This window comes from Ricinus communis, chromosome 1 (assembly GCF_019578655.1).
Source record: "Ricinus communis isolate WT05 ecotype wild-type chromosome 1, ASM1957865v1, whole genome shotgun sequence".
Taxonomy (NCBI): Eukaryota; Viridiplantae; Streptophyta; class Magnoliopsida; order Malpighiales; family Euphorbiaceae; genus Ricinus; species Ricinus communis.
In genome coordinates, this window is record NC_063256.1 from 7,527,769 (window position 1) to 7,802,770 (window position 275,002).

Sequence of the window (275,002 nt, forward strand, 5' to 3'; positions counted from 1 at the left end):
AAAAGCTTTCAGATCTCTAAAATCTAATAATAGATCAGCTAAGATGCCCACTACCTACATCATGATCATGAGGAATCTCAACGAAAGTTGTAATATGACATCCTTAAACAACAAGAACAACAACAGAAAAGAAAAAGTTTTAAGGACGTCTTGGGTCGAACCCACTTTCTATTTCAGTTTATTACTTATTAAATATTATGCCTAATTTGTGCCAACGTCATGGCCGGTTCAGTTTCTCATTCCATGCCCCAAAAATCAATTCCTTTATATATAAAAAGGTAATCTTTTCGTAACACTGTATTTAGTTGAAATGAATATCAGTATATTTAGAATTTTACATGATTAAATTTATCAACTAAACAAAATTCTAAATAAATATATAAAATTTTTAATTAATAAATTTGTATATTTCATAAAATAAAACTTTTTATTATAATTTATTTCCGTTTAAAATAAATATTATAGTTAATGTTTAACACACCAAATATAAAAATTTACTCGTAAATGAATTCTATTTAAAATTTATTTGTAAATAAAATAAATATTTTTAATGAATTTAAATAAATATATTGAAGTTTAAAATGATCATAAATTAAATATTATAAATTTCCACTAAGATGTCTTAACTGTATATATATCTTACATAAAAGCAACTTTAAGTAAAAAAAATAAAATAAAAAAGGAATTTAAAGTAATTGCCTTTTTTCTAATATGCTTTTCTTCAACTGTAATGACCCAACCTAAAACTTTGAAATTGTTTATAAGATAAGGACCACAAATCATGTTCTCTGAACAGTGAATTCACGCAGGAAAGTACAGTTTAGATGCACAAGTTTTCAGTAGCTAAGCAATGGATTGGAATATATATATATATATATAATAAACAATTAACTCTAGAATTGGTAATGGGATATATTCCTTATGAAATATCAAAATCTACTTGGAAATTTTTCAGAATATTATGAGTCCACATATTCTTTTGGTTCTTTCATTACCGTCCAATTTCTTTTCCCCTCTTTTATTTATATCCTTATTCCCTTATTAAATATGTAAATTGAAATTCATCACCTCCTCCTTCATCTCATCTTAAAATAATTGGCAGGACCTCAGTTTTAATTAATTGAGCATATTACAATAAAACAGAGTTCAATTGCACAACTTTCTAGACTTTTAACCTTTGCGGTAACATTTCTTTCTAAGGATTTTGTTGTCGTTTACTGCACGTGTAGTGTAATTCATAGGTCTTCAATTATTAAATTATACACACCGATGGTTGTCATGAAACTATTAGGGTTTTACCCATATGCTAATTAGCCTAATTCTATATCACATAATTTAAATTTGTTGTTCATAGACTTAAAAAAGAACAACTTTAATGTTGTAGATTAATAGAAAAAAAGAACAATCGAATCGGGTTTTATAATTATAAATAATACCGAATAACATCTATCACATTTAATTTTTTTTATTGACAGAATCATTTGAACTGTAAGATAATAATATATTTTAATTTGAAACATATAAGCATCTATTTACAACTGGATACCTTAGCAATTCAATTAATCAATAATAAATTACACCATATCATACTAGCATTTTACTTTATTATTTTGAACTAAATTTAAATCCATTCATTTTCATATTATATATATATATATATATATAAATTATGTGTGGAGTGTGGGGATGGTTTGATAAGTATATAATGACCTGTGAATGAACTTGCACCAAATAAACCACAAGTTTGCCTCACCCACTGATCTTGGGTCGATATATACCAGTAATTGCCACGTATCGTTGTTAAGAACTGTAATATATTCCCCAAGCTTTTGAAACATGGGGTTCCCTTGGACATAATGAATCATCGTGACCTCACAAAATTATAATTAAGATATACAGATTAAGTAAGATGATTTGCTAGTCGTGTGGAATGACATAATCAAATGTTGGAAGCTCTCTCTATATATGTATATATGTGGGTAACCCAACACTAGCTAGGGTTTACTAATTTATTATTAATTCATCCTTTTTAGGTCTTAATTTTGGTTGTATGTGCACATTAAGAAACAAACGTGCACAAATAGTAACCACAAATTCATACAAAAGTATTAAGTAAACATTCTTATTTCAAACTTATTGAGAGCATTATACACTAAAACACTAGATTTTGGGGGAGAAGGGGGGGACCATTTTTTTAATAATTTGATATGTTTTTGTCCTTGGCATTTTTGGGTTTTTTTTTTTTTTTTTTTAATTATAAAAGTAAAAGCATTTTTAGGGTTTTTAGATGTTGCCATTGCACATTGAAATTAATTTAAACTAAAAGGATGGACCTAACTCATACCAACTTTAGAAACTTGCCCGCCATTTTGTCCCCTGTCACAGTTGACCAGGTCTATGTCGCGACAGCCACATCATGCGACAGTCTCCCGAATCATGATTGAGATACATATACATTTAAATTTGTTTAGTTTAAGAAAAACTCATTTTATTGCCTAAGATTACTCATTTTATGGTTTGCATAACTTGATAACTTTCTAGATGCATTTCAGACAACTTTTAGAGAGAAGTTTTGTTTTGCAAAGTCCGTCCCTTGTGACAGAGAAGACATTAGCTCTATACAATTGGAGATGGAAGCAATAAGGACGATTTGTGTGGATGATTTTAGTTGTCCTTAATAGAATTAGAAATGATTTTTAATAGTTTAAAAACTGGATTTTATCATATTTTATTTATTTTATCTTTTTATAGTATATTTGTCCCTAAACTTATTATGTTTTAATCCTTTATGTTTTGTTATATTTTAAATAGCTTTTAATAGGGTTTAATTGCATGTTTGAGGCAAAAAAAGTCCTTAATACTTGAGAAAATAGAGGGCCATTTAAAACACAGTAAAACATAAAGGATTTAATATTAAGAATATGAAAAGATTAGGGATGATGCAATAAATATTTTTTTCATAATTTAATGTATTATTTTAGAGTAATATATTTATAATATTAATCAATTATTAGTATCTTTATTGATTGCCTCATTATATATATAAATTTGTTACATATTAAGGTATTAGTTATAATAGAACGATCTGTCTGCGTTTTAACGGGATATCGATCTTCTCTTTAATTGAGATATGATTGATAATATAGGCAATAATTCAGGAGGATATGAGAAGTACAACTTTGCAGGAGCTACTAGTGCTTCAAATGAGGAAGGTATTGTTAAGGAGCAAGATAGATTGCTTCCCATAGCTAATGTGGGGAGGATCATGAAGCAAATTCTTCCTCCAAATGCAAAAATCTCGAAAGAAGCTAAAGAAACAATGCAAGAATGTGTATCTGAATTCATAAGCTTTGTGACAGGTGAAGCATCAGATAAATGTCATAAAGAGAAGCGAAAGACTGTTAATGGAGATGACATTTGTTGGGCTCTTGCTACTCTAGGGTTTGACGACTATGCTGAGCCATTGAAAAGGTATTTATATAGATATAGAGAGCAAGAAGGAGAGAGAGCTGGCCATAAGTCAAGCAACAGTGAAGAAAAGCAAGATTCAATGGTGGATTATAATGGCGAGCAGTCAAGGAAATTTACTGCTCCTATTCAATTGAAGTTTCCAGAAGTGTTTGACAGAAGTGAAAACAGTTCTGTCTGCAGGCGATTTTGAAGGTATTCCATGATCATCAAGTATATATGGTAACATGTTCTCTAGCCTCTTCATCAAGTTTCTATATTGATCTTTTAGTGTGACTTATGATGAAGTTTTTTGGATGTGGGCTTAAAATATCTGCTGGGTTGTTCTTTTTTCTTTCTTTCTGATAATCATATCTGGTTTGTTCTTAATTGACTGCTAGCAGATTAGTTGTGTAATAGGCAGTTAAATCCATGAAATGCATTATAAATGTTCATTGCTTGATTGTTCTGTTTCATCTAAAGCTGGCCTTTTAACTGATTATAACTTCTTCCTATTTTCTCAATCATTTTGATTTTCTTTTAAGTGACCTGAAAGCATAATTTTCTCCATTCTTTTTCTTAAAAAAATAAAAATTGGGTTGATTAACTTACTGTCTTAGAAAAATAGGATGGATTTCTGTCTAATTTGCTTTTGTTTATAATTAAGTTCTTTTGTGTTGAAGTTTAGTATGGTAAAGATTGTATTAAAATTTTTATTATTTGGCTAATACTTATAACATCTCTTCATATTCAATTGATAATTTTTAATTAATACATAATTTTTTTATTAGATTTGTTGAATGCTCAAATCTATTGTCTAATTAATTTTAATTATCTAAACAAGGGTAGGATCCCACGGTTGCAAATCTATCTAACAATAATATCTTTAAAAACTTCTAAATAAACATAAAATATATTAAATACTTTATAAGTGTAGTAGTAAAAATTATTATTGGGATATCTATTATTTTTGCTACCCTAATTCAAGTAATAAGCATATACTTGAGCACCGATATATGAAATACAATATTTTTGATCTAGCATTCCACAATACTTATGAAGAATAGCTAGATGATACTGCATAATGTTTTTGAGTTCAGTCTTTATAATTCGGATTGTCATCTTCACAAATACTTGTTGTTTCTGTTTCTGTGGAGTCTGTCAAACATGCCAATAATGATTAATCCTCAGTTCTATGAGTACTTGAGAGTTAAATTACAGGTCTGTCCACATTGTGAGGTCAGGATTTTCTTTGAAAGCTCTAAAGGTGATCCGGCGGCCACATGGAGTTAATTTCAGTGGATAGCTCTACTTGTCGTTCAAAACAGCATTCAGAGATCTCGATCTTGTTTGCCATTATTTTAAAGCTTGTGTAGATGGGTTTTGGATTATTTTTTTCAGTTCCCAGAAGTCAGGATCATTCAATATGAGGTTAACAATTTTCATATGCAGTGGGTTCTTTAACAAATACATCGACAAGAGCTTGGCCTTGTCTAGGGTTATCTCGTTTTTAGTTATTCCTTGGATTATTGATTGTCTGTGTTATATATAGCAGAAGAGAATTTAGATCTATACAGTCTTTTTCTTTTAAAAATTTCTGAAATAGAAAAAGAAAACGAAAATCACTCATATTCTTATATATATATATATATATATATATATATATATTTTTTTTTTTCTTTTATAGTAGTTCTCAGACCTTTTTTTTTATTTTTTTGTCTGGATAACAGAAGAAGAAAACTTAATTTTAATCCTTGATGAATTTGACCAATATTTTATAATATTGGATAGTAAATATATGTATGTAAGCATTTCTTTTTTTTATTCTTTACAAGGTGAAACATTAAATCTGTATTTTTAAATTTCTTGAACATTAAATTTCTTCATTACCATTCCCCATTATTTTAGTTGTAGCAACTATATATCTTTACTTTGAAATGCTTTCAGGTTGATCTGACCTTCATAATTTCTTAATGTTCTAACAAAAAGTTCACAAGTCACACACCCACTTTGAGCTTGCGCTTTTTAAGAAATATAAAAACTTTTTTTTTAATATTTAATCTCAAGTTTCTCTTTCAAAAAATGCTTAATCTGTCAATATCCTCTTCCCTGTATTTGTTATTTTGCCTGCAATCACCACTTTCTCGCCAATATTCAAGTGAACAACGCCAGCGCACCCTTACCGACAATTGCCCGACTGCTTCAATTTTTTTATCAATATTCTCTCAAAGATCTCTTGCTCGAACATCCGTGAATCTATATCGGGCTAGCCACATTGAGCTCCTTCGGTAACTTCCCTGTCAGGAGAAACCTTGTTATCAAGCTCATAACAGACATTATTCCAAACATGCATTCTAGTCGTCAGAGCTGCAGCACATGCTAGTGGTAGTTCTCCTCCTTGATCGAATTTGTAGAGGACTGAACCCAAGTAGATGAGCTCCACAACGCACCAATGGTTAGCACATAGGCAATTAAGTAAAGAATGTTGTTTTTTCATAACATAAGCATGATTAATACAGAAATATGCTGATGTGGGTGTGATAACAGACACCATTGTGATCCTGTATGCAGTCATCAATTAGTTTCACGCCATTATAATTTAACTTGGAAGAAGCTTGAATTAGCCAGATGCGCTTGTCAAATATTAATTTGTTGTAGACTTGCCCTTAAAAGTCAATTGATTTCAGAGATGTAGACTTGCTTGCCCTTCATATTTAGCTGATGCATGCACGATTTTCAATCAGAGGTAAGCATCCAAGAGAAAAGGGACTGCTGGATTGACTTGCAACGAGTCACGCCACCATAAACATCGCGGCGAGTACATGCAGTGGTTCTGCAACAAGTAGATGGCTTGATTGAAATGCAGAAAATGAATGAAATTCGTAACAAATACAAAGTAAAATTTAGTATATAAGCACTTGGTATAGATTTAAAGCTGTCCCAGAGACAAGATCATTGTGCTTTTTAGGAAAAGCTGCTTGTCCAGTGTATGTGGCAGATAAAGAGCTGGAAAGGTTACAGCGCACATGCTTTATTCGTATGGATGGAACGTGAAGTGTCCAATTTCTGCAAATAGCGTTTCAGTTCCTGCAGTAAATAATTGTCAAAACTTTCAGGTTCTTGAACTGCAAAAGCCAGAAACAAAAGACCACAAGGTGGAATGGTAGGTGGATTTGCTCTCTCCACTTCATCATCGGCCAAAATTTGACTGCTGTGGCTGGTATTCTAGGTAATTTCTAATGCATAGGTGATATTCAGTGTCTTACAGACTCTATCAGAGATGAATTAGTTGAGATGTATGTAAACTGAACTGACAGCTTAACTTAATAATAATCTTTGTTGTTGTTGAATGCTAACCTGTTATGGTAGGAACAATGCCACCAAGGGAAACCCAATAATCCACTACCTACTTGGCATCTATAGCTTTGATAGCAGTTGGGATCATTGAAGAAATTAAGAAGGCCGACACCACCAATAATTGCGAGCCAAACATAAACTATATATTGGAGTAAAGTAAATGGAGGAAAGGAGTAAGGAGGGGAAATAAATATTTTGTTTTATTTTGTTTGAAAAGAATGGATGATAAATAAAGATTTTAAAAGATAATATCAATTTACAATTCAGTTGTTGAATTATAGAGCAGAAGTAAATCAAAAGCGAAAGTATTAATTATTTCGCAAGTAAAGCAAAAATAGAGATCTAAATATATAAATTTAGCGATGACGAGAATCAAGAATCTCGTATAAGATGTTTCACTTACTTTTTGGTTTATTTGAAAATATTTGCTATAGGAGGTTCTATTTGGAGATTTTTATTTAAATTTGGTGTATATATTACAATTAATAAGAAAATGATACATATTTATGATATTTCGATATTGAATGATTGACACATATTTCATTATTTAATATTAATAAATATAATTTGATTTATAAGCGGGGACATATACCAAATCTAGACAAGAATCTTTTCGAGTCATTATATAATCATACAGATTTAATGTATATCCTATAAATCCATTATACTGGTAATAATTAATATATATTTATTAATTTCAAATAATAAAATATATATCAATAATCAAATATTAAAATATAATACACTTATATATTCATGACACTTTTTTATACGTCAATCACCACTTATTTAATATGATATAGTCTGATTTATTTTTATATTTTTTTTTAAAAAAAAAAACTTTTTTTAGCCAAATACTAAAATATTATTGTAAATCTTATGATGCATGATATTCGAAGTTAAAGGGAAGTTTAATATTTGTATTTTTTTTTCCTTTTTTTTTCTTAACCAAAGATAAGTTATATAGCCAAAACTACAAATGTACAAAATGAATTGACCTAAGAGATTGTCCAGTACGACATGATCATCTGCAATTCTAGACGAATGAAATAGGGCATCTTCAGCAATAAAATGTGCCACCCACTTACAGTTCCCATTGGTATATAAAAAAGAGCAACTCACAAAATGTTTCCTTAATTTGCTAATTAATGTCCCGAGCAATAATGTCATATTCCTTGCACGAGCTGCTATTGGTTTGTAAGGCTTGAAGGAAGGAAACTCCCACAGAGAAGCATCAACACTTTAGATTAAGGTTTCCAGCACATGGCTTTGGTGACTTAAGGATAAAACTTATTTAAGTAGTGAATTCTTCTAATAAATTAAATATTTCATGAAACGAACAACAACTAATTCCAATTAAGAGTTCAGTTGACATTCTACCAAATTAGGTTTAAATCTTTTTCAAGTGATTAAACCCCTAATTCCTAAGAAAAGAGAAAGTAATCTCTTTTCAAACCCACTCATTTAAGTCATGCAATAAGATTAAAGAACAATAAAACCAAATGACCTTATAGATCTATTTCTAGTATTCCAATAGCAATTAAAAGGATACAACAACTCATAAAAGAAATTAATTGCATTAATTTTGAATCGATCTATATAAAATAAATTAGGGTTTATCAAAACCCAAATAGTAAGAAAATTAGTTCCTAAACATTATGATAAAAAACAAAAATTAGGAAAAAAAGATATCAAAATATTGATGGAAGAGCAGAGATGAAAATCTTCAATATTGAATCTTCAATCTTGGAAAATACTAGAGGAATTGATGTTCTTTCTTGAGAAATGACAAATCAAAACTCTAAAAATAAAAAGAAAATAAAGTTTCTAAGTGTCTTTCTCTCTAGAAATGAATAAACTATCGAACTCTCTCAAAAAATTCCTAAAAGTTTCTTTAAATAGTAAATTTTTATGATTGACACGGGACTACATGGCCGTGTGACGTCCTTAGCTTTTGGTAGTTTGAATATGTGTCTCTTTCCATTCTTTACTTTGCAAGCTATTTTATGGCACTGTAAAAATCGAATTGAAGCTTATGTTCTTCATCAAAATTGTAGCTCTTGAAGAGTAGTTTGTTTTAGAATTTTAAATCACCTTAATAAAATCTCTGTAAATCTAAATAAGATCCAAACACTGAGACTGATCCAAACAGAAACGGACTGTATAACATCTGATTTTGATCCAAATTTTCTTATCCTTAGCAACCTAATATGGAGTTGAATCATATATAAGAATTATAGCTTAGGAAGTCCTTTACAAAATTGATGAAGATCACTTTTCAATTTTGAATCTATAAGATCATGAAAAACTATATTATAACTAATGCAATCAAATATGCATAATACTGAAATTCACCTGTTTCTTCCACACGAGAAGCATACGGCCGTGTGGACCCTTCGTGCAATCTGCCATTTTTTACAACTCACACGAGAAGGCTATACGACCGTGTGTTTTCCCGTGCTAGACTGAACTTTAAATAAAAATGCCTTTTTTTGGACCGATTCTTATACTTTTCTATTTCATTGACTCTTGACATGGATTATCCTTAAAATGCTTAAAAGAACTAAAAGTCATATTTGAACAAATAAATCAAACATAATTGAAAGTAAAATTAATGTAAAATAAAATTCAAAAATAAGTGCCATTAGCACTTATCAACCCATTTTTGACTTTTAAAAAAATTAGAGCATTCCTTACTTTCCAAATTCTCCATAGAATGATCGACTGCCATTTGAATGAGTTCCTTGTGCTGCTGCTCTCTTTTTTAAGGAGTTGAAAATATTCAACAATCAATAACAGCTGCTGATCTGAAAACATCTCAGGGCTCAGAGGTGGGATTATAGCTTTGGCTCTCAAAACTACAACCAACACAAGATGATTTACTCCTGTACATTCCATTGCTTTTATTCTAAACTATTGACACCGTTAACTTAGGATTATAAGAAGTTTTTTATTGAAATTGCGTGATTTAAGTCTGTAATACAGGATATTTAATAGTCCTCTTTTAACTTTACAACACCTGCACATTGCTGTGGGACAAAACTTGGTGCATGTACTGAAGAGGGAAAATTGTGTTACAAAATTGGCCATTCATTATCTCGCCACTGATCTCTTAGTTAGACAGATGATCATCAGTAGAGGCCACATATACAAAAACTCCAGTCTCACAAATCCAACGAAGATTTGCTAGTCTCTGAGATTTCTTTGAACCTTTTCAAATATTGGATTTTCTACCACTTCTTTTGCAGAAGGCCGGTTCAATGGATCTGGATCTACCATGATCTGATCAAATTACCAAACCATCAGATCACATAAAACATGAAGTTGAAAGCTTATCCTATGATCTAAACAATAACAATGGATCACTGGTGTAGTTATACATCGAATATACTTTCATCTATTAATGAAGGCATGGAAACTACCTCAGCTTCTGTTTAAGCAGTTACATAAAACTTGCCGCTTCAAGGCATAAAGAAGTTTAATGACCACTTCAAGGTAAATTAAGAAAATGAGGAAACAGAAAAAAGAGAACATGGTCGTTGAAAACCCTTGTTCTTTTTCTCTAGGCAATTTGCCACACATGCAGCTCAATTTAAAAAGATATACTCCCTCCATCCCAAAAAGATATTCACTTTTCAATTTATAAGTGGATTAAGAAATGAAGGTTTTCTTTTAGTTGATGTCATTAATTTTTAACACTATTAATCTAAACTACCCTAATTAAACTTTTCATAGAACTACAATTTTAAAGTATAAAGTATGAAAGTAATTGCATGTGATATATATTGATTAATGAAGGGTATTTGACAATTACTTAACTAATAATTAAAAAAGGAACATGGACTATAATTTGGAAAGAACCAAAAATGAAAGAGAACCATCTTTTTGAGATAGATGGAATAATAGTTTCTGAAAAATACTGCCTCCAGTGCATATAAAGATGCCCAAAAGCAATGCTTCCTTAATTTCAACGAAATGTACTAGTGCAAAAGAAAACTGAATAGTACCTTGAGTAAGTTCTGAAATTGCAATGAATGGCCAGGAAGAAGAAGCAGTTTTCCCTCCCTAAGGTTAAAAAATTGAGATCCTGATTGGGGCAAAGGTGATCCTTTTATAAGCTCATAAATAGCAGCTCCCAAGGAAAAGATATCTACTTTGTCTAAATGACTGTAATTCTCATTTAAGATCTCTTGAGGCATATAACGTGCATCACCCTCTTCAATTGGCAAGCTCTGATTAAGAAGAGTTGCACATCCAAAGTCTCCAAGCTTATAAACTCCATTCTTGACATAAATATTTTCAGGTTTAACATCTAGGTGAGCAATTCCCCGTTCATGGATAAACTGCAATGCTTTTGCAATCTGTAAAAGCTCCAATATCACAAATATTAATCAATTAGATAGGAAAATTATGGAGATAGTATTTCTAAATTATTTCACGAAATACAGAAGCTAATTAATTTTCTTTAAAGTTCCTGTACAAAATAAATTTCTATGTCAAAGCTGGGGAAAGTATTAAATGAGATCAAGAGAAGAATGTTGGATTGCTTCATAGATATGCGCCTACAAGCTATTGAAGTGCCCACATTCAAATAGAAATTGAAACATCTGGATATGGCATGCAAGTTCTGAGTACTTGGCATTTTGAAAGCAGTCTAAACATCATATTGGAAGGACAAGGCAATTAATTTGGGATCGTCTATAAATATCTATACATTGCATAGAGGAGAAGATATTGACAAATAAAAAATATTTATCATAGTCTTTCTACTTCAAATTTATTTTCATAAGAAATGCCTTTTTGCTCCTATATGTGTGAATAAATGAGTTTGAACAGTTCATGATTAAACATTTGAATTTTATAAAAGAGGCTCCAGAAAAGTTAACCTGATGTAAAACTTCCAACACTTTTGCCTCAGTGAATGGTTTGGAAAATTTATTGATGGATAAGCTGCAATCACAGAGCTCCATCTGAATGTATAGCTGCTCATTTTCAAACCAAGAAGAGTAATATCCAACAATATTTTTATGACATCCTACAGAGAAAGGTTAAGAAACCAATTAAGAAAAGTCCCTTTTGTGTCAAGTACATCAAAAAGAATGTCACAAACTTCTACAAATATTACAAACCTAAAGCAGCCAAAGCTTGAACCTCCATCAAAGCTTTCCTCCTGAAAAGTGCAAACAGTATTGCCTAAGCTAGTTGACAAAATGACAGAAGTATCTTAAAGAGCATAAAGAAACTACCTCTCTGCATCTTGATGCAACTTTCTTGTGCTAAGTTTCACAGCATACAAGCAACCATCAATTCTCTTCAAAACTTTGAAGACGCGGCTGAAGTTTCCAGTACCAATTTGCTACATGTGGAAGAAAAGTACAAAAATTTATGCAACCGCCAGAGCTTGATGATTCTGAAAGTGTTGAAAATCCTTCATTTTTGGATGTGTACCTGGATTTCATGAAAGTCGGTGTGATAACGTGAAAGGCCATCACCACCAACAATAGCAGAGAAAAAACCTGTACAGAGCATTATGCTATTGAAGGAAAACTCTAGAACCTTTCGCAATTGCAAAAAAACTTTACCACTCAGAACAAAATGTAATGAAATTCTAATAACATTGCAACAAAACTTTGCTTCGATGACTTAATAGTATCATACCAGCGCATTTTGATCTTTGATTGCCAAAAGGGTCTACTTCCACTTCTGAAGCTTCCACTAAATATGGATTCTTAATGCAAGGAGGGGGCATAACCCGGCAGCGCAAAGCAACAGCAGATTGTGATACATAATTTTGGCTTCTCTGAGTTCCAGGTACTGTTGTTTTCTCAATTATCACTTCATCCATACCAACAAAATCTTTCACAATCTCCAAATTGTGTTGCTGGTTAGACAAGGTAGGACTGAGGGGATTGGAAGAGATACCATCTGAGAACAACATAGATAACAAAATGAAACAGGGGGAGAGACAATTAGTACCTGATCATAGATGTGACCAGACTGAGATAAGTTTTCCATATTATGAGCAGATGAAGACAGTGTGCTTCAAAATTTGTAAGCAAAAAGCATTCCAGCACTTATCAGACGGATTAAAGCTAAAGCTCAAGGCAGCAACTAATCTTACCTCGTCGAAGTTTTTTAGTTTTAATAGTGTTTAGTTTCTCAGGTGATTCAGGGCATGATATATTTTCCTGTAACATTATAACATTCAAAAGGGAGACGTTCAGCTTGATATATAGCAAAAATCAAACAGTACATAATGATAAAATTTCATTAGTATCACCTTATTGCAATCAAAGCTGTTCAATAAATTTTGATCCACTGGAGTTATGTAATCTGGAGTGCTGCATTCACAATAAGGAAATAAACGAAGTAATCAGACTACAATACAAATATCTGCAGATCACATATTCAATTTCAGTGACATCGCGCTGGTATATAATTTGAAAATTGATTCGTCTGCCCACAGCACAAGGAGAAAGCATGGTTAATCCTTTTTTCTCATGAGCAAAATAATTCTAATTTCAAGTCTATTCAAGCATATTACTAGTAATCAAATTGCAGTACTGATAGCAAAGGAATTATCTTTGATTTGAGAAACCATGATAAGTAGCATCATAAAACAAAGTAATTACTTTTAATCACATCAAGTTTCCCAACCCAAATTCATAATATTATAAAACTGAACAATTCTACGAAGTTCCCAATATAATCCCAATACCCATTACTAAAACTAGATAAAGCATATATAATTATACAAAACCACATGAATGCATAATCAAAATCTAGCACAAAATGAAATTACAAACCAGAAAAAGTCCTGACTAAGAATGAAATCTTTGTCATCAACATTAATATCAAAATCACCAATGCTAGGGTTTCCAAAAGAGGGTTGGAGCTGCGGATCAGTAGCTTCAGAATCAAGAAGATTCTGGAGAACAGTGGAAGGTTTTGAATCTAAAGAAGAAGGTTGCTGTTGATACTGATGAACAGAAACTTGTCCTAGTTGAACCTGTAAATGTCTTGCTAATGTACCTTTCATTTTATCACTCTCTTTCCTTTTTCGATTGCTTCTCTTTAGGGTTTTCCTCTTCATCAATAAGCACCACTTAAAACACACTCTCCCTCCCCCCTCTCTCTCTCTCTCTCTCTCTCTCTCTCTCTCTTTCTAAGGACTCTCTGTCTTCTCTGTATAAAAAGTAAGTTTTTATTTTTTAAGATTCTTTTAACAATTTAAACTTACGCGCGTTGCGCCAACTTTCTTTGGAAAGAATCAGAGGAGAGAACGACTACTGTGCACTCACGTCAACATCGAACCCCATCCGTACAACTCGACTAATCTACTGCTCTCTGTGTCGAATTGACGGCTTGATGGACTGATTTATATAGGCTTATTGATGTTGCGTAGTATGTAAGATTTTCTCATCCTCCAAAAGTGGTCGACAAAAAGGCGCGCTTTCTTAGAATCTTTTCTAGCTTGCGGTGACAGTATTATAATTTTTTTGATGACATAAATGCCAAAGTTGGGCCCTGATCCAACATTATAAGACCCAATATAAAATTGGAATAAGGTCCAATATCATCCTTGAACTTACCACTAAAATTCAAATCACCCCTTTTGATCTTTTTAGGTCAATTTAGCACATAACTTATCACTTCTGGTCAAATAACTTTTATATATTAGTTTTGAGAGAGAGAGTGACATACACTATTTTTTAATGAATAGAAAATAATTTTAAGAGAATTTACTAATATTTTGTTAATTATTCATTGTTTATCTCACTCCTAATTATAGAAAACTATAATTATGTTATAAAAATAAAATGCAGTCTAAACAAAAAATCTCATCTTATTTTTCTTGTTTCACGCTTCCATTATCAAATTTAACCACCAATATATCCTTTCCTATACAAACATTATCAACATCTCCTGCTATCCACTCTTAAATTTTACTACCAACGCCACCACCACCACCACTCACTCGCTTTAATCATCTCTCACTCAAGTGCTTTGGCAATTTCGAATCGGAGTAGAGGATTGGACAATATCAAAATGATAAGTTTTGTGTTTCCAATAATAAGATTAGTTTGATAGAATGAGAGAAAGGGTTGATTTGATCCTAAAATGATAAGTTTTGCGTTAAATTGACCCAAAAGGTCAAAAAGAGGTAAATTAAACTTTTATAATAAACTTATGGGCCAAATTGAATATTATTCCTATAAAATTTCAGTCCTCGTGCATGAATATACGGATTCGGGTTTTTAGAGTTGCTGCAAGGAGATCAAATGTGGCGGCAAAATGCTTTTCCGGTGAAATTGAACTATAACTCGTCATTTCATTATGCTCTTTATGTATAATACGTGCTAACGGAAATTTTTTTTTCTTTTAAATTTTTGGTTTCTGTTGTATTCTTAGGGCAATGATGATTCTGATCAGAGCATTTCTGGTAGGTTCTTTTAGCTATATCATGTGAATTTGCTTAATTTGGTTAGGGTTTGTTGATCGTTGTTTATTACTTGATAGATGAGGACGAGTTAAATGGCGATTTGCGAGAGAATTCTTTTTCTTTGACTACGCGAACAGAAAAAGAGGTTAGTGCTACTGCTCCTTATTGATGCTAATAACGCGTTGCCTTTGTTTTTTTTTTTTTTCCTTTAGAAGGAAAAAGAAAAAATTTGTTATGCTACGTATGCTTGTGCTTACTGTTGTTTTGTGTAATTATAGCAAGGGTTGCTACTTCAATCACGGCTGGAGATACTTAGAGGTATCCAGTTAAACTTGTTATGGTGGTTGTTCGTATTTTATTATCTAAATTGAGGTGCTTTTGTTTCATTTTAATATCTACATCAGTAAGACATCTGACAGATATCTTTTTGCCTCAGGCAAGGATGATGTAAGTTTATAGAGGAAAGCTGGTATGTTCATTAGCATTTCAGTTGTAGTATCATTTTCTTATTGCTCTCTGTATCCATGTTGCTCTGCTCAGAATCAGTCAAATTTCTTTGTTGAGGATGACGTTGAAATGCCTGATTTCCCCTACGAGGGTGGTTCAATCTTGTCCCGAGGGAAGGAATCTACATGTCATCCTGATCAGGAAATCATCTCTGATTCTGAGGTAAATAGACAATTTTTGTGTTAGGCCTAAAGTTTTTAACCTGGACCTATTAATGTTAACTAGTCCTGTTTATTTTACTTAATTACTACTTTATCAAGGTTATCTATTATAAAGTTTGACATGGAGTTGTTTTGATTTATATTTTAACAGGATGACTGTGGTTTTTCAAAACATGCCACTAGCTCTGGTGCTAGAAAACTCCAGAAAGATAGCAGTCTCAATACTTATAGAAATGAAATACAAGATGGAGCATGCACATGGTCCATGATAAATAAAGAAGCTGAGGCGCTAATCCACTTGAATGACGGTTGCTTCTCTTCAGCTTCCACGTTCTCCAAAGCCAACAAATCTTATAAAGGTAGTTTCTGAGTTGATAACATAAGTGCTGCTTGATATTGAAGTTCTTTTTACCTCTTTGGGTCACAGGTGTCACAGGCAAAGTCAAGCCCAAATTTTCTCTCCATTTTAAGCTGCATAAAGACGGCCTTCCTCAGCATTTTAATTTTATGGATGAAAATATTTCGTCATCCAGTGCTCATGGTGTGCCTGAACAATTTGAACCAACTGATGATGGAACCGCAGATAATTCAGATCTTGAGTTTCTTAAAGATTATCATGGAGAAAATGATAAACAGTTGAAATTTTTGCCTACTGAAATGGAAGCTTTTGCGAATAGGCTCAATAAACATACCATGTCAGAGCTCTTAGATGGCCTTCAGGATAGGAATGTTGTGCCAAGAAGAAATTCTAAAATGGTTTGCTTTAATCTCTTAGTAGTACCTCTTTCTTTAAAGGTTTTTTAGAACTTGTTTGATCCAGTATTTGCTGCAGTCTGGAAGAACAAAAGATAAGAGGACACAGCTCATTGTGAAGAAAAGTTTGTTACAATTGGGAAAGAGAATCATTAACAACGAAGAGCAGCCTGAGCTGGTAGTTTCTGGATCATCTGATGATGAGGTATTTCTTGTCTTTAATTGCCTTATAACTTTTATCACCTGGCTTCAATTGCATTGTAACTGCTTAATCATTTTAGAATTATTTATTGCTTTTACACATTTGTGTTTCCCAGGCCAGTGTTAGAGCCACATTAAAATGTTGGTGCTTTATTTTCTTCTTTTCAATCTGTCTCTGTTGATAGTTAAAAATTGAAGCTACTCATTTCTCCTTGTAAATTATGAAAATCCATTAAAATATTTTAAAATGAAAAATAATATGAAAAATTTTATTTTATATGCATAAGAATTGTATATTAAAATTATAATCATATTTGATTTAATTATATGTTTACTTTTATTATATAATGACTTTGATTTTTTACCCCATTGACTTGAATTCCTTGCTCCGTCACTGTCTCAGGCCAGTATTCAACACATAAATCTTGCAAACCTGGCAATGAAGAAGCAGACTATGGCAGATCAATTTCAAGAAGCTTTAGCTGCTGCTTCTTTAAGCAATGAAGGGGTCCATGTCACAGCTGCTAAATTGTCAGGGTAAGTGATGGACTTAGATTTTTCCCGTCATTGAGCATGCTGCTGATGATTTTTCAGGTGAAGTTGAAAAAAAATAGTCTCTTATTGAAATATGTTCCGTAGCTGTCCAATTCTGCATTGTTGGATTGTCCAGAAAGTTGCAGCAGGTCATGCAGAGTGAAAAGGAAATGGATGCTGATTTTCTGAGAAGGATACAATTGGGACCGAGCACTAGTGGTAAAGCTTTCTGCTTATGTTTTACTCTTATTCTTCAAGCATTTCTTCAAAATGACTTGTTTAGACACTTGATAATAACAGCTAAACTAAATTAATTGGCTTATTGCATCTGCTACTTTGATCTGCTGTTCATGCATAGCGCATGTTTGCTACAGATGAGTCACATTCTATTGTTGTAAAGATCCTTTCAAGATACTTGGATGCAAAGCTGATAGTTTGTCGCTGCTCCTTTGGCAAGAATAGAGAGGTTGTGCTCAAAACTTGGAACAGGTTTAACACATTATTTGGAAAATATTGCTCTCACAGCCAGTGTGTTTTACTACCATTCAGGCCTAGAAATTAGTAAATCAAACAACAAGACATATGTGTGCTTAAGTAATTATTAAGTTATCAGATCATTTTAAATGATACAATAAAATCATATTATAAATGAAAGTTTCAGCATCTTTTGTGCAGTCGATGAAGAAGTTAGGTTTTGGTTATTATCATGTCAAGTTATTTTCCATGTAATATGATGTTAAGTGGATCTTTTAAATTGGAGCCCAGCATTTTGACTGACAACTGTAGCAATCAAGCTGCAGTTTGTTTTTGGGGGCTCACTCTCTACTTCTCATTGAAGAATATTACTTATGGTTATTGTTGCAGGTCCTGGATGATAATTAGCTAAATGTGCTTCTAGCTGCAGATCCCTGATCAAGTGCAATTTTGGCATTTCTGTGTTTTTCTCTAAGTTACTAAAAGTTTATGTCTGCAGGGATTCCAGTTAGCAGATAGCTCCCAAACATTTGTTGATGGAAGGGAAGGAACAATTATATTTAGTCCCAAAGTTTGCAGCGATGTTGATCTTGAAGTTGGGAACTTAATTTGTATTCATCCACCATGGTAAGTATGTATCTTAAAGCATATTTTTCTTCCAAATAAAATTAGAATATAACTATTACTCCATATGTAGCTTTGCTGCTTTATTCTTGGTATGGAAGTTTGAATTTCACACTAACAAATAAATCTTCTAGAAGTTCTACTGCACGGTTGCATTGTTGAATTTGTAATGAAGCAGTTGAAATAATTTGATTTTTGGTGATCTGTTTGTTTATATTATTCACTTAGATGATGTATAACGTTCCAAACCAATGAAGTTTGATGGTTAAATTCTGTCAACAGGAAGGAGGTTCAACTGATGCACAATGATGAGAAAATTATCTTATCTACATACTTCTCTCATATTTAATATGAACAGCTCAGGCTAGTCCATCAAGAGATCAATATTCGCTACAGTCCTTGGATCGAATCATGTGTACGGTGGACATTTGTAAAGAATCATCCTCATGCTTCCATCTTAATCTCTTTCATCTAATGGATGACGAGAGATACGGCTACATGGTATTACTAACAACCCTTCTGAATTTTTGATATTATTTATTAGGCAAAGCAAGTTGGAACCATAATGATTAACAAAGAGGGGACCTGTTTTAAAAGCCTCTTATAAGTCTGTTGTTCTCTAGGTACCATGTGGTAGAGAATTTTGAAGATCTAATTCTGGTTCAGGAAAAAGTTCATGGCTGTGTTTCATCCTGTTCAGGCGGAACACAAATGCACGACTTGCCACCCTTATAATTATGTATAATATTTTATCAAGAGAATTATTACTATGAACTCTGATTATTAGTTTATTGCTAAGCTGCTATTTAAAATATTTCGTGAGAGAGACGGAACATCACCGTATATGTCATATAATGGATCATGATTGAAAGGGAAAATAAGATATTGATTTGAGAAAGGAAGTCATTTGCTGATTAACAAAATAAAAATGTCTCTGTTGTCGGTATCCATGGAAAAAGGTGCCGAATGTGAAAGAGAATCTGCATAAAAGACAATAAGGTAATCAATTACACAGGGGAGAGCATCTTCGACTAAATTACGAAATTATAAGATTTTGAAAGGAAATTATCTCATAGTCTCCACAGTCTATATTTTGCAAAATGATAATGATGCTATTGCTGATTTAATTACTACTGAGCTTCTATTTGAAATATTATTTTAGAACTTATACATCATGCCACGTGATATAATTTAATTTAAGTTAGAACTAGTCTTTCAATATTACGACATTTATCTGTAATAATGTTGTCAACTGCATAATGAAGAATGCTATCTGTCCTTGGGAGTTTGGACCGATCATAATTCCAATAGAAATGCAAATTTGATTGCAAATGCTGCAAGGAATCATGTTTGTCCCTCGAACTGGATGTTTGATCCTCCAAGTTCTATTTCTATCCTTATATCTGATGATTGTAACTCTTCTTGGTGGTTTAATGAAAATTCATTCTTTCTTTCAAATCAATACCTGATGCCTATCTCACGTAGTGGTGCTCTGGTTCAATCCTTGTGTTTCTTTTTTTCTGTACAACAGCAAGTTATTATTTCTTGAGGTGGGAACTAATAATGACAAGTTGCTCATTAGCAGCTAATAACAAAAGGCCAGGCAGATCAGAACTTGCCTAAATCAACTAGAAACAAGGTAAAAATTACGTATTACACAGAATCTCGATTCACCACCTAAATTAAGGTGAAGGGGGATGTGCCACAACCCAAAGGGGTGTTTTTTTGAAGATAACAAATGTATATACTTCGCTCATGTCCAGGTTCTCTCCACTTTGTCCATCAGGCAATTCCCAATCAAACCAATAGAGCAAGCTAGCCAATGCATATTCAACTTCTGCATATGCATATGACATTCCAGGGCAAACCCTTCTCCCAGTTCCAAAAGAAAACAGTATCTGTTTATGTTCATCATTACCGGAATCATCATCTGGACTGTTAAGAAATCTCTCCGGTAGAAATTCCTCTGGTCTATCCCACAAATTGTGGTCTCTCTGGATTGCCCATGTATTGATCAACACCCTTGTTTTTGCTGGTATGTCATAGCCTTGAAGCTTAACACTTGCTGATGTTTGTCTAGGCATCATTGCAGATGCATGAAATCTCACAATCTCTTTCATAATACATCTTAAGTATCTCATTTGGTTTATATCAGCCTGAGTTATCTGTGATTTCTTTCCAACCACTCTTCTTGTCTCTTCTTGTGCTTTCTTTCTTATTCTTGGATTCTTCATTAGCTCTGCCATCATCCACTCCATTGTCGCTGCTGTAGTATCCGTTCCCCCAACAAACATGTCCTATACTCAACAACACACTTAATTTAGCACAAACAGGTTCATATACAAAGAGAATGAAATGAAAGGAAAAGAAAAAGGGAGGATAGACCATCAGAATTGCTTTAAGGTTGTCTCGAGAGAGATCAAGCTCGAGCCCTTCCTTTTGAAGCTGCAGAAGAATATCCACCAGATACTTCTTATTTTCGGCTTTCTCATTATCATTCATTAAAGCCTGACGATCTTGGATCACTCGATCAAAAAAATCACTTAGTTCTGTGGAAGTCATTTTCAAGTTTCTGATTAAGCCTGTTAAATGATCAACCCATCCCAAGAATGGAAACAAATCTTTAAAGCAGAAAGCTGATAGAATGTCCATAGTCCTCCTTGCCAGTTCTCCAATACTCTTATACCTGCCATTTTCGCCTTCGTAGATGGGACCAAAGGCCGATCTTGATAATATATTGTGTGCTAGACTCATAAACATGTCACTGATATTTATCGCATCTCCATTAATGCTCGAAGAGCGTATCTTCTCAACAATCTTTGCTACTTCTTCTTCTCTTATGAAATGAAATTCTTGCACTCTTCTTTGACTCAGTAGTTGAAGAACACAAAGCTTCTTTGCTTCCCTAGAGTGGTCACAGTAAGGGCCAAATGCCATATCAGGGCATCCCTTGAATACGATGCCCACGCCTGTCAAAGAAGGTCTGTCTGCAAAAGTAACATCATGATTTTTGGTGATTTCTTTAGCCATCTCCATGGATGAAACCACAAGAGTTGGTACCTGACCAAGATGCAAGAGCATTAAAGGTCCATATTTCTTAGAAAGAGTCCTGAAAGACCTGTAAGGAAGTGCACTTAGCTGGTGAAGGTTTCCAATGATGGGCAGCTTTGGTGGGGATGGAGGTGGATTGAGTTTGCTGCTGCTTTTTTTGGGTTTTGATAGAATCAGAATAGAGATTAGGATAAGAGAACAGAAAAAGAAGGGATTAGACAGAGCTGTTTTTCCTTGCTGTTGCCAACGTTCTTGGAGAAAGGTTATTGGGTTCATTTCCACTTTGAGGATTGATTTCAGATACTGAGTTTTTAAAGAAGTGATCTGCTCATCAATAAAGAAGAATAAAACAAAACAAAACAATACAAAATGTTAAGCAAATTGGTATAGCTGGCTCCTTTTTTAATTTCTTTTTTTTTTTTTTTGTTTTGTCCTTTTACTTTCAATAATATGATATTACCAATTGTTCAAATGATATTCCACATTCCTTTCTCACAAGGTGACACTCTGTCTTCTTACAATCTTTTGTTTCATGTGATTTCTTCTTTTCTAATATCCGCAGGATGCGATTTCTTTTCTAACAGAGCTAAGTAATGAGAACTCGAGTAGTGGGAGGTAGTTACGGCGAAGATCAAGCAGAATAGAAGGTTTTACCCTGTACATAAAATTGGCAACAAAACCAACATCAAGCAAGAAAAGATGAATATCAAGGATGTCCCACAACCCAAACAGGATTTTTCTTAATTATAGCAAAGGTATATGCCTGGCTCATGTCCATGTCCATGTCCTCTCTATTTGCACCATCAGGCAACTCCCAATCAAAACCAGTAGAGCAGGTTAGCCATTACATATTCCACTTTTGCCATTATGGAAATGACATTCGAGGGAAAACCTTTTCTCCAATGCTAAAAGAAAATGATATTTGTTTGTGTTCTGTTCTCCTCCATTAGTAGATTCATCATCTGAAGAATTACTAAGGAATCTTCCTGGAAGAACCTCCTCAGGCCTGTCCATAAACTGGGATCCCATTGAATTGGCCATGTATATATTGTCCAACACCCTTAATCTTCTTCCAGAAAAATCAATATAATTAAGCTTTCGCTTCCTCAAATTTAAATTGGAATTAAATATCAAATTTGTTTATTTATTAATACTCTTTTGAGGGATAAGTTCCTGCAATATTGTGATAGTCATGACTCATAAGGATGTCACTGATATTAACTGCATCTCCATTAACACTTGAAAGGCGCAGCTTGTCAAGAATATTTGTAAGGATGAAACTACAAATCTGAACATTATTAGGCCAGGAAAATTTATAAAAGAATTCCTCGTAAGTTGCTGAATAACAAAAACATAAATCCTATAAATAATTTATTTAATGTTAGCAATACATAAATACTATATTTGCTTTAATTCATAAAATATACTATATTTATTTTATCAAATAAAACAACCATATATTTTTTTTCTTTTACTATTCTTCTAATATTTTTTTTTATTGTTTATTGTGTTTTCTCTTTATTCAACATGTTTCATGACTTGAAATAATGTTTTCAGAATTCGTAATTCACTTGATAAGTTAACATGTTTTGATTAAAATTTACTTTAGTTGATAAACTTATTGACTTTGTAGTAAAGGCTAATTTCTAAAGTTATTTTGACTTATAAAGATAAAAAGAGAAAGAAGGTTACCAAATAAGAACTCTAAAAATAATAACTAATGAGGTAAAAGAGATTTAATATTATAATAGATACAAAAATAAATTTGATACATTTTTAGCATGGCGGTGCTTTCTATTATTTTTATTGACTTTATTCACTTGACTTTTATAAAAGGATAAAATGTTATTTCAAAATTTAATCTGATCTTGAAAAAAAGTGCGAAAAAAATACATCAATATTGTAATGTCACACTTATTTTTTCTCTTTCAACTTTTCTTTTCTTTCAAGTACTTAAGGTTTATGTTTAAAATTGGCTTTTGCCACCAGCAACCAACCCTATAGTTTCAATTATGTTTGTTTTTTATTTATTTATTGTTTTCTCTGTTCAAGTAAAGTCTTTGTTTATAGATTTTATCTTAATGTTGTTTTGTATTGGATTTATTGATGGCCTGTTGTTCTTTTAATGCAAGATTTTATGATTGTGGCCTCTAAATGGCCAGATGGCGCCTCTCTAGCTCTTAGTGTCTTATGGGTGTCTGTTATCTAGCGGATGTAGGTGAGGAAGAGAAAGAATTGCTGCTTTCTTAATTGCGATGAGTGTAAAGAAAAAATCCAATCTTGGTCTGGCTTTTTTGTCGATCCCCTATCATTCATACTAAAAAGCAACGAATTTCTTGTGTTATTAGGAGCCTATTTGTGTTGCTGTAAGTTACCAGTGGATATGCGTTCAAGCAAGTAACCTTATTCTTTTGAGCTTTTGGCTAAAGGTCTAGTGGCTCCTCATGGCTCGGGTGATTAGGTTCTTGTTGGCCTTGATGGTAGTATCTGAGTTGAAGAATACGGGTTTGTTTGGTAAAAGAGAGGTTATGCATAAACCTTTTAGCATTGTCTCATGCATTATAGGCCTCAGAGCCGATTTTATTGTGGGTTTTAAGCCCATTCTTTTGAGTTTAATGGCTTTATGCGCAGAAAGCCTAAGTTCGTAACACAGGGATCTCTTTTAATTTTTCTTTTTTTAAAATGGGTAAAATTGCATTTATGTACCAATTAATTCATTAAGGGTTGCACCCATCAAATTTTATTGGGCTTTAAAGCTCGAGATGGGCTCTGCTTTTTTATCAATTTCAACTATGTTTACTGCCTTCTTCGAGCGAAATTTGCGTGACGACGAAGCGAAAGTCACCGCCAAATACGTGTCTTTCGACTAACGAATAAACGCAGCTTCCTGCCTTTATTGTCGCAAGGACAAAGCTGTCCCTGCCCACCCACCTTTTAATTCTGCATACGCTCTCTCAACAACAGGGACAGAATTGTAATTCAACAACAGTTTGAAGCTCCCTCAATCTCTTGCTTATCATCATCAAACGCCTATCTCTATCTGAAACAATCCTCAAATTCTCTGTTTTGTTTAGATCGTTTGATTTGATCAAGTCATCAATGGCGACTCTCTCCGCTTACTCTTCTCCTCCATGGCCAAATCCAAACCCAAACCCTAACCTTCTATCTCCACAAAACGAAGTCGTTGAAGGACTTGACTCACCGCCACCCCCACCCCCACCGCCACCAGAGTCGCAATCCCAATCATACGAGACTCTTTCTTCAATTATGCCCCAAGATCACTGCATCCCCGATCACTCGGACCCTAATCCTAATTATCATCACCACGCTCGACCAGCGGCTGACTCATCAACTACCTCTCCGCCTTCTTCGCCGCCCATTTCATTACTACACCTCTCATTTAACCAAGATTTCGGCTGTTTCGCAGCGGGCACGGACCATGGGTTTCGAATCTACAACTGCGACCCGTTTAGAGAGATCTTCCGGCGTGATTTCGATCGCGGCGGCGGCGGCGGAATCGGTGTCGTAGAGATGCTATTTCGTTGTAATATATTAGCTCTTGTTGGCGGTGGCTCAGAGCCTCAGTATCCTCCTAATAAGGTGATGATTTGGGATGATCATCAAAGCAGATGCATCGGCGAGCTGTCATTTAGGTCAGAGGTCAGATCGGTGAAGCTAAGAAGGGACAGGATTATCGTGGTTCTTGAACAGAAGATTTTTGTGTATAATTTCGCGGATTTAAAGCTTTTGCACCAGATTGAGACAATTGCAAACCCTAAAGGGCTCTGTGCAGTGTCGCATGGTGCGGGTTCTTTGGTTTTGGTGTGTCCTGGATTACAAAAGGGTCAAGTTAGGGTTGAGCATTATGCCTCGAAACGGACTAAGTTTATTATGGCTCATGATTCCAGGATTGCTTGTTTTGCTCTTACTCAGGATGGCCAGTTGTTGGCTACGGCTAGCACCAAAGGTACTCTTGTTAGGGTTTTTAACACTGCTGATGGTTCCTTGCTGCAGGAGGTAATTCTTTTTGTTTACTCCTTTTCATTGGCATGTATTAGATTGCCATTAATTGATGTTTGCTAAAACTTACCATAATTGAAGTGTTATGTGATGTTTATATTTTGGTAAGTTTTGAGCGAGTGTCGAAGCAAAAGTACATAGAATTAAGAATGAATGCTGCGTTTTGAAAATACATGTAGTCTCTATGCTGGGGATAAGTGACAATTTAATGTGTTTGAGAGAAGTTTTAAGTTATTGTTTTTGAGAGTTTTTTGAACTAAACAATTAAAATGCTCTTTTCCCTGGAAGTTCTTGCAACTATAAATTTTGAATTTGAATTGAGGAGATGCTATTATTTTGTCAGCCTCCGAGCACAAGATTGAAGCTTAAGCTTAAGCTAAGTTTAGGAAGATTAACATTTTTATTGGCTTTTAAGTACTCAAGCTCTCTCTTTTCCTCTGTTCCTCTTCTTTCTTTCTAGTGTACAATGTTATGGATTTGAATCATAGTATCTCCTGTGAATAAGGCATCTGTCACGAATTCATGATATTATGTGAAGATTATTTTGATATTCAAGTTGTAATTGTGAGAATACTTGTACTTCTGTAATTCCTTTTGTCATCTAGCTTGATATATTGGCAATGCTATTTGAGAGAAAGGGTTACTTGCTTCGGCTTTCTTTGCTCATTAAAATGAAAGCTCTTTCTCTGGGTAGAACCTGAAATAGTTACTGGTTCATGAATTTCTATTTTAAAACAAAATGGATCCTCAACTGCAGGTAAGGAGGGGTGCAGATAGAGCAGAAATATATAGTGTGGCATTCTCTTCAACTGCCCAGTGGTTAGCAGTCTCAAGTGACAAGGGCACTGTTCATGTTTTCAGCCTTAAGACTACTCCTGGATCCCTAGGGACTGATAGGTCACGTAACACAACCGATCCTAATGTTGGTGTTTCGTCTCCCACCTCATCTTTATCCTTCTTTAAAGGTAAGGTTGCTATTTGTAACTAAGGATGTTGTTACATCAAGCATTATTGGCAAGTAAGGTATGCGCAGAATTTTCTATCACATGTCATCCTCACGCTCTGTCATGGCACACGCATGCGCATACACACAACTGAAGGACCTGAATTCCCAAACATATGTTGGTGTCTATATAAATTGTGGACACAAAAGTGCAAAAACTTAATTTTCCAAATTCACTATGATCATGCATTTAGGATAATTAAACTTTTCAAATGCCAATATCCAAGTGTGGGTAGGCAAGCTTTTCCATTTTTTTAGATAAAGAAATAGGCTGTTTGCAAGTTACTACAAAATAGTTTTTCTTGTCTGGTAAAGTTTGGATGAAGTTTCACCTGGTAATACTCAGGTTGGTTATTCCAATATACGAGGGATTGAAGGGAGAATGAATTTTATATTTAATGCTATGCGGTGTTCAGTAGCACCCTTGATAGATAGCTTTCTTTGTGTCTTTTGTATATGTGGCTTAACTTGTTTTACCTTGCAGGGGTTTTACCAAAGTATTTCAGCTCAGAGTGGTCAGTAGCTCAGTTTCGTTTGGTTGAGGGCTCTCATTACATTGTTGCTTTTGGTCACCAAAAGAATACAGTGGTAATTCTTGGATTGGATGGAAGGTAAGGAAACAATGGTTTAGGGACCGTAGTGAAGGAGGTGGTTCAAATGCTAAATAAGAGTAACTTCAATTGCTCAGCTTTTGCACTTGTTTAATCTTACTTATGTCTGGTAACTGGTAGATTAACCAAAACTAGTTTACGAAAATCGACTATCCTGCTTGTTGGATTATTTTCTCCAGGAGAAAGTTTTTGGAGGTGATTGTTGATATGAGATTGGTTTGTAATTGCAGCTTCTATAGATGTCAGTTTGACCCGGTGAATGGTGGAGAGATGTCTCAACTCGAATTCCACAACTTCTTGAAACCTGAAGCAGCCTTCTGAAACGACATTTTTATGTTTCAATGCCTTGCAGAGAGATAATATACTATATTTTTCAACTCTTTGTTGGTGTTTCCGCAAATTAACTTCATCTAGAAAATGCTGCATTATGCTGTAAATATGTAACTATGCATCTGTAAAGTGTTCTAAAAAAAAAAAAAAAAAAAAAAAGGAAAAAAAGAAAAGAAAAAAGAAGAGAATGAGATCATTATCTCTGTTTATGTTGTAACTATATCTTTATCTGAAAACAAGACTATTCAGTCATTTATGAAATCTATAAGTTGAGATAGATTGTGTTGGAGGCATAGATTCGGATTTGAGAATTTTCAAAAGCTACATCCATTCAGCTTATGATGCTTTAGAGGATGTGAGCAAATTTAAGAACAGGTCCGCGAGGTTTGAATTTCTGTGGGCTTTCTAGAAACTATTAGTACCATTAATTCAATATTTGCAATTGTTTTTTGAGTAAATATCTCTGTGGGCTTTATGGAAACTATTACCTGAAAGTACAGCACGATGAAGTTTTACCATCTATCGCCTAAAATTATGTACGCTAGAACAGAGAAAGGGTTAATTTGCCCTTTTAAATCTTTTCAGTAGATAATTATATAAATTTATGTTTAAAATTAAATACGTAAAATTTAAATTTTTTGACACTTTTGAATTTATTGTAAATATTAAATACGTTTAATTCAAATTATTTAAGAGATAAAATAATATTTTTAAATTTAAATATTTAAATCATTAATTTATTGATATCTACATAATACCATATTTAGTAAAATCTTAAATTTTAAATTTAATTAATATGAAAATGGTAAATTATGGGCCTATTTATTAAAAAAAATTAAATTTGACTTTTTTATCCTTAAAAATTGAAATTTTAAATTTTTTTCAAATATATTTGCATCACTAGATATTGTATTTATAATAATATTGTTTAATTTTTATAATTTAATTAAAATTTAAGGATCTAATGTTATTTTTAAAAAAAATATTGAAATTGGTGTATTTGATATCTTTAGATATAAATTTAAAAAATTATTTACTGAAATAGTATAAATTGAATATATTTAATCCTTGAATATAAATTGAGGATATAAATTGACTCTTAGTCTAAGCTGGAACTACTACAATCTCATAAATCATACTTCAAAATGCTGTTTAATTTCCTATGATGGAGTTTCAGATTTCAGTTTCTCTTTTGTTAGGTGTGGTGTCTTTTTGAGACTTTCGAATGCTTGGGAGAGTTATTATGAGTCATTTTATATATTGATCGGGAGAATTATTATGAGTTATTTTATATATTTCAAGCTCACAAATAAGGTTTGAAGAGTTGCATTTCTGCCTTTTTGGGTGGCGCACAACGAAGGCAATGGTGATAGCTTTTCGATTTTACCATTGGCGTAAAATTGTTGGGCTTCTTTTTTTTTTTTTTTTTTTATCTATAATAATAATAATAATAATTTCTTTTTTGAGAAGTTTGGGCTTCTTGTATGTTTAGAGCTCTTATAGTAATAATTTTTAAATTCATTAGCAAGAAAGAAAAAAAAAAAAAAACAAAACAAAAGCTCATATATGGGTTTCGGATGAAATCAGGGGATAGTATTGCTCCTGCGAATTATGTGCTATTGCACTGGACGTGTGCGATGGGCACATGAATTGTAAACATCTCTACTCTCGGACAGCTCCTGAAATTTCTTGACAGTGTTTGGAACTTCAGACGAGGTTTCTGATTTCCATTCTTGCTTCTTTGGCTTTTGGGCATTTTAGGTTTAAGACAAAATGAAATGACATTTCCATTTTTGTCTCTAGCTAGCTGACTGTACTTGCAGTGGTTTGGCTTGGAGCTTCCATTTCTTTACTAGAACACTGATTATGAGTGTGTATGTTCTCTCGGAATCCATATTCTTTTTTACTATGATAATTATATAAATTGAGGTGAATAGGTGATGGTTACAGTTAGAAAATACAATTACATAGGGTTGATCATTATATAAATTGAGGCACAACTTATAGATTTGACTCTCATTAATATCACAGCTAATATTCTTGACTGAAAAACTAAAAAGGAATAAGAGGCAACAACTCAAATCTTTCTTTGTTTACTAGAAATTCTGTGAAATGATACAAATCTCAAGGTGATACCTAACAATTTTATTATGAGTGCACTTGGGAATTGTGGTTTGACTGAATCATAAACCTTGAAGAACCACCCTTTTCTCTGTAATTAACCTTTTCTTTTTCCTTGTTTGGCAGTTTTTTGGTTTCATCACCATGTGGTTTAGAAGACAATGGTCAATGATGCGCCTGAATGATCATGTGGGTGACATCATGGCATATCATCTTACCTCTTGCAAATTAAGAATCTCATTACCATGCAAGTGGTAAGAAAATAGAACCTAACTGTATATATATATATTCAGACAAGTGTGAGAGGTTTGTTCATTCAGCCGAAAGTGAATACCAATTATTGTATACTGTAAGCCACCGTACTTGTAACTAATAATAATGAAAAGCTAAATAGGAACAGAGTGAATGCAAATAGCTTTTAGGTACAAGTTGTGCTGGGGTAAGATTACTGTAATGGAAGTCATTTACAGATTGGAAGATTGACTTACATGAGCTTAATAACTGGAGCAAATTTACTATAAGGTTATGGGAGAGTACGTTTGGATTTTTTATCTTCTGTACGCATTGGTATTGTTGTAAATGAATAAATTATAGAATTGTTAATTTAAAGACCATGTGCACTACTGATGAAATTTGAGTAAGAAAATGACTGAGAAGAACGAAATCTTACACTCTGCACTTTCAGGGATTTACCAGTAATGAAATAGGACCATGTGAACACCTGATGAAATTTTAGTTCTGCTATGAGATTCTCTCTTTATTATATAATTTTTCCAGAAACCTAAATTTATATATCCACAACTATAAAAGGAGCAAAGGGTATCATCAGTTTCGCCTACACACAGTAAAACACAGATATAGACAGAGAGAAAAAAGAGAAAAATGGCTCTGAAGCTGCATGGAGTAGCCATGTCGACTTGCACTTCGCTTGTGATAACATGTCTTCGCGAGAAAGGAGTAGATTTTGAGCTGGTTCCTATTGATCTTTTCGCTGGCGAACATAAGCAGCCTCCTTTTATTGCCAAGAATGTACATATATATGCCCTGAAATAGCAGAGAAGTCGTCTATTCTGCAGTTTTAAGTCTATCCTAATTACAAGAATAAGTGTGCATATGATTTAACTATACTGCTGTGTATTTTGCATGCAGCCCTTTGGTCAAGTTCCAGTGCTTGAAGATGGCGATCTGACTTTATTTGGTAACCTCTCTATCATTTCTTCCCTCCTATATTTTCTATATTTCACTATCATATGTGAGATTGAGATTTGCCTAATTATTTTGCTGGCTCTAATTTCTTGTTTTATTATTCTATTCTTTGAAGTTTTATGCAATAAGTAAATCTAACTTTTGGTTCTTGACCCCCCCAGAAAAAGAGAAAATCTTATTAAGGATCAAATTAACCGAAAAGATCTCATTGTAATCACTTGACTGGAACAATAAAAATTGTTGTTTCTTTTTTAATCAGAATCTAGAGCAATCGCAGCATACATAGCAGAGAAATTCAAGGAAAGTGGGTACGATCTAATAAGGCATCAGAACCTAAAAGAAGCAGCAACAGTGAGGGTATGGACAGAGGTAGAATCTCAGCAATACCATCCAGCGATAGCTCCAATTGTGTACCAACTTTACGTTAACCCTCTTAAAGGAGTTTCACCAGATCAAGAAATCATCGAGACCAACTTAGAGAAGCTAGGAAAGGTTCTTGACATATACGAAGCCAGGCTTAGCACCAGCAAGTATTTGGCAGGAGATTTCTACAGCTTGGCGGATCTTCATCACCTCCCTTACACTTACTATCTAATGAAGACCCATGCAGCTTCAGTTATCAATGAACGTCCTCATGTTAAGGCTTGGTGGGAAGATATCTCTTCCAGACCAGCTTTCAAGAAAGCTTCTGAGGGTATGACCTTTGGTGAGAAATGATCAATTGAATTAGAGTTTCAACATTTTTCATTTAATCATACTCTGCGATCCATGAGTTTTTTTTTTTTTTTTAAATTAATACGTCAGATCTTGCTTTTGATGAATATTATGGATAGCAAATGTTGATTCTGAAACTTAATATTGTCTTTGAATATTGAAACTATTAAATAAAATTAAGTTTCATGATTTACTTCTGTTCTTTCCATTCTTTTTAATTATCATGGGAAGAAGATTGTTCTTGGTAAGGTGCCTCATGTCATTCCTGAAATTCTGCTTGTTTCCGGCATATATGTGTTTGATCCAATTTTGGTTTGAATCGTGATTTATTCTGAAAAATCAATCCCAAAATCTTGGGAATTTGATGGAAACAGAAAATGATGCATGGTTTGAAACTGTATTATTGTATATAGATCAATTTGTAACATTTATTTGGCCATATAAACTAGTAAAATATTTATAGTCTTTTGTATCAAATAAAATTTATGACGACGGAGAGTTTATAACTTAATGAATGTTTGAGTATAAAAATTTTTCTTTTGATTTAATTAATTTTATTGACGAAATGATATTTTATAGAATTTTAAATTTTTTATTAAATATAACTAGTCGTTTATTCGGGCGTTATATGACTGTTATTATTATTTTAATTATAAAATCAAGTTAATAGATATAATTTAATAATTTTTTTAATATTTAATGTTAATTTATAAAAATTTTAAAATAATAACAAACGGACTATTTTTAAATATTCTTAATTTGCTAAAATTTTAAACTATTATTTATACAATAATATAAAATTATTTATTAATTAATTCTAATATTATATAAAAATATATTAATATAATTGATATTACTATTTTCTAGAATTAAAACTTTATTATGTTATTGAAAAATTAATTTATTATTAAATATAATATTAAAAATATAATTTAAGATATTATTTTCTAAAATTAGAGTTATTATCTAATTATAAAATTAATTTATTAGTTAATGTAATATTAAAATATAATTAATATGCTATGTTTTAAAATAGAATTAGTATTATTATTTGATTATGAAGCTATTTATTAGTTAATTAAAATATAATTTATGTGTTATTTCTTAGGATTAGAGTCGATATTTAATTAGGAATATAAATTATGAATCAATAAATTAATAAAAAAACTCTATAATTATACATAACTTTGAATCCCATGTGTTAAAAGAAAATACATGTCAAAATAAAAATCTTATATGTCAAAAATTAAACATATATATCAAAAAAATTTAGGACTCATAAATTAATATTTATTAGTCGTATATACGTGTATTATACGGCTGTTATTATTATTTCGATTATAAAATTAAGTTGATAAATACAAAATAATAAATTTTTTAATATTTGATGTTAATATATAATAGTTTAAAAAATAATAGTAAATTAACTATATCTAATGCCCTTCTTAATTTTTAAGATTAGAGTCAGTGCTTAATTAGAAATGTAACTTATTAATCAATAAATTAATATAAAAAAACTATAAAATTATATATAAACTTGAATTTTATGTATCAAAAATAATACACATGTCAAAATAAAAAATTTATGTGTCAAAAATTAACCACACGTGTCAAAAAAATTAAATCTCACCAATTAATATATATATAGATAGATATGATGGTAGACTTTTATAATAAATGTTCATCTCTTTTTGTTTATATAATTAATTATATTAAATACAATAAAATAAAGAAATAAATAGCATAACAGTATCAATTTAGATATTTTTAATATAGCATAATATAAATTTTAAAAAATTGTATATATATATATATATTATTATATTATTATATAAGAGAATATTTTTTTAAATATAATTTTAAAAAATATAATTTATTACAATAGAAAATTTATTTCTATCTATAACTAGCCTAAATTAGAAAACAAAATATTTTATAACTATATAAAATATTAGTATAGAGAGATTTTATTTTGTATGACTAATATATACTAGTAAGTAGCATATTAAGTAAGAAATAAATAAAAAAATTGAAATATAAAATAATTAAATTTGATTAAGAAAAAAAGAAGAAAATCTACTTTTTATTATCGTATTTTATTTGATAAGAAAATATAATAAAAATATTATTTTTCCGAAATAGAAATAGAAATAGGAATAGGAATAAGACCAAAAATTCAGAATGAAAAATCTTATATGGAAAAAAAGCACAATTAACCAAACCAAAAGCATACGTATTTGTATGTATGAAAGATATATTATTTGAATAGCACGCAAAAGGAAACCAAACTTTCATAAGCATTGATAAAAATATATAAGAAAAATTATTTATTTTAAAAAAATAAAGAATTTTCAAATGAAGAGTTATATATAATCAACTATGTAAGTGTTTTTTTTTTTAATCGATATTAGAATATTTAATTATAAAACAAATAGAATTTGGCTTTATTATAAGCAATTTTCAAAAAAGTTGGTTTGGATGTTTCAATTAAAGTGGTTATTAGGTGGGATAGACGCATCCTTTTAGATTAAATATTTTTGGTTAATCTTATTGATCATATCTTTGGTAATCCATTACTTTCCCGCGTAAATGTTTTAATATTTATTTCATAGTCTATTCCTCCTGTCGTGTTCTAAAAGATGATTATGTTTAAGGTTGATGAAAGGGTATTTCTTCTAAACATTTATATATCGATTTTATAAATGTCTTTTAACGAATTTAAATGTTTGAATATTAGATTTGATATTATTTTTTTTACTATTTTCATAGAAGGAAAACTCAATACTTCATAATAGAGAACTATAAAACTCATTTAAAAGAAAAAAATTCTCATGATCCATAACTATAAAACTCCTCAAATACTAATATCTATTTATTAAAAGTAATTAATAACAAAAGAAGAGACTATTATCAATCTAAAAGAGATACGTGATAAATAAAAAAATGAAATTTTAATAAGAAAATAAAAAAAAGAGAGAGAAAAAACTGTTAAAATTTTTCTTTTTTTTCTTGAAACTATTGATTAATAATGGTAAAAGAAAAAAGAAAATTAATTGGAAAGAAAGAGTATATGAGCTAGCTAATATTTTCTTAATTACAAAATTATGGCCTTAATTGCGTTCAAATAATATATTACACAATACAAATGTGGATTTAAAAGTTTGATTGTGATGTCAGTGCACAGGAACATCGAAAAATTAAATAAATCAATGAATTTAAAAAATGTGTTGGTCATTTCCATTTTCATTTTTATTTTTATTTTTATTTTTATTTTTATTTTTATTTTTATTTTTATTCGGGTAGTCTTTTAATAATATTCAGACTCTGAAATAAGGGCAGGAATCCATCTTTGAAAGATTAGTCTCACCTACCCACTCCAACGGATGAATATTTAAATAATAATAAAAAAAGTCAAAAGAGCAAAAGGAAATTAAATATTTATAACCATCTAATTATTTGCAATCATTTTTCATAATACTTTTTTCTTAACATGGCACATGTAATTTGTTATAACCGTAACTTTAATTAGATATCACATTAAATAAAGAAATTAAAGATTCTATTTTATTTTATTATCTACTAAAAAATATCATTAACTAACTTATTAATATAATACTTATCATATTCCTTTGATTAGTTGTCCATCGGTATTCCATAAAAAAATTCAATTTGTATAATTGGGATTAATCTAATAATAAGTATATATTTTAATTTCAATAAAGTTGTAAATTTAAAATTTTTATTCTTAATTTATAATTAGTAAAAAAAAAAAAAAAAAGAGAAGAGATTGAATTTTATTTAATTGTCAGCCACCTGCTATATGGATGTACCAGTACCACCTGCCTATGTATTTTATTTAGTATTATTGGGTGTACTGGCATTTGACCACTGAGGTTGAATTTGGTAGGTTTAGGTTTGTATTTAGAATCCACAAATGGCGGAAAAGAGGTTTTGGCTACCCACCGGCGACGTATGTTAAAATTAAATTAATTGCATCGGCATCACCTTACCATGAAAATCTAACCAAATTTTGTATCTCTAATTCCTTAAATTTAGATGATTCACTCTTAAATTTGTGACCTTTATTCTAATTTATTAATATCGTAACATCTTGTTTTTAACCAACCGTGATATTAATTGTATAAAATTTGTAACTTATTTTAGCTTAGATGTACAATTCCATCTAATGAAATTTAAAAAAAAAAAAATCTTTTAAATATTTTAATGGGAACAAACCTCTATTTTCCTTGACTTTTTAGCCTCGCCTGCTTTTTTATATGAGAAGAAGAATAAAGAATTATGAAGATAAGATTATTATATCTTTATCTTGATTGGGCCATTTGTAGGAGAGGAAAGGGTCTTCTTTCCTCCTCCTACTAATAGGCATTATATTCCTCAGTTCTCACACTTCACAGCAACGTCTCTCGTTTTTTCTTCATCACATCACAGTTGAAGGCACATCAATATGGCAGCCGTGAAAGTCCATGGAAGTCCTCTCTCAACGGCTACACAGCGAGTTCTAGCTTGCCTTTACGAGAAAGAAACTGAGTTTGAGTTTGTTAATATCAATATGGCAGCAGGAGAGCACAAGCAGGAGCCTTTTATTTCCCTCAATGTAAGTGCATCAACTTCCTCAAATATCGATCATACGAGCTTTCTTTTCCTCTATAACATGAATTCTTTGTGGTGGTTTGTGCAGCCATTTGGTCAAGTTCCAGTTCTTGAACATGGAGATCTTAAGCTCTTTGGTACAGTATGCCTCTTGTCGCTAAGACGAAATATGAAGATCGATTTTCTGTATTTTTATGTCTAATTAGAACCTTTTGGTATGCAGAATCTAGGGCCATTACCCAATACCTCGCCCATGAATATTCTGACAAGGGAACGCAGCTCTTATGCCCAGGCATGAAGACGGCGATATTATCAGTCTGGATGGAGGCAGAGGCTCATCAATTTGAGCAACCAGCTTCAAAGTTGAACTGGGAAATAGTTTATAAGCCGTTCTTTAAGTTGACCACGGATCCAGCAGCAGTACAAGAAAACGAAGCTACGCTAACTAAGGTTCTTGATGTCTACGAGTCTCGGTTGGCTCAATCTAAGTACCTGGCATGTGGCTGCTTCACCTTGGCAGATCTACACCACCTGCCTAACTTACAGTTGCTAATGGGTACAGAATGCAAGAAATTGATTGATGCACGCCCCCATGTCAGCGCATGGGCGACTGATATCACCGCTAGGCCAGCTTGGGCTAAGGTTCTTGCTATGCAACAGAAATGAGAATCGGCGGCTGCTAATCTACCTACAGGAGTACGGTCATTTCTCTTCAATAATTGATTATGTTGCGTCCTGTTTCCTTTTTTGTCTTATAATGTGCTTTGCGAAGATTGAGTTTCTCAAAATCCTCTCTTTTACAGAAATAAAAGCTGTACTGTTTGTTTACTGTGTTGTTTGTGGCACTTAATTCAATAGAAAACTTGGAAGAACTTTAGTCAAGACTTGGACTCACACCTGCCCAGGTTCCTTTCTCATTCTGAACAGTTTACAACGAGACAATGTCATCAAATATGCTTTGTTGGGATTGCACCTATTGAGGACTGATATCACCAATAGATCTTGATTCCAACTCTTGAACCCACTAGATGACGTTGTTCTAGTGCAGCCAAAAGCTAAGAAAATTGTGAAGGAATTACAAGGTATACTACTTCTGGCATATTCCTTCTGCAGAGTAGTTTTACCTATTCCAACAAAAAAAAACAGATAGTGCTCACACTTGCCGGTCAAAATACAATCGAAATGACAAAGTCAATAACAGAATCCACACAACACATTTATACACATCCGGATGTTAGTGCAAGGGTAGCTGATATGCCATGAAAAACAAACAGTGTGAATCTTTGGTTCCCAACTGTGCAATATATGCTCTAGAAATCCAATTCCATCACCATAATCCCAGGCAGCAAACTTATTGTTTACTCTAATTATCAAGGATTAACAAATAGGGTTTACTCAGCGATAAACATCAAAAGAAACTAAACTAAGATATGCATTGAAACGTTCAAGAATCGTAGAGGCAATTAGTTTTGAAGCACGCGTCAATAGAATCTTCAAAGCAGTTGCAGGCCAATGATACTTTGTTAGATAATTAGATCAGTTACCTCGGTTACAAGTTTCACAAGTGGTCAATTACCCATTAACCACAGGACGCAAAAATGATGGATTCCGATGGATTCCACCAGTTGTACTTGTTAGAGCCATCAATATCACAATACTTGATATTTCTTTATCCAGCAATACAAATATCTGAATCCAACAAAAGAATACACTCTTTCCTTGAACGCATATAGAATGGCGTGGCACTCAGCAAGTTAATAATTCAATATCATGTTCTTGGGATGAAGATTCCACAGAACTACAGCCCAAGTCCTTCTTAAGTCCCTTATCCTTCATTAATTCCCTCACTTCTGCAGCATCAGTCCATCTTCCCATCTCTGAATACAAGTTAGACAGAACAACATAGTAAGCACTATTCCCCGGTTCCAATTCAATAAGTTTCTTAGCCACATATTCACTCAACTCCAAGTTTTTATTAGCTCTACACCCAGTGAGCAATGATCCCCACATAGCCTTTGTAGGCGAGAAAGGCATTTCTCTAATGAGTTTGAAAGCCTCATCAAGACACCCAGATCGTGCATAGAGGTCGACCATACACGCATAATGCTTTGCATTAGGTGAAAATCCATATTTCCCATTAATCAACAAACCAAATAGCTGTTTGCCCAAATCAACAAATCCAGAGTGGCTGCAGGTACTAAGAACATTAACAAAAGTGACTTCATCTGGCTTGAACCCTTCTTGCTCCATAGTAAAAAACCACCTAACAGCCTCCTGCCCACATTTAGCAAAAGCTAGCCCTTTAATAACTGCATTCCAAGCAAAAATGTTCTTTTCTTTCATGCTTCTGAACACACTCAAACTCTCATTAATCTTCCCGCACTTGGCATACATATCAATCAAAGAAGTCCCCAAAATCACATCTATCTCCCACCCACTCCTCCTTATAAAATCATGAATCCAAATACCCATTTCAATTGCCCCAAAACGCGCACAAGCACCCAACACATTCACCATAGTAACATGATTAGGCACTATACCCGCATATTGCATTTGCTCAAAAGCAATCAACGCATCGCCATAGTTCTCAGCATTCCTATACCCCATAATCAAAACAGTCCATGACACTACATCTCTTTCAGGCATTTCATCAAACACACTCCGACAATGACCCATATGGCCACATGAAGCATAGAGGTTCAACAGAGAGTTCTGGACATAAATATCATATGAATGACCTAACTTTATTACTTGGGCTTGGACACATTGACCCTGTGTAAGATCCTTAAAGTCAGACAATGACTTGAGAAGAAAAGGAAACGTGTAGTTATTAGGAAGAATGGAGTTAGTGTGCATGCGGGCGTATATTGAAAAAGAAATATGAGGGATTTGAGAATGGGAAAAGGACTGTATAAGAGTATTACAAGTGAAAACATGGGGATTGGAGAGGTGGGTAAAGAAGAGAGGGAGAGATGACTGCAGAAAGGACAGGTTTTGGCAGGCAGTGATAAAATGGTGAGCAACAGTGGTGTTAGAATGGAGTTTATGGAGTATGAGTTGGGTTTGGATTTGGTGAATGTGAGTATGAGAAATGCAATTGTCAAGCAAATGAATGATTCTGACTGCAATGGCGTTGAGCTGGGGGTTAGCTATCAGTAGCATTACTGGTTCGAGTAATTTGTGCGTGTGGTGGAGTGGTGCGATTTGCGAGTTCAACGACAGCGCCCATACAATTGCTTTGCGTGCTGTTAAATGGAGCTCTGGTTGCCAAAAATAAAATTAAAGATGAAAAGGAAAATCAAAAAGAAAAAAGAATGCCAAAAATAAAATTAAAGATGAAAAGGAAAATCAAAAAGAAAAAAGAATGCCAAAAATAAAATTAAAGATGAAAAAGAAAATCAAAAAGAAAAAAGAAGGGTTAATGCGCACCCCGGTCAGTACCGTGGGAGGGTACTATGATACCACTATACCAGATGCGCTGCCCAGCCTCACCCGCTATATCTTGTTTCTACCTAAATAATGTCTAAACAAATGTTAACTAAATTATGATTTATAACATGGCATCGCATTTTAAATATATTATTTAAAAATTATTTCTTAAATTTGATTTAAATAAAAAATAAATATTTTAATAATTTAGTATGACCATACAATATTTAATTAATTATTAAATTATTTAAAATATTTATTTTTATAAAAAAATTAATGTCTCTATTAATTTTATAATTTAGAAAATAAAAAAATATTGAATGTAGTTAAAATTATCAAAAAATAAATACATACTCATTTGATATAAAAAAAATACATTTGTTTCTCAAATGTAAAAGCGTTATATCCCTAGTAGTCTTTTTGAATTTTTCCCTTTAATACATGTGTGTCTATTAAAAATTTAAATTAGAATAATCCTAATTTTATATTAATTTTAAACTTTAAAATTATTTTCAGTAAAATATAAATTATTATTTCTTTAAAAACTACTTGAATAAAAATAATTTATAATAAATATACATAAAATAAAAAAATTATAAATTTACTTTTTTAAACTACTTATTAAACGCATCGTTAGTGGTTAGCAATAAAGATGACTTTAGATATAGAAGTAATGAAAATTTAATCGTATATCAAAATAAATGAAAAAAGTGTTTTAGTAATTAAGCTTGTATGGAGCTACATGCCGGAGTGATGAAAGAAAAGATGGGTAAATAGCGTTATTGGTAGTAAAATTTTAGTTTTTCTTTTCAATTGGTATATTGATATTTTAATATTTTTTAGTATTAAATTTTTAATTTCTGTTACATGTGACGATACCTATTAAAAATCTTTTAAATTTTTATGGTGCGGAGGAGAACGGAGCTGCACATCAGCATTGTATTCACCGTATATATCGCACTTAACTTTAAGTAAATTGCTCTGCTGGTATTAAAACTTTGCTATTTATCTCTAAATGGTACGAATTCTTTAATTTATTTTTTTTTAGTACTGTAACCATTAATTCAATTTCAATTGATGGTGGCTAATGAGATTCCCGTGATTTTTTATTAATATGTTAATTAATGTCATATGCTCAAATAAACTTTCAGCTATCACGTCATTGAAAAGGTATCGAAATCCTAATGAATACTGATGTCACCAAAAGCGTAAGATAACAACAACATGCTTTGTTTTAAGTAAGGGTTTAAAGAATAATGTTTAAGGGTTATAAGCAGTAGTGTTTCATTGGTATTTTAGGTGGGTGTTTACAGGAGATGTGCTAGTTATTTTCATGCTTGGGTGGTCATAAAGATCTAGAATTTCAAATTTCTAGGAGCAGGTTTATGCATTGAGTATATTTATGGTTTCGGTGAACTGTCAAGTATTGGAGAGTGCTTAACTAACATGGAAATTTGCTTTTATAAGTGTCTCCATCAACTACCATCAATTGAAACAAAAATAATGAGTTTGGTATCAAAAAGAAACAAATTAAAAATTTAATACTATTTAAACATAAGTGACAAAACTTTGGTACCAACAGAAAAATTTATCAAAATCAAGTGTGACATGAACATACGCAAAAGAAAGAATGAGATAGTAGAATTGATCGGCGGCATAACTTCAGGGAATAGTACGGTATCTAATCTTTTCAAATTCCCACGACGATGTTGTCGCTCATGTAAGCTCTTATTTATTTATTCTATTTTATATTCTTCATTTTTGTGATTATTAGTCGCATGATATGCATACTGCATCAATTCAATTCCTTAAAATAGTTCTAGTCCCTTTTGCCTATTGATTCATACTTGTACTGTTTGCAGGATGTGTAGAACAATTAGCTCATAAGGACCGCCATTGTATAACCATTCATCAACAGACGCCGCTTCCCATATTGGGTAAAAATGCAAACCTATAGCTGCAGAAGTAGCTAAAGAAAGATAGCGGTAGTTACAACAAGGTTGTAGCAGCGTTTGGAGAGGGCATCTTACAAGCTAATATAGAATTGATAGGGCAAAACTTGGTCAAATTGTAAAGCCCTTCAAAATAAATTACTGATTTTCCTAAACTAACTTGTAGAAATAGTGAAACCAGGTCAAATCCCAAGGGAACCAATGTGGATAGCTTCTCAAAGTAAAATAAAAACGGGGGGATTTTGAATGTTTAAATCAAAATTATAAATAAATAGAAAATAATGAAGCCTGAATATTAAAGTAAATAAACATCAATTTTAACAAATTTCCAATTCAAGAGTGCTAATTCCATCCAATTGTAATCATGATCATAGACTTAAATCTTAATTTTTCTATTCAAGTACTTAGTCTACTTATTCGGAAAAGCCCCAACAAGTGTAAATTCTCCTAATATAATTGACTCAAACCCAGCATCCAAATCAAAACTTACCATTAGTCAACTGGGCACGATAGCGTTCTATATCAACTCAATAATAGCATTAAGAATAATGAGAATAACTAAACCAACAATAATTAATTGAGATAGCTGCAATTGAATTAACCTTGTTCCTTTATTTCCCTAGGGCCTATCATGTAAGCTATGTAATTAGAAAAGGCTGCAATCACACATACATGAGCCAGCTCCTTGCTACTTGTGTCAATCGTTCATGACAATTACGGATCACAAACTCAAAGTTTAGCAATAGAAAAATCAATATCAAAGTTGAGTCGTCAGTTCAATCAATATCAAAATTTCATAAATAATAAAAAAAATAAAGAATATTTGAATTAAAAAAAAATTCTATTAAGCACAAAGCATCACATAATCACAATTGGAATTTATTCACTCTTGAATCAAAAACTAAGAACTTAGCCACACATGGTGGAATAAAAATTCACAAGAAAAGAATAGAAGAAAAATAATAATAATCTCAAAGTACTCAGTCCCTCTCTACTTGGTAAAACTAGCCTCCTTATATAGGAAGTCAAACATAAACCCTAATAGGATAATCCTTATAAAAAAGAAATAAACTTTCTATATGATCTTATCTCTATAAGGAAGGATAAGATAAAGAGTAGTCTAAACAAATTAAAATCCTAAATAAATGGGAGTAAGTTCTCTTTATCCAGCACTTCAAAAATAAAAGAAATTATATAAAAGTGGGTCCACCGCGAATTTATCTTGAAAATTCAAAATTCTCTTCTGCAAATTCCAGCAGCTCACAGATTCTACGGTGTGGTCACGCCTTATTGAAAGATCTTTTATCTAAATTTTTTCTCTTTCTCCAAAAGACTTGGTTTCTGATAAGTGATGCGTTAAAACATGTCTTTAGGCTGAATTTCACTCAATCCTTGATATTTCATCATCTAGATCAGAAAAAACACAATTTCTATAAATAAACACATTATCCAATCAAACTTTAAGGGAATTAAACACAATAAGTATAACTATTTATAATCTATCACAAAACTTTGATACCAACAGGAAAATTTATCAAAATCAAGCGTGACGTGAACATAAGTAGAATACTGAGGTGGAGTTCTGCCCTCCATGTCATCAGAAATTGACAGATTTCCATTGAGTACTATCGTCTACAATAAAAATTAAAATTTTAGTTAAAAAAAATTAAAACATTAATACCAATTGAAAATATAGATCAAAATTTTAGTACCAATAAGAATATTACCTGCAAAAGAAAGAATAAGATAGTAAGATTGACCGGCGGCCGGCGGCATAACTTCAGGAAATAGTACGGTACCTAATCTTTTCAAATTCTCACGACGATGTTGTCGGTCGTGTAAGCTCTTATTTATTTATTCTATTTTACATTATTCATTTCTGTGATTATTACTCGCATGATATGCATACCGCATCAATTCAATTCCTTAAAATAGTTCCAATCCCTTTAGCCTATGGTAGGCTTGGGCCATTAAGTAACTTGACCTGGCTCCTTTTTGGTAATGCCAGTGCATAATGATGTTGCTGCGGCCTGCGTTCATAGAATTTGCCTATTGATTCATACTTGTACTGTTTGCAGGATGTTCTAAAGAAAGATATCGGTGGTTACAACAAGGTTGTAGCAACGTTTGGAGAGGGCATCTTACAAGCTAATAGAGAATTAATAGGGCAAAACTTGGTCAATTTGTGTTTTCTGATCCTGCAAAACGCCAAATTTAATTAACCGGTATTGTTGTTTGATCAGAAACAACTATTTTATGCAGATAGCATTTTCGCTGTAAGGAATGCAAAATAAATTTGTTAAACTCCGCGAGTGAGTAATACTATATAACTTCGAATCATGCTTTTAAAGGCTATTCAAAAAGAGCGATGTTCTTTTCTGGAGTATGGTTAATGGCTGAAATTGCAATTGCATGGCTTCACGGAAGCATGTGAGTTAATTCTTTGATGCTTACTAGATTTGGAGAAATAAACTTAATTTTATGGCTGAACTTCAAATTTTGATATTCTATACTTGCAGGCTATTGGCTCCTTATATTTCCTCCGGTATCTCTTATGAAATATTGAAGTTGTGGTTGGGAGGATGTAAGGTAAAGGTTCTCGGTACCCCTTTGCTATTCGAGGACAAGATGGATAATTGGACAAAGCCCATTATTGTTGTATGGGTTGATACTGAAACACAGTTTTTCGGCGACTCATGGCTAGAGACAACAGCTGTGAGGAGGATGCCAGAAATAGGATACATTCTCAGATGGTTTTGGATTAAAAACGATCTACAGCAGACATTGTTATTAATAACACTAGCTCGTTGGAGGAGCTGGAAGTACAATTTCGGAAGGTATTATTCCAGGTTACTAGGCCCTTGACATGGAATGAAATTCTGGCTTTCAAGATAGGGCCTTCACGGCTCTGAATTTCATCATAATTGGAGTTATTGTAGGCAAAACAGTTAATGGGACATGATAATATTTTCTTTTCAAACTGTCAGTGCTTGATATTTTTCAGTGTATTTAAGCTCAAGCATTTGTACGTCGAGCCAATATCTCTATTTCTTGAGTTATTTTTAGAACGTGCACACAGATTCAATGAATATATATATATATTTTTCAGAGAGCATATTGGGAAAGACTTTCTTTCTGTTTGAAAACCAAAGTGAAAGGTATTGATGGATTAAATGTTGAAATTAAATGTTAGAAATTGAAGCAAGTGTCTTACGTGTGAAAGAAGTTTAATTTTTCATATATTTTCCTAATCAAATGACCCATAAAAACATAAAATTGCTGTATTATGAGGATGGACCTGTTTAGTTGTGTTAACTGAAGCTGATTCTTCTAAGAAAACTGAAAAATAGAGTCTCATGTTTAGTTACCATAATTTTCCAAACTAATACATATCTTTTCTTAGTAGCTCCTATCTTAAATTTTGATTTTCTTAGATGGTAAATAAAAAGTTGGGAAAACATAGAAATGTAAAAGAAAACTGAAAATTGAAAATGAAAAATATTCTCCACAGCTAAACAACCCTAATTTCTCGAGGTTCAAAGTAAAGAATTCTTCCCTATCAGAACTCTGAATAAATGTTCATCAACCTGATCTTGCAAGATGTTGCAGTTTAGACTGATCTTGCAGATTCTGTGCAGTTCAGTGAATATATGCAAATCTAATGTCTCTTGGTGTGAGATAGCTGACAAAGCTCTGGCATATAAAGCTAACAGGATCTCTAAGGTATTCGCTGAACGTTTTCTGTTTTATCCTTTTTACTTTTGATTCCTCATGTCTGCTTCTGCTCTTACTTTATGAGGAAGAATACATTTTGTTAATTTCAATGGAAAACAATGTGTTAAGACTGTTCCATAATCCAATCTTGCAATATTTAGCATTATTAATTACGACAGTAGGATATACTTTATCTTTAAACATCTAGTACATTCTGTTGGCTATAACATAAGATAATTTATATGCTGTCACGTTTCAGTAAATTTCCTGTGGTTTATGCTGTTGAAATATACAGCCACATCAGCAGGTGGTGTTTCAATTGGCCAAGCTCCACTTCAGTTTTCAACTCAAGTTGCATAGCATGGCATCCAGGTGCGGTGTAGTCCAAAGTAAGCCAAATCCATTTCAATGAGGTTGCGTATTGCATTTATTGGTTTCTCCGGATAGACATTGATATGATTAGTGGTATTAAACATTTTTATGCTGGCCATCGTACAAAGAAGATAAAGCAAGAGCTGTTGTGAGTGCCAGGTGTAGCCACAAGTCACATTAGCTCCACCTCGTAAACCATTGGCTCATGCAAAGTGGGAGATAAGTAGGACTTGGCTTTATTATTATATGCTGCTTTAAATAAATTTTAAAGAATTCAGGGTGTTCTTGTCGTAATTTCTTAGAATTTTATTTCGAAAGCTGAAATAATTGGAATACCTGGAGTGTCAGCAGAGCTAAGTGACGAAATTTTTCTGGAAAGTATAGCCAGTTATAAACCAGATATTGCACGTTAAAAGTCTGTTTGTCCTGCTCAAGGCTAAAGTTGGCAACTGTGTGATGGCTATTATTTCTTATTGTACATATGAGTGCTCATCATTCTTTAATCTGTTTAATATTACAAGTGTTCCTTCTTTCTTTTTGCTTTTCCTTTTTTACTTACTTTTCTAAATTTCTGTGCTCAGATTCTGAAAGAGAACAAGTTACAGAGTCTGCTTTCATTGTGGTTTCTTGACAGTTTTTTTTTTTTTTTTTTTTTGCCTTTTAACCATTAATAATATCAGGGAAGATTCTTTGATAGTATAAGTGTACCTTATTATTTATATAAATATGGATAGACTATTAATATATATTTATTAATTTAAATATATCTCAATAATTCAACTTTAAAATATAAAATATTTGTATATGAATGTCATTCGTGATATAATTGCAGCCCAAAGTAAAAAAATCAAAAAGAGAAATAGAAAAAAAGAAGAAGATAAACTAAGAAGAATTCTTTAAAAAAAAAAAAAGAACAGATAAAATATGGAACAGATACTTCTTGATTCTCGTTAAACTGTTAGGGTTCATTTTGCTTGCTTTGGAACAAGCTGCAGTAGGATCAGCCCCTCCCCAAATTTGAGGATTGAAAATAGATGAAATCTAGGTTACCTTGAATGAAACCAGTTATTCACTAAAACATGTGTTGCTTCAGCATCTGATATTAGATATTGCTGCTGAAACTTGAACTGCAGTTGCTCTAAGCTTTATTATCTTCAGCAAAAATCTTTAAAATGTTATTCGTTAAAATGCACATGCGTCTATTATTACAAACTGAAAAGGACAACACATGTAGAAGTGTTACAGTAATTAGTAATTAGAGATGATGTAATAGAAATCATAGCAGTGCTCAGAGTCGGGAGGCATCATAATGTTGGTAATTGAAGAGAATTCCAAAGTCCTCATCTATTTCTGCTGAAAACAATATATTGGACCCGATTATTCACAATACAAATTTCCATTCCGTAGGGATTCGGAAGTGAAATGACAACCCGATCATAATTATACGAAGAATGTGTTCCATTTTGGTTTCACATCAAAAACATTTTGCATCAACAAGAATCTGTCAGATGTAATGTTGTTACATGGAACATTATTTCATGCTTTCTAAGCTGAAAGATTATAAATGAAAAGAGTGTGAATTAGTCATTAAATCAATTTTAATTTGGGTTTAACTAATAATATGACTTTTATATTCTCTTGCACACCTAGCGCGGGATAATTTGCATATTTATTGACAGACTTTAATAAGGATAACCTTAGCTTTCTCTCTCAGTCATTACGGTATTACTGTTAAACACTGCTTAGTAGAATCTTTTTGGCAAATACGATTGAAAGTGCAATGATGATGTTTCAACAGAAAAGAAAAGAAGGAAGCTTTGCTTCAAGTGGGAGGTAAAAATGGGTCTAGTGCGATGTCATCTTCATTCTTGTCAAATGTCCTTAACTTTTAACTTTTAACTTTCATGTACTGATTTTGGTTTTTTCTAATCATTATATGCCTTTGAGCAGTCATCATATCGTTGATTTTCTTTTTTCTTTTTTTCCTTTAATTTTATCTGTTAAAAACATATAATTAAGGGTTTACTCTTTCCTAACCACCTAACAACTTTCTGTCTAATTGAATACAATTATTGGTAAGGTTGGCTATTAGGGCACGAGTTGAAATGAAACACATTATATTCGCTACTTTAGTTTCTACAGAATAATAAATAACCTCAAAAAGGGCAAAAGCGCTGCTGTATAGGGTCTTCCAGTTTATAGTTTGCTACCAGTTCCATCACGAAGACGAAGGGGGCGACTAAAGCAATCATTTGGGTGGTAGCAAGCATAGAACCCATTGATGGTCAGAATAAAAAGAAAAAGAAAGAAGAAGAGAAGAGCAGTTTGGAATACAGATTATCTTCGTTTGGAACATAATTCTGATTCCTGTTCTCTGTCATTTGATTTGCAAAAAGACTCGATGGTTAAAGAAGTCCACATTTGTGCAATTTTTGGGAATTTTAGCCAGTCTTGGTAAAAATAGATGTAATATAAAATTAATTATAATTTTGGCCAATTCTCGAACCTAGTCAAAATTAGGTAAGTTAAATGATATTATGACTTATTTATAGTATTCCAGCTTAATTATATGCTAGGTCATCCAATTTTGACTAAAATTGTCAATAATTTTATAATTCTGTTCATTTTTGCCAAAATTAAAAATATCAGTTAAAAATTCTCAAAAATCACATAGATTTGGGTCTCTTTTTACTATTCCACCTTGCAAAAACTTCTAACTTGAAAAGAATGTCAATATGTATCTCTAGTCTTTGCAAAAGAAATGCCTGCAGATCAATTTTCTTGATGGGATGGCAAAAGAAACTTTCGAGGATTAGTTTGATGAACACCTTCTTCCTTAACTTTTAGGATCAGCGAAATTACATTTAAAATAGAAAGAAAAAAGGATTAGTTACATTAGCTTTTGTTTCTTGACAATCACAGCGGTGGAGGTTTTAACACCCCTGTCAGTAGTAGTAAAGTTTCACATTCTTTAAATAGTTGAGATGTTGGGGAAGGAGGAGTGGTGCTAGGAAAATGACTGGGGAGTGTCCGGTAAATAGGCCAGTAAAGTAAACTTTCCTTCAATGATTTTCTTTTAATCACGTAAATGAAGTATATACTTGATATTTCACATCAATTACCTAACTTAATTCATCAATTATTTGGTGGAAGGGACTGAAGGAAACAGTGTGATTCTTGTCCTACTGCAACCAAAAAAAAGTGAAGTTAGTACTTGCTGTGACAAAATCAGTTCCACTATACAGGGCTAAGGGAAAAAAACACACACAAATTTTATAACTGCTTTCCTTTTATTTGCATATATTTAGAATTAATTTAGAGGGTATCGGACTATGATTACTCCTTTAAAATTGTGCAAGAAAGCAAAGCAATTAAAGACCACAGCCAACATGCCATCCATGCAAAATGCATCTGCATATACAGTAAAAGGGCAGCAGACTTGGCTCTGTGGTGATTATCACAAACCTGTATTGATGTGCTTTATATATAGATCCTTATTTGGTTATTTATTTAAAAGAATGTTGGTGTGAAGGGTAATTAGATATTGATATTGAATTCGTTTCGAGGGTATCAATTTTGGAATTTGAATTATAGTTGGTCGGACTCAATTAATTTAAAGTGGATGAATAACAGAACACATAGCTCATAAAGATAGGGAATTATTATTATTAGCAGGCAATGACAGAGGAGCTAGTAAGATATTGTTGTTATTGTATGATCTGATTAAGGAAGTTGAGAAAAGAAATATATTACTCTTGTTTATATAAATTTATTTTCCTCATACACCAGGAAAAGAAAAAGGGGGAGAAAAAGAAAAGCCAGTTGTATTTTATTGGGCGTAATATTGCATTGTTGACATGGAATCCTCACCCAATGAGCTCATTCTTTCTCTTTATTGCTTTTATTCGACCCCTTTCACTTCCACCTTACTCCAATCCTCCTCCTAATTCTTCTTAAACCTCTCTGCCTACACATTCAAACCTCCCCTTTCCTTCCCCCTCTACATCTCTCTCTTTCTCTGATATGGCAACGAAGCTAAATGAAGCTGCACCAGAACAGCTGAAATACCAGGTAATTTTATAGAGTTTCATTATGTTCACCCACTTCTTTTTCTTCTCTTATAATACTGTCACTTAATTTTCTTTACTGTTTCGCAGACATGGGCCTTCAGAGTCTCAATCCATTGTGAAGGCTGCAAGAAGAAAGTCAAGAAAGTTCTTCAAGGAATTGAGGGTACTGTATATATCTTTTTAATATTTGTATTATGTGTGTTCATCATCATTGAGTTATATCCTGTGAATCTTCTCCCTTACATATATATATGACATATATATATTCTTTGTTATCCTTTGAGCAGGTGTTTTTATGACGGAGATTGATTCTCAGCAGCATAAGGTGACAGTGACTGGTAACGTGAGTGCCGAGACTCTCATCAAGAAACTTGGAAAATCAGGAAAACATGCAGAGCTTTGGCCTGAAAAGCCTGAAATAATCGACCATAAGAAGTCGGGAAAATCAAAGAACAGTGGAAAACAGAAGCCCTCTGAAGATGTTCCAGAAGTTGGTGCCGGTAAAGGTGACAATGATGAGCAAAAGAATCCAGCAGAAAAGCCAGAGACAGTTCAAAAAGCTAGTCTTGATAATGGTGGTGGTGGTGACCATCTACCTGAGGTAAAAAGCGAGGAAGCGGTTGGAGAAGACACTGCTGCTAATGATGGGAGTGGAAGTGGAAGTAAAAAGAAGAAAAAGAAGAAGAAAGGGCAAAATGATAACAATTCTAATACCGGTGGAAACGGAACCAGTGGCAGCGGCGATCCTGCCAGTGGCCCACCAGCAGAACCCGCCGTGTCTGCTCCAGCGGCTGTTCCAGATCCAGCTCCACCTATGACGTCATTGAACCATAGTCCTCCACATCATCGTCATCTTCATGCATACCCATATGTACCAATGTATTATGCATCTCCTCCAGTAGCAGGAACTTACGGAGTAAGCTACAACACGGCATATCCGAGTGCTACTACATCTTACTACGCACCTTCAATGGCCATGCATGCTCATCTCTATTCTCAATCTGCTGAAAGGCGCCAGCCACCAGCTCCACCATCTGAGCCAATCAATAAGATTACTTACTATAACGATCGTGATTATTACGATTACGATCATCAGGGTGGATGCTCAATCATGTGAAATAAATTGTCATGTAATTACGTACTATCTAGCTTAAGTCCATGGGAAGGGAGAAAGTTGGTGATTATAATTAATATTGTTATGCCAGGTTAAGGTTAAGTGGAAATCTAGGGATAAATAAAGGAAAAACAAAAAACAGAAAAGAAAAAAAGGATGTTTTTAATTTGCGTTTTTTTGGGTTCTATAATATAGTTTCTTTCTATTTTATTTATGAGTAGTTTTAGGCTTATTTGATTTGCTGCTTTGGGTTAAGCTTAATTACGAATTTCTACATGGCTTTTGTAATAGAGAAATGTTTGGTTACTTTTTCAGGTCTTGAAAATCTTCCTTTCCTTCCGTTTATGTGTAAAGGAGATTTTTGTTCATCATATTCTTTTTCTATATATCTCTCTCACATATGCAAAAGATGATTAGATAAAACAAAACAATTTCTTGCCATACTTTAACAGATCAAAACATTTTGAAATGGTGAATGTGAAATTCCAAATTAATTGTCTTTTTGTTTGTATTCTTCCAGTTGCATTGAAAGGGTAACATAATAAAGTATCTGGGAAAGAATACGAAAACCTGAAAATAGTACCGCTATATATCCCTGCATTATTGGCAATAACACCTTATTATCAACTCAAGAAAACTGACGAAGATGGGCAAATTCTTTTCAGAAATGCTTAAAGTTATCTTTTGAGAAAGCAATACTTTGCTTTGGTTAAAACATCTTTATACATAATAGCTTTTGCTTTCAATGCGAGGGGGATATCAATAGGATCAAACTTTCATAGGAGAAAAGCAATAACTTGTGTGGTAGGTTTTCGCTTTTCTTTCTTTCCTTCCCCTCTCTTTTTGGTCCCCATACTGTCAATTGGCCGGGACCAATATGTACAAGTGACTGAAAAAAAATAGCTTAGTCCAACAATTATATATACTTCGGATTCGTATTGAGATGCTTCAATAATATATAATTTACCGTCAATATTTCAGTTCGGATAGTATTTTAAAGTTGAATCTCTTTACCAATTGGAATTGGATTTAGTTGAACTGATGTTTGAGTATTTTTTAGGCTATGAACTCTGGAATTCAAATCTTATTTAAATTCTTTTCTTTTTATTTTTAAAAAAGCAAAAAAAAAAAAAAGAAAAACCTTCAATTCCAATCACCATTTTAAAAGGATCTTCATATCCTATAGCTGCCATCTTTTGTCTTTACTCCTATATCCATTCCATAGTAGAATATTCATATGGGATTATTCTTCCCGGAAAATCTTGCACAATTCATTATTACCAAATTTTGTTTCCAATATTTTCTTTTTCAGATTCTAGAAAGCTATATTATTTTGATTCCACGATGACTCTATTGGGCCAGTACTCCTCAAAGAGAAGGCCATTAATACTCTTGGAATGATTAACTTGGTGCTGCTAATTAACTAATTAAATAAAATACAACTAACTGATTTGGATTAATTATTATTCTCCATTGTCTTTCATTTGCAAAAGATAGAATGATATTGACTTCTGGAGGGCCCTCTTGCTGGGAAATGATTTAAAGAATCTAGAAAGACTCTCACTAATAACAAAAGGTAAAATGATTTGTCTCTACCAAATTATGGTCTCCCTTTCACTATAATTAACAAAATAATTGGACCATCTCTTATGGCGATTATAGTTGCTCAAAACTATAACCCATAACCCTTCATTTCAGTAGATCGATCATATGCTTCCAGAATTCCCATGCATTTCGTATACTATTTCAATGCATTAACCCCATGTTGGTTTAGATTTTCTTTTTTCTTTCTGTTTTTCACTTTATTTAAGAACGTGAACTAATATACTTCTCAATATAAGACTTAATGGAGTATACGTATTATATGCATAGAGAAAATAAAAGAGCAAAAGTAAAATCTATATATCTTCAGTGAAAAATAAAGATTTTCTTTTGCCTGAAATTGAAAAGGAAAAATACATATATATTGATATAGCAGGATTATGTGGGAGGGAGAAAATAAAAGATAGTGCAAGATTTTTGATGTGAAAGTGAAGAGATGAACTAGGACGATAAGTGCTGGAGTATTCATGATAAAGAAAAAGATGACCTTTTCTTTACATTGTCCAAAAAGCAAATTGCATCTCGTAATTTGTTCAGTCCTGTGACCTGCAAAGATGACCTTTTCTTTTCATGATTTTGTACTGCATAAATCAAATCTTAGTATTGCATGTAATTCCCATCTAAGTTGAGCCACTGTTTAGTTTCTTTTATGTTTTAGAGCATTGTCTACGTTTCAAATTCAAGATTGCACAGTTGCATTGGTGTTTGAATCAGCCAATATTCGACAATAAAATACTAATGTGCCTGGGCGACTCCTACTCCTGATAATTAACTTCTTATAATTTCTCTTTCAATTATGGTAGCTATGAAATTTTATTGAAGAAACCCACTGTCCAGATCTCATTAATAATATCAAAGAATTACACATAGAGAACATATATATGTCTTAACAGAAATGATAACAATGGTTGGTGAACATTAATTTCTCAGAAGTGATGATAATGATCATTCAACAAAACTGCTATGACACTGTCAATTAATTAATACCCAATGTGGAACCCATAGATTTGATTTTGATCTACTCATAGTTGAGCATTGAGCTTGCTGATGATCACTAAACCAATTGCTTCATTAATTCGCTACCCAACTCTTATGTTTACATTTAAGGGTTTTCTTCTTTTTCTTTTTCTTTTTCTTTTTTCTTTGGAGATAAAGAAGGGTTTTATCATATTTATAATGATAGAAATCAATCAAAAGAAAATTATTATTTTCAAAGTAAATCTCAAATTTTTTTCCCTATATATTGTCGATTTTCAAATAAATTTTACAATTCTAAAGTTATTCGAATATTATAAACATTTTAAATAAAAGAGAAGGGCACAATAGCTATTGAGGTTGCTAGTGGTGGAAATAGCTATAGATGCATACGAAAAAGAAAAAGAAAAAGAAAGAGAGTGCTGTTGATATATTCTAATAATATATTATGGTTATTTTTTTGTATATCAATTTTAGTGGGTTTATTTCTCAATAAAATTCAATAGTAAGAGATTGATGTAAATTTTTGAATATATCTGATAACATTATTTTTTATATTTTAATTAATTTGTAATTCTTACAAATGAATTTAAAAGTACATTTAAATATTTGAATTGTTATCTTCTTGGTGATGACGGTCAATGGTGATTTATCTTTTAGGCTACTTGTGCACTAATTTTTTGGATTATAATATTCTTTTTTTCTTTTTAACCAAAGGGATTATAAATTATAATCCAAACACTCTGCATATATGTCCTTCTCAATAACAATAATAATAATAATAATAATATCATGAAACTATATAAAATAAGATTTAATTTAACTTTTTTAAAGAGAATGAGTTGCAGTACTATAATAAAAGAATAAAATTAAATTATATCTAGCTCGACCGATAAATTATAAAATTAATTGAATTAGAACTATAAATTTGAGATTAAATTTATTAATTAAATCAATTTTAAAATATTAATTTGTTAAAATCACCGCCGGTTAGTTAAACTCTTCAAAAAGCTATCTTGCCCTGCCCTTGCCGCGAGGACCTCCTTACCATTTATCTATACGATCAAACCAAATAATCACTATATTACCATAAGAGAAAACAGATAATTGGGTGGCCAAAACTTCATATGCGTACTCTTAGAAAAGGGGTCAAAATTGATGTTATTCAAAAAATTCAGAGAATAAATTAGCAATGTAAATACGCAGTCGTATTTGCATTGGGCAGAGAGGACATTCACGCATCATTGGGCTTGGCCTGTGAATAGGATGAAAAGGGTCTGAGACTCTCTTCACAAAGAGCCTCTAAGATCAGATTCAGTGGGTGGTTTTATTTATATTTTCTTTTGTTTTATTAAGGCCATAGAAATGAAAAAGAAACATGGGGTTTACTTTTCCTGAAACTTCGACTCTCACATTTGACATCTGTATTCAGAAAACGACTACTGGAATTGTAAAATTACTGAAACATGGCTACAGCACACAATTCAACAGACAGAAAAAGGGGCAAAATGAAAATGTTTGACCATTCAAAGCACACAAGAGTCATTTTAAGTCTTTAGGGCTGCAAACGACTCTTGTTTTGTGTCTGGTTTGGTCAAGTTGGATTAGGGGAAGTGGGTACACAAGAATGGCGTCATATTGGTTTCATTTCATGGCACAGCAAAGAAAGAAGCAAAAGGTATAAGGTTCTCTTATTGCTGCTGCTTTCAACTCCATATATTCCTCAAGCTTTGCTGCAAACATTTGGAATCCAAATCCCCTCTGCATAACAAATTCGGATCCTACAAGTTTTTAACAATAAATGTAAAAAGAATAAAGGATGTCGTATTTTTCATATTCCTATCCGTGTAAAGATAATATTGCTTTTATCAATTCAGCATATTCTTAGAATAATAAATACAGTGGACTTTCTTATATTTAATACTTCATAAATTAATAAGATTTTTGAGAAATTAATTTCATTTCTCTTTAAATAATTAAATTTAATAAGTTAATAATTGATAAATTTTTAATTTACTAAATATATTAATTATTAAAAGGTCAATTGTGTCATATAATTTTTTTTTAATTTATAATTTCAAAAATCTGTTTTAATTTAGGTAAACTGCTGAATAAGATATGAATGATAGATTCTGTTTTCCATTAAAAAGGCACTTTTATTTTCCTCCTTCTCATTATTGCATGTTACCCATCTAGTTAAAATTGGTGCATTAGTATATATCATGATGTAATATCAACCCCTCGAAATTACTTCTTCTATTTCGATTATAAAAAGAATATAAGATTATTTCAAAAGAAAGAATATAAGATAAAATAAAAAGATCTTATCTTCCAATCTATGTTGTCGAGCAAATAGCCAACTGAAAAAGAAACCCAAGTTATCAAGGAAAAGAGAGGAAACCAATAATGAGTAAAGAGAAACATAAATGTTAAATAGTTAAAAGCTAATAAGTTAGGTCATAAAATCAACTATTCAGCTGATCTGTATTCCACAACCAAAATTTGGAATCTTTATATCCCTATGAAAACAAGAAGACATGTATGATAAGACATCACTCCACACCACACCACACCACTAATACTTATGCCTTTTCTTTCTCTCTATATATACCTATACAAACTCTTCTTCAATTCTAATATGGTGGCTTAATATATAATAATATACACCCAGCAAGAGAAGAAGAAAAAAGAAAGAAAGAAATATTTTATTGAGAGGAGAGACCTAATGAAGCCTCATAGCCATGGCTGCCTCTCCACCGATGGTTCTCTAACTCATCACGAATCCAAGAGAACTTTTGGAGAGAAGCTGAAGCAGGCTTATGAATCGGCAAGAAATGGTGTCGGTAAGGGCAATACTACTACTGCATCTACTGCTTCTACTGCTAACAGTCTATGGTTTTCCAAAGAAAACGAAAGACGAAACTGGACTACTTACTGTGCAGAAGATCCCATTAGAACAATGATGTTCTTGGGTTCTTGGGGACATACTTAAAAAACTTCTTTAATTAACTTGCTTAAGCTTGTTGAAATTCTTGAGTCGGATCTGAGTCTGGATATCAGAAAGTGTCCACGATTCAATATAATATGCATGAAATTGGGTGGCTGATCGATGCTTTTCTCGGAAAGCAAACATATATGTACATGTATCAGCTGAAAGAATTGGTAATCATCAGATAACTGGACCGGGAGAAAGCTTTGAAATGTAAAAATCAAGAAAGATAATGATGTGGCTTGCCTTTCTGAGTTCTTGGTGTAATTACTCAAAATATTGTTACTGTAACTGCAACTGCTGAATATATATGTAATACGATCGAGCTTGGTTTGTTCTATTTATCTGTTATTTTCTGGGGTAAAATATAATACTATCTGGATTTAAGCATGTATTTTGGAATTAAGAGTTAAGAAGGATCCTAATCAAATTTCCAAACACTAACTGGCTTTTTTTTTTAAGTATCTATTCTAAATAATACTTATGTTCTTTTTGAGAAAAATATTAATTTCATTCAATAAATAAACTAAATAATACTTATATTTTATTAAAACAAACCGTAGTATATAGATATTTTATCAAATATAAAAATTATAAAATTAAGACAAAAAAATCTAATTACTTTTCCCTTAAAAAGGAGTACTTCTCTGTAAAATTGGCATGTTTTTATTTAAATGATTGTATCTCTAGTTGATATGCATTTTTGCTACAAATTTTAGAAAAAACTTGGATCAGATTTATTAGAAAAATTAAATTAAATTAGTCCAACTTTGTTAATGATTGACTTTTTTTTACCATTTCAAAAGAATAAAAAATAATTAAAAAAACCAAATAATACCAGTCTTGCAATAACTGCAAATAAAAATATAAATGAACTGAATTAAATAATTTTGAGATGTTGAATGACTCTAATAGACAAGTTTAAGTGAATTTTAAAAAATTTAAATTCAAATACGGGTTTCAACTTATTCAAGTAGAAATTGAAACTTATTTAAACTATTTAATTATTAAATCTATATTAACTACATAATTAATATTCATATAAAATAATATTTTTCAATTTTTTATTTATATAATAACAAAAATAAATAATATATTAGAATATAAATATTTTATTTATAAAAGTAGTTGTTAGTGTTAAAAATAAATATTAAAATTAGAAAATTCACTATATATAACATATAAAATCATATTTAATCTAAAAAAATTTATAGCCATTTAAATGATATCACAAATTCAAATTTTACTGTCTAAATTATAGGTTATATAATTGTATTTTTGTTCTAAGCTCAACTAACGTCGTGAGTCAATACATGACTCGAGTCAAGCTCTTCCTCTCTCCTTTCATAGATAGTGTTAATTTCAGACCTCAAAAACTCGAATTAAAATTAGAATAAAACATAATTTGGAAAAAAGAAAAAAAGAAATAGAGCGTTTCCAATTGAGCGGGGGGGTGATGTATCTTGTACCACAACCTAATACGAAAAGTCCACGTGCGCAACTCTTATAAATTTAACTGAAGTCGGTCAGTCACCAAGTGATTTCGTGTCCTTGATTTGGGAGTTGGTGAGCTTACTACTCTTAGTGTGAGCTGCAGTTGGTGCTCATCTCAACTAGCTGCCGCAATTATCCAAAATGGCGGCACCGTCGGATCACAAGGCTACCATAATCGATGGTAAGGCTATCGCGCAGACAATCCGATCTGAAATCGCCGACGAAGTTCGTCAACTCTCCGAGAAATACGGCAAGGTCTTTACTATTCTCTCTCTCTCTCTCTCTCTCTCATTGTATTAGCTTCCCCTTCTCACAACCGCATCTAACTGTGCACTTCTTTATTTTTATCTTTATTTTAATTTTTCTTTCAGAAGTGAATAAATTCTTAGAAGAAGGTACCTTTAGCTGAATGAACTGTGGATTTTAACAGAACTAGGCCACGTTGAAGAGACTCCAATTATCTGATTTTTATGTTCTTATAATGAACTGACTTGAATGAATGTTGAAATAAGAGCTATTTTAAAATAGAATTATCACTAGAATTTGTTCAATTTATTTCAAATGAAAACTTGGAATAGTATTCTTGAGATCTAGATATCCATAACGAAAGGTACCGTTAATTCTTTGATATGGTTAGGTTCCAGGACTGGCTGTTGTGATTGTAGGCAACAGAAAGGATTCTCAAAGCTATGTAAGTATGAAAAGAAAGGCATGTGCTGAAGTTGGGATAAAGTCTTTCGACATTAACCTCCCAGAACAAGTTTCTGAAGCCGAGCTGATCAGCAAGGTCCACGAGTTAAATGCAAATACCGATGTTCATGGTTGGTCTACTTATAATTCTTAATTTAATTTGGTTACTGATAGCTAGTATCTTTTTTGCTTACCGATTGTCTTATTCTTATAATATGACATCGAGCCATACACTTTTAGGCGCACAAACTGTAGGAAAAAGCTTCTCATTTTCAACATTGTATGCAGCTGCATACATCTAAGAAACAAAGTTTGAAGCTTTAAGCAGTGTCCAGTGCAAAAGGTCCTTTTGGACAGTATCAGAAATAAAGTTTCTGGTATGTGATGGCTTTGCTTCTCTGTGCACAAAATGATGCAGTTTTTTTTTTTTTTGTTTTGTTGCCAGGAATTTTGGTTCAGCTTCCGTTGCCAAAGCACATTAATGAAGAGAAAGTCTTGAGTGAAATCAGTATTGAGAAGGACGTGGATGGTTTTCATCCTCTAAACATTGGCAAGCTTGCTATGAAAGGCAGAGAACCTCTTTTCCTTCCCTGTACCCCTAAGGCAATCTAGTGTTCTTTAAATGCGTTCAGTTTTAATTTTACTTAAAAAGCTTATTTTATCCTCTTCACTGTGTGAATATGATTACTTCTTTTAACTGCAAAGGTAGTTTATTGTTTAAAGAGCAGTTTTCTTTTCTTGACAGGGCTGTTTAGAACTTCTATCAAGAAGTGGTATAAGTATAAAGGGAAAGAAGGCAGTTGTTGTAGGCCGTAGCAACATAGTTGGATTGCCAGTGTCACTGCTGCTTCTGAAAGCAGATGCCACTGTTAGCATAGTCCATTCTCGTACTGAAGATCCAGAAAGGATCATTTGCGAAGCCGATATCATTATTGCAGCAGCAGGGCAACCGATGATGGTAATTGTAGACAATTAACTCTTACTTTGTTACAATGGTATTATTGAGTTTAAATTTTTCTTTGTGAACACCTCCATTGCATACAATCTCTAATAGATTGCAATTGTTTCTTTCAAGTAATAGATTGATATTTGTTACAGGTGAACAAATAATTTCTGTTCTGCTCCATTTACGCTGGAGTACTTTGTGTTCCTTCATTTTCATCTATTATTTAAAAATGCAGTTTGTTTTCTTAATTTTCAGATCAAGGGCAGCTGGATCAAACCAGGTGCTGCAGTTATTGATGTTGGGACAAATGCTGTTGATGACCCAAGTAAGAAGTCTGGTTACAGGCTAGTGGGAGATGTAGATTACAAGGAAGCATGTAATGTAGCTGGATGGATTACTCCTGTTCCAGGTGGTGTAGGTCCCATGACTGTTGCAATGCTACTTAAGAACACTTTGGATGGTGCGAAGCGTGAATTTATGCAGTAATCCCCCATATATTTTTACCCTTTTCCTCATAAAGAAGCCATGTCTCCTGTTATCACTTCCTAATTGGGTCTTTGCACAATCTGACCCTTCATATTTGGTGTTTTAAGACAACATACGAGTTAAAATTTGTTAGATAATCTTGCTATAATAATATTTACTTCTAATTTTGTTGTCAGTACAGTTTCACATGTGCCTAAACTTTTCAATTCAACTTAATGTGTCAAACTGAATTGTCAAAGGATGACATAGATTTGAGGTGTCACCCGAACACTGCTTGAAATGCGGAGATTTTAGAAGGCCTCGAGTCGAGTCTGAACTTGATGATTCAAACTGAATTTCAAGGATAATATCCGGAGTTTGATGTGATAGATATATTTTGTCCATCAATGTATTTTTGTTTATTGATCATAGCTGCTGATAAGCACTTGCATGAATGAAATAGAGAATATCCAACAGCAGAAAGATTATTAAACAAACACATTCATGGGCTGCTCAACTAATTCACTTTTGCAGCAGCAAATCCCCGCAAGAATATCTGTATCATTATCTTAGATTATGTTGTAATTATAATATCTGTATCAAGGTAAGAAGCAAGGTTTGTGAAATGATAAACTTGTTGACCGCAAAGTGTTGGTTATTTTATAGAAAAGACTGACAGAAACAACTTGGAAGGGAGAGAGCAAAGCTTTGATTACAAATGCTCGTGTCCTTGCAGCAATATGAACGCATTCAACTGAAAGAAAAAGAATAGAAGGCTGATATAATAGTTCTTTGATACAAAGGGCGATAAATTATGGAGATTATCTTTCGATACACGAGAAAAACAAAAAGACAACAACCAATAAGCAAAAATTATAAAACTGAAAGAAATCTCCACATTTTTTAATTTAGGAATTATTTGCTTAAGGGCTTAAAAGGTATTGTTTGTTAGCCTTATTTATAAAGTCCTAATAAACAATAAAGAAAAACAACTTCCACTGTTATAAAGTAAAACAAATCAATATAATTGCAATATCCTTTTCCAAAAGATGGAACTAATTCAACAAAAAATTAGTTTAAAAAGATTATCAACTTCTCTTTTCCATTTGCCTGTTTTGACTATTGGCAAAAAGGGTGTTGGTGGTAGCAAATTAAGAACTTTTTCCTTTGAAAATGTGCGAGGCATATCTTAACCTCTCTCTCTCTCTCTCAGAGTATATACATGTATGGTATTACTTGCTCCACAAAAGGTACACCAACCTTACATGAAATTGTCTCTTTGGATTCCCCTCCCTTTCCTTTAGGATCGAACAATCTACCGAAAGTTAGCATATTAGTTTAGTTATAGATTGACTTTCAGAAGCTTAATTTCATATAAATATAGTTTGAAATAGTACTACTTTTTCTATTTTGGTAAATACTTCCAAATCATACACATATTATTGATGAACTTTAAACCTAACGTTAGCTATGTGTACCTATCGAGTGATATATATAAACGATGCGTAAACAGGGTGGATAACTATTTAATTTATCAAAGCGGGCAAAATTCGAAATCATCAACAGTTAGGTTTGCTACTTAACTATGGATGCAGGCGGAAGTGGTTGCTTCAAGAACATCCTTAATTAGCTTACTTCCTCCCACTTGTGATATATTTCCATCCACGTCCTAGTTTTCTCCCATATGTCTCTCTTTTTCGGAAAGAATATTATTCATTTGATCACTTGTACTTAAATATAAATCAGCTATATATATATAGAGAGAGATCTCCCCATGCACGTACCCATTTGTATAGCAAAATGGATGAAAGATACTTCTGCTACTTTGGCCTTGTTTATCTTGTTGTTTTGGCTTCTACCACCCTCGTAGGTTCTGCTTACAGCTGTGGTCCGATAGAGGCTGACGACAAGGATCGACTTCAGTTTGCTCTCAACTTAGAATACTCTGAAGCAGAATTCTTCTGCTACGGTTCACGTGGTCACGGGCTTGATTCTATTGAACCGGCTTTAGCCAATGGTGGTCCTCCTCCGATTGGAGCCCAAAAGGCCAATCTTGATCCTGTTACGTGTCAAATTGTCGAAGAATTTTGTTATCAAGAAGTTGGACATATCAGGTAATTAAGAAAGATTTTTTTTTTTTATTACTAAACTGCTAATCCGATGATAATAATCAAGAAAGATCAAGAAAAGAAAAGAAAACAAAAGAGACCAATGTTCATTATTTAGTTTTATTTGGTGAATTTGTATTTTTAATAAATTTTCAGAGCTATTATAACAACGGTTGGTGGATTCCCAAGGCCTCTGTATGATCTCAGTGCTGAGAATTTTGCAAGAGTGATTGATGATGCACTGGACTGCAAATTGGACCCTCCCTTTAATCCTTACTTGAACACAATCAACTATGTCCTAGCATCCTACGTGTTACCCTATGTAGGACTGGTAGGATATGTTGGCACCATCCCAGAACTGGCCAACTACACTACTAAAAGAGTAAGATTTTTACTTAATTATATATGCTATAGCCATTGAACTTATTTTCCTATATCTGGGTTTCCTTTTTCTTTCTTTTGATAATGGGCTTTTCTTGTATTTATCTTAGCTCGCTGCATCATTACTGGGCGTGGAGGCAGGACAAGATGCAGTGATAAGAACACTACTATATGAGAAATCTCATGAGAAAGTAGAGCCTTATAATATGACAGTTGCGGAGTTTACTAGCAAAATATCATGGCTGAGGAATGAGCTGGCGATGTGCGGAATCAAAGATGAAGGTATAATTGTACCCAAAGAACTTGGAGCTGAGAAGAGAACTGAAAGTAATGTATTATCAGCAGACAAGAATTCACTCTCATATGCCCGTACACCACCTGAGATTTTAAGGATAGTATATGGAACTGGCAAGGAAAGTGAACCTGGCGGTTTTCTGCCTGAAGGTGGAAATGGTAGGATTGCGAAGAGTTTTCTTCTTAAATATTAGGATAATAGTTAATCTCTTACTATATACTACTCCTTAATTTTCTGTTATATACATATATCATATGCTTTATTGGTAATTCTTGAATCTGAAACGATTTGTATCTGAGTGCAATCATAATAGTAAATTTTGAGAATCTTTATGTGTTTCAGCACCGGTGGTGGAGTCTCTTTGTTTCCTTTTCTTTTATATAGAAGAATTACGACGACTTGTAATCGTGTGTAGATAGAGAGATGAAAGACTCCATTTTTGCCCTCCAAGAAACTGATACAGATTCCATCCCTTATTTATATATATTATATTTTTCATTAAAAGGCGATCTTTAAAGATACTTTTATTTTAGGATAGTTTTTGGTTTTACAAAATTAAAATAAAATAAAATAGAATAAAATAAAAAGCAACTGCTAATTAGTGTGAGACATTTTCAGAGACTAGTCTTGATAATCAGAAGCAATAGATCCGAGTGTGCTGCGAATTTTGCAGTAACGGGATGTAATAAATTAATGCTACAATAAAATATATTGTGGATGGAGCAAGTGGTCAGCTTAATCTCCTTCCCTATTGGAGTTGACACTACAGTGGATGATGCCTGCCAACTAGTTCAAAATTTTTGTTTTCTTTTTGGTTCCTAGGATTTGTACCAGGGCTGCCAATGAATTGGCACAATAAGGCCCCGTGGATGAGCAATTTTGCTCAAATCTGCAAGTCCAAGTTTGGTGGCTTGATCATTCATGTGTAACTCCCTGTCCTTTCTTCAACGAACTCTTTGCCACTCAGCTACCTGGCTATTATTATGGAGGCAGAGAAGTCTATTTCTGAATCGGACTGACTTTTTCTCTTGTGAAAGCCGATCTGCTTGGTGGAAATAGAAGCCATAGTTCATAGCATTATTGAATGTATGGGATAAATTGTCGAGACGGTATCAATTTTTTTAATCATATTTCAAATTGATTCAAATACTTTAATTTGAATCTAATTGGTATCCAAACTATACGAAAGTATCAATTTAAAGCAGCTCTCTAATTTTCGGCCAATTAATGCTGATTTAGTAATTTGAGGAATTATATTCCATTTGATTCTCTATCTCAGCATGTGCCATGTCATAAAAATCACCCCAATTAATTTAATTTATTGTATCCTTAATTGTTAGGAAGATTTTGGAGGATAGCAAGGAGTGCTGAGTACATCATTGATTAAAGAAAAAGAAAAAGAAAAAGAAAAAGTAAGAAACAAGGAGTTAGTTGAATTTATATGTGGGCTTGTGAGCCCCAAGTCCTTTTTCTTTTAAATTTTTATTAGTATGTTTAATTCACGAATTTTAGTTATTTTACATTATAATTTTTAGGTAAGATGTATAGTTGTAAAAGGCAGTTGTAATTTTTATTTTTTTTAATAATTATAAACAATATAATTAGTTTTCATAAAAGAAAAAGGGTATAACAGATTATGAACTTTCTGTTTATTAGAATTCATTATAAAAAGACTACTTTCAAATTTCAGTCAAAAATCAGTAATAAAATTCATCACTTGCATGCAAAACGTCTAGACAGTGAAAATTTAAATTGAATAGCTTTCACTAATTAAAAGTCTAACCTCATTCCCTTTAACCTAACTTACCACATTGTGTGAATTGGAATATGCGCCCTGCCGAGGAATATGTTTGCATAATTTGATAATTCAATTGATGCAATGATTGCAATAGTTGAGCCTCTAGTTCCGACAGGGCATCAGAAAATAGCTTAAAAATTGCCATCACATACAGTTTCCAAGCCGACCCAGGTTTGCCTAAAGCATAAGAGAAGCAGCTCATCTTGGCTTCTTCTTTTTTCTTTTTTCTCAAGACACTCATAGGAAAGCATCAGAAGGTGACTGAGAATGAAGGATCAGGAGCTTCAATCCAATATGCAATCCTGATGATAATAAGACCAAAGAGTTTGTTCATGTCCAGTAGTAAATCGTTGAAGAAATGAAGATGATATTATTTCTTTCCCGCCATAACGATCAAATAACTGAAAAGAAGATAGAATACCAATTAAACACCAAATTTTGTTATGAAATTGGTTCCATCACCTAATAGCTTACCCCTTTTTTCTCTTTTTTTTTTTTTTCTTTAAGAAAAAAACAAATGGATTTTAAATATAAGATTTCAAGTTTTATACTATTCAAATGAAGAAATTTTAAGTTGATGGATTTCGAATTATGGTCTTGAGATATTGAATTTGAGAAGTAAATCTTGGATCCAAAGGCACAATAAAACCCTTTTGCATATAAATTGGCATTCATGCATTACTCTTGAAATGACTCGAGTTTGGATTTTGTAATAGTTAATAACTTCATTAAAACTATTTAATCACTACCAAACTAGCTATTGTCAACTCATAGCTATAGCTTATGGCGTATAGGAGTGGGCAAAATCCAACTAAAACTTAACCCTGGTTCAATTGAAATCAATTCAGTTTAGTAAAGAATAAATTTTTGGTCGGTTTGGCACGGTTTTGCTTAAGATATTTATACTTATAACCGGATCGATTGAAATATTTATTAAACAACTGAAATATTTTTATACTACGTAAGTATTTTTATCATTGATATTGAACAAATAATTTTTATATATTTATATAAATATTTATAATTTTAATTATAAATAAAATTTAAAATATTTAAATCAATCAGTGGAACCGAACTAAACTATACTAAACTAAATTGAATTTTTTTATTAATGTGATCTGGTGAATAAAATTCAAAAGATTTAATTATTTGGTTTTTAGTCAAAAGAGAATTAAAAAGTTACTCACCCTAACATTCATGTAGGATCTATGATTTACAAGTTATGATCAATTTATAAATTTAAATATAAAACTGCTATATATATATATCCCATGCACGTACCGGCTATTAAGTCGACTTTTACGACCTAATAGCAAAATGGATAAAAGATGTTTCTTCTCCTTTAGCCTGGTTTATCCTTTTGTTTTGGCTTCCACCATTGCAGCAGCTTCTGCTCAAAGGTGCGGACCGATTAAGGCTACCGACCAGGATCGGCTTCAGTTTGCTCTGAACTTGGAATTTCTTGAAGCAGAATTCTTCTGCTATGGCTCACTTGGTCGCGGGCTTCATTCTATTGATCCAGCTCTAGCCGATGGTGGTCCTCCTCCAATTGGAGCCCAAAAGGCCAATCTTGATCCTGTTACCCGTCAAATTATCGAGGAATTTTGTTATCAAGAAGTTGGGCATCTCAGGTAATTAAGAAAGATTAAATCTCTCATCAGAGATTCATTGGGTTTGTCAAGGATTGAATCTTTCATCTTCTGTTCACTGAGCCAAGCATTGTATCACTAAACTGATAAATCAATGACAATAATGAAGAAAGATAAAAGGAGATAGAAAAAGAACATTCTTTTTTCCAATATTCTTGTGTAATTTCATAAATATGAACTCTTTTTATTTCTTGTATGGGTGCTTACTTTTTTTCTTTTTTTACTAAAAAACTTTTTCAGGGCTATTAAAACAACGGTTGGCGGATTAAGAATGCCTCTATATGATTTCAGACGAACAAGTTTTGCAAAAACGTTTGATGTAGCAGTGGGCAGGAAATTGGACCCTCCGTTTAACCCTTACATGAACACAGTCAACTATCTAATAGCATCTTACGTTATACCTTATGTAGGACTGGTAGGATACGTTGGCACCATTCCAGAACTGGCCAACTACACTACTAAGGCAGTAAGAGTTTATAACATCTAGCAACAGACCAAATTAAAGCTCACTCTACTCTTCAATACCTTTTGTTTTGTTTTCTTTTTATTCATTTTTTGTGATGGGCTCTTCGTTTGCTTATATCTTAGCTTGCTGCATCATTGTTGGGCGTGGAGGCAGGACAGGATGCAGTCATAAGAGCACTACTATACGAGAAAGCCGATGAGAAAGTGAAGCCTTATAATATAACAGTTGCGGAGTTTACTAGTCGAATATCAAACTTTAGGAATGAGCTGGGGATGTGTGGAATCAAAGATGAAGGTATAATTGTACCCAGAGAACTTGGAGCTGAGAAGAGAACTCAAAGTAATGTATTATCAGCAGATGCAAACTCACTCTCATATGCCCGTACACCACCTGAGATTTTAAGGATATTATATGGAACTGGCGATGAAAGTAAGCCTGGTGGTTTTCTGCCTCAGGGTGGAAACGGTAGGATTGCAAAGAGTTTTCTGCCTTGAATTTAGTATTATGGGTTAGATAATTTATATATATTACTCATTAATGTAAGATTTATATAAATATACTTTATGGGTAATTTGTATCCATGTAGCCGAGCTTAAACAAATAATAAGAATAATAATGCTCGAGTTTAATGCATTCAGGATCAGTGCTAAATAAAGTATTATTCTCTTTCCTTCTTTCTTCATTTTCTAATGTTTTGTTTATGCATATCTATTTAGATTTAATTTAAAACGATATAATTAATAAAATATTATTTTAAAATTTTTAATATTGTTATATATCTAAAATTTTTAACATTAAAATTTTAATTAAATTAAAAGAGATTTTTACCAGTATTTCGATTTTCCATTTTGTTTTAATTACAAAGAATTATACCAACAGATGAATAAAAAAATCTATTTTTGGTGCTCTATGAAGATTTTCTAATCGTATCCATTTGAGTATTTTAGACTAAGTTGAATCTATTTAGCTTGAATTTGAGCACCTCCAACTCAATTTTTTTTATTTTTTCTTAACCTCTCCAAAAAGCTTAAGCTTATTCATGAAGTTTAGTAACTAGTAAAATATAATTAATTTGAATTTATTTATGTTAATATTTTTACAATTATTTGAATAATAATATAACTTCAAACAAAAAAGTATAATATGTTTTCACTTTTTGGGTGCTATGAGTAAGTAGTATACCATGCCTATTGTTTTCTCAATATTTTAGAAAAATTTCAATTTGTGTTTCTTTGCTATTCAATCTCTTATTTATATTACATCAAAACACATATTAACACATTATTATGGTCAATTTATGGTGAGATGACGTTTATAGAGCCACATCAGATGTCATCTCAGAATTCAAGCTATTGATTCTAGTCACAACGGACGTTCAATCTATTCCGTTTACTATCAAAGCTTTAATTGAATCTAGTTGACAATTGAAAATAAGAAAACAAATGAGTTTTTCTGTGTGAGATGAAGTCTAAGGAGGCGTCTCATTCATCTATTTTTTCATTGAATTTTTTGCTTTTTATTTTATGGGGAGTTTAAGACTAATTAAGATAGAGCAATGATATGATAATTGATGTTTTTGTGTAATTATTCATTTTTCTTTAAATTTAAAATTTTATGCTTTAAATAAAGTGAAAATTAATTTAAAATTCTATATATTCAAATTTGTATAAAGTTAGTTATAATTAAACTAAATTCTATTAAAATAGATAGCATTTAAAAATACATTTCATATGTTTGTCAATATATTTTATAATATTAAAATATCTCTTTCAACTTTATCGTTTCAATTTTACTTTCTATCTCATTTTTTTTTTCAAATAAAATAAATTTTTTAATAGATTTTAACTAAAATTAATATAGGAGACATTTGAAAATTTGATAGGATTAATTTCAACATCCTAATCAAGGTGACAAGATTAGACCCCATGTCTTTGGAGATTTCTTTTGAAGTTTTCTCCCCGTTTATTAATTTAATACTTAAGATTTTATTTCTACGTTATAATGTTTTGTTTATCCAAAATTAATCGCACTTCATAAACAATTTGTGTTAGGACATTTACATATGCCTTATCCCAAATCTAAAATGTGATAGTTTCTTTTATCTTTTTAGTTAGACATCTATTTAAAAACTTTAATTTTAATCATTTGAGCACTTTATTACTATAATTTTTAATATAAATTGATATAGTAGGATATTTTAGTTGCTCGGTAAGTAAAATAAAATTGTGTTTGGAATTAACAAGGTTTAAAAAGGGAGGAAGATGTCCATAAAAATGCATGCGGATGTTGGGCACGCGTGAACATGGTGCCCGTCAAAACTGGCGATGACGACTGCAATCAATTATCAAAATGAGTGGGGACACTTCAAAAAGCTAATGGATACTAACCCTAACTTGCAGAAGACCTCTTTTAAGTAAACAAAAACACTGCCATTTCTTTGTTTTTACATAAACACTGCCATTTCTTGATTGGGTTTGTCTCAAAGAAAGTGGCACATTTATCCTAAAATCCTTTTAAGAAAAGAAAAGAGAAAATATATATATATATAATGATGAAGAGCATATCATATCAAATCATATAATGGTACGTACCACCTCCTTTTCGTTTGATTCTTTTTGGTACAAATCGTATGGTTATTCCCCATCACAATTTTCTTGCTTCTTTATATCTCAGTATAGGTGGAGAATTTTTAGCCAAATCAGGACTGCGATCAACCTGCATATTTTCTTGTAGCCCTCATTGATGGCATATAACTTATCATAGATTCCTTTTTCTTTTCTTTTCTTTTGTCGAATGAGAGTTTCTTAACTAGGGAATGTATGAATTCCATATAAGAAGAACATAAATCTCATGTTTTCTTTTCTTTGGGAGCAGATTCTTTTTTCTCTTTATAAGAGAATCAATAAACTTGAGTTATAAGAATTTAAAAAAAAAAATAATTATTATTTTTTACATTATGATAACGAAAACTTATTTATCATTTAAAATAGACGTTGAAGTGTAATTTCTTTTTAATGTTTTGATCATTGAGAAATGGAACCTTTTCGCAGTGTGATTATATCTTGACTAATCAATAATCATGTGACATTTATTTCGAGTATTTATCCACTCATATAAGTGATTATCATGCATGGTTTGTACTTCATGTTGTGTACTCTTGTTCCTAGCTGATTCAGACATCCCTTTAGTCCGGATTAGAACGTACAAACAAGTAGAGCTTGATGGTTGGAATAATGATGCCAGACTGTATGTATGGATAGGTTAAATTTGGCAGACAACAGTCAATATCATAATACTTGCAGCATGGAAATAGTTAAACTTCCGTCACTGTGAAGATGAGATGACAACCGATCCTGCCAAAATAATTGAACCAATTGCGAGAGCAAAATGTGCAGACCATTTTTGAGATTCTTTTTTCTTTCGTCTAGTACTGCACTTCAATATATGTGGTCATCTTTCTCTCTGGTTACTAATAATCGTTACCTTTTTTATTTATTTATTTAATTCGAGTCAAAAACCCCTTTTCCGTAATTGTTATTTTAGACCATCACACATCGATCATACATTAATACGAAAAAGATTCTAGATTTTTTTCCCTTAATATTAGAAATGATGACTTGGTTCACAAGCAGCAAAGCAAATATTAGAAAACCCTACATCATAGAGCGCAGTGGCACTAGCATAAGCCGGAGATTAACTAAGGATAAGATCCATGACAGAATTAAGGGATCCAGACAGGATCTCTAGCACTAAAAAATGACGCTTTCACGTGAGAATTAAGCAGCATAAGTGCAGCATTAGACTTGATGCACCTTGGCGTTTTATACTGATTGATTGATCCGCCTTGGCCAATGAACAAATCCATCAGTGCCTCAAATGTGCCAGGCTCCACCACTCGTATCTCCAGCGGTCCTATAGACTTGTCATGGGTGCGGCATCGCCTATATATATAATCAAGCTCCTCTTCCACAGCTATGCAACATTCTTGGAATACCTCAGCATCAAGTGGGGTCTGGTTGTGGTTGACCACTGATGAGTGATGCAAGATTTCCCAATACAATACATAGTGCCCCGGTACGACTAGTGTTTCTGCATAGCTAGTGTATTCCACGAGTATCGCATTGTAAGGCTCGAGTAATTTCTTTGCTGTTGAAATGCTCTTGTGAAGATCTTCCTCGTTGGTTTTGTCATTGTCAATGCTGAGAACCACATTTCTCCTGCAAATGAATCGGAATTGTGGAGCCTGATTGTGGAATCCTGTCACTTGAAGCACATCACCGATGCGATAACGATATAGCCCTGCATCATGTATCGAAAGGTTTAGCAATTAGGAATAGTTTTAGCGGTAACATTTCCAAGAAATAAATAGATAGAAAAGGCAGGATGACATAATACATCAGAGAATATCTATAGACGCAACTGTGTTTTTTCAGGAATATTTTTTTTTTTTTTTTATGATGTAAAAAAGGATCCACGCCCTTAAAAGATTAAAAAGGTAAACCAAATTCAAGGAAACATCTTTACCAGCAAAGGTGGTGACCACCAACTCATAATAACAGCCACGTCTAACATGCACCAAATCAACAAGCTTATGGATGGGGACCTTTTCTTCCTCGTCAACATCCATCAACAATGTTCCGTTCTCTCCCAGAGGTATAAACTCGAAATAACACATATTAGGCATGAGGGTAAATGACACTTCCGCAGGATCACTCAAGGGTTTCAAGTTGACACCAAAGTAACACTCAGAAGAGGCATACATGGTGCACACCAAAGGTAACTTCCTCTCACTGTAGTACTTAAGGGATGGTACATATTGTGCCATAGACCCTGTCACCACTGCTTCAATATATTTAGTCCTGGGCCAAAGGAGACACAAAATACCCTTCCATGATGGGCGGCTGCAAATCTCCTCAATTTCATCTGCAAGACTCGGATTAGGTGATGACAGAATCATCGACATACATGAGCGGCACTCAGGATCTGTGATCATAGGATCCAGTTCACCATTGCGTATATCATTGCACAGGTGAACCCAATTGCGTTCTAGGAACGAAATGGCTCGGAGCAAAGCTGATGCAAACACAGCTCCTATCCTCAGGACTTGGTGACGATAAACTAGACCAGATAACAACTGGCAATACATGCTCTGATCACTGTCTTTACACAAGATGGCTTGGTCCGGGCTAGTAAAATCATTGAATGAATCGCGTGCTCGGCACTTGAAGTGCTTACTTTTGTAGTAACTAGTTAGCACAGTTCGAGCTGGTAAGCCACAAGGAGTGGACATTTCTTCCTTGACAAAGTACAGGTACATGGCCTTACCTTCATCCAAACCAGAGATGTACCTGAAATCACAATGTTAAGTTCAAAATAACCGCTAAATAGATCTTTAAAGTACATTTTTGTTCATAAGGGAATAAAATGATGACGGTGCCTAACCAAGTGAAATTCAAAATCCCTCATCAACTTTCTATATATGCTACCAGCACTTGCATGATTTCTAAAAGATGCCAGAGTCCTGTGCTGGGAAAATGTAAAAGTAATGCATCTTATCCGCACAGTCCGTGCCCATGCACCAAAACAAAATATTCGACTCTAATAGTAATTACTTTGTTCTACTTTTGCATTAGAGGAGTGAGTTTCTAGCACATTCTAACAACTAATGCGTGGTATTGGATCCTTTCCGATCCAAGTCAGTACGCACTTAAGTTGGTAATAATGTACTGGCAGACAAAAAGTAAGTATCCTAAACAATATGAATGAAACAACTGCAGAGATTAGGAGGTATGATAGAATAGCGCAACTAATGTACATAGTTGTTAGAGCACCAGAAATAAATAAAATTCCACCTATACAAGTGCATGCAAAATATTACTGTAGAATAAATAGAAGATGCAACTAACTGGTTCATGATCGGCATGACGAGATTATATATGAACGTGCGGCGGTCTAGATCTTCATTTATGGATGGCATTAACTTAGGCTCTCCGGCTGAAGTCCCTGAACTGCAAACGCAGAAAGACAAGTCACAAGCATAAAAGAAAGTAGAAGTCTATATAACAGAATAGAAGCACAAGTAGCAAGGATTTCTTATAAGAAAGAGAGAGACCTGCATAACATCTCAGTTATAGGACGACCAGTAATAAGAGAGGAGTCTTCTCCATTAGCAATTCTTTGGATATATGGATACATATCCTTGTAAGTAATGACAGGTACACAATACTTAAATTCCTTTACATCCTTTGATCCCTTGATATACTTGCTTAAATACTCAGTTTGCCCATTTTGAATTAAAATCTCTCTCAATATGCTTTCTTGAACTTCGTCAGCTTTCTCTGTAAGCTTCTCAATCTCCTCCAACGCAGCCTCACCTTTGTACTCCAACTTCTTTCCGTCCATGTTAACAAGGCATTAATGTGCAGGAGGTGGAACAAGATACGTCCATATATATAACAAGATATGTGGGTGCTTCTTGCATATGTTCTTCTCTTTGTCAACATCATTTCAAGCCGATTGCGGAAAATAAAGCAGTAAATATTCCATCTATGATGTGGTCCCTCTCTAGCTTTACATGAAAATAGAAACATGACTTCACTGTACGACGTACTGTGACAGTGATTTTTGTGTACAGGAAAATTATAGATGAGATACTATTTAACTCTCTTGATCACGCATTATAAGAATTAAGAGAAGACAAGTCAAGGGTTATGCACATTTGTGATGCAGAATCAAATACCATGTTTTCCATTTCCTGATTTATCATGAAAATGACCACAACCACCAAATTCCTCATTTGTTCTGTTAAAATCATGCATATTTTGAAGTACAATATTTTATTGATATTAAAACTTCAGTTTCTGTGAAATCTCCTTAATGATAAACTGCTGTTTAAGCACATTGAGTTCACAACAAGATGATAATCAACAAAACTCTATGCCGTTAAGTTTTCAAATGCTACAGTCAGACAACTGTACTACCATGCATAAGCATATATCCATATTTCCCACCTAAGCACATAGAATTTGAGATTATGGGAACCTATTAGAAGTAGGACTCCACTTTCTAGCATTTAGTTGTGTTTCAATTGGTGTGATATTGATTCTAGGAAAAGTGCAACCTAGTTTCTGTTTTTCTAAATTTTCTATTCCAGACAAGACACAATTTCAGCATCTGGTTCTATTTATTGTCCACACATAGCAACTCATTTACATCTCATCTCAACAAAAGCATGAGAAAGCTGAAGAAATCAAATATTTCCTTAAAGTAAATGTTCGCTCAGTAAGAATATGATGCATAAAACATAAAAAGGAAAACCTATTTGAGTCATTTTAATAGAGCTTCTGGTGGTTAAAAGGTACAGTAGGAAGACATTCAACAATTTCAGTTAGGAAAATGACTGGCCAAATGAGTCAATATAACCACTAATTATAAATGTTATAAAATAGAAGTAGAAGGGACTTGAAGTGATAGTATAATCTATATAAGAATAATTATTAATTTAATTATTACATAACCATTCATGTAATGAGTCACTATATCTATCATTATTCTTAAGTTATATATATATATTTAAGGACATTCAACAGTAATAAAAAGTTATTCCTGAGCAACAGTTTAAGAAAATTTCGTGAATCTAAGGTGATAATAAAGACATATCCAACAACTTAAGTTATATGTGCAATCTGAGGTCATTCAACAGCCTCCACTAACATAAAGTTATATTTTCCTAAGCAATATTTTAAGAAAATATATTGGACTAGGGCAAATTGCGGCATCCTTTTTGAGGACAGAATTTTGTTAAAAGCCATTCAGTGGAAATGGATGAACAATCTCAGCCTTTCAAAAAGTTTAAGATGCTCGATCAAAGGGGTCTTTGAGTCAGTAAAAATCCTTATCCATATGGAGGTGAGGCAGTGTCATCATCAACATCTTTGGCATATGTACAAGCGAACAAGGTTGATGCTCGCCGCATCTGCTGTGATCTTTCCCTTATTTTCTTTTCTTTTTTCCTGTTTTCTCAAAAGCGTGAAAGACAGAGTGGATTGCTGCTGACACTCTTTCTTCTCCACCACTGCTATTTTAGTAGGACAGCAGTGCAAATGCAAAGGAAATCTTTTTCCATACCTGGAAAACTTGCGCCAATGCAAGGGAAAGTGAACCTTACTTAGCCTTGTTTTTCCATGACTAGATAGAGCACACCGCGTGCTAGCACCCAAATAATGATGTCCTCCAATACCGCCCATCGAAAGTATTCTCCGTACTAATAGTGTTTCTGCACTCATCAAATAGAATCATATCTCAATTCCGTATGTACTGCAAAAAGTCATTTGCTCATATCAATATTAGTCTGCAAAAAATCATTTGTCCATATCAACATCCCCAATATTAGTCTGCATACATGACATCAGAAAAATAGAAAAATATAAGGCATGCTCGGAAATAAGAGGTCACAACAGCATATAGGAAGCCTTCCATTCCATGACCAACTATTTTCTTTAAAACACTCATGACCAATTAGTTGAACGTTCTAATACATATGAACAAGAGTAAATCAAGGAAAATTGCAATTGCATTTTCTAGAAGTTGAACTAAACCCAAAATAGAAGTGGAGGTTACATGTAAAACTTAATCTTACAAGCTAAAATTTCTCAACAAAGTACAACGGTCCAATATATCCAACTACTCCATTAAAGCTTCTATGCGGATAGGGTTTTACATGGGTCCATTTGGTTAAACTGACCCTACTAGTAGCTCTGATGTAAGCCACGCAAAAAGATTTAGTTGAATCCAGCACTTGGGACAAAAAAGAAAAAGAAAAAAAGAGCAAAGGCAAATGCTTCATATACAGATTACCTGGTTGAACATTCTTCTAGCAAGTAGCAACCAGCATAATGGAGGCAGCCTTTTGGACACAATGAGGTGAAAAAAATGTGCCAAATAAGATGTATAACCACCTTTCACAAAAAAAGTAGGTTGCTTTTCTTTTGGAATTGTGATTTGATAAGATATAATATCTGTCACTCAAGTTATTCACTGGACATGATTTGGCCATGTAAGAGATCACTCATTTACAGTCACTTCCCTCAACCAAGAAAAGGGGTAATGCGACAGACATACAGGCGTTGTCTTTGTACAAATGAATGGCTTTAACTTCACTTTCTGACACTTTTTGGTGGTAATGGATTCCATGATTTATGTCTTTCTTACATTATCTACCTTTGAATGGATTTATCTGAATAGGGTCAATAATTCCAGTGTAGAGGTAACTTTCTTTACTAAACTATAGGGAAACTATATGACATAGACTTTGTTGGGTAACTTTCTAAAGTGTTACTTTTTTCCTTTACTTTGTGTTGCACAATATCAAAAAGCAAAAGCAATTTTAATAAGCTAACCAAACCAGGATTCAAATGTTCTTTGTTAAAAATCAATTGCATTTTAGTTAACATTTGCAGCTAAGGCTACACTCTAGGTTTTGGAGTGGCCCCACTGCATGTGTTCAATGGTGAATATATAGCAGGTCTTAAAGGCAACACTCTATGTGCCTGTTGCGGCTCACATGAATGATTGAAACCTGGCTCACAATTCAAAGAGCAAGAAAAGCAATTGAAACGAACAGTAAACAAGACCTACAGTTTTTTGATGCAACAGGCCTTTGAATTTCTCTTCTCCATGGACATTAATTAAGGTCGACATCAGCATGCACATCCCTTAGCACCAAAAGTATTGATGTTGGAGTAAGTGACTCTAGCTGCAAATGTTTGAAGTGGCCAAGCTTTAGTTAGAATAAGAACTATTTTTTATGCAGATTTTTTAGGAAGTAGTTTATGCTTTGTTGTAGTAGATTTTTCTGCAAATTTAGTTATATTTTGATGTATAAATAGTTTGTTTGATATCAATAAATATATCCTAGATTTTCTTTTCATATCTACTGATTTTTGTTTTTTGCTCAAAACTAACAAAGTGGTATCAGAGCATATTTTTTCAAGGGATATGTGACAACACAAAAACTCATAAACACAAAAACAAAAACCCATAAAGCAAACACTAAATAAATACATAAACACAAAAATCTATAAACACATACAAACACCAAATATCTTACAATCAAATTCAATGGAGTCATAAACTTCTTTCACTGCCATTTTACCACCTGTATTTGATGGAATTAATTATCAAATGTGGGCTGTCAAAATGGAAGCATATCTTGACGCCAATGATTTATAGGAAGCTGTTGAAGATGACTATGAAGTTACCTATTTGCCAAACAATCCTACTGTTGCATAAATGAAGAACCACAAAGAAATGAGGCTTCAAAAATCTAAAGCAAGATCTATTTTGTTCACAGCTGTATCTTCTATTATATTCAATAGAATAATGACAATGAAAACAGCATATGAAATTTGGAACTTCTTAAAGCAAGAGTATGAAGGAAGTGAGAGGATTAAAGGAATGCAAACACTGAATCTAGTTCGAGAATTTGAGATGCAGATGATGAAAGATTCAGAAACGATCAAAGATTATGCAGACAAGCTCCTCATCATTGCAAATAAAATAAGGCTTCTTGGTACTGATCTCTCCAATTCTAGAATTATTCAAAAAATTCTTGTAACAATTCCTGAAAAATATGAGGCCACAATCACTTCCCTTGAAAACTCAAGAGATTTATCAAGCATCACCTTGGCAGAATTGTTGAGTGCACTTCAGGCTCAAGAACAAAGAAGACTTATTATGAGACAAGAAGGTTCTATTGAAGGAGTTTTGCTAGTCAAATCTCAAAGTAATAATGATGGTAGCAAGAACAAAAAGAACAAGCCAGGGAGTTTCAACAATAACAATGACAACAAAACTTCTCCAAAATTTTCGCCATGTCCTTATTGTAAGAAAAGTAAGCATCCACAGGCGAAGTGTTGTTGGAGGCTAGATGTGAAATGCAATAAGTATAGACAATTAGGACATGTGGAGAAGATCTGTAAGTCTTCACAACAAGGAAAAGCAAAGGCCGAAGTTGAAGAAGTTGATGAAGAGGAGCTATTTGTAGTATCTTGCTTTACTACTGCAAGTTCAACTGAGAGTTGGTTGATTGATAGTGGTTGCACAAACCACATGACCTTTGATCAAAATTATTCAGAAATCTTGATACAACCTACAACACCAAAGTCAGAATTGGAAATGGAGCAAAGATAGCTATAGAAGGCAAATGAACTATTGCAATTGAAGGGAGTGCAGGTCTAAAACTGATTCATAATATTCTTTGTCTCTGAAATTTATCAAAGCTTGTTGAGTGTTGGTCAGTTATTGGAGACAGGCTACAAAGTTCTCTTTTAAGATAATAGTTACATGATAAAAGATTCAGATGGCAAAGATTTGATCAGGGTTCAAATGGAAGGCAAAAGCTTTACCTTGAATTTGATTGAAAAAGAGCAAATTGCTATACACAAGGTTAAAGACAACACAATGCTTTGGCATAAAAGGGTGAGGCATTTTTATCATGCTGCTTTACTCTATTTAAAGAAAAATGATCTTGTGAAAGGACTACCAGAATTAGAAGAAGAATTACCTGAATGTGCTGCTTGTCAATATGGAAAACAAACAAGGTTGCCTTTTCTAATAGGCAAATCTTGAAGAGCAACAAATAAGCTACAATTGGTACATGTAGATGTTGGAGGATCTCTGAAAACACCATCTTTGAATGGCAATAAGTACTATATTGCTTTCATTGATGATTATACAAGAATGTGCTGGATTTATTTCATGAAGAAAAAAGCTGAGGTTGTTGACATTTTCTACGAGTTCAAAACTTAGGTGGAAACTCAAAGTGGCAGAAATTTACAGATGTTAAGGTCAGATAATGAAACTGAATATACATCATAAAAATTCAGCAAATTTTGTGAAGATGCAGGCATTGAACACCAATTTACAGCACCCTACACCCCACAACAAAATGGAGTTGTTGAGCACAAAAATAGGACAACTATGTAGATGACTAGATGTCTGCTTCATGACAAAGATCTTCCAAAAAAATTTTGGACAGAAGCAACAAATACAATAGTATTTTTGTTGAATAGATTGCCATTAAAAGCTCTTTGAAAGACTCCTTTTGAAGCTTAATATGGTTTTAAGTCAAAATTGTTGAACTTGAAAATCTTTAGTTGCTTGTGTTTCTCATATGTTCCACAAGTTAAGAGAGATAAACTTGATAAAAAGGCAGAACCATGCATCTTTGTAGGCTACAGTTCAACATCAAAAGCCTACAGAATTTTCTTGTCACAAAGTAACAAAGTCATTGTTAGTAGGGATGTGCAATTCTTTGAGGCAGAAAATTAGAGCAAAGAAAGTGAAAATCAACCTGAGATTCAGGAGGAGAATGAAGATGTGGATGACCGACCAATCAGAGGAACCAGACCACTCTCTTAAATTTATGAAAGATGCAATGTTGCAGTTATGGAACCTGCAAACCACAATGAAGCTGCAACTTATCCAAAATGGATTGTAGCAATGAAGGAGGAGCTCAATATGATTGAGAAAAATCAGACATGGGAGTTGGTGGATAGACCTGAAGATAAGAAAGCCATAGGAGTCAAATGGATTTACAGAACCAAGTTGAATTCTAATGGTTCAGTAAACAAATATAAGGCGAGGCTTGTGGTGAAGGGATATGCTCAGATGTTTGGGGTAGATTTTTTAAAAACTTTCGCTCTTGTTGCTAGATTGGATACTATAAGGATGCTATTAGCTCTTGCTGCATAAAAGGACTAGGTTATACACCAAATGTATGTCAAATCAGCTTTTCTAAATGGATATTTGGAAGAAGAAATTTTTGTAGAGCAACCTGAAGGATTCATAGTTCAAGGAGAAGAAAAAAAGTTTATCGACTAAAGAAAGCCTTGTACGACTTAAAACAATCCCCGAGGTCTTGGTACAGTAGAATTGATGCACACTTGATGAGCCTAGGCTTTAAAAAGAGTCTAAATGAATATACTTTGTATGTTAAGAAGGTTGATGATGAAATACTGGTTGTCTCTTTGTATATTAATGATTTACTTGTGACAAGAGGTTCAAAGAGTTGATTGAAGAGTTCAAAGAAAGAATGAAAGATGTGTTTGAAATGACTGATCTTGGAAAAATGTCATTTTTTCTTGGAATGCAAGTGCAGCAAAATGATAGTGAAATCTTAATGAATCAAGAAAAATATGCAAAGAAAATTCTTAGAAAATTCAAGATGGAGGAGTGCAAGTCAACTGCAACTCCAATGAATCAAAAGGAGAAATTCAGCAAAGAAGATGGAGCTGAAAAAGTTGATGAAAAGTTGTACAGAAGCTTGATAGGATGCTTGATGTATTTGACTACAACTAGGTCAGACATTGCACATGCAGTAAGTTTATTGTCAAGATACTTGCATTGTGCTAGTGAGATTCATTTTCAAGTGGCCAAAAGAATTCTCAGATATGTTAAGGGCACCGTTAACTATGGAGTGAAGTTCCTGCAGGTTGAAAATTTCAATCTTTGTGGCTACTCAGACAGTGATTGGGCTGGAAGTGTTGATGACATGAGAACTACTTTAGGTTATTGCTTTACTTTTGGTTCTGGAGTCTTTTCATGGTGTTCAAAGAAGCAAGAAGTCATAGCACAATTTACACCAGAAGTAAAATACATAGCCGCTGTATCAGCTGCAAATCAAGCACTTTGACTTAGAAAACTTATGGCCGATTCACACATGGAGCAGAAAGAAAGTATACAGGTTCTTGTTGATAACCAAACTGCAATTTCAATTGCTAATAATCCTGTGTTTCATGAAAAAATAAAACATTTCAAGATAAAGTTTTATTTTCTAAGAGAGATACAAAAGCAAGGTGAGATACAACTGGTTTATTGTAAGACAGAAAATCAGCTTGCTGATTTCCTCACAAAATCACTGCCTAAAGCAAGATTTGAATATCTTAGACAGAAACTTGGTATGTACAGTCTTTGAGTTAAGGAGGAGATTATTGGAGTAAGTGACTCCAACTGCAAATGCTTAAAATGGTCAAGCTTTAGTTAGAATAAGAACTATTCTTTATGCAGATTTTTAGGAAATAGTTTATGCTTTCTTGTAGTAGATTTTTCTGCAAATTTAGTTATATTTTGATGTATAAATAGTCTGTTTGAAATTAATAAATATATCTCAGATTTTCTTTTCATATCTACTGATCTTTTTCTTTGCTCAAAACCAACAATTGATTTGAACGTCATCACAAGGTTTAATATGTAAAGTTCAATTATACTTGGATTATTTTGTATGCACATGAATTGGCAGCGGAGGAAATAAATCCAGCTCATGTCCATGTCCATGTCCCACATTATTGCTAACTTGCTTCTAATTGATAGAGCCATAATTGAATTGAATTTGAAGTTCTCATATAACATAAGTTCCCCTATTTACACTAAAATTAGCTATATATATGTATATGAGGTAATCAATGATTTTAATTTAGTGCTGTCAATGAGCAGAATAAGAAAGTGAAAATAAGAAAGACCTATTAAACACTATCAAATAACAAAAATAAATCGAAAAATGATAACAATAAAAGCATGAGAAATTTGCCCAATTTCTATATGTTGCTGAGCTGCAGTTTCTAGTTCTAGCAAATTGGCTTATTAAAATCCTAAATGAGAACAGAAAAATTAAGAAGCAAAACAAAGAAAAGAAAATCTCTGATAAATTAATATTAGACAAATGGTATAAAAATATCCTTGAACTTATTAGAAAAGTCCAATTAAGTTTTCATCTTTCTTTTGGCTCAATTAAGTCTATTGATTTTTATAAAATATCCAATTAAGTTCCCATCTTATTTTTTGACTCAATTAAACCTATTAGCTTTTATGAAAGGTCCAATTAATCCATAATGCTAACTCCGTCCAAAATGTCTTTAAGTGTAAGGGTCCTATTATTTTAAGAGCGCGAATAATAATTGCTCTAAATATTTTAAAATCACGCCTATATCACGTGAGGAAGAGAAAGTCACTTATTTTTTTTTATTTTTGCACAATTAGTATCTATAAATCCTAATTTACAAAGAAGAGTAATGATTTCTTTCCTCATATAAAATGGTTGCAAGATTTTTATCTTCTTTATCACATCATTTGCAAGTAGAGGGTGAGTGCAAGTTGTTGAGTTAGATTACATCTCACCACCTCCAATATATTTTTACAATAAAACCACAAAGATGTACATTTTATGGAAGGAAACCAATCCTAGAAGGAGGTTCTATGGTTGTAGGAGCCATGATGTAAGTTAAATAAAGAAGAAAGAAGTGGTTTTTTCTTCCTCACGTGATATAGACGTGATTATACAATATTCAGAGCAGTTATTATTCACGCTCTCAAGATAATTGAATCATTACATTTAACGCATTTTGGACGCTGTTAGCATTAAGAGTTAATTGGACCTTTTATAAAAGCTAATGGGTTTAATTGGCCAAAAAAAGATAGAAATTTAATTGGACTTTTTATAAAAATTAATAGGTTTAATTGAACCAAAAAAATAATATAAATTTAATTGGACTTTTCTAATAAGTTCAAGGACATTTTTATATCTTTTGCCTTAATATTATGGACTCTCCAAAACACCATCTATCACATTGCTTTGCACTACAGCTGAGTAAGTCAAGTTATCCTATACAAGTCTACTTTGATTTTGAGCCCAAATATTAAAATGATGTCGTTTAAGAGTTAAAAAATACATTTCTTATAGAGATAAATAAACCCTAACTGATACACGATATATTCACGTATATGTGTATGTATATATGTGGCTATTACATATACGTACATATTCAAATATATATTTATATATTTATATATTTATATGTCTATATAAATGAAGGGAACATATGGAGAAGATTATCTGTAAGAATGAAATATCCAGAATTGCTTTTGATTCGATAACCGGCAAGATAAAGATGATCGGTTCATCGATCTATGCAGCGGTAATACGACGACGTTTTTTAAATACTTAATTTTATAAATACTTGTATCGAGCGAGTAGAAAATTGGAAATTATTGGAGGAGGGTGGCTAATTGTCATTCATCTCTCGGAATTTAGGTGAGTTTTGCATCAATGTCCCTAAACTTCCATCTATTACTTCAAAATTCATTGTTTCTAAATTTTTGGAATTTAAAAGTCCTTTTTACATAACTAAGATTTCACCCAAAGAAAATATGGCAGACATATGATTGATTTAATTGAATCATCCTAATAAACCATCTAATGGTTCCAAAAAAAATGACCATATAAAAAATTCTAAAATATTAGAATTAAAATTTCGCAAATTTATAAGAATAAAATTAAAATTTAAGATAATTAATTAAAAATATACTTAAATGTTCGTTAGTGCGAGTTAAATTATAGAGGTATTATCCAGAGGCTGAGTGGAGCGACGGGTCCAAGGCTAATGGCTGTAGCTGCTGTGGCGCTAAACAAGCATCCAATGTGCTTCTCAAATTCAAGAACAGGAACAAGAACAAGAACAAGAACAACATCAACGCCATCATGTTCATGGTTACTTGACAAGACAAACTTATTGAGTCTTCAAAGAAAGTCTCATTTCTCTTTAACTTGTTGCTGTTCTTCTTCTTCTTCTTCCCAATCACTTGAAGCCAATACACAGACTGCGGAGTCTTGTGTCAATTTGGGCCTTTCCCTCTTCTCCAAAGGACGGGTATTGCTTATCCTCCCACTCTTTTCTTGCTCTTGATTTCTTCATTTTGTGATTCTTTACCCAATTTATGCCACATGTGTTTCTCTTTATTCTTTTTTTATAGATATTGTTGCTTTGCTTTCTGCTATTGTAATTATTAAGATTATAGCAGCGGGGCATACTTGTTCCTTCTTTTGTGCATAATTGATCGATGTAAAATATAAGAAGTCAAGCTACTGAGCATTGTTTGTAGCAATGAATTTTTCAGGTTAAAGATGCTTTAGTCCAGTTTGAAACAGCACTTACTTTGGATCCTACACCTATAGAGGCCCAAGCTGCGCTCTATAACAAAGCTTGCTGCCATGCCTACCGGTAGGACATCTTTTTCTTTACTTCAATTTCTGATTACTCGCTGCAATTGATTTGTTTATTTAGTTACGTGTGATACTTTTAAGCTGCGTTGAATTGGTTAATATAGTGAAACAATTAACTGAGTCTTCTAATTTTCTTTCAGTTTTCTTCTCTTTTTTCTTTTTATAATTCACAGCAATTAGATTGCTTATTGATTTCGATATCTTACTATTCAATTGCATCTGAATTGATTATTATGAGAAAAAATTGAGTGAATGTGCTAGTCACAACTCAAATTTAGGATGCCAGTTCTCAGTTGATGCCACAATTGCACGCATTAGTTTTACCCTTTCTTTCTTTTTGTTTTTGCACATCAAACCAGGTAAAATATCTCCACTAACCTGTATCCTTCCCATGCGAATTACAACAAAAACAACAAGCTGCTAAAAGACTTCGGTTTGCATATTCCTTGAAGATATTTTTCTGCAAACATTAAGTGCAGCTGTATCTCTAGCATTTCTTTGTTGAGCTGATTGACCTTGTATTTCACTCTTATTTTGAGGAAGTGGTGAAGGAAAGAAGGCTGCTGATTGCCTACGAGCTGCTTTAAGGGAGTATAATCTTAAATTTGGCACCATTTTGAATGATCCTGACTTGGCTTCCTTCAGAGCTTTGCCTGAGTTCAAGGAATTGCAAGAAGAGGTTTCATGCTATCTTGCTCTTTTTGATATGCTTAGCTGCTATTTTTACCTTCTACCTGCCAGATTATGAAATTATATCTATGTGCACTTTTTGTTATCCCACTCCTACATTATCCTTTCGCCACTTGATCTGAATCTCAAGCGTTCTGGATTATGAAAACTGACTAGCATGCCTCATAATAATGTTATGCTTACAGGCTAAGCTGGGAGGGGAAGATATAGGCTACAGCTTCCGTAGAGATCTCAAACTTATTAGTGAGGTCCAAGCACCATTTCGAGGGATTAGGAGATTTTTTTATGTGGCATTCTCAGCAGCTGCTGGAATTTCATTGTTATTTACAGTTCCAAGGCTCTTTCGTGCAATTAAAGGTGGGGATGGTGCTCCAGATCTCTGGAATACTGCTGGAAATGCTGCCATAAATATCGGAGGTAAAAACTGGAGCCGGTCTCTGTCATTAATGTATATGGCCGTTGGCAAGCTAGAATTTTCAATTTTTATTTTTTTTACTTTTTACTTTTTTTGCTTTGACTTTGCATTACAACACTAAATATGATCATTGGCAATAGGTGTTTTTAGCTTGCTTCTTAAAATGACTAAGGTTTTGAATCAGCAATCTACAGGCATCGTTGTTCTTGTGGCCCTACTTTTTTGGGACAATAAGAAAGAGGAAGAACAAATTGCACAGATTACCAGAGATGAAACTCTATCAAGGTTGCCTTTACGCCTTTCCACAAATCGGGTTGTTGAGCTAGTACAGCTTCGGGACACTGTTAGGCCAGTCAGTATCAAAGAAACTTCATTGCTCCCTCAAATGACTTGCGTATTGCAAATGCATTCATTAAATTTAACATTGATATTGCTTTGCCTGCATTTCTGAATTAGAGTATCATCTTGAATATACAAATTTAGATTTAAGAATCAAAAATTGTCTCCTTATCAACTTTGAGTGAGGAAAAGAAAACTTTCTATCCAATCGTAAATATCAGCTTTTCTGCATGAACTTACAGCAAACTTTCTGTTGTGATTTACTTATCGAGCATAAATCAAGGAATTACAAGCATTAAAATGGACAATTTTACCGGTCAACTCAATCAACTCACTTCCATAATATTATGAAGAATCTCATCATCTTGGAGTACTCAATTTATTATCTATTAAGTGCTTTAATTATGGCTTGGAATTAGGTAATATTAGCAGGGAAAAAGGAGACTGTTTCCTTGGCTATGCAGAAGGCTGAGAGGTTCAGAACTGAGCTCCTGAGACGAGGTGTACTTTTAGTTCCTGTTATCTGGGGTGAGGGTACAGAACCAGAAGTGCAGAAGAAAGGCTTTGGTGTTCCTGGAAAGGCAGCTACTGCTCTTCCTTCAATTGGGGTAAGACACAAAGAGTTCCCTGCTTTAGGTTTCCTTGGAATCCTCAGCCTGTGTGCGAAGTATTACAAGCGTTTCACAATATTATCATGATCACTTGTAAATAAGATTTCTGGAGGTTTTCTGTCTGGTCTTAACATAAGATCTGATGCTGCCATGATAGGAAGACTTTGAGAAACGAACTCAGTCTGTAATCGTAAAATCAAAGTTAAAAGCTGAAATTCGCTTTAAAGCAGAGGTTATATCGCCAGCAGAATGGGAAAGGTCAGTTGCTACTCTACTTTTTGGTTGTTTTTTCCTGGTAAGTTTCAGATTTACTATGGGGAGGGGTGATCAGTGGTGCATTTCTGAGAGTACATACTAGCATGCGTCTTGTCTGTATCTCCCTTTCAGGTTTCTAGCATTTGTTGATGCTGTCATGCTAATGACTTGCTTCAGTTCTTAAATCCTAAGCTGTTAATTTTTTTTATAATCATAAAGTTGTCAGTGGCTAATAATAGTTCGTCTTCATTGTGAGACTTGTAGTTTCATTAGTTAATAAATTTTCCAAACTCATATAGGTGGATAAGAGACCAGCAAAAGTCTGAAGGAGTCACTCCGGGAGCGGATGTCTACATAATACTGCGCCTTGATGGCCGAGTTCGAATATCAGGCAAAGTAAGTGTATGTATAGTATATTGATTTGATTACCGCAAGAGGAGATTTAAATTCTAAGATTCATCAACAATATTGAAACCTAAGGTTGATTCAGGATCCATTTCCTCTGTCTGTTTTATCAGCAACAGAGCAGCAGTATGATCTTCATATAGAAGCTGGCAAAAACTGGTTACTAAATCTATAAATATACCCTTGTGTCGCTAGATGCCTAGAATGCTGTGGAACAGTGAAAAATCTGTTACACTACAATCCCTTGACAAGGTCTATGGCATTTTGTGAAACAAATCATGTGAAAGGGTTCGATTGAATTAAATCCTTGTAAAATCATATCACTTTTGGCATGATTTCAGTTCTTTCAAAATCCCTGGTCTCTTTTTAAGTTAAAAGAGCAGAAGTCGGGCAATTATGTGCATTCCAAACATAAGAATTGACTAAATAGAATTCTATTTAATTGAATTTTTCTTTTTTCATTTTCGAACTTCCCAAACAGACTCATAAGGTTTTAAAAGCTAGAATTCTTGTAAGACTGCAGAAATATTCCTCATATGCTCACTGACTTCAACGTTACTGCAGGGCATGCCCGACTGGCAACAAATTGTGAAAGAGCTGCCACCAATGGAAGCATTGTTAAGTAAGCTGGAAAGATAGACCTTCCTGGTTCTGCCAGATCGTCTTGATAGAGTTTCTTTTTTCTTTCTTCGTTCTTTCTGTTGTTTTCTTTTTGGGGTCATGATCCTTTCAATTTGTGTGTAGTTGTTATCATCATATTTGTAAAATTTACTTAGCAAATATCAAAGAGAGAAGGAAATGGATATAATATTAGTAAATGGAAAAGAGCTGGGACACTCCATATATGCTGTTGTAAGAGTTCTATTTATTTATTTCAGTTTAAAACATGATGTCCCCAAAACGCTACGTTATTTCCTTTCCTTTTTGACCTCTTTTTGGTATTCTTGGAAACAATATATGCTACTCTAGGAATTCAATCCCCTTACTTTTGCAAGATCTGAAAGCACAATCTACTCATAAAGAAAGGTATACGATCTCGTTTTTCTAAACACCTCCCTCGTAAGATTTCATATGCCGATTTTAACCCCAAAAAGAAATAGAAGAGAGTAACATTTTCTTTCTAATTTAAAGCACTTGGTTTTTCTTATATGATTATGGGTAAGTAAGATTAAAATTCAACCCACCAAGTGTTATGGTTGTCCATGAGTGAGAGAGTAGACCTGTTTATAAAGACGTTCTTTTGTGAGAGACAGGGCAAAAGCATTGCACAAATGACATCTTATAATACGTTAAATTGTAATGGGTAGAACGTAAAAAAGATCAAACCATGGACTAGGAGGACTACCATGTGAAACACAGAATAGAATAGCAAATAATAAGCGAGGACTGCGCCATATATTTTTGTATCAGAAAAAGAGCTTTTATCCTCTCTACCTGAATCAAAATATCAGGGTGCGGTTTAATTAAGATTTGGTCACTTATGATATGAAAGAAACTGCCCCAGTTTGAGAGGTCCAAGAAAGAAGGTGCAATTGCCAATGAGGATGGGATCTTGGGGAACTTACTCTTACAAGAATACATATATATACATACGCCTCTGTCCAAAGCATGACTTGGCCATTTTCTTAAGCATAGGTAGAGGCACCTTTCCAATGAGCATGCACATCGACTTTTGAAGCAGATGTGAACAAATTCACAGCTCTAAACCAAATACTGAAAATTATTCTAGAAACAATAATCAAAGTCTGTGGAGATATGATAAGGGGTCTTGACTTCTTTCCAAGGGATTTTAGATTTGTCAATTACTATATGTCATTTCAAGCTTTCATTTCCATTCAACTAGGCTAATCAGCCCGTAATTTATTACTATTATTATTGTCCTTGTTGTTTCTCTTTATTAATCGCATATCATTTGTCTTTTGGTAGGTTTTGAATAGGTCCATCAAATTATCCAACTTTTTATTCTTTTACAAGCAATTGGCATGAGTTGAAATTTGATTAAAGTAAAAAGTCCAGACGCCCAAGTTATTAAAATATTAATTCCCCTGCTTCCTTTGTTGGGTTAGATTGCATTTATTTAAATGCTATTCTGATTTTTGAAACCTTTCTTATCATAAGCCTCTGAATAACACAACCAAACTGCATGTTGGGAGGTTGTTGGACGAACCCTAGAATAATCTAATTTCCTTGTATGCTTCCTTTGATAATCCATTGAATTAGTCTTAAGCCTGCTCGGAAATAAATTAACCCTACACTATCCTTCTAATTACACAACTGTGCCATCAATCTTTTTTCTTTTTTGAATATCCATCTAATTAATCCAATCTCAAACCATAGCTTTTGTATTAGGGAATGAGGATTCCTAGCAACATAAGTTATACCGTAAAATGCCAATCCTGCGAAGTAAATTCTTCTTGTTAGCAAGTCAATACAAAATATACATTCAATAATTTGATTATTGATTTCTTATCGCAGAGATATCCTATATCACTCATTATAAATATAATAAATTTTGTTTAATATTAATAAAAAAGACTCGAATTTTATACGTATAAAATATACTAATGTCGGTTGAACATATTTCTTAGTTAATTAATTAATTCATTATTAAATATAAGGCCGCATTTTTATTTTATAGAATTTACTTGTTGAGTGTTGCCTCTCCAACCAAGGAGCCATATTGCTTGTGCGAAATTTAAAAAGGAAAAAAGAAAGTGTAAGATTTAAGAGTGTTGTTGGCTTTGCATTTTGAAAGTGTCAAAGTGTGAACTGTGGAGTGTCATCTATGTAAATACTGACAAGATGAGTGCCCACCATTGTCCTTTTCCACTAATTTTTTACGACTAATCTAAAACAAATTGTCGACCCGCTCTTGCATAATTGTTATATAGAAAGAAAGAAAGAAAGAAAGGAAAGAGAGTCGGTCAAGAGAAGAGGAGAAGCAAAAACAAAGCAAACAAACAACAATGGCTAAACATTCCTCCATATTTCTCTTCACCTTCTATTTGCTGCTGTCATCTCTTATCATCTCCACATCCACCGTGGAAGCAACCATAGATCACAAACTCAACTGGGTCCCCAAGACATCTCGTTGCCAAGGCACACTGGCAGACTGCATGCAGGAAGATGAGTTTGACATGGACTCTGAGATCAACCGCCGGATACTGGCCACTACGAACTACATAAGCTACGGAGCGCTGCAGAGGAACACCATTCCATGTTCGCAAAGAGGTGCCTCCTACTATAACTGCCAACCTGGTGCTGAGGCTAACCCCTATTCTCGCGGTTGCAGTGCCATTACTCGCTGCCGGAGCTGATCAGAGAGGTTCTTCTTTAAAGCCTCTTGTTTGTAAGGATTGGGTCTTTTGTAAGATATGTATGTCGATGCAATAATCATTTAATAACTATTCTTATTTGTAATACAAGGATTCAGGAATTTGCTCCTCTTGCTTTATTGTATAATCATTTTCCTTTTTTTTTTTTTCTCTTCTTTCCTCTGCTACCAATCTTCTTGTTGAATTTTGACTTTTATCTTTTTGCACCGACAAATTTGATACGCTAGCTATTTGTTCCTGTTCTTTGAGAAGGATTATTGAAATCCTTGAATAATTACCTGGTTTTATCATTTTAGCATAAAACAGTTGAAAAAAAAAAAAGAAAAAACCTTCGATAAATAGAAGATATTGAGAAATCAGTGGAGTTTTTGGCTGCCTGGAAAACTATGGCTTGCAGAGATTGGGCCTATCATGAGTTGCATAAAAGAATTTGTTTGTTTGATCGTCCACAAGATTTGGTTTCTTACCAACCATACTTCCTACGAAGGCTATTGGCTGAAAACGCAGTCTGGAAAGAAGTGTGATATTTTTCTGTATCCTCTTGATGTTTACAGTAAACGTCGTTCAGAGCCATTCCACTACCAAAGTATAATTGGTACATTGCGGTTGAACCGTTGCCAAAGAAAAAAAAGTGAAAAGCTTGGAGATCTCTCGACTCCAATCCTTTTGGAAGATAAGAACAAGCACATCCGGCAAAAGTGAGTAATCTAAAGATAGAAGACGCCATAGTTCATAAAAAGCAGGAACTCAGATTGGAAATAACATAAAAACAACCTTGAAACTTGACCATTTGCGGTGTTAAAGCTAAGAAAAATGAAACTATATCAACCACCTTTTCTTTTCCGATGGTGAGCAGCAATAGATCAGTCATGAAACTATATCAAGAAGCGAACATAACAATCATTTTCTTGGACAAAACCACATTGAGAGATTGAACTACAAAGCATCAATGACTGTATATCACCACTGATTAGTGAGTATCCGCTACAACAGCAGCAGAGGCTAAGCAACAGCAGAATAGCACACAGAGTAAAGATTAAAAATTTGATTTTTCAAGACAAACATTGGCATGAACTTAGACTAGTCTGCCACATAATAAATTTACTTTTACTAATTCTAAGCCGAAGCATCATCTTGGTTCTCTTCACCTGATTTCTGCTTAGATTGGCACAAAGGGGATGGAGAGCCCTCCACTCCCATCTCTGATCTTAGGTCATTTATGCTCTGCTCCAAATCATTTATGCGAGTTCCCATCTCATCAAGTGAATAGATGTTAAGGAAACAAGAAATTGCACAGTTTAAATTAATTATACTGCTAAACCAAGCAAATACAACTCAACTCAACTAACCCTTATTTGCTAAACCAAACAAATAATGTTGTTGAATACTTACATCCTTAGTTATAACAGGTGCCAAACATCACCTAAACAACATAATCCAAATGTAGAGTCAGACTACCCCATAAATTTACTAATAAAATAATATGTCTAAAATGTAGGTTGATTTAAGTATTAAAAACAGTAGAAAGCTATAGCAACCGTATCAAGAGAGATGCATAAATTTCAAATGGACAGCTATTTGTAGACAAGTTATAACAAATGGAAAGGATATTCTTTGTAACAATGGAGTCAGACATTGTCTGGAACCTGGATTGCTGCGGGTAAAACACTTATTATCAGCAACAGTAGCATAAACAAAGAACAAAAGGGTCCAAATAATAATAACTCACCATCTGCTGAAGAAGATTTTGCACCTGAAAAATTTGATGCAAATAAGTCATTATTAGTACAGCATTTACAAGAAAAGCACAAATGTACTCTAGCGGTCTAGCGCGCATTATGTTGGTACGAAATGCAACAAAATGGATTTGAAAATAATATTGAGTTTTTGACTAAGTTCAATTAATTTACTGAGATTTTATTTTACTTCGATAATCAACCTTTGGTCTAAATGCTTAGGTTATAAGAATGTAAAGGAACTCACAAAAACAGTCATGTCAGCGGTGCTTTGCTTGGGATCTTCTGAATCATGTCCGTCCTGCAACATAAGCAAAAAAAGAAATTAAACAGATTTTGAACCTGATTTTTCTGATGGAGAATACCATAAAAAGAAAGGTTAAATTTTGCACCGAACATCAAAATCTCCAATCTCAAAATTATAATAAACGAATCATTTCCGAGATAGCAATTATCAAGGAAATCTTCAGGATGTGCATTTTGAAATTGAATTGCTACTCGAATAGTTGAGACCTAGACCATCTTGAATATGCGAAAAGAAATGATTTATCTCAAGACAAATTGCATAGTGTAGGATAATGGAAACTTGCTAGGTCTTTAGAAGTGCAAGTAGCGGGGGAAAGAAAGGCTTACCATTATTGCTAGCTGATCTTCGATTTCCACTCGGCTGGTTCTATGCGGTGCTTATAATACGGAGCGTTTGATGATGGTGAAGTAGGAAATGAAAAGGATCTCAAATACACAGGCGAGTTATGTTACCTTGCAATTACCAATATGCCATGTCTTAATTCAAAATTCAAAATTCAAAATTCAAATCGTGTTATTTATTTATTTATTCTAAATTCCAAATTATATCAGCATCCTTTTTTTCTTTTCTTAATTTAGTCTACTAATTACTTTAGTTTGGGATTAGATGAAGATTGATGGCATGAAAATGTAATCTGAGAATATTATATTCTCTAGGTAATAAAATAATATAATTTTCTTCTTATGAAAAAGGTGATCTTATAGAGTAAGTAAATAACAATAAGACCAACAAATCTAATAATGCTTGCAATACTGCAATAGTATTTTGGAAGACTAATTAATAAGATTTAAAAGCTGGACCAAATAAATTTATGTCTTGAAGCTGCAACAGCTCCTTTTCTTTGGTCTCTTATTAGGAACTAGAAATAGAAACCTTCTTTCTTTCGGGAGTGATGGAATAAAGCAGGCCCCTGAAAAGGATAGGAAGGGTAAATCTGTCCTTTCGATAGGTTGATCCAAAATGGCATTTAATAAATGGAATGGGAGCGCCAATTCTCATTCAAAATTTGAAGTGAAAAAGACAATACAATCAAGAACAGCACCAGCTTCCAGCTGCTATCCTTTTCTCTCTGTTTTCTATTCAGAAGTAATATTTTGTACTAATTTAGACTTCAATAAAAGACACCTTAATAAAATCTCGAAGAAAAGGAAAGAAAAAAGGGTCTTCATCTGTTCTTCTGTCTGGTCGAAAATTTGTCCTCCACGTAAGGGTATTCAGATGGAGCTGACCACAGACCCCAGAGGATAACTAAATGGAGACATAGAAGCAATGCAGATGAAAAAATGTTGGAAGGATAAACGTTCCAGCAAAACTCCACACCTGCAAACAGAACCAAACTGCACAAGAATACACCAGATCAGAAATATTAATCACAGTTGTACAAGAAAGCATTATGCAATGACTATTATGAGAGCAGTAGCAAAGCTGGAAAAGATACCGTAGCAATGTAGGGAAACGCGTTCTCCACAATAGATAAGGCAAGCTATAGAAGTACCTGCAGTAGCAGATGTTGTGAGATTAAATGGAACTTCAAGTCGCAAATGTTGAAGGCACTCTCACAAGCATTAATGCAGCAGGCAAAAGTTGAGCATGAGAGAGAAGAAAGAAATACACAGAAGGGTTTTGTTTGCAGATCTCACCATGAGTAGAATTGATAATGCAGCGAGCGGGCACATAAAATGCCAATGAAGTTCCCCGAAAACATAGTTGTCATAATATCTGAATCAATCCGACCAAGATTCAATATACAAGCAGATAAACAAGAAAGAAGCAAAAAACAAAAAACAGAGAGAGAGGGAGAGAAGTAAATAGAACAAGCAATGAAGAATAGGGTTCTGGTCACCCTCAAAAACCAAGATCATCATACTCACGTTCTTCCTTGAGAATCTTAATGGGGGAACTACTAATACTTGTAAGAGCAGATGATCGCCAAATTCTTGAATGCAAAAAGTTAAAAAGCCCTCCTTCAAGCCTGCAAGTAAACAAAAAACAGTAAGTGAAAAGCTTTCAAGCAAAATCAGATATTTGTTGCATGAGGGTTCTTGAAGCAAGTTGCTGCAGTAGTGCCGATGACCATACCAGCACAAACGGAACTATAAATTTTGACATATCATCTATGAATGGTATATCAAATAGTCTTGGATCAGGCAGAGACAACCAATTCGGCAGACAAGGACCTAATATAAACCTTTAGTTGGAATAGATCTCCTGCAAGCAGTAACTAGGCAAAAGCCTAATATAGGGATTGGAGTTCATAACATAGTGTACACCATTCATATAATAATTGGTAAGCATTCCTAAAGTAAAACAAATTGCAGAAAATTAGCACCAAACTTTACATCCTCTTGCAATCTCAAAATGCAATAAACCCTATATAGTCATAGTTATAAACTCAAATGCTTCACTTACTTGCACCATTTATAATGGGCAAAAGCTGCAAGCAATCCAAGGTGAGCAATCAGCAAGGAGACAGCAAATTGCTTTGATACAAAAACATGTTCCGGAACGAACTTGAAGTTAACAGACCTGACAGAAAACAATGAAATTTACATTTTGAACAAAAGCCAGTTACATCAATCATAAAAGGATATTGTACAAAACCTTAACAAATAAGAACTTTAAATCACCAGTACATGTTCAAACAACAGCCATAACTGCAAAATTCAGCTACAATGTATCCTAACGACATAATATGAGATGATTAGAAACACATTAATCAAAATAATTATGACTTTTTTCCCCATGAAGAGGACTCCAAAGGACAGACTAATTCGAAATCTTTCCACAACCCTTTTTGTACCCCACAGCTTCAGCAATCAGGTACTTTTGCTACGCTACAAAGCTAGAGTTCTTTTTTATTGATCATTAACCGCCAGAGGAAGTTCTAATGCCTGAATTTCTGAAATACTACAGTAGGATGAATATCGCTGACTCCATCCTTCTTTCTTCCTCTCTAGATTTTGTGATAACAAAAACAATAACATATGCACCAGATAAGCTCTTGACTGTCTAAAAAATGACGAGCAAAAGAACATGCATCTTCGTATGACTAACTTAAGATCCAAATTTAGCCTCTCTAGAGGAAGAAACTGGATCTTGGAAATTGCAATAAATTGCAAGAGCTGTAATACAAAAACAAAGCAGAATTTTACCCAGATAAGAATTTCCTACATTCATATCCACAGATTCCCACAAATTTCCTATAATCATGTTCACAGATTCCCACCCATCCTTCTTAGTTGGATTACAAGTTTATAAATAACTAAACTCCTTATAAGTAGGAATTCAAGAAGCCAAGATCCTTGAGAACATATTTAGAAACAACTTCAAGGAAAGACAACCTTTATAGCCACCTCTTTGATGTGAAGCATGACATATGAAGCACATGCACTCAAATCTCGCAATGTCTCAAGGAAAAAGAGAATGTCTAGTATTTTCAGTTTATTAAAAAGCTAAGTTACTCTGTTAACTTGCAGAACCAATTGATCAGATTAATCCAAGTGAACATAAAAAGGTATTCAGATGTTTGCACCAGAGTGTCATATAAGAAGTACCAAAAGTGGATGAAGACACGCCCAAGGTTGAATGCTCTTGAAATATATGCAATCGGATAGGAGACTAAAAAGGGAAACCCCAATAGAATCTGCAGAACCATTCGCTAAGCATGCGGATATAAATGAACAATTGAGCATATGATGCCACTGCAGTACTTAGGCCAACTCACCTAACAACATAGGAAAGAAATTAGAAGATATGGCTATTTTGCTATACTCAAAATGCTCCGTAAGTATCTTTTATGAGAAAAAACACAATTTTGTGGACAAGAATTTAGGATTCATTCTATCCCTACATAGAGAAATAGTCTGAGGAGGAAAAGCAATAAGCACCTGCACTAGCGCTGCACCAGCTAAAGCCAATATCACCCCAGTAATATCCATAGCCTGTGAAACAAATGTTTACAAGAAAAGCAACACTGACTTGAGTGCTATAAAAACAGCTAAGGAGCAAACTCTAAGAAATTCAAGTAATTGGATGTTTATGTACCTTCAACATAAGAAGCAATAAAGAGGGAGCATAAAGAAGCACATTCATCTTTATTGAAACAGCCCCACTATGCAAATAAAGAAGAGAGTTATACCAAGTTCATTTTATACCAAAACCTCGCAGTAAGAATTAAGAATGTAACTGTTACCTGAAAAAAATCAGCCCAATATACCACCGTTGGTAAATAAGTAAGGCCAATGCAGCATGGAGAAGTGTCATTGCAAAACAGTCATTAAAGAGACGCAGTACAAAGATTGAGTGCACTCTTTTGGAGAGACAAAGCAAGATAAGAGCCCACCATGGAAGCTGCAAGATATTTAACGCAAAGCAAGATCCTATGAATATGAAGGCAAAAAATCCCACAACATACAGCATGCTGAGTGAGCACCAAGGCCATTCTGATACACAAAGCTACTAGTTTTCACTTCCCTGTCTACCTCTCCCCCTCCTGTCTCCCAGTTCCTAGTTCATTACTAAAACTTGTCCTTATCTCAACTCTATTGCTATTAATGACCCATCTTTCAACATATCAGTATTCTTCAGCACTTAGTTCTATAAGATAGCTCTACTGCCAGACATCCTCACTAGATCAACAACAGGCATGAAGACTGGGGCAGATCAAAACACCATATGCAGCTGCACGAACTAGATTAAGACGAAATAAATCATGAATCCTTCCTTTAATATCTTTTCCTGTTTTTGATATTACTGAAAAGTGGCATTACTAGCTAGTCTTCCTGCATTGTACTAAGTCCAGCCGAAGGTAAGCCCTCCAGGAATCAAACGCTAGTCAAACAAAACCTACTTACTAACCAAATCAACAGAATTAAGAATTTGACTATCTAGTGATAATCATGGATAGATCAAACAAGAGAGAATTATCATACCACACCAGTCTTCACATAGATGAATAAGACGATACCCAAATTAATGATGTATAACAAGCCAAAGAATATCTGCAACCATGGAGCAAAAAGATTTCACTAGTTCATAATTTAATGCAAAAGAAATCATAAAAATACTTCAAAAATTAAAAGAAATACTAAGAAAGAAAACCATAAGAAACAATGTTAAGTATGCAAGCATTACAAAAAGAAAGTGACTGATACAGGAGAGAGAAATCCTAATCCAACCCAAATTGATACTATGGAGTGTGGAGTATATCAACACTTAGTCAAAGATGTATTCAGCAAAGTGAAGACTATGAACCACTTCATAAATTTAATTTTACACAATAAAAATCATTAATATAACACCAGAGAATACCATCCAATGCACAACCTTCTATAGAATGTACTCAAACACCAAACTCTAAGAAAAAGAAATAAAAAGAGAGCAACTTTAGATAACCTGAGCAGGATAGACCTCCCCTCCTGTAATATATTGAATGGCAGAGTAAATATAAAGAAAGCCAGCTGGGTAGACCAACGGCCCTGTATCACCTTTCAAGTTACTGTAGTCCCTTTCTCCTTGAAGAAATCCAGTTACCTGTTAATTTATCAGCCAATTCACATTATCCTTTCTTTTTAAACTAAAACAAGCTAAAATTAAAATTAGTTTTTCCACTTCAAAATTAGTATAAAACCAGAAAGTGAAGGTCTTTATAAAAATGCACCTGTGACATGTAAGCGTCCCAGTCAATCTTTGTATCTGAAAATCAATAAAAGTTGACATTTACCTCAAAATGCTTTTTTCTTCGAAGAGGTACAACAAATTGAACGGTGGAAAGAAGTAGAATTGTTCATCTTACAGGGAACGTAGGCGATGATAAGAGCAACTAGGAGAGCATCCAAGACAATTAATGCCAAGGAAAAGGCTATTTTCGGATTTTTCAAGAGTTTGAGGGCAGAAGCTTTGGAACTTGGGGACGGTTTCACCTTCCTCCCTGATTTAAGTGCCATGTCCCCGGTACGATTTTACAGATGCGTAAGTACGATTGCTGTTGGCTAACAACAATTTTCAAGATATCTAAAGCACCATCTCGTATCTATTTCACTTTCATTATGATTTGTTAGCCGTTGGATCTGATTTTTCTTTACTTTTTCAGCCGAAGTCGTGGAGTCGGGACTTCTGTTTTAACCGGAAGCTCTTTTGATCCCCTGTACTCGAAAACATTAAAAAAAAAAATTAAACAGTTTAATAATCTTTTAGAATAATTATAAAGACCTCTTTGAGTCTTGCTATTAAAGCAGTTTCATCCCTGTACTTTTATAAATAAGTTATTTCAGTCTTTTCTTAAACTATTATATCAAGTGTGGCCCATTAATTATATCTATCTATTGAGGAATTGTGTGTTAATAAATTAAAATAAAGATTAAATTGCAACCTTATATTACATCAACTAAATTTGTTTTGTAAATAAAATTTTCGCATTTAATTTATTTAAATTAACTTATCAGTAAAGGATATATAGTAAAAAAATACGTTCTACAATTTCTTGTATTTTATATTTTATGTATCTATCATATTATGTAACAAAAAGGTATGATATTTTTTAATTTGCTACTAATTTTTATTGTAATGGTAAAACAGCTCTTAATATTTCATACTACAATACCCTTTGATTCATAATTAAAATGATATTTGAACCATTAATTTTGGATCCAATTCGGGATAGACTTATACTAATCCATTAATTCTGGATCCAATTTGGAAATTTGAAAAGTGCTACTTTTGAAAACACAAAAACAAAACCACATAACACGAGAAACTTCAAATAAGTATTTATAGTATTTATCTTTCAAAAAAAAAAAAACTAAATTCAATTCATGTTTTATTTAAATAGAATTGATATATACCAATCTAAGGCCAGCCACAGCTAATTCTCCAAGAAAGCTTCAAAACAATAAGTGATCAAACTCGCGACATTTGAGAAGATTGGGGAACATATTTTACTTCACTCAAATCAGAAATTTCTCTCTATAACTGACTTTACTTTCAAACCAGATCTATAAACACTCTCTCAAATCTCATTTGTCAGCAAATGCAATTTTAACTCTTTATCTAAGTCATTACTTGAGCATAAAATAAATCTTCACCTGAACACTCTTCTAACTTATTTTTATTGCAGCTATTTAAAAGAACCTCCAAGTTAATCATACAGTTACAGTATAATCCAGAATGTTATCGGAAACTAAAACCGGAGATGTTTGCTTCCTCAACCACACTGCATGGGGATTGAACTGTATGCAAACTAGGGGGGAAGGCCGTTTTGATTCGCTGGAGAAGGTTGTCTAGAAGGAGAAATTTCAGGCCGCTTGATGTTATGTTTATGGTGCTGTCCGCATTGAGGTGAGTGACACTAACAGTTTGAATTTACTCAAATTAAGACAAGAGTGAGAGCTTATCCAGTTTCTTCATGATAACAACAATCTTCAAACTACAATATTTTATTTTATTTGCAAGTAGAAGATTCGGGATTACAGCTTCTACTTCTCCTTTGCTAGCAGTTTAAGCCACCCACGTGTTACTTTTCCATGTACGTTGTACATTTTCCTTTCCGTCTTCTCCGCGCACGTGTCGCTCATATCCCCCACCATCAAAACACACCACCGAAGAGTAAAACTCGCTCTCTCTTTCTCTTTTATAAACACATATTTTCTGCTCCCCTGAAATTCCTCCCGCAACGCACAGTTCTGCTTCCTCTGTTTCTCAAATATCATCCTCCTCTTCAATTATGGATTCCCAAAGCATCAAACACCGTACCAAAGACCCTCACCAATCCGACACCCCCAAGGAAACTGACATGAGGACTTATAGTAGGCGAGACAAGAGGATGGCTATGGCCAAACGAGGCATCAGATCATTAGCTATAGCTGTTGCTTTTCCTCTTTCTCTAACCCTCTTCAACATCTATTTTTTCGGCTCTAGGAATGGCTACGGTCCCATTTCTACCAAACCTTTCTGGTTCCCGCCTATGTGGGCTCTCCATTTTACGTGCTTGGCTTCGAGTTTCTTAATGGGTCTCTCTGCGTGGCTTGTTTGGGCTGAAGGAGGATTTCATAAGAAGCCTGCGGCTCTTTCTTTTTACTTGGCTCAGCTTGGTTTGGGTTTAATATGGGATCCTATCGTTTTTCGTATGGATGCTACTTGGGTTGGTTTGGTCGTCTGCTTGGCTATGTTTGGATCTCTTGTTGGCTGCTCTCGTCAGTTTAAAGAGGTGAATCCCATTGCTGGAGATTTGGTTAAGCCTTCTTTGACTTGGGCTGCATTTTTAGCCATTGTAAATCTTAAGCTCGTTTTTCTTTGAATTATACAGAAGATGAGGATAGTTAATAGTGCTTCGTTAAGACTCGTTACATTTTGGTTTTATTTCGCTTAGTGTTGGATACTTGATCAGGTACATGAATGCAGGAGATCATTGATCTTGTAAAAGGTTTCTTTTCTTTTCTTTTCTTCTTTTCTCTTTTGAAAGATCTTTTCCTCTTTTCTTCTCGGTTTCTACTTGTTATGTCCGTCCGTGTACATGGTATATATTGGTACTGTGGATTTGTCACGTCTTATTGTAAAAAGGTCTTAGAAATGTTTATAAGGTTTGAATCTTATCTTAGAAACGTTATAAAAGCTTGGAAAGACATTATTCATTTTGTAATTTGTGTTTCTTCCCTCTTGCAATAGCATTTGCATTCCAGAATCAGAAATGTTTATTCAGAATTCAGTTACATGTCCGATGTACTTTTTTTATGCATGTAAAATTTATAGACAGATTCCTGATTTTCTGAATTATTAAAAAAAAAAAAATTAATCAACCCTATAAACTTTGATCATTGGGATCTACTATTAGGATGAAGGATAAGCTTCAATATTCATGTTACCCAGGATTACTGCATCACCAGTTTCAATATCCATGCATCCAGGTCCGGGATAACATTACATAAAAGAAACACAACTTGAACACAGGGAACTAACAATTCATGATTTGGATACTTTATACATGAAAGGCAAAAGAAAAGGAAAAAAGAAAAAAGAAAAAAAGAAACAAAACCCAGACTCGCTTTTTGAATACAAACTACCTAAGCAACCCCAGATGGAAGTTGCTCGGATGGAAAATCTATTGAAGAATCAAATCATACCACAATGGCAAAGCTCAGCAGGCAAAGACCATCCGTAAGGACTGACGGTCTTTGACTGATGGTCACTGGTCTCAGACTTCTAGATCATCACAGGCCTAGCTAGGAAAGAAGGAGCAACACCTCTCCCCTAAGGGAAAAGGCTGCTTCTATCTCTCCCTAACAGGAAATTAACGTTGGAATTGAACAAATTAACAATAGGATCGTTACACTCTAACATAATGCATATTCATCTTGTAACTTAGAATACAGAAACAATACAATTACACATAATTGATCAATAAACATCTCAAGTCTTCATATTCAAATCTTTTCATATGGTATCAGAGCAGGATTAATCATGTCATCATCTACCCAGTAAGATCAGAAAAACTTCATCATGTCTCACAGCAACCTCACAAAACTCACAAACATTGAGTTAAGAGGCAATCAGAACTACTTTGAATGGTCAAGGGCTGTGTACATCGGCCTTAGTGGCCGGAAGAAGCTAGGGTTCATAACAGGAACCCTAAGCAGGCCAGAAGTAAAGAATCTAAACCAACCAACGAAGGAAAAACTGGAGGCCATCGAAGAATGGCAAGCCACTGACCATTTGGTCATGTCCTTGCTAACAAACACGATAGAGCCTCAGATTGCCAGATTGTGTATGCTTCTGGCATCATCACAGGCAGTATGGGCAAAAATGAAAAATCTATACGGCCAAAAATAGAATTTCGCACACATTTTTAATCTGAAACAAGAACTAGCCCATATCAAACAAGGGACCAAGTCCAGCTCTGTCTACGCGACTAAGGTATTGACTCGGTGGGAGGAACTCCTGAGTTACCTCCCACCTACTGCCGACCCCGAAGAAGCGAGGAAGAGGGCAGAGCAAGACTTAGTTTACACGTACCTGGGTGGTCTCGACTCCACCTATGAAGCTCTTCGGTCCCAGATTTTGCTGTCTCACAACCTCCCTCCGCTCGACACTGTCATCGCCCTCATACAACAAGAGGAAAAAAGACGGATCACCATGGGAACGACGACATAGGGCCAGGACACAGAAGGGAGAGCTTTCGCTTCGCACTCACGCGAAACGGCTCGAGGCAGGGGGATGCCTACTCACGTCGAGCGGTGTGACCACTGCAAAAAGCCGGGTCACACGTTCGAACGGTGTTGGCATCTCCATCCTCACCTCAGGCCGAATCACAGCAGAGGCGAGCGAGGGAGACAAGGCAACATGCGGGATAGAGAAGAAAGGAAGGGAGAAAGGTTTAGCGGCATAGGAGTAAACATGTCGAAACCTAAAAATTTCGACATGTTTACTGGATCAGATGTAGCTAGCAGATCGGACCTTCCAACCCGACCCGACACAGCTGCATTCGATCGACCCACATAGGTCATGGGCTCACCCTACCATGGCCAAACAATGGGCCAACCCACCCCACAGCTCGGGCCAACCCGGATCCGACCGTGACCCACCAACCCGCCCAGAAATTAATCAAACCGAAAATTCTCAAATTTTCCAAATAATTTCTCAGCTCCAGTCTCTTCTACAGCCTCAGAATTCCAAGGGGTCAGGTTTGGTATCGCAACATGCTACAAATAAATACTCTACTTGGATTATTGATTCCGGTGCAACGGATCACATAACCTGGGATCCGACCAAATTACATAATTTTGTCCCGACAAATTCCCAACATGTGATCGTTGCTAATCGAAATCGAGCTGAAATCTCTGGTTTTGGCTCATCTAAATTGTTTAATAAACTAGTACCAAATATTCTTCTTCTGCCTACTTTTAAATCTAATTTATTATCTGTTTGTCAAATCACCAAAACTTTAAATTGCAATGTTATTTTCTCACCATCTACTGTAATCTTTCAAGACCGACTCACCGGGAAGACGATTGGTGAAGGATACCTTCAAAATGGCCTATACTATCTCACCACTCCTAGTCAGTGTATGACCACCACCAATTCCTCTAACCAAGGCTTATTGATGCATAGGCGGTTTGGGCATCCGTCCGACAAAATTTTGAAACAAATTTTTCAACTTCAAATAGATTCAAGCTGTTGTGATGTTTGCAAATTTTCAAAGCATACTAGATTACCTTTTCCATCATCGTCTACCAAATCAGAAAAATTATTTGATTTAATCCACTCTGATGTTTGGGGACCTACTCCCATTACCTCCCATAATCATTTCCGCTATTTTGTCACTTTTATTGACGATTACTCACGACTTACTTGGATTTATTTACTAAAAGGCAAAAATGAGGTTTTTACATGTTTCCTTAACTTTTTTATCTTTATTAAAAATCAGTACAACGCCAAAATTAAAAAATTTCGCTCAAATAATGGCACTGAATATGTCAATAAGAACTTTTCTGAATTTTTTTCTCAAAACGGTATTTTGTACTAAACTACTTGCATTTATACCCCCTGAACAAAATGGGGTTTCAGAAAGGAAAAATAGACATCTTCTTGAAGTTACTCGTACTCTCCTTTTTCAAAACAATGTTCCTCACATATTTTGGTCGGATGCCCTCCTTACCGCCGCTTATCTCATCAACCGGCTCCCCAGCTCTGTTCTTAACAATCTCAGCCCTCTGGAGCTTCTTAAACAAAGCAAAATTGACCTCGGTCATATTCGAATATTTGGTTGCACTGCCTTTGTTCACATCAGACGTCATCATAAGTTGGACAAAAGTTGTGTCAAAACCATCTTCCTAGGATATTCCTCAGAAAAGAAAGGCTACAAATGTTATGATCCTACCACTTACAAATCCTACATTTCCCGAGATGTGACCTTTCACGAAACCACCCCTTTCTTTCCTTGTGATCCCATTCCTCCCACAGTTCCCTCAGCAGATCTATTTCCCTCTAACTCTTCCTTTTTTGACAGCATTCTTTAGGGTACTTCTTCCGCTCAGGAGCACCCTTGTGTGCCCATCGCTGGCCCTAGCCCTAACCCTTCAGGGGGAATGCCTTCCATTCCTGTGGCAATTTCTTCAGGGGGAGATCTTGAGTTACCAACAGAAGAACTTGCCCTACGGAATGAGTCACCAACAGAAGAACTCGCCCTGCGAAGATCTACTAGACCAACCAGACCTCCTGCTCGGCTAAAGGACTATGTGTCCAATTCAGTATCGTAAAGTTATTCATCACTTTATTAGTTATAACTTTGTATCATCCTCATACAGGACCTATTTAAATACTCTCACATCACACACTGAGCCTACCTCTTTCTATGATGCCAACACCGATCCTAATTGGTGTAAGGCTATGAAAGAAGAGCTCCAGGCCCTTGAAAAAAATGAAACTTGGGATCTTGTTACCCTACCATCAAATAAAAAACCAGTTGGCTGTAAATGGGTATATAAGATCAAATACAAACATTATGGTACCATTGAAAGGTACAAAGCCAGGCTAGTAGCAAAGGGTTTTACCCAAACTTATGGTGTAGATTACCAAGAGACCTTTGCCCCAGTAGCTAAAATGAGCACAGTCCTTATTTTATTGTCTGTTGCTACTAACTCAGGGTGGAGCTTATTTCAGATGGATGTCAAGAATGCATTTCTTCAAGGGTCCCTAGCCGAAGAGGTATACATGAAACTTCCACCAGGACATACATTAGCCTCTGAGCCTTCCCTGGTATGTAAATTAAAAAAGGCAATCTACGGGCTGAAACAATCACCGAGAGCATGGTATGCCAAGCTTAGTCAGTTTCTCTTAAAAATTAATTTCAGCAAGTGTACCTCTGACTCGTCTATGTTTGTTAAACACACGCACACTCACACCATAATTATTTTAGTATATGTGGATGATATTATTATTACAGGAAATAGTAATAAGGAGATTGAGGAAGTAAAACAAGCTCTAAAGAAAGAATTTGATATCAAGGATCTCGGTCAACTAACTTACTTTCTCGAAATAGAAATAGCCAAATCTCATAAAGGAGTATTCCTATCTCAAAGAAAGTATGTCCTAGATCTTCTGCAAGAAACAGGAAAAATAGGAGCCAAGCCTGTAGATACTCCAATGGAAACGAAAAACCGTCTCAATCTAGAGGATGGCGACCCTTTAAGTGACATAAGTCACTACCAGCGGTTGGTAGGAAAATGGATCTATCTAACCGTCACCAGGCCTGATATTAGCTATGTCGTAAGCATGATTAGCCAATTTATGCATGCTCCCCGTACTGCCCACCTGGATGTGGTCGACAGAATCCTAAGATATCTCAAGGGTACTCCAGGCCAAGGTATTTTGATGAAGAATAATAATAATGCTAACATCGTTACTTTGGTTTCTCCGATGCGATTAGGCGCAATCGCGATGAAAATCAACCTCCGGGTTCAGATCTTTGTAGGAGGAAATCTGGTAACGTGGAAAAGCAAAAAGCAATCAGTAACAGCAAGATCTAGTGTTGAAGCTGAGTACCGAGCCATGGCATCAACAGCTAGCGAGCTTGTTTGGATTAAGCAAGTGCTCACTGACATAGGAGTAAAGTGCAAAGATCCAATGGAGATGTACTGTGACAACCAAGCAACCAGACACATAACATCAAACCCAGTCTTTCACGAAAGGACTAAACATATTGAAGTTGACTGCCACTTCATAAGAGAAAAAGTCCAATCAGGAGAAATTACAACCCCGTTTGTCAGAAGCCACGAACAACTGGCAGACGTCTTCACCAAGGCCCTAGACAAAGCAAGCCACCAAAGACTTCTAAGCAAGATGGGTTTTATCAATTTATTCGCACCCACCTTGAGGGGGAATGTTGAAGAACCAAATCATACCACAATGACAAAGCTCAGCAGGCAAAGACCACCCGTAAGGACTGACGGTCTTTGACTGATGGTCACTGGCCTCAGACTTCTAGATCATCACAGGCCTAGCTAGGAAAGAAGGAGCAACACCTCTCCCCTAAGGGAAAAGGCTGCTTCTACCTCTCCCTAACAGGAAATTAACGTTGGAATTGAACAAATTAGCAATAGGACCGTTACACTCATGTTGTATATAACATAATGCATATTCATCTTGTAACTCAGAATACAAAAACAATACAATTACACATCATTGATCAATAAACATCTCAAGCCTTCATATTCAAATCTTTTCACAAAATCTATTGGATAACTTTAGGAAACAATTCAAGATAAGTTAAGTTCTTGTGGATTCTTAACTTGAAGTACTCTGCGTCCGCTACTCTAACCAGTAATTGTTAGGGCGGGTGCTTGAACTAGATTACCTGAAATTCAGAGTCTTGGGTTTTTTGACAGGTGTCTGTTAAGGCAAGGCATCCTCCCTTGTAATTGTTCTTCTGCCAATGCTCAACACCTATGGCTTGGACTCTGCCGTGTCTTCCAAAATGTAAATGAATCATAGAAGAGTAGGAGACCCACCGACTCTCAGAAACTTTGGCTAGAATTGTGTCCTTCATTACACAGACATGCACTGGTTTCGGAAAATTTTCGCCAAGAGGAATATACTGAAGAGCGAAGAAAATCTCAACAAATTTGCCAATGTGATAATAAACCTTTTCTATTCTACCAAGAAATAGAAGAATCTTGCACCTTGCTACACAGAAGGGCAAAGCATTCTCAGTGTTATAGATGTTCTCCTCTTCTGACTTAATTCCTGCCCTTCCCACATTTGAAATCCCGGCTTGCGATTAATCTCATGCTTCCAGAGGTAGCGAGCGTCTCCCCATAATAAAACAAGGGATCCAGGGGTTAAGTAAACAGGAATACTTGTCATGTCCTGGTCCTTTTCTCCCTTCTCATTGGCATCCACTGCCCTAACTTGTGTGAAATGCATCACACAAGATGACTCCAGGGAGACGATTGCGATTCCATCTTCAAAGCGCATGAGGTCAACATGCGCACAGATCCCCTGCGCATTATGCAAGCAGCAAATTATTGAATTCAAACATTGTAGTAAAAGGAGACCATATGACTTATCAGTTATCACTATTCAGTTCTAAAAGCTAATCTCCAGGCCTATGTAAGACATAGTAATTGATGACCTGACTCAGAAAATTGCGTCGCACCTCACCTGGTTGGTAAACATTGACGATTAATTGATCAAACAGTGGCTCTCTCCACAACAAATTTGATGGCAGCAGAGTGCTGCCATTTTCCTCATCACAGCTACCCAAGTTTGGAGATTGAGAGATCTGATCACCAAAGAGCACCACTTCACGAATAGAATGAGAAAGTTGAATGGCCCAGGATGGGAGATCTCCAAATCTCATAGCCTGTTGAAAGAATCAACATTTCATTAGACCCCAAAGTCAGCTGCTTTCCACCATGTCTATGTCTAGCTCATTGTGTAACTAAAGAATCATGTGAACAGGAAAACTAATTATCTAAAAGAATAAAACTTAATCTCAAATTTCAAAGTTTACGCACCTGATTGTTTGAGGACTCCGTGAACCATCCCTCTGCAACCCCGAATCACGAAGCACGGATCAAAGTTAAAATGGATCGTTTCTAGTAATAGAAAAGCTGAAAAGAAAGAAACCGAACAGAAGCAGAAGGTAGCGGAATGAAACCCACCGTTTTGAATATGGGAAAGCAGGGTGGACTGTTGGTGAGAAGAAAGGAAGTTTCTGCACAACCATAGGCCGTTGATTTGATGAATCAGTTCCCAGGTAGGGTTTTGATCAGTAGTTGAGTGAGATCCATCGTCGTGCAATGAAGAAAAAACGATTGATTCTTCGGCTTCGCTTTCTGATGACTCGCCGAACACTTCTTTCAGAATCGTCTTTTCGTCCTCCATTCGCTCTCTATAAAATGTTCAAAGCAAAACTCTAGTTATTGTGCCTCGCCCGCCAGTATACTGGTACTTCCTAAACGACACACCGTGTGCTTCCACGGTTCTTGTGTAATTCATTGTAAACGACACTCTAAGCGTGACAGTAAAAAAAGCTGGTGGAGAAGATTTTGCTATATCCTGATAGAACAACAAACCACTGATTCTTTGTTGAAAATAGACGACATGTCATTTTGGGTTCCTGTAATTTGTAAGAGCCCAAATGTCCGTTTTTGGATAAACGACATAAATTCACAAAATGACAAAAATAGAAAAATAAAAGTTCTAAGAATTGGTGCTCGCGGATCATGTCTATTAGCTTGAAATATTATTAGCCCAGCCCAACCTCAGTGCAGAGAAGTTGCAGAAAGAGAGTACTTGCTACTGCCTCCTCCGTGCCACTTGTTTTAAGTAGATATTTTTCCCATAAGTAGGTGGAACTGGAACTTGCCTCTAGAAGAGCAAGGCCAATTTGGAAAGAAATTCAATTCCATAGAATTGGTATTTAGTTTACTTTCTTTATTCCTTTGTAAATGGACCAATACTTAAAGCAATTAGGTAAATAATGATTTAATGACGGCTTGATCAGGTGAAGCAGAGGCGGAAAAGAATAGGTAAACTCAGTTAGGCTGTCAAAAAAGGGAAACCAGCTGAAAGAAATTGGGCCGAACAAATTGGCACTAAAAAAGAATAAAATATCAACACCATGATTAATCTCTGTTTCCTCAAAAAATTACATCACTTTTCGTTTACCTTTCTTCTGCCTTGCCTTTCAAATGCTCCATCCTCTCTTCTTCTTTTCACTTTTTAGATGTTTCAAAATCCATTATCTAATATGAAGCATTTAAAGAAACAAAGTGAATCTAAGTAGATAAAAGAATCTACTTCATCAGTTGCACAGCAATATAGAAAACCATATCTATTTCCCCTCCAATTCTCAATTTCTTTAACAACACTTTTCCCAAACCTCGTCCTTTGTTTTTTTCCAGATACAGAAATAATTAATAAGATCCCTCCGTGTCATTGATTACAACATTGACAATATCAATAATATATGCCTTTTCTTTGTTTTATCTTTAAGAAGACATCGTGTTTGTTTTCCTGGAGAAGTGGTAAAGAACTAGCAAGGAATAAAGAGGAAGAAGAAAGAGAGAATTTAGATGGCTACATACAGATGCATTTAGCCAAGAAATTTTCTCTCAATTTTAATGTTGGGCCAGGATCAGGACAGTCGAGGCTATCCATTGCGTAACCTAGAAATGGTTACTTTTGCTGGCTTTTCTTGTAACTGATCCACGTCCCAAGAAGAGAATAGCCCACGACATTCACGACACGACGACGTAACTAATGGTGACCATCTCGTTTCTTGTGCCGAATAGGTAAGTGTATAGCAATCTGTGCCATTCCCCCCCCCCCCCCCCATCTCATCCACTCTGTAGCGCCATTAGATAATGCCACGTATGCTCTAGCCGCCGCATTCCTTCCACGTGTCAGATGATTTGATACATCGACGGCGGGACTGGACTAGACTTGTCATTGGATTAAATTTGCTTACCGTTTGACTTTATCGACGACTCAGATTTTACCACGTAGCCAATGTATCATTAAACCGGCACCAGGATTGCTATAAAGCGGGAAGTAATAAGCTCAACAGCTTTCCATCGCCTCCTTCGTTTTAATTCTCAATTTGTCAGTTTGCAGAAACTAAATAGACACAAATGGCGGAATCTGAAGTGGAAGAACTGACACTACTGGTAGGATCATATACAAACCCAAATTTTCTTTTTACTTTTTTCCCTTTCCGATGACCAATTTTTATTGATTCTTTTGTGTGATTTTGTTGAAGGTTCCAGATGACGATAAAAAGCTAAAGTATTTAGATTTCGTTCAAGCAGCGGCAGTTTACGTTTTAGCTTGTTTCTCAAGCATATACGAATATGCCAAAGAAAACTCCGGCCCACTAAAACCGGGTGTCAAGACCGTCGAAGCCACAGTCAAGACCGTTATCGGTCCAGTTTACGACAAGTTTCGCGATATTCCTTTTGAACTTTTCAAATTCGTCGATCGGAAGGTCCTTTTTCATTTCCCATTAGTTATATGGGTGTTAGTATTACAATTAACTGTTAATGATTACATGCAGATTGAAAACTTTTTGGGAGAGTTAGGCAGGCTTGTGCCATCATTAGTGAAACATGCATCAAACCAAGCTCGATCCGTGGCTTGTGAAGTTCAGCGCGCGGGAGTGGTGGATGCAGCAAAGAATATAGCGAAGAGGGTGTATGAAATGTATGAGCCGATGGCTTGGGAGTTGTACTGTATGTATGAGCCGGTTGCTGAGCATTATGCAGTGTCGGTTTGGCGGTGTTTGAATAGGCTTCCATTGTTTCCTCAAGCGGCTCAGATTGCAGTCCCCACTGCTGCTTACTGGTCTGAGAAATATAATGAGATCGTCTGTTATACGGCTGACAGAGGTTATCCTGCGGCGGCGTATTTGCCTTTGATTCCTATTGAGTGGATTGCTAAGGTGTTTGATGGAGGGGTAAATGGGCCTACTATTTCTTCCAACGGTGAAGCAGTGACGGAGCTATGAGACTTGCTCAATTTTGATTTTAGTTTTATTTAATGCCGACGCTGGGTTGAGTTCAGTTTCAGATTACATTTAATGGAGGGTCTCTTTGTGACCTGCATCTTTTATGGGAGTAGTTGTTTTTGGCATTTGATAACTAAGCCAAGGGCAAGTGAATAATCTTCAAACTAGAAGAGAAATGAATGATTGTATAGCAAATTAATTTTGAAAAACTAATTCAAGCTTTCGTGAAATCATGCAAACATGTCCAAATAATATAATTTGGTTTATATGCCGATGACGTTATGTATGGGTACGTCTAGTTCAGTGGGCAACCTTGTAATTTCAATTTCAAAGTCAATTGAAAAGCTACATGCATAATATGTCTCAACACTCATTACTAAGATGTCTCAATACTCAACAGGACGACTGTCGGAAATGAACTGAAGACAAACAGATGGCATTTATTAGAAAGAGAGTTAGTGGTGAACTTGTCTCTCCAACATATATAGACGAGGACTGAAATGCATTGCAATAGCAGTAGCGCCACTTAACCTAACAAATCTGCTAAAGCACAATGGAATCATTAAATGATCATCCAATGAATCCATCTCATATTTAATACATTTCATCACGCAATATAACATGAAAATCTCATAATAGCAATAAGTTCTACATAGAAAGAAAATTCAGCATTATTGGAAAGCTAATCAAAGCTCAACATATCATCTAAATCTATCATGCTGATGGCATTAAAACAAAAATGAAAAGGGATCTAGTACATATAGCTCTCACTAACCCCTGGCCGAAGGCTTTTATAGATTGACATTGCAATCGGAAGAAGACCCACAAGTGCAATCTGAAGCTGATCAGAGCTGCTTGTTCGAACTGTAAGTTGTCCGCTCATCTTGTTGTTCAATCCTGCACGAACAGCTATCTTAGAATTTCGTCCAATCGAAAACTGAGACTGAAGGTTGGCCCCCAGTGCCAAGTCTCCTCTCCACTTCACTAAAGACAGGCCCAGAGAAGACTGATCCTGTCCAATTGGATAATCTGCTTCCCTTAGCCTCACTTCCAAATTGGCTCCATATGCTGAATCACCCTGAGAAAGGACTGTCCCAGTGCTACCAACCAGCATCAGGCGCTTTCCAAGTGCAATCTGATCCTCAAGTTTGAAACCACTGGCCACATTTTGCCCCAAAAATGTAACGGACACCCCAGCTGCTGTCTTGTTCATCTTGAAGTTTTTGAATTTTGTCTCACCTCTGAAGATGTAGGCAAGTTGCTTCCCAACATTTTGAATATCAAAGCCAGCCATACTCGATCCCTTGTCCCCATGCTTGGCAGATACGGAAGAGTCCAAATGTACGCTGAACTCTTTCTTATCCTTTGTTACTTGAACAGCAACTGTTGCTGGGAATCTATTAACAATAGCTAGACTATGTTCAACATTGACACCATCATACCCACAATCATGGTCCCAACCATGGGTGTCGAGAACTGGCCTTGCAAGAAACTGTGAAGTTGGTTCCAGAAACCGGTACCTGTAAGCAGGATTATCACCATCAAATGAAGGTGGCAAGACCATATCAGGTAACGGAACAGGCACAGCAGCTGGAGCTCCATTTTCAGGATCAACATCTTCTTCATTGTAACCATATTCATCCACAGGTGCCTTTCCTTTCTTCCTGATTTCTCTCATTCTCCTCAGCTCTTCTCTCCATTGCTTTTTCTGGAGGAGCTTCACACGGTAATCATACTCCTCAAAATATGCTTTCTTCTGCTCCTTGCTAAGCTTAGCAAGCTGATTTTTCCTAAGAGGCTTAAATGGTGGGAGCTGGTCATACTCATCCTCTTCTTCTTCATCATCAGAATCAGACAAGTCAGCCAAGTCAACATCTGAATCAACATTATCAACCCCTTGGTCACTGGAGAGTTTAGGATGTGAACGGGACTGCAACAACCAAGACAACAAATATGGGAGGGGAGGTGATCGAGAGCGGAAACCAAAAAGCTTCCTGTGGTCAAATGGATCTTGAGGCTTTGAGAGAGAACTTGCTTCAGATAAGATCTTCATAGAGTAGCACAACATCAGTAACTGAGGTCTCCAGGTTTGACCATTAGGGAGCACCTTTTGTCCATCTCTATTTTTACGACAAGAGGAATGATTCTCTACAAGAGATACAGGATTCATTAAACTTGGATTCATCAAACGTAAATCACCAACTGCTTGACCAATAGACTGCTGAACAACATGGGAGCGTTGAGCAACAAACACTTCATAGCTCAAAGGGGAACCAGAAGGTCCATCCGGAGGCGCTGAAGCAGCATGGGTCAAAGTAACTACAGCATTTCGCCAGATCGATGAACCAAGAGAACTAGTGATAGATCTCAACAGTGGAAGATCATTAAGATCCCTAGTTTGGGTGTCAAGTCGGTCAACATAGAGGACAATATCTGGGGGACATTTTTTCATGAACTTCTTTACGGAAGACAAGAGCTTGCGGTTTAATCCTTGTTCTGACCCAGATGACTTCAGACCTGGACAATCAATTACTCTGATCTTAATTCCATCAACCAGACCCGTTATTTCTTTAACAGAATTAGTGGCAGGTTCAAATGCATGGATTGGGGACTTCTCTTCGCCAAAAATAGAATTTATTGTAGCACTTTTGCCCACCCCTGCTTTCCCAAGAACCAGTATGTTCAGAGAAAACTCCAAATCTTCCTTCCCCTCCGCTTCAAGCTGCAAAGCTGTCCTCTTTGCAGCATCAAGACTAAACACTTGATTGGTTTGCCTCCCTGCAACAAGGGCCAAACGGTATAGAACCTGTGCTGCAATTGATTCTTCCGGGGAATGGCCAAGTCGGTGAACAAGCCTCAAAAATTTCACCCTTATTTGCTGCAACTTTTCCAGTTTATTTTTGTCTTCTTCACTCAAGCTGCTATCTGAGTCGCCTCCAGGTGTGAGACTGGAAGAAGTAAAAAGATTAGGACGATTTGACCGTGTGGCCGGCTTCACAGGTCGGAGAGAGGATCCCAAACCTGCAGGTCGCTCTACAGAGAAGAGCCTTGACCCATCTTGAGAGGTCACAGTGACAGTGCCACCTTCTGAGCCAGCACTAGTTGCTGCTTTCAGGAGAGCTGCCAAGGCAGCAGAATCAAACAACTCCTTCCCCTCACCTTCCTCATCAGTATCTACTTCTTCATCCGAGTCTGTCACAATTTGACCATCAATTCTCTCTGAATGATCATGAGAACTCTCTGCACCATCATGAGCACCAATACCTGATCCTCTCTCCAACTCCTCCAAGAACTGTCTGGCAGCTTCAGAGCTTCCAAAAATCATACCTTCATTCTCTCCATCTGTAACTGATCCTTTGTTCTCGTCGTCTCCACCTCCGAGATTCTCTTCTTCATTTTCAGCCTCTAATTCAACTTCCCTACTTGTAACAGCACCTAATTCTGCAGATTCAGGTACATCATGCCCGCAAAAGACTTCATCTTCCAATTCTTTTATTGCATTGCTTGTACCATCAGCAACATGTGTTTGTGGGATTTCTGAATTAGAATTAATTGCCATAGTTTCATCTCCATTCCCTCCATCTACTTGATAATTAGCCATAGCATCTGATACATCAATAGCTGTCTCAACTGCAGGCTCAATCTGTTTGATTCCTTTATCCGTCTCTAACTCCAATTCTTTGTCAATTGTCTCATTAGGTTCATTCTTTTCAACACTAACTTCCATCATATCCAAACTCTCTTTTGTGACAGCACCATTAATGGCTGGAGTTACACCCTCTACAACGCCAGAAACATCAATTTCCTTTCCATTACACTCCATTTCTGCAGGTTCAGTACTAAAATCAGTTACAGCTTCAACATTCTTTTCAGATTTGATATCCACGTCACCTGGTCCTTCAACGTCCCTGCTAATCTTATCAAAACCATTATTCAGGGGTACACTACCATCAGCTAAAACCTCGTCTTCTTTAGTTTCAGAATCCTTACTTTCCTCCACACCTCCAACAAAAACCACTCCTGACTCTGACGTATCAACATGTACAGCCTCCACAACTGAGTCCCCTCCACTAGTAGTAAACTTCTCACCATTATCAGCTTCAAAATTTGGTTCTGAAGTCCCAGTGTCAAGTTTTTCATTTTCACTGCCCAGAGTGTCACTCCTCTCAACCTCCTCGCCACCAGAAACCTCACTTTTCTCGTTCTCGGCGGAGTAGTTATCCGCTGTCTCACCCGTTCCTACCAAAACCTCCTTTCCTTTATTAATCACAATCTCAGCCCAACTCATCTTTAAACCCTTACTATTATTATCCTCACCCTTTCCCAATTCAGTCTCCTCCAAAGCTCCAACCTTTAATTTCTCTGCAACATTTTCATCGTCATCGTCATCATTAGGCGATACTTTCAATGCCGGAAATTCCACAGGGTCAACAAAAGACGAACCAGAAACACGAGGTTTATGGAGGGTTTCCTCGCCTACAAATGCCCTCTGCGTCTCGGTGTCAAAATCCTCTTCGCCGCTCACAAAACCCCCATCGCTACTCCCACCACCACCACCGTTATTTATATCATTAATAAAAATATTATCAACTTCTAAGTCACGATTCTTAACTGAATTCTCAATAATTGAATCATCTGATGAAGAAGAAGAAGAAGAAGAAAAGGAAGAAGAAGAAGAAGACGGAGAACCTGGTGAATTAACGACAAGCGACGCCGTTTCTGGTGCAGAAGCCTTGGAATCCATATGGAGATTTTTAGGGTTTTTGGATTGGTTTTTGAGAAGGGGGTAACTGGATGGGGTTTTGAATACAGAGGTGGGTGGGTGTGTGAGAGTAGAGAGCAACAGAGAAAAAAGGAGGAAGATAAGGTAAGTGTTTGTGTATTTTTTCAGGACTCTTTTAGCAGCCGTGCGGAATGGGTTTTTGTCAAGCTGGGCTTTTCGGTTTTCTTCTTTTGGGCCTCTTGAAAATCGCTGATATTTCTTTTCTCTCAGTTATCAGATTCTTTTCTTTTTTTCTGTGATGCTGAAGATTAGTGAAAGGTTGATTGTGTTTAATTGGAATTTAGAGGAATATCCCGTCGCAATCGCCGAGCCCAAGAGATCGGAAAATTTCATAGCAACGTCATGAAATTACTTAATTTATATTCTTATAGATAGATATTATCCGATTAACATCTTAAATTTTCCGATAAAGAAAAAGAATAACTAACGATATTTTGAATACAATCTATATATGTTGATGTATTACCGTAAACATTTCTGGTTATGCATTTCTAATGAATAAACAAACAAGCCTATATCCAACGGCTGAGAGTGTTGATGCTATCAATTAGGGTTTCGTGAGCATCCAGGAATATCTTCTGCTTGTGAAATTCTACAAAGTGTTTTTGAGTACTGACCTGCGGATTTGGCTCTTATTTGGCTGGATTTTAAGGATAGACTTAGCGATTGGGTTAAGTTTTGTTTGGATGTATACCTTTTGTTGCCTCTTGGCCAGTACGTGGTTCCATTTACTCCCTCTACCTTGTCATCTAAAATGGTTGGCCACAATTTGCTGCTTCTCATCTCAAATTATCTTTCTGTATGTATCCAAACATATTTGAAGTACTTTTCAGTTCAGTGATGGCCAACTGTTAACTTTTTCTTCAACTTGTTCAATTATTTTATTTTACACACTCCCCCAGTACTATTACTTCAATTCAATTGCCCTAATAATACTTCCATTCACACACTTTGTCCAGTATGAATACTTGTTGAGAGGTTGAATTTATAAAAAAAATATTTTTTAAAATTGAAAATTAAAATTATTTGGTAATATAATTTAAATTTTTAACTTTATTACTTTGTTTTATATTTTAAAAGCTAGTAATATCTGTAACAAAATAAATATTAATTTTTTTAGATATTTAAGTGAAGAGATAAGTTAATCGGTTTGTATATTTAACTAAGAAAATTATACTTACATAGTTTGTACAAGTATTTTTAATTCACTGTTTATAAATGTCAAATTCTTTATTTTAAATAATTATATAATAAAATAACACTCTAAGAGCATTTTCAATGCACTCTTTACGCATGTGACACTCTTTATTTTAAAGAGTCATAATCTAAAATAACACTCTAATTCACTCTTTATTTCTTAAAATATAATACAGAGAGTCTATTTAGTTCTCTATATATGGAGAACCAAACTTCACTATCTGCTTTATATTTAATAAATACATTACAATTTTTTATGCACATGATTAACTGATATTTATAATTTTTATTTTTTTATAGATAAAAATTTTAAAAATAAAATAAAGATTAAAGTCATTAATGTTTGTGAAAATAAAAGCAAGATAAATAATAAAATGTAAAAAATTATTGGACTTCGATAAATATTTTATTTTTTATATTTAAATATTTTTTAAGATATTATTTATTATAAAATTAAGCTATTTAAAATAAAAAACACTATTAGAGTGCTCTAATGCATCATTTATTCATTAGATATTAAGTAGAAAGTTGATTTTGCTTTTCAAATATAAAGAATCTAACTTTACTTTAAATAATAAAATATAAAAAAATTATTGGACTTCGATAAATATTTTATTTTTTGTATATAAATATTTCTTAAGATATTTTTTATTATAAAATTTAAACTATTTAAAATAAAGAGCACAATTGGAATACTCTAATGCACTATTTATTACTTAAATATAAAATAGAAAATTAATTTTGCCTTTAAAATATGGAGGGTTAAGCCTTATTTTTTATTTTTTTATTTAATAAATGCACTTGGTTAATTGATATCTGTAATTTCTATTTTTTATTAGTAAAAATTAAAAAATATATATTATTAATGCTTATATAAATAAAAAAATATAAAATATATAAAATGATTAGATTTAAATAAAATATTATAAATATTTTTAAAATGTTATTTATTATATAAATTATATTTTTTAAAAAATAAAAAGAATTATTAAAAGTACTCTAAGTAAAACACTGCCTCCGTATTTGGAAAATTGAATTCTACTTACCTAGCACTTAAGTAACATAATCTCTCTCCATATTCCCGGAAAAATTCAAATGTCAAAAGTAATCACGCTGAAGACAATTTCAAGTGACTGTATACAGAAGTGGTGTGGATGGCCTTAATAATCACACGTGCCGATTTTATTTTATTTTTTTTAAAGTAAAAAGCAGCGCAGCTTTTTAGGATATCCCACGAGCCGAGTTTCACAGCAGGTTCGTAGATTGAATACAGAAGAACAGAGTTACAACTGGGCTGATATAATAGGCCGGACCTATTAAACTTTAGCTGTTGACCTTTGGGGGCCCATTGCCTTTGCAAATTGATTGCATAATGGGTGTCGGCTAATAAATATTTAGGCAGCCTTAGCTTTTCTCTATTTTTTTCTCAAATTCATAGAGCCGAATGAGACGCGAGCAAAATATAATAAGGGGGAAATATATTTTCTCAGCTTTAAATTCCATAAGACATTTAATTAAAATAATAAACTAATTAAAAGGTAACGTACTCTAACCAATTAGAAAAAGAAAAGCTGCTAAAAACATTATTTATATTTATATTTATACATCGAGAGAGCATATGTGTAAAATTAAAAACTACTTAATATATGTGAAATTAAAAAAAATGTACTTACTCATCGTATAATTTTTTAAATATTCTTAATCTAATATAACATTAATAAAATTAAAATTTGTATTAAATTATTGAATTCACTATATAATTTCTCAAATAAGAGTGGTATTGCCAATTGTAATTTATCTTGCCATTTAAGTAGCATTCTTAAACATTTTGGTAGACTTTATTGAGAGATAAGAATAACAAAACAACTAATATAATCATTAGATTTTGTAACTATCATATATGAGTTATGTACTTTATAAAATCAAAAGAAAATATTATTTTCACAAAAAAAAAAACCACTTTAATTTCTAAATTTTTATACGATTAATATATAAAATAAATATTTTTATTTAATTTTTAAAAGAATTAGTTTAATTTATAAGTTGAACATTATTTCAACTTTCTAGTATTGTTAGAGTTTTATATTGCCATCATATAAAAGAGTAAGATATTTGATAATAAATTACATCTATCTAATTTATGTTCGGTTGAAATCTATAAAATTGATTGAAATTATTTTCAAATTAATGTGCTTTTAAATTAAAATTTTATATAATTAAATTTATATAAAATTAATTATATATCTAAATTAAATTATAATAAAATAAATAAAATTTTTAAATAAATTTCACTTTAAATTGTCAATATATTTCATAATACTAAAATATTTTTTTCAATTTTATTATTTTTTATTTCATATTTTTTAAAATAAAATAAATTTATTAATAAATTTCAATTAAGCATAGCATAGAATTTTTGTATGCTATAATGTATTAAATTATTCATTTTAGAAAGACTAATCCTTAGCCATTTTTCAGTCCTCGAAATTTTCTTTTTTTCCTTACTGAGAAAAGAAAAAAGAAAAAGAATTTTAAATGGCGAGAATCTCACACAAACATTATCAAACCGAATGAAGTTTCAATAAGGAAAATACGATAAAAACGAGGATGGGAGGTGCAAAAGCAATAGATCCAACGGCCTATATGCAGTCAACTCAACTCCAATCAAAATCCTTTTTTCTGAACGACATGTTCTCTTCAGCCATTCCTTCATGAGACTTTTTCATAATTGGTTTGGTCAACCCGCTTTTAATTTCTCTAATCGCATAGTTTTGGTTGCCACCTCATAATTAAATAGATTAGACCCACGTAAACATGCCAATGATTAACAACTTTATTATAAAAAGAAATTAAAAAGTGATTCACAAAGTTGCATGTGATTGACCTTTACACACAGCCAAAACAAAAGCTTAATTATGCTTTACTAAATATTAATACCATTATTGAAGAAGAAATCAAGCGGTAATGTAAAAAAATAAACTTGTAATAATTTGTAACGTTACAAGAGTATAATTTAATTTAAATGTTTTTTTTTTATAGTGAAAATGAGACTTTACTAAAACAAACTACAGTCATTTGATAAGTATCATTCTTCAAATCTGAATGACCTATTTTAGTTAGTTCCTTCGTTCCATGCATGAAAACTTGAAGAAAATTATATTAGCATGAAATCAAACCAATTAAAGATAATTGTCAAAACAACTAGGTAAAAAGAAAATAAATAAGTAAATTTGATGCATTGCATTCTTAATTTCTAAATTTCTTATGAATTGACCGAAAAAAATTACTATTCAAACGATATGCTAATTAATGACTATAAAAGTGCATGTCTTTTACTAATATAAGACGATAATTTTTACTATGTAAATTATCGAGATTTTCAGATTTTAGCCTTTTCTATTTTTAACGAAAATGAAACAAATATAAAAATACTAACTAAAAAAATCCATAAAATTTATAATAAAAAATAATATGTGATTTTAATGTGATTATATAATAATTTATTATGACATTGAATATTAATAAAATAAAATAATAATACTAAATACTATCGAATAAAATGATATAATTAAATATTTATTAGAATAAATTGATAGCTAAATATAATAAAAAATTAAAATTTATATAATATCATTAATTTATTTGATAGTTATTACATTATTATTATTTATTATTTTTATGACTATTATATTTTGAAATTATTAAAATAAAATATAAATATTAAATACTTGTACAGTTATTTTTTTATAATATATATAATAAAAATAGGATACTTTAAATAAAAATTTTAAAATCATAAAATTATCAATATTGTCTATCAGTATAAATAAATTACTACTATATATATAATTATATATATAGAAAGAATAAATTCTTGGATTTGTCCATTGGGCCAAATATAAACAATTCAACTTTATTAATAAATTGGTTCACAATTTTTATTATAGACCAAATAGATTTAACCTCTTCCAAAACGAGGAGACAACCAGATTTTATTTTTAGATTTAATAAAATAAATTGGACTTCAAAACTGTTATTTTTAAATATTAAAAAGATAAAACTTTTATTTGAGCACCCAATTAAGCAAGTCCACAAATACAAGTTTGAATAGATGGATGAAGAGAAATATAAAAATCATAGCAATTGACGAACTCAATATAGTCTATGACTTATTTAGATTGTAAGTTTAGCTGAATAAACTCATCGTTATAGTTCTTTTGAGATTTATTTTTAATATTAGAGATCAAATAGTTATTTTTAGTACTAAAAGGAGAAAGTATCGTTTGTCTCATTTTTTAAATTCTTCTTAAAAATTTCTAAAATATTGAACTATTTCTTTTAAAATAAAATAAAATAAAATTATACAGGAAAAATAAATAAATAAAATAAAATAACATACATATCTAACACTTAACTCAAATGGTAAATGGTAAAGGCGTTTGCTCTTGAGAGTGAAAAGTTTCGGGTCTAAATTCTCTTATTTACATTTTCACGATAAATATAAAAAACTTCACTTCTTATTTATTTTATTCTTTTTGGATTTCCTCTCCTTAGTACCTAAATTGCAATCCGCATACACAACAAATGGAGTTTTATTAGTTGCACATGCCTTTTTGTTGGGCATTATTTGGTGGCAATTATATACCTTTGTCTCTCTATCCGTTATACAAATTGCAAAGTTTTGACTTCAATTAATATTTTAGTTGGTCCAAAAAGATCAAAGCAAGCTACCCAACAGATATCATAAATTCCCTATTGATTATTTGATCAGCTATATTAAATGAATTTTCCGTAATATTTTATTTTATTGACTAAAAGTATCAAAATTTATTTATTTTATTTTAATTATGTCTCAAGAACTCTAAAAGAAAAAAAGAACTCTGAAAAAAAAAAAAACAACCAAACAAGCTACCCAATAATTTCATTTATTCATACTAAACACATATGTATACTTTTTGTATTTAATATAGCCTTAAAATTAAGACTTTCTTCAACTACAAACATCATTTCTTTCTTGAACTGCAAATAAATAATAAGACGTATGGTTTTATATAATATCGGCATTTAGATATTTATGAAATTTGAAAGTATTTAATAATTAAATTTATTATTTAAAATCAAATATTCAATATTTTTTATATTTATTATTCTTAAAATAGTTTTGACAACATTATTTGAATCCAACTTAAAAGTTAAAAACTATCTAAAATCTTAAGTCAAAATAGCTAACTTAAAAATTTTATTTAAATTGATAAGCTTTTTTATTTAATATTTTTAGTGAAATAAATTTTATATCTTTAATGTATTCTTAAATTATTTATTTTAATTTTATACCTTTAATATATCCCTAAGTTCTTATTGACTTTTATATAATATTTTTATTTTTTTCTTTCTACATTTATGAGAAAATCTACTTTTATCCTATGTTTTTGTTCTTTAATTTGTTAATTTCTTAACTAATTTGAAGTATATACTAATCATTTATCCGTACGTTATATAACTGTTATTATTATTTCAATTATAAAATCAAGTTGATAGATACAATTTAATAAAAAAATTTAATATTCAATATTAATTAATAATATTTTAAAAATAATAGCAACCTAACTACTTTTCCACGTATGAAAAATAAATATACATATCAAGTACACGTGTCAAAATAAAAATTGTATATGTACAACATGTAAAGAGAATTTAGATTTTAAAAATGAATATATATTATTTATAGATTTGATATTATATAATTACATATATCCAATCAATAATTTTAACGAAATCCATTAGTTAAGTTATTTAAATAAAATTGATTCAGATTTAGTATACAGCCGTTGAGTTTGAGAGAGGTGGAAAAATTGAGAGCGGATTATTTAAGCTTTTCCTGAAAAACAATAAAATAAATTCAGCAGTTTATTTTTTTAGCGGTTAAATAATAATTGTAGGAAGCACAGTTTGACCATTTTATTTCACATTCCCACCCATAAAACCCAATAAGAATTATCCATTAAGTATTTGGATGCTAAAAAGAAAAAAGAAAAGAGTTTGGAAAGTGGTCAAAGCGGGTGCATATATTACTGTTTCTGTAGGGTAACACTGCACCGCTCTGACCTGACATCAACCTATTATGTCTCCCATTTTGCTTAGCCTTTTCAGATTATAAAAAACCATTCACCACGTCGACCACTTAGCCACTCCGGTGCCCTGCGACTGCCCGACTCAACCAACCGTCCGTTCTTTTCTCCCACGTGCACGCCACACTCCACAACTAGTCTCCCTGTCGGCGTTCGTATATTACTTAAAAGTTAAGTTACTTTAGAGGCCGCAGTTTTCCTCTCCTTTTATTTAATTATTAGTTTTAATCACTCGATGCAATTTGGCTCTATTGGGCAAATAATTCTATGGAATGTCTGGTTTTATAAGTTTTATTAAATCGTAGATTTAGATTTAATGTATTGTTTGATGGATAATATCTATTTATTATTTAACTTTATTAAAATTCATTAAAATAATAAATCTTAAGGACCCACTTAGGAACAAATCTCTCATTTTACTGAATGAGAAATTCTATCCTATTCCTTTTTTTTTTTTTTAATTCTAAAATTATCCTCAAATTCTATTGACTATATGACAAATAAGTTACTGTTAAAATTATAATAGATTTTCTTTATTTTATTTAGTATAATTAATTTGTGAATTTTAAGTTTTTAAATATGCTTCAAAATATAATAATTTATAATTTTTTTCTCTTGAAATTTAAAGATTTTGACATTAAATTTTATTTGTTAATCAGTTTAAAATTGATTTATTTTTCTACTTTCTTATTGTACATTATACGATTGTTAGATTTTTCATATATTTAAAAAAAAAATCATATGCACATAAATTACGTCTTTCACTATGTTGAGTATTATTTTATTAAAAATAAGTTACCATTTAAATATTATCTTAAAAGTAGATTCTCAAAATTAATCAATTTTAACTTTAAACGTATTAATAATTATAGTTTTAATAAGTTAAATTATTTTCATTCATCTATGAATCCAATAATAAACTAATTATCTATTAGCTATAAGCATGAAGCAAAATGCTAAATTAGTGACTGTATACTTTCTTTTTTTTTTAAATAATTTTTTTATCTCCAAATATCTAATTAATATGAAATTTAAAGTCAATGCTTTTTCTTTATTTTATATAATAATTTCTTTTTAAATTAATGTGTGTAATTTATTTTAAATAGATTAGTTTTATACTATTTTATAATTTTAATTCTTAATAATTTTTAATAAATTGATATTTTTATTATTTAGTAATTTTTTGATTCATTAAATATATTAATTATTAAAAAATCGACTTTGAATACTCTAAAAACAAATCGTTTTTCTATAAACAACATTTCATACTATAGTTATACTTTGAAGGTATTAAGTAAAAATATAATTTGTACTTTTAATAATAAAATAAGGCATCTTTTAATAATTTCCATTTCTTTTTAAAAGGATATTTCAGTTTATTAGATTTACATTACCATATTCATTAATTTTATTTTCAAAATTTGCAACATAGTCAACTGTAATTAGATATTGCAACAAACATTTTTGTTATTTAAAAATATTTTAATTTTGTTTTTAAGTAGCCATTAATATATTTTTATTTATATTGAAAGACATAAAAGAAATTAATTTAAAATATAGATTGTAAGATATTTCATTTTATATCAGAAACTGCTAAATAAAATATAGAATTTTTGAATTTTTAACCTAAATTTGAGTCAAACTTTACCTAATTATTTGCATTTGTGATTTTCTTACCATTCAAATATAGGAAAATTTATAAAAGATAATTATGAAAGTTAAAATTTGGGTATAATAGTCTAAAAAATATAATTCTTTGCGAAAGTTTCTTATTTGACCAATTAATTTAAAAAAATTATTTAGCCATAATTTAATCAATTGAATATAATTTTAGTCAAGTTGAGTTGTTGGTCAAAATAAAACAATATAAATGGTAACACAAATGCTATTTAGGAAATAGAAATTCATTATAAGTAACGTGTGCAAATAATGTGAAATTTATCATTTTTTAATTAGCTGTTGATATCATTGTTTATGTTGCTTAATTTTGACAAATAACTAAATTAAGCTAAAACGATATTCAATTGACTATTAATTAAATTGATAACTTTTAAAAAATTGATTAAAAATAATAAAATTTCATAAGATTTTTGATTATTGAGACTATCATATTTAAATATTGTAATTGAGATAAATCATTCTTTAAAATCCCTATAAACTAATGAATGTTTTATAAATCTTAATCCCACATAATATGTAAAAAAAATAAAAATAACATGTTCAAAATAAGAAATATTGCCTATGTTTAGACATGCAAATAAGACTTAACTTTTAGATTTCACATCCTTGTATAAGAAATCAGATTTTCTTGTTAAAAATTTTAATAAAATAAGTACACAAATGTTATTAAGATCTTTTTTATTTTGAGAAAAATGTTACTAAAGAACATTGATATTTCTTTTAAAATAAAAAGTTTAAGATGAAATTTAATATAAAGTTTATATTAAAGAATATAATAATTATGGAGAAAAAAGTAATGAGTAAAAACAAAATTCATGAGAAATTGCACCCCAAATTCACATTCATACAAATTTCACCAAAACAAACCAAACAAAACCAAATTATGTGTCTTCCAGCCTTTTCTCTCTCTCCGTCTCCATCTCTCTCTGTGAACAAAAGAAAAAAGATTTAATAGTTTATAATTATATATATTAACAATAATAACAATAGAGATAAAATCCATCATAAATCACAACTGATTTCCTCTTCAATCATTCTACCTTCTTCCTGCCTCTTTTTCTGTTTTCCTCTGTCAACCAACCAACCAAACAGGCTCTTAATATCTCTCGTTAGATCACCGGTCACCGTTCTAACTCCGACCAAGAAAAAGAAACCATGGTTGAAACTAGACGCAGCTCATCTTCCGGCAAGCGACCTCCGCCCTCCTCTCCTCCCCCTTCTGCTTCCAAAAGATCCAAGGTATATATATGATTATCTCTCGGTCTTTCAAGTTAGGCTTTAAAATTTTTGAAGTTTTTATTCTACTTTGATTTTCTTATTGTGTAACCCTAGGGGGCGGCGGCGGCGGCGGCGGCGGAGGCATCTTCATCGACGAATGATGAAACGGTGGACGTGCCGATCGAGACTTTGAGTCCGGTAAAGGAATCGGAGGAAGTACATCGAGAACATGAATTGGAATCTTCTGATCCGGAAGTAACAGTGGCTTCAAAACCTGGTCTTGTTGCTGATTCTGAGAAATCTGTTGATGCTGAAGGTGAGGGTTTGGTGTCACCTTTGCCTTTAGGTAATAAAGATCTTAACTTTACCTGATTCTTGGTTTGCATGTACTGTTCTTTTTCATTTGAAAATAAAGATTGGTGCTTTTTGGTTTTATTTTGAGGTTTTTGGTTTAATTGGTGATGGGTTTTAGGTGAAACTACTGCTATGAATAGTGAGATATCTAAGACCATTGATGTTGCTCTGACTCGGGCGAAGAAGCGCTCAGTTAAATCTGCACCTTCAAAATCTGCTGCAATGAAATCTGCTAAACCCAATGATAAGGCTGCATGGGGCAAGTTGCTTTCACAGTGCTCTCAGGTGGGTTAGTTTTACCTGTTCATGTTTGTTTTTTGGTGTGCGGAGTTTGTAAATTTACAAAAATTGTTGGGACATAACCAATCGGAGTAAATTTAAGTGAAACATGATAAAATATTATTTTCTTTAGAACTTCTCATAGGTCCTTGAATCTTCTTCTTGTTCTCATTTCTGGTTTGCTAATAGGAATTTGTTAAATTAAGTAGTTTCTGGAAGTTTGTGTTCCCTATCGGTCTGTAACTGGTGAAACTGTTTGGTTTTTTATTTGTTATGGTTTGGACACGATGTCCCTCAGTCTTTGCAATTATTAGCCATTGGCTAGTAAGGTTTGTCTATAGGAAGTGGTTTGAGGAGATGCTGGAAAATATGGGCGACTGATATTCCCTTTTAAACCTTTTGTATTTTATTGTCTTTATTTGTGAAGACCTTATGAAGAAGACTACAGAGCATGGACACTGATAAAGAACCTCTGTGTGAGGTTGTAGACACTTCTTTCACAATTATAAGCCTTGTGTCGCACTTCCTCCAGTTTTCAAGGCAATGTTTCACTTGTCTGCCTCATTATTCGCAGTTGAAATTTTAGAGGATAGGAATTGAGAATGCTAGATGAGATACCTAAATATTGTGAGATTAAGAAAAGATTCTTAATGTGAGTTGGCATCTTCTTTTCGTGATTGGGCGTGACGTTTCATGCAGGTTATGAATGCCTGTTTTGCTTGAGACATGATATTCTCGGTACTGTTGCAGTTGGGAGAAAATTGCTGGGAGGTTGCTTGGACTTTGTATCATGAGGCATTTAAGTGTTGTAAAGTGAGGCCTCATCCATGTGTGGAACATTAGCTGTTTGGATAATTGTTCGAAAGCTTGTCTTTTGAGGCTCCAATTGCTGTCTAGGGCGGGGCCTGAACTTGTCAATTTATTGTTAGCTAGGGATGATTGGATTAAACAACAGGTTTTAAAGAGGGGAGTGAAAGATCCTCTGAGTATTTTTGCTTATTTCTTTTTCCAAATGTCTGTTGAATAAGGTTAGTGATTATCTATTTTGGGATTGAATGTTGTACAATCTCCAGTTCATAGGTTGGCTGTCATTTATGGATCACTTCTATGAGCTAGAACTGCTATTCTGTGTATAAGCTAAGTTTTTGATATTCTAATGCTTTTGTGGTTCATTTATCCCAGTATCCTCATAAGGAAATGCGTGGTACGCTTTTCACTGTTGGTCAAAGCCGTAATTGCGATTTAGTGCTTAATGATCCTTCCATAAGTGGCACCTTATGTAAACTAAAACAGCTAGAGGTATTACTCTCTGCACTATGTATTGCTTTAATGTTTTCATCTCGAAAGTTTTCGAATAATTGACATTATAAGTTCTTAAAAAAAGGTTTTGCCTTTTGGGGTAGAGTTCTTATAATTGTTCTATGTAGAATGGAGGTGCAACAGCTGCTTTGTTGGAGGTAACCGGGGGTAAGGGAGCAGTACAAGTAAATGGTAAACTATTACCAAAACCAGGTATGAAAGTGATAAATGGAGGAGATGAAGTGGTTTTTAGTTCTTCAGGAAAACATGCTTATGTATCCTTTTTTCTGTCCAGTGCTGCCTTTTGGCACCTTTTCTTTTGGGTGCTTCATAATTTTAATGTATGTTGCATGTCCCCCTGTTGTGTGAAAGAAAAATTTAGGATTACTTCAATTGCAGTCTCATGATGATTGACTGGTATATGTAATTTTGCTTAAATGTTTGGAAGAAAAAGGTAGGAAGATTCTGATGCTGCCATCCAGTTAATTGATGACCGATCCTTTATGTAGTTTTGCTTAATTCTTGTTTACCTCTTTGAAAGTTCAATGATTTCCTTAATGGGAACATTAGATTTTTCAGCAACTTACTAATGACAGCTTAAGTACTCCAGGCGTGCCTTCAGCAAATATCTTAGAAGCTCGAGGTGCTCCATTAAAAGGGATTCAGTTTGAGGCCCGATCCAGGGATCCATCAGCTTTTACAGGAGCGTCAATATTGGCTTCTTTATCTGGTTTTCCAAAGGATATATCACTTCTATCTCCTCCTGCCAAAGCAGGTGAGGATATGCAGCAAAATACTGAGATTTCTACTGTACCTTCTGCGTGTGGAGCACGCGATGATTGCATTCCAGAAGTTGACATGAAGGATAGCACAAATAATGGCGAACTGGCTGCCACTACTTCAGGGGATAAAAATATAGTTCCAACCTCTAATACTACTGGTCAAAACCCTAATAATGATAGTCTTGGGTTGGATGCTTCCACAGACACAGGGAACAGAAAAGTTGCTGGATCGGCCTATGAATTAAGGCCACTCTTTCGGATACTTGCAGGTTCTTCTGAATTTGATTTAAGTGGTAGCATTTCCAAAATACTTGATGAGCAAAGGGAAATAAGGGAACTCCTAAAGGACCTAGATCCTCCGACAATTCTGATGTCCACTAGACGGCAAGCATATAAAGATAATTTACAACAGGGAATTCTAACTCCTGAAACCATTGACATTTCATTTGACCATTTTCCATATTACTTAAGGTGCACTCTGTTCTTTCATTTATTAATTTTCTTTCACTTCACCCTTTAAGCAATGCACTTGATATTCTTCATTGTAGTTGGTCTCATCTATAAGCTGTGCTTTTGGTAATTCTTATGTTGAATATTTTTGGCATTTTTCTGGGGGTGCATCCTTACCACATGTAGATTTTGATTTTGAGTTCTTCCTTTCCTGACATTGAGCTTTCTGCAGTGATACGACAAAGAAAGTTTTGATAGGTGCTGCATTCATTCATTTGAAGTGTGATAAAAAAGTCCCGAAGTTTTCATCTGATCTTCCTACTGTTTCCCCACGCATATTATTATCTGGTCCTGCGGGTAGGTTCTTCCACAATTTGCTTCTAAACTTCTGTGTGATTTGATTTATTTGTTTGTTTTGATAGTTCTTGATCGAGTTATTTTTGTTTGAGTATAAATCTTATCATGATGGAATTTTTTCAGGTTCAGAAATATATCAGGAAACCCTGGTGAAGGCACTTGCCAAAGACATCAGTGCTAGGCTGCTAATCATTGATTCTCTTCTATTGCCTGGTGTAAGCTTCAATAATGTCTAATTGAGTTTTAGTATTTTGTTTCGTGTATATTATGCTGTTTCTCAAGTAATTGAATCCTGATTTTTTGATCATGTTGCTTCTTATTTTAATAACTGAATCTGAAATTATCTTAGGTTATTGAGCTTCCTTGTATACTGCTTTCTGATAATTTCAGGGTTCAACACTCAAAGAAGCTGATTCTGTGAAAGAAAGTTCAAAACCTGAAAGAGCATCTGTTTTTGCCAAACGAGCTGTGCAGGCACATTATAAGAAACCGACTTCCAGTGTTGAGGCTGATATTACCGGTGGCTCTGCTATAAGCTGTCAGGGGCTGCCAAAGCCGGAAACTTCTACTGCATCATCCAAAAACTACACATTTAAAGAAGGCATGTATATTTCTGTAGCTGCTGTGTTATATGTATATCAATGCTTAGTTAATTTCCTAACCTCCACATTTTGTTGGATTTATGTGCCTATCCTTTATTAAGCTGGTACCTTTGAATTGATGGCTCGATATTTAACTTTGCAGGTGATAGAGTAAAGTTTGTGGGGTTACCTTCTCTGCAACATCCTTTAAGGTACTTCTTTTGTCTAATCTTTTATGGAAAAAAGATTTCTTGTTATTTGAATTAATTCCTGGTTGATTTTGTACTTTAATGGCTGAACTCTCAAGTGGACGAGCCTCGAGAGTTGGTGGTGTCATACGATTCTGCATAAGTGTTGCTCTATTTTTTTAACTGAACGATAAAGTTCATGCATATATGCATATACACATACACACATATATAGATGTTTATATATATTTTTGTATATATGTATATTTGTTTTAATGTCTTTGCCCTTAATTTATTTTAAAGGGGCCCGTCAGTTGGTTTTCGAGGCAAGGTAGTCCTTGCATTTGAAGAAAACGGATCCTCAAAGATTGGGGTTAGATTTGATAGGTCTATCCCAGATGGCAATGACCTCGGTGGTCTCTGTGAAGAAGACCATGGCTTCTTTTGTGCTGGTATTCTTCCTGTACCATTTCTAGATTCTGTACTTCATTGATTTGAATTGATTCTGTACCAACTATATCCACCATATCTTAATACTGCAGCTAATACTCTTCGCTTGGATGGTGCTGGAGGTGAAGATGTTGACAGGCTTGCTATTAATGAACTCTTTGAGGTAATTGCTGGTTGCCTGCTGTTTCTTTGTATCAATCTAAAACACTGAGTGAAATTTCTGTATGTTCACAGGTTGCTCTGAATGAAAGTAAAAATGGCCCCTTGATATTGTTTGTGAAAGACATAGAAAAATCTGTGGCGGGGAATCAAGATTCGTACACTGCGTTACGGAGTAAGCTTGAAAATTTACCTGACAGAGTTATTGTGATTGGCTCACATACACAGCTGGACAATCGGAAGGAGAAGGTAACAACCATATATTGGTGTTTTATTTGTACTGTAATTCTTTGTTTTCCTTTTGAGCTTGAACTCATGCGATATTCTAACATATTAATGCAACACCTTTTATTTATCATTTTTAGTCTCAGCCTGGTGGTCTTCTGTTTACCAAGTTTGGTAGCAACCATACTGCTTTGCTGGATCTTGCTTTTCCGGTATGTTAAACATTGAAAAGTAGTTTTTAGTTATTATCTTCCCTATTCATTATTGTTGCAAATTAATTACTAATTGTTGTGCCATGATTGTTGTGGGATTTAATGTTCTGCCCCACGTATTTTTAGCTCCTGATTGTCATTGATTGTCTATTTGCACAAAATTTAAGTAGGCTAGTAACAAACTGCATCACAACTCAGTCTGTATAGATAAGTGTTATTTTGCTTGGTTTTCTTTTCATGTATCTTCTATCATTTGGTACCCTAATTATGGGCATGATTTTATTTTCCTTTCTAGTTCAAAATCTATTGTGCTGTCTAGCGTCCTTTTGACTAATTGGTTTTTGAAAAGTAACCTACAGTTGGGGTGAATGGTGAGGCAACTCTGGTCGATTGAATGGCACTACTCTGTTTTAAAGGGAAATTTACCCGTTTCTTTGTTTTTTTATTTATTTTATTATTATTATTATTATTATTGTTATTATTATTGTTATTGTTATTGTTATTTCTACATACGGTTGGTAGTAATCATGTACAAAAATGTTATTGGACATTCCAGCAGTGACTAATTTTAAATGGTATGTAAATAGTAATAGTCTTTAATTATAGGTATTTCATGGAAGTGTTATAGTGCTGGTTATTCTTATTTAGATGCTTTTGTGCTGGTTTCTTTTTGCCGATTGATGTTACTTTATGCCCTTCTGTGGTTAAAATGATGCAAGTGTTTCTTCTACTTCAGGATAACTTCAGTAGACTGCATGATAGGAGCAAGGAAACTCCTAAAACTATGAAGCAGCTGGCTCGGCTTTTTCCTAACAAAGTGACAATACAGTTACCTCAGGTGTTATGCCTGCAGTTAATTTATGATATTATCTCTGGTGTGTATTTGTTTAATCTAAATTATAGTTTCTTACATTTCTGGGAATCTTGGCAGGATGAAGCCTTGCTTTTGGACTGGAAGCAGCAGCTGGAGCGTGATATTGAAACTCTGAAGGCACAGGCCAACATTGTTAGCATTTGTGCGGTTAGTATACCATCAGACTGATCATTAAACTTGATTTTGTTTCAGCTTTTCTACACAAGTATGGTTGTGAGGGCCAAAAAGAGAAATCTCGAGAATTGTGAAGACAGTGTAGAGAAAGGAAAACTGATAAAATCAAGTAAGAAAAGATAGAACGGAAGCTATGAGAGGCACATTATTGAGTATACTTGTTGCTTCTGTTTTTCATATTTTATTGGACATATAGGTAATTTCAGTTCGGTAAGCATTGACTGGTAGTCAGACGGGAGTCCAAATTGCAACACTTCATGACATGTGGGAAGTGAATGATCACATCTTAGAGTTTGAGTCAAACTGAGATTTGGTTGAAGTGTAAGATTCACATTTGGATTGGTCATTTGATTGAAGTCTTACATTTTGAAGGTTGGGATTATCGTAGTTCAGATAGTTGTTCATAATTTTATTTCTTACCTTGAAAGGTCAGGTAGACTCAAAGTCAAGTCTCTGAATTCTTTTCCTATCCTTGAAATAATTTTTCATTTCTTGATACTCTTTTATTTTTTATTTGGAATTATGTCTTTGTTGTAGTTGTTACGCTAAGTGCTTGAAATCTTTTATTGGATTTAGGTTCTCAGCCGAGTTGGTCTGAATTGCCCTGACCTTGAGGCTCTCTGTATTAAAGATCAAGCCCTTACAACTGAAAGTCAGTGTTCCTGGACCCAAATATTTATATCATCTTTTTATGAATGATTAGTGCTCATAATATCGGTGCTGACTTATAGCATTTACTTCTTTAATAGGTGTAGAGAAAATAGTAGGTTGGGCTTTAAGCCACCACTTCATGCATTGTTCTGAAGCCTCTGTTAAAGATCCTAAACTTGTTATATCAACTGACAGGTTATCTTTTTCTCCTTTTATACATATATCCATCACTGTGAACAGTTTGTTAACCTTTTCTTCTTACGGTTCTTTTAATGTTCAATCATGCAGCATTAAGTATGGGTTAGGCATCCTGCAGGGTATACAAAGTGAAAACAAGAGCTTGAAGAAATCATTGAAGGTAAATTGCATAGTTCTATCTGGGGTAATATCGTTCATGCATGAACAAATGTTCAAAATGTTAATTTTCTAATATAATACCTTACCGGGTATCAAGTTTGACATTTAAGAGTTTTTAGGACGTAATCACTGAGAATGAGTTTGAGAAGAAACTCTTGGCGGATGTTATTCCTCCAAGTGACATTGGAGTGACCTTTGATGACATTGGGGCCTTGGAGAATGTGAAAGATACGTTGAAGGAACTAGTGATGCTCCCTCTACAGAGGCCTGAACTCTTCTGCAAAGGACAGCTAACTAAGGTTGCTGCAATATACATTATTTGTCCCCCTACTTTCTTTCCCTTCCCCTTTTACATGCATGTGGATGTGCCATTTGCTTAAGAGATGTTACTCCCTTGACAGCCTTGTAAGGGAATCTTGCTTTTTGGGCCTCCTGGTACTGGGAAAACAATGCTTGCTAAGGCAGTTGCAACCGAGGCTGGTGCAAACTTTATAAACATATCTATGTCGAGCATTACTTCGAAGGTATATGTTTGGAAAGTAATGTGGTGTATACATTATTGTATGAGCTTTCTGTTGAAATCTTATAACATGTATTTGTTGCAGTGGTTTGGTGAAGGAGAGAAGTACGTGAAGGCAGTATTCTCCCTAGCTAGTAAAATTGCTCCAAGTGTCATTTTTGTTGATGAGGTTTGTGCAATGCTTCTGCCCACTGCGTCCATGCCTTTTTAAAAAAAAAATTCGAACATGTCAACAAATGCAACTGTATAACTTTGGTCTTCTGTTGTTTCACAAATCTTTTTATTCTTTATATATCCATTAAAACTTCATTGTTTGTTTGATTGTTGTTTTAGGTTGATAGCATGCTGGGAAGACGTGAAAATCCAGGTGAGCATGAGGCTATGCGGAAAATGAAGAATGAGTTTATGGTCAACTGGGATGGTCTACGTACAAAGGATAAAGAACGAGTATTAGTACTAGCTGCCACTAATAGGCCTTTTGACCTTGACGAGGCTGTTATTAGGAGGCTTCCCCGGAGGTGTTCTATCTCCTCTGTTTGTTTCCTTCTTGGAGAAAAAGAAGAAAAAAGAACAATGTAAATTTGGAATAATAGCTATCTTTATAATTTCCTGCACAACTCGTGTTTGCAGATTGATGGTCAACCTGCCAGACGCACCTAACAGAGAGAAAATTTTGAGGGTTATCTTGGCCAAAGAGGAATTATCACCTGATATTGATTTGGAAGCAGTTGCTAATATGACAGAAGGTTATTCTGGAAGTGATCTAAAGGTTGGCTCTCATCTTCCTTCCTTGCCCCACCCAACTCGTTCATTATTGACTTCCACTCTTGTTATCCTCTGAATCTCTTCTACCCTTTTCCAGAATCTATGCGTGACTGCAGCACATTGTCCCATCCGAGAGATATTGGAGAAAGAAAAGAAGGTTAGTTGATGAATGGCTAAATGCAATTGTTATAATGTCATTGATATTTGTTCTGCAATTGTTATAATTGTTGTAGTGATACTCTTGAATATGATCTCTAGCTTACTAATTTTACTCCCAAGTCGTACACTTCTTCCCCTTCAATTGTTAGCAAGCGAAGAAGGTTAAATTCTTGGAATACTTTCTGAAGAGAGGAGCTACTACATGCCATAGAGCTTGTATTACTCATAATCACTAGATACATGGTTCTTGATATGTTGCCCTGCAGCAATCAACGGGATTTTTTGTAGATAAATCTAGTGATCTAGTGTTTTGAAGTTTATAATTGCTCTCTTGTTGATTTTTAAATGCACCTATACTGGTTGGAGTCTCTGAGCATATATGTGCTCTTTTCTGTGGGGAGCATGTCTTGATTGTGTTTTGTACAAAATTTCAGGAGAAAACCTCGGCCTTGGCTGAGAACAGACCTTTACCTACATTGTATAGCAGTTCTGACATCCGTTCTCTTAAGATGGAGGATTTTAGATATGCACATGAACAGGTATGGTGCTTCTTCGTACTTGAATAATTATAATTGCAAACTCTGGTGTATGCTGCTGTGCTTTGTTTCTGTTGTGCTTTTCTTCTTTTTTTTTTTTTTTTAGTTTCTTCTTTGTCATACAATCATTTGGATGCTTCAAATATGGTGGAAGGTCAATTTATCTGTCTGTATTCTAAGAACACAATGATGGATGAGAAACACTTGAGAGCTGTAATTTTCAAATAACGAATTTTGACACTATTACAGGTGTGTGCAAGTGTGTCATCAGAATCCACAAATATGAATGAGCTCCTTCAATGGAATGATCTGTATGGGGAAGGTGGATCAAGAAAGAAGAAATCACTCAGCTACTTCATGTAGAGGCATAATGTTGTGTATAGTAAAATCAATGGTTTTTAGTTTTATTCTTCATCACCTCAACAGGTGAGAGTATAGAATAGTGGGGCCGCCGCTCTTTATGGGATTCCATTGTGTATTATACCATAGGTTTTTGAGTCTGTAGACATTGATTTCACCATACTTGCCCTCTCAAGTTCTCTCTTCTTTTTTACTTCTTTTTTTTTTTTTTTCTTTTTAAATTAATTTCTTATTTGTATCCTATCATTAGCCTGTACATGCTAATTTTGATCAATCAAATAAGCAGCATTCTTAGTTTAGTTTCTGCCTCCTCTCCTTGTGAGTATAAATCATAGTCTATTTCTGTCTTTTTAAGCTTTCTGGGTTTCAGTTTATTCTTGTTATTCAGGGCATAGCAACTAGAAATAGGCCGCATATGCATAACTGCACTGTGGATAATCGGGCAACAGGGTTCCGTACGTCTTGGATGGAAAGACGAGGCTTTGAGAAAGTATAATTTGGAGTCGGGTCTATTTATAATTCATCTAACAGAAAATGGATCCTAAAATTTAATTTACCAAGGAGCAATTCGATATAAGCATACACAGAATATCTAACACAATACTTTTCTCGATTTTAGTATCTTTTTGGAGGTCTTTTTTATTTTCTTTTCATGCATAAAATTTCTAGTACGAAAAAACAAACAAGTAAACTATGAAACAGATTGATGACGAGACGGATCATTGCTGTCGCATGAATGCTGATGTCTCCCGATCCCTTTTCTATTGCATAATGGGAACAAGATGATACCAATTATAATAGTAATTACAATCAACAGTAACAAAAGTTGCCACCCGATTTGATTATCATGTGAAGGCGAAAAAAGAATAATAATAATAACAAATTTTAGAAGCCTAATTTACACAAAATGATATCCCTGGTCACCGTGGGGAAAATGATAGCACCGCTTAAATCATTTCTTTCAAACAACTAATTAAATATGCACATGAAGAACCACCTAAGATGCACCTGCTACTGAATAGCTCTGCAGCTGGTTAGTCGCGTTATGCCCTTTTAATGGAAATTGTCCACAGAAGATCTGAACTGGACCGCACTGTTACTTTTCCTCCTTTAACTATGTTGGACGTGCTTATTAAACCACCAAAACTCATCTCCATGTCAGCTGAGAAAAGAAAATGAAAAAAATAAAATTAAAACAGAATACTTGTCAAGAACGTGTCACAATCACATAACAAAATAGACCAGAAATCCATCATCGATGTATGTAAAAGTAAAACTTGAATATAGTAGGCGATGATACGAAGCTATGATGCTTTGATCTCTGGTTGTTACGTCACCAATACCAAGTTAGATTCCAGATCATCCTTTTCCAGCAAATTAACAGGACAGCACCCCCAGAATAGAATCAATACAACATACTTACTGAGATCCCATTGGAGCCCAGTGGTTGTGGTACTCCCAGACGGCTTCCCTATGGGAATGAGTCCACAATGTGGGCCCTCTATGGAAGATTGGATATAAATCTCATGACAGTGAGTACTTGGAAGTAGGTAGATGAGGCAGTCATCAGATAAAAGGATTACTCGTATTGTAGAGAACCGATAAAGAACATTAAGGTTTCCAGCCTCATGGTCAAAACGGCCACCAAGTGCTCCAGCAACAAGAATGCAAAGCTGCCAATTAAAACAACTCTGTTAAAACGTCAACCAGGTATTACATGTATAAATGTAAGTATTTTGCTGGATTGCAGAACATCTGGGCAAAGTTGATTGCTTATCAACAAGTAACAAGTTCCAAACTAAAGTTCCCGAGGGTAAATAGTGTTGCAGAGGAAATGAAAGACAAATTTTAACAAAGAAACCAGGAAATACAAATAGAGTTTGTGCTTACTGCAAAATAGATAAGCTTACGCACACACCTTCAGATATTAATATATGGAATGTAACTTACACTAGATTTATCCAAGTCCGGAGTGATGTCACAAATATATGCAACACACTTGTGTAAATCTGTGGTGTCCTGATCATGACATTCATCAACCACCTTGGTTCCCTGTGTTTACCGAGATAGCATAGATATCTAAGTACAGCACTAGAAAATTAGGTATACAAATGCATGCCCAAACAGAATAAATATAAAACCAGAGATTCAAACAAAGATTTTAACTCCTAAAAGAAACTACATTTATGTAGACATTCTAGGTACAAGTGAGCACAAAAACCAACATTGCCCATAATATCAAACGAATGGTTCAAGAGGCTTAGCTTACCAGTCTGGCGTAGAAATCCAGTACTTCTCTTCGGACTGAATCCAGGTCTCCCTTGATTACATCTGGTTTATACCTGTTACAGACTAAATGGTCAGCAAGTATTATTACAAGCTGATGGCTTCCAGCTGGCACAACATGTTGATGCTCAGTAATGAGTTTAAGATAAGAACAGTGACTTAAGAGCTTGACCTTCAAAGACTTCATTTCTTTTCTCCACAAAACGACAAGCCAACATGTAGAGAGATTAACTCTACCAGTTTCTCTTATTAGTACAAGGAAACATGCTCCTCCACCAAACTGAACATCTGCGTTCAAATTTGATCCAAAGGGACTACTTTTCCGTTGTCTGAAATTGTTCTTACTTTAATATAGACCAATCGACACAATCCAAAGCCTACTCTAAGACAAGTAATTATTGTTTGATGAGTTTTCACTTCACATGAATTTCCAATCAATTGCCACATAAATCAATAGGAAATTAGCATAATTAAGAAAACTAAAATTCCTATACATATGGATTTAGCCTCTAATTATCTAAATTTATTTTTAAATATCAAAATTCTCATTCAAGAAAGAATCCAAAATTATAATATTTTACTAACTAAACCAATCATCCAATGCAGTAGAACCAATTAAAAGCCAAACAGAAAAGAAATAATAATAATATTATTAATAATGATAATCTAATAGACCTCTGTCGGACATCAAGAGCGTTTTCGTGAGGAAACAACAGAGGCATTTCATCATAAACGCGATTTGCGCCTCCATCTGCACACACGCGTATTTTTGCTGTCCTACGCATAAACAAATAAAACAAATGAAAAAACAATACCAAACAAGTAATGATATATTAGAAAACGATTAGAACAAAAGAGAGGGAGGTGGAAGGACAGAATGAAATAAATACTATAAGTACCGTGCTTCCAGATGAGAGGAGTAAATTTAGGGAGGTGTTGGTTAAGCACGATTAGAGCGTAGTTAAGTGAAGGATGGTGGTCGTCGGAGATCGTGGGAAGGAGGAAGGCGGAGGAATGGGTCATAACTTCCATGTTTGGCTACTGCTGTGTTCTTCTCGTATTAGCTGTTGCGTTGAATGTGAGAGCAGATATGAATTGAATAAAAGGGACCGTTTGCTCATTAAAAAAAAAAAAAAAAAAAGAAATGAGAAGTGGTGGTTGCAATATTTTAATTATTAATTTTTTTTTTTAATTTTTGAAATATAAATTTTACTGTTCTTCTAAAAAATATTTTTTTATATATGAAATTGGAGTAACATTAAATTAAATACATGTAAGATAATAAAAGATATAATTAACTATATATTGTATGAATATAATTAATAAAGTAAGTTTTGTAATTAAGAATCATTGTTTAATAAAATAAATAAATTCGTATTAATATATTAATTATTATTATCGTTTTCAGATTAGGAGTATTATTTATATTAGCTTAAATATGATAATTCAAATAAATATAGAAATTACACATTAAATATTATACTTTTGTGTTAATTATGTTAGATGTATTACCTCTGTATATGTTAAAAGAAATACATATAACCAAAAAAATTTATCTCTCATATATATGTAAAATATATCTTATTATTGTAAATTTTTATAAATTCATCCTACCTATATTTTTCAATATGATTTATTCAATTAAATAATCATCCTTCCCTGTTTTATATTTCATTTAAAAAACTTAAGTAAACATTTTTATTTCCATATTTTATTCATTTTTAGAAGAAATTATAAATTTTTCGTTCATGAAATTTTATTTATATCATCTTTATATGCATAAACATTATATAAAAAACTCAAAATTGATAAATATAATACGTTCTATTGAATTAATACTTATATTTTATTAATATCAAATCGATAAATAATATAAAAAATATCTTTCTTTTTTTAATTTTCATATTAAAACATGAGAAATACCCCACCCTAAAAGAAAACCTAAAAATGCATAACCAAATTAATATAAAATAAATTAAATTTGAATAATTTAGCATGAAAAAAACATCAACAACATTTATTTATTACAATTAACAAAATAGTAAAGAAATAGGAAAAGAATAAAAGCAAAATGATCAGTATTAACTGAGAGTAATAAATATATATATATATATATATATATAGGCAAAAGCAATGTGAATGGAGAAAGAAGAAACATAAGTGGAAAAGAAGAAGAAGAAGAAGAAGAAGATATCTTAACTATGTCTTTTTCTGCCAATAGAAGTACAAAATCTATTTTTCGCAATCAGATGTTGATTGATAAAAATAATTCAACTAATAATGGTAAGACCTTAACTACGATAAATTTAGGAAGTTCCCTCCAGTAATAATTGCAAAGTCTTAATGAATAATATTCTAAGTGAATTCTGTTAATATATGATAAAACTGCAAATTAATTAGATGAAAATTGTAAAAATGGTTTAAGTTTTCATTTTAATTCCTATTTTTCTTTAGTGATTAAACCAATCAGTTCTTTTGTGAATTATAAGAAATGAATGCATGAGTATTGGTGTTGTGTATTTTTTTTTAATTTAATTTTGGTTCAGTTTAGTTATTCAAATTTCTCTTTTTTATTTATTTTCTAGTCTGTCCAATTATTTTGATAAGAAGCACGTTCGATGTAAGATTTATTTAATTGTTTATTTTAACTTTTAGAATTTAGAGCATCTCAATTTTTTGAGATGATGATTGCTCGATCAATTATTAATCTTCTACTATTTTAAGAATAAAATTTTATAAATTAGATAAATTTACTAACTATTTTTAAATATTTTTAATTATTTAAAATGTTATTAATAAAATAATATAAAAATTATTTATTAATTAAATTTTAATATTATAAATTAACATATCAATATAATTAATATTTCTATTGTTTAAGATTAAGAATTTATTATATAACTAAAAACTTAATTTATTATTAAATATAATATTAGAAATATAATTTAAGATGTTATTTTCTATATTATAATTATAATTTAATTACAATACTAATTTATTAGTTAATATAATCTTAAAATATAATTAATATATTATTTTTTTAGAGTAGATTTAATATCATTATCCGATTAGAAAATTTATTAGTTAATATTAATATTAAAATATAATTAATATGCTACTATTTTTCAAGATAAAATTAGTATCATTATCTGTTTAGAAAATTATTTATTAGTTAATATAATATTAAAATATAATTAATATTTTATTTTTTAGAATTAGAGTCGGTATTTAATTAGAAATGTAATTTATTAATCAATAAATTATTAAAATAAAATAAAATTACACATAAATTTATAACTCCAAATGTCAAAAGTAGTACATATATTAAATAAAAAAATTTATGTGTCAAAAATTAAGCACACTTATAAAAAAAATTTAAGAATTTGAAATTAATATATATATATATATATATATATATATATATAAGAGTTTATAATATATTGAGATAGATAATAATTACTATAATATATTTTAATTTTTTCTCTTTTGTATTAATATCTTACCATATAGCATAAATTTTTGGCAACAATAACAAATAAAATGGACCAGATAATATATATACATATATATAAAGAAAATGAAGAAGTCCAAAAAATGTCTGCCATTCCTCCCATGAAGAGTCTTAGAATTTTGGGTTTCTAGCCGCCTTGGGCAGCAATCAAATTGAAGTGCATGCATGCCTCATCATTAATAAATCACCCAACTTGAGGGGTGGAGTGGAGCTTTTCCATATGTTAAAGTCAAAGTATGAAATAGAAAAAGAGAAGAGTAGAAATGTGGGGGAAGTGCATCAGCGTCTATTAACAATGGGAAATGAAGAATAATGTACTCTCCCACTATGTTCCACTCCAACTACTCATATCCACAGCTAGGATGGTACTCCGGTGGCATGATTTTCACCGAGGGATTTAATATTTTGGGTTCAAATTTAAAAAACACAATTTTTTTAGAGCATTTTTTCTAGTGCTAAGATTGATGTTGCAGTGATAGGCTTGGATCCAATTTAAGTTAGTTATAGTTGTATGAATATTCTGCCATAGAGAAAACCTGTATAGTCACATTCAGCGGAAATTACTTTACGATAGCTCTTCTAAGGCATACGCCAGAATATAGAATTTTTCTTTTGGTCTCTCATAATGCTCTTAAATTAGAAAATTTCTGAAACCTAAAATTCTAAAATAGAAAATAAATAAAAATTTACTAACGATATTAAATAAAATATATCCAAATAATATACGCCTTGATACTTATGAAAACAACTCAATTAATCGTTGTGCCACCACTACCCATAGCTAAAAATTCTTATTTCATTTATTCAAAATCACAATGAAGAAAACAAAAAAGGCAAAAAGCAGACGAGTAAAACTTGTAACTTCCTGTCAAACAACAATTAATTTTCTCAATTTTAAAGCAATTTAATTATATTTTAATTAATAATAATGCATTAATTTTTTTATTAAATTTTAAAAAATTAGTATGTTATATTTTTTATTCACTAAAAATGAGATAATATTATCACATGTAAAAAAAAAAAGAGTTAAAATAGTTAAAGTTATTTTTTTAGTATTTAAAATCAACTGAGTCTTATATAGTTAAATGATAAAATAAATGAAATTAATTTAAAGAATGTATTTATTTTATTTTTTCAAATTTAAGAGTGCTCTTATACTATTTTAGAAATTAAAATATAATTTCAAATTAATTAAAAATTTAAAAGTGAATATATACCATCTATACAATAAAAGAGATATTAAAAAAAAAAGAAAAAAATAATGAACCTATAGAATTTGTGGAAAAGAATATTCAAAGCAAAAGAATTTTGAAGATCACAATGAGTCCTAGTTACAATTGTGGTTAGAATTGATAAATTATGAGACGGTGAATCAAATAATATGACACAAAATATAGTTAAAGCGTTTGAATTTAAAATAAATAAAATAAAATTATTCAATTTACAAAAAATGTGAATATAATATTATTTAACTTATTAAATAAATTATGCCGATTATTTTATATTTATATAATTAGTAAAATATTATTTAAATTTAAATTATTTTTATACGTGAGGATATAACAGGAATTGAGGAAACTAATTGTGCCGGTCTCTATCCAGTTTAAGACAAATGCACTGAATACTTATTGCAACCTTATCCGGATATTCAAAGATATTCATCAAAGCACTAAACTAGTATAGAGTTAGAATGAAAGCATTTGGTACATCCTAATTCCCACAACCTTCTCAACCGTGATAAAGTTTCTTTTATTAATTCTTTACACCCAAGTAATTTTAATTTTATCCCAATCACTCCTCTAAATATGCCACCGCCACTCCATTCGGCTCGACACGGCTCATGTAAAAACCAGCTAAGTTTTCTTTTTGGCGGCAAATCCACAACAACAGCCTCGGTTTTTTCTTTTTATTTTTTTTTCTCAGTGGAATTTCAGTTATTCATGCCCTAACTCCCAAAATTCTACTACACTTCCCCAATTCTATTTCCTTAATTTCTGGGGTTTGTTTTAGCATTCTCATTTATCAATGTCTAATTCCTCTGAATAACACTTAAAATGGAAATATCAAATTCTCCAATTATAAAACCCATAAACAAAGGCGTAGTACACAGGATCTGCGCCGGTCAAGTAATTTTAGACCTTTCGTCAGCCGTCAAGGAGCTAGTCGAGAATAGCTTAGACGCAGGCGCTACCAGCATTGAGATCTCTTTAAAAGACTACGGCGAGGATTCTTTTCAGGTCATCGATAATGGATGCGGCGTTTCTCCAAATAATTTTAAAGTAACACTCAAAAACTTTGCTTAATTAATGCAATTAGTGTCTACTAAGACGTTGTTCGTGAATTTTGATACTAGTTTTCTAATTTTCAGGTTCTTGCATTGAAGCATCATACATCAAAATTAGCAGATTTTCCCGACCTTCAATCACTGACTACGTTTGGCTTTAGAGGAGAGGCATTGAGTTCGCTTTGTGCGTTAGGAGAATTAACTGTTGAAACAAGAACTAAAAACGAGTCGGTAGCAACTCACTTAAGTTATGATCGTTCAGGTTTATTAACAGCTGAAAAGAAAACAGCACGCCAAATTGGTACAACTGTTACTGTTAAGAAGTTGTTCTCTAATTTGCCCGTACGGAGCAAAGAATTTAGCCGAAACATACGCAAGGAATATGGAAAGCTTATTTCTTTATTAAATGTGAGTCTTTCTTGATTAGCTCTATTATTTTTATTGTCATTATTATGTCACAGCTCTCTCTCCACCTAAGATATCCGCATTTGTTTAGTGGTCATGCCTTTTTGACCTAATGATTGGACAATAACCTTAACATATGATTTTCCATAATAGCAATGTAGTTTTTACTTATTGTTCTAGTTTCTTATGCATTATTGTCAGTTTCATATTTTTTTGTGTATTGACGCATTCATATAGAATAATAATATTAGGCTTAGTTTGTTTCTATGTCATGTGGGTTGCACATAATTAGTCACATATCTTTTATCTTATGTCCAGGCCTATGCACTTATTGCAAAAGGTGTTCGGTTACTCTGTACTAATACAACTGGTAGGAATGCGAAGATTGTTGTCCTTAAAACACAAGGAACTGATTCTCTTAAGGATAATATCATAACAGTATTTGGCATGAGTACTTTCAGCTGCTTAGAGCCTGTTAGTATATGCATATCAGACTGTTGCAAAGTTGATGGCTTCCTTTCTAAGCCTGGACAAGGTAGCGGCCGCAATTTGGGAGATAGGCAATACTATTTTGTAAATGGTCGACCTGTGGATATGCCTAAAGTCACCAAGCTTGTGAACGAGTTATATAGAGGTGCAAACTCTCGGCAATATCCTATAGCAATCATGAATTTCATAGTTCCAACTAGAGCATGCGATGTGAATGTAACTCCGGATAAAAGAAAAATTTTCTTCTCCGATGAGACCTCCATATTGCATGCTCTAAGGGAGGGTTTACAGAATATATATTCCCCAAGTAATGCCTCTTATTCTGTCAATAAGTTTGAGGAACGTATAAAGGCAGCCAGTAACTCTCAGTCATGTTCCCCTCATGAGAAATCTCTTGTGTTGTCCAAACAGCTATCTGCAGTTAGTAATGATGCTGAAGAAATTCTCGTCGAAGAGCATACTTCAGATGGCAGCAATCTACTCCAAACAGTTAAAATGAAATCTCATCCCTCAAATGTCGGAGAAAATAGGGATGAAAAACGCATTTCAAAGGACTTCACTCTAAGAGTACATGACATTCCAAAGGTTTATAGTTTTCCGAACAGCAACAATAGGCAACTTACTACTCTGCATGATACTCTAACTGATCAAAATACTCCTTCCCCTTCAAGAGTGGTTGCGAAAAATATTGCTGAAAGTAGAGGTTCTAATAGTTCATCACGTTCTGTTCAGTCAACTATTAGCAAATTTGTAACTGTAAGTAAGAGAAAGCATGACGATATTAGTACAACAACACTATCTGAAATTCCTATTCTAAGAAATCAAACTCTTCAAAGACCATTGAATAAAAGCAACTCTGAGGTGAATGCTGCAGTTACGGGTTCTCCATTTAATCATCACCACATTGATGATTCTTTAGAGGTGAGTGATATTGAAGTATCCAAGTTTCCAACAGCAGAAAAGATCTTCAGTAAAGTCAGAAATTCTGCATCTTATAGAGGGCATACCAATGATGGAAAACCTAAAGATGTAAGTGGTCTTAAACTATTTTGAGTTTTCCTCATATTCAAGTTTGATTACTCTTTTTCCAAAAAAAGGGTTTGACTACTCCATGTACAGGAACTGCTGGGCAACAAAAAAGAAACACCTCCGGCTGATGCCATGCCAATTGCTTCTTCTAAGGGTCTGGAGAAAACATTTGAGGATCTTACGGTTGTAACTCCTGCACTAAAATCTCCAGTTTCATTGATAGAGATGCAAACACTAGCTGAAAGAAAATTATAGTCTAGATGTTTGATATTTGAGTCCTGTTTTTTCATCTGCAGGATTCAGAAGGTGCAGAAAAACTATCATTTATTGCTGATGTTGCACCAGATACTTCTCCCAGCAGGGGCCTTGAAAATATGTCTGAGGATCTTATTCTGACAGCTCCTCCATTGCAATCTTCTAGTGCTCTTTTAGATGTGCCAAAGCCTTCTGCCCATGAAATATGCTCCACCTTGCAGTTTAATTTCCAAGAACTAAAGGCAAAAAGACAGCAGAGACGGTCGATATTACAGTTCAGTGGTTATGCATCTGGAGGCATGAAGATGAAAAGGTATAGAAATTATAAACTCCTCTTGGAATTTGGGAGAACACTGATTATGCTTTGGCTTTTTAATCATCTTGATTTTTAACGGTCAGTCATAGGACCTATGCTGCAGCAACACTAGAGCTTTCTCAGCCAGATAATGAAGAGCGGAAAGCAAGAGCTTTGGCGGCAGCTACTACTGAATTAGAAAGAATTTTCAGAAAACAAGACTTCGGAAGAATGAAGGTTGTCATATGCATGTTTTATTTCATTGCCAATTCTCAGCGTTGTTTCCTTGATAGGTTTAAATTTATATTTTTACCACTGGGTAGCCAAATCTCAGCCTTCACTTTGTTGACTCCCCTGAAACTTACTGCTTGGGTTAACCTCTGGCATTTGATTGGTCTTGGGTTGTGAAAATGGTCTCCATACCTGTGAAATGAACCAATTTTGAATGTGGCAAAAAGATTGATGGACAAAGTGTTTATTATTATTATTTATTTAATTTTTTCTTATTACTGTTACTTACCCATAACAGGTGGATTTAAATTGGGCTGAATGTTAATATTTCATCTCTGTTCTTCTTAAACTTCAAAATTTCTAGTTAATAATTTCTTTTCTTTCATAGGTGATTGGCCAATTTAATCTCGGATTCATTATTGGGAAGTTAGATCAAGATTTATTCATCGTGGATCAGGTGCTTCTAAACTAGCTTTGTTTTTCCACACCTGCACGTTCTACACTTTTCGAGAGTAAAGAAAATATTGCTTCACTTCAATTTTCTGCCTCATGACAGCATAAATATGAAATAGGATGACATTCTTATATAGTTCTCTCTTTCCCTCTCTCTCTCTCTCTCCCCCCACAGCATGCTGCTGATGAGAAATACAATTTTGAGCATTTGTGTCAGTCAACAATCTTGAACCAACAGCCTTTATTGCGGTGAGGGGTTATGACTTTTGTTTTATACTTTCTGTTACATTTGGAAGATTAAGCTTTTTGAAACTGATGCTCAGGCTATAGTTATCTACTTAGGTGCTGTTTTGGAGGAGATCCTTTGGGACATTCAATCCCATATTTTGTTCATTAAATATAAGCTTCCCCATTTTGTTTTTCAGGAAGTTGTTTTCATTCCTAGAACAGCAAACACAGTAGCTGATTGGATTGCCAAGAACTTTCTTAAGGGTAGCTGTCCAATTTCTTGGATTGTATTCCCTCCTGAGGCTCTTAATGCCTTAATTTTGTATCATGCCCAATCTATGCTTTCTTTGCAAAATTCCTTTTGCATGTTTCAGAAAAAAGAAAAGAAAAGAAAGAGATTGATTCATCATGGAATTGGAGAAACTGTCATTCACTTATCAGTTTGGGGATCAGACTTATAGAGTCAGTTTTGTAACGCGGTACTCATCGTCATTCTTTAGAGAACTTTCTTTTAATGTTAGTAGGAGGAGGGGGTTAAGTTAAGAATAGCACAATTACTTTTAGATCATTTATATCTCTTGTAGAAATTCTTTTCTTAGTGCAATTTTTAATTATTTCTTGGCATATGCCAGAATCTGTTTACTATAATATTGCGATCCTTATCTTTCAAAGTAACATGTAGGTCATTGAGGTTGGAATTATCTCCAGAGGAGGAAGTAGTTGCTTCAATGAATATGGAGTTAATCAGGTAAGAAACACAGTTTATGCTTTATTGGCTTATTTTGTCTTATTTTTAATGCTTTTAATCTGTCAATTTCAATATTGAACTTCTTTAACTGTTTTATGATGCCAATATGCATTCTGTTATATACTGAATTGTCAGGAAGAATGGATTTGCATTGGAAGAGGATCCACATGCACCTCCTGGACACCGATTTAAACTAAAAGCTGTTCCCTTCAGTAAGAACATAACTTTTGGAGTTGAAGGTAATCCTTGCTTTAGCTTTCCTTTCTCTTTCTCTTTTTCCTTTTCTTTGCCAAAAGAAAAAAAGAAATATATAATGCTGTATGGAAAAGATTAAATTGGCATTTGCCTTACAGCTATGTTGCATTTCCCTGTATACAGCATATGAGCCAAAACAGGAGCACATTAACTGGAAAGTTCAATTCATTTCAAACTTTTAATGATAAAATGATGGAAGGATATGGAGAACTGAAGAAAAACTAATTAAAATCCAGCGACAGATCCTTACAGTCGCATTACACTTAGTTACAATCGCATTGTGATCTAATTGGATTCACTAATTGTTGCTACTTGTAAGGAACTGGATTCATTTCCTTAATAGTTCCTCATTTTTTATGTGTTGTTTCACACTCTCTATTGATCATCATAGTGCTTAGATTTTATTGAGCATGCTTAATTGTTTAACGATCTTTGTTTGATCAAAAGGTTGAATTTAAATTCCTCACCATCCAGCAACACCATCACAATTTTCATATGATAAAAAGTGAGTACTCATTAGACTTTCACAGTGTTATGCGGGAAAAATTAATTACTAGAGTTCTCTGGAAACAGATGTAAAAGACCTGATCTCTACTCTTGCTGATAGTCAAGGAGACTGCTCGATAATTGGTAGTTACAAGATGGACAAATCTGATTCGGTCTGCCCATCAAGAGTTCGCACAATGCTGGCATCACGGGCTTGCAGGTCTTCTGTTATGATTGGAGACCCACTGGGAAGGAATGAGATGCAGAAGGTATTCCCACCAGCTATTAATGTTGCCTGATGTGTGCGGATGTCTTGCAATACTTTTTGAATTTAACATTACATTATTACTGAAAACTCTATAATGCATCTTATTCTCCATTGCGATCAGTCTCTGCCTTGACGATATCATTGTTCTTGATGATATAAATGATAAAACAACTAATATATCCGTTTGACAAATCTTCCTCAGATACTTGAGCATTTAGCAGACCTGAATTCACCTTGGAATTGTCCCCATGGGAGGCCAACTATGCGCCATTTGGTTGACATGACATCCATTTACAAAAGATCATATGAAAATGATTTGAGCTTGTGATGGACCATCACATGATAGTCGCTAGCACCAGTGCCTAACTTATTGTATATGCACAGCAGATTGTTTTGTTTTGTTTTGTTTTTTTTTTTTTCAGAACAAGACCAGCCGATATTTTTGCGATCCAGAAGTTGCATTCTTTTCTATTTTGATAGACTAAACTGATGTAAAAGATGAGTATGTCTTGATTAAGGAGCCCAAATCTCGATTCACTCTAAATAATTTTTCTTTTAATTTTGAAACAAAATCTGATAGTACTAAACACTTTCTCTCATTAAATAAGACATTTACCATATTTTATAATTAATAAAGTATGTGAAATAAGGTAAATAGATGTGACTTCAGCACTATTAAAATTTTATGATTTCCTTTGTGCACTTTAAATCTTTATTATTATTATTTTCTTGCTTGTTTGATGTTTTTCTTATCATTAACTTTTTTTTTTATCATGGTTTTTTAAAGCATTTTTATTAAGTATAAAAGTATAAAAATAGAGAGTTTGGTTGAGGTTTGTTGTTTCAATTATATTAAATTTGTTGATAAAGACTTTAGAAACAACAGTTTATATTGTATTAGTTTTATTTTTAAATTTTTTTATCAACTAATAGCTGATTTTTATTTAAATATTTTTATTTTTATTAAAATTAATTAAATTGATCTTATATAATTAAATTTTTATATTTTATAATAAATAATCATTATTTTATATTCTTAATAGTCAAATAATTATATTATTTAATAATTATAGTATTTGAAATTATAAATTTTTATTAATAGAATTTAAATTTAAATTATTCAAAATAATTTTTATAATATTAAACTATAAAATTAACTATGAATTTTTTAATTATTATAAATTATTTTTATTAATTTGTATCATTGAATATAATATAATATGTTTAATAATAAATTATACGATCAATTGTCATTTAATATACTAACAGTAACTGCTAATAAAATTTATTAGTGTAATATTTTAATTAATTGAAAATATAAAATTTTTAAAAATTTATCCCTCAATTTTATGAAAACAATAAATCCATCCAATTAGTCGTAAATTTTTACATTCTATTTAAAAATATTAATAATTACAATTAATTTGTAAACAAAGAGAAAAGTAAACACTATAGGAATCCCATTATTGTACTAATAATTCTATTTAAAGGCACGTGATTAAATTCCGGCGGAAGAGTCTTGTTCCAAATTCTAAAATGAAAATTTTGATTTTTCTTTAAAATAAATATATTTTTTTAAAGGCCTTGGACGACAATATTATTAGTCCTGACATGTTGGCTCCACATTAATTTATTTGGTGAGATGACTGCAAGTACCATCTCATCAAGGAAGTTTGCGGCTTCCTAAAGCTTACAATTTTCACACAAACCATTTATGATCTTCCCATATAGCCATACATCAGTTCTTATTCCTTGAAGCTTCATCTTGTCAAGCATCTCAACAGCTAGAGGAAGTTTTCCTTCTTTACAACAGCCATTAATTAGGGTACTGTAAGTTATCAAATTAGGCTTATAGCGCTTACTTTTCATCATCTTGAGTAGCTCCAAGGCTTGTGAAGAACACCCATCTTTGCAAAGACCATCCATTAAGGAACTATAAGTAAATACATTTGGCTCAATGCCTTTGCTCTTCATATCATGAAACAATTTCATAACTTCATCTATATTCTTTGCCCGAGACAAATCATGTATTAAACAACTGTACGTAATAACAGATGGTGAACAACCTTTTGTTTCCATCTCTATAAATAATTCCTTTACCTCCCATATTTTCTCGAGCCGACACAAACCATTAATCAAAGATTTTTCTTTAAAATAAATATATTTTTTTGATATTCTGATATGTGTGAAATTGTGAGAGGGAAGTGGGTAATATTAATTTTACCGTCACAAAACTTGCTAACGGGTATGAATAAGGCTTCAAATAATTGACAAAGATAAAAGAAAATAGTAATTAATTATGACGATAGAAGGGAGGGAGAGAGAGAGAGAGATAGTTGTCCATTGAGATCCCCTGCTCCAATCGATTTCTCTCTCGAAAAAAAAAAAAAAAAAAGAGCGCAGATCGAAGGCTCTCACTAAGGTATTTTTTAAAACTAATTAATCAGTCGTTAGGGTTTTAGGCAGTCTTTCTCATTCAGTCTATTCTGCTTCGTTCATAATCTCTCTAGAAGCCTTAACTGAGTGTTTTTCTGTTTGAGAGTCGAATCGTCTTTGACTGTTATTTTCTAGATCCAAACCTCTTCTTCTTCTCCCTTTATTGTTTTTCTCTTTTTTTTTTTTTTCGTTTGTTCTATCTATGTTGTGCTTGACTATATAAATGTATTTTTTATTTTGTCTCAGGTTCGGTTGCTTGAGTTGAGTTCGTTCATTGTTGCCCTAAAACATGGTAAACTATCTCTCACTTGATTTAGTAGATTAAAGGAATTCTTTTGAGCTTCATTATCAGGTGTTTCCTTTTTCTTGTTTAGGTTCATTATTTATTGCTTTATTGATATGGTTAATTCTGTCAATTGCAGCTTCCCCTTTCTCTTCTTAAGACTGCACAAGGCCACCCCATGGTAAGGGATCAAGTATATCCTATAGTATTCGTTACATTTATCTGAAATTTCTGTTGCTGTGGACTTTGTTTTACCACTCTTGTGTTGTTGATGCAGCTTGTAATTCATTGGTGATTGTATGTTGTAACAGTTGGTTGAACTTAAAGTCAGGGATTTAATTGCAAGTTAGTTAAAAATTCAAGAATTTATTTATTGCTTGCTTAAAAAATAAAAATAAAAAAGGGACCGGCTTAGCGTGGTCAAACCTAGCAGCTTATGTCTCAAGGGTCACGAGTCACTTCTCGCATGTAAGCTAACCTGATAAACCATCACCTTGCTTCACTCTCACTTCTCAACTACACAGATGGAATAATAAGCTCATAAGCTTACTTCAGTTGGAAAACCTTTCTCTTTGAATTCAGAACTGGGATTTTTTCCACTGTAAAGTTGTTACTTCGTATCTGTCGATGATGCTGGTTTGCAATGTTTTACACCTCGCACTCCACCTGTTTGATTACATGCTTGACAAAACATTTCCTTCTTTTATTTTGAATTTGATCCGTATCAACTATAGCTGTCTGCTTTGTGTATCTCTTCAGGTATCATTAAATGTCATGTTGTTTACTACTTGAAAGAAAGTGAGAAAGGAACTGGCAATAATGGCCACAAAAACTCTCTTTAAATGGTCCAAAAAGATCACACCTTCTCAAGTAGAGCAGCTAATTCGTGCAGAGAAGGACATAGAGAAAGCTAAACTTGTGTTTGATTCTGCCACTGCAGAGTATTCTCATGGTTTTAAGCATGATAATAGCACATTTAGTGCCATTATCTCTAAGTTACTCTCCGCGAATCAATTTACACTAGTAGAGGATATGCTAAATAGAATGAAGCAAGAAAAATGCAATATCACTGAAGATATATTCCTTTCTATTTGCAGAGCCTATGGTAGAGTTCATAGGCCATTAGATTCCATCAGGGTTTTTCATAAAATGAAAGATTTTGAATGCAAAGCTACCCAAAAGTCTTACATCACTGTTTTTGCTATTCTTGTTGAAGAGAATCGGTTAAAGGATGCAATGAGATTTTATCAGCACATGAGAGAAATGGGTATTTCAGCTAGTGTTGTTTCTCTTAATGTTCTAATTAAAGCCCTTTGTAAGAATAGTTCGACTATTGATGCTGCTTTTAGGATATTCAATGAGATGCCTAATCGTGGGTGTAATCCAGATTCATATACATATGGGACTTTGATTAATGGATTGTGTCGGTTCGGGAAGATATGGGAGGCAAAGGAATTATTTATAGAGATGGAAACAAAAGGTTGTTCACCATCTGTTGTTACGTACAGTTGTTTAATACATGGTTTGTCTCGGGCAAAGAATATGGATGAAGCTATGAGATTGTTTCATGATATGAAGAGCAAAGGCATTGAGCCAAATGTATTTACTTATAGTTCCTTAATGGATGGTCTTTGCAAAGATGGGCGTTCTTCACAAGCCTTGGAGCTACTCAAGATGATGAAAAGCAAGCGCCATAAGCCTAATTTGATAACTTACAGTACCCTAATTAATGGTTGTTGTAAAGAAGGAAAACTTCCTCTAGCTGTTGAGATGCTTGACAAGATGAAGCTTCAAGGAATAAAACCTGATGCAGGGCTATATGGGAAGATCATAAATGGTTTGTGTGAAAATTGTAAGCTTCAGGAGGCCGCAAACTTCCTTGATGAGATGGTACTTGCAGGCATCTCACCAAATAGATTAACGTGGAGCCTACATGTCAGGACTAATAATATTGTCGTCCAAGGCCTTTGCAGTAGTGGCGATCCGAATCGAGCCTTTCAATTGTATTTAAGTATGCGCACTAGAGGTATCTCGGTTGAAATTGAAACTTTTGATTCTTTAGTGAAATGTTTTTGTAATAAAGGGGACTTGCACAAAGCTATTCGTCTTGTTGATGAGATGGTGCTGGATGGATGTGTTCCTGACCAACTGACATGGACTGTAGTGCTCTGTGGTTTCTTGGACAGAAGAAAGGTGTGGGAAGCATCAGAGTTGCTAGCGATTGAGTTGTTAAGCATATAAGTCTAGCATGTCATAGAACTTAGAGTGCATTTTTCATCTGAAAGCATACATTCCAATTTCATCTCAGTGAGTGAAATATATGCACTGGCTCTTACATGATGTGTTTTTAATAAATGAAGTACACCATTTTATTTACAATTGTTTAGCAGATATCTGTCCATTTTGTCTTTGCCATCGTGATCTGTGATGACTCCTCGGAATGCTAATAATTGTTTTTAGGTTATATACAAAGCTACAATAAGCAGTACAGGTATGTATTGTAACTTTATTGTGCAACTTTCTTTTTCATGGGTCAAAAACACAGGATGTATCTTTCATCCTTTCATCTTACATAAATAGTCCTTTCATTCTTCTTCTTTTTTTCCGAAGGGCAAGGTGGATAATTTGTGCGCGTGACTTTAATAATTGATCAACTGAAGTGGATTTTATGGTGATGTTAATTGATTAATTGGTAGACAACAAAGAATGTTTATATAACAGAAACCCTTATAAAAAATAAGTATTACAAGTTACAGAATCTCAGTTGTAATAGAAGGGATGGGGACATTTGCCAGTTGCAAGTGCCATTAGCACAGATTTTACTATTTGTGCAGTGAGGAGTGCTAGTAACTATACATGCTAATTTACTATGAGAGGGAAGCCAAGTCCATGGCACTTGATAGGGAAAGCCAGGAACAGTGCATTGAAAAAGCAAGAAATTCCATCTGGCAATGCCATGAGGATCCAATGAACTTGAGTTGTTTGCATCTGATAGAAGCAAGCCACAACAATCATATTAGATATGCAACCGATGCAAACATAAGGAGAGTCATTAATGTTTGCAAGAAATCCACGCCTAAAGCTTGTTACTCCGCTGCATCTTCATTAGAGAGTTGTTCAGGCCCATCAATGACCCACAGTAAATGACAAAAGCTGGTAAGAAGGGCAGTTCTCGTGGGTAAATGGTTGGACAGGTTTTTGTGCATTTTAACGGCTTGTTAACGTGGCCTTTAGAGGTCTTTGGATCTGTTTCAGAATCAGAAAAAGATTCGTCATTTAAGACAGAGAATTGATTCAATCTCGAATTATCACCTTGAAATTGAATTGAATTTTCAAAGTTATACTATTGATTTTAACAGCTTCTAGATCCAAATGTCCCTTTATTGTTTTTTTCTTTTTTTTTTCCCGTTTGTTCTATCTATGTTGTGCTTGACTATATAAATGTATTTTTAATTTTGTCTCAGGTTCAGTTGCTTGAGTTGAGTTCGTTCTTTGTTGCCCTAAAACATGGTAAACTATCTCTCACTTGATTTAGTAGATTAAAGGAATTCTTTTGAGCTTCATTATCAGGTGTTTTCTTTTTCTTATTTAGGTTCATTATTTATTGCTTTATTGATATGGTTAATTCACATCAATTCTGACTTCCCTTTCTCTTCTTAAGACTGCACAAGGCCACCCCATGATAAGGGATCAAGTATATCCTATAGTATTCGTTACATTTATCTGAAATTTCTGTTGTTGTGGACTTTGTTTTACCACTCTTGTGTTGTGGATGCAGCTTGTAATTCATGGGTGATTGTATGTTGTAACAGTTGTTGATGCAGCTTGTAATTCAAAAGAGAAGCTGAAATCAATAGTATAACTTCGAAAATTTAATTCAATTTCAAGGTGATAATTCGAGATTGAATCAATTCTTTCAGTCTTAAATGACAAATCTTTTACTGATTCTGAAACATATTCAAATACCTCTAAAGGCCACGTTAACAAGCCGTTAAAATGCACAAAAACCTGTTCAACCATTTATCCACAAGAACTGCCCTTCTTACCAGCTTTTGTCATTTACTGTAGGTCATTGATGGGCCTGAACAACTCTTTGATGAAGATGCAGCGAAGTAACAAGCTTTAGGCGTGGATTTCTTGCAAACATTAATGACTCTCCTTGTGTTTGCATCGGTTGCAATATCTAATGTGATTGTTGTGGCTTGCTTCTATCAGATGCAAACAACTTAAGTTCATTGGATCCTTATGGCATTGCCAGATGGAATTTCTTGCTTTTTCAATGCACTGTTCCTGGCTTTCCCTATCAAGGGCCATGGACTTGGCTTCCCTCTCATAGTAAATTAGCATGTATAGTTACTAGCACTCCTCACTGCATAAATCGTAAAGTCTGTGCTAGTTGATATGCATCATTTTATACATATTTACATGCCTAATTGCTTATATTTTTGTGAATAGTTATCTCGTTTTATGGCAGAATCACCTTTGTTTTGGTTCCTTTCACGTTTCAGGTCATTATCGAGGGACATTATTAATAATCAAGGGAAATACGCGCAATTACGGGCTAGAATCCATCAAACTGAGCAAGACTAGCATTCCAAGGTTGAGCATGGCCTGGACTCCGGCCATGCTGAACCATCAAATAGTTGCCCTTCAAGAGTGCCATTTTGGCACGGTTTCCGAAGCCACCACGACCCGTGGTGGCTCAGCACCGGCTAGGGCACGGCCTGGAAGAATTCGCAAGTTGCGGAATGCAGAGGTCCAGCGTGGCCTGGACTCCGCCCGTGCTGAAGGAATTATATAAGGCAAAAACGATTTGCTGAATTAAGGTTCGAATTTCTGACTTGATTTCACATATACAAGCTTAGACCATCTTTTTCCAGACTTCAATACTCGACCTTAGAAGATCATTTCATCTATTAAATGAAGGATTGCAACTGTTTTAACATCAAATTGAAAATCAAGACAAGGTTTGGGAGCATTCAAGAGGCAAATTAGGGTTTACTATTTTGAATTTGGAATTTAGGGTTTCTCATCCAACTTGAAGAAAAATGGTGCACATGCCTTTAATTTAATTCTTTATTTTGTGTTGTTATTAGTATGAGCAACTAAATTTGTCAAACCCATTAAGGTTCTTAAGTTGGATTGATTTTAATGTTTATGAGATTTTGATTATCAATGCTTGTCTCTTTTTGCTTTCATTATTAATAAGAAATCACTTTATTTATCAGACGTTGTGAGTTGTGTGGTATTCAGATTGCTTCATGTAATTGAGAAATTCATTTAGTAATTGGAAATTTGAATAGTAAGAACTGGTTAATAATCACTTAAAGATAAGGGTAATTGACTAGTGGGATTAAGAATTAACAAAGCTTAATATAGGCGGGTTAAACTTTAATGCTAATTGAATAACTGATTGTTAGGAAGAGATTCCAACTTTAGGTTATTAGGTTTAGGAATTCGGTTATCTTGAGAGGGAGATCTAATTTAGTTAAGAATTCATCCACGGGTAATTTAGCCGTCCACCACGGCTTTCGAGGCTACCATAGGCTGCATCACCAGGCCGTGCCGGTCACCACGCCCATGCCCGAGCCCGTGATGGAGATGCATGTAAAGCACAAGGTAAATTCAGTCGTCCACCACGGCTTCCGAAGGCACCACGGGCAGCAACACCAGGCTGTGTTGACCAGCACGGCCATGCCCTCACCCGTGACGGATGGGCGCCAGAATGAAGCTTCAGGGTTCAGCATAGGCCGAGTTCTAGCCGTGCTGACCAGCACTGCCTTACCCTCGCCCGTGCTGACCTTCATGACTATAAAAGGAGGCCTTTTCAAAATTTTCCTATCTTTCCCTCTCTAAGCTCCAAGGTGCTGTTTTCTTCATTGTCTCTAATTTTTCTTACCTGTCTCCGCAACTTCAAGTAAGTCTCTTTGCCTTTTGCTTTTATTTGATTAAATTTGATTTTTCTTTTATGCATTCATTTTCTTTAGGACATTTCGACATGCTTTGGTAGTTTACTTTGTTACATTGTTTCAATTTGACTTCGATTAAGATTTAGTTAAAACTAGTTGCTATGTTTATATGAATTCGACTAACGAAATGATAAGTGTGGGGTTTGGCAGCAATAAAATTTATTTATGGCATTTTATTATGAACAATTGTTAGCATAAATTTGCTTTATTTGGTGCACGATAAAGTAGGGTAGAATGTAATTGTGAATTAGTTTTATGTAGGAGATTGAGGCTTTAATCTTAGTGTTAATTCTAAAGTTTTCTATTAGTCGAATTATAGTCGTTATGCTGTTTAATTTTTCGGTATAATTTATGATTAACTTGATTTCATGTTCGAATACTAATGATTCATTGCATTAAGTAATATGAGGGACCGCGATCAATCACATCGAAAGCAACCGTAACGCGTCGCTACCAGCAAGCGCCTGCGTGGCGAAGGAACATCTTCCTCCACTTCACCTTCATCAGCACTAGTACCATCACCTCCACCGCAACAGCAACTAGTTCGAGTACAAAGAGCACCAGCTACGAATCCACCCGCACCTGGTCGTCATCCATTATGGACATTTCCGAATGCAGATAACGAGAGCCGGTTTCAAGTTATGAGATAGAAGCAAGTGATGGCTAGACATTGCATCAACTTCGTATCCCTGGAAAGAGTAGGGTTGGCTCAGGATGTGTGTGCCTTGTTTGAAACTCTGCCATACGCACGATTCTTCGATATTATTGAGTCAACCTACCGCGAGCTTATAATTGAATTCCTCAGCACCTTTCTACAACAACAGATCACAAACTGGCATCAGCTTGATGCAGTTTATTTCAGACTTAGGGGAAGGGAGTTCTCAATATCAGTTCCACAATTCGGCATGCATTTGAGATTATGGACTGAGCAGGAGATCTCGGGTGAAGAATATCAGGGATGCATCTACATCAACCCAATCTCGTACGACACCATGTGGGATTCATGCCGGAATCATACTACCTCAGCAGGTCTAAGGCGTCTAGCCTTCCGGATCATCTCCGCTATCTCCATACTTTATTAGCTTACACGATTATAGGTAGGGAAGATAGTTTTGGAGCGGTAACACAGACCGATGTCTTCATCCTTTGGGCTATACAACATCGCAAGAAGCTTGACTTGGGATATCTGTTGGCTCGTCAAAGCCGTTCATTTATAGTAAACGCCCAGAAGAAGATGTACTGCTGTTTTGGCCCGTATGTCATTAGGTTAGCCAAGAGACTGGATGTATTGGATGACTGTCTGTCAGAGCTTTCACAGATTGGTGATATGATACCACTAGGGATTAGACAGATGATCAACAGTGTAGATGATCATAGCTACTCGACACCCACATGGCATAAAGTACAGGCTCGTAAACGCAATAGTCAGGGAGGCTAGAGATGTAGCAGCTAGAGGAGCCCAAGACCCGACGGTTGAGATTCCAGATGTTAGGATTCCTAACCCAGCCAGAGTGTTTATGCCTACATTTGGAGCTTCATCTTTTTATTCTGCAAGGACATCGAGTGCCCAGATTAGTGCTTTGGCTGACCGACTAGATCGAGTCTGCGATTTATAGCAGCAACACTATACTGAGTTTGCGCAACAGAGAAAAGAGTTTGGGCAGTTTCAAGAGGAGAATAGGGCCCAGTTTCAAGGTTTAAACGATATGCTCCAGCAGCTTATGTATGGGCTGGAGAGGCAGGCCACCCAGACAGACCTAATGGCAGAGCAGATTAAAAAGATGATGGAGACCGGAGCACAAAATCAGTGGTTCATCGATGAAATGGAGTTCGATCTTGCAGGATGCTTCACGAATCCTGTGCCACCACCACCGCCCCCTCCTTCAGTGACTTCCCCTACTCCTCATCCTCCAGCAGATCCGGCCAGTGAGGATGCACCTTCGGCAAACTACCAGTAGTGAAAGAAAAATTTGTGCTATTTTTCTTTTTCCTTTTCCTTTATATTTTCCTTCTTTATTTTATTTTATTTTATTTTATTTTTGCATTTTCAATTTTATGTTATTTTCTTTCATTGTTAATTTATTTTAATATAACACTTTGTTTTGCCATCTTGATATGTACATTTAGTATGATCTTCAATGATTATGATGTGCTAGTTATGTGCTATGCCCAGTTTTAATTTTTCTAACACTGTGGACAGTGTTATACTTAAGTGTGAGTTAGGTATCTGTGGCTATATCCCTTAATTGTTTAAAGGCAATGATAATGGACTATTCTGAGGATGTTAGGACCTAGGGTTTTCATGACATTCAAATTTATTTTATTCTTTCGTAATTAATGACTTAATCACACACTAGTACTTGATTGTCCTTCTCTATCTTTTGTTCTTGAAAGCAATTTCACTGTATTCAATATATCAATTTGGCCGAGTTAAACTGGTGTTACTTGAGTTCCTTGCAAATTTACAACCTTTGACTGTGAACTTTGATTATGTCAATCTCATATTCAATTTATGTGATGATTCAATTGATAAGTCTGGGAACCAATTGTAAATTTTAACCACTTCAAACGTGAGTTTTTGAACCAAAATTGAGCATCCATTGCATATTATGCTCATGACCTTTCTTGTTTAAGTGTGCGTTGTACTTTCGTTTCCAGAACTTGCTCTGTAATGCTTATTGAGGTTACATGAATTTTTGAATACCATTAGATGATTTGGGCAACTTAGGATTTCACCACATCTAGCCAAAAGCCTACTCTCTATTTCCATTAGTCAGCCAGTTTGAGTTTTAACCTTTTCTTTATAATTTATACCTAATCACTACACATACATCATTCTATACATTTTTCTTTCCTTTCACCCTGTATACTGAGTAATTATGTGTTATGCTTCTTCATTTATGGAATCATAGTGCCTAACGTCGTTCTTAATTCACTTAGTCTTTTTAGTCATTCTTTGATGCTCCCTTCAATCCAAATTGGGTATTTATTCTTATTATTTATGTCACTAACCACAACAACCCCTATATAAGCTGTTGTAATACATATACATATACATAATATATATCAAAAAAAAGAGAAAAAGGAAGAAAAAAAAATTACGACTTACTTCTTAACTCTTAGCTCTTCTAAATTTAACTCTTATGAGCATCCTTTACTTCAAATAAGGCTTAGTGAGTATTTTTGTTGTTTTAGCACTCAGTTCCTGAAGCATTCATTTCAAATAAATGCATGATTTTTCAATATACTTTACACCTCTATCCAAATATTCTTACCTTTACCTCAGCCACATTTCACCCTTGAAAAGACCCTTTGATTTTGGTATTCAATTATTCGCGGTAGCGAATATGAGATTTATGAGCAAGCTTATGGTAAAGAGGTTTTGTGCAGCTACAGTGAGGGAATTTTCTTATTTACTTGAAAACACTGTGAGTGATTTGAGAGATTCCTGTGAGGCAATGGTTCTTAGTCTTTAATGTTGAATTGTTATATAAGTTGTGCTTCGAGATGGTATTATTATAGTTCTTCCTTAAAGGTGTATAACTTGTTAGTTACTTGAGTTTCATCCTTTATATGTTGTATAAGGTTGAGTTGTGAACTTTAGCATGGATTCCGAGGGGTGATTGTTGCTTGTGCATGTATTGAGTTATTGATTGCTTGAGGACAAGCAAAAGCTTAAGTGTGGGGTGATTTGATATGCATCATTTTATACATATTTACATGCCCAATTGTTTACATTTTTGTGCATAGTTATCTCGTTTTATGCCAGAATCACCTGTGGTTTGGTTCCTTTCACGTTTCAGGTCATTATTGAGGGACATTATCAATAATCAAGGAAAATACGCGCAATTACGGACCAGAATCTATCAAATTGAGCAAGGACTAGCATTCCAAGGTTGAGCACGGCCTGGACTCCGGTCGTGCTGAACCATCAATAGTTTCCCTTCAAGAGTGCCATTTTGGCACGATTTTCGAAGCCACCACGGCCAGTGGTGGCTCAGCACCGGCTAGGGCACGGCCTGGAAGAAGTCACGAGTTACGGAATGCGGAGGTCCAGCGCAGCCTGGACTCCGCTCGTGCTGAAGGAATTATATAAGGCAAAAACGATTTGCTGAATTAGGGTTCGATTTTCTGACTTGATTTCACATATACAAGCTTAGACCATCTTCTTCCAGACTTCAATACTCGACCTTAGAAGATCATTTCATCTATTAAAGGAAGGATTACAATTGTTTTAACATCAAATTGAAAATCAAGACAAGATTTGGAAGCATTCAAGAGGCAAATTAGGGTTTACTATTCTGAATTGGGAATTTAGGGTTTCTCATCCAACTTGAAGAAAAAGGGTGTACATGCCTTTAATTTACTTTTCTGAATCTATTCTTTACTTTGTGTTGCTTATTAGTATGAGTAACTAAATTTATCAAACCCATTGGGGTTCTTAAGTTGTTGGATTGATTTTAATGTTTATGAAATTTTAATTACCAATGCTTGTCTCTTCTTGCTTGCATTATTAATAAGAAATCACTTTATTTATGAGATGTTGTGAGTTGTGGTATTCAGATTGCTTCATGTAATTGAGAAATTCATTTAGTAATTGGAAATTTGAATAGCAAGAACTGGTTAATAATCACTTAAAGATAAGGTAATTGACTAGCAGGATTAAAAATTAACAAAGCTTAATAGAGGCGGGTTAAACCTTAATGCTAATCGAATAATCGATCGTTAGGAAGAGATTCCAACTTTAGGTTATTAGGTTTAGGAATTCGGTTATCTCGAGAGGGAGATCGAATTCAGTTAAAAATTCATCCACGGGTAATTGCAATTGATAGTCAATATAATTTCTATCTTCACTAAAATCCAACTAGCTTAGGTCCCCTAGGGTTTGCTTTTTCCTTCGAGAGTTTTCCTAAATCCTTTCAGATTAGTTGACAGTTAGTTAATTGTTTGTTCATATTTAATCATAGCATAATACTTCATCGATTTTGTTTAGGTTAGATAATATAAGACGCTGCAGTAGGTCCATGATCACCCTTTCCCGAGAATACGATCTTGATACTCACCATTTGTGTTAGTCTGCATCAATAGATTCACTGCCTTAGATTTTAGCTACACAAAAAGCTTATCACTAGTGGCACTTGCAACTAGCAAATGTCCTCGTCCCTTCTATTGCAACTGAGTTTCTGTAACTTATAATACTTCTTTTTGGTAAGAGGTTTCTATTATATAAATATTCTTTGTTGTCTGCCAATTAATCAATTAACATCACCATAAAATCCACTTCAATTGATCAATTATTAAAGTCACGCACACAAATTATCCACCTTGCCCTTCGGAAAAAAAGAAGAATAAAAGGACTATTTATGTTAGATGAAAGGATAAAAGTTACATCCTGTGTTTTTAACCCATGAAAAAGAAAGTTGCACAATAAAGTTACAATACATACCTATAATGCTTATTGTAGCTTTGTATATAACCTGAAAACAATTATTAGCATTCCGAGGAGTCATCACAGATCATGATGGCAAAGACAAAATGGACAGATATCTGCTAAACAATTGTAAATGAAATGGTGTATTTCATATATTAAAAAGAAAATCATCATGTAAGAGCCAGTGCATATATTTCACTCACTGAGATGAAATTGGAATGTATGCTTTCAGATGAAAAATGCACTTTCAAGTTCTATGACATGCTAGACTTATATGCTTAACAACTCAATCGCTAGCAACTCTGATGCTTCCTACACCTTTCTTCTGTCCAAGAAACCACAGAGCACTATAGTCCATGTCAGTTGGTCAGGAACACATCCATCCAGCACCATCTCATCAACAAGACGAATAGCTTTGTACAGGTCCCCTTTATTAAATAAAAATTTCACTAAAGAATCAAAAGTTTCAATTTCAACTGAGATACCTTTAGTGCGCAAACTTAAATACAATTGAAAGGCTCGATTCGGATCACCACTACTGCAAAGGCCTTGGACGACAATATTATTAGTCCTGACATGTAGGCTCCATGTTAATCTATTTGGTGAGATGCCTGCAAGTACCATCTCATCAAGGAAGTTTGCGGCCTCCTGAAGCTTAGAATTTTCACACAAGCCATTTATGATCTTCCCATATAGCCCTGCATCAGGTTTTATTCCTTGAAGCTTCATCTTGTCAAGCATCTCAACAACTAGAGAAAGTTTTCCTTCTTTACAACAGCCATTAATTAGGGTATTGTAAGTTATCAAATTAGGCTTATGGCGCTTGTTTTTCATCATCTTGAGTAGCTCCAAGGCTTGTGAAGAACACCCATCTTTGCAAAGACCATCCATTAAGGAACTATAAGTAAATACATTTGGCTCAATGCCTTTGCTCTTCATATCATGAAACAATCTCATAACTTCATCTATATTCTTTGTCCGAGACAAACCATGTATTAAACAACTGTACGTAACAACAGATGGTGAACAACCTTTTGTTTCCATCTCTATAAATAATTCCTTTACCTCCCATATTTTCCCGAACCGACACAAACCATTAATCAAAGATTTTTCTTTAAAATAAATATATTTTTTTGATATGCTGATATGTGTGAAATTGTGAGAGAGAAGTGGGTAATATTAATTTTACCGTCACAAAACTTGCTAACGGGTATGAATAAGGCTTCAAATAATTGACAAAGATAAAAGAAAATAGTAATTAATTATGACAATAGAAGGGAGGGAGAGAGAGAGAGAGAGAGATAGTTGTCCATTGAGATCCCCTGCTCCAATCGATTTCTCTCTCGAAAAGAAAAAAAAAAGAAAGAAAAAGAGCGAAGATCGAAGGCTCTCACTAAGGTATTTTTTAAAACTAAATAATCAGTCGTTAGGGTTTTAGTCAGTCTTTCTCATTCAGTCTATTCTGCTTCGTTCATAATCTCTCTAGAAGCCTTAACTGAGTGTTTTTCTGTTTGAGAGTCGAATCGTCTGACTGTTATTTTCTAGATCCAAACCTCTTCTTCTTCTCCCTTTATTGTTTTTCTCTTCTTCTTTTTTTTTTCCGTTTGTTCTATCTATGTTGTGCTTGACTATATAAATGTATTTTTTATTTTGTCTCAGGTTCGGTTGCTTGAGTTGAGTTCGTTCTTTGTCGCCCTAAAACATGGTAAACTATCTCTCACTTGATTTAGTAGATTAAAGGAATTCTTTTGAGCTTCATTATCAGGTGTTTCCTTTTTCTTGTTTAGGTTCATTATTTATTGCTTTATTGATATGGTTAATTCTGTCAATTGCAGCTTCCCCTTTCTCTTCTTAAGACTGCACAAGGCCATCCCATGGTAAGGGATCAAGTATATCCTATAGTATTCGTTACATTTATCTGAAATTTCTGTTGCTGTGGACTTTGTTTTACCACTCGTGTTGTTGATGCAGCTTGTAATTCATGGGTGATTGTATGTTGTAACAGTTGGTTGAACTTAAAAATGGAGAGACTTACAATGGACATTTGGTCAATTGTGATACTTGGATGAACATTCATCTCCGTGAAGTCATCTGTACCTCTAAGGTGCCCTTATCTCTTCATTTGCTTTTCTTTTTTGGTACAGATTTATTTGACTACTGATTATGTTTACTTGGGGGTTTAACCTAGGATGGAGATAGATTTTGGAGAATGCCTGAATGCTATATACGCGGGAATACTATTAAGTATCTCCGAGTACCTGATGAGGTAATTGCTGTCTGTGTTGAGTTTTCTCCTTCTGTGTAAACATGTTGCAAAAACTAGTCCTTATAATTAACTCTGCTTGCTTCAAAAGAGGGTGCTTGTGCAGCATTGGTTGCATGCAAGACTCATCTTGGTTCCGTAAACTTCCAAGTTTAATATGGTTGTAAAGTTGATTCTTCTAGGAGATTTTGATGATAATCTGACATTGTTGTGTTATATCTCTAATTGCTAAATGGTTTGTGCCCCCTTTCATGCTTAAGTGGCTTACTCTGTGCTATAACTTTTGCGTTTCAGGTGATCGATAAAGTTCAGGAAGAAACCAAGAGCCGTTCAGGTATGCTTACTTGCTTATTGATATTCAATGGTTGGCTATTATGTTATTGGTATGAATTAGGAGATGGCTCCTAAATCCCACTTTTTTTTTAACAACTATTATGCGTTAGATTAAGATGAGAGCTTTTAGCTCTGTTATCTCTGTGTGCTTATTCTTATGCTGATTATATGTATTGCAATTCCTTTTTTTTCTTATTTGATAATTTTTATTCAAATTTTGGTTTTAACGAGTTATCTCTTCTGTTTTCTTTTTCTTTTTTTTTTTGGCTTTGCACACTTAGTAAAAGCAAAACCTTGTGATGTTGCTGCTTAATTGCTCGATTGATTTTTCTCCCTTTCTGTTGTTTACATATTTTAAAAAGCAAGATCTTGCATTTTTGGTGGTTAACTTGTTTAGTCGACTCTTTTCAGACCGGAAGCCACCTGGCGTAGGCCGGGGAAGAGGAAGAGGCCGAGAAGATGGTGGAAGGCCAGTGAAAGGAATTGGGCGTGGTCTGGATGATGGAAGTGCTAAGGCCGCAGGTGGACGGGGCAGAGGTGGTTCAGGTGGAAAGCCAGGTGGAAACAGAGGTATATAGATCACCACTGAAAAAGAAAATAAAAGATAGTAGGTATGCTTTGATGTATACTGAATTAATTTCCTCATACTGGTCATTTTGCTTTTGTTGGCAGGCGCAGGGAGAGGCAGGGGCTGATGCAAGAGATGGGTACCCAATCATTTTGGGCCTGTCTGCTACTTTTAGATGCATTTTGTGCCCAACTTTTATGTGAAATGTTATTTGCTGAGATTTGAATGGCTGTGGTTTAGTTTTGTTGTTCAAGTGGAGGTGATCTTAGTAAAATTACTGAACTGAAGATGTATTTGTTTGTATTGGGATTTTTTGATTTTGAACTTCTGTAATATATACTAGTATCTCTCTGGTTGACCTCTTTCAAGTCCAGTTTTTTCAATCTTGAGATAACAATCAGTCATTTTGTCACTCTTTCCTTAAATATTTATAAGCTGATTGGCGGTTATGATAACTTCCTTCGACTCTGTTGCATCCAAAATCATCTGATTTTAGCTATTAGTAATTTGCTTTTAATCATCTTTCTGTTAAATTTGAGATACAATTCCAAATTATTTGATGTTCTACTTTCCATTGGCCATCGCTGCAGTAGAAAACCTGGTCATTGGTCGTGTTCGGTTCTGGTTCATTCCATTCTGAACTGGGTTTTATAAGAATAAATTTAAAAAGAAATCTTTATATAGATGGCATGGTACCCTTGCAATCTTTTGAGGCTGACTGGCAACCTTGGGCTGCTATTCATCCTTTAAACAACTTTAATTATTTTTATTGTATGTGTGGTCGAACTGGAACTAGTTTGGCAATTCCATTTCAATTTTTTCAAAGGAGAAATGAAACTAGACCAGTTCCAAACTAGACCAGCCGTAACTCCATTTCCATTTCTAGTTGAGTTTAAGGCGATGCTGGACCAGTTCAAGCCTGAATCCAGACTTGTCTGCAGTCCTGTCTACTTACTTCCACGCTGGAGATCGTCATGAAACGTAAACGAGGCTAAATAAGTAAATTAAATGGGCAACTCATCCATAATGGGCTAGCAGGTGGTTAAAGAGGTAAAATTTTCAACTTTGATTTCATTAACCAGTGACAATTTACATCTTGAACTAAACGGGGAGTAAAACAAGCTAATATCATAATTAGAAAGCAATTCTGAAAAAAAGAAAAACAAGATATATTGCAAAAACTATAATGAGGCAAGGTTTTACTAGTATGGATGATGCCTATTTTTCTTGCGAGATGTTGAGGATCTCATAGCCAGTGCGCTCGACATCCAAGAGCGATCTATCCTTGCAGAATTATCAGATAACCAACAGCACAAGCGACCATCTTCACCACCTGTCCATCCAAAAATTCCTTGGCTCTGAGCAGGTCCACCCTTCAAGCTTGACAGGGGCAATATACTCCTCACAACGCCTGAATGGCCACCCTCAAGGATTGCTTCTGGAGATCCAATTGCTGCGGCCCCTCCTCTATAATTTACAGGGAAGTAACCTAGAGCACCAGCATTAGTCCCACCAATCACCCATAAACTTTCACCTTCTCCAGGGTAATGGCAATCGACAAAATAATCAATCTGCCAAGAACTGAGAATTGTTAAGTTGTAGGAAATAGTCATTGATCTTTTGTATTCAAAAGGTTACACATCTAAAAATTCGAGACAAAAATTACTCGTATACAGAACATGGAAACCCCTTAAGTCTTCAAATAGCAGCACTTCTTTTCTTAAAGAAGCAAATACCATGCAACTGAAACATACTTGTGGAAGAACCGAGTTCGCAACTCTTTCTTCTCTTGGAAATTAACAGGTAGTCAGTTGTTAAGCATCTATAATTTTGAAGGGCTTCATTCTATTGCAACCATATAAATATTATTATGATGCAGGTCACATATAACAAAGCAAAAATTGCATTTGTATGAAGAAAAGAGATTTACTTATTTACAAAAAGAACATGACGAAAAAAAAAAAATTCAATGGAAGAGAAAAACGCACATGATCTAATGCCCAATTTTTAGACGCCATTGAGCGAGCTTCCTGCAAGTTTGCTTCATTTCTTGCATCCTCCCAGTCCCAAATGCTGAAAATTGTTTGTCAATGAGTTAAAAAGAATAAAAATAAAAATAAAATAAGATGATCCATGTTACAGGTGGGACTAGTACAAGTGCTGGATTTTGTATAGAAATGTCGAGAGCATGTCTTGATTGTAGTATGCGTCACCATTTATACTGTTTAACAGAATAAACTCATCTTGCAATTCTCACAAAAACCAGATACCTTAAACTTTCGATATGTGTCAAACACCATAGCTTTTGATAGTTCTCTCCAAAAAATCCCACCTTACCAACTGAAGTTCCTACATTAATTACCTACAAGAATTTAACAATTCACTTTATCAAATATCTCCGGGACAAGAAAGATGGCAGTTTCATGAGACTAACTGAACTCGTTAAATTAAGGCATTGCAGTCTTTAAATAGTAAGGGAAACTGCACAGATCGATGAAAAGAAGCAGTTTATACAATTATCTCTCAATAGTTCAACAGAAATGTTCAGCGGCAAGCAAGATTAATTTCAAGGACATGCTATATGATAACAGGTACTTAATTGGTTAATCAATTACTTATATAAGCCTGCTCATTCCGTAATTTTGAGGGCATGCAATTTGTTTTCTCCAGAAACTAATAAAAATAATAGAAGTAGGAATAAGGTAAAGAATACTGATAATAATGCTCTAGAACTTACTGATTCCAGATGATCATCATCGTTGATATCCCCATTAGTATCAAATATACACATCAGCCCATCTACAGAGGCAGAAAGAAGCTTGTTTCCGTGCCCAGGTACAAAATGCACCTAAAATAGATGGAGTAATACAGGAAACACATTAAGCCCATCTTTCATTGATGACTTCACATACAGCCATAAAATTTCACCGCATAAACACTACGAGGCATCTCAAAATACATCAGAATTGACAAATCTGTACGGGAAGTCACTGACAACTCAAGTGAGCAATCGGTGTCGGATCGACTAATAGTTCTGGAACATTCCATCACGAAGTTCTTGCATTATCAAACTAATGAAGATTTGCAATGAAAAGGAGAAATTAAAAAACTAATAATAACAAAACCTGAGTAACATCATCGGTGTGTGATTCTTCCAGACATGCGACCTGTTTCTTATTCCTCCAATCCCAGAAGAGTATCTTATTTAAAATTAAAAAAAAAAATTAAAGAAAAGAAAATAAAGAAGAAAGGAACAAGCAACAACATAAACTAAAGTAGTAGATATAAGGTAACCGAAGAACGTAATGCTCTTAAGTTACTTTCCTCAACTAAGATACTAACTGAAGCTAATGACAAGAAAAGAAAACAGACACATATAAACCTGAGATTTAGAACCAGCAGCAAGAAGATTATCAGTAGAGCCTCCAAACGAGAAGCTGAATATCTCTTGAGAAGCAGCAGCAGTAATGCAGGAAACCTAGAAAAAGTGATAATCAAACAAAACTGAACTAAATACACGCATTAAATGAGATTCCTATTTTTGATGTAATTAAGAGAGAGAGAGAGAGGAAGGTGCCTGACGGAAGGTTCTAGTGTCCCAAGCTCTCATGGTACCATCAGAAGAGCAGGAATGCAACACGTGCGGGGAGGATGAAGCAGAGAAAGCAATTTGATTTATAGTGTCGTAGTGACCTTTACATTCTCCTTGGTATTGACCGGTCAGCGGAGAGTAGAGCTTGACGGCGTAGGTGGATAACGAAACCGCCATTGTAGAGCAGTCAGCCCTTCCATTTTATCAAGAAATGCGCAAGAAATTATGCACTGAATACTAGAAATTGATTAGTACAAGACAAGAGAGGTAAACAGCTACATACTTTGGGACGATTTGGAAAACGTAGTCGTCGCCGAAGTTTGTTTGGAAGCAGCTCTTGAGTCCAAATCGCTTTGCGCAATTTGGATTTGGATTTGGATTTGGATTTGGATGCTCCACTTCTACCTCCATCGCCTCCTCCATTTCTGCTGCTCCAAAGCAGAGGAATGTCTTACCGACTGCTGGATGGAAAGATACGTTGAGGGTTTTAGGTTTTTATGCTCTGTGGTTAACCTCACCATACTATTATAGTATTATTATCTGTTTCCCTCCGCCAAATCGACTCCCGCTGAGTCATCATAGATAGTGTATCAATACGAATTTGACATTTCAGGTTGGATTTGTTTCTCTAAATCATTTATTTTTTTATTCCTTTATTTTAAAATTCTAAGGGTATCATTTTACAATTGTAAGTCAAAATATAAATCTTAGATTTTTTATTATTTCAGAATATAAATATGAGTTAAAAATGCTGAGAAGAAAGTTGAATTTCTATTTAAAAGCTAGTTCTAGACGTATAAAAAATATGATAAAATTTAAAAAATAATTATGCGGTTTAACACTTTTATATTTAAAGGATAGAGATATTTTTCAGATTAAAGGAATAATATGTGTTTTATTTTTTTTAATTGCGTTTATTTTTTTTATTTTTTGAATTATAAATATTAATAAAAATTTAAATATTTGATGTAATAATTAATTTAGCGTTCAATTAAATATCTATAATTATAAAAATTATTAAACATATAATTTTTTAATTTTAATTAAATTTAAGAAATGATTTTTTAAATAAAATTTTACCATATTTATAAATTCTTTGATACTTTGTTAGATGTTGTTTAGAAAATCATAATTTAATAATAGCTTATATTAGATATCACATTGTTTATAAAATTATAATTTAATAATAGCTCATATTAAATACATGCATAAATATTTTAAATAATAAAAATATAAATACATACTTAAAACATGTTAAGAAAATAAAACACATGGTACTCATTTGGTACAAAAAATATTTCCATCTCTCAAGTGAAAAAATCAAACCATATGATAATATTTTTAATTTTATCTTAAAAAAATAATCTCCCAAATACCGAAATACAAAGCGTTGACTATAAATAAAGTCTATAATTTTAATATATTTTAGAAATTTAATAAAATTTTGACAATGTTAATCATAAATATTTGAATTCTTACAATTTAATATAATAATTTTAAATTTGGCCAGACAGTATTGATATGACACAGAACAATAAATTACTCTGAAAACTCGTAAACTACTGCCCAAAAATTAAAACTCATAAACCTTGAATTAACGCCAAGATGTTAAACACACTATTTAGTCCTTAAAACATAAATAAATAAAACATCTCCGAAAAAATAAATTAAATTTTTAAGATCAGGGTTAAATTTTAGCAAATGACGTTACCATTGTAGCTCCAAAGTGGCAATTTATTTTCACACATACTAGAGCAATTTGTGTTCGAGTTGCCATATTAATATAAAACTAATTGCTCATCCGTGCATTGTACAACCGCTATTATTACTTTGATTATAAAATTAAGTTGATAGATACAATTTAATCAATTTTTTAATATTTAATATTAATTTATAATATTTAAAAAAATAATAGCAAACTAATTATTTTTAGATATTTTTTATTTTTAAAATTTTAAAATTTTATTGGTACAATAATATAAAAATTATTTTAGGAATATTTATCAATTAATTTCAATATTATATAATTTAATATTATAATTAACATTACTAATCTTTAGGATTAAAATTTTATTGTATAATTAAAAAATTAATCTATTGTTGAATATAATATTAAAAATATAATTTAAGATGCTATTTTTAGAATTAGAATTATTATCTAATTAAAAACTAATTTATTAGTTAATATAATATTAAAATATAATTAATATATTATTTCCTAGAATAAAATTAGTATTATTATCTGATTAAGAAACTATTTATTAGTTAATATAATATTAAAATATAATTAACACGTTATTTTTAGAATAAAATTAGTATTATTATCTCATTATAAAACTATGTATTAATTAATATAATATTAAAATATAATTAATATATTATTTCCTAGAATAAAATTAGTATTATTATCTGATTAAGAAACTATTTATTAGTTAATATAATATTAAAATATAATTAACACGTTATTTTTAGAATAAAATTAGTATTATTATCTCATTATAAAACTATGTATTAATTAATATAATATTAAAATATAATAAATATACTATTTTTTAAAATTAGAGTCAATATTTAATTAGAAATATAATTTATTAATTCATAAGCTTGAATCCTATATGTCAAAAATAGTACACATGCCAAAATAAAAATTCTACGTGTCAAAAAGTTTTAGGTCTCAAAATTTATATATATATATATATATATATATATATATATATTTCAGTTGGCGTATTAAATTGTAGAATTTTTAAAAAAATCGTAATTGATATTTTGAGAATCATAAAATCATTTAGGGGTTGTTTGTTATTATTTTTTATTTTTTATTTTTTAAAAACTATAAATTGTTTTTTAATTTTTGTTATTTGTTTTTTAGAAACTGTTTAAATTTTTATCACTATGACAAGTACTTAAAGATATAATAACAATAAAGTTATTAACAATAATATCAAAATATTAAATTTTTATTATATAAATAAATATATTTATTTATAAATTAAGAGAAATCCACACTTAAAAGAAATTAAAAAATAAACAAAAATATTTTCAACAAACTAAATAGAAAAAATATAATTTTCATTTAAGAAGTGTATTAAATCATTGATTAATATAATCTTCCTATAAATTTTCTATTATTCGATCACGAGCAATATTCATCCGACGAGGTTGACTTGAACCAATATTAATGTTTTCATATGCTTCATTTCTCTGATTGTCCTCAAGATCGATATTATGATTTGCATATTCCATAAACAAAGCATCTATATGTCCTTGCATTCTAATAAAATTATGGACCACAAAACAAATAAGAGCGATATATTTTTAATGCTTGAATTTATATAAAAGCATGTCTCTAAGAATAGGAAATCGTGCTTTCAGCACTCTAAAATATCATTTAATGATATTTCTTAATGAAGAATGCTTATAGTTAAATAATTCTTCAGGACCTTGTGGATGTTGCCCCTATCTATAGTCACATAAATGATAACGTTCTCCTCGATATTGTGAAAAAAATCTAGGCATGTTAGTATATCCAAAATCAATTAAATAATTTTTACTTCGTGGTGGCATTGATAATTTATTTCTAGCTGACTACTTTCTCGCATCATTTATTATTCCTTGCCATCCAATCAATAACAAAAGTAAATCGCATGTCACATTGAACAAGCACATATAATATTTTGAGTTGGTTCATTTTGTTCCACAATATGGAATTTGTTGATTCATTGGAACACGTGCACAAATGTGGGTATCATCAATAACTCCTGCACAACTCTAATATTCATAATATAAATTAGAAATTATTATATTAATCTAAAATTATTCGATAATACTAGCAATTAATGAAAGAATAGATAAAAGGTTTTATCTTAAAAATTGAATAATATCTTCGATCATACTCTATTTTTGGAGGTGTATCATCAAACGAGGGAGAAACAATTATGTACTTTGCAAGTGAACAAATAGTATATAATACTTTATTGAAATGCTTAGAAATTGTTTGTATTGAGGGTTGAAATATGTCTCCAACAAATCGATGTCGTTCATTTGACCTATTATTATGAGAAAGATAACCACTTGCTTTTGAACTGAAATAAACTTTGAATCCTTTAAATTGTTTTTTTTTTTTTTCAATTCTTTGCATAAATTAATAAATATATGCTTTTCCATTCGAAACAATTCATAACATGTTTTTGGATGACCATTTAATACTTCAGCAATCCATTCATGACTAGTCAGTTTTGATATCTTTTGTAGTTGATGTTTTTCTTGATACGTTGGACTACATTCTGCATTTAAGTAAATAGTTACCACTTACTCAATCTCCTCGTCTGAATCCGAAAGAAATTCTCCTAAATCCATACCTTAATCTCTTGAAAAGCAAAACCTAACATCATGAAAAAATATGGTTGATGTTATATGTATATAATGCATATACAAAATTATCACATTTAGTAATTTTATAAAATAAAATAATAATTATAAACCAAAAAAAATAAAAAAGTCCATAATTTTATTATAACTTTATACATGATCAAATATTAAAATAACATTCATAAATAATTAATAACTAAAGTGAATAAAGTTAAAAACAAAACAATTTGAAATTCTAACGCTAGCTAAAAATTGGCTCAAATATTCTCCACATTAAATCATCATAAGAATTCCCATTAATTCCTTCAAGTTCATTAAGTACATTTAAGCACTTGACTTTGATCGCTAACCCTATTTGAGGATATTTCTGAGTTTATTTTCATTTCAATTAATTCTAATTTTTTCCTATCATAGTGAAGGCTTTGCTCTCTTGATTTATGATTATTATTTCCTGAAGCATTAAGTTCTTAGTTTTTCTGCTTCTAAAAAATTACTATCACCTTCTTCATTTGAATCGTCACACTAATAGAGGGACTGCTTATTGAAGCATGAGCATGAGCTCCAGTGGCAGTTGTATCCCTATAAATCAAGCATAACTTGTTATATTCTTTACATAGTTTCTTTTTAAAATCTCCTAGCATGATTCTTCGCCTAATTTAATTATAATTATAAAAAGAAGAAGGAGTTAATATGTAACTTATCTATATGCAATACTATAAGAACCTTAAATTGATTTTGTCAAATATCATCAATTGTAGTAATTTATCATGTTATGGAGTTGTATCTCTTTAATAAGTTTATTAAAATTCTTTTATCTACTTTGAATATAACTCTTTCCAGTTTTTTTTCATCTTTTCCTAGTGAACGTAATAGTTTTTCTTGTATATTAATGATATAAAATGATCTTCAGCTTTCTGAAACCCTTGACTAATCTCAACTTAACATTATCATCACATAAGCTTGTTATCTACAAAAATCAAATTAACTCACAGGAGCCAAATATATCTGCAATATTAAGTGTTGATACAAATTTATTTAAAAGTACAAAAATAAATAAGACAAACCACATTTACACATAATACTTGAAAAGAAATACAAACATAGAAAATAAAACCTGTATTATTTTACTCTTTTTAAGAAAATCCAGATGCAAAAGAAAAAAGAAAGAACTGTCCAGCATATACATAATAATAACTAATTACCACTAGATAAGAAAGAAGACAAGAAAACTAAAAAATAAAGCAAAGAGGGAATTATTTCTTTTCAAAACAGCAGCACAGTCTCTCTTCTTCTCTCTCCATTCGTCTTTACCCATTCATTCTTTTCTTTTATTCTTCACATAACACTTCTTTTGGCTTTCTTTTCTCATTTTCTTTATTATTTAATTGAATATAAATTAAAACTTAATTAATTAACGGAATAAAAAAGAAAACAACAGAGCATATCAAGAGTGTTAATAAAAATGGAAAATAAAAAATAATAATAATAATCTAGAAAATTTATCTTAGCAATGGCTTAAATAAAAGAGATTTTTATAGACACATCCAAATTCTTCTTCTTCTTAGAAAGACTCTTGCTTTAAATTCTTTTATTATAACTGCAATATTCATACCACTTAGTAATTTTCTTGAGATGCGATTTTTCTTTTAAGATGATATAAATGACTTTTTATATTCGGTAAAAATGAAAAAATTTATAACATTAAATTTCTAAGAAGTCAAATAAACTTATTAGTATGATTTCAAATATCATAAACCATTTATGGTTTCTTAAAATATGTTTTTTGTTTTAAGTGACGGTTTTAAAAAAAAAAAATTAAAATAGAAATTTAATCAGTTTTAAACAAATAAATTCCATTTATTTATTTTTTTTTTTTTTAAAAAAAACAGAAAACTTAAACAAAAACAAACGCCCCCTTAATTTTGTGAATGAATCAGAAGTTGGATCCGATTCTAAGTTTCTCACGGTTTGACTTGCTGACTCGTGCGGGAACAATTTCCTAGAAGTCAATTGAACCTTCGACCACAACCAAAACTTTGTCGGAATTTGGGCCAATATCTACTAGACATCTTTCAAGTTCTCTGCTTAAGTTACCATATAGACGGACGAAATTCAGAAGCAATTTGACAGTTTAAATTATGTGTTTGGATTGCCGTCAATAATCTACGCATCCGACATCATATGAAAAGTATTACCCCAAGAGAAGAGAAGAGAATTTGAACGAGGCATATGCGTTTTCACATGCTCGACCGAGTCTGGAGACTATGGCTTCAAAGGGTTTCAGAAACAAACAACAAACCACACTCGCCCAATCTACTCCACCAGATGATAGGAAGATAAAAAGCAGTGGTGATGGCAAAGTCAACTAAGCAAATAAGTAAAAGACTTGCTCATAACATATAGCTGGCAGAAAAACAATGAACAATAACAGTATCTAGTTCAAATAATCATCCATGGAGCATAGCTAGCTAAAAGTACAACATTCTAACCCAAGTTAAAGATGATTTTCAGCTATCCATAAGACAGAAACTAAGGTTTTGCCATCCCGAAAGATTTAGGCGCTCAGCTAAGCCAAAAGGATACTCATTATATTGTCATCAATACCGAAAATTTTAAGCACAACTATCATTCAGTAAAATAACAACTTCAGCTAACACAATCATGTGCTTGGTGCAGCTTCTTTTTTCTCTTCTAGATCACTGCCATGTTCACCTGCCTTCGCAGGTGCTCCTTCTGCACTGTCAGGCTTTGACACTTCTTGATCTACAGTTAGAATGCAAATGAACAATCATATCAATACAAATGAAATTGAAAATTACATGGAACAGCAAATGACTAGAACTCGCAGGGATTCACTGTAATAAGACATAGCTTGACATATGAATAAGCTGAATGGTATAGTTTGAAATCAGAAGATAACAGTTGTTAGTTTCTTATTAACAAATTCATTAAATAGGCAAGTTATTAAGAATGATGGAAAGAAATACATCCCTAAGAGATATTTACCACTACTACAAGTTCAACAACTCTCCAAATCATAAAATGTTCAACACCAATAATCCATCATTTATAACATCCTGAAAGCAATCTTACCTTCATCATCACTGTCATCAAATTCACCCATGCCTCCCATGTCCATACCTCCCATCCCTCCCATCCCTCCCATGCCTCCCATGCCTCCCATGTCCATACCTCCCATCCCTCCCATGCCTCCCATTCCTCCCATGTCTCCCATATTAAAGTTCTGCACAAAACATCTAGGAATTAGAACAATGATCACATATGCCAAAGCAAACATTCAGAAAAGTGAGCTAATACTTACTGAAAAATCCATCCCTCCCAAGTCCAAGCCAGCGCCAGGACCTAACCAACCCAGATGCCATCACCAAAATAGAACCATATTAGCATTCATCAAGTTTGACGCAAACTCTTCGGAATTAAAAGACATTGTCTAGACTTACCTTCATCTTCATCTTCGTCTACCCATTTATCCCAATCTACTTTGACATAGTGTGGTGGCTTGCCATCTCCACGCAACAGTTTCTTCCACCATCCTTTCTCTGCCTTCTCCAAGATGCAGAATATGCTCCTGACCCCAATATTAATTTTGCTTTCCTACATAATCACAGAGGGGAAAAAAAGGATAAGCAAAACAGAACAAAATGATCAGACCCGTCTAACTGAAGTACAACCGAACCAACAAAATTTAAGAACACACCGATAACATTACATATACATTCACAGCCATTAAATTCAAGTTATTTTCCGTTGATCATGCCACCCCAGAACAATATTCATTTGCTCTAAAGAAGCATGAGCCCATAATCATGACAACTATAGTAGTGAGTGTTTTAGAGTGTGGAAAGCATTTTACCTCTACATTGACCTTATCATGGAGCTCCAACTTAACTTCATAACTCTTGTTATCTGCTCCAGCACTAGCAGAAAATGTAAAGACGCCCTCTGGCTCAAGATTGACCTTTGCATTTTTGGCATCTGGCAATTGCACTGTAATATAAACTTTGTCCAACCTCTGGGCCCACTTCACTTCAGGATGACGACTTAGAAAAACAAAAGCTTTGTTAAGTCGAAGCAAAATCGGAAAAAAATAATAATAAAAAAGATAATAACCTTCAAAGAGAACTAAACCCTAAAATAAGCGTATGTTTCTTCCCTACTGTTAGGGAAAATCATACTATATGCTTTAATATCAACAATCTAAGCAAGCAACTATTAACATAAAAAAAAAAAAAAATGAGACAGTTCTTGTCTCGTAACCCTAACAAACTAACCAAAATGGTTACAATTATACCCTTAAACCTCGACAAAACCCTCAAAAACAGTTTGAAAAATAATTTCAGTAGCAGAGCCTCGACTGAAACGAAAATCAAAAACAGTCGCAAGCATTGAGTATCAAACACCAGACGCTCAGAGAAACAGATCGAAATCGATAATCAACACATGCCACCTAGAGTAAAGGACCTCCCAAACAAAATCCCCAAAAACATTTAATTGCTTCAAGAGATAATCAGTCATAATAAATGAGTCAACTCTTAAAATGAAAGAAATCAGAGAGAAGAATAGAAGCTTACCTCATTTTTTTTCCCTTTTTCAATTTGCCTTGAAAAGGAAAGTAAAATGTTTAAAACCCTAGAAAGCAGAGGACGCAGAGAGAAGTAAAAGGGCAGTGTTGTATAAGGGGTTTTTATAGGCACAATAAAGAAATAATAAAAGCGTGAGTAGCATCATTTCTTTATTCTATTTCTAGTACTTTCTACTAGATTTTTCCATTCCTTTATTCCGTGTGCGCGCTTAGACCTGTACTGCATGTTTTTAAATCCGGGGTGGCTTGTTATTGGATGATCATTTATTAAAATAAGTGCATTTTAAGTAGTTGATTAAATCGGACGGTTTAAAATGATAAGATGCAGGGAGCTTTGAAGTTGTTATGGATTAAATGGGCTCAGGATCACTTGTGGTTAATTTTAGTGTTTCTTTTTCTTTTCGAGAAATGATTAATTTTAGTTTGATTCACAGTTTCGACTAAATACTTGATTTTGATTTTTTTTTTTCTCATTTAAAATATAAATGTCGTGTTCTCTTTTAAATTAATTATTTGCTTTCTAGTATAATATTATCAATTTTATAAAAAATTAGAACACCATCTTTTGCGATTTTTAGGGCCAAAGCCCAATTAGAAATAGGAAAAACAATTGCATTTCTAGGGCCAAAGTCCAATTAGAAATAGAAAAAAAAAAGATAATAAAATAATAAATCCATTAAAAAAAAAAGTAAAATTAAACATGGGTCTAATATCCGAAAAATTCATTTTCATTTACCCCTGAGATCTCTGACTCTACTATCATGGAGTTCAATCAAACCGGTAATATAACCAATTCAAAAGATTCAATAAAAATTGAAAAAATATTTAATATAAACTGTTTTGATTTAGAAATAATTTGAAAATATTCAAAACCAATTAAAAATCAGTTAGGTCCAATTTTGGATTTAAAAAATATAGTAAAATCTGATCCAATTCAATGTAAAGTTAAAAAGTTTAAATCCACGTATAAGACATGATTTTTTGTTTATAAAGCTGCTTTTTTTTACTAACTCGTAACTTTTTTCGTTATTTGAATGGTTTAAACATAGTAATTTTAATGATGTATATTTTGCTAAATTTACTAGTGCACATAAAAATAACTATGCTAGTAGCTTATTTACTGAAATAATTACTTTTTATTATCAACTATGGATTAATTGATAAGTTCATATTTTATTATTTTATAATATAGTGCTATTTTTAGTGTTGGTTACTTCTATAATGCTATTAAAACTCATTTTGTTTGACATTTATTAGCTAGTTAAATTTTGTGAATATATTATAATCTTTTCATGTAATTTTTTTTTATCATCTTGGATAGTTTAATTATAAAGAATGTATAAGCACAGTACTAGTCTTTAACTATTTATAATTAATATTGTTTCATATAATACAAAATTTCTAGCTATATTAGTGATTATGTACTATAATTTTGTGTTTACTATTTCACATTGTTGCTAGAATTTAATTTTGGATTTTATTTTTGAAACCAAATCCGATTAAAAAACGATGAAGTCGAACTTTCAATTTCAAATATTAGATTTGGTTTTAGATAAGTACAATTCGACCAAAACAGTTTAGATTGACATATAGCTTCTAAACCGATCAACTCGATCCACGAATACTCTTAGAATCATCAATCTTTCAAAAGCATTGATGAATTAGGTAAATCAAAATTATACTTCAATGATAAGAGAAGATAAATAATTTCGATTCTGCTAATGCCATAAATAGAATTAGAAAGGAATACTTTTTAAATATTGTTCTACCAATAAAGATCATAACCTCTCTCTTATTTGAATCCCTTTTAAACCTTCAACCTGCACTATCCAAAGAGCTCAACAAAAAAGAAATGGAGGCAATTAAACATCATTAAGAAAACCAAAATAATAAAAACCCTAAAGAAAACAAAGCTTAGCTAGAAGCACTTCATTTAAGAAACGACATAATATATAAAGATATATATACCGAAGATCATGATGCTCTGTAGACGGTCCTTTTGCATTTTGGTGGCTAATTTTTAGGTTTATTCAGTTTAGGTGTCCTCTTCATACTCCAACTTCTAATTCCCTGTATTTTATTGTGCTTATTGCCTCCTTTTTCTTCTTTGGTGGCAATAGTTGATAAGGGCCTACTTAGATGGAGATATAAGGAGGGTGTAAAGAAAGGCAAGGTAGGCTTATATCTCTCTTTGGAAAGAAAAATACAAATTAAACGGAAGGGTAAGGAAGGGTATTGAAAACAGTGAACAAAAATATAAGAAGGCTGAATTAATTTTTCTATATTGATGTACAGGTATTTAAAGAGTTTAACTAGGAACAAAAAATGCAGCTAATCTCCCTAATTAAGGAGAAATATATTATTCAATTAACTACCCTAATATAGAAGAAAATAAATATTGATTCCTAAGATTACTAATACAGCTCATAAACCTCTAAATATAGAGTATAGCAAATATGGTACATAATCACAATTATTTACGAGATCTTTCAACAGGTATATTTTGATAAGGTTTAAGAGAATTGAAAGAAGCTTAAGTTTTATTCATGAGTAAGGGACAGTATTTATACATGAGCGGTTATAACAAAAGAGCCTATTCCTAGGGACGGTTATACCATAAGATATTTACACATAAAGTAAAAATATTCTATTTTACAAACAAGTTTGAACGAATTCAGTTTTCTAAAGCTATGGAAGAGAACCCTCTGATATATTTTACCCTTTAGTACAATTCAATTTCTCATTTTTCTTATACCTCAAAATAGAATGCAACGAAGGAAAGAAAGGGATAGTAAATATAGAATTTGAACATTAAAAAGAAACTACAACAACAGAGACAGAGCCAAAGCCAAAAACGTATCTTTCTTCATGCTTGAATATTTTCTATAATTAGAGAACAATTAAAAGAGTAAATAGTGTTGTGATGATAAAATACATATCCAAGTGATGTGCATTGGATTTAACCCTGGAACGAAACATAACTTATGGACTGATGAAGAGGTTAGTGATCCTATCAGCATTATATAGCACAAACATTGAACTGAATTGAACTTTGCTTTAATTGACAATAATAACAAATTATGATTAAGGACTTTCTGGATTTAAAAAAAGGAAGAAGAAAAGCTTGAGCATAATTGATTATGGGAAAAGCAGTGTGATGGTAAAACGAGTTGGACTGCATTAAAGACAGGCCCAAAAGCCAGGCTCCACTTAAGCATTAATTCAGAAATGGGAGTTGCAGTAAACAAAATTGATCAAAAGCCCAATGTCTCCTTAGCTGTGATTGGCAATCAAATTTTGAAAATTTATTTCAAATTTAGTTTAAAATAAACACTTAATCTTTTCTAGGAAAAATATTTAATGTTTTAAAAAAGTAAATGAATAGTAATGAAATAAAAACATTGTGATTATTCATATTAAAAATGAATAGTTAAAACTCGATATTTCCATAGTGCTACAAAACTCGGGTGAATGGCTCAAGTTTGAGCCTTTACTTTCTGTAATAAAAAAAAAATTATAGTCATTGCTATAAATAGTAGAAATTATCATTTATGAATGTAGAATTTAATAATTTTTTATTTAAATATGGTGTATACACTACAATTAATAGAAAAATAATATTAATATATGAGTATTTAACATTTTGAGTTAGATGATTGTCGTATATTTTATAAATTTAAATTAATAAATATATATTAATTATTTATTAATTTAATATATAAATAGTAACATATAACATCTCCGGACAAAAATTTCTTAAAGTTGACTTATGAATGTAACATGTGCTCAGTCTGCCTTGATTCATTGGGGAAAAAAGAAAAAAAAAAAAAAAGGAAAAAGAAAGAAGAGAGAGAGAAAAAAGAAGTCTACAGCAAACGAGAAGGATGGATTGATGAGCATTTATACTAGGCACTTACATTTCCTTTGCTATTCTGAAGCTGGTCAATATGATGGGCTCCATTTCATGAATTTTGTCAGGTGATGATTCAGGCAAATCCTGCCGAGGTATCCTGTGGTATACAAGCAAATCACATTCCTTTTCTTCTAAAAGCTCGTAAACAAATTGACACCTCAGTCATCCTTCATTTGATTGTTAAAAAAAACAAATTTCATTGAGTTTAAGTTTACAATGTAACTCGTAAAATTCTACATTAATGATTGTTATAATTTGAAACCTTTTTGAGCTGAAAAGGTCGAAAGGAATTCATCAACGATTAAGAATGATATTTTACAAAATTAAGTAATTTCTAAACCATTATTGACCTTTGAAGACTAGATCGGTGACTGTAACTAAAATTAGTCATATTAGTTCGACATCCTATTCAAACCCCACTTTGAGTGCACACCAAGAATATCCGTCTATGCAATGTGTTCATGTTTCCTATGTGATTCTGTTGATTTTTGAAGAGCATTGTTGACATAAATTTCTCATTGGAATCAAACAATGAGTATGTCGTCCAATGTTGAATATTTGTTTTCGGAAACTTAAACTTAAGATTATCGAAGGCAAGCTGTTAAAATAGTGCAAGAATTTCCTAATATTTGACCCTTAGGATGCACAAATCGTTTTCTCTTTGCGTTATGATGTTATTGAAAAGAAAAGGCTTGGAAAATTCATAGTACGTGGTAATTAATATTTAGGTGCCACATGCATTAATAGTTATATCATTACATCAAGCAAACGACGGCGAGGAACATGCCACCGGTTCACTGCATTCATTAATTGTTAGACTGAGTCAAGATAATGACACGGACATCCCTTCTGTGGCAATTCATTTGGTGTGATTTGACACCGACATTACAATTATTTGTATCTTTAATACCAGAAAAAATAAATAATAAAAAAAATTATTCTTATATATTAATATTATTTGAAAATTACTATAATTAAAATTAGATCAATTATTCAATCTCTTTTATTCAAAAAAAATTTGCAGATAATTTTTTTCTTTTAATTATTTTTATTTTAAATTTTTACTCTATTAAAATAGTATATATAAAAATGAAAAATATTTTTAAATTTCATAAAAAATTAGTTAATTAAAATTTATATCCTATATATTTAATTTATTACACATAAAAAAAATTAAAAATCTATGATATAATTTTTTTAACCGATGAATTTAAATTTTAAAATAATTTTATATGAATCAAATTTAAAATGCATATCTATAAATTAATTAATGTTAAATAGTGTCAAATAAGATTCTCACTGTTCAATCATAAAAGTTAATTAGATAAAAATAAATAATTTTTAATTTCTTTGTACTATATTTTTATTGATTTCAATTAACTTTTCTTATTCAATTATTATAAAAAATATATCATAACTTATTATAATCCTATCATAATAGGACTTCATCTAGCATTTTTGAAATAGTACCCTCTTATTTTCAATAAATATCTTGTATTAAAATTTAATATTTATTTTATTTAATCTTTCTTATATATGTAATAATATAAATATCATAATAAATACAATAAGTGACAAATTAATTTTAAAAATATAATTTATATGAATTAATAATTTAATTTAAAATTATTTGATAAATATATATAAATTAATTACTTCATCAATATATTATTTTTAGAGAATCTATACAGTTATATGAACAATATTCATAAAATTGAACAAGTGCATATTTTTTATTTTTAAACAAATATTTGATTGTATTAATGAAAAGCAAAGAATTAGAAATAAAATACATTGAAATATATTAGTTTTCTATTTTAATTTAATAAAAATTCTTAATTTAATAAATAGAAATAAATTATTTTTAAAAATGACTATTTATCTATTATTATTATTTTAAATTATATCTAATTTTTTTAACCAATTGTTCAAATAGTTTATTTAAGTAAATAAATTAAATGGTTGAGATTTAAAATAAATAATTCAACTATTAAAATTTAACATAATAATAACACGGATGTCACGTGATGCCAAATAATGACACCATTATATTTTCTTTTCTTTTTCTTTTTCTTTTTGACAAAGACACATTAAATTTAATTTAAATTAGTCACTTTATTGACTAACACGTGATTCGCTGTAATAGAAAAGAAATATATTAAGATAATGAAAATAATTAACAGTTTAAATTGCTCCAAATTACATGGGAGTAATGAATTAATTTATTTTAATAATTATTAGTACTAAATATAATTATTAGTACTAAATGGATAGATTCTAGCCATCTAAAATTTTAGAAATATATATTTAATGCTTGATTAAATAAATAAAATGACTATATTAGTTTTTTTATTAAATTTAATTATATTTCATTCTCTTACTTCATTTAATTTATGTTACATTAAGAGAATTCATTTGATTAACAATTTAACATTGTGAAAAAAAATCTCTATAAATTTATTCATAAATATGAGATTCAAATTTATATTTAACTATTTACATAAATTTATATTAATTTTTTAAATTAACTAATAAAAATATAAATAAAATATTACAATTAATTCTACAAATAAAATTGATATATTATTATGCTATATATGCATGAGTAATATGTGGTACATTACTTCTACTTCTTATTTTAAAAATAAATAAATAAAGACATTTACAACTTCTGCTATAGTATCACGTTAGTGTAAATTCATGTTTAATGTTACCTATAATAGTATATGATAAATAGCATATTCATATTCCATATTTGCAAGAGAAAGTCAAGCCTCTATTCTTAAATGTTATTTTAATAATTTTTTATACAAAATATATCACTTGTTGGTAATGGTATGCACATCAATTTATTGTTTGTAAAGTATTGACCTATGCTTGATAATTTGAATGTAACTATTAATATAGCTTCTATTTTATGTAATCATATTTTTACTTTTTTATAATATTTTATAATTTTATATTTATTTAAGAAAGGTATTATGTATCAAAATGTTAATTATAGTGGTGACCAATTAATATTGTTTGTTAATGAGTTTATAAGCACAATTAATTATGATAAAATATTAAATATTTTTCATCAATTATTATTCTATCATAATTACGGTAATATGGTTAAGTATTTGGTCATAAGAATTGAATCAATTGAAAATGGTTAGACATGAATTATATTGATTGTAACATAGTGAGAAATAAAAGTAAAATCTTAATAATAAAAATAATTATATCTTTTCATTATCTCGATTAGGGAATGGTGAAATATTTATTTGTGAGAATTGGATCAATTAAAAATTATTAGACATATATTACGTCGATTTTGATATGATAAAGAATTTATTACCATAAATTTAATCAATTAAGGATGATGGTATATTTTAATTACCTTAATTAGATCATAAGGAAGTATTTATCCGTGAAGACTGACTCAATTGATAATTATTAGATATAAGTTACACCGATTATGACATAGTGAAAATTTATTTCATAGGAATAAAAAGAATTAAGAATATATATAAGAAATTGAATCACGTATATAATTGAAGTTATATCAATAATTAGATTAACATAAAATAAATTTCTATTAATTAATATAGAATAATAAATTTTTAAAAATATAAATTAAAAAAATATGACACTAACTATATATATTTAATAAAGAAGCAAAACAATTGTGTTTTGTGGTAAGCCAAGGTTGAACCACAATCTTTAAGTCTTGTCAACAATTGCTTTAACAACAGACTAATATCTAATTTTAATTTATTTTAAACTCTCATTCAGTTAATTATATAATAGATTATTTCAGGTATCGTCGTCTTATCGTAGTAAATGAGATTGGAACTAAATTCTTCAAATTTGATAATCTTTTTCTTGATTTACATTGATCCGAACAAAACAAAACAAAAGAAAAGAAACAACAATTGCCATATATAATTGCAGTTTCTCAGCCATATAGTGCAAAATAATTGCTAAATCATTACATTAACTACAAAAATAAACTATATAAAATAAGGCTTAAATAATATTCAATTATTGGATATAAGTTGAATTTGCCCCTTATATATTTGTAGGAAAAATCAACGGGGCAAACGTAATCCCGAGTGTCTCACAGAGGCCATACGATTGGCAGACAGGTGAGTAAAACAAATAGAAAAAGCGATAGCTACAATGCACCAAACATGACATTATATTTTGACAACTATTACCAATGCTGACTCTCATTACCTTTTTATTGGTCCCGCTTAGCGTGACGGAATTTACTCCTTTGCTATCATTAGACCGACTAAAAGAGTTACTCAGTCCTCATCGCGGACTTGCCAAAAAATATTAAACTTCTTTCAGTATCTTTGTTGTTTATAATTTGAATTAAAACATTATATTATACACATCTCAGTTGCCTCATTCTTTTTCTTAATTGTAAGACGGTTATGAAGCAACAAATTTGAATAAAGCCAATCAATAAAGAAGGCGAGAGAAGGAGAAAAGAAACACAGTACTGGATGGACGCATCTAAGAAACCCCAATTAGCACCGTTGCCAAACGAGTCCCTACGTTTCATCTTTCAAATTAAACTCCACTTGACAATTCAGTATGTGATCCAGCATTTATTGCAGTAATAGCCAAAAACGAAGCTGTCTCGGATTGATGTTTTTGCTCTTTGTACTTTTATGCATTAATTTCAAAATAATTCATGTCCACACCCCCAGTCAAAAATTCTATTAAACGACAGGGACCATTTATGGCCTCTTTTTATACATATATTTAAAAGTAGAGAAGCAAAATTGGAATCGTTAGTTAGTTCCTGGTCAATTTTGCTGGGGAATGAATGAGCTCATCTATGACATCAAACCCTAAACTTGTCTTCCATTAAAACTGTTTCCGGATAATGTTTTTCCCTTTCCCTTTCCCTACGTAATAACCCTCCAAGTTAAATTGTCATCTTATATAATTTAAATCACTTTTATTTGCTATCTTTCTCTCTTCTCTTTTCATATATCTATTATTTCCTCCAATTTAAATCAACTACCACTTCTTTTATACTACTTCGAATTTAAATTATAAGAAAATTAAATTATTCTTTTATATATATATATATATTCCAATGCAGAACATGGAGAGCCCTCTCCATGGTTCGAGGTAGTAGGCTGGTAGCCCCTGTCTTTAGAATTAATTAGCAAATATAGGTGAGTGGTTAAATTAATGTATTTGTACGATGAAGTGCTGAAAAATTAATGTTTTTGCCTATTTCTAATTGATGACGGTCCATATCTAAAGGGTACTTTTCGTAAAATATTTCTATTAATTTTATTATATTTAAGCACCCGTAAATTTAATTTTGCTAATAGAGTAGATACATGTGTAAGCGTTAGTAAATATTCAGTGTTCGAATCGGATAATTAAAATATTTAGATGTATGTACTTTTAATTGTAATTATTCTTTTGTCTATCTACAGATAATTGAACAGTATATTTACTCCATTTAATCAATCATTAGGCGAATATTCAAATTAAAATTTCATGCAATTTTTAGATATTATATAATTCAAATTAGAACTCCTTTTAAATTAGGATAATAATTTATCAACTAATAAATTTAACATGAAAATATTATAAAGTTATACATGAGCTTAGTTTATATATGTAAAAAATAAATATACATATAATTAATTACAGTAACACATGTTAAAAAATTTTAATATTTTAAATTTATTTTACTAAAATTAAAGGGATCTAGTAATTTATTTGAACGGATCTATAAAACAAATTAGTTTCGTGTAATAGACTATGTTTGTTTTCCTTTTTAGGAAAAAAATAGAAGTGAAAAACGGAGGGTGGTGGTGGTAGGTTCCGGTCACTGCTACCTCATCCTCTAATCCAAATATTGTCAAACTCTTTTGGCTGCCTTTTCCTTTAGACAATTATAGGTTGCCATCATTGATTGTACCTCATCGCCTAAATCTTTAGACTTTTCTCAGTGTTATTTTCTTTTCTTTTCCTTCTCCTAAAAATATGTATTTAGGTTTTACTCTCTGCCTTTTTCCTGAGATCCAAAGCTTTTCGAGATTTGTTTATTCTACTTTTAGATCTAAAATGAAATTTGCAGCACAAAAGGCATTTGCAGGAATTTCTTGCCTTTGGTCTCCGGGGAATCCACTCTCGTCAGTTTAAAATCTTTTGCTAACTACGGCGGCGGAGTAGTTTCTGTGTTAGGTTTGAATTGCTCAATTTTCTAGGCTTTTAAATTTCTTTGGACTACTACTGCCTATTTGGAACTCACGCAGGCAAAATTTCACGTGCTAAAAGAAAAAAGACAAAAAGACAAAGGTTTGATTTATACTCTGAACTTGTGTCAAGAATTATTAAAAAAAAAAAGACTATTACAATAATTTAGGTCCAAAACTTTGTACTTTCGGGTCACTCGATCCAAATTTTATCAACTCCAATGCATATACTATCAATCTCTCTTTTGAAATTCTAAATTTCTTAGTTTTTAACATTTGCAAAATGACAGCACCACCCTCCTTAGCTCCTTCTCGAGTTATGTTTTACAGTGGTCCTTTTTCATTTACTGAGTTGGAAGGGAAAGAAAGCTGAAGGAGATGGAAGAAGTTTGTCATTGTTGTTTGATTCTTTTTAGTGCTCAGTGCTATTTGAAAATTTTATTTTACTACAAGAAAGCTTTTTTTTTTTTTTGTCTAGATTATTTCAGTAGATTAAAATATGATTATCTAATTTAATTTTTAATTTTTATATAATTTAATTATATATATAATAAAAATAATAATAAAAGTATTTTTAATTAAAAATTTATTTTATATTAATAATTAAAATTAAATTATTTAGTAGTTTAATAATAATAATTTATAAATATAAGTAGTTTTAAAATGTTTAAATTTATTTAAATTAAATTATATAAAAAATACAACAACTAGAGTAAAAAGAATATTAAATATATTATTTTAATTAGAAACTGAGATTAATTTATGCTAAAAATAAAATTTTATTCTAATTTGATAATAAAATTAATTTTAGATGAATTTAATACTTCATAATAAATTAAAAGATTAAATTGTAATTTTAAATTAGTAGTTTAGTCTTTAAACGAACAGATTATGAGACTCATAAATTAAGTCATGAGTAATATATAAATATTTAAGATCTAAATTTAAAATTTATATACTTTTAACAGGTATAAGAATATTTATTTATATATATAATATTTAAAAATATTATAAATTTCATTAGATGTAGTACTTTATATAAATATTTTACGTTTAATGAGCCGATTATTAATATAGCTATTAAATAAGACACATTATATTCATTTGAGTTTAATTAAATTTATAAAATATAAAAAAAAATTAATAAATTTAATCGTAGTTCTCAATAAATTTAAATCAGTGAAAAGCCAAGGCGATTCAAAGTTCCTTCTGTCACGGAATAGATCCATGGTCCATCCATGCACACGGTGACAAAAGCACGTTTTATTTTTCTCCACTTTAATTACACAACAGTATCTCCGATCCTTTTACAAACACGTGTTCCAATCTAAGCCCCTCATATGTATTCTATTTAAATATCAAATAAATGAGCTGTATTTTGGGCAAACAGAATGAGAATAATAATATATATTTTGATTTTGATGATTATTAATATATATATATATATATATTATTATTCACCAACTGTCATGTATTGGTAATGCTTGTGTTAAGAATTGTTAAAAGATGTTCCGTATAATTTAACAGATATTTAAAAATTTACTATATCATGTATTAATTGTAGTTAATTCATTGCATAACTCATATTTTATATATATATTATTAAAAATATATTTAAAATTAATAAATATTATTCTCAATTCCTTTGAAATATTTTAAGTGTTTATTTAAAAGCATTTTTAATTTTTTATCTATTATTATAATTAAAGATTATCACTCACTGATGAAACTACTCATGAAAGTCATAAATTCTCTCTAAAATTAGTTATATATTGAGGGTTAGAACTGCATTAAATTAAATCAACGATTAGAGCATTAGATTAAGTTAATTATTCTTGGAATTATATTTAGATGATATTACTAATACTGAAGAGTAGTAGTCTAGTTACTTTAAGGATTTTCTTTATTTCAAAAAGAAAAAAATATTTTCCTTTATTCGGTATTTTACCCCTTATTATTGTTATTATTTTATTGTACATTTGATATTTTACGCGGATATTTTTGGAAATGATATAAAGGTGGAATATTTTATTTTAAGTAAAAAATATCTCAAAAATTTGTAATTGCAAAGTATAGAAATCAAGTTGATAATGAGATATAGTATTACCAACTCAACTTCGTGTGTTTACATTAACCAAAATGTGTTTAATTAGTTTATAGAGTTAATAATTAAAAAATCTCTAACATTATAAAACTATCAGAAATTTGTTTTATTTTTTTTACATTTTAAATTAATTATAAATATATATATAAGAAATATAAAAATATAAACAATTTAATTATTTATAATATTAAAAATGTATATTTATACAATTAAAAATTAATTAAATTACTTTAAATCATAATAAGAATTATAAAAGACTTATAAAATTATAAATCATATAGAATTTAAATAATTAGATTTATTAAAAGATAATTAAAAAATAAATATATAATTTAGTATATGATCGAATAAAATATATTTTTTATAAACTTATAATTTATTGTTATACTGACAATATTAATAATTTATTATAATAAAAATTATAATTTATTATTCCATTAATTAAGGATCATTAAATGAGAGAATCAATTGTTAAATAAGAGTTTTGGTGTATTTGGGATGATTGCATGTTAGCTAAATATAGATGTAATATAATTGCATCAGTTCATGATGCAAGGATACGTCAGATTCAGAAATTTTTGCAAGTATATTGACATGTTTGCTTGATATGCACTTGGTGATAACCTCAACTTGCCATATAAATTTGCATTAAAAAAAGAAAATAAACAATTTGGATATATATTCTTGGGTAACAAGACATGTCCATATTCATATTCTAGAAGATGAAGAAGAGTAGTCACTCTGTAGACTGACTGCCACGCGCCACCGCAGGGAGTTGAATGAGGAAACTGTTGTTATTATTTCATTAACAAGCAGCCAACTGAGTCGGTACAGAAATCATAATAAAATGAGAAAAAGAATTAAGCAAATAAGACAACTATGCTTTTCTGTTTTTTTTCCCTTTTTCTCATGGCTGTAGCAGTTAGCTGTCCATCTATATTAGCCATACCATATCTGCAAATCTTTACGTATTTTTCTGTGGCGATTACCATTTCTTTCCTCTCCACCAAATAAATAAATAAAGCAGCAGCAGCAGCATGTGAACCTCAGCACGACCAAACTTTCTTCATTATTCTATTCGGCCCCCTTCTGCCCATCGGTCTTTTGCGTTTCGTCAGCTTTTTGTTTTTTGGTGTCGTTTTTTCAGTTTCCAAAGCCAGGATCTGCGTTCTTGAATATTTTGCTGCTTTACGACGTCTATCTGGTACGTGTACTCGGCTTATTGGAAGCTCGAAGGCAAGTATTTTGCCGGAGGATAAGCGGTGTGTCTCCGGTGGTGAAGTTATACTAAATGCTTCTTCTTCAAGCTTTTGCATGGTTAATGCTCCTTTCGCTGTTACAATAACAACGCCTATCATCTCCCTGTTTGATTCTGTCCTTTATATATATATCTGTTTTTTTTGTCCGGTGTTAATTAATAAGTTGATTTTCAAGTTCACTTCAACAAAACAAATATGAATTTATTTACGCGGCTCCAAATTATTCAGATAATATCTGTATGTAAATGTCATATTTCTCCCCCCTCTCTCTTTATATATATATATATATATATATCTTTCCAAATATTTAAGCCTTTGTTTGTTTGACTGGAAAATTAATATTTTACTGAATAAAATGGGGGTTGCTTGCGGACAGTCAGATTGGCATGTACTTCGGAGTTGAAAACTGCTTGCAGTTTTATGCTGCGGCGTTCGTAAATTATATTCTGTTGCCAAAGCACTAATTTCTGTTTACTTTTTCTGTTGCTTGCTCACTTTTTCCCTCTTCTTTAATTTTCTGGTTAGCTGAGGCTTAATGTTTTGAGAATTAAAGGTACACCTGTGTAGTTTCTTTTTCCTAGTCCCAGGTTGCATGTGATTAGCCCAGCTCTAATTCTTTTTGGACTGGCTGACGCCAATTTTAATTGCTGTTATGATGGTTATTTATTAGATCTTCCAGAAATTATTATTACTGTTTTGGTGGGTCTTTTCTATTCATGTTCAGAATTTGTCACCTCATAGTACTAAACAAAGTCATGAACCTTGCAAATCTAGTTTTGATGTTAATTCTTTTTCTTTTTTCTTTGCCAGAGAGCTAGAGCAATTAAGGAGATTGATAGGAATCCAAGATTGGTTTTCACTTCAAGTTTGTAAAAATGGCTTCTCCACCATGGATAACCTCTCTTTCTTGCTCAAGCTCTGTGATTCAATCTGATGGAGACACATCTTTTCCTTTGCTATTTCAATGGCTAAGATTCGTTTTCCTCTCTCCTTGTCCTCAAAGAGCTCTACTATCTTCTGTTGATCTCTTGTTCCTGCTTGTCCTCTTGGTTTTTGTGCTTCAAAAGCTCTTTTCTAGATTCAGTTCTAGTGGTCATTCCAAATCTGACATCGACAAGCCACTCATTGGAAACAGCAGAGTTCTTATTAGGACTACTATCTGGTTTAAGCTCAGTTTGATTGTAACAGTTTTCTTGACATTTGGTTACACTGCTGTAAGCATTCTAGCATTCATCAGTGAAAGCACAGAATTGCCATGGAAGATAGTTGACGGGTCCTTTTGGTTAGTTCAAGCAATAACTCATGCAGTGATTTCAATCTTGATCATTCATGAGAAGAGATTTGAAGCTGTTACTCATCCGCTTTCTCTTCGAATTTATTGGGTTGCTAATTTCATCGTTATTACTTTATTTATGTCATCTGGAATAATTCGTTTGGTTGCACAACAGAAAATTATGGTATTGGATGATATAATCTCTATAGTTTCTTTTCCTTTATCCATTGTTCTTCTTTCTGTTGCCATAAGAGGATCAACTGGGATTACAGTAACTAGAGAATCTGAACCTGTAATAGACGATGAAACTAAATTACATGATTCTGATTCTCTGAGCAAAGGTAACGTGAGCGGCTTCGCTTCAGCTTCTAGAGTATCTAAGGCCTTTTGGCTTTGGATGAATCCTCTACTGAGTAAAGGCTATAAATCTCCTCTCAAAATTGATGAAGTTCCAACTCTCTCACCAGAGCATAGAGCCGAACGAATGTCTCAACTCTTTGCTGCAAAATGGCCTAAACCGCATGAAAAGTCTAAGCACCCTGTTAGGACCACCTTGCTTAGGTGCTTTTGGAAGGAAATTGCCTTCACTGCCTTCCTCGCAATCATGCGGCTCTGTGTCATGTATGTTGGGCCACTTCTCATCCAAAGTTTTGTAGATTACACGTCTGGGAAAAGAACCTCTCCTTATGAAGGATACTACCTTGTTCTTATTCTCCTTGTTGCGAAATTTTTTGAGGTTTTGATAGTTCACCAATTTAACTTCAATTCTCAGAAACTTGGAATGCTTATCCGGTCTACACTCATCACTTCTTTATACAGGAAAGGGTTGAGATTATCCTGTTCTGCTCGTCAATCTCATGGAGTCGGACAGATTGTGAATTACATGGCTGTTGATGCCCAACAACTCTCTGACATGATGTTACAACTACATGCTATATGGCTGATGCCATTGCAAGTTACTGTTGCTTTAGTGCTCTTGTACAATGCCCTTGGTGTGTCGGTGATTGCAGCATTAATTGGAATTGCTTGTGTTATGGTGTTCGCCCTGTATGGCACACGAAGAAACAACAGGTTCCAGAAAAATCTGATGATGAATCGTGATTCGAGGATGAAAGCAACAAATGAAATGCTTAATTACATGCGCGTGATTAAGTTCCAGGCATGGGAAGAACACTTCAACAAGAGAATACAAAACTTTCGCGAATCAGAATTTGAATGGCTTTCCAAGTTTATGTACTCAGTTTCTGGCAACATTATTGTGATGTGGTGCACTCCATTACTCATATCGACCGTCACATTTGGCACCGCACTTTTGTTTGGTGTGCCCCTTGATGCAGGGACAGTATTTACAACAACGTCCATCTTTAAAATCTTGCAGGATCCTATCAGGAGTTTCCCACAATCTATGATATCATTTTCTCAGGCAATGATATCTCTTGAGAGATTGGACCGTTACATGTTGAGCAAGGAATTGGTGGAGCAGTCGGTGGAAAGAGTGGATGGTTGTGATGGCAGAATTGCGGTGGAGATTAAGGATGGGTCATTTAGTTGGGATGATGAAAGTGAAGATGAGGTTCTGAAAAATATAAACTTCGAAATCAAGAAAGGGGAACTTACGGCTATTGTTGGGACTGTGGGGTCAGGGAAGTCTTCTTTGCTTGCCTCAGTTCTTGGTGAGATGCACAAAATATCAGGAAAGGTATGGATTGTGAAAGGAGAAATTTAAGATTTTCTATTTCTTTGGAATAAAGCATCATCGTTATATGAAAAATCTATGAGTTGCTTGATCACTCAAGTGTTTTTATAAAAGTTGCTTTTTCTTCCTTCAACAGGTCAGGGTTTGTGGAACAACTGCCTATGTCGCACAAACATCATGGATTCAAAACGGAACCATTCAAGAGAACATTCTATTTGGTTTGCCAATGGATAGGGAAAAGTATAATGAAGTTATCAGGGTATGTTGCTTGGAGAAAGACTTAGAAATGATGGATTATGGAGATCAGACTGAGATTGGAGAGCGTGGCATCAACCTCAGTGGTGGCCAGAAGCAGCGGATACAGCTTGCCAGGGCAGTTTATCAGGATTGTGATATCTATCTTCTTGATGATGTTTTTAGTGCTGTTGATGCGCATACTGGATCTGATATATTTAAGGTAATATTAGAATAGTTGCTTTCAAATTTGAATAATCCATTGAACTGAAACCACTTTTATTCCAGTTGTAATTAGTTTAGAGTCGCTTTAATTAGTCTGTCTGGCATGGGATGAGTTTCAGGAAGTAAATGGATGAGAAGATAATTAGAGATTAAATCTCTGTCAATTTTTTTTTTTTGCAGGAATGTGTGCGGGGAGCACTCAAGGGCAAAACCATCTTACTTGTAACACACCAAGTTGACTTCTTGCATAACATCGATCTTATCATGGTAAGCAGTAGCAAGAAACTTGTCTTCTTTCTTTCGTGCAAACATTTTTATGAATTTTCAATTATTGAAAAATATGTGTGCTTCTCAAATTTCAGGTCATGCGTGATGGAATGATAGTGCAGTCAGGAAAGTACAATAATCTAGTGAAGTCTGGCATGGATTTTGGAGCACTGGTGGCTGCCCATGACACTGCTATGGAACTTGTGGAAGCTGGTACCGCTGTGCCTGGGGAAAATTCTCCCAGGCCACCAAAGTCTCCTCAATCCTCCTCAAATGCTCTAGAAGCCAATGGTGAAAACAAACATTTAGATCAACCAAAGTCGGAGAAAGGAACTTCCAAGCTCGTTGAAGAAGAGGAAAGGGAAACTGGTAAAGTGGGCTTACATGTGTACAAGCAATACTGCACCGCAGCTTTTGGATGGTGGGGGGTTACAGTAGCATTGTTATTATCCATAGTATGGCAAGCATCTCTAATGGCTGCTGATTACTGGTTGGCATATGAAACCTCAGAAGAACGGGCTTCCATCTTCGACCCTTCTTTATTCATTTCTGTCTATGCAGTGATTACTGCTGCTTCTCTAGTGCTGTTAACTATGAGAGCCCTTTTCGTTAATCTTATGGGGCTTAAAACAGCCCAAATTTTCTTTATGGGTATTCTTCATAGCATCTTGCATGCACCTATGTCCTTTTTTGATACCACGCCTTCAGGAAGAATATTAAGCCGAGTAAGGATTAACTATCATTCTTCAAATTCTGTATATTTTCTTAGTCTGCTAACTGTGGAAACAGAAAAAGGACTGGTATATTGGCTGAAGAAGCTCAGACTGATTGTAGTTCTTTTCTTTTTCTATTTTCTCTGTTCTTTTCAGGCATCAGCTGACCAATCCAATGTTGATCTTTTTATTCCCTTCGTTTTGGGCCTTACAGTTGCCATGTATATCACGCTGCTCAGTATCATCATTATTACATGTCAATATGCTTGGCCAACAGTGTTCTTATTAGTTCCGCTTGGTTGGCTGAACATCTGGTACAGGGTAAGAGGTTTCATTCCATCTTTAAATCTGGCAATCTCACATTAAGACAATGATTCAGAGACCACCGTACATGCTCCATATTTGAATATACAAAATTCTATCAACTTCAAAACTTTCTAACAACAAATCCTTTACTAAATAACGTAATTTTGACTTCCATTAATTTGGTTATTCATATTTAATTTGTCCATACCGAACGCAATTTGTCCCAATCACTGATGACTCTCTTTTCTTTCTTGTGTTGCAGGGCTACTTTCTTTCAACATCTCGAGAATTAACTCGTCTTGACTCAATTACAAAAGCTCCAATTATTCATCACTTCTCGGAAAGCATATCAGGAGTTCTGACAATTCGGTCTTTCAGAAAGCTGGAGAGGTTCTCTCAGGAAAATGTTAACCGAGTCGATGCCAACTTGCGCATGGATTTTCACAACAATGGATCAAATGAGTGGTTAGGATTCCGTTTGGAACTGATGGGAAGCTTCATCCTCTGCATGTCTGCGATGTTTTTGATTGTGTTACCTAGCAGTATTATAAGGCCAGGTAATTACATGCTAACATTTATCTTCATGGATAACACGAAGATTTATCTACATGCTGCTATATTATTGAGATGTCAGGACAAAGTAAAATGCAGAGAAATGATATCTATAAAACTATCAATGGATTTTCATACTTAATTGTGGAAAACTAACTGGATTCTGCATAATGCAGAGAATGTTGGTTTATCTCTCTCTTATGGATTGTCGCTCAATGGTGTGCTATTCTGGGCTATATATATGAGTTGCTTTGTGGAAAATAGGATGGTATCTGTCGAGAGAATTAAGCAGTTCACAAATATCCCATCTGAGGCAGCATGGGAGATAAAAGACCGGATTCCTCCTCCAAGCTGGCCTGCCCAGGGCAATGTCGATCTCAAAGATTTGCAGGTACATGCCTCACTCTAATTCTGATTAAATCTTCAAAACGAACCAAAAAGAAGAAGAAAGAAAACAAAAATCAGTTTGAAACAGACATCCTATTCATACAGCCTTGTCTAACCAAGTGCATGAAACGAATTTTATTGACCAACAGGTTAAATATCGTCCAAACACTCCACTAGTGCTCAAAGGAATTACTCTCAGCATTTATGGTGGAGAGAAGATTGGTGTTGTCGGACGGACAGGAAGTGGAAAGTCCACTTTAATACAAGTTTTCTTTAGGCTGGTGGAGCCAACAGGAGGGAAAATAATTATCGATGGCATAGACATTTGTATGCTGGGACTTCAGGATCTTAGGTCTCGCTTTGGGATAATTCCCCAAGAACCTGTCCTTTTTGAAGGAACAGTGAGAAGCAACATTGACCCCATTGGACAGTATACAGATGAGCAAATATGGAAGGTAATCCTGCCATTTCTCTTTCTAGATTCACCAATTATTCACAGGTGAGTCAATATTTGTTTGCTGTTAAGAGTTTGCATCATTTGAAACTTGTTCATTTTGTAGAGTCTCGAACGATGCCAACTGAAGGATGTAGTGGCTGCAAAACCTGAAAAACTCGATGCTCTTGGTATGTGACATTTATCTGCCTCACGGTTTCACTGCTCCACATTTCAGCTTTGCTTTTTTTCTTTTTTCGTTATGTAAGCTGAAAGTTACTAATATCTTTCAACTTCATAGTGGCCGACAATGGTGACAACTGGAGTGTGGGTCAAAGACAACTTCTCTGTTTGGGGAGAGTAATGCTAAAGCGCAGTCGCTTGTTATTTATGGATGAGGCGACAGCTTCAGTCGATTCACAAACTGATGGGGTAATTCAGAAGATCATCCGAGAGGACTTTGCAGCTTGTACAATTATCAGCATTGCTCACAGAATACCCACAGTCATGGACTGTGATAGGGTTTTAGTTATAGATGCAGGTCTGCAATCTCTTCCTTTTTTCTTCATTTTCCCTTTTGGTAAACAGTCCATAAAAGAATTCTTTCTCAGATTTCTTACTACTGCATATAGATGTTTAAAAACAAAAAAACTTTAGGATCCAATTGGCACTTCTGATTTATGTTTATTTCTTTTTTTATTGAACAGGGAAGGCAAAAGAATTTGATAAACCATCCCGTTTACTTGAGAGGCCATCACTCTTTGCAGCACTGGTTCAAGAATATGCCAACCGTTCAGCTGGATTATAATGAGAGAAACCATTATGCTCATGAATTAGCTTGCAGAAGATATGGGTCCGCCAATTTTGGAAAGAGACTTCTCATTTATTTAACCTTAAAAAGGAGTGGAGTCTCTTTTTAATGTATCCCAATTGGTATCTTTTCCAATAGTCAAAAATTGAATATGCAGAGATCAAAACAAAGAAAACATTGTTGCTACTGTTACTGAAAGTGCAGATAGTAAAAAATTAGCTGATCTGATATGATTTCTGTGAGCAATTGATTATAATACAATTAGCAGCTAAATTTACTGTAGTGGACGACAGATCCTTTTCTCATCTTTTATTTTATTATCACGACTTGTAGCAATTGAGAGATGAAGTCTTGAAAACATTTACAGAACTGTGGCCTCTTGCTTTAGGATTAATCGGTTATTTTATTTATTTATTTATTTTTCTTTTCTGGATTTGGAGCATAAGGCTTCAAAAAGGGTTGGAAACTTCTTGGATGGTTAAATTATCAGGGAGTGTGTTAGTAGTTTTTCTTTTCTAGAAGTCGAAATCAACAAAAATATCATCTATGTTGATAATTAATTAGAAGGATATTAGACGTGTGTTAATAATTAATTATGTTAATGATTTTATTAGGTGTTAAATAGTAAAAAAGCAAAAAAATCTTAAATGTTCTAGGATTTTATTTGATTAAATAACTATAAGTAAATTAACTAATTTAGTTTTTGGTTGAAATTTATTAAATTTATGAAATTTATTTATAAATTTAAAATTTATAAACTTTAAATGAAATGAATATTAATTTATTATTTTAGATAATTAAATTTGTATAAAATTACTTATAATTTATATATATTAATTTCTGAAATTCAAATTTTTATAATTTTTTCTATTGATTAATTAATTAATAGGTTAAATTTCTAATTAAATACTCATTTCAATCCTAAGAAATAATATATTAATAATATATTAGTTTTTAATTAAATGATATTTATTATAATTATATTAGTAAGTCAATATATTTTACAATCCATGAATAAATAACTAATTAAATTAAATTCTAATGAAATAAGTAGTATTTTTAAATTAATTTTACATTAGTAAATTAATACATTTCACAACACTAAAATAACTCTTTTAATTTTATTATTTTTATTTTACTTTATCTCTCGTGTCAAAACTAATCTTTTATCTCTTTCAATTTTATTATTTTTATTTTATTTTCTCTCTCGTATCAAAATTAATTTTTTAATAAATTTTAGTCAAATATAGTAGTAATTATATATATATTTTTTATATAATTAAATATTCACAATTTAACTTACGGAAGTAAAAGAAAAAAATAAGAAAAACTATAACAAAAATATTTAATTACCTTAGTTTCTGCATCGATCAATAAATTAATAGCAAATGGAAGCCAATGAAATGAAGTTCAAGAAGTCATAAAACTACAAGTGGTATTGTATTAAATGACAAGCAAGCAATTCCCAGATTTCCTGTAATGTAATATTATAACATCATATCAATTAACTGCCTCAGTTTTTGGCCAATATCATTATTTCTCAAGTGTCTATATTTGAGTATTTGCTGCTTGGCCTGGTTTTTCAAGCACTAAATTTGGATGAAAATGAAATTGACAAGACATTAATCTTGGTGACTAAGAGCCATTTAATAGTTTTCCATAGGTCTATCAGCAACAACTTTTTAGAACAAAAAATAAAATCAAACTTTATAATTTTTGATAATTTTAGTCAAATTGTTTGATTTGAATAATATTTAACCGAAATTTAAATTCGATTTTTATGAAAGAAGAAATTATTAATCTTATTTTTATAAAATAGATATCTGTCAGATTTTTTTATTATTTAATTTACTTTTACAGAAGAAGATTTTTTTTTTTTTTTCTCTTTTCACTTTTCTCTCTTTTCGTTATATTTTATTTTTAAAACTGGTTTCAGCTTTCAACAAGTAACAAAGGGAAAATAAACAATAAATTCTGTGTCATGCATCACGTCAGCTGTTACAATGATGAAAGGAGAACTGGAAATAATAATAATAATAATAATTATTATTATTATATAATTACAGTTATTATTATTATTATAATAAAACTGCAAGTGTCATGCAGCAAGGCGCCTTATTAGGTGTAAATAAAATGCGGTACTCAGGTTAGATTATTATTTTTTATTTTTGTCAAACGTTAGATTATTATTATTTTTTTTATAGTAACATTAGATTATTATTTTAATGGCATTTTAATAATACAAATTAAGTTCTTTCTGGATTCTTGTCTTAAAAGTCAATATCTATAAGAGTGATAGATCGCCAATCAGATCAAACTATAGAATCATATTCTTGATTCTTGATGCTGGTCTTTAATGATTCCTCTAATTCTCGATTAATTCTAAGCAACTGTGAAGGGGAAAGGGCGTCTTTGTGTGAGAAGATGAAATTCTTCAAGAAATATCAGGAGTATATGCAGAACCAAGAAAAAGAATTACCTGCACTTGGTTTCAAGAATCTTAAAAAGATTCTGAAGAAATGTAGGAAAGACCTTGAATCCCATCAACAACTTGATAACAACGGATCTCCTTCTGCTGATGTACAACGTTGTCCAGGTACTGGACTTGCTACCCGTTTATCATCATATTTTTTGGTATTTATATATATATTCTTTTATTACAAAGGAAGGAAGTGTTCACAAACTTGAGACACTACCCAAGTTGAATTCGTAGGCATTAGCAAAAAGTAAAGCGAAGAATGCCCATATTTTACCATTCTGTCATGTTGGTACTATTTTTCTAGTTGAAATTGAAATATTTGATTCAGTATCTTGTATCAAATGCTTTTACTGTTACAGTTTTTATTGTTTTGGTCATGTTGTTATTCAGTTCCTCATTGACATTTGCATGTAGTTTGCGATGGAATCTTCTTCCCTCCCCTTCTCAATGAAATGTCTGCTATTGTTGGCTGCTTTAAAGAGCGAGCTCAGAAAGTGCTGGAGCTGCACTTGACTTCTGGCGTTCGGAAATACTTAAAATGGTGCATAGGCAAGCTGAAAGGAAGTCATATTGCTTTGATGCAAGAAGGCAAGGATCTGGTTATCTATGCGCTTATAAACCACACTGCCGTTCGAAAATTGCTTAAAAAATATGATAAGGTATGCTTCAACCAAGGACAAGCCTTTAGGCTGCAAGCACAAAATCTGCAAATTGAGATTCTTCAATCCCCATGGCTCCGTGAGCTTATGGCTTTGCACATCAATTTAAGGGAGACGAAGATCAAGTTAGAGACAGAGGGTCCTGCCTCGCTCGACGGGTTCTCACTGACATTTGATGATAATGACAAACCATCACTTTCTTACGAGCTCTTCGATTCCCTCAAGCTTGATACAGATTTGACCTGTCCAATATGCTTGGTAAGTCGCTAGATTTCAGTCTGCTAAAGTATGATCTTTCTTTTGATTTTCAATCTGCAGTGAAGTGGGGAGATATATAGCCAATATGCAGCCAGAATTGCATACTGGATCCACCATAAGCTATCTTATCTAGTTGAGTAAAATAAGAGAATGATTTCAATAGAGGACCCTTGCCCTAAATGCTTTAGCCATTTGTTATTTGGTGATAGGATACAGTATTTGATCCAGTTTCTCTGACATGTGGCCATATATTATGCTATATGTGTGCTTGCTCTGCTGCTTCAGTAACTATTATTGATGGGCTAAAAGCGGCTGAGCACAACAAAAGATGCCCTTTGTGCCGGAAGGTTAGTTAATGTTTCCATTCTAATTCTTTCCTTATAACTATTATAAATTACTCAATGACTGGCAACCTACGACCAACCTGATCTTAAGAAGCAAGATTTTAGAACCTGACATTCTCATCACATTCAAAAATTAGTAAATATTGAATTCTGAATGCATGTTAAGAGTTCAGTTGTAGTGATATTTTCCACCTCTAATTGTAGGCTGGAGTTTATGAAGGTGCTGTACACTTGGAAGAACTTAATAATTTATTAAGTCGAAGGTAACTCTTTTCCCCGAGAAGCATGTTAGCTTAATGCACATCTACCAACCTCCTTTTATTTTCATTTATGGGGAAGGTTTGGAAAGAGGAAATAAATCAATAGGTTGGAAGGAAAAGTACTTGTAATAGTCTGCATCATTTATTAGTTTTTAACTCTCTCCTCCCCCATGCATATCTGTACCCTGAACAGTTGCCCTGAATATTGGGAGCAGCGGCTGCAGTCCGAAAGAGTTGAGAGAGTTCGACAGGCAAAGGAGCACTGGGAATTACAGTGTCGGGCATTCCTGGGTGTCTAGAATCTTCAGCTTGGTGACTTAATAATAAATTAATATAACATTCTGCACATCTTCCCAGAAAATCAGCTGCTTTTCTCTTTTCGGTCATAGAGAAATAGTGTGGCGGTAGATGTTGCGGTCCTTTATATGTTGCTTAATATTGGTGTTGATTAGCAGAAACAGAGTATTTCTCCGTAAAAAGATGGCTAAAATAGCAATTTATATAAATCCTGATTGATATGACATTGAATTTTCCTCCCAATTCTGACCATCACCGCAAGGCCCACCATCTTGTCAAAGAAACAAACCAAATTCTTTACTACCGCCCAATAGTCACTTGCATAATAGTTATATATCAATATCAATATGCTTGGAGAATGCATTTTGTACGTGATCTGATTGCAAAATCTAGCTAGCATTAAATCTATAATTTCCTGATTCATGGCAGGTCAGTCCCCACCACCCATCTACCTTGTAGAACAACTTTTCACAGACAACAGGTGTTATCTGAACTCTGGTCAGGGGAAAACACAATGGCCTAAGAAAATCTTTAATATAAACCTATGATAAACTATTGGTAAAAGCATGCAAATCAATCCGCATGGAATCTTAAAACTTCAACAAGAACAACATTTTAGCACTTCAACAAACTCACGCCTTTACTTTTAAGCATCAAGCACAACTAGCATAGAGTTTCTTATACAATTATTCAACCTTTCCTTGTTTACAAGGCTCCAACCAATTTCCAAGGCAAACCGTTCAACAAATGCAACGGCCTGTTTAGAACAGGTTTATCTTTTCACAAATTTTGGCCGGACTAAGGCATTATAACACAATGACGGGTTTAATTAGAATGAAGATTACTTTTCATCTCAAGTTCTCAATCATGCACAATGTCAAATTGTCAATGTACTGTACTTGACTTCTACAGCACCACCTAAATAAAATAATATAGAAAATTCGCTTTTTTGCCTCCATGCACATATCTAAGATTCCAGACATACATCAAGATGTCTTTTACTTGGCGGGGCAGAGTACTTCTGTAGGCCTTTGGGTTTTCAGTTTACATTTCATCTCACATCGAGGTTTCTATCGATTTAAGACTAGCAAAATCTAATTAGGCTGATAAGATATACAGTTGTATACTGCCACACTGTACTTAGCCCAAAAAGATGTGAATTAAGACATAGAAAACTGGACAAATGATTTCCCATTCAATGAAAATAACTTGCATCATACTTGCACAACATCTTGGAACTAAACCAAACTAATTCTCAATCAAGACAAGATTAGGGGATTCTTATCTCTATAAGAGAGATATCTTTTGCAGAATTTCTCAAGAGTTGCAATTGAATGCTGCATCACATTTAATTTTGAATCCATGAACATAGCCTGCATAATAACAACGAGGTAAGTTCAACCATCAACACCACCACAAACACCATAAGAAAGCCAAAAAGAAGAAAAAAAGAGAACTTGATAGTACCTGGTAGTTATCTCCATATTTTTCAATGAGCCGCCCAATATGAATACGTTGCATAGTGGTCAATGGTTGCAATGGTGCACTTTTCCCATCTCTCCGTTTCTTCCCAAGGGCTGATTTCAGATCTGCACAAACCAAGAAATCAAGAAATACATTTGATGGAGGATGGAAACTTAGTTTCAACTTTCATACAACAACAAGACCCTCAAAACAATATGAAAAGTTGCACAAGAAAGTATGTAACATCACTGCTAAAAACTAATTAACAAAGACTGACCCATCCGGCAAAACCTATAAATTTCCTATTTCGGATGCACCAAAAAAAAAATCAATAATTTCTGAATATATATAAATCAACCATTAGAAAAGCATTCAACTTACAACAATAAATTTCATTCTTGCCAATCATTTCCATAAAAAGGGGTGAACAAGCTATAATACTTGATACTCAAGTCTTCTGGTGGGCAGTTGGCAACATTAATTGAAAAGGAGGGCATTAAGGATTAAATTAAGCTAAGCTCAGAAGTGTTTTTTTTGCATAAATTCACCATTCCTTTAATTTTTCTCATAGGTCATACTTAAAGCATTGAAATTCAAGAAATTACACCCTCTTATAATCCACATAATAAAATAGGAATAAACTGACCATCTTCTTCGAGATCGCTGCCGGAATCGGTGGGTTCGAATTCGTCTATGGGACCTTCAGGAGGTGGCGAAGGAGGGACTTGGAGCGATTCGGTCTGAACGATGTGAGAAGTGCGGGATCGAACACCGAGCAAGTTAGGGTTCGAAACAACGCCGAATGATTTGTAGTTTTGGATGACGCTAGCTTTGTCGTCCCATTTGGAACGATCGGCGTCAACTAAAGAACGAAGCTTTGGAGGGAAATTAAATGCTGCCTTGAAAACGTTTGGGTTCCTCTTAGGTAGACCTACGCTTACCTTTGCTCTCGATTCCCTGTATTTCCTTCTTGACCTTCCCATCTCTCCTTTCTGTGCCTCGGGCAATTAGGGTTTTTGCCGGGTTTTAGTAAATTAAAGTCCCAGGGCTTTAAAACCCTAAACGGTGCCGTTTTAGGAATTTAGAAAATTAATCTGTCAGCAAATCACCAAACCCCTTAATGTTTGACGAAATACATGTTTACTTCCCTATTGTTTTAAAACTGAACGAAAGCTTCCATAATTTTGAGATAATATACACTCTAGTCCTCCTGTTACTTGCTCTCTGTTCCTATATTTCCTCCTTGACATGCGGAGGGTTTTAGTAAAGTCAAGTCCAAGGGCTAAAAAACGAGCAGCCTGGTTAGCTTGTGTCCTGAACAAAACAAACACTAAAGTTATTACCTACACCAATAGAAATTACTATATGAACTTGATAAATAACATTGCAATTGTAACGATGCTCCGCTTCTCTAGCTTCAAGCAAATCATATTGTCCAATCAAATAGTGTGCAATTGAATGAACTAAGCAAATAAATAGCAAACCAACGTTGCTGATTATAATATGTCTATGCTATGTAATGATGCAGGAATTTAGAAGTAAGAGTTATGATGCATGGCTATGTTCTTAAATTAGTCGGCCAATATAATAAACTGTTGCTGTCTGAAACTTGAAACTAAATTTTCAGTGTCGAATTAAATGTTCTTTTATCTTCTTTGGTCGTCAGATTTGAAATCAGCCTTTGGACATTCATTTGGTTCAGTAGTTCCATGGTATAATTTGTCTGATTGACATCTAACTGGGCCGAGAATAGTGTAGCACTAGCAGTTTACAACTGTGCATCTTATGCGCCTAAATCGATAGAAATCTTGATTTGAAAGGAAATGTAAACTGAAAATCCAAACCAATGCCTAAGGGCTGTGCCCCACCAAGCAAATGACGTCTTGATGTATGTTTGGCATTTTTGATATGTGCATTGAAGAAAATATGGCATCTGTTATTTAGAAGAGAAGCTGCTGTACAAATCGAGTGAAGCACAGCGTGCATGACTGAGGTGAACCCGTTGTTTATCTTATAAATGCCGTGGTCCAACCAATATTTTGTATTTCCTTCATAACAGAAGATTGAATAATTGTCCATTAAACTCCGCGCTAGTTGCCTGATAGTTGAAACTAATGGCAGGAGTGAGTTTACAGAGATGCTTGATACTGTTGTAGCTGAAGTTTTACACGGAAAATCCTATTCTAGTACCACCTTGCTTGTCCTAGGTTTAAACCAAGTCTTTTAAGGTCATTCAATTGGATCTTGTTTCCTTGCTTAATCAGTGTTCCTACAACACCTGTTGTCTGTGAATAGTTTTCCTGTAAGATAAATGGGTGGAGTGACGTGACAACCTATCAAGAAACAAAACACTATAATCTTTCCAAGATCCATTTTCAGGCATCATGTATATACAAGTGATTGTTGGGTGCTGCCAATAAATTTGGTATCTTTGGTTAACAAGATGGCAGGTAAGCCATGTGCTGTTGGTAAGAAGAGTGGGGAAAACGTTCAAATGCCATATCAATTAGGTTTTACATCTTTTGGTCTTCAAGAAAATTGCTTTGTTAACCAATATTTACATACAACACATTCCATTTATGTCAACCAACACCAACACCTCTCACAAAAAAAGGCTATACAATTTTTTTGTAACTCGAGCAACGTACCAAAGAGCGCAACATCCACCCGCACACCCTTTCTAAAATACCCTAAAGGAGAGAAAAGAGGCTGATTTATAAGAAGACCTGCAAATGAAATTATTAAATCTAAATCTAACATCAAAGGTGAAGTATCTAGACACCCATGAATGCCCGACACTGGAATTCCCAGTGCTCCTTTGCCTGTCGAATTCTCTCAACTCTTTCTGACTGCAGCCGCTGCTCCCAATATTCAGGGCAACTGTTCAGAATACAAAAATGAATGAATGAAGAGAGTTAGAAACTAGTAAGAGGTGCAATATTTCACAAGTACTCCTATTTCATTTTCTTTTGAACTTTTTGATTTATGCTCTCTTCCCAACCTCACATGCTTCTCAGGGATAAAGAATTACCTTCGACTTAGTAAAATATTAAGCTCTTCCAAGTGTACAGCACCTTCATTAACTCCAGCCTACAATCAGAGGTGGAAAAGAATTACTATAACTGAAGAGGCAATAGTTGCAAAGGATTCCTAACATGCATATATATGATAATTCATAATTCAATATTTCTTTGAAGGTGATGAAGTTGTCAGGTTTAAAAAACCTTGCTTCATAGGATTAATTGTACCTGGGTTGCCAGCCATTTAGTAATTAATAGCACTCATAGGAGAAAAAGAATTTATAATGATGATAATAACTAACCTCCCGGCACAAAGGGCATTTTTCTTTAGGCTCTGCTGCCCTTAGTCCGTCAACAATAGTTACTGAAGCAGCAGAGCAAGCACACATATAGCAGAATATATGGCCACATGTCAGAGAAACTGGGTCGAATACTGTATCCTGTCACCAACAAATAAAATAAAGCATTTAAGGCCCTATCGAAGAAACATGGCAATATACAAGTGTTCCACTGTTGAAATCATTCTTCTTATTTTATTAAACAAGACAGCTTATGTTGGATCCTGTATGCAGCACGGTCTGCAAATTGACCAAGCATATTAAGAGAAAGATCATATCTTAGAAAAACGAAATCTAGGGACTCACCAAGCATATTGAACAAGTCAAATCTATATCAAGCTTGACGGAATCAAAGAGCTCACAGGAAAGTGATGGTTTGTCATCATCATCAAATGTCAGGGAGCACCCGTCGAACAAGGCAGGAACCTTCGTCCTTGACTTGATCTTTGTTTCCCTTAAATTGATGTGGAAAGCCATAAGCTCACAGAGCCATGGGGATTGAAGAATCTCAATATGCATACTTTGTGCTTGTGACCTAAAGGCCTGTCCTTGGTTGGAGTAATGAATCTGTAACCAAAGAAAAAGGCGATTTTTTTAGCACACAACAGTTAATTAGAAAAACAGAACATGTCATTGTTCAACGTTATTCTTTCTAGTTCATAAAGCTGAGCATACCTTATCATATTTCTTAAGAATTTTCCGAACTGCAATGGAATTTATGAGTGCATAGGTGACCAGATCCTTGCCTTCTTGCATCAAAGCAACATGGTTTCCTTTCAACTTGCCTTTGAACCACATAAAGTATTTCCGAACTCCAGAAGCTAAGTGCAGCTCAAGCAATTTCTGAGCTCGCTCATTAAAGCAGCCCACAATAGCAGACATTTCATTGAGAAGTGAAGGGAAGAAGGTTCCATCGCAAACTACATGCAAATCAAAAACAATAAAAACTGTTCCATTTAATACAAGAAACTGCTTCAAATGTGTCACTCTCAATTACAGAAACAGTACCAACATGACAGAATGATTAGATGTGGGCATTTTTCAATCAATTTTCTCCTAATGCCTACAAATCCAAAAGTCTACGCTTAAAGAGATGGGGAAAAGATATAAAAAGCAAGATAGCAGATTAAGATTTGTAACAAGAATTTGACAAGTAGTCTCCGTCATGGTACCACAATTAGTTTTGTTATGTAATAATAAATTTTTTATTTTTGCTCATCGCAAATTGGAAGTTGAAAAGAAATGGAATTATCATCGTTATTAAGAGAGTTGACGGAATAAAACCAAGAAATCCTATATCATCCAATCCAGATGAGAAACTCTGCAACATTTCAAAAAGAAGTCCTTCATTATTCAAGAAGAAATGGAATTTCAGGATCAGTTACAAGCAGAAATCTGCAGAAGAGAACTTCACTTTCTTTGGTCTAATCAAACAACCGGAAGAAAAGAAAAAAAGAAAAAGAAAAAGGCATCAAAATGAAAATGATCATAAAATTAACATGCTGCAAGTCCAATACCTGGGCAATGATGAGGACAGTGCTGTACATGAGCAGAAGGGGATCCATTATTATCAAGTTGCTGATGGGATTCTAAGTCTTTCCTACATTTCTTTAGAATCTTTTTAAGTTTCTTGAAACCAAGTCCAGGTAATTCTTTTTCTTGGTTTTGCATATACTCCTGATATGTCTTGCAGAATTTCATCTTCTCATAGAATTAAAGAAACCAACCACCACTCGCACACTTTATCTTCGCAGTCGCTTCTCTTAAAATAAATCAAGAATTCAAAGAATTATAAAAGAACAGCAGCAGGATTTAAAGAATATGATTCTCTAGTTTCTATCTGATGGAGGATTTATCATATGTGGATATTAACCGTTTTGGGAAAGATTAAGGAGTATATATACATATATATATAACAAATATCCAGAAAAGAACTTTGGCTGCAGAAGAAACAGTCAAATATCTCGGAAATTTCTCCCACGTTATATCCGATGGCGATATCCATCATTCTTTTTTCTTTTTGTTTGTCCAATTTCCTAATGGGTAGAGTAAATTAGTAGCTAATGGATCTTGAAGCTTTATGTTTTTATGTATTTTGTTTGTCTTCCACTGAATTTCCTAGTCAAAATGTCTAAACTTTGCCACTCAATTACTTACCCCCACTACTTTTGCTTTTTTCTGAACCATTCTTCGTACAAGAGTTCAAAGCAACAAAAATTAACTTTTTGTACAAGAGAACATCCTTATGTAATCTTCGTCCTAAGAGTATATATGAAATTTTTAAGAGTCGATTATTCTAAGGTTTCTGTGTTTTGTCATATTATAGTAATAATTTTTTAATTTTAAGATTGGTTATAATATAAAAAGATTTATTACTTTTTTTTATCAAATCTTTCATTAGTGGATCATTATTTTATTTTAAAATAAATTAATTTGGAAATATAACAAAATAATATAATAATTTAATGGATTTGCAAGACATAAATATTATAACTAATTACTGAATTAGTATAATATATGATAAAACCAAAGAATATCACTACATTTGCATCATTATAAATGGTGTCACGAAATGTGGTTCTACAGATATGTTTTTCTTTTTCTTTTTCTTAATTGTTGAGCTTTTTGTAAAGTAAAGGAATGTGATCTTCCTTCACGGCTTTAAAGTGATCGTGTGCGGTGATTTTTATCATATCACCTAGCTAAAAGTCATATTCTGAAGCAATAATCATGTGACTGCGGGTCTACAGAGTGATAATGCTTTTCTGAAATCAAAGAATGCTTAAAAAATTTGTGTCAATGGAGACCAATTATTATATGGTTAAATTTACGCCGAATAATTCAATAATAAAAATACATTATTGGTATTATATATAAAAAGATTTGTTGTTTATAAAATCTATTTTATGTAGATTTTGTTTCATTTATTATTTAGTTGAGTAGTTGATTTTTAATTTAGGTTTTTAAAAATCTAAAAGTTTAATAAAAATAAAACAAGAAATTTATATAATTGGTTTCTTTGCATTTTCTCATGTATGCTTGCAACATTAATCATCAACCGTTTGACTATTACCGCCATCATTTTTGCTTCCCCTTCAGATTATCGTTCACTCATCATTAATCAACTTATTAATTCCTAACCATATGATTGTATTATTTCTTCAAAGGAAAATTAGAGGAAATTAATTTCTTTTGAAGTAATGATTATGAATATTATATATGCATGCTTATAATAGACTCTATTATTTTGAAATCATACAGATTTGCTACTGACTTTTAATTAATAAATTATATATAATCATGCATAAATAAAATGTTTCTCTTGTAAGTCTCAATTAAAAAAATTTAAAGAATAGTTTCATTATAAACTATAACAACTTATAATTTACTTAATCTTTTACTATGTTAGAGTAAATCAAGGAGCTCTTTAGCTAGACAAAATTCAAGCAGCACATCTCGCCATAATACACGACTATGATTAGCCCGCTATTTGCTTAGGTTATAGACAGTCGAACCCACGACATTCAACTCTATAAATATTTTTTTAGATCTTATTTGTCAAATAATACAATTTTAATATTTTAAACACTTTATCTAAATATATTTTTAAAAGTATTAACTTAAGTATGAAAGTGATTTTTCGTATACATTCTTGATTGCTCTAACTTATTTTTATTGCATTATCAGCATGCATCATAAAAAATTTCCCACAAAAGAAAAGGCAAAAGTGGAACCCATAATGAAATAAATATTTGACGGTCGAAAATAGAAGTGGGTGTAGAACCATCAAATAAATGAGATTAGATGTAGTCCAGTTGTAAGGCACGAAAGAGACACAAATCTAGCAAAGCAATGGCCCACAGATCTATCCATCATTCTTAATTGTTAACAAAAACATCATGAGTTCAGTACTCCTCTATATTAATGAATAATATACAACCTTTCGAAAGTCCAAACACGAAACGTGTAGGTTTCTTTTACCTCTTTCATGTTCACTTTAAACTGGATAATTCTTATCCATATATATAATAATTAATATAAATTTAAGGTATTCATTAAAGTAGTCAAATTAAACATAAAATGCAATCACATGAAGGTTTTTGTCATCCCATTCATTTTTTTTTATGACACAATACTAAAATCTTAATTTAAAAATTAATAAATATATATAATTTATTTATCAATTTAATATATAAATAAAAATATATAATTTGAATTAATTTAGATCATCGGGTGAACGAATGAAAATCTGAAATCTAATTGATTGTCGTCAGAATTACTTGCTTGTCGTTTAAGAAAATACACGTTCTACGTTTTCAAACTATGGACACGATGGTGATTCATAGTTCAAACTTTCGCTTAGCCTTATAAAAAAATTCCTATTATGCTTATCCTTATGAGGCACTGTGCAACTAAACAGTTTTCGACACTTATTATATAGCATCTAATATATACATAAAACTCATTATTTGATATATAATTATGAATAAATAATATTTAATTAATTAAATAAAATTAAAAGAGAGACTAGAATGTATAAATTTTAAAAGAATATTATTGACTATATCATTTAATTTATTGGTTTGAAATACTAAAATCTTATTAAGAGATTTTTTTTTAATTGCTGGACGGCTTTGAATTAAATATTTAAATAATAGTAAGAGATGAGGAGTAGAATTAATTAGCTCTTTAAAATATTATTTATTTATTTTTAAATAAAATATGTAAGTCATAAAAAGATCTACAACGTATAATCTGAAAAAAAAAATGTGTAAGACTGCATAAAAAATATCTATAATGTAATATGTGTCGGTGATGAGATGAACCCAGTGGAGGTATTTGTTCTGCTTCAATTGTTTGGCCGCCAATGGTATTAATAAACGGAGATAATAGGCACGAAACCTTTTGCAACCATGTATCTGGTCGATTGTAATAATAAAGGCAAATCAAATTTTAACTTTTTCTTCTTTTAGTCTTCAGCCAGGTCCATAGCTATTAGTTGAAGCTTGCTTTCTTCCTTTTCCTTTTTGATGATCGATGGTGCATACCATGATGAACTCGCCATTGTTATTTTTAATAGTAATCTTACAACAATGGTGTTAGCGAAAATGGGTCATGTCACGTCTGTCCATTCTTCTTCTTTCTGCTATTATTATTTCTGATTTTCTTTTGAATGGTTATTGGGTGGTTGAGAATCCATTCCATAAAGTGTATAATGGCCTTTTGCGTCAACACTGAAAAGAAAAAAGAAAGAAAAAATATCGGCAGTGTTATCATTTTCTAATGGACTTTTAAGGAAAGCATATAAAATTAACAGAGTGAGTGGAGGAGCCACTGGCCATGGCCATCTCCCAGTTCATCAATTTAAGAATCCTATTTCTATTATTCCTTCATATCTGTATTTTGACTTATTGGACAGTGAAAGTGAAAACCAACCATCCACTTAATTTTCCTAATCTATAGATAAGATCATCGTGCATTTGTTCAAAATTGATGTTAACTATTGCGAACAACTTTTGAAATCAAAATTTTCAGAAAATTGTTCCCTTTTTGTATCAAGAAAGTGCAGTGGTGGTTTCTTTCTCAATTCTTCGTTGAATTGGGGCTCAACAGATAGCATATATAGTAATTGGCAATAGGCACAATTTAAGGTAGATTCTCCCATTTGCCTCAAATCGTTTATGCTCTGAAGTAATCGAATTGCTTGTCCAATAATGAACTCCCCACTTGCCATAAAGTTGATACCAAATCGAAACACCCAGACGAACCACAATTTCCCAGCTTTGGTATTTACATCCCCGTCGGTCTTTCTTCAATTCTGTGGGCTATGCCTCTTTTTAGAAAAACTGCTTGGTTGACAAACATAAACACCACGACAAAAGTATTAATAATTTAGTTTTATCTACAAATATGTTTTAAAATATGGTGAAGTCTGATGGGGGAACTGCAAGTGAGACTCAACTTGCTGTTACTTTTTTTTTGTTTCTTCTTTTTTTAAATAAAAAAGGAGGCTAATCTAGGGAAGGACACCCCAGCCCGACATTATCCCAGAACATCAGCTGAGTAAGGCTCAACTTTGCTTTTTGAAGCAGGAGAAGTGCTGCTCAGCTCTTTCTGTAAGGAAGAAGACAGCACCTCCTTCCTTCTTTACTTGCCTTGTACATGCGTAACACATGATGTGTTTCTTTTTCCCCTTCGTTACTATCAAGCTATGCTTACTTAATATTTTCTTTCAATTTAATTTATAACTATATCTTACAAATATAATCTATTAAGCTCTCATGACATATATAAATTACAATTCAAGTTTCATCCCTTTGTTATTAAAATTATAAGTTTTAGACACCCAAACTTGGTTAATAATCGACTATAATGTATACTACTTGTATTTATTTATATCGTGTATAATAAGTTAATACATTAATACAGTTAACTACCATGATTTTGTGCTTTAAATGAGTTAAAGCAAGTAAATTTATTTACATCTTAATGCTATATTTGGTTAAAATCTATTAAAAATTTTATTTTATTTAAAAAAAAATATGTAAAAGAAAGTATAATGAAAATGAGAAAGTTAAAAGAGATGTTTTGACATTGTGGAATATATTAGTAAATTAATGTAGAATTCATTTAAATTTTTTACTTATTATGTTAAAATTTAGTTTAATTATAATTAATTCAATACAAATTTGATTACGTAGAATTCTAAATTAATTTTCATTTCATTCAAAGCACACAAAATTTAAATTTATAAATAAATTTTATATTTTTTATTAATTTCAACCGATTACAATGTAAGTCATTATTTCAAAAAATTATAAATCTTATTCTACTTGAATATTTACTTTGACAACAAAGTAAAAAAATAAAAAAATAGAAAATCGGGCTTTCCTTTATGTGTTTGAGATCTCACCATGTTGCTTGTCATATAGGTTTTGTGTTTCTCTTTTAGATAAATGGGATTATTTTAATTTCTCATACACCATTCTTTTATTTTAAAAGTATTATATTACTTACTAATTGAGTGTATTTCTTTCTTTTCTGAAATTATTCTATATGCAATTGGAATTTCTTTTAATGCGTAAAATTTTAAAAATACAAGCAACATTATTCGTTAGTTCAATGATTACTGCTTAATAATAAATATTGGGTTCAGTTAATAATAATGAAGAATTTATTCAGAGAAATTTTATTAAGAAAGTTATCATCTAGAAACCGTACCAACGGACCTCTAAATCGACGGTATTAAAGCCATTTCAATTTTGAATTCAGTCATCATCCGAGGGTTTGTAGAAAAACCCGTTGGATCTACACAGGAAAGACAGCCTACATTGGACAAAGCTCTTTCTTTTTGGGGCCGCTGGAAAGATAGCTAAGCTAAATATTAGCTTCTGAAAAGGGCTTTGCTGCTCAGAAGTGTAATGGGCCACGGTTCATTTCTATGCTTCAAAATGGAACTATAGTCTAACAAAAGGAGGTGATAATGTGGAAAATTACACTGCTAAATCACGGGTTAATACAAGATAAAAGGAAAATTTGCTGCATTGTTGCAGACTAATCGGGTCGTCTGGACCCTTGACCCGAGATCAAGATTGAGAGAAAGGTGGCTTTCCTCAACAATCAAATGGCTGATTGAGTTTGGATATCACTCTTCAATTTGACTTTGATCATTTCCTTCTCACAATAATAACTGCCTCACATCGCGACAACACAACAATCGGTTTTTCTCATACCTGCTAGTTGCTATAAACCGGGCGGTAAGATTCGGTATGAGCCAGACTGGCAGAAATAACAAAATAAATCTAACAAAACGACAACGTCTCTTCCCAGCAGAAGCAGTAGCAGTATTTTAATTTTTAACTTCCTTTTCAAGATGCGCAGCAAATCACGATCATAAAATCATAATCCATACGCGAATATAATACTTTCTATCTTCCTGTATTCTTCTGGTCCCTTCCCTTCTTCTGCTTGAAAACCATCCCTTCCAAACTAAAATTCCTAATCAAAGTTTTAGTTCTCCGATTTCAGATTGAAAAATGGCAACCGCAGAGAAACAAGTGATGATAGTTGGAATCGATGACAGCGAGCATAGCGTGTACGCTTTGGAGTGGACGCTCGATCATTTCTTCGTTCCTTTTGGCCCTAGTTCTCCTTTTAAGCTCGTTGTCGTTCACTCTAAACCTACTCCCGCCTCCGCCGTTGGTCTCGCTGGACCTGGTATTTTCTCATTCAAATATTTGTCATTTTTTATTTTGTTTCTTTAAAAAATAGAATAATTAATTTCTAATTGCGATTTATTTTTATTTAGGAGCTGCTGAGGTTTTGCCCTATGTGGATGCTGATTTAAAGAGGATAGCTGCTAGAGTTGTTGAGAAAGCTAAGGAGAAGTGCACCAGTAAATCGGTGATTATTTTTCACTGCTTGCTTTAGTAACCATTTTTTCATATCTTCTTCTTCTTTTTTAATTAATTTACGTTTCTGGTTGACTCGACTTTTCACCTGGAACTGAATTTATATATGTTTTATTTGGAAATCAATCAAAAAACTGTTCTCCTGACTGTCAGTTATACACACACTGCAGGTGAATGATGTAGTATATGAAGTGGTCGAAGGTGATGCTAGGAATGTTCTTTGTGAGGCTGTAGAAAAACACCATGCTTCAATACTGGTTGTGGGTAGTCATGGCTATGGAGCCATTAAAAGGTATATACGTCTATTGTCTATTCAGGAGAATCTCTTGCCTACTTTTATGCACCCATTACTACTGGATGTGCGACATAAATCAATTAATTACATTAAATAGGATACTTATCGTCCAATATGTGTAATTCATCCACCGATTTGGCCTAACACACCCAGTGAAATCCACAGACAACATACTGGAACTTCCAAACCAAAGAAAAAGATTCCCTTTTTATGTTATTTTTATTTTATTTTAATATAATTCAATATTCTAATTTTAATATTCAGTGTTTTTACATATTTACAGAAGGGATTATATTAATTTTTTTGATTAATTAGTGTGATTGGATGTTGAAATTCTAGAGATCTGGATCCCGTATGTATACTTTCATAACAGAGGGAAGAAAAAAAAAGTTTGATATATATATTGAGAGAGGCAGCTTACTATGTGAATCAGTCTCAAATTAACTGTGCAGTAAACATTGCACGAGGCTTCTCAGAATTCCAGTCTCGCCCTGTTACCACATGCTTGCATACTGTCTTAAATAAATGCCTCTAAAGTCTGAGGATGCTTGTTAACTTCAGGTCTCTCTTCTTATTTGCAGGGCGGTTCTAGGTAGCGTGAGTGACTATTGTTCACACCATGCTCATTGCAGTGTGATGATTGTGAAGAGGCCTAAGATCAAACACTGAGAAACCTCATATGCTCCTATGATAGTAATTGCATCATTTACTCGTGTTTAATGAAAATAATTGTGCACCTTGTCAATGCCACAGATTCATGTATTTCTGCGGACCATCTTGTTTAATATGTATTTGGTGTTTGCTGTCTCCTTACTTTTAATTTATAATCATAAACGGGTTGATTAACCCCAATCTTCATGTTATTTTGGTCATTTTTGTGGGTGGCTAACATAATCTGTCAATTTCTCTGTGAAGTTCTTGCTCTAGTGTATGGACAAGAGGTAAAATACTTGTCTTAAGCCGAAGCTTGAAAAGAGATATAGGTTTAATGTGATGAACGAGTCGAGTACGGACGAAGCCTCGATATAGAGAAAAAAAAAAAAACAGAAAATTATATATGGATTTGAACTTGCACCTCCCAATAATACAAGAAATAACAACAGATGCTGACTGTAGGATCCTTCCTGATAGAAAGCGTAAAGTTATCTTATCTGCCTCATCCGTTTCCTACGAGAGAATGGATCCAAAAGCCACAAGAAGGAACGAGTCTTATGCATGTTTGTCTGCAACGAAACACTTTTATTTAATTTCTCTTCAGTTCGGACTTAGACATGTTGAAAGTGCCAGTTGGATCGACTTGAAAGAATTTTACGTAATGTATCTAAGCCATATACACTTTACATAATGAATAATTATTTAAAAAATATATTTGTTATCTACCTGGTGAATAATTATTAATTGACTTAAATAATAAATTAATATATCAGCCAATCTCAAAAGTTTCTTGATAATAAATTTTTTATATATTTTAAACTCTTTATTTTAATAATTTTTTTTATAAAATGAAATTTTAATGAACTATTTACTTTTTAAAAAATTTGGTTTTTGACTCTTTATTTTATATTTAGTAAATAGATTATACATTTTTATATATTTAAGATTCCTATCGTTCAAGGAATATCTTGGGAGCCAACCTGAAAGGTAGTGCCTAATGTAAGGACTTTTTTATATATTTAATTAATTGATATCTATAATTTTTATTTTTATAGTAAAAAATAAAAAAAATAAAAATAAAAACTATTAATATTTATAAAAATAAAAATAGAATAAAATAAAAGATAATATATAAAAAATATATTGGACTTAAATAAAATATTTTATTATTTATATTTAACTGAGGGTTTTTTTTTTTTTTTTTTCTTTTAGTTGTTCTTAGATTTTATGCCATCATCTAGGCTGACACTGTCCTTTGTCATTCTCTGAACGTAATTAAACTTCAGCATTGTAATTCTTGTAAAATATCTTTTGAATTGAAACAGCAGAGATTAAATTATAAAAATTTATTGATGAATGCAAGTTGTAAAAACTCCAAACATGTAATGTGCAAAAAAAGGCCATCAATATGACTTAATTTACAGCGTTAGATCTTCCTCGAGTATTTTGTTTTTGTGTGAAGAATGTAATTCACAGAATGTTTATGTAATTGGTAAAAGAAAATAAAATAAATTAAGAATGTTCATGTGACATCTCAAGAACACGTCAGAATACAGAGGCATAAGATTCTTGAGATAAATATTAATTACCTAATATACACTCGTTCTAGTTTATGTAGGCAATAAGTAACTTTTTAATATAATAAAATTGTTAGTAAATTCTTATTTAAATAAATACTTCATTTTTGTAAACTATATGCTAAAATATTTGGTTCCACATATTTTAGGATTATTTTACAGAATCAATATCCTAATTAAATGTCTTCATAAAAGAATCCTAATTAAATGAAAACTATCTGTTCTTTCTTTTCCATTTTGTTATATATTTATTATAATTTAAGATTTATTATTGCAGTGACTATTAACTCAATGCTCAATAAATACAGAATAGTGGACTTTAGCATTGAGAAATTAACTTAATCCAATTTTATTTTTAGAAAAAGTCTTTCTACATTTATTAGTTTAATAAAAAATATCAAATATAGATCATATGCACACTCACATTTATTCAATTTTTTTGAACTAATTATAAATTTAGTATCTTAATTTTTTACTTTTTCTATTTCAGTATTTAAATAATTTTTTTATTCAATCAAGTATTTGAATATGCTAATTTATATTTATTATGATGTCTCTTAAAAGTTTTACATGTTAAGATAATAATTTAATTCATTTTACATATAAAATGATCTATAATTATCTTTATTCATCATTACTTATAATTTTTTATTTTTTTTTAATTTTTCATCTTTTTTCTATTGTATATCAAATCTTCTTTTAGCACTAAAAAATTTATTGGATTAATTTTTTAAAAAATTTATTCATATTTTTTTAATCTTAAAAATTACTTTTTAAACACTTGATATCTTCATCTTTCTCATTTTATGGTTTTGAGGTGAAAGAATATATTTTATTTGTATTTTGTAAGATGAATGCTTGAAAATAATTTTTTTCAATTTCTATTTAAATGAATAAGAAAAATAAAAAAATTTATTTTATTTTTAATCTTTTAAGAAACAAATGAGTCTAAAAAAATAGTGTTGAAAATGAATAAAAATAAAAAATAAAAAATAAAATAAATATAATATTATTTTAAATAAAAATATTTAAATTAAATTCACTATTAAAAATGAATTAAATAAATATTTTAATATATAAAACCGGTAATATATTAAACATTTTTAAAAATTTAAAAAATTAATTAAAATGAATTAGACATCAAAATAGATAAATACATAAAATTAAAATACTAAATTTATAATTTCTTTTTAATGGCTAGCATTTTGTATTAATTTTAACAAGAAATATATTGAAAAATATAAAATTGATAATAATATTTTTGTATCAAACATCTAACGGTGGTTATTAAAATTAATTGTTAAAAGGAAAAAAAAAGAAAGAAGAAAAGGGTAAAATCCAAGACAGTCCACGAAAGGTCCTAACCACGTAATCCGACAGGTCGGAGAGAGAAACAAAACGGAAAGGGGTGAAGATAGATAGACTTCTGTACCCACATTTACAACAATATCAGACCCAATTTTTCATTTTTCTCTTTTGCAAGAAAAAGCTTTCAGATTTGTTGCCTTTATTGCAATTTCTAATTATCTTTTATGGGTTTCTCTTTTTTCTTCTTGTCTTAAATTTGTTTTTAATTGGTAGAAACTGGGAAAGAAAGAGGAAGATGGGTCCAACAAACACGACTGCTGATCCTCATCCTCCACCTCCTCCTCATCATCATCGTCATCAACATTTTCGTCCTCCTCAGCTGATGAACGGCGATCATCACCGTGATGGCGCCGATGAGGATGAGCCATCATCTTCTGGGATTTCGTGCTCGATTTGTCTCGATACGGTTTTGGATAACGGGGGCAGATCCAGAGCTAAGCTCCAATGTGGTCATGAATTCCATCTGGGTAATCTTGATTTTGGTTTTAATTTTCATATGTTAATTTATTATATTTTATTTTATTTTGGATAAATTTTATGCTGTAAGTTCTTTGAGTTTTAATTATTTGCGTTGACCCTGTCAAAGGATTGTTTTATTTGCATGCAGGTCTTCTCAATTAAGTTTTAAGCTAGAGGAGATTTAACGAATTCTATGCTTTATTTTGGGTTATAATTTTGTTAGTTTTGAATATCAATTATGTTTTAATTTGCTGTTCTATGTCCTCTATTTCTAAAGAGGGTAAAAGACATGTACTTATGGGTATTTACTTGATAGCGTGTATTATTTAAAAGAGCACAATGTGACATGTATGGTCATTGTTATATTTTACTGTTTCCACTATGCAGATTGTATTGGTTCAGCATTTAATATGAAAGGAGCAATGCAATGCCCAAATTGCAGAAAAGTTGAGAAAGGCCAATGGCTCTATGCAAATGGCTCCAATCGTATGTTACCTGAGATGAGCATGGATGACTGGATTCCTGAGGAGGACTTCTATGACCTAAGTTATTCTGAAATGGTATAATGCTGTTGCTTTCTCTTTGTTTATCTTCAGTGTTCTTACAGCTAGTTATTTTGAAACACATAATTCAGCTTGTGCAATTTGATAAAGGCATGAATTTTGCTATGGCATCATTTCTTTTCATTATGGTCGTGCACAGCTGCTGTTAAAACTGTAATGCGTTTTCTTGATGAGGCAGAATATTAATCTGATCCATGCATCTTGGAAAATGACTTGTATCTAGTTCTAGAAGCTAAAATTTTGAAATCTAAAAGGCGCCAGAAGGAAATTTAACTCTCTCGCGGAATTTAGTAACTTGTAAGAATGTAAACTTTTGTAAAAACATTTATCCTAATATAGAGGAGGCTGTTAATGCGTACACATAGGGAGTAGAAAGAAGAAGTGGGGAGCACTCATCGGCCTGATCTTTTACACCTTTATGGTCAGAGAGCTATTATTATTTTCTATTTTATGTTTGCATCTCTTTATTCTAGTAATGTCTTTCCCAATTCCTAAGCCAGATATGTGAGTTCTACTTATTAGTGCATTGTTTCTTATGTTTGTGTTTATATAAGGCTGTAATATACTGAGATCATTAATCATTGAGTATTAGAACAAATATGTATCTGATATTGAGTCTGTTCGAAAGTGGATGTGTTATTTGCAATTTGTGCATCTAATTGAAATGCGATTATCAAGTGGGATGATGACTGCCTAACCACATTTCCTGTTGGTGATATAAACGTTTTTGAACAATGAGATGCTGAGTTATCTGGAGGACATCTGTTTTATTGTTTATGAACGGGGATAATTCTATCTTTGCTATGCTTGTATGTATTCTTTGAAGAACTGGTAAATAATTAAAGCAGGTATAGCTTCTAAATTGGGCTAAGAAGGTTGCTCCAGGCCTATGTTCTAGATCCTTTGCCGAATATAAGTGAAATAAATTTGGTGATTCTTGTGAACTTTTGAATGGTAATGCAGCTTGATTTTGAACTGCCTGGGTTGTAAACCTGCTGTCACTACACTCAACTCCACTTAGATTTTTGCATGAGCTTCTTAGTAACAAAGTTTGTTGATTTTGCTCTTAGTTCTATGGTGCATCTTTGTTAAGGAATCATAATTTTCATTTTTCAGCCCTTGGATGTTAGCTATTGGCTTGATATTCTGGTTTATCACTATTTCATAGGTGATATGTTTGTCAAGTATTGGCTTAAATTGTACATTTGTTGGGTTGTATGAGGTAGACTTGAGGCTTTCATATTATTATCACAGAAGAAAACAAGATCTAATAAGCAGATGATAGAAATTTGACTGTGGGTTTGGCTCTTCTTTTATTTGAAGGAAGTTGTTAATTATACCAAAATAGACTTTTATGGTTTTTGTTTTATGTATATTGTCTCAACAATTTTTTCTTGTTTATTTCAGCCATATAGAGTTCACTGGTGTCCCTTTGGTGAATTGGCACGAGTTGGTTCATCTTTTGGGTAAGCAAGTCTAATTTCTGTGTTACTCATTATTCGTCATATTCATCCTGCTTGTCTTGTGTTGCAATTTCTTTCTTCCCTACTGAGCCTGCATGTCCATTAAGGCTAAGTTTTCTCTCATCATGTGCTCAGATTTGGGCTACTCATATTTTCCTCTAAGGCAAATGAGAATAATGACTTATAGTGGAGATGCGGGTGTAAGCTGGATTTATAATAGAAAATTTTCTAGATTGGATTTGTTTTATTCCATGGTTAATTTTGCTTTAAATTTTGGCATCTGTTAATCTATTGCTTATGCTTTCTTGTGTAAGGTCTGTTCCTCTTTGGACATGGCCAAGTTGACAGTCACAATAATAGGAAGCTGGAAGGCATTTAATTACCTTGAGATGTTCTTTACCTATGTTCCTATTATTTTTCCCCCTCAAAAACATTGGGCAGTTCTGTTTTTATAGCATAAATATTGCTTTGCTGATGAATTGGTGCTTTATGTATTCCAGGGAAGTGGAATCTCCATCAACCACCTGTAAGTGTCTTATTATTAATATTCTGATTACTATTGGTACCTAAATGATAGTGTAAGATGGATGATTTTTCTTCATATTTTAGATCATGACTTAAGGGGACACCATTCAGTATATGCTGAACATACTGCTGCATCATCAGTGGCTCATTCATATGTTGCATATGTTGGACCAATTCCTCCGAACCCATCAAGATCTAATGATGGTATTGATGATCCTAACTTCAATCATCACTGGAATGGTCTATCTGGACGCCATGAAATCTTTAGTACCCATGCTTTTCCTGCCATTAACATCCAATACCATAATTGGGGCCGCCGTTCGCCTCCTTTCTCTGTATCCAGTAGCCATATAAATGGTGTCGATCCAGCTTCTGTTCCTATGACATTCAGATCCTCTGTTGGTGAATCAGATACAAGGACAAGATCCACGTCCTTTCCGCATCCAATTGTGTTTGGTCATGGGTAAGCACTGTGCAGTCTTAAATAATCTCTGTTTGTCTTGCACATACCAAGGATTGACATAAAGTTGGATTTTCATCCTTGGTACTGGTGGTTTTGAATTGGATGGTAATTTTCTTTAAATGTCATTGCACTTGGTTTTCCACTTATGTGCCTGCAGTTCATGAGATGATGGTTATTTATGCTCTTACTTTTGAGAAATACATGTTTGCATCATTAGTAGTCCCACTGGTTATTTTATATCTTCAATTGCACAACATTTTCAATGCTGTTACATGATTTGTTACAGATAACATAGAATACTTTGTTTCGGCCAGTCCATTTGCTGTTAACAATGAGAAGAGTGTCATCTATGGTGCTGGGCTTTCATCATATGAGCCATCAACTACATAATGCTAATGAATTTGTTTCTGATTTTTACAGGTCTGGTCCTACAGCTGGCAGCTCATTTGTCTCTTCAATCTTTCCTCGCCATCCTGGCAGCGGTGCTCGGACCAATGAAAGGATCCAGATTTCTCATGCTTTCCATCGTCAACAATCAAGCAGTCCACCCGGCGTTCCTTCACCTATAATTCATGGCATCAGGAGATTTGATGGTCCAAGGGGCTTGCCAACAGTGGTTCCAGCACCCCCACAACATGATCATAGTGGTGGCTTCTTAATCATTCCTCCAAGTTCATCTAGCCAGAATTCACAAGAAGCAGAAAATCCTTTGCCAAATCATTTTCATGCACGGGAAAGAGAGCGTTTGCCTCATTTCCAGCATGCGTCTTTTCATCAGAATACTGGTGGTGGACCCAATCCTGGCAACAGATCTAGCAGCTTTTGGCATAGGCACTCATCTTAAGAGGATCTGATATTGAGTGCAATTGCAAAAGCTTGTCAATGAAACTTATCCCATTTTGGAAACATTTATGTGGTTTATTGCGATTGAAATGACTAAAAACTGAAAGTTATGTATCGCAATATGCTGGTCCAAAATTTTGTAAATTTGATCGCACTTTACTATCTTGTGGCTTTTGGAACTGTATAAAGTTACTTTCTCAACCCTGGATGAGAAGATTTTCTTTCTTTAATCAATTAAACTGAACTTTCATTTAAATCAGCCAACAACTTGGAATGCCAGAATTTGAAGTAGAGGAACTAGAAGCAGAGTTCAAAAGAAAAATAATATTAATATTGTTGCAATAATTTCAATCTCTAAAGGATAAATGATAACTTGGAGCTCAGATGCTCTTCTTTTTATGGGCAAAGTTCCTTTCCAATATATGACCATTGAGATCTCATGGACTGGATGTTCCTTTATATAGCTGCTCAAAATGGTTAAAGATGGGAGACACTACTGGCTGGACGCATCTCTAAAAAGAAAGAAAAGAGTTGAAATGCAAGCTCCATTTCCACCCATCTTTTAACTACTTGTATTATTATTAGCTTAGTATTTTAACAGGAAAACAAATGTAGACTTACAACTGAAAGCCACTCTAAAAGAAACCGCATTGTTTGTGCATTTACATGAAGCATTAAACCGTTGCAAGCCGTGACTCTGAGGAAGACTCGCCAATTCCATCTGAGCCGACCTTTCCTCCTTTCAAAAAGTGGGAGTACCAATGTGCAGATTGCTTGGGTTGTCTTTTCCAGTGCGGGTCATTATAATCAACGAAATACAGGCCGAAGCTTGATCCATAGCCATCCAGTAACTCATATAAATCCAAGAAGGACCATACAAAATACCCTCTTGTATTTGATCCATTCCTGCACAACTTTAAGATTGTTCAACAAAGCCAAATCAATGATGAACATATAAGAAGGTTCATTTCATGTATCAGATGATAGTTTCTTCCAGTTAAAAAGATTGTTCAGAATAGAGTTCAAATTAACGAAGACATATTTTTTAAAGAATTGCAAATCGAATTTAAAGCACAGGAGATGGAGACATTCGTCAGAATAAGTTACCGACTTTTAATAAACTATGCAAAACAGTAACAAGGAGGTTAAATAGAACAGCTTTGAACAATAAAATTATACGAAATACAAAACCTGATTGCATCAAGTACACTCCCAATGTATGCTTGCATATATTCCACCCTTATCGTATCTTGCAATGAAGAATTGTGTCGGGTCGTTTGTCCTGACAAAAGTCTTCACCAGTTAGATAAAAGGCAATGGTGTCCAGCATTCACGATCACACAAGAGAAACCAACTATCATAACATAACACAAGTTTTTTTTTATAATGATCACACCAATCAGTGTGAGCATATATATGCACATAAAAAGAGAGGAAAACCATTTTCGTGGATGTAAATAGGAGGATTGCCGTAAGCTTGCTTAATGTACTCCAATAATCCTTCCAGACCCCAAGCCCTTATAGGATACTGAATCAGACAGAAATTGTTAGTAATACAGTGAACTATGGTTACCGGCAGCATCATAAAGAAGAAATGATGGGAATAAATTTTTTTTTACCTCATCTGGTACTAGTATATATGGATGATCTGGGTCAACTGCCAGAATCAGGAAACTGGTGAATTTTCCAGTTCTAAAGAGTAGCAGTGCATAAGCAGTCTAATATTTGTTGGTTAAAGACATACATAAAATACTTGCTGCCATATCCGCATTGAAATCTCTAATTTCCAGTTTCAGACTTTTGGAGTTATCCTGGATGTAAACTGTAGTGTAATGTATCAGCCCGAGGAAGTCGAATGCACCCTTAACCAATTTGGATTCCTGATTGGTTAAGACTGGAAGTCTTGAGCGTGCATTCTTCTTCATTATGTCTGGATAGTCTCCAAACACTAAGGGATTTATAAACCTGAAAGATTAAAAAGAGAAAAAGAGCTAATAACTTTATTGAATCTCCAAACCCATTTCAAAAAGGATTAGCTGCCCTTCGATATAATTGTTGCAAACTTACCAACCATACAAGAAGTCTTTAGCTCTTTGTGTAGCAGTTATATCCTCTGTTGAATTGGTCAAAGGAAGAAACCAAAAGGCATAGAGGGTGACCCCAATAACTCCATGTTGCTTGGCCTGAAAAATAACGTGTTTATTGAAACAGGAGAAATACATTTCCTTGTGAAAATAAGCGCAGACGATGAAGTGGTACCTGATATTTTTGCTTGTATAATCTTACTGTTGATCCATGAGCCACTAATATATGATGAGCTGCCAAATATGGCTCAAAGGTGGAATTGCCCTTGTGGCAGTTGAATCCAAATGGATATGAACATCGTCCAGGCGGCACTATTCCTTTGTCATAGCCTCCCATCGCAAAAATATTGGGCTCGTTTATAGTAGTCCAAGTTGAAACCCTATCACCAAATTCTCTGAAGCACACATCTGCATAATCTGTGAAATCTTTCCTACAATCAGAAATAAACATTTGATAATCTATATTATCTTCTTTTAGTCCTTGATGATGCAGGGAAAGTGACGCCAAGTGCACAGAAACAGATTAAGAACAAGACTTGAGTAGTAGTATACACAATCTTTCTGCTAAGCCATCCTGCATATTCATCTTCAAGTGATTGTGGATGATCAAAATTGTATAACGAAACATGCGCTTCGATACCTAATTCATCGAGATGATTAAAAAAGATCAACTAAAGTGAAAAGAGATAATAAATAATAAAGGAATAGATTGATTTTGGCTGGCATATCTGAAATTTGGAAGTACTTCTACAAGATAAAAAGTGAAACATCTCCCTCAGAGTATTAGAGAACTTCTTTTAGTTCTCACCATGGCTAACAAGTTCATTGATGAGGTTGTTGTAATACTCTAAGCCCTTTGGATTGATAGCTCCTCTCCCCTCTAACCAAAATAATATACAGAAGCTGAAGTACATGATTAAAGAAATCACAAATTTCTCTACAGTTAATTGCATAACATAAGTTGCCACAAGGAAATCGTACTTGGGAGAAGTCTTGACCATGAGATAGAAAATCTATAGGCTTCTAAACCAGTTTCAGCCATGAGTTTGACATCTTCCTGCAAGAATGTCAGAAATCACCCAAATTCCAAGAAAACATGGATTATTATGATTCAAATTACGTAACTTAGCTGCAATTGAATTAATTTTGTCATACTTAACCTTATATTTGTGATAGCCATTAACTCCCATGTGTCCACCTGGAATATTAGTTAGAAAATTAACCACTTAATCATGCATCATCTGATACACCTACTGCCAGTCTACTATATATTGATGATAATGGTAATAGTCTCAAGAGCCCCATTAACAGCACTATAAATTATTAACTAATTAGTGAAGATTAAATAAAGTTAAACAGAAAAAGAGACTTAACTCCCATGGGAAAAGATATCCCAAACGCTAGGACTCCTTCCATCTTCATTTGCTGCTCCTTCCACCTTTCAATAAAAACTAGACCCATTAAACCGTATGGTCTTTATCTTTTGTCAAAAGTGAAAAAAAATCTTGATAGTCTGCTAAATAACCTAAATAAAGCCTAAATAACCTGATAAGCAGAGGTAGCAGCACCAAAAATAAAGTCAGGAGGAAAGTCTTTCCTGCTATATTTATCAACAGAAAACACTGTTGATGCTAAATTAAGCATAAACATTAGCAAGAAACAAAGCCTAAGCATCCTCATTGACAACCTATGAACTGTACTACTAATGCAAAAAGAAGGTATGCTTCTTCTGTTCGGGTAGTTAAAAGGGCCTTTGAAAAGTCTCTCTTTTGAACCAAGTATCTAGAGCGAATCAAATACTGCACCAATCAATTTCTAGCCACGAAAAGAATGACGCAATCTTATCTGGAAGACATTGATATCTTGTAAATTACTGGACTTCATTTAGTGCACAATAAATTGTCAAGAGACAAAGTAGTCCGACTTGTATGCTTTGTATTCAAGCTTTCAGCAAGTATCTGTCACTGTTGGGATTTTTCTGGAAGACACGAAGGATGAGGTTGGCCTTTTCTACATTAATGTCGAAACATTTGTCGATAACTATTTGCTACTTGCTGGAATAAAATTATACGCAAGCCTTGACTGCATTTGCATGGAAGTTCTTTTTCCAATATTTCCTTTATTTGTCTCTTGTTTGCATTCTCTTTTAGGACAGAGACAGACACTCTAATATCATATTCCTCTCGAAATAAAGACAACTCTCACAGTCAAAATTTATTTGGCTAAAATAATATTAATGTGTTATCAAGAATATTATGGTTTGACGTTTTTATATTTAGAAGATTGACTATAAAACTATATAATTTAATTTTTTTTATATTTTACTATCTTATAAATTAATATTTTAAATTTTTATAATTTAGTATTAGTATAATACTCATTTTTAATAATAAAATCATTTATTAAGTGATTTAGCATATAACTAACTATATTGAATTTATGTTTAATGAAATTAACATATATTTTTAAATTTTATTAATTTTTAAAATAAAATTATAATATTTTTAAGAATATTATGATAGTTGATTTGATGGTAAATCACCTATAAAATAATTTTATTATTAAAAATAAATATTATACTAATATTAAATTATAAAAATCTAAAGATATTAATTTATAAAATAGTAAAAATGTAAAAAATTAAACTACAAAATACTTCTTTATCACGAAAAAAACTACAGTCCTCTAAGTGTAAAAATGTCTAACCACAGTATATGTTTTTGTATTTTTCTCTATTAGTTAACTAAATTAATTATATAAAAATATCTTTTAGTTCTTGAGTATAGACTGAAATTTACATATTTAAACTGAAATCAATTGGGTGTTCAGCATAGTTGTTGAAGATACTGGATAGTTGTTCAGTTCTAAACAGTTAAGCTAATGTCTTTAGTATAGTTTTTGAAACTCTTAACAGTTGTAGCTCAAATCTGCTTCAATAATGACTAAATTATCTTTCTTTTTTCTAATTTTAAACTAAAATATTTAAGAAATTAAATTTCGACCCTGTTTCTTTTTAGCATAATTTTTTTTAAATATAAAAAATAAATGCAAAGATGAATAATTCAGAGATATTTTAAAATAAACTATTTTTATATATATTTTCTAATTATTTCACTTAATCTTATATTATTATCATTATTAATATTTTATTCTTTACTGCATCAACTATGTTGTTATAAAAATAAACTTAAAGTAATGATTTTTATATACTAATAATAAGTTATATTATATATAGATTTTTTTTTAAAATAAAATAACAAATACAACCCTTTAATTAAAAGAATTATTAACTATGTTTATACCAGTAATTAAATATATGAACAACAACTAAATATAATTTTCTAAATATAATTATTAATTAACTATTATCTACAATTATGGGCTACTAGCTATCGGCGACAATTTAGCCAAGCAGGCTTTGATGCAAAGCTGTGTATACTGGCTGGCTAGTAGACATGTTTAAACTTCGAGCCGGATTTGAAATTTTCAAAATCTAGGATCAAGTTTGCCTTGACCCGGTCATGTGAATCTCAATTTTTTTACTAAATTTGGCCTATCATAAAAAATATATGATATTTTCTTTATAATTTTTGGATCGGACCATATTTGTTAAATAAACCTTAAAAAAAATATATATTATCAAGTCCGCTAAAAAAATAAGCGGACTTTTGTAGGTTTGGACAATTGCTGTCCAAACTCAAAAATTTATGAGCGGACTTAAGTAGGCGACAAGGGTACCCATGTCTATGAACAGATCTACTAAGTAGCAGCATAGTTGGAAAAAGGTTGAGGACTCAGAAACTAGAATATTGTCTCCTCGTGTTAAAAAGAAAAAAACCTTAGTAGCCTCGATTATAAACTAAGGCCATGCAAATTAATGTTCACAATTTTCAGTCAATGACAAAATCTTAATCTTCCCTCTGTACTAGCATTCAACATCAGTATTTGAGAAAATTATAGATAAAGAAAATAAGGTTTTGAAAGAAATGCTGCTGCATTTAATTGTTGATATACACTGAACTTTATTTCGAGCATGAGCATTACTTAATTCACATACATAAAATGGATAACGTTTTCTTTTTTTCAGGTATATCATACAGGATTTTGATAGATCTGTAATCTACTGAAACAAGTGACTAATAGAAAAGGCTGATACATTTTGTGGAAGCTGAATAACTGGATCTGAACTAACAATTCTTCTTCCCTTCAGAAATTGAGCGTACCAATGGGCTGAAAGCTTAGGAGATCTTTTCAGTTCTGGATCATTCATATCCACGTAATAGAGACCAAAGCATGTTTCATAGCCACCCAATAACTCAAAGACGTCTAAGAAGGACCACGTAAAATACCCTCTTGTGTTTGATCCGTTCCTTCCAATTTTCAGGTCACATAAAAGGTATCAAAATCAGGTTATTATGTACAAAAATTACAAAACTTCAGACTTCTGTCGTTTCTAAGAATTTGAAATGTATTAGCTAAACCATACCTAATAGCATCAAGCACACTTCCAATATATGCCTGCATATATTTCACTCTTGAAGTGTCTCCCAAGGATGAAGCGCGTCGGGTCCGTTGCCCTGCCAAGAAATACAATGCCAAATTCTTAGCAATGCCATAAAATTGATGAATATATGACAGAAAAGAGAGAAAGAGAGTTACCATTTTCATGAATGTAAATCGGAGGGTTGCCATGAACTTGCTTGAAGTACTCCAACACTGCTTGCATACCCCTTGGACTAATAGGATACTGAGTTTGATATATATATAGCATATAATGTTAGTCATACTATTGAACAAAGCTTGTATGTGATCCTAGCATAAAAGCTTTAGTTATGCCAAGAGTCTGTCTGAATGAGCAGTAACGCATTTTGAGCTCCAACATGTAGTGTTAAGAGGTAAGAGCTGTATACAGTTAACATTTCAGAATAACAATTAAATAGTAAGGACTAAGATTTTCGCTATTAACGTTCAGTCTCCAATCATTAGCTGTCAGCAGCAAACATTTGATTGCAACTGCTAAGCCAAATAGGTCTTTACTATGTACAAATAGTAGTTTTGTGTATTTCAATTCTTACCTCAAATGATGAATTAGCCAAATCAACAGCTGCAGCAAAAAATCAATTTCAAGAATTAAAAGAAAAACAAAAAGTTTAGATTGGTAGAATATCATCAGGCTCTAAGTAGACTTAGAAAGAAGCACTTGACTTGGTAAAAAGCTCAGTTGAGCTACATATATATAGCTTAAGTAACTCGAAACAGATAAGTTGTATTGCCATATCTGCTTGGTAATCTTACTGATAGGCTTTATTTAAAGCTTACTGATAAGTTCTATTGCCATATCTGCTTGATAATCTCTATGCTCTAAATTTAGGCTGGCGGGGTTGTCTTTGACCAGTGCTGTAACATAGTGATTCACTCCAATGAAGTCAAATGAACCTCTAATCACTTTGGATTCATGATCGGTGAAGGATGGTAGTCTTAACCCTGCATTTTTCTTCACCGTGTCAGGATAGTCTCCAAACACCAGAGGATTCACTATCCTGTAGCCATGAAGCATACATATTAAATGTCAAATGAAGACGCTCAAAGCTAACTAAAAGAGAAACAGATAGCAAATTGGCATACAGGAAGCATTTAACTTACAGTCCAGCAAAAAAGTCGTTAGCTCTTTGAGTTGCAAGCACATCCTCTGTTGAGTTTGTTAGAGGAAAAAACCCAAACCCAAACACATTTATCCCAATGGATCCAAATTGCTTTCTCTGTACCAACGTGACCATGTGTCATGTCCAGGAAGCAAAAAGAAAAAAAAGAACTGTTGTCTTCAAAATGGGTATCTAAAGAAGTAATTAATTCTTGATTCTAGATATGCCAATTGACCGAATGCTGAACCATATCGAATACATATTTGATTAGAAGGAGATGTCTTTATCAATACCTGGAAACTAGAATTAATGGGCTAAGGGGGGTTAGTAAGACCTGATACTTATTCTTGTACAATCTCGCAGCTGAAGCATGTGCCAACAACAGGTGATGAGCTGCCAAGTAAGGCTCAGATGAGGAATTGCCTTGAGAACAATTGACTCCAAATGGAGGAGAGCATCTATTAGGGGGCAACAATCCCACATCATAACTCAAAATTGGAAGGACATTGGGCTCATTCATAGTAGTCCAGTATAGAACCCTATCACCAAATTCTCTGAAACAGACATCTGCATAAGCTGTGAAGTCCTTTCTGCATCCACATGAAGATTTCATGCAGGGAATTAATACGAGCTCCCCTGTCCTCTACAAAAGCAACAACTTAGAAAGGCAGCAGAAAGGTAGAGTGACATACATAATCCTCCGGCTCAGCCATCCTCCGTATTCGTCTTCAAGTGCCTGCGGGTGATCAAAATGGTACATTGTAACATGTGGCTGGATGCCTGCTTTATCCCAAAAGAAAAAGATCAATCAGTGCAATACAAACTCGATGAGGTTTGCTTATTAATTTTGAAAGTTTTAGCAGTGACCATGGCTGATAAGTTCGTCGATGAGGTTGTTGTAATACTGTATGGCCTTTGGATTGACAGGTCCTCTTCCATCTGATAGACATAGGTTTATACAATCAGATAAATCATGGTTTCATTTGTTTATTGTTTTCCATGAGTTTATGGCTGGGAGAACTCATACTTGGGATGAGTCTTGGCCATGATATGGAAAATCTATAGGCATCTAACCCTGTTTCAACCATGAGTTTGACATCTTCCTGCAGTAAAATCATGATCATGATAAAAACAAAGTTTATTGTGACTAAAGTAACAAATTTTTATGTTCATCTTTATTGACCTTGTATTTGTGATACTGGTCGACTGACACATCTCCTGTCTCCCCGCCCATCTTCCCTGGAATTTCAGTGAAAAGTAATAATTGATACTGATCAAGTTTCCACAAGTCACAAACCTCAAAAAGCAAAGGAAGAAGAATTTCCTCACCCGCATGAGCAAAGGTGTCCCAGATGCTAGGACTCCTTCCATCCACATTTGCTGCCCCTTCCACCTTTTAAATATACAAACATGTTAGAATATCTCTTTCAAGAATAGATATGGAAAGAAACTTGATTAACAGACCTGATAAGCAGAGGTGCCAGAACCAAAAATAAAGCCAGGAGGAAAATCTTCTCTGCTATATTCATCAGCACAAAAGATTGCCGCTGCTAAGTTCAGGAAAACAATTAGCAGGTGATAAATGTTTAACATTCTTAATCACACGGTTAACTACTGCAGTTTAATCCAGAAGTAACAAAGCAGTCCTTTTATTACTGCCAAGTTGAGTCTGCCTCTTTCAGTAGTGATAGAGTAGTGTACTTATAAAATGTCCAAGTTTTATTTATAGCCAAGGCAACAAGCCAAAAGCAAGATGTCCATATTTCTTCTTTTTAAATGTACTTAAGGCAAAAAAATTCAGTTATTGCATAAAAAATGACTCGAGGTTCATACCTCTTACTCTTGTTCATACTTCTTTAATTATAGATTACTTGTTAAAAAGTAACTCAAAAAAACTGTTCGAAGACAAACATATCCTTGTTGTAAATAAATTAGATTATTGTATGAATAACGCATGGCAGTGTACGATCGGTTTGAAGCCACAACACGGAGGATGTTTTTGGCCTTTTTGCTGTTTCGTCAAAAGCATTTTACTTTTGTGCTTGTTGCTTATCGGAAACCGGCAGCAGTGGGGAATCTTGGACAATGGGCAAAAGCCAGATTCGGCAACATCCAGGAAAAGAAATTTCTAAAAGAAATTTGCACCACCTCAGAATCCTTTCTGGTTTGACAGAGTCAAAATGATACCAAGACAATTTTGCACGACATCACTGTTTCACGATCAATTATTTCCAATATCTGCATCATCTACAGTTAGAGAGGAAAAGTTTGACCCTCTGTCCGAGTTCACAATTGATGATAGATATTAGACAATCGAGTTGATTTTTTGCTGATTTCAATTATTATTATTAATGACAAGGATACAATTTAGCTCCATCGCAAGAAACACAGGATGACAAAAAGATTTGGACGAATGCAATAATATTAATCTACCGAAAGAAGTGGAGACTCTTTGCCGAGTTGTATGACTTGCTCCGAACTGACATTCCCTCCCTTCAAAAAGTAAGAGTACCAGTGAGCAGAGAGCTTAGGGTACCTCTTCAATTCAGAATCATTTAGATCTACGTAATACAAGCCGAAGCTTGAATTGTAACCACCCAATAGCTCAAACACATCCAAGAAGGACCATGTAAAATATCCTTTTGCATTTGATCCATTCCTATAAAATTTGAAGTGACAGCAAAATAAGAATACTAGCATAAAATACAGGAAAACACAGAAAACAATTATTCTGTGAATCAGCCTGGAAAACCCTGGAAGAATCTCTAGTTGGAAGAGCATTATCATTCATCATATCCCATATGCCATTTGACAAGGCATTTGAATCAAAAAAAGAAGAAAAGGAAGGAATAAACTCAACTTCTTCTTAAATACACACTTACTGAAATTCCATTATGATATTTATACAGAAGAAATTACCTCCATGATATTTTGTTTCCCTTAATCTGTGTTCGCCTATAACAATTTTTTTTTTTTTTAGCCTTGTATTTGCAATATTTTTAGTACAGCTTAAAAGAGAATGTAGTTGCTCTTCTTTGACTAGGATATGCAAAAGACAGTATCATTTTAGCGAAGAGAGCTAAGTCTGTAGGTGGTTTTTCTGTTTAGCCAAGTTTAGATATTAGCAAAGAGAGAAGCCATACCTGACAGCATCCAGCAGGCTCCCAATGTATGAATGGATATATTTCATCCTGGAAATGTCTTGCAATGCTGAACTTCGTGGGGTTATTTGACCTGGAAAGAAATGCATTACCAAGCTTATGGATAACATAAAATATAAAATTAAATGCATGGATCAACGAGGTAAAGTGTACCAACAAAATAAGGATAACACCATGAGTTACATAATTCAGTACCTAAACTTCAATTAGATGTTTAAAACTTCATTACACAAAATTTTCTACCTAAACTTTAATTATTATGTGATTCAATATAGATGATGCTTAGCCTACATTTTGCAAATGTTTCGACTTTGTACTTATCTAAATTCCCTTACTCCAAGTGAACGTTCAATTTGTTGTTATAGTTATTATCATTCCCTTCAAGGCAAGAAAATGGGAAAGCTATGAGTTGAAAGTTGCGACCCTAACCACTTGCACAATAAGGCAAACACTCCATGATTAGGTGATTGACCAATCATCTTGAAGTCGTAAGAATATTGCAATGGTATCAGTTACAACATTATTTTGAACTTTAAGCATAATTCACAAAGGCAAGCTTTAAAGTATCAGCCCAGAGACAGAGATAGAGAGAGAGAGACCATTTTCATGAATGTAGATAGGAGGATTGCCATAAACTTGCTTCAAATACTCCAGCACGAATTGCAGATCTCTAGGCATTATGGGATACTGTACAAGGTAAAGTGTGGTTGAAGACAATTAAAAACCAAAATTGATGTTGAATATTTTAACTTTACCTCATTTGTTGATGCATTGCTCTCATACACTGCCAGGGGAAAGAGAAGAGTTTCAAAGAAAATTCTCAGTTCTTTTGACATAAACACACACATATAGCATACAGAATAAACTAGGCAAAATTATAAATCAAGGGATGATTGCAAAGTTGATACGACGAAGCTTAGTTTATTAAACCAAATAAAGTATAACATAATGTTCCAGTCCCAAGTAACGAAGGTAATAATTTATTTGTCAAGATTATGGAGCTTACCCAACTTTATTTCCATATCTGCCACAAAATCTCTTTTTTCTGGTTTCAAAGTGTCAGAGTTGTCTTTGACGTACATTCTCAAGTAATAATTCACTCCTAGAAAGTCAAAGGAACCCTTAACCTGTTTGGCCTCGAAATTGGTGAAGGCTGGTAGTCTTAAGCCTGCGTTTTTCTTTATTATGTCAGGATAGTCTCCAGACACAAGAGGATTCATAAACCTGGTAAGAAAATTATTACCAAGACTATAAGTATAATTTCGAACGAAGCTGTCCTAAGATAACTAAAGTGAAAAAGGCCAATATTATCTCAGCAATAGATTGGCATTAAGGGGTCTTTCAACTTACAAGCCAACATAAAACTCATTGGCTCTTTGACTTGCAAGCACATCCTCTGTTGAGTTTGTTAGGGGAACAAAGTGAAACAAAAGCAAATTTATCCCAATAAATCCAAATTGCATGCCCTGCACCACCTTGACCATATGAATATTCTCTCTAAACAAAACCATCCGCTGTCTCAAAGATCATCATAGACAGTATAATTGAAATTGATAGCTGCCTTATCAACTGCAAAAAAGAATGAAATGGATAAAATAGGTAAACCTGATACTTTCTCCTGTACAATCTAACAGCTGAAGAATGTGCCAACAAGATATGATGAGCAACCAAGTATGGCTCTGTTGAGGAGTTGCCTTTAGTGCAGTTGATTCCAAACGGAGGAGAGCAACGCCTGGGTGGAAAGATACCCACATCATAACCTCCAAGTATAAGGGCATTGGGCTCATTTAAAGTAGTCCAGTATGAAACCCTATCACTAAACGCTCTGAAACAAGCATCTGCATAATCTGTGAAGTCTCTGCTGCATTCATATAAAGATTAGATCTTGTTATGTCACTTTTTTTTGCTAACTGCAGGTAATGCATGCCAATCCCCAAATCTAACAGTCAAGGCTTATGATTTCCGCTAAAAGACTTAAACTTTCACATCTCTTAGGATTAATGGAGTTATGTAATAGGAGAGTGAGCTGCATGTAGGCTAATGAGAGGAAAACAAAAGGTCAACAGTTGAGTACCCTACACAATCTTTGGGCTAGCCCATCCCCCATACTCGTCTTCAAGAGCTTGAGGATGATCATAATGGCATAGTGTGACATGTGGTTGGATGCCTGTTTTATCAAGCAAGGATAAAGCAATAAATCAATGATGAAGATGTAAAACATGAAATGATATAAAAGTATTTGGACCGACCATGGCTAATAAGCAAATTGATGAGATTGTTATAATATTGTAACCCCTTAGGATTGACAGGTCCTCTTCCATCTGAACGAGAGATATAAAGACTTAACTGTGAATGATCAACTGAACCATAAAATATTAGTCATTTGCACTGCTGTTATAAAAATCATACTTGGAATAAGTCTAGACCATGAGATTGAAAATCTATATGCATCCAATCCAGTTTCAACCATGAGATGAACATCTTCCTGCAAAGATGATTTCATAAAAATGTGGCTTATTGAAATCAGATATAACAGTTAAAGATTAATTTAAGAGCAGGTCTGTTCACCTTGTATTTGTGATACTGGTTGGCTGCTACATCTCCAGTGTCACCATTTACAAATCCTGGAATTTCAATCTCAGGTAAACTCGCACAATTTTTAAAATTCAACAACTATAAAACATTCCCACTCAAACCCCCCAAAAAATAATTTAAGAAAAAAAAAACGCCAAAACACTAGTAATCAACTTCAAGAAGTAAATGACTGGGGAGAAATGAGAATGCGAGTGAAATATAAGGAAAAAATTTGACGTTGTTTCTGGATATCGGATATCATATTCTTCGAATTTTGCTTTGGAATAAAGATTCAGAAGTAAGTGATTAATTAATAAGCGAAAAAGACATTAAAATAAGAGAGAAACTGACCATTGTGAGTAAAAGTATCCCAAACGCTAGGAGTTCTGCCATCCTCGTTAGCTGCTCCTTCCACCTTCCAAATTTCCAACCATTTACTTACACTACAACATCATGAAGATGATAATGTGATACAAGAAGATGAGACCATAAACTAACCTGATAAGCAGAGGTGCCAGAGCCAAAAACAAAAGCAGGAGGAAAATCTTGTCTACTATATTTATCGGTGCAAAGGACAGTTACCATTACTAGTCCTATATTTAGGAAAACAATAAGCCTCGACATCATTTATCAACTATAAAATGGGACAGAATCATAAACAGCGCAGTTCGATTTTGGCACCCTCCTGCTCTGAAGTACTGAAGACAGCCTTATCATCTAATTACAAGGATCAGACACGAACACTTGGCGCGTGGTTCTTTATTTATGACAGGACAGGACGAAGAAAATTGTTCAGAGTAAATATCTAAAGACAAACCATTGTTACTTAAAGACTTAAGACAGGTGAATCCGATAGCGACCCTTTGTTTGTAAATTAGAGTTCGGATTTTGGTTAGTCTTTTTGCTATCCAAAATGTAATTAGAAAATCAAAGCTCAATTTCTAAACTGGTTTGACGCTCATGACACCGAGTAATGTGAGCAAATTTAAATCCGTTCTCACATGAAAACTGAGCGATTTTAATATGTAAAATAACAAGTGAGTGAGTTCAGGAGATATGACCGGAGAACCAATTTTGATGCTTAAGTTAATAAGATAAATGAAGTTAAGTGTTAAAATGCATCACTCTTTTTTTCTTTTTCTTTTCCTGGAGGCGTGTTTATTTATAGAGATTATTTTAAGTTTCAAGACCTTGGAAAAAATTAGAATGATAATGCCCAAAGCGGTACCATAATGGCTTTCTACTTTTTTGGAGGAAACGAAGAACGTGGTGTTTGGCCGTGATAATTGATCTAGATTATAGGTCGTGGTTTTCATGTGATCTCTCAATTTTACAAATAATCTCATAACAAGATTATCTCGGTGTAAGTGGCCTTATCATTTATATTGAACAATCTCATTACACGAATATATATCAATTATCATATAGAAAACTTATACATTTGCTAAATCTAAGAAAGCAATTATGTGCCTTAATATCATCGTCAACAATCACTAGTTTTCTAGTTATTTTGGTTTTGATATGGAGTTTAGATTGTGGAGAATAATTCCACCAGTTGCCCATTGATCCGAGGCTCATATCTATTCGAATTTGTGACTTCTGACTCCATAAAGCAATTTTTTCACCATTTGAGCTAAGCCTCGAACAAAATTTTAGGCCTTAATTAATACCCTCATCTTATTGCATTTCAAGCACGAATGAGAGCTTTTATCTGGCAAGAAATGCATTCATGAAGCTGCGTACATGATCGACGAGGTAAATAGAGCAAAAAGAAAAGGCGGTAAATAAAATTGCGGATCACTTCTAGTGTTTCTATTATAGTGTAGAATTTTATGATTGTGATGCAATTGATCAATAATGAAAAGATCTATTAGAATCCTGAGATTTACAGCATGAAGCAATTCTATATATATACAACCATATGTGTAACGGTCCCTGATAATCTATCCTAACGTCTGTTTATGGTCTATGCAACGTATAATTCCCATTTGTGAAAGGTTGAAGCGACCTTTCTTTCTTAGGGAAGAAATGTTGCTCTTTTTCCCTCTTCAAGGCCCGTGATGATATGTTTGTACAACTTTCTGCTGTACAGACCTGAGGCCTTCCTTTCTGCTGCTTTTGTATGTTTCATGAGATGGTCTTTCAACACTCCCCCTCAAGATGGGTTTGTATAGATTGATAGAACAAATCTTGCTAATGATGTTTTGATAATTTGCTTTGTTGAGAGCCTTTGTAAATATATCAGCAAGTTGTTCATGACTTCTAACGAATAGGGTTTCGATTTCTCCGGATTGCACTTTTGCTCTAATGAAGTGACAATCAACTTCAATGTATTTAGTTCATTCGTGAAAGACTGGATTTGATGCAATGTGTTTGGCAGCTTGATTATTGTAGTACATTTTCATAGATCCCTTACATTCTATTTTCATATCGATGAGTACTTGTTTGATCTAGATGAGTTCGCTAGCTATTTAGATGTCATGGCTCGATACTCAGCTTCTACACTTGATCTTGCAATTACACTCTGTTTCTTACTTTTCCACGTTACCAAGTTTCCTCCTACAAAGGTGCAGAATCCTGTACTTGATTTCCTGTCACAGCTTCCTGCCCAATCTTATGGGACACATAGTCCCTTAACCTGACAGGAGGCCTAGTTGGTTGGGTGGATCTTCGCAAGGCAGTTTCTTCTTGTGGCTCGTTTTCTTCATTACTTTCATTATCTCCCCCTAAAGAAATTGCCTCAAAGTCTTGATTTTGCTCCCCCTCTAGATGATTGTCTTATGCTTGACTATTGCTATCAAAAAAGGAAAAAGTATGCAGAAATAATAAAGTGTGCGGCCCATGAGTGTTGGTTGGGGGTTGACGTTCACATTTGTAGTAGGGTTCACTTTCTACAAATAATACATTCCGAGAAATATAAGTTTTGTGTGTGGTAGGATCATAGCATTTGTACCTCTTTTTTTCTGAGAAGTATCCTAAAAAAAGGGTTTTAACAAAACTTTTATCGAGCTTGTGACGTCGTTTGATGTGGACAAAGCTAGTGCAACCCAAGGCTCGAATATGTCCTAATTCTATTTTTCTTCCTTTGAGAATTTCTAATGGACTGAGATTTTTTAATTTTACACTTAGTAATCTATAGGATGAGATATATGGCGGTTAAGAGGGCATTCGACCAAAAAATATTTGAAATGTTGTTTTGAAAAAGAGAGTCCTGGTGACTTCAAAAAGGTGCCTGTTTTTTCGTTCTGAGACCCCATTTTGTTTAGGGGTATTAATACAGGTAGTTTGATGCAGAATTCCTTCCTTGGTAAAAAATTCTAAATTTTTTTTGTTTATATATTTAGTGCCATTGTCGGAACGAAAAATTTTGATCCTTGCAGTGAACTGATTTTGGACAAAGTTAAAAAATTCTTGAAAGCAAGTAAAAACTTCATTTTTTCCTTTTAACAAATAAACCCAGGTAGTGTGAGAGTAATCGTTATTGAATGTAACAAAATACTTGAATTGATTATAAGGGGTAACGGGAGCAGGTCCCCAAACATCAGAATGAATTAATTCAAATATTTTTCTCAGAAACACTAGAAGATAAAGGAAAAAATAAGCAAGTATGTTTAGAAAATTAGCAAATATCACAACAACTGGAATTTAAATTGTAATAGAAAATTTTATTTAAAATTTGATCAGAGGGATGCCCAAACCGCCGATGCATCAACATGCCTTGATCGACCGGGCTCGTCAACACAAGACATTGATTGGTGGAGTCCTTAAGGTAGTACAATTCATTTTCAAATTGTCCCTCACTAATTGTCTTTCCTGTGGTTCGATCCTGAAACAGTATTGTAATAGGTGAGAATATGATATTGCAGTTTAAATTACGGGTTATTTTACCAACAAATAGTAAATTTGATTTAAAATCAGGTAAGAGTAATATATCTTGTATATTTTTAAGGAACAATTCGAAGGTGACAAAACCAGAAATTTTAGCTTGACCTCCATTAGTAATGATCACATGTTAGAAATTAACCGTGACAAAATTTTGTAATTTTGTTGAATCCCAAGTCATGTGATCAATTGCACCAGAATCAATAATTCAATTTTGTAAATTACATGTATTTGAAAAATTAGAAATTTTTTGAGTTAGATACTGAACCTGACCCACGACATTACTGTTGCTGGACCAGGGATTGAAGCTAGGAAATTAATTGTGTAAGTTGTAAGGAGCTTTCAATCGGATCAGGTTTGCTGTGCAAATCAGGTCGGATCTGGATAGACCAGCTGTTCAGATCGGGTCGGGTCGGATTTCCAGAGTCGGGTCGGATCGGGTCTTCGGATTCGGATCTTTTAAAGAGACCCGACCCACTACTTATATTTTCATTGTAACCCTTATTAGGGTTCTTGGTTAGGCTTATGCCACCAAACCTTTTCTTTGTCTTCTCTCTTCTCCATCCGCCTCCAACCCTATTGGTCATGCTACTTCCTCGCTCGATTTGATCATGGTTCGACTGCAACTGAGGGTGTAAGTGCCAGCAGTTGTCGTGGGTGTGACCTTATTTTCTACAGTGGTCGCACCTCTTGACACTGCTACGCGCTCCCCTCGTGCGCGCTGTCTTATAAGAATCTAAGTGATGGGTGAAATATGCTCAATTCTCTGTGGTCTCGAGGCTGGAGTTTGTGCTCATGGTGGTGCGTCTAGTCTCTTGCTGTTGGATGATGGCTATGCCAGCGTCGATTTTTGGGAGCTTGTTGGACAGGAGGATTTGCGACCTCAAGGCTTCATAGCTTGAGTCCAATCCTCCCAAGTAGGTATAAACTAAATCCTGTTCTGCTCTTCTTCTAGCTTCTTCTAGGTCTGTCATAGGTGAGAGGTAGTTTTGCAATTCCTCTCATCTGGTCAGTACCTCTATTGAGTAGTTCGTGCTGGTTCGAGTCCCTTTCTTGATTTGTGATAATTCTTGTTTTAAGTTGAAGATGTGAGCAAAGTTTTGCTCGTGGCCATATAGGCTCTTCATTTTTTTCCAAATTGCCTGTGATGATTCAAGTAGTATATATAGCTAGGAAATTTGTGGTTCCATGGTGTTTGTGAGTAGTGACATGACCATATGGTCTGTCGTCTACCATTCTTCAATTTCTTTTGTTTCTTCTTTGCTTGGCACATCTGGATTGGTTGGTTTTGGTCTATTTCTGGTCCCTGTGATGAATCATAATTTTTTCTGCCGCTCAGACTGATATATGTAGACCTTGACCATTCGAAATAGTTTTGGTTGCCTTTTAACATAATATTGGTTAATTTTGTGATATCGTTATGAGACATGGTGGAATTTGAGATTGAGTTTGTGAGAGGAGTAAATGATGATTACAGGTTAAACCTGCTCTGATACCATGTAGAATTTTATGATTGTGATGAAATTGATCAATGATGAAAAGATTTATTAAAATTCTGAGATTTACAGTATGCAGTAATTTTGTATATATACAACCATATGTGCAACGAACCCTAATAATCTATCCTAACGGTTGCCTATGGTCTGTGCAACGTATAATTCCCATTTGGGAAAGGTTGAAGCCACCTTTCTTCCTTAAGGAAGAAATGTTGCTTTTTTTCTCTCTTTAAGGCCTGTGATGATATGTCTATACAGTTTTCTGCTGTACAGACGTGAGGCCTTCCTTTCTGTTGCTTTTCTATATTTCATGAGATGAGATGGTCTTTCTAACATATAGCTTTCTGGATTTTAACACACTTCAATGGTGAATTGATCCCTTCCTCTTCTGCAGACATTCGGCATTACTATTTGAAAATTTATACAAGAAAAATAATACATTTGTAGAGATAAGAATTATTGTTTATGTCTACCCTTTATTGTTGATATTCTAATAAGAAATCACAAGGCTATTTAGAAATAGCATAAGCTTCCACAGGCCTGATAAAATCTTAACAAGTACATGCATATGGTTTTAGGATTTCAGATCAATCTATAGTCTGCTGAAACAGAAGATTATCAGAAAAAGATGATGAATTCTCTGGAAGCTCAATAACTCCATCAGAACTAACTTTTCCTCCCTTCAAAAATTGAGAATACCAACGTGCAGAGAGCTTAGGATATCTCTTCAATTCTGAGTCGTTAATGTCTACATAATACAGACCGAAGCATGGTTCATAGCCACCCAAAAGCTCAAATATATCTAAGAAAGACCATGTAAAATAGCCTCTCGTGTTTGATCCATTTCTACAAAATTTGAGGTCACAAGAAGAAAACAAAATTAAATCAGAAAAGTGTAGCCATTTTAAGAACAGAATAGTAATTATATATACACATCGAATAGCTGTTTGGTTGTTAAAGATGATGGACATTAAAGAAAAACATACCTAATAGCATCAAGTACACTTCCAACGTATGCATGCATATACTTCACCCTTGAAGTGTCTTCCAAGGATGAAGTTCGTCGGCTTCGCTGCCCTGCCAAGGAGGCTCTTAATTAAGAAAAGAATGAAGTGTATGTGGCAAATAGCAACGCCATTTGATGAGTATATAATAGAAAGAGAGAGAAAGAGAAAGACCATTCTCATGAATGTAAATAGGTGGGTTTCCATAAAATTGCTTGAAGTACTCCAGCACCTCTTGCAAGCCCCATTGATTTATAGGATACTGAATTTGATAAATAGATCATATATGGTTAGTGAAGCTAAAGATTAAAGAAAGCATATGCTTAGGTTAAGTTTTTACAAAATCTTGTTTAGTTGGCACTTGGCAGCTTGGAGACTGACATTTTCTTGGACTGTTTGATAAATACGAAGGTTAAAATACTGAAAAGGTCAAGATTTTTAGCCATTGGCACTTGGGCTTCCAATCACTAACTGCCAACAACGAACTGCTAAAGCTCGTTCAAACAATCAAGCCTAATCTAGTATCATCCACAATTTTTTTGGGACAATTTTATTTTCATATGCCACAACTCTTACCTCAAATGATGAGGTATCCCAATCACCTACTGCAACAAACACAAATTACAATAAGAGAAAGAAGTTCAGCTTGGTAGATTTATCATTCTATAAGTAGACTAAGAAACAGGCAGTTAAGTCAGCCTCAACTGATAGGGTTAGTGCTTACTGCCAATTTTTACTGCGATGTCCGCGAAATAGTCTCTATGCTCAAAATTAAGGCTGGCAGGGTTGTCTTCGGCTGTTAGTGAGAAGTAGTGATTAATTCCAATGAAGTCAAATGAACCTTTAATCTGCTTCTTCTGATAATTGGTAAAGGTTGGCAGTCTTACGCCGGCATTTTTCTTTACTGTGTCAGGATAGTTCCCAAACACCAGAGGATCCATTATCCTGTGGCCATACGCATAAACATTATTCTCCAAGTTAACTACTCATGGAAATACAAATCATTTCAGGCAAATAGATTGGCGTATAGGAGTCATTTTAACTTACAGGCCAACGAAAAAGTCGGTGATTCTTTGAGATGCAAGCAAATCCTCTGTTGAATTTGTTAGAGAAACAACCCCACTTGTTAAGATATTAATCCCGATAAATCCATTTTGCCTTCCCTGTATCACCATGTCCAATACGTATGTCATCTCGTAAGAGAAACCAATTTGTTGTTTCAAAAATCAATAAGATGGTATAACTGAAATTGATATTTAAAGAATTAGATAGTCTTGATAAATCAATTGAGCGAACTCCAAATTCGTGTGTATTTCAAACTTCGTCATAAACTTTTATCCAGAACTGTAAACAAGAATTAAATACGTAAAATAGGTAAGCAAGACCTGATACTTATTCTTGTACAATCTTGCAGCTGATGCATGTGCCAACAAGAGATGATGAGTAACCAAGTATGGCTCAGATGTTGAGTTGCCTTGAGAGCAGTTAAATCCAAATGGAGCAGAACATCGGTTGGGAGGCAATATTCCCAAATCATAACTGAAAAGTGGAAGAACATTAGGCTCATTCAAAGTAGTCCAGTACAAAACCCGATCACCAAATTCTCTGAAACACGCATCTGCATAAGCTGTGAAATCTTTCCTGCATCCACATATACAGATTTTAGGCCGCATTCATCACCCTTTTCCTACATTGCAGAGAATCAAATAAGTAGCTATAAGATTCGAGAGTTAAGTGCTATACACTATCTTTGGGCTAATCCATGCACGGTACTCATCTTCAAGTGCCTGAGGATGATCATAATGGAATATTGTAACATGTGGCTGGATGCCTGCTTTATCGTAGAAGAAAATAAAAATGAATCGATCAAAGCAAAACAAAAATGAAAATTTAATGAAAGTTTTGGTATTAACCATTGCTGATAAGCTCATTGATGAGATTGTTGTAATACTCTAAGCCCTTTGGATTGACTGGGCCTCTTCCATCTGACAGGAAAGTAATTGCACGATCAAATTAACCACCAGAAATATATGTACATAGTCCATACAGAGCTGCATTCCGAAAATCATACTTGGGATGAGTCTTGACCATGAGATGGAAAATCTATAGGCATCCAACCCAGTTTCAACCATGAGCCCGACATCTTCCTGCAGTAAATCATGAAGACATAATATAGACCTATCTTTCTTGCGATTGAAATATCAATCTAAGTTTTTCCTCTTTATTGACCTTGTATTTATGATACTGGTCAACTGATACATCTGCAGTTGCCCCACCCATCTTTCCTGCAATTTCAGTTGAAAAGTATTGAGTGATACTGATCAAGTATGCTCCAAATAATAAAACCTGAAGAAACTACACGAGGATAAGACATATGCAAGTAAGAAAAAATTCTGACCCTCATGAACAAAGGTATCCCAAACGCTAGGCTTTCTCCCATCCTCGTTAGCAGCCCCTTCCACCTTGCAAATATAATCATAGCTATAATTTTCCTTCCAAAAGTAAAGAAATGGAAGTCGAAAGCAGCCAAAAGAATTCGATATAAACAGACCTGATAAGCAGAGGTACCAGAACCAAAGATAAAATGAGGAGGAAAGTCTGCTCTACTATATTCATCAGCACAAAAGATTGCTACTGCTAAATTTAGCAAAACAAATGGCAGAAAACAAATCCTTAACATCCTCAAACACATCCACAAGCTTAACAACTATGTCCAAATCCAAAAATATCGCATAGCAACTTTATTACAGCTTCCATTCTAAAAACGGTGTATATTCCTTAAAGACTAGAAAGAATAAGAGACAAAATCTTCAAGACAAAGCTGTCATTTTTGCTATGAAAAAGGAGTTTCGTGTGATAACAGATGGCAGTGCAACTAACAGGTCCAAAACCAAGACACGGAGGATGATGTATGTCTTCTGGCTCGTTTGTCTAAAACTTCTGTTTTTGTGGTCGTTGCTGACAGGAAAGGCCAAGGAAACTTTTCCTTTTTCTCTTTTGGTAGATCTTTTTGGTGTGGTCTGGTCTGGTATCGATGTATTGATATCGCCAGCCACATCTTTTATAAAAGAAAATTTTCTTGGTTCGACTGAATTGAGAATATGGGGATCACAGTGCACAGGGTATTCGATAAGATATTCATATCAAAAAATTGTAAATCTAATAAATATTAAATTTTTTTCTATATTCTTTAATTTAAGTTAGCTTATGAATAACTTGTTATCTAAATAGCTATTAAAATATAATCAATTTTTAACAAATAATATTTTATTAGAATTAAAAAATATTATTTTATGAAAGTTATTTACTTATCAATATATGAATTATTTATTTATTTAAGAAGATATTTATATTATTTATATATAATTATAAATATTAAAAAGAACATAAATGTGATAAAAAATAATGTGCACGTACATGGAATTATAAAAATTATACTATACATACGTAAAAGATAGTACATACTAATAAAGACATAACAAATTTAGTGCAAAAGTCTTAAAAATAACAAAAGATAATTTACCCTAAAAATTAAAACATGATGTTTCAAATACATAGAATATAAACTATATAAATAGTTTTTAGTTTTACTTTTAGACTCTAAAAATTATAATGTTCAAAAATTCTTATTTGAATTCTTATTTATATTCGCTAATAAGACGAGGAGAGTATTGAGTAAATATGAAAATTGGCATCCTTCTTCGAGTCAAAAAAGTACAATAATAAATTCAAATAAATTTTATTATCATTCGTTCTTTTATCAAATCAAACATCAGAATAATATAATTAAAAAATCAAAGTTGTCTAAAAATGTTATCTTAGTATTGTTTTACGTATTAGTTTTATACATTTAATTAGTTATTAATCTATGCTTTAATTAGTTTCTAAAATATTTAGAAAACATTATTATCTTATACATTTAGAAAGATTATTAATTTAGTATATTAGCCCTAGTAAGAACTAAAGTATTTTATTATTTAATCAAGATTATCATTTTATTAAATTTTTATTTATCAAAATTTACTACATATATAAAAAAACTGGGTAAATTAGTAAATAGATTTTAACTCATAATCTCATTTAACTAGAATTAGGCTATATTAAAATAATAAAAAAAAATATTAAAACATTAAAATATTAAAAATAAAATGAATAATTAAATAGTTTATTTAATTTTTTGGATGCAATATATTAGATAATTAAAATTAATAATTTCTATTACAAAATAAAATATTTCAAATACGAATATAACTAAATCACCCATGTATTTATTTTGGACCCATACACAATGCAATATATATATATATATATATATATATATATATATTTCCCATTAGGGAAAAGGCTCAAGTTTGCCCTTAACGTATAACCATCGGTGCAGATTGGCCCTTCAAATCTTTTTTTCGCCAGTTGCACACAATATCTCGCCAAACGGAGTTCTTAAGCTCCTCTTTAGAACGGAGCTGAAGAACATTAAGTTCAAAATATATAACGGTTAGTAGGACCCACATGTAAGGAAGCAACTTAATAAAAGTGGGATACGTTTGCTAGCCATCTTTTCCTTCTGATATAAAAAAATAATTAATGGTGGGAGTTATTATCCTATACTAATTAGGAATTGTAACTTGCTGTAAAGAATACCAACAACCAACCTGGTGTAACTGTAAGGGCTAAATCGATCGATTGAAGCTATTTTTTTCTAACCCTAAGACATACTGAAATTACCACTCAACCATATAGCAAGATAGCGAGTTATGGATGTGTTTAGGTGTATACTGTGTCTGCAAGTTGGAGTTACCAAATATGTTAAAGTAAAACATATGGATCTCATTGTTTTATTATATTTTATTCTGTTTTGAAATGTAATTAGTTTTTAATATTATATGTTGAGTTGTCCCCTTCGAAATAGTGGTCCTCATGTAGTGTAAAGTGAGTTAACTATTGCGATTGCTTTAGCATTGCTTTATTACTTGAGCTATATGTGGTTGTATACACTACGTCTGCTTGCTGTCATAAGAAGATGATTTTAAAGTTATTTTTTAATTTTATTTTATGCAAAATGTCTGGTGTTGTGAATCTGAGATTTAACTATGGTGGTAGATGGCAATTACATCCAAAAATTGATTATCTAGATGGTGATATTGATATACTATATGATTTTGATTCTGACTTCCTATGTTATGGACATATTAAGGATAAATATAGGAATTTGCTTGGGTATGCACACGTGGAACGTATTTTTATACTTGAACCTGGAAAAGAAATGGAAGATGGATTGTATTTAGTTAAAGATGATGAGGAAATTAGGAGAGTTTTGAATTACATTAGCAAATATAATTGGGTAGGAGAAATAGATTTCTATGCTGATAACTCCAAAGATCTTTAACCAAATATTCTGGGAATTGAATGGAATATTGATATGGATGCATTTGTTGCAGACATTAATAATGAAATGCCTACACATAGTATCTATTTCAATCCAAATAATAGAGCTGATGCTAGTCAACTTGTGTCTATTGTTACTGAAGAACCTGTTAATAGTTCCGGACCTACAGACTCTATTAGCAATATGGAAGATGATGGTGAAGATGATAGTGCAAACATAAATGAAAATGATGGAAGTCAAGAATCTAGTGATGAGCAAACTGATCATGAACAGTCTGCACTTAGAGAGAGGGTCAGATATGATGAAGGTGATGAGCAAAGCCATTTCATGCTTGGAATGACCTATGCTAATGCTAATGAGGCTAGACAAGCAATAGTAAACTATGAAGTAGCTCTAGGTGTTAAGCTAAAAATCAATTGAAATGAACCATTTAGACTTAAGGTTAAATGTATAAATGAGGAAAGTTGCCCTTTTGTGCTTTTCATTTCAAAAGATGGCAAAAACCTTGGATTAGCAGTAAAGACACTAATACCTGAGCATAGGTGCTTTAGGGACTTCTCACTCCCTAGTGCTACTGCTAGGTTTTTAGCCAATTATTTCAAAGGTAGGATTTATAAAAATCCTTCAATAAAGATAAAATAAATGAAAGATAATGCAGAGAGCTTATTAAAAATTAATGTTAGTCTGGCTAAGTGTAAAAGGGCTAAGAGGATGATAATCTAAGAAATGGATGGGAGTTTCAAAGTGGAGTTTGGTTATTTGGAAGCATATGCAGCTGTACTTAAAAGAAGCAATCCTGGTACAAAAGCAGAGATTGAGTTATGTAAGGAAGTATTGAAAGAAGGAAGAAGGGTGTTTAAGAGGATGTTCTTGTGTTTTGATGCTCTTAAGAGGAACTGGAAGAATGGATGTAGACCTATTATAGGTCTGGATGGATGTTTCTTAAAGGGGGTTAGTAAGGGCCAGATTCTTACTGCAGTAGGCAAAGATAGTGATGATCAGATGGTGCCTATCGCATGGGTAATGATAGATAAAAAGAATAAGAATAATTGGAGATGGTTTTTGCATTGGCTAAAGCAAGAACTTGAACTTGGAAATGGAGCAGCCTATATTGTAATCTCTGACATGCAAAAGGAGAGCATTTTTCATTTTCTTTGCATGTATTTTTGGGGGAAAAGGCTCAAATTTGCCCCTAACATATAACCTCTATGTGCAACTGACTAAAAAAAACTTGGAGGGCCAATTTGCACCAGTGGTTATATGTTAAGACAAATCTGAGAGCCTTTTCCTATTATTATTTTTATATAGTATACAGCTTTTTACAGTTGCAGTATTGGTTACTCTTTTATGCTTTAAGATCTCATTGATGTGTGGAGAATGTCTTACCCCTTGCTGAGCACAGATGGTGTGCAAGGCACATTTACTTCTACTGGTCTAATCAATAGAGAGGGGGGAATTGAAGAAAAAGTTTAGGATTTGTGCTTGGAGCACATTTAAGGAGGAGTTCAAAGATAATTTAGAGCTTCTTGGTGAAGTGTCAAAGAAGGCAGCAGAAACCCTTCTGAAATATCCATCCCATTGTTGGTGCATGGCCTATTTCTCTAGCAGATCCAAGTCATACATGGTGGATAATAACATATCTGAATGTTTTAACTCTTGGATACTAGAGGCAAGACATAAGCCTATAGTTAGTATGTTAGAGGAAATAAGGCTACAAGCAATGAATTGAATTAAAGAAAAAAAAATGGTTGACAGGTGGATTGATGACTGGAGTCCAGCTTGTATAGCTTTGTTCCAAGACAATAAAGAAAATGCTTCAGGTTGCAGAGTAGTATTCAATGGTCAGGATGGTTATGAGATTGGAGAAGGTAACAATAAGCACACAGTCTTTTTAGATAGAAATTTATGCACCTGTAGGGCATAGGATCTTACAGAAATCCTATGCCAACATGCCATTTGTGCTCTATATCATTCCAAGCTTGATCCTTTTTCATATATCAGTCATTTTTATCATAAGTCAACTTATCTAGCCTCATATCAGTTTCTATTATTGTCAGTCCCTGGTAAAAGTTATATGAGATGTGAGGAATACCAAGAAATAGAACCTCATCCATTGAATAAGATGCCAAACAGGCCTAGAAAGAAGAGAATTCGAGGATCAAATAAGCCTAATACAACTAGTAAAATTGGAAAGCTTACTAAGAAAGGCAAGAAGCAGAGTTGTGGGTTGTGTACAGAAGAAGGACATAATAGAACTAAGTAAACAATAAGGTAAAATACATAGTTCTGCATCATATTGAGTATTTATATTATCTAAATTTTAAAATTCTAATGAGTGTAATTGTTTGCCTTCAACTTTATAAGGAACAATAACAAGTGCTCCAAGAAGCACAAAGAATCGTCCAAATTTAGCATACCAAAGAATCGGTCCAAAGTAAGCACACCAAAGAACTACTTCAAAGTAAGCACAATAAAGAATCGGTCTAGCAAGCATAGCAGAATCGGTCCAAAGTAAGCACAACAACAATCGCTTCAAAGAAGCACACCAAAGAATCGCCCAAAGAAGTGCTTCAAAGAAGCACACCAAAGAATTGGTTCAAGTAAGCACACCAAAGAATCGCCCAAAGCAAGCACACCAACAACTGAAACTGCAAGAAGCTTAGGAGGACAGTGTGTAACAAATTCAAGGAGGACAATTGGTTTTGGATGTTATGTGGATTTGAATACAGGAAGAACAACTTATAATGTTAGGGAACTTTTTTTCTTATAAATATTAGTTTGTGGCATGTTTCATCTGACATTTTGACATTCACAGCCTGGACAAACTACTGAAAGAGTAATTAGTGAAGGTCTACAAGCAAAGGAAATGGAAACTGATCCTCAAACTAGGTTCCCAATACCATGTGAAAGAGACTTCAGAAGAAGCAAAGAGAAAAGGGATGCATCATCCATTACAAGGACAATTAAATTCACTGGAGATGGCTCAGAAGTTACATTTGCTACTAACCTGTCATTTGAACCTCCAGGACTGTAATGGAGAGTAGGAGTTGCAATTACCTCTTCACAATTGCAAGCTCAAAAAGAGCAACTAATAGGCAGACAGAAAATGAAAGGCAAGATAGTTAGTGATGCTACTACAACAGACCAATAATTTACCACAAATTATTAGTTTGACTGGAGCACTTTTTTTTTTTGCTACTTTGGTGTTTTGTGCCTTAGAGCTTGCATGTTCTTTTAATTTTGCTGCTACTTTTGGTGTTTTATGCCTTAAAGTTTGCATGTTCTTTTAATTTAACTACAATAACAGGTGATGCCAGTGACTTTTGTATATTATTGCTACTTTGGTGTTATTTGCTTGTGAGCAAGTAGTGTTGATACTTTAGCTCAATATTGATTGCAGTATGCCAATGTCATTGTTTTTTGCTCATTGGTCATGATTATGAATGTCGTTTAGCAAATCTTTTCCATTTATAACAATTCATTTCAGTGTATAGCCAATGTTCAAATCAAGTGTCATAATTTCATTTTATCAAACCATTAACAAAATTACACAAATACTAATTATGCTCCAAGCAATTACCATAACTAATTTCATTTCACCAAATCCCTATAAACAATCCAAGCTAATAATGCAATTAACAAGACAACAAAATTATTTTTCATCTTCGTGTTTTCATGTTGAAACTGTTCAATTTCTATTTCTTTGCTAGCTTTCAAATTCCTCAGCTCAGTCCATATCTTTTCTATTTTAGTTTACAAATCTCTTTCATTTCTTCCCTTTCATCTTTTTCTCTATCTTCACACTTTGACTTTTACAGCACTTTCGAAACTTTCGACATTCATACAATCTTCAACGTCCAGAATTTCAACCTTCACAGAACCTTCGACATTCATCGAACCTTCGACGTCCAGGACTTTCGGCATTCGCAAACCTTCGACATTCACAGAACCTTAGTGTCATTGCTTCATGTGGTTGTTGATGATGGCGATGTCAACGTTAATTGAAATCAATTGGTTAATTTAGGGTTCCTTATTTTCTATGAAAAGGAAAGTGATGAAAGAGAAGGAGAGATGGTGACAAAGAGTATTTTTTTTCTTTTATTACTGTTAGATTGTAGGTCCTACCATTTGCCACCTCAGTTGCATTTAACGGAAGTTTCTTCCGTTCTTCAGCTCCGTTCTAAAGAGGGGCTTAAGAACTCCGTTTGGCGAGATATTGTGTGCAACTAGCTAAAAAAAAACTTGGAGGGCCAACCTGCACCAGTGGTTATACGTTAGGGGCAAATTTGAGCCTTTTCCCTATATATATACGTTAATTTTTGAAATCTAAATTTTTTTTATATGCGTATTTAATTTTTGACACATAGAATTTTTATTTTGACATGTATACTACTTTTGACACGTGAGATTCAAACTTATATATAATTTTTTCTATTAATTTATTAATTAATAAGTTATATTTCTAATTAAACACTCATTCTAATCCTAAAAAATATATTAATAATAAATTAATTTTCTATTTAGATAATGATTATTTTAAAAGTTATCATACTAATTATATTTTAATATTATATTAATTAATTAATTAATTTTTTAATTAGATAATGATTCTAATTATAAAAAATAATATTTTTAAATATTATATTCACTAAAAAATTAATGTTTAACTATATAATAATGTCTAATTATATTGATAATTTTATATAATATTAGAATTAATAAATAAATATCTTAAAAATTAAAAATTATTTCACTATTAAACTTTTAAAAAAATTAAGGACATTTAAAAATAGTTAGTCTGATATTATCTTTTAAAATATAAATCAATTTTAAATATTAAAAAATTTATTAAATTATATTTATAAATTTAATTTTATAATCAAAATAATAATAACAGTCGTACAATACATAAGTAAACGATTAATTTTTTTAAATATAGATCATTATCTCATCAACTCGAATATTTTCTAATTTAACTAAATAAATTGAAGAAATACCAACAAATAGAATACAAATTGTCATCTCTAATTGAGAAGATAATGATAATAAAAATAATAATAATAATTGATGTTCTTTCGATATTGAAAGTGATAATTATTGGTATCAGAATCATTAGTTAGAAAGTAAACGGTAAATTAAATTAAACTATTTCCAGATTCATATCGTCTAAAGTCAGTAAGGAAACATTATAGTAACAATCAAATTCAGCGTTTGATCCCAAGAAAAGGTATTAGAGCCGTTTCATTGATTTTTTTAATTGGGAGAACTATTTTTATTAATTTCCCAACAGCTCCATTGTAGCTCATAAACAGAGCAACACAAATCCTGAAGTTGCTTTAAGATGAATACAGGATAGGATTCTAGATTATGTAATCTACTGAAAGAAGCGGTTCTTGGAGAGAAGTGAAGAATCTTTGCCAAGTTGGATAAATTTATCAGAACTGACGCTTCCTCCTTTCAAAAAGTGAGAGTACCAATGTGCAGAGAGCTTGGGGTATCTCTTCAATTCAGGATCCTCTAGATCCCCATAATACAAGCCAAAGATTGAATTGTAGCCATCAATGAGCTCGAATACATCCAAGAAAGACCACGTAAAATAGCCTCTTGCATTTGATCCATTCCTTTCCAATTTGAAGTTCCACAAAGATAAAACCATTTAGATTGATTACAGGTTGCAGGAATAACGTGTGAAACATGATATTAACTCCGAGAAATTGAAAGAAACTTAATTGAAGGGATTCATCATTATGTCACAATGAATACCTGACGGCATCCAGCAGACTCCCCATGTATGAATGGATATATGTCACCCTAGGAATGTCTTCCAATGATGAATCTCGCGGGTTCTGCTGACGTGCAAACGAATGGATAGCCAAATTTTATCAATAGCATAAAACCCCATGCATGATCAAATGGTAAAAAATGGAAAAGCAGTCAAGTTCCATGAATAATACCCTTCAAGGCCTTTTTTAACACCTTATTACATTCCAAGTTCTACCAGAATTTCGACTATTATCTGATTAATATGCACAAAGCTTAGTCTACGTTTGCAGCGTACCAGTTCTATCTTCCCTTATTTTGTGTTTTGTTCCAACTTTTTGAGCTTCAGGTATAACTCAAAAGTACATGCTTTTAGTATCAGACTAGCAGGAAGAGCAAGACAAGACAAACCATTTTCATGAATATAAATAGGAGGATTTCCATAAACTTGCTTTAAGTACTCCAGCACTATTTACAGACCCCGAGGCCTGATGGGAAACTGACCGAGACAGAGCAAGGTTAGAGGCATAAGAGATGCAAAAATCGCTGTTGAATATGTTAGTCCTTACCTCATGTGCTGATGCAGGCATCCCATACACTGCAGAGAAAAGAACAAACAACGTTACAAAAATCCAGTTCTTTGTTTGTGGTCAATCAAAAAAAAAATCCAGTTCTTTGTGTATTATGTTGAACAGACAATCTATAATCTATTCATAAATACACACGTCTATTTTACAGTATACACCATTTAAAATTATAAAACAAGAAATGATAGCAAAGCCAATATTACGCCAATATCAGTAGAATCGATAGTGTTTTACTCCCAACTAATAACAGTAATAATCTGTACAGAGCTTACCTATTTTTACTGCCATATCTGCCAGAAAATCTCTATTTTCGGATTTCAAGGTGTCCGAGTTGTCTTTGACATAAATTGTGGAGTAATGATTCACTCCAAGAAAATCAAACGAACCCTTAACCATTCTGCATTCATAATTGGTGAACACTGGTAGTCTTATGCCTCCATTTTTCTTTACTGTATCAGGGTAGTCTCCAAACACCAAAGGATTCATTATCCTGGAACAAGATGTGGTTTAAAATATATAAAACCAAAAGCATAAATAAATATCAAATGCTGCTATTCCGAGCTAACTAAATGAGAAAAAAAAAAAAAAAAACAGATAATTTGAGGGAGATAATAGGCATATATAAATCTTTCTAACTTACAAGCCAACAAAAAAGTCATTAGCTCTTTGAGTTGCAAGAACATCCTCTCTTGAGTTTGTTAGAGGAACAACCCCATATACAAACAGATTTATCCCAATAAATCCAAATTTCTTGCCCTGCAACACCATGACTACATGTATCGTCTGTTAAAAACAAAACCCACCCAATGTCTCAAAAATCATCACGACAGTATGACTGAGATTGACACTTACCTCCAGATTCCAAATATACACAATCCGTACTTCAGATTTTTATATTATTTTTATTTATAACCGGAAACAAGGATTAAATAGATGAAATGGGCAAGACCTGATACTTTTCCCTATACAATTTCACAACTGAAGCATGCGCCAACAAGATATGATGAGCAGCCAAGTGACAAATTTGCTCTCCACTCTTACTGCAGTTTAGCAAGCTCTTTAAACAATTATACAACTAGAACGTAGAGCTTTTTTCAACTTAAATCCTTCCCTTTTCTATCAAACTCTAAAAAATTTATTATTCTCTTTAGCATTTAATCAAACAGATAAAATGCTATTATTATTCATCTATAAACATATTCCCAAAAGAGAATTCAACATCCTAGATCAAATTAAATGCATAATTATAATAAGGAACTTAACTGCTTAATCTGTAAAGATTGAAATCATCTTGAATATAATCATCATCAACTTCACAAAAGAATTTATTTCTAGAAAAAGTGGATAATTATTTTCTTTTATTAACCTTTATCAATGAGTTGTTGAGTGAGTCACCCAATCTCAGTAAGAAAATTATTTTCGTTGCTACTTTCTTTCTCGGTTGAACTAATAACAAGCTCATCCGGTGAGTTTAAAGAAGCAAAGGAACTAGTAAAAGATTCAAACTTCTAAGGGAACTCATTTGGCAAAGTAAAACTCGATTTCTTGAACTCAGAAAATCCGTTCTTGTTAAAATTTTCTTTTCCATAGCAAGAAACTCAGTCGATAATCAGTAACTTATTTCTTTAAAGGACCCAAAAACAATAGCCATCAAAATATCGCTATAGAACAAAAAAAGAAACTTCAAAGAGTGAGTCTATGCAAATAGTAGCCACCAACACTACCTCCCTTCAAAGATTTTAAGCTCAACATCAACTTATAAATTCACCAGCATAAATTACAATTTTTCACCAGCACTCTCTCCCTATACCCAAATAAAAACTTGCTCTCTAAACCAATCGCTCACTGACATTGATGTTAGTGGCCACTGAAATCAGTAGGTCGCTAAAATCGCCACTGAAATTGTTGCTAACCACTGTCAACAACAAAGTGGAGCTTTAAAGGAAAAAGTTAAGTTTTTATTTTTTTCTGTTTTAGATACTTGAAAAATGAAAATTAAGACAAATTTTCTTTAGACAAAAACATATAAATTTATTTTGTTTAGCTTATGGCTCCACTTTCTTGCCACATCACTGTTTTATAAACGGTGTTAAATCTTCCATTAAAGGAGGGGCTTAAATTTCAGCTTTTTACTGATTTTGTGCTTCATTGAATCTAAAAATAGTTTAAGGGCAAATGTGTGCTTCGCACCAAACATGAGGGGCACCTTTTCCCAATAAAAGATCTGGAATATCGACAACAGCAAGGCTTCAACCCTTATCAGTGGGATTAAGAGCACCCCACTTCAATTGTGCAGTTTTAGGATCTTACAAAACTGGTCTTAAACATAACATTTCTCTCTCTTGACGCAATTCTAAGTTATGATCACCAGCTTTCTTAATGAGATTTTGGGTCCCCATTTCTACAAATATTACCATTTACAGAAGCTATACCATGTTGGTAGATCGTATTATCAACTCCATTCTCCTCCTCCGCCTCCCAGTAGCAGGCGGCGCTACCTGTGGATTTTCATTTTTCTTATCTTCCTCCTTCGCCAATCGGCAGCACCTTTATTCTCAATTCTTTTTTTCTTTTAATTTTCAATTTCGAGTCTTGATTAAAAAGGATAAATTAAAAGGTTGATGATGGTGATGAGCGTGGAGATCATGCTTTTTCACATATTATTTTCAAATTTAATTTTTGAAAGAAAAATCGTGATGATAAATCATAATGGTATATTTTCATGTTTAATATTGATGCAAAAGTGATTAGAAATCATAATTAAAAGGTAACTAAAATAAATTATTTTCCTGATCAATATAATTTACACTCTAGTCTTACAGCGAGTAGGGAGATTTTGCAGCATTTTAGTTATTGATATTGTTTCCGGCAATGACACAATTTAGCACCATTGCAAGTGAAAAGCAGTACAGGCCTTCAAATGAATATACTCAGTGTCCTAGATTCTGTAATCTACTGAAAGAAGTTACTGTTAACTGACAAGTGAAGCAGAGTTTTTGCCAAGTTGGATAAGTTGATCTGAACCAACGCTTCCTCCCTTCAAAAACTGAGAGTACCAATGTGCAGAGAGCTTAGGGTATCTCTTCAATTCAGGATCATTTAGATCCACATAATACAAGCCAAAGCTTGACACGTACCCATCCATTAACTCGAACACATCCAAGAAAGACCATGTAAAGTACCCTCTTGCATTTGATCCATTCCTTGAATATTTGAGATTAGAGAAGAGGAGAAAAAAAAAATAGATTAAATGCATGCACAAAAGTATTTGAAAGAAAGATTATTCATCATAACCTGTATACATGGTGGGTGTTTCACAACCGCATACCTGACAGCATCAAGCAGACTCCCAATGTATGAATGGATGTATTCCACCCTGGAAATGTCTTCCAATGACGAATTTCGCTCAGTCCTTTGCCCTGGAATAACATCAATTACATTATTTCATGCTTTGCTGGCTTTCAACACTTCAGTACATCAGACTTGTTCCCGAAATTTAATTATTCTGTTACGAATTACGAACTGGCAAATGCTTCAGTCTTTAAACCCATTCCACGTTCCCTTTTTAACAGATTGCTTCATTTTGTTTATTGTTATTTCGTTCAAGGATACAGATGGAAACGCAAAGGGCTGAATCTATAACCACTTGCATGATGAGGCAAAATACCCCATGATCAGGCTGTTTTGCCCCATTAGCATCGAGAAAGTAGAAAAAAAGAATACTGCACAAAATATCACATGAGCAACTTTTATCGTCTTTTATCACAACTTTGTTGTGACCTTCACGTAAAGTTCACTAGGGCATTTAACAGTGTCATCCACACACACACACACGTAGGGAGAGAGAGAGAGAGAGAGAGACCATTTTCATGAATGTAAATAGGAGGATTGCCATAAACTTGCTTGAAGTACTCCAGCACTAATTGCAGACCCCAAGGCCTTATGGGAAACTGAGAGAAATAGAGCAAAATTAAGAGATAAAATAAAATGTCAGACAAAAATATTATATTTAGGAAAGTTCTTGTCTAGGTATAGTATATGTCTCCACTTATACACCAAACCGTCAGATGATTAACACATATTCATTAGCTTTAAATGATGAAGCATGTGTCAATCATCCAATACCAAAATGTAAAACACGTATTTATAACACCTACCTCGGTTGCTGATGGATTCAACCAATTCACTGCCAGGAAAAGCAAAGATACTGTAAATAATTTCTTTCTAAATTAAGTAGAGCATGAATCAAATTCTATTTCATAATCATATATAGATATTCAGTGCCCTGAGCAAAATTATACAACAAGATATGACACCAAAATTGGTACTATTAGACTTAGTTTCTCAAAGGCAAAGCACGCAGAATACAAAGTATTTCAGTCCCAACAAACTAAAGTAATGATTTGTAAAGCGCTTACCAATCTCTAATGCCATATCTGCCATGAAATCTCTATCTTTTGATTCCAAAGCGCTGGAGTTATCTTTGATGTTAACTGTGCAGTAATGATTCACACCCACAAAGTCGAATGAACCCTTAACCTGTTTGGATTCGTAATTGGTAAAAGCTGGTAGTCTTGAACCTGCATTTTTCTTTACTGTGTCAGGATAGTCTCCAAACACTAGGGGGTTCATAAACCTGTAGCCAAAAGCATAAATATAATGTCAAATAAATTCCAAGCTAATTACTAACGGGAAAACAGATACTGTTTTAGGCAAATATATTGGCATATAGGAGTCTTTTGACTTACAAGCCAACATAAAAGTCACTGGCTCTTTGAGTTGCAAGCACATCCTCTATTGAGTTTGTCAGAGGAACAAACCCATAGACGAAGAGATTTATCCCAATAAATCCAAGTTGCTTATCCTGCACTAGCATGATCACGAGTTATCTCTGAAGAACAAAAGAAACATCTGCTGGCTCAAGAATTTATTAAGGTAGCATGGCTACAAATGATACCTGTGCAACTGATTCCATATTTACCAAACTCCAATTTATGTCAAGTTTTAGAGTTCTATGATTGTTGCAACTGGGAAAAAAGAATTAGTAGGGTAAAAATGCGTAAGACCTGATACTTTTCCCTGTAGAATCTCACAACCGAAGCATGTGCCAACAAGATATGATGAGCAACCAAGTATGGCTCCGTTAAGGAGTTGCCTTCGGTGCAGTTGACTCCAAATGGAGGAGAGCAATGGTTGGGTGGAAAAATTCCCAAGTCATAACCTCCCATTAGAAAGACATTAGGCTCATTCAGAGTCGTCCAGTATGAGACCCTATCACCAAACTCTTTAAAACAGACATCTGCATAATCTGTGAAGTCAGCCCTGCATCCACATATGGATATGTTTGATCACCCTCTTTGCTAAGGCAGGTAATGCATGCATGCCAATCCTCAATTACAAAGAACATAAATCAAATGATCATTTGTCCCAAAAGAATACTCAATAGAGAAGACTAATATTTTTTGCTAAATCTAATATTCACGTTTTGTTGGGAAATTGAAATGAATTTATGTAAAGGGAGAGACATATCCTGTCGTCACTCAGCTGATGAGAAGTAAACAAGAAAAGATAGTCAATAATTGAGTACATACACCATTTTTCGGCTAAGCCATCCTCCATACTCGTCTTCAAGTACCTGGGGGTGATCATAGTGGAAAAGAGTGACATGTGGTTGGATGCCTGTTTTATCAAGAAAATAAATAAATAAATAAATAATTATTTAAATGAAAACAACCATTAAAAGTTCAGTTATTTGGCAAGCTTTAGCAGTGACCATGACTAATAAGCTCATTGATGAGGTTGTTGTAATACTGTAAGCCCTTTGGATTGACAGGTCCCCTTCCACCTGAAAAGAGAAAGCATTCAATAAAGACTATATAAACATGTGACTGATCAAATTAACCATAGATATTGGTAATTTATACTGCAGTTAGAAAATTCATACTTGGGATAAGTCTAGGCCATGAAATAGAAAATCTATATGCATCCAACCCAGTTTCAACCATGAGTTTAACATCTTCCTGCAGGAGATAGATTCATGATTCCACAAAAACATGGCTGATAGCAATTTAAGTTACAGGTATAAATTATGAACTAATTTAACTACAGTTCTCTTGACCTTGTATTTATGATACCCATCGACTGCTACATCTCCAGTGTCACCATCCATAAATCCTGGAATTTCAATTTCAAAATACAAACCACATTACTCCATGCACGCTTCTCTGTTTATCAATAAACATAATTTTCTGGACTAAAAGGTACTCTCTCTCTCTCTCTGTAAGCATATGTGCTATCTCTTCTATGGAGACCCAACTCAGACCAACCACAGAAAACACACTACCGTTCGAGAAGTCATCAAATTCTAGTTTACCGAAAACTATATTTCAGATAGTTTTCTCAGAATATGCATGAAAAGCAAAGAAAACGACAATGAAGCAAAGCTTTCAATCTGGAACAATCAGTAAAAGAAAACAAAAATTGACCTTTGTGAGCAGCGGTATCCCAGACGCTAGGACTTCTGCCATCCTCATTAGCAGCTCCTTCCACCTTTTAAATTTGGAATCATAAACTTACACGCCTGGACACGTATGAATAATTTGGTGCAAGAAAGAAGTAGATCTACCTGATAAGCAGAGGTGCCAGAACCAAAAATAAAACCAGGAGGGAAATCTCGTCTACTATATTTATCAGTGCAAAGAACAGGGAATATTACTAGTGCCAAGTATAAGAAAGGGATTACAAGCCTCAACATGGTCAGTCACGAGCTTATTTATATTAAAAAAATGGTCAGGGACAGAATCATAACCAGTTGTAGTCTGGTAAGACTCATGCATGCAGGGAGTCGAGATTTCTCAGAATCTTTACATCAATAGGGACTCAAAGTTCCCACGGCTAAGCCACACAAACTTTTCGCTTACTTATGTATGACATGACAATCAGTACGGTGGCTGTGGGGGTCATATCTTTGATAATTTTCTCGTCTCCCCACCTACGTATCTGTGGTTGTGTGGTTTTGTTTTGTTTGGGTCCATAAGAATTGTGCGGATATAATGAATAGTTTATTTGAATGAAATATTTTCTATTTTTTCATTATGTCAATCTCCCACGACAGGAGGACCTCAAAAATATTAACTGGAATATATCATTTCTTTCTTCAATTATTTCTAATACTCCGGAGAACCCTCAATTTTTGTGTCGTTTGTTCCTGGAATCAACAATTGAATCACTTAATTGAGAGTATTCCTCTCTTGTGCAGTTCAGAAACACATCCACCGATATCTTTCTCTCCCCTTCCACCATCCTGTCTCATTTTCTTTTTCTACCTCGCAACCTCGGAAATGAATCCCAGTATCATTTAAGCTAAAGCTCATTGGTTTCACTATTCTATCTCATGATTACAATCTTTTTAGCAAAATTCCAGATCTTCTTCAACTAAACCCCCCCACGAAAACTAGTATCCAGAAGTGGTAATATCTTGGCTTCCCGGAGTGTAAAACAGAGTCCTTTTCTTTTTATGCCAAGAAGACACTGTCCAATTCAGGTACGCTGATAGTGGAAAAAGAAGGCTTATACTAAGAAGCCTCTATTATCTCTGATCGGAGAATGAAAAGCCCTGCTTCTTCTGGATGCATTATAAACCAACATGTCCACAATTAAGCTTACTGTTAATTATGTGGTTGGCTTCAAACTTGGCTTCAGAGTTAATTGGCTAACAGAAGCAGGCATACCGCATGCAGACCACGGCTTCAGCAGTCAGCACTACCTATCATACTCCTGCAGCCACATTGACTGACATAAAATTTCTACCATGGCAATGAGGTAGAAGCAAATGATAACACTTTGAGGCCAATGCTCCCTGTAATATTCCAGGTTGTAATTCAGAAACAGCTTCTTCGAAACAGACATTTCATCCAAAACTCCAATAAAATAAAATTACACCTCATCAACTTCAAGAAGACAACAACAACAACAACAACATCGGAAACTCTTTCATTCTCAAAATAATATAATATAAATTTGACTACTCTTAACTTCTTCCTCATGGAACTATTTCAGTAGAAAAGAAAAAAAAAAAAGCATTTCTAACATGAAGATAATAAAAAACAAACAAAAAAAATATTATAATGATAACAATTAATACCTTGAGATTCAGAATAAGAAAAAATTACAAATCGAAGCCCTTCAAGTACTCAGGGTCACGTTTAGCCTTCTCTTGAAACTTCTTAAACCAGCGATCTAAAATGTCCATAGGGACAATCAACCTACTTCCATCAACACCACAAAACGACTGCATATAATTAAACAAATTCTCTCCTACTTTCATAGCAAGCCGTTCGATCCTTTTCTCTGCTGCTACATCCAACGACGGCAGTGACGCCAAGTCCTCAACGGAAACCCCTATTTTAGCTGAAAGAGGAGAGGAATCGGGTGCGCTAAGTTGCAATTGGCCACCAGGATCGGGCCAATTAAGAGAGAGAACAGCAGAGGGGCGTGCTAGAGTAACGGCGCCGCAGAACTGGAAGGGAGAGCCAGGGGATTGAACGTAAACGGCTAGGGCTTTGTCGGGTGGGAGAGTGAAGTTATTCAGGAGAAATATGCAGATTTCGCGGATTTGATCGTACGCTTCACCTGCACAAGTCATAAGTTATTCAATAAAAAGTTTAAAAAGATTAAAAAAGACAAAGGAAAGAATTAAGGGTTTGATTTACCTACAAAAGTGTTCATGTCAAGGATCCAGTGGAAGGTGTCGATTTGAGAGAAGGTAGAAATGTCCATCGGGAAGCTACGGTTAGGAAACAGTACGCCAAACATGATTACCGCCGCGTGCTTGCGGTGGCGAAAATAACAAGTGCTTGTTGTAGTTTCAGAGGACTGTTAGGACAGTGTGAGAAGGTTTGAAGAAGGAAGAAATGAAGAGAGGTGTTAAAATCCAGTAGCGTCTAGAACATTTTGGATTGACCCGGTTTCGGCTCTTTCTTTTGTATAAAAGCAGAGAAAGCACAAGGAGCCCAATGCTACCTATGGCTTGCCTGTAATACGCAGTCCTATGTAGTTTTGAGCTGCAAGCCCAATGTAATAGAGCAGCACTTGGCCCAAAACATTTTGGATTCTCTTGAGAAAGAACCAACTTTCCTTCCTTCATCTCCCAAGGAAGGAGTAGTGACCAGTGAGTAGTCTGCCTATTCTAAAGTTGTGTCCATGCTCTCGTCCTTCTTCTCTCCCGTAAGAATCATTTTTCTGCAATATATGCACCGAACAAGAGTTTCAATTGTATGTCCAAGATTCACCACTTCACAATCTTAATATCAATTTGACACAACGAGCTAACACCCAATAAGCTAGAAAAATCGAAAATTTAATGTTCCTCTCCCTTCACATACAATAAAGCTCAACCAAATACTTACTGGGCTAACCTCAAAAGGCCAGTAGTCTGAAAGCCTGCTGCTAACTGCTCAAAACTGTAAAGACATGTTAATCAATAGTGTTTTTCTTTTTCTTTTCTTTTTTTCTTTTTTCTTTTTGGGTTTTTGGTACAGCTAAATGCCCAAAAGATAACAATTAACTGCCCTTTGGCCATGTTTACACCAACTGGCAACCAGATGAGCTCATCATCCACACCAGAAGGAGAATTCTGCAGAATATGAACGTCACTTCCTACTGCTCGAGCTTAAGATTGCTAAGTACTCAGTATTGCTAATTAATAAATCATCTGCAAAAGCATCCTCCACAGATAACTGTAAGATTCACAATCACTCCAAAATCGATTTTCAATATTAATGTTAAGGGCCAACCTTAAAATGTAAAAATTTTCAAGATGCAACATCTTATCCCAATCGAGTTAATAGGAAGACAACAATTTAATTTGAAGGAGATAGCTATTTGCCCTGGACTGCTGCAGTGGACAATTAAGATGCAAAGCTATAAACCAAACTCTCATCGTTACTTCACAGTCGAGCAGTACAGCCAATACTATCCCTTCATCAATTGCAAGAAAGCTCTCATTCTCAGACTTTGAAATAAAAAAGAAAACACCCTACAGAAACAACATCTTATAATATAGTTTGAACCAACCAACTAAACACATTGGCGATAAAAGTTACAGCGATAACAAAATGCAATGAGTAACAATAAACAGAAGCACAAATAGAAATACCAATTCAAATCGCTCCACAGAATCATAAATTGGGAGGGCGTAAAGAATTGGCATCATCAAGTGTACAATGGCACATCGGTCCAAGCACCAGAGACATGCCCATTCTCACAAACATAAGCTCGTACAACAGGCTCACCATCATCATGATATCCAAAAACCCTCCTCAAACAAAACGCAGAGTGCAGATCCCAAGTCTCTTTACATCCACAAAACGCACAATTCAAATCAATCTTACGCCTATTCCCATCGTTTATGGTTCTCCAAACCCTAGACCTCTTAAAGTTCTTAAAAATCCCTCTGAATAGCATATAATTCCGCTTCTCTTCAATGTGAACGCAGCCTGGCCAATCACATATGTACAAGGAATCCCCTCTAAACCTGCTCGCTAATAACTTATTCCCTTGTTCTCTGCTTAAATTCCATACACCAGACGCCAAATGGGACCTCAAAGACCTTGAGATTTTCCTTCTTTTACAAACACCACCCCCTTTAAGCACTGTTTTATCGTCGCGATTAATACTAACCACATCGGCGCTCCCATTCACATCTTCTGATTCAGATACATCGTAAATGGTGTCGTAATACAGGTCATCGAATAACGACCAAGAGCAATCGTTGTTTTGAGTATTATTATTAGTATTACTACAATCAGAGGATGGTCCTGGTGGTGGTGGTGGTGGTGGTGGTGGTTGTGACGATGTCGTTCTGGAAACTGATGTTTTATGGTAGTTATCGTCGGGGCCGAGTTCGCGTTCGAGGCCGAAATCGGAGTGCTCGAGAAGAAAGCCGGCGTGGAGGAGGCCAGGGCAGCAGACGGAGAGCTTGTGAAGGGAAGACCATCCGCCAGGAATAGCACCGTCAGAGGAGGCGAGGAGATCGGAGACGACGGAGGGAATGGTTCTGTGGCATTTAGCTTTAAAGCAGATGTTGCGTATGAGAGAGGTAAATTTGGTACATACACAAGCTAAACGAGCCCAGTTGCGTGGATCGTCTTCTAACTTGAAGAAGATCGTCAGAACGATATCGTCTGCCAGCTTTGAAAAGATGCTGCTGTCCACCATTCCTTTTTTAGAATCGTCGCTTTGATCTCCTGTGTTCTCTTGGGAGCTGGAAAATCAATTCGAGAGAGGTTGTGGATTTAAGAAATGGGAGTTGTGGATTTAAGAAATGGGAATGGGGAGGATGATGAGTGGAAGAAAAGGGCAATTTATTTGCGATTGTCGCCACAATTTGGAGGCGGTCGCCGTTCTACGATTCTTTTATCTGTATACTATATGCTACTCGCTCCGTTCCAAAATAAATAGTTTATTTTTTTATTTATATACATCGAAAAAGAAATAATAATTTATTATTGTATTCTTTTATTGATATAGATTCTCTACATATCAACTATTTACGTTACTTTTATTCTGCTTATTAATTTACCTATTATTTCATATTTTAAATAAAAAAGTTATAATAATTTATTAAAACTTAAAATAAGAAAACTGAAAGTTAATTCTAAGTGGTAACATTAATTTTAATAAATCAACGACTTTCAGTAATTATTCATTTATAACTTTTTAAGAATTGTTATTATTTTTTAGATTATTATTTGCGAGATTTTGTTTATCTAAATGCATTACTCTAAATCTTAGATTTTCTTATTATTACCTTATCATATGTCAAATTAAATTGGCCAGTTAGTTAAAGAATTTGTTGTTTTACATTTATTTATCAAATTTATTATATATTTCTAAATTTTAATGTTTAATATTATATTTTAATTGTTAATAAAATTATTAATCAAATTCATAAATATTATACGGAAATCGACGGAAGAAAATATTAGATTAATATTGGAATTGTTAATTTATCTAGCTATTAAAATATTATATTTCTATTTATCTTAATTTTTATATTTTATTAATTTTATATTCTGAAATAACGATATATGAATGATGGAATAGTTGATTTAACTTTTTTTTTTGTTATTGGAATTCATATTGTATTAATAAAATTGACTATTAATTATATAAAAGGTAAATATAGAAATTAAGATTAGAATTAAATAGCAAAATTTAAAAATTTAAAAATATTATTAGATTTAATAATAAATATAATATGCATAATTATTTTTTAATTTATAAAAAGTCTAATGAAACGTGCATTATATAACATAAAGTAGTTATTTTTTTATACTAAAGTGAAATCTCACTTAGTATATAGACGAAGCAAGAGCTATTACCCCTTAAACTAAACTTTTAAGTGTATATACATAATTATTTTAATAATTAAACCAATTAGAGTATTACTTATATTAAGAATCTAATTCAAATAAATAAAAAAATATTTATTGAAATAAAAGCTGTGAGCTTAAATTATGTTCTTATAACTCTTGTAGTTGATATAAGAAAACCGCTATTTAGAGAGCTGTAAAATATTGGACATCAGATTAAACCATTATATCAATCTCCCTACCAGACACTGCATTCTATGGATAACGATTATTTGTGCACTTAGGATGCCCTTGTAATTCGGTCATAGAGACAAAAGAATATTCAACCTGTTAACTGCAAGTTATTGACTATGTATTACACTGTTTTTCTAGCAAATTTAAATCAATATTGTTTGAAGAAAATTCGAATCTAAAATTTCGGATCTGTTGTAATTCAATAATTCAAATTCGAATCTCTTCAAATCATTATCGACTTGTGTGGGGTTGGGAATTGAAACGAAAAATGAAGATTTAGACACGTATAAGCACCCAGTTAGTGAATTCATAAGAAGAAACTATGACCACAAAACACTACTGACCACCACCAAGAGCTTCGTGACCCTCGTCCGACACATGCGGTTGGCACTCACGTGCCTCTATCACCTTTGCCCCCAACGTGACTGACTGACTGGTGGTGGTGGACACTTTCACTTTGTATTTCTCTACGACTCGTAACATCACAATTGTGACTTGCAACTTTACCAAGGCAGCCACACCTTGCAGCTTCTAATCTACCTTACCTTGCTAGTTGAGAAAAAATATATATATTATTAGGTAATAAATTAATTAAATAATAAATGACATATTATTATATCTGTGTGATAAAGATATTGATATAAGAATATAATTAGAATGCTAATTCTTAAAATTAAAGTTCTTATTTAATTAAAAAATAATTTATTAATTAATCAATTAATTATATGATAAGTATGAAACTGATATAACCGTTGTTATTTCATATATCAAAATTATACATGTCAATAACCACTTTTTGTTTCTCAATTTTTATATATAACTAGTTATTTATTTGTAAATAATAATATAATTCAAATTTTTAAATAAGAATAGATAGAATCGTTAATATTTTATAATATTTTAAAATATTAATTGATTTTTAATAACTATAAATATAATTAATATTACTATTTGTAAAACTAAAAACTATTGTATAATTGAATTCCTAATTTATAGGTCGAGACATTATTTAAAACACTTTGTTGAATCAAAATTATTGTTTAGTTATAGAATTAGTTTATTAATAAATAATAATATTAAAAGTATAATTATAAAGTTATTTCTAAAACTAGAGTTATTAATTACAAAAGCAATATATGAATCCAAAAACAATTAATTATAAGGAATAATATAAAATTCGTTTATCAAAAAAGTTAAATAAAATTCCTAATACTCTTTGATTATTTTAAAAAATAATATAATTCAAAAAACTATTAAGTGTATCTTCAATAAAATCTTTAACATTTTACGACTTTCCTAATGCGATAAATGTAATATGAAAATAATATAAATTTTTTTATTGATTATCAATTATATATCTTTTAAGGATCATATTAAAAAAATTCTTAATTCTGTAAGAAGTTTTTATTGCTGAATTCAATTAACCTATATAATATAATTTCCTGCGGTAACTACCAGGTAGCCAAATGAAGGGGAACAGGCTTTTAAAAATAATAGAAAATCCATCTTAATATATCCACTCAAATCCATCAGAATAAAAATTATTGAACTTAAAACAAGAATCCACATCAAGCCTACAAATGTTGTCCACAACTCGACTGCCCTTCAATAACTTATCGCGCATCATGCAAAAGTCTAAACATCATACGCTCGTTTCAACCTTCCCCTGTCTCGACAACTTAGCCTCTCTCCCATCTCACCTGCAAAAAAATTTGAAATAAATCAGAACTAGCAACACATTTGAGATCCGGGGTTGAGAAGTTGACATATCACGAACAAACTCTAAGAGAGACTAACTATCAACAAAAATAAAAATATAAGCAACTATAGATAAAATAGCTGTGCAGAAGAATTAAACCGGGATAAGCTCCGGCTCCGGCTCCGGCTCCGGCTCCTGCTCCTGCTCCTGCTAGGGCTCCGGCTAACACTCCGTTTTTTAGGACTTTTACTCATCCGTTTCTGTCGCTGCAGAGAAAAATGTAAACAAAAATATCATACATGGCACACAAGGCAGGCTTAACTCATGTCCAATCCAAAACCTTGGGTGACTGAGTACTTCAAAAGAATGATGTTGCAACAAATATTCAAAGTTAAAATGCATTGGAACATATATTGCAAGTTTATAATTAAGCAAAATATAAGAACATAGGTCTGGAAATGCACCCAATACTTGGATGTAGTTATAACAAGATGAATGAATACCCAATTCACTTTTACTTTCTTGGCCACCAGTGTTTTTTTCCATTAGCCTAACCCCTTTTGTCAAGCCAGCTTTTGAAAAGTTTACCTACACTTAAATGAGATGTGAACTTACAGATGGAAGTGGAGATCTTGATCTTGAACGTGATCTGCAAAAGTTCCAGAAACAACCCAAATTTAAAATCCACACGTTCCTTTTTAACAACTTTCATCCAAGAGCCTTGATGCCTCTTCCACGTCAGAGTTACCAAATTCAAAAGGATAAAAGGAAGAGCCACAATCTTTAGCAATTTAAGACAAAAACAGAACATAAATATCAGGTCCAATTAAAACAATTCCCACCCAATCAAAGCACCTAATTAAAGAAAGAAACAAAAATCTTAATTAAGTAATTATGTGTTTTCGAGCTCCCATTGGACAGGAAAGAAGCATGCTTCCCTATTGTACCACAAAATCCAGTGCGTCCAGCTAGCAGGTTCTATTAGCTTGGCAATTGTTGGAGTGGAAAATGATAATGACATAGTTTCTACCGCTCATTGCCGGTGACTTCCAGATCCACTAGCAGTTAGTTCACTGAAATCCAGCTTTACTATTGCAATCCATAATCTCCTTTGTTCCCAATCTAGCACCCATGGACATTTATAATACTAAATACATCAGACAAGGCATGCCATGAAGGTTTCCAAAGCTGCCCATTTGAAAAACAGCATACCTCCACAACCAAAAAAGATGCAGGAACTGAACCAAATCCCACCAAGATCCTAATCCAATCCCCAGTTCACTGCATGTATCAAACAAGGCAATTTTCATACAACAAAAAGAAAGAGCATGAAGATTCTCTGACAGTCCTAAACTGCTTTTTTCAATCACCCCATCCATTTTACGAAACAAAATATGAAAGTTATAGCCAGAGTTTCACATATACAATCTGAAGAAGACATCCGAATCCCAAAATGAATGCAAGTCACCATTATTTAAGACAAGCAAATTCCCAATTTAACAGACTTCGAAATCTAAAATCCGCATTGTAACTTCTGTAAATATCATAAGAGATAAGGCAACTTGATAGCACTACTCCGAGCAACCATGAGGGGTACATTTTAATCAATGGACAATGGATATAGCACCAAAACTTACAAATGTCAAAACCAAGGCTAACCATATCAGAGATCAGCAGTCGCCTGCTTATTGCTCATAATACCTCCATATGGCTGATAGTCCAATTTATTTAATTTAACTGAGAATATCAAATAATATTTTCACAATTGAATTTTCAACCTTCATTTTCAGGAATGTAATCTCAAGAATAATTCATAACCCAACAAATATTCATCCTAAAAATAGGCTGGTGCATTCAGATATATCAAAAACTGAAAGCTTGCATCTCTGCAATGATAAAATGACTAACCACTCTACAATTAATAAAGATGAACCTACAAGCACACATACACAAGAAAACACATCATAGGAATTCACAAGAAAATCATCCATGTCAAATACATATACCTTGACAAAGACCGTGGTTTTGACCCGGAGCGAGAAGCAGATCTTGATCTTGACCTAGCAGGTGAGCGACGTGTAGATTTGGTTTTGGGAGATTTGCTGCATTGCCCAACAAAGTTAACAAAAGAAATAAATCTTAACTCCTACCAATTATTATGAATTCTAGAATAATGCAAACCTTTGGCTCCTGCTTCGACTAGAACTTCGGCCACGACTACGGCTACGGCCTCTTGAATGAGATCGACCACGACTAGGACTCCTGGATGAGTCCCGCTTGGAGTCATATTCCTTCACCTATAGGTCAAGGATTATGAATAGGCAAAAATACACAAATGCATAAATGTGCAAGTGTGTGGGCATTCATGTGCACCACAAAATACCGGTGTGCATGCACGTGTGAATTTGTGTGTCATACACATATAGATAGATATAAAATTGGATATATATATATATATAGAGAGAGAGAGAGAGAGGATGAAAGATAGATTATGATCATACCCGAACATACGCACGAGAAAATGCATTTCGAAACTCAGAGTCATCAAGTTTCTTGATCTGAAGATGAAACAATTAATATTATAAAGACGTTAAGATACTTTACCTAATGAACCATTTGATTGGAAAAGGGCCAAGAGATAAGATAACTTACCGCATGCTTCATGTCTTCATAATTTGTGTAATCCACAATTCCTGTAGTGCCTAATGCCAAAAATAATTGAGCAATATAGAAACTGATAATCCAAACCCAAACAAGTAATTGTAATAAAAGAAAAAAGAATTATTCACATGCACATCTAACAAGATCAGTCCAAGCAAATTTCCCATAATACTGCAGACATAAGAAATATAAAAGACAACAAAATGAGAATATCTTACCACTACCATCGCGGAAAACTTGAGAGAAACAGACATCACCTGCACGGCGCATGTGATCCTGAAGAAGAATAAACAGCATTTAGATTTCAACAGTCTAAAAATGTGACATCAAGAGATGCCAGATTATTATGGACACCTCAGTGCCAGCACATTCATACACGGGAGGTTGGTAGAATCACAATGAAAAGGTAGAAAATGCCATTAATGATCATAACAATGTGGAGAGAGAGACAGAGAGTATGCCACCTTAAGGTCTTGCCATGAAGCAGAAGAGGGTAACCCAGTGACCAGAACTGCATGATAGGAAAGTTCAAGTTAAAGACATGTGATACACGATCCACTTTATGCCACCTTATCAACAAAATGCATAACATGTACTACATACCGCGATATTCAGAGCGTCTAGAAACTCCTCGGCCACGACCACCACCACTGTGACTACTATGACGATCTGAGGAAGAATGTCCACGCCCCCCATGAGCAAGCTCAACCTATATAATATATACAAAGTAAATGATCCCAATAAAGAGCCACAGACACAGAGAAATAAAGAGCTACAGACACAGAGAAGATATATAATTATCAATCAAATATAACATCTAAAAATAACTAACCCGTAATTGATGCCCATCAAAATCATAGCCATCACGACCACGAATTGCATCCTCAGCATCTCGAGCCTCCTCAAACTTCAAAAAGAAAATTATTAAAAAAAAGATAAAGAAGTCAAAGCACATATAATAACAGAGAGGGCATAAGAAAGTAGTTTAACTCACCTCAACAAATGCATAACCAGGGGGCCTTGGTGGGATCTTTAAATCAATGTGAGCTATGGGTCCATACTGCAAATAAAAAATTGATATTCAAATATTCCAAAAAAAGCAACTTCAATTAAACAAAGTATAAACTGGTTCAGGTGTGATCCATAACTCCTACATGTCAAAACCTTCAAGAAAAGTGACCGACTGCTAATAACATCAATGAATTTCTTAACAAATATGTAGAAACTCATAAAGATTACAGCAATACTCCATCCTTGCACCCATGATCGCTCAAGAAGAAACTATTGATAACAACAATGACAAGAGCCAATCCTATTATCAATTTTAATCACAACCCTTACTCTTTGTCTGTTTCTAATACCATGTTAGCAGTAACTACAAGAACAAAGTGCAAGGCTTCATCTGTTTCTGCCTGAAAACTTTAACTTATATTCTGGTGTTTTAAGTTTAATAATTTAGCCTACTATTAAACTTACATGTATTCAGATTTTTTAGCACAACAATACCAGTTTAAACTCCATATAAAAAGAAAACCATACAGCTTTATTCACTGTGAAGCTTTTTTAATCCATATACAGAGAGAGACACACCACATAAAGGTACAATACACATTCAAATTGAATCCAGTACTGCATTACCTTGTAGAATAAATCTTCTACTTCTCTCTCACGAATATCACCAGGAAGATTCCCAACATAAAGAGTCCTGCTAGCACGGCTGCTCATTTTTTTCCCTGAATCCAGAGATTCATACAACAGCCCTAAATTTAACAATTCAGCAAAACAAAAAACACATAACACACGCTTTCACATCTTCAATTTTCCATTAAATAAAATTGTATCGTGCATAACTGAACAAAATAACAAAATCTTAGGCTAATCAAGCCGAAAGAAAAATTGAATTGAAAAAAAAAAAAACAGAGCAGATATAATAAAAATTAAGAGCTCTACTTTTACTATGATTTCCAGCAAACCAAACAGCGTTTTAGCTGACTGATCGTTAGGGTTTTGTGAAGATTAAAGAGAGAGATAAAGAGCAAGCATACCTTTCGAAAATATAGACGCTCAGTCAGAGAAAAATTCGAAGGTTAGGGTTTAGAAATTGGGGCGACACTTTCTGTTTAGTTCGTAAAATATATTGTGGTAAAGATAATATGGTACGCTATGTACTGTTTTATATTGTGCGCACTCTG

General features: G+C 33.3%; 44 protein-coding genes, 1 long non-coding RNA gene and 2 pseudogenes across 82 annotated transcripts in view; 24 read left to right on the top strand and 23 right to left on the bottom strand.

Annotated features, from left to right (window-relative positions):
- The first annotated feature begins 3,041 nt into the window (after positions 1–3,041).
- Positions 3,042–5,019, top strand: LOC8271759 (nuclear transcription factor Y subunit B-1). Its single transcript, XM_048369587.1, has 2 exons — positions 3,042–3,663; positions 4,669–5,019. The coding sequence occupies exon 1, from the start codon at positions 3,131–3,133 to the stop codon at positions 3,659–3,661; it is 531 nt and encodes a 176-aa protein (XP_048225544.1). The 5' UTR covers positions 3,042–3,130; the 3' UTR covers positions 3,662–3,663; positions 4,669–5,019.
- Positions 5,020–9,734: 4,715 nt separating this feature from the next.
- Positions 9,735–14,188, bottom strand: LOC8271735 (wee1-like protein kinase). Its single transcript, XM_048370470.1, has 10 exons — positions 13,611–14,188; positions 13,085–13,145; positions 12,926–12,992; positions 12,463–12,729; positions 12,253–12,320; positions 12,051–12,160; positions 11,934–11,974; positions 11,691–11,839; positions 10,812–11,165; positions 9,735–10,086 (listed from the first exon to the last, which is right to left on the bottom strand). Exons 1-10 carry the CDS (start codon positions 13,895–13,897, stop codon positions 9,991–9,993), a joined length of 1,500 nt encoding a protein of 499 aa, XP_048226427.1. The 5' UTR covers positions 13,898–14,188; the 3' UTR covers positions 9,735–9,990.
- Positions 14,189–15,021: 833 nt separating this feature from the next.
- On the top strand, positions 15,022–19,399 carry LOC8271736. 7 transcript variants are annotated; one of them, XM_015727031.3, is made up of 15 exons: positions 15,023–15,110; positions 15,217–15,247; positions 15,325–15,392; positions 15,526–15,565; positions 15,684–15,694; positions 15,788–15,916; positions 16,067–16,274; positions 16,343–16,671; positions 16,748–16,873; positions 17,273–17,406; positions 17,540–17,622; positions 17,778–17,869; positions 18,377–18,504; positions 18,784–19,002; positions 19,125–19,399. In XM_015727031.3, the coding sequence occupies exons 1-14, from the start codon at positions 15,087–15,089 to the stop codon at positions 18,848–18,850; spliced, it is 1,470 nt and encodes a 489-aa protein (XP_015582517.1). In that variant the 5' UTR covers positions 15,023–15,086; the 3' UTR covers positions 18,851–19,002; positions 19,125–19,399. The 7 variants fall into 7 exon arrangements, with proteins under 7 accessions (XP_048226892.1, XP_015582520.1, XP_048226911.1 ...); XM_048370934.1 differs by having other exon boundaries at positions 18,386–18,504; XM_048370935.1 differs by lacking the exon at positions 19,125–19,399 and having other exon boundaries at positions 15,022–15,110; positions 17,778–17,892; positions 18,784–18,813.
- Positions 19,400–20,087: 688 nt separating this feature from the next.
- On the bottom strand, positions 20,088–22,008 carry LOC8271738 (cytochrome P450 71A1). Its single transcript, XM_002531819.4, has 2 exons — positions 20,887–22,008; positions 20,088–20,798 (listed from the first exon to the last, which is right to left on the bottom strand). Exons 1-2 carry the CDS (start codon positions 21,826–21,828, stop codon positions 20,184–20,186), a joined length of 1,557 nt encoding a protein of 518 aa, XP_002531865.1. The 5' UTR covers positions 21,829–22,008; the 3' UTR covers positions 20,088–20,183.
- A 2,453-nt stretch (positions 22,009–24,461) lies between these two features.
- Positions 24,462–27,793, top strand: LOC8271739 (autophagy-related protein 18a). 3 transcript variants are annotated; one of them, XR_007214780.1, is made up of 4 exons: positions 24,462–25,569; positions 26,330–26,537; positions 27,060–27,245; positions 27,366–27,563. XR_007214780.1 is itself a non-coding variant. In XM_002531820.4 (4 exons), exons 1-4 carry the CDS (start codon positions 24,652–24,654, stop codon positions 27,505–27,507), a joined length of 1,344 nt encoding a protein of 447 aa, XP_002531866.2. In that variant the 5' UTR covers positions 24,466–24,651; the 3' UTR covers positions 27,508–27,793. The 3 variants fall into 3 exon arrangements, 1 of the variants encoding a protein (XP_002531866.2); XR_007214779.1 differs by having other exon boundaries at positions 27,417–27,563; XM_002531820.4 differs by having other exon boundaries at positions 24,466–25,569; positions 27,060–27,186; positions 27,417–27,793.
- A 2,658-nt stretch (positions 27,794–30,451) lies between these two features.
- Positions 30,452–32,014, top strand: LOC8271740 (glutathione S-transferase F13). Its single transcript, XM_002531821.4, has 3 exons — positions 30,452–30,666; positions 30,787–30,835; positions 31,103–32,014. The coding sequence occupies exons 1-3, from the start codon at positions 30,520–30,522 to the stop codon at positions 31,558–31,560; spliced, it is 654 nt and encodes a 217-aa protein (XP_002531867.2). The 5' UTR covers positions 30,452–30,519; the 3' UTR covers positions 31,561–32,014.
- Positions 32,015–35,877: 3,863 nt separating this feature from the next.
- LOC8271741 (glutathione S-transferase PARB) lies at positions 35,878–36,996 on the top strand. Its single transcript, XM_002531822.4, has 3 exons — positions 35,878–36,172; positions 36,257–36,305; positions 36,392–36,996. The coding sequence occupies exons 1-3, from the start codon at positions 36,023–36,025 to the stop codon at positions 36,832–36,834; spliced, it is 642 nt and encodes a 213-aa protein (XP_002531868.1). The 5' UTR covers positions 35,878–36,022; the 3' UTR covers positions 36,835–36,996.
- A 141-nt stretch (positions 36,997–37,137) lies between these two features.
- Positions 37,138–39,724, bottom strand: LOC107262264 (pentatricopeptide repeat-containing protein At5g66520-like). 2 transcript variants are annotated; one of them, XR_007217609.1, is made up of 2 exons: positions 37,713–39,724; positions 37,138–37,292 (listed from the first exon to the last, which is right to left on the bottom strand). XR_007217609.1 is itself a non-coding variant. In XM_048379953.1 (2 exons), exon 2 carries the CDS (start codon positions 39,328–39,330, stop codon positions 37,915–37,917), a length of 1,416 nt encoding a protein of 471 aa, XP_048235910.1. In that variant the 5' UTR covers positions 39,331–39,428; positions 39,598–39,695; the 3' UTR covers positions 37,451–37,914. The 2 variants fall into 2 exon arrangements, 1 of the variants encoding a protein (XP_048235910.1); XM_048379953.1 differs by lacking the exon at positions 37,138–37,292 and having other exon boundaries at positions 37,451–39,428; positions 39,598–39,695.
- Positions 39,725–41,205: 1,481 nt separating this feature from the next.
- On the top strand, positions 41,206–44,511 carry LOC125369724 (annotated as a pseudogene).
- A 4,981-nt stretch (positions 44,512–49,492) lies between these two features.
- On the top strand, positions 49,493–51,127 carry LOC8271744 (heavy metal-associated isoprenylated plant protein 36). The gene is made up of 3 exons (XM_002531825.4): positions 49,493–49,706; positions 49,793–49,868; positions 49,993–51,127. Exons 1-3 carry the CDS (start codon positions 49,659–49,661, stop codon positions 50,820–50,822), a joined length of 954 nt encoding a protein of 317 aa, XP_002531871.2. The 5' UTR covers positions 49,493–49,658; the 3' UTR covers positions 50,823–51,127.
- Positions 51,128–57,932: 6,805 nt separating this feature from the next.
- On the top strand, positions 57,933–60,176 carry LOC8271746 (bifunctional protein FolD 2). The gene is made up of 5 exons (XM_002531827.4): positions 57,933–58,134; positions 58,517–58,700; positions 59,015–59,172; positions 59,315–59,527; positions 59,771–60,176. Exons 1-5 carry the CDS (start codon positions 58,021–58,023, stop codon positions 59,999–60,001), a joined length of 900 nt encoding a protein of 299 aa, XP_002531873.1. The 5' UTR covers positions 57,933–58,020; the 3' UTR covers positions 60,002–60,176.
- A 1,460-nt stretch (positions 60,177–61,636) lies between these two features.
- Positions 61,637–63,105, top strand: LOC8271747 (desiccation-related protein PCC13-62). The gene is made up of 3 exons (XM_002531828.4): positions 61,637–62,094; positions 62,245–62,470; positions 62,580–63,105. The coding sequence occupies exons 1-3, from the start codon at positions 61,781–61,783 to the stop codon at positions 62,955–62,957; spliced, it is 918 nt and encodes a 305-aa protein (XP_002531874.2). The 5' UTR covers positions 61,637–61,780; the 3' UTR covers positions 62,958–63,105.
- A 2,748-nt stretch (positions 63,106–65,853) lies between these two features.
- On the top strand, positions 65,854–67,347 carry LOC8271748 (desiccation-related protein PCC13-62). Its single transcript, XM_002531829.4, has 3 exons — positions 65,854–66,193; positions 66,452–66,677; positions 66,800–67,347. Exons 1-3 carry the CDS (start codon positions 65,880–65,882, stop codon positions 67,169–67,171), a joined length of 912 nt encoding a protein of 303 aa, XP_002531875.1. The 5' UTR covers positions 65,854–65,879; the 3' UTR covers positions 67,172–67,347.
- Positions 67,348–70,242: 2,895 nt separating this feature from the next.
- LOC8271749 (putative indole-3-acetic acid-amido synthetase GH3.9) lies at positions 70,243–73,113 on the bottom strand. Its single transcript, XM_002531830.4, has 4 exons — positions 72,790–73,113; positions 72,584–72,685; positions 71,202–72,025; positions 70,243–70,976 (listed from the first exon to the last, which is right to left on the bottom strand). Exons 1-4 carry the CDS (start codon positions 73,077–73,079, stop codon positions 70,399–70,401), a joined length of 1,794 nt encoding a protein of 597 aa, XP_002531876.2. The 5' UTR covers positions 73,080–73,113; the 3' UTR covers positions 70,243–70,398.
- A 4,907-nt stretch (positions 73,114–78,020) lies between these two features.
- On the top strand, positions 78,021–80,370 carry LOC107262263 (uncharacterized mitochondrial protein AtMg00810-like). Its single transcript, XM_015727026.2, has 4 exons — positions 78,021–78,294; positions 79,123–79,301; positions 79,391–79,453; positions 79,735–80,370. Exons 1-4 carry the CDS (start codon positions 78,021–78,023, stop codon positions 80,368–80,370), a joined length of 1,152 nt encoding a protein of 383 aa, XP_015582512.2.
- Positions 80,371–83,055: 2,685 nt separating this feature from the next.
- On the top strand, positions 83,056–87,293 carry LOC8271750 (protein LOW PSII ACCUMULATION 1, chloroplastic). Its single transcript, XM_048380095.1, has 9 exons — positions 83,056–83,380; positions 83,628–83,731; positions 84,277–84,412; positions 84,609–84,840; positions 85,033–85,190; positions 85,597–85,785; positions 85,946–86,046; positions 86,343–86,439; positions 87,013–87,293. Exons 1-9 carry the CDS (start codon positions 83,114–83,116, stop codon positions 87,085–87,087), a joined length of 1,359 nt encoding a protein of 452 aa, XP_048236052.1. The 5' UTR covers positions 83,056–83,113; the 3' UTR covers positions 87,088–87,293.
- Positions 87,294–89,320: 2,027 nt separating this feature from the next.
- On the top strand, positions 89,321–89,930 carry LOC8271751 (protein RALF-like 33). Its single transcript, XM_002531832.4, has one exon. The coding sequence runs from the start codon at positions 89,415–89,417 to the stop codon at positions 89,763–89,765; it is 351 nt and encodes a 116-aa protein (XP_002531878.1). The 5' UTR covers positions 89,321–89,414; the 3' UTR covers positions 89,766–89,930.
- A 736-nt stretch (positions 89,931–90,666) lies between these two features.
- Positions 90,667–92,336, bottom strand: LOC8271752 (heat shock factor-binding protein). Its single transcript, XM_015727030.3, has 5 exons — positions 92,153–92,336; positions 91,767–91,820; positions 91,513–91,536; positions 91,395–91,437; positions 90,667–91,045 (listed from the first exon to the last, which is right to left on the bottom strand). The coding sequence occupies exons 1-5, from the start codon at positions 92,153–92,155 to the stop codon at positions 90,900–90,902; spliced, it is 270 nt and encodes an 89-aa protein (XP_015582516.2). The 5' UTR covers positions 92,156–92,336; the 3' UTR covers positions 90,667–90,899.
- A 456-nt stretch (positions 92,337–92,792) lies between these two features.
- Positions 92,793–98,001, bottom strand: LOC8271753 (dol-P-Man:Man(5)GlcNAc(2)-PP-Dol alpha-1,3-mannosyltransferase). Its single transcript, XM_015727037.3, has 13 exons — positions 97,621–98,001; positions 97,486–97,520; positions 97,221–97,358; positions 96,758–96,826; positions 96,019–96,176; positions 95,871–95,937; positions 95,714–95,767; positions 95,381–95,469; positions 94,236–94,352; positions 93,698–93,798; positions 93,467–93,545; positions 93,265–93,321; positions 92,793–93,163 (listed from the first exon to the last, which is right to left on the bottom strand). Exons 1-13 carry the CDS (start codon positions 97,769–97,771, stop codon positions 92,992–92,994), a joined length of 1,287 nt encoding a protein of 428 aa, XP_015582523.2. The 5' UTR covers positions 97,772–98,001; the 3' UTR covers positions 92,793–92,991.
- A 1,419-nt stretch (positions 98,002–99,420) lies between these two features.
- Positions 99,421–100,461, top strand: LOC8271754 (translocator protein homolog). The gene has a single exon (XM_002531835.4). The coding sequence runs from the start codon at positions 99,547–99,549 to the stop codon at positions 100,117–100,119; it is 573 nt and encodes a 190-aa protein (XP_002531881.2). The 5' UTR covers positions 99,421–99,546; the 3' UTR covers positions 100,120–100,461.
- Positions 100,462–105,932: 5,471 nt separating this feature from the next.
- LOC8271755 (alkylated DNA repair protein alkB homolog 8) lies at positions 105,933–109,121 on the bottom strand. Of its 2 annotated transcripts, XM_015727024.3 has the most exons (5): positions 107,480–109,121; positions 107,333–107,364; positions 106,972–107,178; positions 106,496–106,814; positions 105,933–106,410 (listed from the first exon to the last, which is right to left on the bottom strand). In XM_015727024.3, the coding sequence occupies exons 1-4, from the start codon at positions 107,700–107,702 to the stop codon at positions 106,500–106,502; spliced, it is 777 nt and encodes a 258-aa protein (XP_015582510.2). In that variant the 5' UTR covers positions 107,703–109,121; the 3' UTR covers positions 105,933–106,410; positions 106,496–106,499. The 2 variants fall into 2 exon arrangements, with proteins under 2 accessions (XP_015582510.2, XP_002531882.2); XM_002531836.4 differs by having other exon boundaries at positions 105,933–106,814.
- Positions 109,122–109,328: 207 nt separating this feature from the next.
- On the top strand, positions 109,329–110,558 carry LOC8271757 (stress-related protein). The gene is made up of 3 exons (XM_002531838.4): positions 109,329–109,489; positions 109,582–109,806; positions 109,876–110,558. The coding sequence occupies exons 1-3, from the start codon at positions 109,454–109,456 to the stop codon at positions 110,323–110,325; spliced, it is 711 nt and encodes a 236-aa protein (XP_002531884.1). The 5' UTR covers positions 109,329–109,453; the 3' UTR covers positions 110,326–110,558.
- A 311-nt stretch (positions 110,559–110,869) lies between these two features.
- On the bottom strand, positions 110,870–115,398 carry LOC8271758 (translocase of chloroplast 159, chloroplastic). The gene has a single exon (XM_048376252.1). It carries the CDS (start codon positions 115,067–115,069, stop codon positions 111,077–111,079), a length of 3,993 nt encoding a protein of 1,330 aa, XP_048232209.1. The 5' UTR covers positions 115,070–115,398; the 3' UTR covers positions 110,870–111,076.
- A 9,616-nt stretch (positions 115,399–125,014) lies between these two features.
- Positions 125,015–135,362, top strand: LOC8265478. Of its 4 annotated transcripts, none has more exons than XM_048379210.1 (27): positions 125,015–125,352; positions 125,446–125,677; positions 125,804–125,970; positions 127,147–127,263; positions 127,392–127,538; positions 127,834–128,516; positions 128,728–128,852; positions 128,976–129,067; positions 129,243–129,453; positions 129,597–129,645; positions 129,925–130,073; positions 130,164–130,234; positions 130,306–130,479; positions 130,596–130,667; positions 131,404–131,505; positions 131,599–131,688; positions 132,292–132,367; positions 132,465–132,561; positions 132,655–132,724; positions 132,843–133,022; positions 133,125–133,247; positions 133,329–133,412; positions 133,577–133,761; positions 133,874–134,012; positions 134,106–134,165; positions 134,602–134,706; positions 134,953–135,362. In XM_048379210.1, the coding sequence occupies exons 1-27, from the start codon at positions 125,269–125,271 to the stop codon at positions 135,064–135,066; spliced, it is 3,798 nt and encodes a 1,265-aa protein (XP_048235167.1). In that variant the 5' UTR covers positions 125,015–125,268; the 3' UTR covers positions 135,067–135,362. The 4 variants fall into 4 exon arrangements, with proteins under 4 accessions (XP_048235167.1, XP_048235175.1, XP_048235178.1 ...); XM_048379218.1 differs by having other exon boundaries at positions 125,446–125,647; XM_048379221.1 differs by lacking the exons at positions 125,015–125,352; positions 125,446–125,677 and adding an exon at positions 126,664–126,777.
- Positions 135,363–135,846: 484 nt separating this feature from the next.
- LOC8259840 (thiamine pyrophosphokinase 1) lies at positions 135,847–138,464 on the bottom strand. Of its 2 annotated transcripts, none has more exons than XM_002523009.3 (6): positions 138,249–138,464; positions 138,025–138,121; positions 137,333–137,405; positions 137,014–137,115; positions 136,487–136,736; positions 135,847–136,225 (listed from the first exon to the last, which is right to left on the bottom strand). In XM_002523009.3, exons 1-6 carry the CDS (start codon positions 138,379–138,381, stop codon positions 136,107–136,109), a joined length of 774 nt encoding a protein of 257 aa, XP_002523055.1. In that variant the 5' UTR covers positions 138,382–138,464; the 3' UTR covers positions 135,847–136,106. The 2 variants fall into 2 exon arrangements, with proteins under 2 accessions (XP_002523055.1, XP_015577202.1); XM_015721716.2 differs by having other exon boundaries at positions 138,025–138,126; positions 138,249–138,418.
- Positions 138,465–142,524: 4,060 nt separating this feature from the next.
- LOC8259841 (DNA mismatch repair protein PMS1) lies at positions 142,525–148,830 on the top strand. Of its 5 annotated transcripts, none has more exons than XR_007216642.1 (12): positions 142,526–143,139; positions 143,229–143,552; positions 143,868–145,067; positions 145,158–145,250; positions 145,364–145,635; positions 145,722–145,854; positions 146,237–146,305; positions 146,477–146,550; positions 147,212–147,277; positions 147,413–147,516; positions 147,980–148,037; positions 148,140–148,278. XR_007216642.1 is itself a non-coding variant. In XM_048376752.1 (12 exons), the coding sequence occupies exons 1-12, from the start codon at positions 142,915–142,917 to the stop codon at positions 148,612–148,614; spliced, it is 2,862 nt and encodes a 953-aa protein (XP_048232709.1). In that variant the 5' UTR covers positions 142,528–142,914; the 3' UTR covers positions 148,615–148,830. The 5 variants fall into 5 exon arrangements, 4 of the variants coding, with proteins under 4 accessions (XP_048232710.1, XP_048232720.1, XP_048232709.1 ...); XM_048376752.1 differs by lacking the exon at positions 147,980–148,037 and adding an exon at positions 148,489–148,830 and having other exon boundaries at positions 142,528–143,139; positions 145,728–145,854; positions 148,106–148,287; XM_048376744.1 differs by lacking the exon at positions 147,980–148,037 and adding an exon at positions 148,489–148,830 and having other exon boundaries at positions 142,530–143,139; positions 148,106–148,287.
- A 1,824-nt stretch (positions 148,831–150,654) lies between these two features.
- LOC8259842 (pentatricopeptide repeat-containing protein At5g46100) lies at positions 150,655–153,384 on the top strand. Its single transcript, XM_048378146.1, has 4 exons — positions 150,655–150,708; positions 150,969–151,014; positions 151,145–151,186; positions 151,765–153,384. Exon 4 carries the CDS (start codon positions 151,825–151,827, stop codon positions 153,244–153,246), a length of 1,422 nt encoding a protein of 473 aa, XP_048234103.1. The 5' UTR covers positions 150,655–150,708; positions 150,969–151,014; positions 151,145–151,186; positions 151,765–151,824; the 3' UTR covers positions 153,247–153,384.
- On the top strand, positions 150,660–165,937 carry LOC8259846 (sm-like protein LSM4). Of its 2 annotated transcripts, XM_048378164.1 has the most exons (10): positions 150,660–150,708; positions 150,969–151,014; positions 151,145–151,186; positions 154,470–154,515; positions 164,241–164,282; positions 164,411–164,509; positions 164,594–164,671; positions 164,963–165,002; positions 165,413–165,571; positions 165,674–165,937. In XM_048378164.1, exons 4-10 carry the CDS (start codon positions 154,513–154,515, stop codon positions 165,694–165,696), a joined length of 444 nt encoding a protein of 147 aa, XP_048234121.1. In that variant the 5' UTR covers positions 150,660–150,708; positions 150,969–151,014; positions 151,145–151,186; positions 154,470–154,512; the 3' UTR covers positions 165,697–165,937. The 2 variants fall into 2 exon arrangements, with proteins under 2 accessions (XP_048234121.1, XP_002523061.1); XM_002523015.4 differs by lacking the exons at positions 150,660–150,708; positions 150,969–151,014; positions 151,145–151,186; positions 154,470–154,515 and adding exons at positions 163,663–163,803; positions 164,065–164,110.
- LOC112535492 lies at positions 154,656–159,557 on the top strand. Its single transcript, XR_007217047.1, has 4 exons — positions 154,656–154,893; positions 155,074–155,352; positions 155,514–155,831; positions 156,521–159,557. It is a non-coding gene; the product is annotated as an uncharacterized LOC112535492 (long non-coding RNA).
- LOC107261568 lies at positions 162,580–163,718 on the bottom strand (annotated as a pseudogene).
- A 674-nt stretch (positions 165,938–166,611) lies between the features above and the next one.
- Positions 166,612–169,646, bottom strand: LOC8259847 (WD repeat-containing protein GTS1). Its single transcript, XM_002523016.4, has 8 exons — positions 169,445–169,646; positions 169,147–169,354; positions 168,952–169,047; positions 168,695–168,769; positions 168,307–168,417; positions 167,840–167,931; positions 167,558–167,642; positions 166,612–167,140 (listed from the first exon to the last, which is right to left on the bottom strand). The coding sequence occupies exons 1-8, from the start codon at positions 169,582–169,584 to the stop codon at positions 166,772–166,774; spliced, it is 1,176 nt and encodes a 391-aa protein (XP_002523062.2). The 5' UTR covers positions 169,585–169,646; the 3' UTR covers positions 166,612–166,771.
- A 6,252-nt stretch (positions 169,647–175,898) lies between these two features.
- On the bottom strand, positions 175,899–178,280 carry LOC107261567 (uncharacterized protein OsI_027940). The gene is made up of 6 exons (XM_015721713.2): positions 178,125–178,280; positions 177,407–177,593; positions 176,994–177,147; positions 176,855–176,895; positions 176,626–176,776; positions 175,899–176,295 (listed from the first exon to the last, which is right to left on the bottom strand). Exons 1-6 carry the CDS (start codon positions 178,127–178,129, stop codon positions 176,192–176,194), a joined length of 642 nt encoding a protein of 213 aa, XP_015577199.2. The 5' UTR covers positions 178,130–178,280; the 3' UTR covers positions 175,899–176,191.
- A 12,894-nt stretch (positions 178,281–191,174) lies between these two features.
- LOC8259848 (ABC transporter C family member 14) lies at positions 191,175–198,830 on the top strand. Of its 3 annotated transcripts, none has more exons than XM_015721744.3 (12): positions 191,175–191,687; positions 192,440–194,601; positions 194,735–195,055; positions 195,238–195,324; positions 195,420–196,049; positions 196,194–196,358; positions 196,606–196,900; positions 197,072–197,286; positions 197,432–197,737; positions 197,843–197,906; positions 198,017–198,256; positions 198,423–198,830. In XM_015721744.3, the coding sequence occupies exons 2-12, from the start codon at positions 192,505–192,507 to the stop codon at positions 198,521–198,523; spliced, it is 4,521 nt and encodes a 1,506-aa protein (XP_015577230.2). In that variant the 5' UTR covers positions 191,175–191,687; positions 192,440–192,504; the 3' UTR covers positions 198,524–198,830. The 3 variants fall into 3 exon arrangements, with proteins under 3 accessions (XP_015577230.2, XP_025013832.2, XP_002523063.2); XM_025158064.2 differs by having other exon boundaries at positions 191,175–191,574; XM_002523017.4 differs by lacking the exon at positions 191,175–191,687 and adding an exon at positions 191,933–192,182.
- Positions 198,831–200,512: 1,682 nt separating this feature from the next.
- Positions 200,513–203,047, top strand: LOC8259850 (probable E3 ubiquitin-protein ligase BAH1-like 1). Its single transcript, XM_048377255.1, has 5 exons — positions 200,513–201,122; positions 201,420–201,922; positions 202,132–202,269; positions 202,471–202,529; positions 202,720–203,047. Exons 1-5 carry the CDS (start codon positions 200,870–200,872, stop codon positions 202,823–202,825), a joined length of 1,059 nt encoding a protein of 352 aa, XP_048233212.1. The 5' UTR covers positions 200,513–200,869; the 3' UTR covers positions 202,826–203,047.
- Positions 203,048–203,983: 936 nt separating this feature from the next.
- On the bottom strand, positions 203,984–205,324 carry LOC8259851 (nucleolar protein 16). The gene is made up of 3 exons (XM_002523020.4): positions 204,934–205,324; positions 204,291–204,412; positions 203,984–204,196 (listed from the first exon to the last, which is right to left on the bottom strand). The coding sequence occupies exons 1-3, from the start codon at positions 205,268–205,270 to the stop codon at positions 204,083–204,085; spliced, it is 573 nt and encodes a 190-aa protein (XP_002523066.1). The 5' UTR covers positions 205,271–205,324; the 3' UTR covers positions 203,984–204,082.
- Positions 205,325–206,765: 1,441 nt separating this feature from the next.
- LOC8259852 (probable E3 ubiquitin-protein ligase BAH1-like 1) lies at positions 206,766–209,818 on the bottom strand. The gene is made up of 6 exons (XM_002523021.4): positions 209,163–209,818; positions 208,321–208,565; positions 207,952–208,212; positions 207,610–207,747; positions 207,319–207,377; positions 206,766–207,167 (listed from the first exon to the last, which is right to left on the bottom strand). Exons 1-6 carry the CDS (start codon positions 209,344–209,346, stop codon positions 207,062–207,064), a joined length of 993 nt encoding a protein of 330 aa, XP_002523067.1. The 5' UTR covers positions 209,347–209,818; the 3' UTR covers positions 206,766–207,061.
- Positions 209,819–215,231: 5,413 nt separating this feature from the next.
- On the top strand, positions 215,232–217,214 carry LOC8259853 (universal stress protein PHOS34). Its single transcript, XM_025158086.2, has 4 exons — positions 215,232–215,862; positions 215,954–216,048; positions 216,227–216,348; positions 216,933–217,214. The coding sequence occupies exons 1-4, from the start codon at positions 215,682–215,684 to the stop codon at positions 217,018–217,020; spliced, it is 486 nt and encodes a 161-aa protein (XP_025013854.1). The 5' UTR covers positions 215,232–215,681; the 3' UTR covers positions 217,021–217,214.
- A 2,730-nt stretch (positions 217,215–219,944) lies between these two features.
- Positions 219,945–224,467, top strand: LOC8259854 (E3 ubiquitin-protein ligase RFI2). Its single transcript, XM_002523023.4, has 6 exons — positions 219,945–220,417; positions 220,797–220,969; positions 222,380–222,438; positions 222,936–222,961; positions 223,045–223,423; positions 223,844–224,467. The coding sequence occupies exons 1-6, from the start codon at positions 220,186–220,188 to the stop codon at positions 224,265–224,267; spliced, it is 1,293 nt and encodes a 430-aa protein (XP_002523069.1). The 5' UTR covers positions 219,945–220,185; the 3' UTR covers positions 224,268–224,467.
- A 312-nt stretch (positions 224,468–224,779) lies between these two features.
- LOC8259855 (beta-glucosidase 11) lies at positions 224,780–228,122 on the bottom strand. 2 transcript variants are annotated; one of them, XM_015721755.3, is made up of 13 exons: positions 227,896–228,122; positions 227,725–227,788; positions 227,511–227,548; positions 227,332–227,407; positions 227,159–227,230; positions 226,903–226,990; positions 226,526–226,781; positions 226,334–226,449; positions 226,011–226,231; positions 225,886–225,923; positions 225,707–225,794; positions 225,458–225,548; positions 224,780–225,172 (listed from the first exon to the last, which is right to left on the bottom strand). In XM_015721755.3, exons 1-13 carry the CDS (start codon positions 228,028–228,030, stop codon positions 224,941–224,943), a joined length of 1,515 nt encoding a protein of 504 aa, XP_015577241.2. In that variant the 5' UTR covers positions 228,031–228,122; the 3' UTR covers positions 224,780–224,940. The 2 variants fall into 2 exon arrangements, with proteins under 2 accessions (XP_015577241.2, XP_048230177.1); XM_048374220.1 differs by lacking the exon at positions 227,896–228,122 and having other exon boundaries at positions 227,159–227,253.
- A 2,203-nt stretch (positions 228,123–230,325) lies between these two features.
- LOC8259856 (beta-glucosidase 11) lies at positions 230,326–233,852 on the bottom strand. The gene is made up of 13 exons (XM_002523025.4): positions 233,457–233,852; positions 233,322–233,385; positions 233,176–233,231; positions 233,020–233,095; positions 232,860–232,931; positions 232,685–232,772; positions 232,327–232,582; positions 231,994–232,109; positions 231,670–231,890; positions 231,426–231,454; positions 231,010–231,097; positions 230,837–230,927; positions 230,326–230,720 (listed from the first exon to the last, which is right to left on the bottom strand). Exons 1-13 carry the CDS (start codon positions 233,583–233,585, stop codon positions 230,471–230,473), a joined length of 1,536 nt encoding a protein of 511 aa, XP_002523071.2. The 5' UTR covers positions 233,586–233,852; the 3' UTR covers positions 230,326–230,470.
- A 335-nt stretch (positions 233,853–234,187) lies between these two features.
- Positions 234,188–239,053, bottom strand: LOC8259857 (beta-glucosidase 11). Of its 2 annotated transcripts, XM_002523026.4 has the most exons (13): positions 238,226–239,051; positions 238,079–238,142; positions 237,722–237,777; positions 237,563–237,638; positions 237,403–237,474; positions 237,233–237,320; positions 236,759–237,014; positions 236,504–236,619; positions 236,160–236,377; positions 235,909–235,937; positions 235,753–235,840; positions 235,136–235,226; positions 234,188–234,651 (listed from the first exon to the last, which is right to left on the bottom strand). In XM_002523026.4, exons 1-13 carry the CDS (start codon positions 238,352–238,354, stop codon positions 234,417–234,419), a joined length of 1,518 nt encoding a protein of 505 aa, XP_002523072.2. In that variant the 5' UTR covers positions 238,355–239,051; the 3' UTR covers positions 234,188–234,416. The 2 variants fall into 2 exon arrangements, with proteins under 2 accessions (XP_002523072.2, XP_048235238.1); XM_048379281.1 differs by lacking the exon at positions 237,403–237,474 and having other exon boundaries at positions 238,226–239,053.
- Positions 239,054–243,553: 4,500 nt separating this feature from the next.
- LOC8259858 (hydroxyisourate hydrolase) lies at positions 243,554–247,164 on the bottom strand. 3 transcript variants are annotated; one of them, XM_048370320.1, is made up of 13 exons: positions 246,661–247,162; positions 246,508–246,571; positions 246,339–246,394; positions 246,181–246,256; positions 246,023–246,094; positions 245,853–245,940; positions 245,495–245,750; positions 245,157–245,272; positions 244,834–245,054; positions 244,686–244,711; positions 244,284–244,371; positions 244,092–244,182; positions 243,554–243,951 (listed from the first exon to the last, which is right to left on the bottom strand). In XM_048370320.1, the coding sequence occupies exons 1-13, from the start codon at positions 246,799–246,801 to the stop codon at positions 243,693–243,695; spliced, it is 1,554 nt and encodes a 517-aa protein (XP_048226277.1). In that variant the 5' UTR covers positions 246,802–247,162; the 3' UTR covers positions 243,554–243,692. The 3 variants fall into 3 exon arrangements, with proteins under 3 accessions (XP_048226277.1, XP_015577239.1, XP_048226278.1); XM_015721753.3 differs by having other exon boundaries at positions 244,686–244,714; positions 246,661–247,161; XM_048370321.1 differs by having other exon boundaries at positions 243,811–243,951; positions 244,092–244,177; positions 244,686–244,714; positions 246,661–247,164.
- A 7,541-nt stretch (positions 247,165–254,705) lies between these two features.
- LOC8259859 (beta-glucosidase 11) lies at positions 254,706–257,870 on the bottom strand. 2 transcript variants are annotated; one of them, XM_025158073.2, is made up of 6 exons: positions 256,695–257,870; positions 256,483–256,612; positions 256,115–256,332; positions 255,825–255,853; positions 255,259–255,344; positions 254,706–255,116 (listed from the first exon to the last, which is right to left on the bottom strand). In XM_025158073.2, exons 2-6 carry the CDS (start codon positions 256,608–256,610, stop codon positions 254,870–254,872), a joined length of 708 nt encoding a protein of 235 aa, XP_025013841.2. In that variant the 5' UTR covers positions 256,611–256,612; positions 256,695–257,870; the 3' UTR covers positions 254,706–254,869. The 2 variants fall into 2 exon arrangements, with proteins under 2 accessions (XP_025013841.2, XP_025013842.2); XM_025158074.2 differs by having other exon boundaries at positions 255,259–255,341; positions 256,483–257,860.
- Positions 257,871–258,602: 732 nt separating this feature from the next.
- On the bottom strand, positions 258,603–263,027 carry LOC8259860 (hydroxyisourate hydrolase). Of its 4 annotated transcripts, XM_015721737.3 has the most exons (14): positions 262,468–263,027; positions 262,328–262,391; positions 261,961–262,016; positions 261,787–261,862; positions 261,616–261,687; positions 261,434–261,521; positions 260,909–261,164; positions 260,591–260,706; positions 260,261–260,478; positions 260,000–260,028; positions 259,705–259,792; positions 259,171–259,261; positions 258,980–259,045; positions 258,603–258,888 (listed from the first exon to the last, which is right to left on the bottom strand). In XM_015721737.3, the coding sequence occupies exons 1-14, from the start codon at positions 262,594–262,596 to the stop codon at positions 258,882–258,884; spliced, it is 1,356 nt and encodes a 451-aa protein (XP_015577223.2). In that variant the 5' UTR covers positions 262,597–263,027; the 3' UTR covers positions 258,603–258,881. The 4 variants fall into 4 exon arrangements, 3 of the variants coding, with proteins under 3 accessions (XP_015577223.2, XP_048234368.1, XP_015577222.2); XM_048378411.1 differs by having other exon boundaries at positions 258,603–259,045; positions 260,000–260,051; positions 260,272–260,478; XM_015721736.3 differs by having other exon boundaries at positions 258,603–259,045.
- A 146-nt stretch (positions 263,028–263,173) lies between these two features.
- Positions 263,174–264,947, bottom strand: LOC8259861 (protein OPI10 homolog). Of its 3 annotated transcripts, none has more exons than XM_048378426.1 (3): positions 264,554–264,947; positions 263,986–264,473; positions 263,174–263,618 (listed from the first exon to the last, which is right to left on the bottom strand). In XM_048378426.1, the coding sequence occupies exons 1-2, from the start codon at positions 264,654–264,656 to the stop codon at positions 264,010–264,012; spliced, it is 567 nt and encodes a 188-aa protein (XP_048234383.1). In that variant the 5' UTR covers positions 264,657–264,947; the 3' UTR covers positions 263,174–263,618; positions 263,986–264,009. The 3 variants fall into 3 exon arrangements, with proteins under 3 accessions (XP_048234383.1, XP_015577224.1, XP_002523076.1); XM_015721738.3 differs by having other exon boundaries at positions 263,174–263,700; XM_002523030.4 differs by lacking the exon at positions 263,174–263,618 and having other exon boundaries at positions 263,813–264,473.
- Positions 264,948–265,998: 1,051 nt separating this feature from the next.
- Positions 265,999–267,292, bottom strand: LOC8259862 (phytochrome A-associated F-box protein). The gene has a single exon (XM_025158072.2). The coding sequence runs from the start codon at positions 267,057–267,059 to the stop codon at positions 266,055–266,057; it is 1,005 nt and encodes a 334-aa protein (XP_025013840.2). The 5' UTR covers positions 267,060–267,292; the 3' UTR covers positions 265,999–266,054.
- A 2,625-nt stretch (positions 267,293–269,917) lies between these two features.
- The window catches only part of LOC8259863 (serine/arginine-rich-splicing factor SR34), a 5,094-nt gene continuing 9 nt past the window's right edge, over positions 269,918–275,002 (bottom strand). Inside the window, exons 1-15 of one of the 7 annotated variants that reach the window (XM_025158060.2) lie at positions 274,856–275,002; positions 274,449–274,570; positions 273,805–273,870; positions 273,643–273,717; positions 273,414–273,519; positions 273,275–273,321; positions 273,029–273,086; positions 272,802–272,851; positions 272,651–272,707; positions 272,331–272,446; positions 272,156–272,251; positions 271,362–271,430; positions 270,765–270,798; positions 270,309–270,415; positions 269,918–270,150 (exon numbers count right to left, since the gene is read on the bottom strand). The exon at positions 274,856–275,002 is cut by the window's right edge and continues 9 nt beyond it. In XM_025158060.2, the coding sequence (XP_025013828.2) occupies positions 270,147–270,150; positions 270,309–270,415; positions 270,765–270,798; positions 271,362–271,430; positions 272,156–272,251; positions 272,331–272,446; positions 272,651–272,707; positions 272,802–272,851; positions 273,029–273,086; positions 273,275–273,321; positions 273,414–273,519; positions 273,643–273,717; positions 273,805–273,870; positions 274,449–274,535 (972 nt within the window). In that variant the 5' untranslated portion in view covers positions 274,536–274,570; positions 274,856–275,002 and the 3' untranslated portion in view covers positions 269,918–270,146. Of the gene's footprint in view, positions 270,151–270,308; positions 270,416–270,764; positions 270,799–270,911; positions 271,272–271,361; positions 271,431–272,155; positions 272,252–272,330; positions 272,447–272,650; positions 272,708–272,801; positions 272,852–273,028; positions 273,087–273,274; positions 273,322–273,413; positions 273,520–273,642; positions 273,718–273,804; positions 273,871–274,448; positions 274,571–274,760; positions 274,780–274,855 lie in introns of those variants that run through there. The other 6 variants (XM_048372143.1, XM_025158061.2, XM_025158062.2 and 3 more) reach the window with 6 other exon arrangements.

Coding starts and splice junctions, on each gene's coding strand:
- LOC8271759 (XM_048369587.1), top strand. CDS start 3,131: ATGATTGATAATATAGGCAATAATTCAGGAGGATATGAGAAGTACAAC.
- LOC8271735 (XM_048370470.1), bottom strand. CDS start 13,897: ATGAAGAGGAAAACCCTAAAGAGAAGCAATCGAAAAAGGAAAGAGAGT. Junction 12,161..12,252: donor CCGACTTTCATGAAATCCAG/GTACACATCCAA, acceptor TTCCACATGTAG/CAAATTGGTACTGGAAACTT. Junction 11,975..12,050: donor TTGCATCAAGATGCAGAGAG/GTAGTTTCTTTA, acceptor TGCACTTTTCAG/GAGGAAAGCTTTGATGGAGG.
- LOC8271736 (XM_015727031.3), top strand. CDS start 15,087: ATGTGGCGGCAAAATGCTTTTCCG. Junction 15,248..15,324: donor TTCTGATCAGAGCATTTCTG/GTAGGTTCTTTT, acceptor ATTACTTGATAG/ATGAGGACGAGTTAAATGGC. Junction 17,407..17,539: donor ACAGCTGCTAAATTGTCAGG/GTAAGTGATGGA, acceptor TGGATTGTCCAG/AAAGTTGCAGCAGGTCATGC.
- LOC8271738 (XM_002531819.4), bottom strand. CDS start 21,828: ATGAACCCAATAACCTTTCTCCAAGAACGTTGGCAACAGCAAGGAAAA. Junction 20,799..20,886: donor ACCTTAAAGCAATTCTGATG/GTCTATCCTCCC, acceptor TGTTGAGTATAG/GACATGTTTGTTGGGGGAAC.
- LOC8271739 (XM_002531820.4), top strand. CDS start 24,652: ATGGCGACTCTCTCCGCTTACTCTTCTCCTCCATGGCCAAATCCAAAC. Junction 25,570..26,329: donor ATGGTTCCTTGCTGCAGGAG/GTAATTCTTTTT, acceptor CCTCAACTGCAG/GTAAGGAGGGGTGCAGATAG. Junction 27,187..27,416: donor ATTCTTGGATTGGATGGAAG/GTAAGGAAACAA, acceptor TTGTAATTGCAG/CTTCTATAGATGTCAGTTTG.
- LOC8271740 (XM_002531821.4), top strand. CDS start 30,520: ATGGCTCTGAAGCTGCATGGAGTAGCCATGTCGACTTGCACTTCGCTT. Junction 30,667..30,786: donor CTCCTTTTATTGCCAAGAAT/GTACATATATAT, acceptor TTTTGCATGCAG/CCCTTTGGTCAAGTTCCAGT. Junction 30,836..31,102: donor TGGCGATCTGACTTTATTTG/GTAACCTCTCTA, acceptor TTTTTTAATCAG/AATCTAGAGCAATCGCAGCA.
- LOC8271741 (XM_002531822.4), top strand. CDS start 36,023: ATGGCAGCCGTGAAAGTCCATGGAAGTCCTCTCTCAACGGCTACACAG. Junction 36,173..36,256: donor AGCCTTTTATTTCCCTCAAT/GTAAGTGCATCA, acceptor TGGTTTGTGCAG/CCATTTGGTCAAGTTCCAGT. Junction 36,306..36,391: donor TGGAGATCTTAAGCTCTTTG/GTACAGTATGCC, acceptor TTTGGTATGCAG/AATCTAGGGCCATTACCCAA.
- LOC107262264 (XM_048379953.1), bottom strand. CDS start 39,330: ATGCTACTGATAGCTAACCCCCAGCTCAACGCCATTGCAGTCAGAATC.
- LOC8271744 (XM_002531825.4), top strand. CDS start 49,659: ATGGCAACGAAGCTAAATGAAGCTGCACCAGAACAGCTGAAATACCAG. Junction 49,707..49,792: donor CAGAACAGCTGAAATACCAG/GTAATTTTATAG, acceptor ACTGTTTCGCAG/ACATGGGCCTTCAGAGTCTC. Junction 49,869..49,992: donor AGTTCTTCAAGGAATTGAGG/GTACTGTATATA, acceptor TCCTTTGAGCAG/GTGTTTTTATGACGGAGATT.
- LOC8271746 (XM_002531827.4), top strand. CDS start 58,021: ATGGCGGCACCGTCGGATCACAAGGCTACCATAATCGATGGTAAGGCT. Junction 58,701..59,014: donor TGCAAATACCGATGTTCATG/GTTGGTCTACTT, acceptor TTTTGTTGCCAG/GAATTTTGGTTCAGCTTCCG. Junction 59,528..59,770: donor CAGCAGGGCAACCGATGATG/GTAATTGTAGAC, acceptor CTTAATTTTCAG/ATCAAGGGCAGCTGGATCAA.
- LOC8271747 (XM_002531828.4), top strand. CDS start 61,781: ATGGATGAAAGATACTTCTGCTACTTTGGCCTTGTTTATCTTGTTGTT. Junction 62,095..62,244: donor CAAGAAGTTGGACATATCAG/GTAATTAAGAAA, acceptor ATAAATTTTCAG/AGCTATTATAACAACGGTTG. Junction 62,471..62,579: donor CCAACTACACTACTAAAAGA/GTAAGATTTTTA, acceptor TATTTATCTTAG/CTCGCTGCATCATTACTGGG.
- LOC8271748 (XM_002531829.4), top strand. CDS start 65,880: ATGGATAAAAGATGTTTCTTCTCCTTTAGCCTGGTTTATCCTTTTGTT. Junction 66,194..66,451: donor CAAGAAGTTGGGCATCTCAG/GTAATTAAGAAA, acceptor AAACTTTTTCAG/GGCTATTAAAACAACGGTTG. Junction 66,678..66,799: donor CCAACTACACTACTAAGGCA/GTAAGAGTTTAT, acceptor CTTATATCTTAG/CTTGCTGCATCATTGTTGGG.
- LOC8271749 (XM_002531830.4), bottom strand. CDS start 73,079: ATGGACGGAAAGAAGTTGGAGTACAAAGGTGAGGCTGCGTTGGAGGAG. Junction 72,686..72,789: donor ATAACTGAGATGTTATGCAG/GTCTCTCTCTTT, acceptor CTGCGTTTGCAG/TTCAGGGACTTCAGCCGGAG. Junction 70,977..71,201: donor GGTGGTCACCACCTTTGCTG/GTAAAGATGTTT, acceptor TACATGATGCAG/GGCTATATCGTTATCGCATC.
- LOC107262263 (XM_015727026.2), top strand. CDS start 78,021: ATGATAAAAGATTCAGATGGCAAAGATTTGATCAGGGTTCAAATGGAA. Junction 79,302..79,390: donor AGTTGAATTCTAATGGTTCA/GTAAACAAATAT, acceptor TCTTGTTGCTAG/ATTGGATACTATAAGGATGC. Junction 79,454..79,734: donor GACTAGGTTATACACCAAAT/GTATGTCAAATC, acceptor ACTTGTGACAAG/AGGTTCAAAGAGTTGATTGA.
- LOC8271750 (XM_048380095.1), top strand. CDS start 83,114: ATGGCTGTAGCTGCTGTGGCGCTAAACAAGCATCCAATGTGCTTCTCA. Junction 83,732..84,276: donor GCTTGCTGCCATGCCTACCG/GTAGGACATCTT, acceptor ATTTTGAGGAAG/TGGTGAAGGAAAGAAGGCTG. Junction 84,841..85,032: donor TGCTGCCATAAATATCGGAG/GTAAAAACTGGA, acceptor AGCAATCTACAG/GCATCGTTGTTCTTGTGGCC.
- LOC8271751 (XM_002531832.4), top strand. CDS start 89,415: ATGGCTAAACATTCCTCCATATTTCTCTTCACCTTCTATTTGCTGCTG.
- LOC8271752 (XM_015727030.3), bottom strand. Junction 91,537..91,766: donor CCGCTGACATGACTGTTTTT/GTGAGTTCCTTT, acceptor CAAATTTTTCAG/GTGCAAAATCTTCTTCAGCA. Junction 91,046..91,394: donor TGACTCCATTGTTACAAAGA/ATATCCTTTCCA, acceptor ACATCTATTCAC/TTGATGAGATGGGAACTCGC.
- LOC8271753 (XM_015727037.3), bottom strand. CDS start 97,771: ATGGCACTTAAATCAGGGAGGAAGGTGAAACCGTCCCCAAGTTCCAAA. Junction 96,177..96,757: donor TCTATGTGAAGACTGGTGTG/GTATGATAATTC, acceptor AATATCTTGCAG/CTTCCATGGTGGGCTCTTAT. Junction 95,768..95,870: donor TATTGCTTCTTATGTTGAAG/GTACATAAACAT, acceptor TTTGTTTCACAG/GCTATGGATATTACTGGGGT.
- LOC8271754 (XM_002531835.4), top strand. CDS start 99,547: ATGGATTCCCAAAGCATCAAACACCGTACCAAAGACCCTCACCAATCC.
- LOC8271755 (XM_015727024.3), bottom strand. CDS start 107,702: ATGGAGGACGAAAAGACGATTCTGAAAGAAGTGTTCGGCGAGTCATCA. Junction 107,179..107,332: donor CGGAGTCCTCAAACAATCAG/GTGCGTAAACTT, acceptor TTCTTTCAACAG/GCTATGAGATTTGGAGATCT. Junction 106,815..106,971: donor ATGTTTACCAACCAGGTGAG/GTGCGACGCAAT, acceptor CATAATGCGCAG/GGGATCTGTGCGCATGTTGA.
- LOC8271757 (XM_002531838.4), top strand. CDS start 109,454: ATGGCGGAATCTGAAGTGGAAGAACTGACACTACTG. Junction 109,490..109,581: donor TGGAAGAACTGACACTACTG/GTAGGATCATAT, acceptor ATTTTGTTGAAG/GTTCCAGATGACGATAAAAA. Junction 109,807..109,875: donor TCAAATTCGTCGATCGGAAG/GTCCTTTTTCAT, acceptor GATTACATGCAG/ATTGAAAACTTTTTGGGAGA.
- LOC8271758 (XM_048376252.1), bottom strand. CDS start 115,069: ATGGATTCCAAGGCTTCTGCACCAGAAACGGCGTCGCTTGTCGTTAAT.
- LOC8265478 (XM_048379210.1), top strand. CDS start 125,269: ATGGTTGAAACTAGACGCAGCTCATCTTCCGGCAAGCGACCTCCGCCC. Junction 134,013..134,105: donor ATTCTGGAAGTGATCTAAAG/GTTGGCTCTCAT, acceptor ACCCTTTTCCAG/AATCTATGCGTGACTGCAGC. Junction 134,166..134,601: donor TATTGGAGAAAGAAAAGAAG/GTTAGTTGATGA, acceptor ACAAAATTTCAG/GAGAAAACCTCGGCCTTGGC.
- LOC8259840 (XM_002523009.3), bottom strand. CDS start 138,381: ATGGAAGTTATGACCCATTCCTCCGCCTTCCTCCTTCCCACGATCTCC. Junction 138,122..138,248: donor TCCTCTCATCTGGAAGCACG/GTACTTATAGTA, acceptor TGCGTAGGACAG/CAAAAATACGCGTGTGTGCA. Junction 137,406..138,024: donor GCTCTTGATGTCCGACAGAG/GTCTATTAGATT, acceptor AGTCTGTAACAG/GTATAAACCAGATGTAATCA.
- LOC8259841 (XM_048376744.1), top strand. CDS start 142,915: ATGGAAATATCAAATTCTCCAATTATAAAACCCATAAACAAAGGCGTA. Junction 143,140..143,228: donor TTTCTCCAAATAATTTTAAA/GTAACACTCAAA, acceptor TCTAATTTTCAG/GTTCTTGCATTGAAGCATCA. Junction 145,251..145,363: donor AAACATTTGAGGATCTTACG/GTTGTAACTCCT, acceptor TTTCATCTGCAG/GATTCAGAAGGTGCAGAAAA.
- LOC8259842 (XM_048378146.1), top strand. CDS start 151,825: ATGGCCACAAAAACTCTCTTTAAATGGTCCAAAAAGATCACACCTTCT.
- LOC8259846 (XM_048378164.1), top strand. Junction 164,283..164,410: donor CTGCACAAGGCCATCCCATG/GTAAGGGATCAA, acceptor ATGTTGTAACAG/TTGGTTGAACTTAAAAATGG. Junction 164,510..164,593: donor AAGTCATCTGTACCTCTAAG/GTGCCCTTATCT, acceptor GGTTTAACCTAG/GATGGAGATAGATTTTGGAG.
- LOC8259847 (XM_002523016.4), bottom strand. CDS start 169,584: ATGGAGGAGGCGATGGAGGTAGAAGTGGAGCATCCAAATCCAAATCCA. Junction 169,355..169,444: donor GTTTTCCAAATCGTCCCAAA/GTATGTAGCTGT, acceptor ATAAAATGGAAG/GGCTGACTGCTCTACAATGG. Junction 168,770..168,951: donor CTGCTGGTTCTAAATCTCAG/GTTTATATGTGT, acceptor ATTTTAAATAAG/ATACTCTTCTGGGATTGGAG.
- LOC107261567 (XM_015721713.2), bottom strand. Junction 176,896..176,993: donor AGACGAAGATGAAGATGAAG/GTAAGTCTAGAC, acceptor TGGGTTGGTTAG/GTCCTGGCGCTGGCTTGGAC. Junction 176,777..176,854: donor TGGGAGGGATGGATTTTTCA/GTAAGTATTAGC, acceptor TGTTTTGTGCAG/AACTTTAATATGGGAGACAT.
- LOC8259848 (XM_015721744.3), top strand. CDS start 192,505: ATGGCTTCTCCACCATGGATAACCTCTCTTTCTTGCTCAAGCTCTGTG. Junction 196,359..196,605: donor GGCTGAACATCTGGTACAGG/GTAAGAGGTTTC, acceptor CTTGTGTTGCAG/GGCTACTTTCTTTCAACATC. Junction 197,287..197,431: donor TCGATCTCAAAGATTTGCAG/GTACATGCCTCA, acceptor ATTGACCAACAG/GTTAAATATCGTCCAAACAC.
- LOC8259850 (XM_048377255.1), top strand. CDS start 200,870: ATGCTGGTCTTTAATGATTCCTCTAATTCTCGATTAATTCTAAGCAAC. Junction 201,123..201,419: donor TGATGTACAACGTTGTCCAG/GTACTGGACTTG, acceptor ATTTGCATGTAG/TTTGCGATGGAATCTTCTTC. Junction 202,270..202,470: donor GATGCCCTTTGTGCCGGAAG/GTTAGTTAATGT, acceptor CTCTAATTGTAG/GCTGGAGTTTATGAAGGTGC.
- LOC8259851 (XM_002523020.4), bottom strand. CDS start 205,270: ATGGGAAGGTCAAGAAGGAAATACAGGGAATCGAGAGCAAAGGTAAGC. Junction 204,413..204,933: donor CAGCGATCTCGAAGAAGATG/GTCAGTTTATTC, acceptor TGGTTTGTGCAG/ATCTGAAATCAGCCCTTGGG. Junction 204,197..204,290: donor AATATGGAGATAACTACCAG/GTACTATCAAGT, acceptor GTTATTATGCAG/GCTATGTTCATGGATTCAAA.
- LOC8259852 (XM_002523021.4), bottom strand. CDS start 209,346: ATGAAATTCTGCAAGACATATCAGGAGTATATGCAAAACCAAGAAAAA. Junction 208,213..208,320: donor TTCTTAAGAAATATGATAAG/GTATGCTCAGCT, acceptor CTTTGGTTACAG/ATTCATTACTCCAACCAAGG. Junction 207,168..207,318: donor AATATTTTACTAAGTCGAAG/GTAATTCTTTAT, acceptor TATTCTGAACAG/TTGCCCTGAATATTGGGAGC.
- LOC8259853 (XM_025158086.2), top strand. CDS start 215,682: ATGGCAACCGCAGAGAAACAAGTGATGATAGTTGGAATCGATGACAGC. Junction 216,049..216,226: donor AGAAGTGCACCAGTAAATCG/GTGATTATTTTT, acceptor CACACACTGCAG/GTGAATGATGTAGTATATGA. Junction 216,349..216,932: donor GGCTATGGAGCCATTAAAAG/GTATATACGTCT, acceptor TCTTATTTGCAG/GGCGGTTCTAGGTAGCGTGA.
- LOC8259854 (XM_002523023.4), top strand. CDS start 220,186: ATGGGTCCAACAAACACGACTGCTGATCCTCATCCTCCACCTCCTCCT. Junction 220,418..220,796: donor TGGTCATGAATTCCATCTGG/GTAATCTTGATT, acceptor TCCACTATGCAG/ATTGTATTGGTTCAGCATTT. Junction 220,970..222,379: donor ACCTAAGTTATTCTGAAATG/GTATAATGCTGT, acceptor TGTTTATTTCAG/CCATATAGAGTTCACTGGTG.
- LOC8259855 (XM_015721755.3), bottom strand. CDS start 228,030: ATGAGGATGCTTAGGCTTTGTTTCTTGCTAATGTTTATGCTTAATTTA. Junction 227,549..227,724: donor GGATATCTTTTCCCATGGGA/GTTAAGTCTCTT, acceptor CTAATATTCCAG/GTGGACACATGGGAGTTAAT. Junction 225,173..225,457: donor AGTGTACTTGATGCAATCAG/GTTTTGTATTTC, acceptor AAAGTTGTGCAG/GAATGGATCAAATACAAGAG.
- LOC8259856 (XM_002523025.4), bottom strand. CDS start 233,585: ATGTTAAACATTTATCACCTGCTAATTGTTTTCCTGAACTTAGCAGCG. Junction 232,110..232,326: donor TGTACAAGAATAAGTATCAG/GTCTTACTAACC, acceptor ACGTTGGTACAG/AGAAAGCAATTTGGATCCAT. Junction 230,928..231,009: donor GATTTACATTCATGAAAATG/GTAACTCTCTTT, acceptor ATTTCTTGGCAG/GGCAACGGACCCGACGCGCT.
- LOC8259857 (XM_002523026.4), bottom strand. CDS start 238,354: ATGATGTCGAGGCTTATTGTTTTCCTAAATATAGGACTAGTAATGGTA. Junction 238,143..238,225: donor CTGGCACCTCTGCTTATCAG/GTTAGTTTATGG, acceptor GAAATTTGGAAG/GTGGAAGGAGCAGCTAACGA. Junction 235,227..235,752: donor TATCTACATTCATGAAAATG/GTCTCTCTCTCT, acceptor ATTTCTTTCCAG/GTCAAATAACCCCACGAAGT.
- LOC8259858 (XM_015721753.3), bottom strand. CDS start 246,801: ATGTGTTTGAGGATGTTAAGGATTTGTTTTCTGCCATTTGTTTTGCTA. Junction 244,183..244,283: donor TATTTACATTCATGAGAATG/GTCTTTCTCTTT, acceptor CCTCCTTGGCAG/GGCAGCGAAGCCGACGAACT. Junction 243,952..244,091: donor AGTGTACTTGATGCTATTAG/GTATGTTTTTCT, acceptor CAAATTTTGTAG/AAATGGATCAAACACGAGAG.
- LOC8259859 (XM_025158073.2), bottom strand. CDS start 256,610: ATGGTGTTGCAGGGCAAGAAATTTGGATTTATTGGGATAAATCTGTTT. Junction 255,345..255,824: donor TGCCTGCATCAGCACATGAG/GTAAGGACTAAC, acceptor TTTGCACGTCAG/CAGAACCCGCGAGATTCATC. Junction 255,117..255,258: donor AGTCTGCTGGATGCCGTCAG/GTATTCATTGTG, acceptor CAAATTGGAAAG/GAATGGATCAAATGCAAGAG.
- LOC8259860 (XM_048378411.1), bottom strand. CDS start 262,596: ATGTTGAGGCTTGTAATCCCTTTCTTATACTTGGCACTAGTAATATTC. Junction 260,479..260,590: donor AGTGACTTTTATGTTGGCTT/GTAAGTCAAAAG, acceptor TTTTGGCTACAG/GTTTATGAACCCCCTAGTGT. Junction 259,046..259,170: donor AGTCTGCTTGATGCTGTCAG/GTATGCGGTTGT, acceptor CAAATATTCAAG/GAATGGATCAAATGCAAGAG.
- LOC8259861 (XM_048378426.1), bottom strand. CDS start 264,656: ATGTTTGGCGTACTGTTTCCTAACCGTAGCTTCCCGATGGACATTTCT. Junction 264,474..264,553: donor TGACATGAACACTTTTGTAG/GTAAATCAAACC, acceptor TGACTTGTGCAG/GTGAAGCGTACGATCAAATC.
- LOC8259862 (XM_025158072.2), bottom strand. CDS start 267,059: ATGGTGGACAGCAGCATCTTTTCAAAGCTGGCAGACGATATCGTTCTG.